Genomic DNA, 243,793 nt, shown 5'->3' with positions numbered 1-243,793 from the left:
CAGCCTAATAAGGGTGGATTCACACTCATCAGATTTCTGTCACTGCTCAATTCAAATTTCTGCAGTAAATCTGCTGCGTTAACGTCCACCTGAATGGCATTACAGTGTCATTTTGACCTCCCCCCCCCCCCCCTTCCAAGGGACCGCTCTGCTCCTGCAGGTGATCGCGTCCTGCTGCAGAGCTTCCTACACTCTGATATGTGATCTGTGAGGATCCCCGGGCCGAGCTGGAGATGATCCCCCCTGCACCGGGCTCCTTGTGCAAGGAGAACATTCCTCTGCTCCTGATAGAGCGCCTTTCTTCCCAGCAGAGGATGTCTGAAGACTCCGGCTGCTCCAGGCGAAGCCTGAAGGAATCAGGGTCAGGATGCAAAAAATGTTCTCAGCGGATGGAATAGACTGGTGCAAAAGATCAGCTGCGCTTCCTAAAGTTTATCAACATAAATCTTTATCGTGTAGCAAATACAAAAAACACGGACAAGAGAAAAACATTTAAAAATTCCCCCATTTCACCAGAACCCGTTTCCTGGGACAAAATCCGGCCCTGGGGTACAACCCGTATGAGCAGCATGATAACCAATAAAAGCATGGGAATATAATGGATAGCTGACATAGGTGTGAATGGACACTACCCCGGGCTAAAGCAGGGGTGGGCAATTCATTTTTCCAAGGGGCCACATGACAGACTGACTGTTGTGGAAGAATGAACCAATAGGCTGAATTTAACTCCGCCCAATATTAATATTATTTTATGTTGATATTAATTTTATTCTTTTAATGTTCAGCAGATCAACGTCATATAATTTACAGCTTTTTTTTATAAAGTTTATAAATCCTTTGTTACCGTTATTCAGCCCTTGAATCATGATCAACAGCTCTCCCAAAAACAGTATGACAGCCCCAGTTTTCCCAACACTGTACACAGTATGATGACCCCCACAGCTCTCTATACACAGTATGATGACCCCCACAGCTCTCTATACACAGTATAATGTCCTCACAGCTCCCTTATACACAATTTCATGCCCCCACAGCTCCCTATACACAGTATGATTACCTTCATAGCTCTCTATACACAGTGTGATGGCCTCCACAGCTCCTTATACACAGTATGATGTCCACATAGCTCCCTTATGCACAGTATGATAACCCCTCAGCTCCCTATACACAGTATGATGGTCCCCACAGTTCCACTCTACACAGTATGATGTCCCCACAGCTCCATATACACAGTATGATGTCCCGACAGCTTCTTATACACAGTATGATGTCCCCACAGCTCCCCTATACACCGTTTCATGCCCCACAGCTCCCTATACACAGTATGATGTCCCCACAGCTCCCTATACACAGTATGATGTCCCCACAGCTCCCCTATACACCGTTTCATGCCCCACAGCTCCTTATACACAGTATGATGCCCCCACAGCTCCCTATACACAGTATGATGTCCACATAGCTCCCTTATTCACAGTATGATAACCCCTTAGCTCCCTATACACTGTATGATGGTCCCCACAGTTCTACTCTACACAATATGATATCCCAACAGCCTGCTATACACAGTATGATGTCCCCACAGCTCCCCTATACACCGTTTCATACCCCACAGCTCCCTATACACAGTATGATGTCCCCATTGCTCCACTCTACACAGTATAATGCCCTCACAGCTCCCTATACACAGTATGATTGCCTCCATAGCCCTCTATACACAGTGTGATGACCTCCACAGCTCTTTATACACAGTATGATTGCCTCCATAGCCCTCTATACACAGTGTGATGACCTCCACAGCTCCTTATACACAGTATGATGGCTCCCCTAGCTCCCTGTACACAGTATGATAGCCCCCATAGCTCTTTATACACAGTATGATGACTCACACAGTTTCCTATACACAGTATAATGCCCTCACAGCTCCCTATACACAGTATGATTGCCTCCATAGCTCTCTATACACAGTGTGATGACCTCCACAGCTCCTTATACACAGTATGATTGCCTCCATAGCTCTCTATACACAGTGTGATGACCTCCACAGCTCCTTATACACAGTATGATTGCCTCCATAGCTCTCTATACACAGTGTGATGACCTCCACAGCTCCTTATACACAGTATGATGGCTCCCCTAGCTCCCTGTACACAGTATGATAGCCCCCATAGCTCTTTATACACAGTATGATGACTCACACAGTTTCCTATACACAGTATGATGGCCCCCACAGCTCCCTACAAACAGCATAATCCCGAACAGCTCCCGATATACAGAATGATGATATCCACAATCCGGCCAACACAGTATCATCTCCCACATCCCACCCCACACACAACAAAACGGCCCCACATATTAAATGACAAATAAAAACAAATACTACTGACCTTGGCCCCCCGCTTTCCCCGTGTTCTGCTCTGGACATTGCTCTGTGCTGACTGAGGCTCCACATCAGATGGAATCTAGTGACGTTATTGCGACAACTGCCCCGGCTGAATGGTGGAAGAAGGAGCCGGTGTCTCCCTCCTCCACCATTCTGTTCACTGGTATCTGTATTCTGAGGGCAGCTACTGTTTCCAGCCCTTTTGCTGTTACGGTCCGTTGGCCAGATATGAACATCCAAAGGGACGGATGTGGCCTGTGGGCCGTAATTTGCCCAGGTCTACCCTAGAGTGATGTCGATTAGTATTGAATAATCGAGGTACACTGAACGCGTAAAAATAATAACGTATCAAATAACGCGGTATCAAAAGAGTATAAAAGAGGTCGCAGCGACCACAGCTTTATTCACTGTCTAGCGGAGTGGTGGTCGCTCATGTTCACCGCTGCTCGCAATCTCAGGATCGAAGTGGGTCTCAGCACCCAAGACCCCAGTGATCATACATTTATCATCTTTCATGCAGATACGCGATAATTGATATCGCTTTTAAGTTCCCAGTGAAGGATACGAAGACTGTTATAAACACTGTTTCTCGTCCAGTCTTGGGTTTGGGTCTTCTTGATTTCTTGCTTACTCTTAATCAGTTTTGTTTACGGTCAGCTTTCTTGTTGTTCCTTTACATGTCCTAAATTGGAGCCTTGAAGGCTCGTCTTCTCGTAGTCCATCCAGGATAAGATGATCTTAGTTTGGACAATGATCTTATGTTTTTGTTTCTTTCCAAAGAAGTTCTCCATAAGTCTTGAATGTGCCGTACTTTTATTCTATCGTCTACTTCCATAAAGATCAAACGATGCCAGATCCTGGACACTTCTGTATTTTGAGATGCGTCATTATTTCCTTTCTAGATCTGACTTCTTTGCTCCACACCATAAATGGTGCCAGGACCTGGACTGAGATCACCACTCTTTCCAGTCTTAAATGAACGACTCGCAAATCTGCAAGGTTCAAGGAGCTGAAAGGCATTGACCATGCCAACATGCAGAGAAGAAAGGACTTCTACTCCTCATTCCTGATACTCAGCTCCTCTTATCAGTCTTCTCAGGAGCCATATAGTCGTCCTCTTCTTCTAAGACATCTGCCTGTACATTCTGGATCCCCTAATCTCCAGGGTTCAGTCCGCATGGTCTGTTAAATTCTTGGCCGCATTCATGGATCCATTTGTTCGCCACTGCAGAGAGATATAACACAAAAAGTGTAAAAAATTCTCGAAATTTTGGAGATTTGAGAAACATTTAGGGAATTCTAAGCTTTTCTGAAGACATCACAACAGAAGATGTAATTATTAGGGCTCTGAGCCAAAATTAAAGCTCAGATCGAAAAGTATTGTGAGCTTTGTCTCAGAGATTCCAACCGAGTCTCCCACCGCCGGTGCCGAGACACTTTGGCTTTGGTTCGGGTAAAGTCGGTGGTTCCAAGCTCAGGATCTCTCAGCGAAGGTCTCTTCTGAAATGTATCTGTCCACCAATTCCCCAAATTGCTTGGCGAACATTGTGACCTGAAATCTGAGATAGTTGGTCATACGCAGAAGGTGTCTTCATCAAATCTTTTGTGCTTTAGGGTTTTCTAGACTTTTGACAGCAATGCAATCTTGGCACCATCATAGGTCCAGAGTCACCATAGGTCAGTAGCTCTACTGGAAGACTTCCAAAGTGACTTCCAAAGGGACATGATATGGAAACTGATAAAAGGACTAGCCATCCACATCGAGACCCTATACTCACTCCAGCACCTTCTCGACGAAGGTTATTTTCTGCAATGATTTGGGACCTTGAAAAGATCTTCCCTTCTTAAACATCATAGGTATAAGGTGGTTCTGGTGGTGGTGGTGGTGGGGGGGGGGGGGGGCACTTAAGGAACAATTACTAATCTCTTTGAGCCATGACAGTCTTGGATTACGTGTTACTCACCCCATTTGCTCCCGAGCAGTACCGGACAGCCGGCATGCAGGGTGTCCTCGTTACCGTCACCGCTCCTCTGGAGATTCCACCAGAAGATGGCTGCATTCTGTAGAAGAGGAGAGAATGGTGAGTCATATATGGTCCACGGGTGTGAAGTATCTGCCGTTTCTGTATGTATAATATAATCTGACCTTTACTGCACAGCTATGATATAATTTGCCCTTTATCACACATTTATGATATAATCATAATATTTATCATAATATGACCTGTCCTTTATTGCACAATTATGATATAATCTGCCCTTTATCGCATATTTATGATATAATCTGCCCTTTATCACAGTTATAATATGATCTGTCCTTTATCGCACATTTATGGTATAATCTGCCCTTTAGTGCACATTTTTAATATAATCTGCCCTTTAACACACATTTGATATAATCTGCCCTTTATCACACATTAATGATATAATCTGCCCTTTATCGCACATTCATGATTTAATCTGCCCTTTATCGCACATTTATAATATAATCCTCCCTTTACTGCACATTTATGATATAATCTGCCCTTTATCGCACATTTATGATATAATCTGCCCTTTATCGCACATTCATGATTTAATCTGCCCTTTATCGCACATTTATAATATAATCCTCCCTTTACTGCACATTTATGATATAATCTGCCCTTTATCGCACATTTATGATATAATCTGCCCTTTATCGCACATTCATGATTTAATCTGCCCTTTATCGCACATTTATAATATAATCCTCCCTTTACTGCACATTTATGATATAATCTGCCCTTTATCACACATTTATGATATAATCTGCCCTTTATCACAATTATAATATCATCTGTCCTTTATCGCACATTTATGGTATAATTTGCCCTTTAGTGCACATTTTTAATATAATCTGCCCTTTAACACGCATTTATGATATAATCTGCCCTTTATCGCACATTTATGATATAATCTTCCCTTTATCACAATTATAATATCATCTGTCCTTTATCGCACATTAATGATATAATCTGCCCTTTATCGCATATTAATGATATAATCTGCCCTTTATCGCACATTAATGATATAATCTGCCCTTTATCGCACATTAATGATATAATCTGCCCTTTATCGCACATTAATGATATAATCTGCCCTTTATCGCACATTAATGATATAATCTGCCCTTTATCGCACATTTATGATATAATCTGCCCTTTATCGCACATTAATGATATAATCTGCCCTTTATCGCACATTAATGATATAATCTGCCCTTTATCACACATCTATGATATAATCTGCCCTTTATCTCACATTTATGATATAATCTGCCCTTTATCGCACATTTATGATATATTCTGCCCTTTATCACATGTATAATGTACAGTACATTGCCTTCTACCAGAGATGCTGATTGTGAGCGCACCTTTACCACTGGCGTACTGAAGTTGGCATATATAAATGCAGTTGATCCTCCCAAGTCTACAGAACTCAGCTGAAATAATTAAAAAAAACAACAAATAATCATTAATTCCTTATCAACAATCGACAGGATCCCAGACGACATGAACCCTGAGATCCCCCTCCCCCATAATATCCTTATTACACCCTAGAACACCCGCTCGCCTGTCTCCTCCCACACATTTACATAATAGGGCGGGGCCATTCTCTGAGGCACCGCCCCCGCTTAGCCGATGCCGCTACAGATGTAGGTATGATACACGGCTCCCTCTGTTGGCGAGGCAGGAGGTGACATCCAGGGCACCAACAGTAGGAATTTACATGGACTAGAGGCAGCGATTTCAGTAACCGGATGGGACTTACATAAATCATAAACGTGGCGATTCTGTTCCCCGTGTTGGTGCGGTACACGGGGCTCTTCTGGGACTGAAATTAAAAATATGAGAAAGAAAATAAATGAGACATTAAAACCCCCATAAAATGTAAGGAATCTTTACTAGTTTCAATGTAGTTTTATGTAAAAATCTGCTTTCGTTTTGAGTATACAGCTCTGATGCAGATGTATGAATCTCCATGGTAACAGACGACAAACAAGCCCTGTGTAGTCTGGCCCCACCTAACCGACACAGTGGAGTGTGACTGCTGGATCAGACTACATTGGATTTGTCTGTAGTCTGTTACCATGGAGACACACAGATCACAATCTACATCAATATTCTCCCATAGACCAGTAACTAGGATGTAGATGTTGATAGGGTGGTTTCCATGGCAACCTTGCGCCAAAAAGTGAAATATAGAGAGCAACACTCCTGCCCTCTTCGGCATACCGTGGCGTGGTCAAAGTGTGGCTCATAGTGCCCCCCGATGCCGTAATTGACCACCTGCAGATACTCAGCGTACGGAGCTTTGGCGCGTAATCCGGTGGCTGCTGCGATGCGGACGTCCAGATTACCGAGGATCGGGTGAACCGTGTCCTTCAGCCAGGCACTGCGGAGACACAACAGGCGGATGGAAAGAGAGTTATGGGGGGTCCCGTGTCTGGCATAGTTATGGGCGTCCCGTGTCTGGCATAGTTATGGGGGTCCCGTGTCTGGCATAGGTATGGGGGTCCCGTGTCTGGCATAGTTATGGGCGTCCCGTGTCTGGCATAGTTATGGGGGTCCCGTGTCTGGCATAGGTATGGGGGTCCCGTGTCTGGCATAGGTATGGGGGTCCCGTGTCTGTCATAGGTATGGGCGTCCCGTGTCTGGCATAGGTTATGGGCGTCCCGTGTCTGGCATGGTTATGGGGGTCCCGTGTCTGGCATAGTTATGGGGGTCCCGTGTCTGGCATAGTTGTGGGGGTCCCGCGTCTGGCATAGTTTTGTGGGGGTCCCGTGTCTGGCATAGTTCTTTGGGGGCTCTAAGGCATTATTATGGGCACTAATTTTGATGTTATGTGAGCTCTATTACGGCGGCACTGTTACTGGCATTGTTATGTGATTTTTTATGAATGACATCATTATGGGGGCACTGTTTTTGGCATTATTATAAGACCTCCACGACTAGTATTGTAATGGGGTAATTGTGGTGCTACATGATAAATCCATACCCGATACCAATAATTGGGGCTGTAACCTCTACAGTTCCTCCTGGCAGTGTCAGGCACAGACCCCAGAGGAGTTGATTACCTTTTGCTGATCCTGTATTCCGCCTGCTCCTGCGCCGCCCCGGAGGCCACAACTGAGCGCTGCAGCTGGAGGAGACGATGAGCACATATCACAATGTGACTATGTATGAGGCAACATTCTAATAAAAATATCAAAAGTAAAAACCTGCGGAAATTACCCTACAATAGAGGTGATAAATGAGCATTTCCCACCATTCACCCAGCTCTCCCAGACCCCTGATAGACAAACACTGCCTAACTACACAGGACATGTATCACTGACTATCTGTAGGAAAACTGGAAATCCTGGAATTCCGCTCGTACAGGCCATCACCCAACTTTCCTGGAAACAGATAAGAAAGAGTTAAACACACATTTATTTCCCAATTATTTTCCATCTTTGTGTTTTGGAGGCTTTTATAGGGCGGCTGCAGATCTCTCTATTTTCATCGCTTTCCGGGGTCACTGCCAGATCGTAGGAGCCGAAGGAAAAAGATGCGTCATTAAACTTCACGGACCCTCAGCAGCCGAATTCTAAGAATGTGTAATGAAGAACGGCCTCATATGTAACACTCCAGAGGAGGCGGCAGTAATGTCTCCCACAAGAATGGGTCTCCACAGACAGGGCCGGCTCCATGTTTTTGTGGGCCCCGGGCGAAAGAGTCTCAGTGGCCCCTTTAACACATACCATGATTCATGATGCACAGATACCGCAGAGAAATATATATATATAGTACAATGCAAAGATGTCACTTCTTACATTACATGAGCGATATCTACTGTAAATTCCACAATAGCTCAGAAACCGGTGAATCGCTCCACACAGAATACTGACCCCCATATAAGGCCCCATACAGTATACTGGTCCCCATATAAGGCCCCATACGGAATACTGGCCCCCATATAAGGCCCCATACGGAATACTGGCCCCCATATAAGGCTCCACAGAGAATACTGGCCCCCATATAACACTCCATACAGGATACTGGCTCCCATATAACACTCCATACAGGATACTGGCCCCCATATAAGGCCCCATACGGAATACTGGCCCCCATAAAAGGCCCCATACGGAATACTGGCCCCAATATAAGGCCCCATACGGAATACTGGCCCCAATATAAGGCTCCATACGGAATACTGGCCCCCATATAAGGCCCCATACGGAATACTGGCCCCCATATAAGGCCCCATACGGAATACTGGCCCCCACATAAGGCTCCATACGGAATACTGGCCCCCATATAAGGCCCCATACGGAAAACTGGCCCCCATATAAGGCCCCATACGGAATACTGGCCCCCATATAAGGCCCCATACGGAATACTTGGCCCCCATATAAGGCTCCATACGGAATACTGGCCCCCATATAAGGCCCCATATGGAATACTGGCCCCCATATAAGGCCCCATACGGAATACTGGCCCCCATATAAGGCCCCATACGGAATACTGGCCCCCATATAACGCTACATACAGGATACTGGTCCCCATATAACGCTCCACACAGGATACTGGTCCCCATATAACGCTCCATACAGGATACTGGTCCCCATATAAGGCTCCATACGGAATACTGGCCCCCATATAAGGCTCCATACAGGATACTGGTCCCCATATAACGCTCCATACAGGATACTGGTCCCCATATAACGCTCCATACAGGATACTGGTCCCCATATAAGGCTCCATACGGAATACTGGTCCCCATATAATGCTACATACAGGATACTGGTCCCCATATAACACTCCATACAGGATACTGGTCCCCATATAACGCTCCATACAGGATACTGGTCCCCATATAAGGCCCCATACGGAATACTGGCCCCCATATAACGCGCCATACAGGATACTGGTCCCCATATAAGGCTCCATACGGAATACTGGCCCCCATATAACGCTACATACAGGATACTGGTCCCCATATAACGCTCCATACAGGATACTGGTCCCCATATAAGACTCCATACAGAATACTGGTCCCCATATAACGCTCTATACAGGATACTGGTCCCCATATAAGGCCCCATACGGAATACTGGCCCCCATATAACGCTCCATACAGGATACTGGTCCCCATATAAGGCTCCATACGGAATACTGGTCCCCATATAACGCTCTATACAGGATACTGGTCCCCATATAAGGCCCCATACGGAACACTGGCCCCCATATAACGCTCCATACAGGATACTGGTCCCCATATAAGGCCCCATACGGAATACTGGCCCCCATATAACGCTCCATACAGGATACTGGCCCCCATATAACGCTCCATACAGGATACTGGTCCCCATATAAGGCCCCATACGGAATACTGGCCCCCATATAACGCTCCATACAGGATACTGGCCCCCATATAACGCTCCATACAGGATACTGGTCCCCATATAAGGCTCCATACGGAATACTGGCCCCCATATAACGCTACATACAGGATACTGGTCCCCATATAACGCTCCATACAGGATACTGGTCCCCATATAAGACTCCATACAGGATACTGGTCCCCATATAACGCTCCATACAGGATACTGGTCCCCATATAACGCTCTATACAGGATACTGGCCCCCATATAACGCTACATACAGGATACTGGTCCCCATATAACGCTCCATACAGGATACTGGTCCCCATATAACGCTCCATACAGGATACTGGTCCCCATATAAGACTCCATACAGAATACTGGTCCCCATATAACGCTCCATACAGGATACTGGTCCCCATATAAGGCCCCATACGGAATACTGGCCCCCATATAACGCTCCATACAGGATACTGGTCCCCATATAAGGCTCCATACGGAATACTGGCCCCCATATAACGCTACATACAGGATACTGGTCCCCATGTAACGCTCCATACAGGATACTGGTCCCCATATAACGCTCCATACAGGATACTGGTCCCCATATAAGACTCCATACAGGATACTGGTCCCCATATAACGCTCCATACAGGATACTGGTCCCCATATAACGCTCTATACAGGATACTGGTCCCCATATAAGGCTCCATACGGAATACTGGCCCCCATATAAGGCCCCATACGGAATACTGGCCCCCATATAAGGCTCCATACGGTATACTGGCCCCCATATAAGGCCCCATACGGAATACTGGCCCCCATATAAGGCTCCATACGGAATACTGGTCCCCATATAACGCTCCATACAGGATACTGGTCCCCATATAAGGCTCCATACGGAATACTGGCCCCCATATAAGGCTCCATACGGAATACTGGCCCCCATATAAGGCTCCATACGGAATACTGGCCCCCATATAAGGCCCCATACGGAATACTGGCCGACATATAACGCTCCATACGGAATACTGGCCCCCATATAAGGCCCCATACGGAATACTGGCCCCCATATAAGGCCCCATACGGAATACTTGGCCCCCATATAAGGCTCCATACGGAATACTTGGCCCCCATATAAGGCCCCATACGGAATACTTGGCCCCCATATAAGGCTCCATACGGAATACTTGGCCCCCATATAAGGCCCCATACGGAATACTGGCCCCCATATAAGGCTCCATACGGAATACTGGCCCCCATATAAGGCTCCATACGGAATACTGGCCCCCATATAAGGCTCCATGCGGAATACTGACCCCCATATAAGGCTCCATACGGAATACTGGCCCCCATATAACGCTCCATACGGAATACTGGCCCCCATATAAGGCTCCATACGGAAAACTGGCCCCCATATAAGGCCCCATACGGAATACTGGCCCCCATATAAGGCCCCATACGGAATACTTGGCCCCCATATAAGGCTCCATACGGAATACTTGGCCCCCATATAAGGGCCCATACGGAATACTGGCCCCCATATAAGGCCCCATACGGAATACTGGCCGCCATGTAACGCTCCATAAGGAATACTGGCCCCCATATAAGGCCCCATACGGAATACTGGCCCCCATATAAGGCCCCATACGGAATAGTGGCCCCCATATAAGGCCCCATACGGAATACTTGGCCCCCATATAAGGCCCCATACGGAATACTGACCCCCATATAAGGCTCCAAACGGAATACTGGCCCCCATATAAGGCTCCATACGGAATACTGGCCCCCATATAAGGCTCCATACGGAATACTGGCCCCCATATAAGGCTCCATGCGGAATACTGACCCCCATATAAGTCTCCATACGGAATACTTGGCCCCCATATAAGGCCCCATACGGAATACTGGCCCCCATATAAGGCCCCATACGGAATACTGGCCCCCATATAACGCTCCATACAGGATACTGGCCCCCATATAAGGCCCCATACGGAATACTGGCCCCCATATAAGGCTCCATACGGAATACTGACCCCCCATATAAGGCTCCATACGGAATACTTGGCCCCCATATAAGGCCCCATACGGAATACTGGCCCCCATATAAGGCCCCATACAGTATACTGGTCCCCATATAAGGCCCCATACGGAATACTGGCCCCCATATAAGGCCCCATACGGAATACTGACCCCCATATAAGGCCCCATACAGTATACTGGTCCCCATATAAGGCCCCATACGAAATACTGGCCCCCATATAAGGCCCCATACGGAATACTGGCCCCCATATAAGGCTCCACACAGAATACTGGCCCCCATATAACACTCCATACAGGATACTGGCCCCCATATAAGGCCCCATACGGAATACTGGCCCCCATATAAGGCCCCATACGGAATACTGGCCCCCATATAAGGCCCCATACGGAATACTTGGCCCCCATATAAGGCTCCATACGGAATACTGGCCCCCATATAAGGCCCCATACGGAATACTGGCCCCCATATAAGGCTCCATACAGAATACTGGCCCCCATATAAGGCCCCATATGGAATACTGGCCCCCATATAAGGCCCCATACGGAATACTGGCCCCCATATAAGGCCCCATACGGAATACTTGGCCACCATATAAGGCTCCATACGGAATACTGGCCCCCATATAAGGCCCCATACGGAATACTGGCCCCCATATAAGGCCCCATACGGAATACTGGCCCCCATATAAGGCTCCATACGGAATACTGGCCCCCATATAAGGCCCCATACGGAATACTGGCCCCCATATAAGGCCCCATACGGAATACTGGCCCCCATATAAGGCCCCATATGGAATACTTGGCCCCCATATAAGGCTCCATACGGAATACTGGCCCCCATATAAGGCCCCATACGGAATACTGGCCCCCATATAAGGCCCATACGGAATACTGGCCCCCATATAAGGCCCCATACGGAATACTGGCCCCCATATAACGCTACATACAGGATACTGGTCCCCATATAATGCTCCACACAGGATACTGGTCCCCATATAACGCTCCATACAGGATACTGGTCCCCATATAAGGCTCCATACGGAATACTGGCCCCCATATAACGCTCCATACAGGATACTCGTCCCCATATAACGCTCCATACAGGATACTGGTCCCCATATAACGCTCCATACAGGATACTGGTCCCCATATAAGGCTCCATACGGAATACTGGTCCCCATATAATGCTACATACAGGATACTGGTCCCCATATAACGCTCCATACAGGATACTGGTCCCCATATAACGCTCCATACAGGATACTGGTCCCCATATAAGGCCCCATACGGAATACTGGCCCCCATATAACGCTCCATACAGGATACTGGTCCCCATATAAGGCTCCATACGGAATACTGGCCCCCATATAACGCTACATACAGGATACTGGTCCCCATATAACGCTCCATACAGGATACTGGTCCCCATATAACGCTCCAAACAGGATACTGGTCCCCATATAAGGCTCCATACAGAATACTGGTCCCCATATAACGCTCCATACAGGATACTGGTCCCCATATAAGGCTCCATACGGAATACTGGCCCCCATATAAGGCCCCATACGGAATACTGGCCCCCATATAAGGCCCCATACGGAATACTGGCCCCCATATAAGGCTCCACACAGAATACTGGCCCCCATATAACACTCCATACAGGATACTGGCCCCCATATAAGGCCCCATACGGAATACTGGCCCCCATATAAGGCCCCATACGGAATACTGGCCCCCATATAAGGCCCCATACGGAATACTTGGCCCCCATATAAGGCTCCATACGGAATACTGGCCCCCATATAAGGCCCCATACGGAATACTGGCCCCCATATAAGGCTCCATACAGAATACTGGCCCCCATATAAGGCCCCATACGGAATACTGGCCCCCATATAAGGCCCCATACGGAATACTGGCCCCCATATAAAGCCCCATACGGAATACTTGGCCCCCATATAAGGCTCCATACGGAATACTGGCCCCCATATAAGGCCCCATACGGAATACTGGCCCCCATATAAGGCCCCATACGGAATACTGGCCCCCATATAAGGCTCCATACGGAATACTGGCCCCCATATAAGGCCCCATACGGAATACTGGACCCCATATAAGGCCCCATACGGAATACTGGCCCCCATATAAGGCCCCATACGGAATACTTGGCCCCCATATAAGGCTCCATACGGAATACTGGTCCCCATATAAGGCCCCATACGGAATACTGGCCCCCATATAAGGCCCCATACGGAATACTGGCCCCCAAATAAGGCCCCATACGGAATACTGGCCCCCATATAACGCTACATACAGGATACTGGTCCCCATATAACGCTCCACACAGGATACTGGTCCCCATATAACACTCCATACAGGATACTTGTCCCCATATAAGGCTCCATACGGAATACTGGCCCCCATATAAGGCTCCATACAGGATACTGGTCCCCATATAACGCTCCATACAGGATACTGGTCCCCATATAACGCTCCATACAGGATACTGGTCCCCATATAAGGCTCCATACGGAATACTGGTCCCCATATAATGCTACATACAGGATACTGGTCCCCATATAACGCTCCATACAGGATACTGGTCCCCATATAACGCTCCATACAGGATACTGGTCCCCATATAAGGCCCCATACGGAATACTGGCCCCCATATAAGGCTCCATACGGAATACTGGCCCCCATATAAGGCCCCATACGGAATACTGGCCCCCATATAAGGCTCCATACGGAATACTGGCCCCCATACAAGGCCCCATACGGAATACTGGCCCCCATATAAGGCTCCATACGGAATACTGGTCCCCATATAACGCTCCATACAGGATACTGGTCCCCATATAAGGCTCCATACGGAATACTGGCCCCCATATAAGGCTCCATACGGAATACTGGCCCCCATATAAGGCTCCATACGGAATACTGGCCCCCATATAAGGCCCCATACGGAATACTGGCCGACATATAACGCTCCATACGGAATACTGGCCCCCATATAAGGCCCCATACGGAATACTGGCCCCCATATAAGGCCCCATACGGAATACTTGGCCCCCATATAAGGCTCCATACGGAATACTTGGCCCCCATATAAGGCCCCATACGGAATACTTGGCCCCCATAAAAGGCTCCATACGGAATACTTGGCCCCCATATAAGGTCCCATACGGAATACTGGCCCCCATATAAGGCTCCATACGGAATACTGGCCCCCATATAAGGCTCCATACGGAATACTGGCCCCCATATAAGGCTCCATGCGGAATACTGACCCCCATATAAGGCTCCATACGGAATACTGGCCCCCATATAACGCTCCATACGGAATACTGGCCCCCATATAAGGCTCCTACTTGGCCCCCATATAAGGCCCCATACGGAATACTGACCCCCATATAAGGCTCCAAACGGAATACTGGCCCCCATATAAGGCTCCATACGGAATACTGGCCCCCATATAAGGCTCCATACGGAATACTGGCCCCCATATAAGGCTCCATGCGGAATACTGACCCCCATATAAGGCTCCATACGGAATACTTGGCCCCCATATAAGGCCCCATACGGAATACTGGCCCCCATATAAGGCCCCATACGGAATACTGGCCCCCATATAACGCTCCATACAGGATACTGGCCCCCATATAAGGCCCCATACGGAATACTGGCCCCCATATAAGGCTCCATACGGAATACTGACCCCCATATAAGGCTCCATACGGAATACTTGGCCCCCATATAAGGCCCCATACGGAATACTGGCCCCCATATAAGGCCCCATACAGTATACTGGTCCCCATATAAGGCCCCATACGGAATACTGGCCCCCATATAAGGCCCCATACGGAATACTGACCCCCATATAAGGCCCCATACAGTATACTGGTCCCCATATAAGGCCCCATACGGAATACTGGCCCCCATATAAGGCCCCATACGGAATACTGGCCCCCATATAAGGCTCCACACAGAATACTGGCCCCCATATAACACTCCATACAGGATACTGGCCCCCATATAAGGCCCCATACGGAATACTGGCCCCCATATAAGGCCCCATACGGAATACTGGCCCCCATATAAGGCTCCATACGGAATACTTGGCCCCCATATAAGGCTCCATACGGAATACTGGCCCCCATATAAGGCCCCATACGGAATACTGGCCCCCATATAAGGCTCCATACAGAATACTGGTCCCCATATAAGGCCCCATACGGAATACTGGCCCCCATATAAGGCCCCATACGGAATACTGGCCCCCATATAAGGCCCCATACGGAAGACTTGGCCCCCATATAAGGCTCTATACGGAATACTGGCCCCCATATAAGGCCCCATACGGAATACTGGCCCCCATATAAGGCCCCATACGGAATACAGGCCCCCATATAAGGCTCCATACGGAATACTGGCCCCCATATAAGGCCCCATACGGAATACTGGCCCCCATATAAGGCCCCATACGGAATACTGGCCCCCATATAAGGCCCCATACGGAATACTTGGCCCCCATATAAGGCTCCATACGGAATACTGGCCCCCATATAAGGCCCCATACGGAATACTGGCACCCATATAAGGCCCCATACGGAATACTGGCCCCCATATAAGGCCCCATACGGAATACTGGCCCCCATATAACGCTACATACAGGATACTGGTCCCCATATAACGCTCCACACAGGATACTGGTCCCCATATAACGCTCCATACAGGATACTGGTCCCCATATAAGGCTCCATACGGAATACTGGCCCCCATATAAGGCTCCATACAGGATACTGGTCCCCATATAACGCTCCATACAGGATACTGGTCCCCATATAACGCTCCATACAGGATACTGGTCCCCATATAAGGCTCCATACGGAATACTGGTCCCCATATAATGCTACATACAGGATACTGGTCCCCATATAACGCTCCATACAGGATACTGGTCCCCATATAACGCTCCATACAGGATACTGGTCCCCATATAAGGCCCCATACGGAATACTGGCCCCCATATAACGCTCCATACAGGATACTGGTCCCCATATAACGCTACATACAGGATACTGGTCCCCATATAACGCTCCATACAGGATACTGGTCCCCATATAACGCTCCATACAGGATACTGGTCCCCATATAAGGCTCCATACAGAATACTGGTCCCCATATAACGCTCCATACAGGATACTGGTCCCCATATAAGGCTCCATACGGAATACTGGCCCCCATATAAGGCTCCATACGGAATACTGGCCCCCATATAAGGCTCCATACGGAATACTGGCCCCCATATAAGGCCCCATACGGAATACTGGCCCCCATATAAGGCTCCATACGGAATACTGGTCCCCATATAATGCTCCATACAGGATACTGGTTCCCATATAAGGCTCCATACGGAATACTGGCCCCCATATAAGGCTCCATACGGAATACTGGCCCCCATATAAGGCCCCATACGGAATACTGGCCCCCATATAAGGCCCCATACGGAATAGTGGCCCCCATATAAGGCCCCATACGGAATACTTGGCCCCCATATAAGGCCCCATACGGAATACTGACCCCCATATAAGGCTCCAAACGGAATACTGGCCCCCATATAAGGCTCCATACGGAATACTGGCCCCCATATAACGCTCCATACAGGATACTGGTTCCCATATAAGGCCCCATACGGAATACTGGCCGCCATGTAACGCTCCATAAGGAATACTGGCCCCCATATAAGGCCCCATACGGAATACTTGTCCCCATATAAGGCCCCATACGGAATAGTGGCCCCCATATAAGGCCCCATACGGAATACTTGGCCCCCATATAAGGCCCCATACGGAATACTGACCCCCATATAAGGCTCCAAACGGAATACTGGCCCCCATATAAGGCTCCATACGGAATACTGGCCCCCATATAAGGCTCCATACGGAATACTGGCCCCCATATAAGGCTCCATGCGGAATACTGACCCCCATATAAGGCTCCATACGGAATACTTGGCCCCCATATAAGGCCCCATACGGAATACTGGCCCCCATATAAGGCCCCATACGGAATACTGGCCCCCATATAACGCTCCATACAGGATACTGGCCCCCATATAAGGCCCCATACGGAATACTGGCCCCCATATAAGGCTCCATACGGAATACTGACCCCCATATAAGGCTCCATACGGAATACTTGGCCCCCATATAAGGCCCCATACGGAATACTGGCCCCCATATAAGGCCCCATACGGAATACTGGCCCCCATATAACGCTCCATACGGAATACTGGCTCCCATATAAGGCCCCATACGGAATACTGGCCCCCATATAAGGCTCCATACGGAATACTGGCCCCCATATAAGGCCCCATACGGAATACTGGCCCCCATATAAGGCCCCATACGGAATACTTGGCCCCCATATAAGGCTCCATACGGAATACTGGCCCCCATATAAGGCCCCATACGGAATACTGGTCCCCATATAAGGCCCCATACGGAATACTGGCCCCCATATAAGGCCCCATTCGGAATACTTGGCCCCCATATAAGGCCCCATACGGAATACTGGCCCCCATATAAGGCCCCGTACGGAATACTGGCCCCCATATAACGCTCCATACGGAATACTGGCCCCCATATAACGCTCCATATAGGATACTGGTCCCCATATAAGGCTCCATACGGAATACTGGCCCCCATATAAGGCTCCATACGGAATACTGGCCCCCATATAAGGCCCCATACGGAATACTGGCCCCCATATAAGGCCCCATACGGAATACTGGCCCCCATATAAGGCCCCATACGGAATACTTGGCCCCCATATAAGGTTCCATACGGAATACTGGCCCCCATATAAGGCCCCATACGGAATACTGGCCCCCATATAAGGCCCCATACGGAATACTGGCCGCCATATAACGCTCCATACGGAATACTGGCCCCCATATAAGGCTCCATACGGATTACTGGCTCCCATATAAGGCCCCATACGGAATACTGGCCCCCATATAAGGCCCCATACGGAATACTGGCCGCCATATAAGGCCCCATACTTAATACTGGCCCCCATATAAGGCCCCATACGGAATACTGGCCCCCATATAAGGCCTCATACGGAATACTTGGCCCCCATATAAGGCTCCATACGGAATACTTGGCCCCCATATAAGGCCCCATATGGAATACTTGGCCCCCATATAAGGCTCCATACGGAATACTTGGCCCCCTTATAAGGCTCCATACGGAATACTGGCCCCCATATAAGGCTCCATACGGAATACTGGCCCCCATATAACGCTTCATACGGAATACTGGCCGCCATATAAGGCCCCATACGGAACACTGGCCCCCATATAAGGCTCCATACGGAATACTGGCCGCCATATAAGGCCCCATACTTAATACTGGCCCCCATATAAGGCCCCATACGGAATACTGGCCCCCATATAAGGCCCCATACGGAATACTGGCCGCCATATAACGCTCCATACGGAATACTGGCCCCCATATAAGGCCCCATACGGAATACTGGCCCCCATATAAGGCCACATACGGAATACTTGGCCCCCATATAAGGCTCCATACGGAATACTTGGCCCCCATATAAGGCCCCATACGGAATACAGGCCCCCATATAAGGCCCCATACGGAATACTGGCCGCCATGTAAGGCCCCATACGGAATACTGGCCCCCATATAAGGCCCCATACGGAATACTTGGCCCCCATATAAGGCCCCATACGGAATACTGGCCCCCATATAAGGCTCCATACGGAATACTGGCCCCCATAAAAGGCTCCATACGGAATACTGGCCCCCATATAAGGCTCCATACGAAATACTGGCCCCCATATAAGGCTCCATGCGGAATACTGACCCCCATATAAGGCTCCATACGGAATACTTGGCCCCCATATAAGGCCCCATACGGAATACTGGCCCCCATATAAGGCCCCATACGGAATACTGGCCCCCATATAACGCTCCATGCAGGATACTGGCCCCCATATAAGGCCCCATACGGAATACTGGCCCCCATATAAGGCTCCATACGGAATACTTACCCCCATATAAGGCTCCATACGGAATACTTGGCCCCCATATAAGGCCCCATACGGAATACTGGCCCCCATATAAGGCCCCATATGGAATACTGGCCCCCATAGAACGATCCATACGGAATACTGGCCCCCATATAAGGCCCCATACGGAATACTGGCCCCCATATAAGGCTCCATACGGAATACTGGCCCCCATATAAGGCCCCATACTGAATACTGGCCCCCATATAAGGCCCCATACGGAATACTTGGCCCCCATATAAGGCTCCATACGGAATACTGGCCCCCATATAAGGCCCCATACGGAATACTGGTCCCCATATAACACTCCATACGGAATACTGGCCCCCATATAAGGCCCCATACGGAATACTGGCCCCCATATAAGGCCCCATACGGAATACTGGCCCCCATATAACGTTCCACACAGGATACTGGTCCCCTTATAAAGCTCCATACAGGATACTGGCCCCCATATAACGCTCCATACAGTATACTGGTCTCCTTATAAAGATCCATGCAGGATACTGGCCCCCATATAACGCTCCATACAGTATACTGGTCCCCTTATAAAGCTCCATACATGATACTGGCCCCCATATAACGCTCCATACAGGATACTGGCCCCCATATAACGCTCCATACAGGATTCTGGCCCCCATATAATGCTGCATGCAGGCTGTTACCCCCCACATAATTCCCCATACAGGCTGACCCCCCCCTTATAATGCTCCATGCAGGCTGTTACCACCCACATAATGCCCCATACAGGCTGCCCCCCCCTTTATAATGCTCCATGCAGGCTGTTCCCCCCACATAATGCACTATGCAGGCTGCCCCCCCCTTATAATGCCCCATGCAGGTTTTCACCCCTCCTCTTTATAATGCCCCATGCAGGATGTACCCCCCCTCTTTATAAGGCCCCATGTAGGATGTCACCCCCCCTCTTTATAATGCCCCATGCAGGATGTCACCCCCTCTCTTTATAATGCCCCATGCAGGATGTCACCCCCTTCTCTTTATAATGCCCAATGGAGGATGTCACCCCCTCTCTCTTTATAATGCCCCATGCAGGATGTCACCCCCTCTCTTTATAATGCCCCATGCAGGATGTCACCCCCTCTATTTATAATGCCCCATGCAGGACGTACCCCACCTCTTTATAAGGCCTCATGCAGGATGTCACACCCTCTCTCTATAATGCCCCATGCAGGATGTGACCCCCTCTCTCTATAATGCCCCATGCATGCAGGATGTCATCTCCCCTCTCTTTATAATGCCCCATGCAGGATGTCACCCCCCTCTCTTTGTAATGCCCCATGCAGGATGTCACCCCCCCTCTCTTTATAATGCCCCATGCAGGATGTACCCCCCCTCTTTATAAGGCCCCATGCATGCTGTCACCCCCTCTCTCTATAATGCCCCATGCAGGATGTCACCCCCTCTCTCTATAATGCCCCATGCAGGATGTCACCCCCCTCTCTTTATAATGCCCCATGCAGGATGTCACCCCCCCTCTTTATAATGCCCCATGCAGGATGTCACCCCCTCTCTTTATAATGCCCCATGCAGGATGTCACCCCCTCTCTTTATAATGCCCCATGCAGGATGTCACCCCCTCTCTTTATAATGACCCATGTAGGATGTCACCCCCTCTCTTTATAATGCCCCATGCAGGATGTCACCCCCCTCTTTATAATGCCCCATGCAGGATGTCACCCCCTCTCTTTATAATGCCCCATGCAGGATGTCACCCCCTCTCTTTATAATGCCCCATGCAGGATGTCACCCCCTCTCTCTATAATGCCCCATGCAAGATGTCACCCCCCCTCTCTTTATAATGCCCCATGCAGGATGTCACCCGCCCTCTCTTTATAATGCCCCATGCAGGATGTCACACCCCCCTCTCTTTATAATGCCCCATGCAGGATGTCACCCCCCTCTTTATAAGTCCCCATGCAGGCTGTCACCCCCTCTCTCTATAATGCCCCATGCAGGATGTCACCCCCTCTCTCTATAATGCCCCATGCAGGATGTCACCTCCCCTCTCTTTATAATGCCCCATGCAGGATGTCACCCCCCCTCTCTTTATAATGCCCCATGCAAGATGTCACCCCCCATATTATGGCCCACGCAGGATGTCACCCCCTCTCTTTATAATGCCCCATGCAGGATGTCACCCCCCCCTCTCTTTATAATGCCCCATGCAGGATGTCACCCTCCCTCTTTATAATGCCCCATGCAGGATGTCACCCCCTCTATTTATAATGCCCCATGCAGGATGTACACCACCTCTTTATAAGGCCTTATGCAGGATGTCACCCCCTCTCTCTATAATGCCCCATGCAGGATGTCACCCCCTCTCTCTATAATGCCCCATGCAGGATGTCACCCCCTCTCTCTATAATGCCCCATGCAGGATGTCACCCCCCCTCTCTTTATAATTCCCCATGCAGGATGTCACCCCCCTCTCTTTATAATGCCCCATGCAGGATGTCACCCCCCCTCTCTTTATAATGCCCCATGCAGGATGTACCCCCCCTCTTTATAAGGCCCCATGCAGGCTGTCACTCCCTCTCTCTATAATGCCCCATGCAGGCTGTCACCCCCTCTCTCTATAATGCCCCATGCAGAATGTCACCCCCCCCTCTCTTTATAATGCCCCATGCAGGATGTCACCCCCCTCTTTATAATGCCCCATGCAGGATGTCACCCCCTCTCTTTATAATGCCCCAGGCAGGATGTCACCCCCCCTCTTTATAATGCCCCATGCAGGATGTCACCCCCTCTCTTTATAATGCCCCATGCAGGATGTCACCCCCTCTCTTTATAATGCCCCATGCAGGATGTCACCCCCCCTCTTTATAATGCCCCATGCAGGATGTCACCCCCTCTCTTTATAATGCCCCATGCAGGATGTCACCCCCCCTCTTTATAATGCCCCATGCAGGATGTCACCCCCTCTCTTTATAATGCCCCATGCAGGATGTCACCCCCTCTCTTTATAATGCCCCATGCAGGATGTCACCCCCCTCTCTTTATAATGCCCCATGCAGGATGTCACTCCCCCTCTCTTTATAATGCCCCATGCAGGATGTCACACCCCCCTCTCTTTATAATGCCCCATGCAGGATGTCACCCCCCCTCTTTATAAGGACCCATGCAGGCTGTCACCCCCTCTCTCTATAATGCCCCATGAAGGATGTCACCCCCTCTCTCTATAATGCCCCATGCAGGATGTCACACCCCCTCTCTTTATAATGCCCCATGCAGGATGTCACCCCCCCCTCTCTTTATAATGCCCCATGCAGGATGTCACCCCCCCTCTCTTTATAATGCCCCATGCAGGATGTCACCTCCCCTCTCTTTATAATGCCCCATGCAGGATGTCACCTCCCCTCTCTTTATAATGCCCCATGCAGGATGTCACCCCCCATATTATGCCTCCATACATTAAAAAAAAAAAAATCAAATACTCACCTCCCTCCTCCTCACCTCCTGCCGCTGCTCGGGTCTGGACTCCAGCGTTGCCGGCGTCGTCCCGCTCTGCGCTGCCTGTGATGGCTCAGGGGAGCGCGAGGTGGAAAGACGTCACCGCACTCTCTGACCTGAGACGTCACAGGGGGGCACGGGGAGAGGTAAGTATCCGGCTGCCGGGGCCCTGAGCAAGCGGCGGAAAAGGGCGGGCACTGACACCGCTCTCCTCCGCCCATAGCCCAGCGGGGTGCGTGACTGCCAGTGGGCCCCCCTGCTTGCTCAGGGCCCCGGCACTTGCCCGGGTGCGCCGGGTGCTGACGCCGGCCCTGTCACAGATCCGCAAAGATGCAGAGTGTATGCAATGTACCACAAATAAGGGAGTGCAGCTCTGGAGGATAATACAGGATCAGTTATGTATGTACACAGTGACTGCACCAGCAGAATAGTGAGTGCAGCTCTGGAGTATAATACAGAATGTAACTCAGTATCAGTTATGTAATGTATGTACACAGTGACTGCACCAGCAGAATAGTGAGTGCAGCTCTGGAGTATAATACAGGAGGTAACTCAGGATCAGTACAGGATCAGTATTGTAATGTATGTACACAGTGACTGCACCAGCAGAATAGTGAGTGCAGCTCTGGGGTATAATACAGGATGTAACTCAGGATCAGTAATGTAACGTATGTATACAGTGACTACACCAGCAGAATAGTGAGTGCAGCTCTGGAGTATAATACAGGATGTAACTCAGGATCAGTACAGGATCAGTATTGTAATGTATGTACACAGTGACTGCACCAGCAGAATAGTGAGTTCAGCTCTGGAGTATAATACAGGAGGTAACTCAGGATCAGTAATGTAATGTATGTATACAGTGACTGCACCAGCAGAATAGTGAGTGCAGCTCTGGGGTATAATACAGGATGTAACTCAGGATCATTAATGTAATGTATGTATACAGTGACTGCACCAGCAGAATAGTGAGTGCAGCTCTGGAGTATAATACAGGAGGTAACTCAGGATCAGTAATGTAATGTATGTATACAGTGACTGCACCAGCAGAATAGTGAGTGCAGCTCTGGGGTATAATACAGGATGTAACTCAGGATCATTAATGTAATGTATGTATACAGTGACTGCACTAGCAGAATAGTGAGTGCAGCTCTGGAGTATAATACAGGAGGTAATTCAGGATCAGTAATGTAATGTATGTATACAGTGACTGCACCAGCAGAATAGTGAGTGCAGCTCTGGGGTATAATACAGGATGTAACTCAGGATCATTAATGTAATGTATGTATACAGTGACTGCACCAGCAGAGTAGTGAGTGCAGCTCTGGAGTATAATACAGGAGGTAACTCACGATCAGTACAGGATCAGTAATGTAATGTATGTACACAGTGACTCCACCAGCAGAATAGTGAGTGCAGCTCTGGAGTATAATACAGGATGTAACTCAGGATCAGTAATGTAATGTATGTACACAGTGACTGCACCAGCAGAATAGTGAGCGCAGCTCTGCAGTATAATACAGGATGTAACTCAGGATCAGTAATGTAATGTATGTACACAGTGACTCCACCAGCAGAATAGTGAGTGCAGATCTGGAGTATAATACAGAATGTAACTCAGGATCAGTAATGTAATGTATGTACACAGTGACTGCACCAGCAGAATAGTGAGCGCAGCTCTGCAGTATAATACAGGATGTAACTCAGGATCAGTAATGTAATGTATGTACAGTACCCAGTGACTGCACCAGCAGAATAGTGAGTGCTGCTCTGGAGTATAATACAGGATGTAACTCAGGATCAGTAATGTAATGTATGTACCCAGTGACTGCACCAGCAGAATAGTGAGTGCAGCTCTGGAGTATAATACAGGATGTAACTCAGGATCAGTAATGTAATGTATGTACCCAGTGACTGCACCAGCAGAATAGTGAGTGCAGCTCTGGAGTATAATACAGGAGGTAACTCAGGATCAGTAATGTAATGTATGTACACAGTGTCTGCACCAGCAGAATAGTGAGCGCAGCTCTGCAGTATAATACAGGATGTAACTCAGGATCAGTAATGTAATGTATGTACAGTACCCAGTGACTGCACCAGCAGAATAGTGAGTGCTGCTCTGGAGTATAATACAGGATGTAACTCAGGATCAGTAATGTAATGTATGTACCCAGTGACTGCACCAGCAGAATAGTGAGTGCAGCTCTGGAGTATAATACAGGATGTAACTCAGGATCAGTAATGTAATGTATGTACCCAGTGACTGCACCAGCAGAATAGTGAGTGCAGCTCTGGAGTATAATACAGGAGGTAACTCAGGATCAGTAATGTAATGTATGTACACAGTGTCTGCACCAGCAGAATAGTGAGCGCAGCTCTGCAGTATAATACAGGATGTAACTCAGGATCAGTAATGTAATGTATGTACAGTACCCAGTGACTGCACCAGCAGAATAGTGAGTGCTGCTCTGGAGTATAATACAGGATGTAACTCAGGATCAGTAATGTAATGTATGTACCCAGTGACTGCACCAGCAGAATAGTGAGTGCTGCTCTGGAGTATAATACAGGATGTAGCTCAGGATCAGTAATGTAATGTATGTACACAGTGACTGCACCAGCAGAATAGTGAGTGCAGCTCTGGAGTATAATACAGGATGTAACTCAGGATCAGTAATGTAATGTATGTACACAGTGACTGCACCAGCAGAATAGTGGGTGCAGCTCTGGAGTACAATACAGGAGGTAAGTCAGGATTAGTACAGGATGATTACAGCTCAGGAGGTCACTGTTGTGTTTACATGTAATTCGGGGGCAGGATGTATGGTGTTTCTGGACATTGTAGGACAGGCCGGAGATGTTTAGAGATTGTACTCACCCATGGAGCAGCAAGTTCCTTGATCTTCTCCGCCTCATAGTCGGTGATGAAGTCGTGGTAGAGAGCGATGTAGGGAGCGCGGCTCAGCAGCTCTTTCTTCAGGGGCTGCAGTGTGAGGATCGGGCGGCTGTTAGTGTCGTATGTGCACACGAGCGCAGGATCCTCATGATGAAAAGGCTGCGAGGGAAGCACAGCGGGCGATGAGTGATGGGTGATGAGTGACGGGCGATGAGTGACGGGTGATGAGTAACGGGCGACAGGTGATGGGGCAACCTCCGATGTCACGTTGTTCCTGACGTTTATCTGATTATCAGTGATAGTTTTTCTGCCACTCTTTAATCTATTACATTTTGTTCATATATTTTTTAGGGTTTTTCTAACCCTCTTGAAGAGCAAACAACAGACAGAAGGCCGCCATAACGGTATAGAACAAAATGAATAGCATATAGTGAAAAAAGGACATCACACTTATGTATATGGCGGTATTACAGTCTCTATAGCTCCTGTCCAGGATGATGACATCACACTTATGTATATGGCGGTATTACAGTCTATAGCTCCTGTACAGGATGATGACATCACACTTATGTATATGGCGGTATTACAGTCTATAGATCCTCTACAGGATGATGACATCACACTTATGTATATGGCGGTATTACAGTCTCTATAGCTCCTGTACATGATGATGACATTACATTCATGTATATGGCGGTATTACAGTCTATAGCTCCTGTACAGGATGATGACATCACACTTATGTATATGGCGGTATTACAGTCTATAGCTCCTGTACAGGATGATGACATCACACTTATGTATATGGCGGTATTACAGTCTATCGCTCCTGTACAGGATAATGACATCACACTTATGTATATGGCGGTATTACAGTCTATAGATCCTGTGCAGGATGATGACATCACACTTATGTATATGATTGTATTACAGTCTCTATAGCTCCTGTCCAGGATGATGACATCACACTTATGTATATGGCGGTATTACAGTCTCTATAGCTCCTGTACATGATGATGACATTACATTCATGTATATGGCGGTATTACAGTCTATAGCTCCTGTACAGGATGATGACATCACACTTATGTATATGGCGGTATTACAGTCTATCGCTCCTGTACAGGATAATGACATCACACTTATGTATATGGCGGTATTACAGTCTATAGATCCTGTGCAGGATGATGACATCACACTTATGTATATGATTGTATTACAGTCTCTATAGCTCCTGTCCAGGATGATGACATCACACTTATGTATATGGCGGTATTACAGTCTCTATAGCTCCTGTACATGATGATGACATTACATTCATGTATATGGCGGTATTACAGTCTATAGCTCCTGTACAGGATGATGACATCACACTTATGTATATGGCGGTATTACAGTCTATAGCTCCTGTACAGGATGATGACATCACACTTATGTATATGGCGGTATTACAGTCTATCGCTCCTGTACAGGATAATGACATCACACTTATGTATATGGCGGTATTACAGTCTATAGATCCTGTGCAGGATGATGACATCACACTTATGTATATGGCGGTATTACAGTCTCTATAGCTCCTGTCCAGGATGATGACATCACACTTATGTATATGGCGGTATTACAGTCTATAGCTCCTGTACAGGATGATAACATCACATTTATGTATATGGCGGTATTACAGTCTATAGCTCCTGTACAGGATGATGACATCACACTTATGTATATGGCGGTATTACAGTCTCTAGAGGTCCTGCACAGGATGATGACATCACACGTATGTATATGGCGGTATTACAGTCTATAGCTCCTGTACAGGATGATGACATCACACTTATGTATATGGCGGTATTACAGTCTCTATAGCTCCTGTACAGGATGATGACATTACACTTATGTATATGGCGGTATTACAGTCTATAGCTCCTGTACAGGATGATGACATTACACTTATGTATATGGCGGTATTACAGTCTATAGATCCTCTACAGGATGATGACATCACACTTATGTATATGGCGGTATTACAGTCTATCGCTCCTGTACAGGATAATGACATCACACTTATGTATATGGCGGTATTACAGTCTATAGATCCTGTGCAGGATGATGACATCACACTTATGTATATAGCGGTATTACAGTCTATAGATCCTGTGCAGGATGATGACATCACACTTATATATATGGCGGTATTACAGTCTATAGATCCTCTACAGGATGATGACATCACATTTATGTATATGGCAGTATTACAGTCTCTATAGCTCCTGTACAGGATGATGACATCACACTTATGTATATGGCGGTATTACAGTCTATAGCTCCTGTACAGGATGATGACATCACATTTATGTATATGGCGGTATTACAGTCTCTATAGCTCCTGTACAGGATGATGACATCACACTTATGTATATGGCGGTATTACAGTCTATAGCTCCTGTACAGGATGATGACATCACATTTATGTATATGGCGGTATTACAGTCTATCGCTCCTGTACAGGATGATGACATCACACTTATGTATATGGCGGTATTACAGTCTATAGCTCCTGTACAGGATGATGACATCACACTTATGTATATGGCGGTATTACAGTCTATAGCTCCTGTCAAGGATGATGACATCACATTTATGTATATGGCGGTATTACAGTCTATAGATCCTGTGCAGGATGATGACATCACACTTATGTATATGGCGGTATTACAGTCTATAGCTCCTGTACAGGATGATGACATCACACTTATGTATATGGCGGTATTATAGTCTATAGATCCTGTGCAGGATGATGACATCACACTTATGTATATGGCGGTATTACAATCTCTATAGCTCCTGTACAGGATGATGACATCACACTTATGTATATGGCGGTATTACAGTCTATAGATCCTCTACAGGATGATAACATCACACTTATGTATATGGCGGTATTACAGTCTATAGCTCCTGTACAGGATGATGACATCACACTTATGTATATGGCGGTATTACAGTCTATAGCTCCTGTACAGGATGATGACATCACACTTATGTATATGGCGGTATTACAGTCTATAGCTCCTGTACAGGATGATGACATCACACTTATGTATATGGCGGTATTACAGTCTATAGCTCCTGTACAGGATGATGACATCACACTTATGTATATGGCGGTATTACAGTCTATAGCTCCTGTACAGGATGATGACATCACACTTATGTATATGGCGGTATTACAGTCTATAGATCCTCTACAGGATGATGACATCACACTTATGTATATGGCGGTATTACAGTCTATAGCTCCTGTACAGGATGATGACATCACACTTATGTATATGGCGGTATTACAGTCTATAGCTCCTGTACAGGATGATGACATCACACTTATGTATATGGCGGTATTACAGTCTATAGATCCTCTACAGGATGATGACATCACACTTATGTATATGGCGGTATTACAGTCTATAGCTCCTGTACAGGATGATGACATCACACTTTTGTATATGGCTGTATTACAGTCTATCGCTCCTGTACAGGATGATGACATCACACTTATGTATATGGCGGTATTACAGTCTATAACTCCTGTACAGGATGATGACATCACACTCATGTATATGGCGGTATTACAGTCTACAGCTCCTGTACAGGATGATGACATCACACTTATGTATATGGCGGTATTACAGTCTATAGCTCCTGTACTGGATGATGACATCACACTTTTGTATATGGCTGTATTACAGTCTATCGCTCCTGTACAGGATGATGACATCACACTCATGTATATGGCGGTATTACAGTCTATAGCTCCTGTACAGGATGATGACATCACACTTATGTATATGGTGGTATTACAGTCTATAACTCCTGTACAGGATGATGACATCACACTCATGTATATGGCGGTATTACAGTCTATCGCTCCTGTACAGGATAATGACATCACACTTATGTATATGGCGGTATTACAGTCTATCGCTCTTGTGCAGGATGATGACATCACACTTATGTATATGGCGGTATTACAGTCTATAGATCCTGTGCAGGATGATGACATCACACTTATGTATATGGCGGTATTACAGTCTCTATAGCTCCTGCACAGGATGATGACATCACACTCATGTATATGGCGGTATTACAGTCTATAGCTCCTGCACAGGATGATGACATCACACTTATGTATATGGCGGTATTACAGTCTATAGCTCCTGCACAGGATGATGACATCACACTCATGTATATGGCGGTATTACAGTCTCTATAGCTCCTGTACAGGATGATGACATCACACTTATGTATATGGCGGTATTACAGTCTCTAGAGGTCCTGCACAGGATGATGACATCACACTTATGTATATGGCGGTATTACAGTCTATAGCTCCTGTACAGGATGATGACATCACACTTATGTATATGGCGGTATTACAGTCTATCGCTCTTGTGCAGGATGATGACATCACACTTATGTATATGGCGGTATTACAGTCTATTGCTCTTGTGCAGGATGATGACATCACACTCATGTATATGGCGGTATTACAGTCTATAGATCCTGTGCAGGATGATGACATCACACTTATGTATATGGCGGTATTACAGTCTATCGCTCTTGTCCAGGATGATGACATCACACTTACGTATATGGCGGTATTACAGTCTCTATAGCTCCTGTGCAGGATGATGACATCACACTTATGTATATGGCGGTATTACAGTCTCTATAGCTCCTGCACAGGATGATGACATCACACTTATGTATATGGCGGTATTACAGTCTATAGCTCCTGTACAGGATGATGACATCACACTTATGTATATGGCGGTATTACAGTCTCTATAGCTCCTGTACAGGATGATGACATTACACTTATGTATATGGCGGTATTACAGTCTATAGCTCCTGTACAGGATGATGACATTACACTTATGTATATGGCGGTATTACAGTCTATAGATCCTGTGCAGGATGATGACATCACATTTATGTATATGGCGGTATTACAGTCTCTATAGCTCCTGTACAGGATGATGACATCACACTTATTTATATGGCGTTATTACTGTCTATAGCTCCTGTGCAGGATGATGACATCACACTTATGTATATGGCGGTATTACAGTCTATAGCTCCTGTACAGGATGATGACATCACACTTATGTATATGGCGGTATTACAGTCTATCGCTCCTGTGCAGGATGATGACATCACACTTATGTATATGGCGGTATTACAGTCTCTATAGCTCCTGCACAGGATGATGACATCACACTCATGTATATGGCGGTATTACAGTCTCTATAGCTCCTGTACATGATGATGACATCACACTCATGTATATGGCGGTATTACAGTCTCTATAGCTCCTGTACAGGATGATGACATTACACTTATGTATATGGCGGTATTACAGTCTATAGCTCCTGTGCAGGATGATGACATCATACTTATGTATATGGCGGTATTACAGTCTATAGCTCCTGTGCAGGATGATGACATCACACTTATGTATATGGCGGTATTACAGACTACATGTGGCATCGCTGACAGGTCCCCGTTCCTGGGGAATCTGACGCCATGACACCAGCCTCATCCTTATGCCTTTATCTACAGGTCTGTACCTGAGTCCCCAGTGTCTGGCAGAGCCCCTCATACAGGTCTCGTGTCCTCAGATGGGTGACGTTCGGCCTCAGGAGATTTGGCTCCTCCACGATTTCTCTGGCCGGAGTCTCATCTAAGATCTTCTCGTACTTGGCGACATTCAGAGCCATCCTCATGTTATAGGGATCTGAAAGAGAAGTAGAAAGACTGACGACGTCATGAATAGGTTGCAGTACCCCATATCACCAGGTGTGGTGTTGTTTCTGTAATTAATCAGCCCTGGATGTAGAATATAGATAGCCTGTGTGAACTGAACCTACAATTTTTCCCCAGCATGTTATATGTTGGGGGTGTAATCACCATTGTGAAGAGAGTGGTTTTGTGTGAATGGCATAGAGATCGGGTGGGAAGTCATTCACCCTACCTCCCCTCAGGATGTGGCTGAGCAAGGTTAAATGCTCAGTCACTATTTTTTTTTCTCGGGTGTGAGCTGGAGAGGGAAGTCTCCAGGCTGTGTGTGGAAGCTAGAAAGCTCCACAAAGGGACTTTGCCTGAACGGCTTGTGATACCGAGAGTGGGCAGAACCCACTTACTTATGGACTGTGCTATACTTTATGTTTTTGTTTTGCCGTTACGCCGGGAAGGCCGTGTTTATTTTGCTGAATCTGCCGCTACAATAAACCTGCAGAGGTAACCGTGTCCTGAGTCTACTCCTGGAAGCAGCCGAGTGAGTCGGCATACCACAATAGTTATAATTCCTATTGTATCTGTATGGAGTCCTGATGACTTCATTGAATAGCATCCATCCTACTTGCTGACAGTTTCCATGCAGATACGGGGTTTTCTGGTTCTGTATTTGATATTTGCTGCCTACAGATGACGGTGATGTGGATCAATACAGGGCAGACAGTGCAGAGATGTGGATGCGTCACATACCGTACAGCAGACACTCCCTGGAGAGATATAACGCCCGCGACACGTTCCCCGCCTGCAAGAAGAGCAGATTGCCAATCACCGGACACTGACACATCGCGGCCGAGGGTCCGACCCTCCGTTATCCCCTGTATGAAGATGTGCACACCTGCCATGTAGGAAATCCACAGGCAAGGATTAACATTCTGTTACCGCTTCTTACCATCGCCGCTCTTCACCAAACCTGGAACTGGGGTCTCGGTCCCATCCCCGGTAATGGAGAATCCAATACCTGCTCATAATACTGCCATCTAATGCCGAATAATAATCCAACACAATACTGCCATCCAATGCTGAATAATAATCCCACATAATACTGCCATCCAATGCCGATTAATAATCCCACTCAATACTGCCATATAATGCTGAATAATAATCCCACATAATACTGCCATCCAATGCCATCCCACTCAATACTGCCATATAATGCTGAATAATAATCCCACACAATACTGCCATCCAATGCCGAATAATAATCCCACAAAATACTGCCATCCAATGCCGGATAATAATCCCACACAATACTGCCATCCAATGCAGAATAATAATCTTACATAATACTGCCATCCAATGCTGAATTATAATCCCACACAATACTGCCATCCAATGCTGAATAATAATGTTACATAATACTGCCATCCAATGCTGAATAATAATCCCCCACACTACTGCCATCCAATGCTGAATAATAATCTTACATAATACTGCCATCCAATGCTGAATAATAATCCCACACAATACTGCCATCCAATGCTGAATAATAATCTTACATAATACTGCCATCCAATGCTGAATTATAATCCCACACAATGCTGCCATCCAATGCTGAATAATAATCTTACATAATACTGCCATCCAATGCTGAATAATAATCCTACACAATACTGCCATCCAATGCCGGATAATAATCCCACACAATACTGCCATCCAATGCTGAATAATAATCTTACATAATACTGCCATCCAATGCTGAATAATAATCCCCCACACTACTGCCATCCAATGCTGAATAATAATCTTACATAATACTGCCATCCAATGCTGAATAATAATCCCCCACACTACTGCCATCCAATGCTGAATAATAATCCCCCACACTACTGCCATCCAATGCTGAATAATAATCTTACATAATACTGCCATCCAAAGCTGAATAATAATTTTACATAATACTGCCATCCAATGCTGAATAATAATCCTACACAATACTGCCATCCAATGCTGGATAATAATCCCACACAATACAGCCATCCAATGCTGAATAATAATCCCACACAATACTGCCATCCAATGCCGAATGATCCCACAAAATACAGCCATCCAATGCCGAATAATAATCTCACACAATACTGCCATCCAATGCTGAATAATAATCCTACACAATACTGCCATCCAATGCTGAATAATAATCCCACACAATACTGCCATCCAATGCTGGATAATAATCCCACACAATACTGCCATCCAATGCTGAATAATAATCCTACACAATACTGCCATCCAATGCCGGATAATAATCCCACACAATACTGTCATCCAATGCTGGATAATAATCCCACACAATACTGCCATCCAATGCTGAATAATAATCCTACACAATACTGCCATGCAATGCTGGATAATAATCCCACACAATACTGCCATCCAATGCTGAATAATAATCCCACACAATACTGCCATCCAATGCTGAATAATAACCCCACACAATACTGCCATCCAATGCTAAATAATAATCCCACATAATACTGCCATCCAATGCTGAATAATAATCCCACACAATACTGACATCCAATGCTAAATAATAATCCCATATAATACTGACATCCAATGCCGAATAATAATCCCACACAATACTGCCATCCAATGCTAAATAATAATCCCACATAATACTGCCATCCAATGCCGAATAATAATCCCACACAATTCTGCCATCCAATGCGAATAATAATTCCACACAATACTGCCATCCAATGCTGAATAATAATCCCACACAATACTGACATCCAATGCTAAATAATAATCCCATATAATACTGACATCCAATGCTGAATAATAATCCCACACAATAATGTCATCCAATGCCGGATAATAATCCCACACAATACTGCCATCCAATGCTGAATAATAATCCCACACAATACTGCCATCCAATGCTGGATAATAATCCCACACAATACTGCCATCCAATGCTGAATAATAATCCTACACAATACTGCCATCCAAAGCTGAATAATAATCCTACACAATACTGCCATCCAATGCTGAATAATAATCCTACACAATACTGCCATCCAATGCTGAATAATAATCCTACACAATACTGCCATCCAATGCTGAATAATAATCCCACACAATACTGCCATCCAATGCCGGATAATAATCCCACACAATACTGCCATCCAATGCTGAATAATAATCCCACACAATACTGCCATCCAATGCTGGATAATAATCCCACACAATACTGCCATCCAATGCTGAATAATAATCCTACACAATACTGCCATCCAATGCTGAATAATAATCCTACACAATACTGCCATCCAATGCTGAATAATAATCCTACACAATACTGCCATCCAATGCTGAATAATCATTTTACATAACACTGCCATCCAATGCTGAATAATAATCCCACACAATACTGCCATCCAATGCTGAATAATAATCCCACATAATACTGCCATCCAATGCTGAATAATAATCCTACACAATACTGCCATCCAATGCTGGATAATAATCCCACACAATACTGCCATCCAATGCCGGATAATAATCCCACACAATACTGCCATCCAATGCCGAATAATAATCCGACACAATACTGCCATGCAATGCGGAATAATAATCCCACACAATACTGACATCCAATGCCGAATAATAATCCCACACAATACTGACATCCAATGCTGAATAATAATCCCACACAATACTGCCATCCAATGCTGAATAATAATCCCACACAATACTGCCATCCAATGCTAAATAATAATCCCACATAACACTGCCATCCAATGCCAGATAATAATCCTACACAATACTGCCATCCAATGCTGAATAATAATCCCACACAATACTGCCATCCAATGCCAGATAATAATCCCACACAATACTGCGATCCAATGCTGAATAATAATCCCACACAATACTGCCGTCCAATGCCAGATAATAATCCCACACAATACTGCCATCCAATGCTGAATAATAATCCCACACAATACTGCCATCCAATGCAAAATAATAATCCCACACAATACTGCCATCTAATGCTGAATAATAATCCTACACAATACTGTCATCCAATGCTGAATAATAATCCCACACAATACTGTCATCCAATGCTAAATAATAATCCCACACAATACTGCCATCCAATGCCAGATAATAATCCCACACAATACTGCCATCCAATGCTGAATAATAATCCTACACAATACTGCCATCCAATGCTGAATAATAATCCTACACAATACTGCCATCCAATGCTGAATAATAATCCCACACAATACTGCCATCTAATGCCGAATAAGAATCCCACACAATACTGCCATCCAATGCCGAATAATAATCCCACATAATACTGCCATCCAATGCTGAATAATAATCCCACACAATACTGCCATCCAATCCTGAATAATAATCTCACATAATACTGCCATCCAATACCGAATAATAATCCCACACAATACTGCCATCCAATGCTGAATAATAATCCCACACAATACTGACATCCAATGCCGAATAATAATCCCACACAATACTGCCATCCAATGCTGAATAATAATCCCACACAATACTGCCATCCAATGCTGAATAATAATCCCACACAATACTGCCACCCAATGCTAAATAATAATCCCACATAATACTGCCATCCAATGCCAGATAATAATCCTACACAATACTGCCATCCAATGCTGAATAATAATCCCACACAATACTGCCATCCAATGCCAGATAATAATCCCACACAATACTGCCATCCAATGCTGAATAATAATCCCACACAATACTGCCATCCAATGCTGAATAATAATCCCACATAATACTGCCATCCAATGCTGAATAATAATCCCACATAATACTGCCATCCAATGCTGAATAATAATCCCACACAATACTGCCATCCAATGCTGAATAATAATCCCACACAATACTGCCATCCAATGCTGAATAATAATCTCACATAATACTGCCATCCAATACCGAATAATAATCCCACACAATACTGCCATCCAATGCTGAATAATAATCCCACGCAATACTGCCATCCAATGCTGGATAATAATCCCACACAATACTGCCATCCAATGCTGAATAATAATCCCACACAATACTGCCGTCCAATGCTGAATAATAATCCCACGAAATACTTCCATCCAATGCTGAATAATAATCCCACACAATACTGCCATCCAATGCTGAATAATAATCCCACACAATACTGCCATCCAATACCGAATAATAATCCCACACAATACTGCCATCCAATACCGAATAATAATCCCACACAATACTGCCATCCAATGCTGAATAATAATCCCACACAATACTGCCACCCAATGCTGAATAATAATCCTACACAATACTGCCGTCCAATGCCAGATAATAATCCCACACAATACTGCCATCCAATGCTGAATAATAATCCCACACAATACTGCCATCCAATGCTGAATAATAATCCTACACAATACTGCCATCCAATGCTGGATAATAATCCTACACAATACTGCCATCCAATGCTGAATAATAATCACACACAATACTGCCATCCAATGCCGAATAATAATCCTACACAATACTGCCATCCAATGCTGGATAATAATCCCACACAATACTGCCATCCAATACCGAATAATAATCCCACACAATACTGCCATCCAATGCTGAATAATAATCCCACAAAATACTGCCATCCAATGCTGAATAATAATCCCACACAATACTGCCATCCAATGCTGAATAATAATCCCACATAATACTGCCATCCAATGCCAGATAATAATCCCACACAATACTGCCATCCAATGCTGATTAATAATCCTACAAAATACTGCCATCCAATGCTGAATAATAATCCCACATAATACTGCCATCCAATGCTGAATAATAATGCTACACAATATTGCCATCCAATGCTGAATAATAATCCCACACAATACTGCCATCCAATGCCGGATAATAATCCTACACAATACTGCCATCCAATGCCGAATAATAATCCTACACAATACTGCCATCCAATGCTGAATAATAATCCCACACAATACTGACATCCAATGCCGAATAATAATCCCACACAATACTGCCATCCAATGCTGAATAATAATCCCACACAATACTGACATCCAATGTCGAATAATAATCCCACACAATACTGACATCCAATGCCGAATAATAATCCCACATAATACTGCCATCCAATGCTGAATAATAATCCCACACAATACTGCCATCCAATGCTGAATAATAATCCCACACAATACTGCCATCCAATGCTGAATAATGTAGCGCCGGCGTCCCTGCCCTCTGCTAGGCAGGGACGCTGTTCCCCTCACCTCTCTGCTCCGTGCCCGGCGTCCTCCTCCCGCTCTGCTGGCAGCGCGCGCTCCTTCCCGGCAACTGTGCTTAGGGCGCGCGCTCTCCCTCCCTCTTAAAGGGGCCGCACGCGCCGTCCTAAGGAGTCCCCGGCCAATGGCCGGAGGACTTCACCATATATAAGGCACCTCCTCCAAAATGGAGGTGCCCGAGCAATGTTGTTGCACTGTTCACTACTCTGCTTCAGCCCTCAGGTCCCGTTGCCAGTTACCTGCCAGATACCTGCCAGATTCCTGCCAGCTTGCTGTCTTATTCCTGCCTGATATTCTGCTACCTGCCTGTTAGCCTGAGGTCCGACGGTCTGCCTTACAACTCCTGTCAGTCTGTCTAAGGACCAGCTTGCCCGCTCACCTGGGAGCGCACATCTGCTACCTGCCTGCTAGCCTACCTGGAGGCTCCGCCGTCACGTGCCGTGACCACCTGCCTGTCCAGTGACTCCTGCCCGCTCACCTGGGAGCGCACATCTGCTACCTGCCTGCTAGCCTACCTGGAGGCTCCGCCGTCACGTGCTGTGACCACCCGCCTGTCCAGAGACTTCTGCCCGCTCACCTGGGAGCGCACATCTGCTACCTGCCTGCTAGCCTACCTGGAGGCTCCGCCGTCACGTGCTGTGACCACCTGCCTGTCCAGTGACTCCTGCCCGCTCACCTGGGAGCGCTCATCTGCTGCCTGTCTGCTAGCCTACCTGGAGGCTCTGCCGTCACGTGCTGTGACCACCCGCCTGTCCAAAGACTTCTGCCCGCTCACCTGGGAGCGCTCATCTGCCGCCTGTCTGTTGGTCTTCCTGGAGGCTCCGCCGTCACATGCTGTGACCACCCGTTTATCCAGAGACTCTCGCCTGCTCACCTGGGAGCTCACGTCTACCATCAGCCGCCACAGGTCGTACCAACCCTTTACCCAGAGACTGCCCCGGTCACTTGCCGTGACCATCTGCCCGTTCATCCAGAGACTGCCCCGGTCACTTGCCGTGACCATCTGCCCGTTCATCCAGAGACTGCCCCGGTCACTTGCCGTGACCATCTGCCCGTTCATCCAGAGACTGCCCCGGTCACTTGCCGTGACCATCTGCCCGTTCATCCAGAGACTGCCCCGGTCACTTGCCGTGACCTCCTGCCCGTTCTTCCAGAGACTGTCCCGGTCACCTGCTGTGACTGCCTGCCTGGTCGCCACCCGCTCCCTTACAAGGACCGCCCCCTTGTATAGTAGCTCAGAGGTTCCGCCTCCCAGACCTGTTACAGTTTGCTCGGGCCATGGAACCCGGTGGCACCCAAGCTCCCTCGCTCTCGGACCTGTGTCATGAACTGTCCCGTCAGAGGTCCCAACAGGAGTCCATCCTGGGTCACCTGCGGAATGTCAATTCTCGCCTGGACACTCTGACTGCTCCGCCAGCAACCTCCGCCAGTGCCATGACTCGCAATCCGGCAGCTCCGCTGCCCACTAATACCATGGTATCCTACCCCGGACCCCGGCTTTCTGCACCTCCTCGCTTCGGAGGCGACTCCGCCCAGGCTCGGGGCTTCATAAATCAGTGCACCCTGCACTTTGAACTATTGTCCCACCAGTTTAACTCCGACCGGGCCAAAATTGCCTTCATCATGTCCCATCTCACCGGGGAGGCCCTGGCCTGGCTAAATCCTCTATGGGAGAGAGGAGACCCCCTGGTGTCCGACTTGCCTGCCTTTCTCACGGCTTTCCGGAAAGTCTTCGACGAACCCGGACGGTTCGTCGAAGACCTCATCCGCATCATCACTGCTACGCCTCCGTCAGGGAAGTCTCACCGTGGGCCAATATGCCATACGGTTCCGTACCCTTGCCTCGGAGCTGGCCTGGGATAACGACGCTCTGGTATCCGTCTTCTGGGAGGGTCTGTCCGGCCGTATTAAAGATGAACTTGCCGGTCGGGACATTCCTACCACTCTCGATGACCTAATAACTCTTGCCACCCGGATTGACCTACGGTTCCAGGAGCGTGCCAAAGAGGTCACCCGTGAGAGGAGGTTTCCACGTCTAGCTCCTACTTTTCAGAAACCCGTCACTCCCTCCGTCTCTCCCCAGGTACACTCTCCTGAGCCTATGCAGGTCGACCAGACCAAGATGGTCAAAACCCGTCAGGACTTACGCCGTGCCGAGGGGAGCTGCTTCTACTGTGGCAGTAAGGAGCACCGGATCCGTGCCTGCCCGGAGAGGTCGGGAAACGCCTGTGTCTAGGTTCGCTCAGAGAGGTCGACCTAGACAAGAATAAATCCTCTCCATCTCTGCTGCTGTCAGTCTCAATCGTCTGCGGGGAGAACCGTTATTTCGAACTAGCCCAACTTGACTCTGGAGCAGCCGGGAATCTTATTTCACAGTCCCTGGTAGAGAAATACCGCATTCCCACCAAACCTCTGGCTGTACCCTTGTCTGTTGCTGCCGTGGATGGGGGTCTCTTACCACGCCCCATCCAACTCATCACCGAATCCATTACTCTGCAGGTGGGAATGCTGCATTCTGAGAGTATCTCCTTTCATGTTCTGCCCGGACTCTCTCACGCCCTCTTGCTAGGTCTACCTTGGCTCCAGAGACATGCACCCGTGCTTGACTGGCAGACCGGAGAGGTCCTTCGCTGGGGACAGGACTGCCATAAGACCTGTCTGGTTCCCGTCCATCCCGTCCGTCCTTCTCCTACCCCAGCTAATCTACCTGGACTTCCGATTCCTTATTGGTCTTATACTGATGTCTTTAATAAAAAGGAGGCAGAGACACTACCCCCTCATAGACCATACGACTGCCCTATCGACCTGTTACCCGGTACTACTCCTCCCCGTGGGCGTATTTATCCATTATCCGCTGCTGAGACCCGGTCGATGTCCGAATATATTGAGGAGAATCTGGCCAGGGGATTCATCCGGAAATCTACCTCCCCGGCGGGAGCAGGCTTCTTTTTCGTCAAAAAGAAGGACGGCTCTCTCCGTCCCTGTATAGACTATAGAGGCCTTAACCAGATCACGGTGAAGAATAAGTACCCCCTTCCGCTCATTCCGGAGTTATTTGATCGTCTGAGGGGGGCTAGAATCTTCACCAAACTGGACCTCCGTGGGGCGTACAACCTGGTTCGTATCCGTCAGGGGGATGAATGGAAGACGGCATTCAACACCCGGGACGGCCACTATGAATATCTGGTAATGCCCTTTGGTCTCTGTAACGCTCCTGCCGTCTTTCAAGAGTTGGTCAATGACATCTTCCGGGACCTTCTCTACTCCTGCGTAGTGGTGTACCTGGACGACATCTTGGTCTTCTCTCCGGATCGCCAGACTCACCGGAGGGACGTTCGTCAGGTCCTGCTCAGGCTCAGGCAGAATCACCTCTTCGCTAAATACGAGAAGTGCCTCTTTGAGCAGACCTCGCTTCCGTTTTTGGGCTACATTATTTCTCAGACCGGCCTACGAATGGATCCAGAGAAACTGTCTGCCATCGAGAAATGGCCTCGACCGGAGGGGTTGAAGGCCATTCAGCGGTTCCTGGGCTTCGCCAACTACTACCGCCTCTTCATACCACACTTCTCTTCCCGGACTGCCCCAATTTCCGCGCTCACCCGTAAGGGTACTAATCCCAAAGAGTGGCCGCCCGAAGCAGAGGAGGCCTTTCTTTCCTTAAAACAGGCCTTCTCTTCCGCCCCGGTGCTGCATCGCCCGGACGGCAACAAGCAGTTCTTCCTGGAAGTTGACGCCTCCTCCTCTGGAGCCGGAGCGGTACTTACTCAAAAATCATCTTCCGGGAGGATGGTAACTTGCGGCTTCTTCTCTAAACTCTTCTCCTCCTCAGAGCGCAATTATTCCATAGGAGACCGAGAGTTATTGGCCATCAAACTGGCGTTGGAGGAGTGGCGTTACCTGCTCGAGGGGGCTTTTCACCCGGTAATAATTTACACTGATCACAAGAACTTGGCTTACCTCCAGCATGCCCAGAGACTTAACCCGCGCCAAGCCCGGTGGTCCTTGTTTTTTGCTCGCTTTGATTTTGTTCTTCATTTTCGCCCGGCTGACAAAAACGTCAAGGCGGACGCCTTGTCTCGATCCTTTCTGGTGTCTGATCTCGAGGAAGATCCGAAACACATCATCGATCCCGCCAGAGTAATGCAGGTGGCTCCCGTGAGTCTAAATCGTCTCCCTCCCGTAAAGACGTTCGTATCAGTACCTGATCGGGAGAAGATCCTTCACTGGGGTCACTCATCTAAACTGGCTGGCCATGCCGGTCAGAAAAAGACCCTCCAGCTTATTACCCGGCACTACTGGTGGCCTACCCTGCACAAGGACGTAATAGACTTTGTTTCTGCCTGTGTGTCCTGCGCCCGCAACAAGGTTCCGAGACATCTGCCAGCCGGTCGCCTCCTTCCGCTTTCTGTACCTGCTGCCCCCTGGCAGCATATAGCAATGGACTTTATAACTGACCTCCCAGTCTCTGCCGGTTGTACGGTCATTTGGGTGGTCGCTGACCGCTTCTCCAAGATGGCTCATTTCGTTCCCCTGCCAGGCCTCCCGTCTGCACCCGAGCTGGCTAAAGACTTTATTCGTCACATCTTTCGTCTTCATGGCCTGCCCCTCCACATCGTGTCGGATCGTGGGGTACAGTTCACCTCACGCTTCTGGAGAGCCACTTGTAAACTGCTAGACGTCACCCTGGACTTCTCTTCCGCTTACCACCCACAGTCCAATGGTCAAGTGGAGCGGATCAATCAGAACCTGACCAGTTACCTCCGGCACTTCGTTAATGCCCATCATTCAGACTGGGTGGATCTCCTACCATGGGCCGAGTTCTCTTATAACAATCACGAGAGCGAATCCTCCTCCAAATCCCCGTTTTTTGTAGTCTTCGGTCAGCATCCTCGGATTCCTTTTCCTGTCTCCACCTCTGTGGACAACCCGGCTGCGGAATCTCTCGTTAGCAAATTTTCCTCCATTTGGGAGAGTACCCGATCCGCACTCCTTCAGTCGTCCGAACGGATGAAAAGACACGCTGACAAAAAACGCCTGGATCCTCCACAATTTCGTCCTGGAGATAAAGTCTGGCTCTCATCTAAATATGTCCGACTCAAGATACCTTCTTACAAGTTAGGGCCTCGGTTCATCGGTCCTCTGGAGGTCATTAGTCAGATCAACCCGGTGGCCTATAAATTGAAACTCCCGGCCAACTTACGGATCCCTAACTCCTTCCATGAATCTCTCCTCAAACCTGTGGTACTTAACTCTTTTTCCAAGTCTACAGGTACGCCTCCTGCTCCGGTTTCTGCTGAGGACGAGTTTGAGGTAGAGAACATTCTTGCCACCAAAAGGGTAAGAGGAAAGACCTTTTTTCTAGTAGATTGGAGGGGGTTTGGTCCTGAGGAGAGAACGTGGGAGCCCCGGGAGAGCATCCATGCCCCGCTCATCCTTGCTAAATTTCTGTCTGGCCTAAAAAAGGGGGGGCCTAAAGGGGGGGGTACTGTAGCGCCGGCGTCCCTGCCCTCTGCTAGGCAGGGACGCTGTTCCCCTCACCCCTCTGCCCCGTGCCCGGCGTCCTCCTCCCGCTCTGCTGGCAGCGCGCGCTCCTTCCCGGCCACGGTGCTTAGGGCGCGCGCGCGCGCTCTCCCTCCCTCTTAAAGGGGCCGCGCGCGCCGTCCTAAGGAGTCCCCGGCCAATGGCCGGAGGACTTCACCATATATAAGGCACCTCCTCCAAAATGGAGGTGCCCGAGCAATGTTGTTGCACTGTTCACTACTCTGCTTCAGCCCTCAGGTCCCGTTGCCAGTTACCTGCCAGATACCTGCCAGATTCCTGCCAGCTTGCTGTCTTATTCCTGCCTGATATTCTGCTACCTGCCTGTTAGCCTGAGGTCCGACGGTCTGCCTTACTACTCCTGTCAGTCTGTCTAAGGACCAGCTTGCCCGCTCACCTGGGAGCGCACATCAGCCACCTGCCTGCTTGCCTGAGGTCCGACGGTCTGCCTTCCAACTCCTGTCAGTCTGTCTATGGACCAGCTTGCCCGCTCACCTGGGAGCGCACATCTGCTACCTGCCTGCTAGCCTACCTGGAGGCTCCGCCGTCACGTGCTGTGACCACCTGCCTGTCCAGTGACTCCTGCCCGCTCACCTGGGAGCGCTCATCTGCTGCCTGTCTGCTAGCCTACCTGGAGGCTCTGCCGTCACGTGCTGTGACCACCCGCCTGTCCAGTGACTCCTGCCCGCTCACCTGGGAGCGCTCATCTGCCGCCTGTCTGTTGGTCTTCCTGGAGGCTCCGCCGTCACATGCTGTGACCACCCGTTTATCCAGAGACTCTCGCTTGCTCACCTGGGAGCTCACGTCTACCATCAGCCGTCACAGGTCGTACCAACCCTTTACCCAGAGACTGCCCCGGTCACTTGCCGTGACCATCTGCCCGTTCATCCAGAGACTGCCCCGGTCACTTGCCGTGACCATCTGCCCGTTCATCCAGAGACTGCCCCGGTCACTTGCCGTGACCATCTGCCCGTTCATCCAGAGACTGCCCCGGTCACTTGCCGTGACCTCCTGCCCGTTCTTCCAGAGACTGTCCCGGTCACCTGCTGTGACTGCCTGCCTGGTCGCCACCCGCTCCCTTACAAGGACCGCCCCCTTGTATAGTAGCTCAGAGGTTCCGCCTCCCAGACCCGTTACAAATAATAATCTCACATAATACTGCCATCCAATACCGAATAATAATCCCACACAATACTGCCATCCAATGCTGAATAATAATCCCACGCAATACTGCCATCCAATGCTGGATAATAATCCCACACAATACTGCCATCCAATGCTGAATAATAATCCCACACAATACTGCCGTCCAATGCTGGATAATAATCCCACACAATACTGCCATCCAATGCTGAATAATAATCCCACACAATACTGCCATCCAATGCTGAATAATAATCAGACGCAATACTTCCATCCAATGCTGAATAATAATCTCACATAATACTGCCATCCAATACCGAAAAATAATCCTACACAATACTGCCATCCAATGCTGAATAATAATCCCACATAATATTGCCATCCAATGCTGAATAATAATCCCACATAATACTGCCATCCAATGCTGAATAATAATCCCACACAATACTGCCATCCAATGCTGAATAATAATCTCACATAATACTGCCATCCAATATCGAATAATAATCCCACACAATACTGCCATCCAATGCTGAATAATAATCCCACATAATATTGCCATCCAATGCTGAATAATAATCCCACATAATACTGCCATCCAATGCTGAATAATAATCCCACACAATACTGCCATCCAATGCTGAATAATAATCTCACATAATACTGCCATCCAATACCGAATAATAATCCCACACAATACTGCCATCCAATGCTGAATAATAATCCCACACAATACTGCCATCCAATACCGAATAATAATCCCACACAATACTGCCATCCAATCCCGAATAATAATCCCACACAATACTGCCATCCAATGCTGAATAATAATCCCACACAATACTGCCACCCAATGCTGAATAATAATCCTACACAATACTGCCGTCCAATGCCAGATAATAATCCCACACAATACTGCCATCCAATGCTGAATAATAATCCCACACAATACTGCCATCCAATGCTGAATAATAATCCTACACAATACTGCCATCCAATGCTGGATAATAATCCTACACAATACTGCCATCCAATGCTGAATAATAATCCCACACAATACTGCCATCCAATGCCGAATAATAATCCTACACAATACTGCCATCCAATGCTGGATAATAATCCCACACAATACTGCCATCCAATGCTGAGTAATAATCCCACACAATACTGCCATCCAATGCTGAATAATAATCCCACACAATACTGCCATCCAATGCTGAATAATAATCTCACATAATACTGCCATCCAATTCCGAATAATAATCCCACACAATACTGCCATCCAATGCTGGATAATAATCCCACACAATACTGCCATCCAATGCTGAATAATAATCCTACACAATACTGCCATCCATTGCTGAATAATAATCCTACACAATACTGCCATCCAATGCCAGATAATAATCCTACACAATACTGCCATCCAATGCTGAATAATAGTCCCACACAATACTGCCATCCAATGCTGAATAATCATTTTACATAACACTGCCATCCAATGCTGAATAATAATCCCACACAATACTGCCATCCAATGCTGAATAATAATCCCACATAATACTGCCATCCAATGCTGAATAATAATCCTACACAATACTGCCATCCAATGCTGGATAATAATCCCACACAATACTGCCATCCAATGCCGGATAATAATCCCACACAATACTGCCTTCCAATGCCGAATAATAATCCCACACAATACTGCCATGCAATGCGGAATAATAATCCCACACAATACTGACATCCAATGCTGAATAATAATCCCACACAATACTGACATCCAATGCTGAATAATAATCCCACACAATACTGCCATCCAATGCTGAATAATAATCCCACACAATACTGCCATCCAATGCTAAATAATAATCGCACATAATACTGCCATCCAATGCCAGATAATAATCCTACACAATACTGCCATCCAATGCTGAATAATAATCCCACACAATACTGCCATCCAATGCTGAATAATAATCCCACACAATACTGCCATCCAATGCTGAATAATAATCCCACACAATACTGCCATCCAATGCCAGATAATAATCCCACACAATACTGCCATCCAATGCTGAATAATAATCCCACACAATACTGCCGTACAATGCCAGATAATAATCCCACACAATACTGCCATCCAATGCTGAATAATAATCCCACACAATACTGCCATCCAATGCTGAATAATAATCCTACACAATACTGTCATCCAATGCTGAATAATAATCCCACACAATACTGCCATCCAATGCCGAATAATAATCCTACACAATACTGCCATCCAATGCTGAATAATAATCCCACACAATACTGTCATCCAATGCTAAATAATAATCCCACACAATACTGCCATCCAATGCCAGATAATAATCCCACACAATACTGCCATCCAATGCTGAATAATAATCCTACACAACACTGCCATCCAATGCTGAATAATAATCCTACACAATACTGCCATCAAATGCTGGATAATAATCCCACACAATACTGCCATCCAATGCCGGATAATAATCCCACATAATACTGCCATCCAATGCCGAATAATAATCCCACACAATACTGCCATGCAATGCGGAATAATAATCCCACACAATACTGACATCCAATGCCGAATAATAATCCCACACAATACTGACATCCAATGCTGAATAATAATCCCACACAATACTGCCATCCAATGCTGAATAATAATCCCACACAATACTGCCATCCAATGCTAAATAATAATCCCACATAATACTGCCATCCAATGCTGAATAATAATCCCACACAATACTGCCATCCAATGCCAGATAATAATCCCACACAATACTGCCATCCAATGCTGAATAATAATCCCACACAATACTGCCGTCCAATGCCAGATAATAATCCCACACAATACTGCCATCCAATGCTGAATAATAATCCCACACAATACTGCCATCCAATGCTGAATAATAATCCTACACAATACTGTCATCCAATGCTGAATAATAATCCCACACAATACTGCCATCCAATGCCGAATAATAATCCTACACAATACTGCCATCCAATGCTGAATAATAATCCCACACAATACTGTCATCCAATGCTAAATAATAATCCCACACAATACTGCCATCCAATGCCAGATAATAATCCCACACAATACTGCCATCCAATGCTGAATAATAATCCTACACAATACTGCCATCCAATGCTGAATAATAATCCTACACAATACTGCTATCCAATGCCGAATAATAATCCTACACAATACTGCCATCCAATGCTGAATAATAATCCCACACAATACTGACATCCAATGCCGAATAATAATCACACACAATACTGCCATCCAATGCCGAATAATAATCCCACACAATACTGCCATCCAATGCTGAATAATAATCCCACACAATACTGACATCCATTGCCGAATAATAATCCCACATAATACTGCCATCCAATGCTGAATAATAATCCCACACAATACTGCCATCCAATGCTGAATAATAATTTCACATAATACTGCCATCCAATACCGAATAATAATCCCACACAATACTGCCATCCAATGCTGAATAATAATCCCACACAATACTGACATCCAATGCCGAATAATAATCCCACACAATACTGCCATCCAATGCTGAATAATAATCCCACACAATACTGCCATCCAATGCTGAATAATAATCCCACACAATACTGTCACCCAATGCTAAATAATAATCCCACATAATACTGCCATCCAATGCCAGATAATAATCCTACACAATACTGCCATCCAATGCTGAATAATAATCCCACACAATACTGCCATCCAATGCCAGATAATAATCCCACACAATACTGCCATCCAATGCTGAATAATAATCCCACACAATACTGCAGTCCAATGCCAGATAATAATCCCACACAATACTGCCATCCAATGCTGAATAATAATCCCACACAATACTGCCATCCAATGCTGAATAATAATCCTACACAATACTGTCATCCAATGCTGAATAATAATCCCACACAATACTGCCATCCAATGCTGAATAATAATCCTACACAATACTGCCATCCAATGCTGAATAATAATCCCACACAATACTGTCATCCAATGCTAAATAATAATCCCACACAATACTGCCATCCAATGCCAGATAATAATGCCACACAATACTGCCATCCAATGCTGAATAATAATCCTACACAATACTGCCATCCAATGCTGAATAATAATCCCACACAATACTGTCATCCAATGCTGAATAATAATCCCACACAATACTGCCATCCAATGCTGAATAATAATCTCACATAATACTGCCATCCAATACCGAATAATAATCCCACACAATACTGCCATCCAATGCTGAATAATAATCCCACGCAATACTGCCATCCAATACTGGATAATAATCCCACACAATACTGCCATCCAATGCTGAATAATAATCCCACACAATACTGCCGTCCAATGCTGAATAATAATCCCACGCAATACTTCCATCCAATGCTGAATAATAATCTCACATAATACTGCCATCCAATACCGAATAATAATCCTACACAATACTGCCATCCAATGCTGAATAATAATCCCACATAATACTGCCATCCAATGCTGAATAATAATCCCACACAATACTGCCATCCAATGCTGAATAATAATCCCACACAATACTGCCATCCAATGCTGAATAATAATCTCACATAATACTGCCATCCAATACCGAATAATAATCCCACACAATACTGCCATCCAATGCTGAATAATAATCCCACACAATACTGCCATCCAATACCGAATAATAATCCCACACAATACTGCCATGCAATACCGAATAATAATCCCACACAATACTGCCATCCAATGCTGAATAATAATCCCACACAATACTGCCACCCAATGCTGAATAATAATCCTACACAATACTGCCGTCCAATGCCAGATAATAATCCCACACAATACTGCCATCCAATGCTGAATAATAATCCCACACAATACTGCCATCCAATGCTGAATAATAATCCTACACAATACTGCCATCCAATGCTGGATAATAATCCTACACAAAACTGCCATCCAATGCTGAATAATAATCCCACACAATACTGCCATCCAATGCTGAATAATAATCCCACACAATACTGCCATCCAATGCCGAATAATAATCCTACACAATACTGCCATCCAATGCTGGATAATAATCCCACACAATACTGCCATCCAATGCTGAATAATAATCCCACACAATACTGCCATCCAATGCTGAATAATAATCCCACACAATACTGCCATCCAATGCTGAATAATAATCCCACATAATACTGCCATCCAATGCCAGATAATAATCCCACACAATACTGCCATCCAATGCTGATTAATAATCCTACAAAATACTGCCATCCAATGCTGAATAATAATGCTACACAATATTGCCATCCAATGCTGAATAATAATCCCACACAATACTGCCATCCAATGCCGGATAATAATCCTACACAATACTGCCACCCAATGCCGAATAATAATCCTACACAATACTGCCATCCAATGCTGAATAATAATCCCACACAATACTGCCATCCAATGCTGAATAATAATCCCACACAATACTGACATCCAATGCCGAATAATAATCCCACATAATACTGCCATCCAATGCTGAATAATAATCCCACACAATACTGCCATCCAATGCTGAATAATAATCCCACACAATACTGCCATCCAATGCTGAATAATAATCCCACACAATACTGCCATCCAATGCTGAATAATAATCTCACATAATACTGCCATCCAATACCGAATAATAATCCCACACAATACTGCCATCCAATGCTGAATAATAATCCCACGCAATACTGCCATCCAATGCTGGATAATAATCCCACACAATACTGCCATCCAATGCTGAATAATAATCCCACACAATACTGCCGTCCAATGCTGAATAATAATCCCACGCAATACTTCCATCCAATGCTGAATAATAATCTCACATAATACTGCCATCCAATACCGAATAATAATCCTACACAATACTGCCATCCAATGCTGAATAATAATCCCACATAATACTGCCATCCAATGCTGAATAATAATCCCACATAATACTGCCATCCAATGCTGAATAATAATCCCACACAATACTGCCATCCAATGCTGAATAATAATCTCACATAATACTGCCATCCAATACCGAATAATAATCCCACACAATACTGCCATCCAATGCTGAATAATAATCCCACACAATACTGCCATCCAATACCGAATAATAATCCCACACAATACTGCCATCCAATACCGAATAATAATCCCACACAATACTGCCATCCAATGCTGAATAATAATCCCACACAATACTGCCACCCAATGCTGAATAATAATCCTACACAATACTGCCGTCCAATGCCAGATAATAATCCCACACAATACTGCCATCCAATGCTGAATAATAATCCCACACAATACTGCCATCCAATGCTGAATAATAATCCTACACAATACTGCGATCCAATGCTGGATAATAATCCTACACAATACTGCCATCCAATGCTGAATAATAATCCCACACAATACTGCCATCCAATGCCGAATAATAATCCTACACAATACTGCCATCCAATGCTGGATAATAATCCCACACAATACTGCCATCCAATGCTGAATAATAATCCCACACAATACTGCCATCCAATGCTGAATAATAATCCCACACAATACTGCCATCCAATGCTGAATAATAATCCCACACAATACTGCCATCCAATGCTGAATAATAATCTCACATAATACTGCCATCCAATACCGAATAATAATCCCACACAATACTGCCATCCAATGCTGGATAATAATCCCACACAATACTGCCATCCAATGCTGAATAATAATCCTACACAATACTGCCATCCATTGAGAATAATAATCCTACACAATACTGCCATCCAATGCTGAATAATAATCCTACACAATACTGCCATCCAATGCTGAATAATAATCCCACACAATACTGCCATCCAATGCTGAATAATAATCCCACACAATACTGCCATCCAATGCTGAATAATAATCCCACACAATACTGCCATCCAATGCCGAATAATAATCCCACACAATACTGCCATCCAATGCTGAATAATAATCCCACACAATACTGCCATCCAATACCGAATAATAATCCCACACAATACTGCCATCCAATACCGAATAATAATCCCACACAATACTGCCATCCAATGCTGAATAATAATCCCACACAATACTGCCACCCAATGCTGAATAATAATCCTACACAATACTGCCGTCCAATGCCAGATAATAATCCCACACAATACTGCCATCCAATGCTGAATAATAATCCCACACAATACTGCCATCCAATGCTGAATAATAATCCTACACAATACTGCCATCCAATGCTGGATAATAATCCTACACAATACTGCCATCCAATGCTGAATAATAATCCCACACAATACTGCCATCCAATGCCGAATAATAATCCTACACAATACTGCCATCCAATGCTGGATAATAATCCCACACAATACTGCCATCCAATGCTGAATAATAATCCCACACAATACTGCCATCCAATGCTGAATAATAATCCCACACAATACTGCCATCCAATGCTGAATAATAATCCCACATAATACTGCCATCCAATGCTGAATAATAATCTCACATAATAATGCCATACAATACCGAATAATAATCCCACACAATACTGCCATCCAATGCTGGATAATAATCCCACACAATACTGCCATCCAATGCTGAATAATAATCCTACACAATACTGCCATCCATTGCTGAATAATAATCCTACACAATACTGCCATCCAATGCTGAATAATACTACTACACAATACTGCCATCCAATGCTGAATAATAGTCCCACACAATACTGCCATCCAATGCTGAATAATCATTTTACATAACACTGCCATCCAATGCTGAATAATAATCCCACACAATACTGCCATCCAATGCTGAATAATAATCCCACATAATACTGCCATCCAATGCTGAATAATAATCCTACACAATACTGCCATCCAATGCTGGATAATAATCCCACACAATACTGCCATCCAATGCCGGATAATAATCCCACACAATACTGCCATCCAATGCCGAATAATAATCCCACACAATACTGCCATGCAATGCGGAATAATAATCCCACACAATACTGACATCCAATGCCGAATAATAATCCCACACAATACTGCCATCCAATGCTGAATTATAATCCCACACAATACTGCCATCCAATGCTGAATAATAATCCCACACAATACTGCCATCCAATGCTAAATAATAATCCCACATAATACTGCCATCCAATGCCAGATAATAATCCTACACAATACTGCCATCCAATGCTGAATAATAATCCCACACAATACTGCCATCCAATGCTGAATAATAATCCCACACAATACTGCCATCCAATGCTGAATAATAATCCCACACAATACTGCCATTCAATGCCAGATAATAATCCCACACAATACTGCCATCCAATGCTGAATAATAATCCCACACAATACTGCCGTCCAATGCCAGATAATAATCCCACACAATACTGCCATCCAATGCTGAATAATAATCCCACACAATACTGCCATCCAATGCTGAATAATAATCCTACACAATACTGTCATCCAATGCTGAATAATAATCCCACACAATACTGCCATCCAATGCCGAATAATAATCCTACACAATACTGCCATCCAATGCTGAATAATAATCCCACACAATACTGTCATCCAATGCTAAATAATAATCCCACACAATACTGCCATCCAATGCTGAATAATAATCCTACACAATACTGCCATCCAATGCTGAATAATAATCCTACACAATACTGCCATCCAATGCTGAATAATAATCCCACACAATACTGCCATCCAATGCCGAATAATAATCCTACACAATACTGCCATCCAATGCTGAATAATAATCCCACACAATACTGACATCCAATGCCGAATAATAATCCCACACAATACTGCCATCCAATGCCGAATAATAATCCCACACAATACTGCCATCCAATGCTGAATAATAATCCCACACAATACTGACATCCATTGCCGAATAATAATCCCACATAATACTGCCATCCAATGCTGAATAATAATCCCACACAATACTGCCATCCAATGCTGAATAATAATTTCACATAATACTGCCATCCAATACCGAATAATAATCCCACACAATACTGCCATCCAATGCTGAATAATAATCCCACAGAATACTGACATCCAATGCCGAATAATAATCCCACACAATACTGCCATCCAATGCTGAATAATAATCCCACACAATACTGCCATCCAATGCTGAATAATAATCCCACACAATACTGCCATCCAATGCCGAATAATAATCCTACACAATACTGTCATCCAATGCTGAATAATAATCCCACACAATACTGACATCCAATGCCGAATAATAATCCCACACAATACTGCCATCCAATGCCGAATAATAATCCCACACAATACTGCCATCCAATGCTGAATAATAATCCCACACAATACTGACATCCAATGCCGAATAATAATCCCACACAATACTGCCATCCAATGCTGAATAATAATCCCACACAATACTTTCACCCAATGCTAAATAATAATCCCACATAATACTGCCATCCAAAGCCAGATAATAATCCTACACAATACTGCCATCCAATGCTGAATAATAATCCCACACAATACTGCCATCCAATGCCAGATAATAATCCCACACAATACTGCCATCAAATGCAGAATAATAATCCCACACAATACTGCAGTCCAATGCCAGATAATAATCCCACACAATACTGCCATCCAATGCTGAATAATAATCCCACACAATACTGCCATCCAATGCTGAATAATAATGCCACATAATACTGCCATCCAATGCCAGATAATAATCCCACACCATACTGCCATCCAATGCTGATTAATAATCCTACAAAATACTGCCATCCAATGCTGAATAACAATCCTACACAATATTGCCATCCAATGGTGAATAATAATCCCACACAATACTGCCATCCAATGCCGGATAATAATCCTACACAATACTGCCATCCAATGCCGAATAATAATCCTACACTATACTGCCATCCAATGCTGAATAATAATCCCACACAATACTGACATCCAATGCCGAATAATAATCCCACACAATACTGCCATCCAATGCTGAATAATAATCCCACACAATACTGACATCCAATGCCGAATAATAATCCCACATAATACTGCCATCCAATGCTGAATAATAATCCCACACAATACTGCCATCCAATGCTGAATAATAATCCCACATAAAACTGCCATCCAATGCTGAATAATAATCCCACACAATACTGCCATCCAATGCTGAATAATAATCCAACACAATACTGCCATCCAATGCTGAATAATAATCTCACATAATACTGCCATCCAATACCGAATAATAATCCCACACAATACTGCCATCCAATGCTGAATAATAATCCCACGCAATACTGCCATCCAATGCCGAATAATAATCCCACACAATACTGACATCCAATGCCAAATAATAATCCCACACAATACTGACATCCAATGCCGAATAATAATCCCACACAATACTGCCATCCAATGCTGAATAATAATCCCACACAATACTGACATCCAATGCCGAATAATAATCCCACATAATACTGCCATCCAATGCCGAATAATAATCCCACACAATACTGCCATCCAATGCTGAATAATAATCCCACGCAATACTGCCATCCAATGCCGAATAATAATCCCACACAATACTGCCATCCAATGCTGAATAATAATCCTACACAATACTGACATCCAATGCCGAATAATAATCCCACATAATACTGCCATCCAATGCTGAATAATAATCCCACACAATACTGCCATCCAATGCTGAATAATAATCCCACACAATACTGCCATCCAATGCTGAATAATAATCTCACACAATACTGCCATCCAATACCGAATAATAATCCCACACAATGCTGCCATCCAATGCTGGATAATAATCCCACACAATACTGCCATCCAATGCTGAATAATAATCCCACACAATACTGCCATCCAATGCTGAATAATAATCCCACACAATACTGCCGTCCAATGCTGAATAATAATCCCACACAATACTGCCATCCAATGCTGAATAATAATCCCACACAATACTTCCATCCAATGTTGAATAATAATCCCACACAATACTTCCATCCAATGCTGAATAATAATCTCACATAATACTGCCATCCAATACCGAATAATAATCCTACACAATACTGCCATCCAATGCTGAATAATAATCCCACATAATACTGCCATCCAATGCTGAATAATAATCCCACATAATACTGCCATCCAATGCTGAATAATAATCCCACACAATACTGCCATCCAATGCTGAATAATAATCTCACATAATACTGCCATCCAATACCGAATAATAATCCCACACAATACTGCCATCCAATACCGAATAATAATCCCACACAATACTGCCATCCAATGCTGAATAATAATCCCACACAATACTGCCACCCAATGCTGAATAATAATCCAACACAATACTGCCGTCCAATGCCAGATAATAATCCCACACAATACTGCCATCCAATGCTGAATAATAATCCCACACAATACTGCCATCCAATGCTGAATAATAATCCTACACAATACTGCCATCCAATGCTGAATAATAATCCCACACAATACTGCCATCCAATGCTGAATAATAATCCTACACAATACTGCCATCCAATGCTGAATAATAATCCCACATAATACTGCCATCCAATGCTGGATAATAATCCTACACAATACTGTCATCCAATGCTGAATAATAATCCCACACAATACTGCCATCCAATGCCGAATAATAATCCTACACAATACTGCCATCCAATGCTGGATAATAATCCCACACAATACTGCCATCCAATGCTGAATAATAATCCCACACAATACTGCCATCTAATGCTGAATAATAATCCCACACAATACTGCCATCCAATGCTGAATAGTAATCCCACACAATACTGCCATCCAATGCTGAATAATAATCCCACACAATACTGCCATCGAATGCTGAATAGTAATCCCACACAATACTGCCATCCAATGCTGAATAATAATCCCACACAATACTGCCATCCAATGCTGAATAATAATCCCACACAATACTGCCATCCAATACCGAATAATAATCCCACACAATACTGTCATCCAATGCTAAATAATAATCCCACACAATACTGCCATCCAATGCTGAATAATAATCCCACACAATACTGTCATCCAATGCTAAATAATAATCCCACACAATACTGCCATCCAATGCTGAATAATAATCCCACACAATACTGTCATCCAATGCTAAATAATAATCCCACACAATACTGCCATCCAATGCCAGATAATAATCAAACACAATACTGCCATCCAATGCTGAATAATAATCCTACACAATACTGCCATCCAATGCTGAATAATTATCCTACACAATACTGCCATCCAATGCTGAATAATAATCCCACACAATACTGTCATCCAATGCTAAATAATAATCCCACACAATACTGCCATCCAATGCCAGATAATAATCAAGCACAATACTGCCATCCAATGCTAAATAATAATCCTACACAATACTGCCATCCAATGCCGAATAATAATCCTACACAATACTGCCATCCAATGCTAAATAATAATCCCACACAATACTGCCATCCAATGCCAGATAATAATCCTACACAATACTGCCATCCAATGCTGAATAATAATCCCACACAATACTGTCATCCAATGCTAAATAATTAACCCACACAATACTGCCATCCAATGCCAGATAATAATCACACACAATACTGCCATCCAATGCTGAATAATAATCCTACACAATACTGCCATCCAATGCTGAATAATATTCCCACACAATACTGCCATCCAATGCAGAATAATAATCCCACACAATACTGCCATCCAATGCTGAATAATAATCCCACACAATACTGCCATCCAATGCTGAATAATAATCCCACACAATACTGCCACCCAATGCTGAATAATAATCCTACACAATACTGTCACCCAATGCTAAATAAGAAACCCACATAATACTGCCATCCAATGCCAGATAATAATCCAACACAATACTGCCATCCAATGCTGAATAATAATCCCACACAATACTGCCATCCAATGCCAGATAATAATCCCACACAATACTGCCATCCAATGCTGAATAATAATCCCACACAATACTGACGTCCAATGCCAGATAATAATCCCACACAATACTGCCATCCAATGCTGAATAATAATCCCACACAATACTGCCATCCAATGCTGAATAATAATCCCACATAATACTGCCATCCAATGCCAGATAATAATCCCACACCATACTGCCATCCAATGCTGATTAATAATCCTACAAAATACTGCCATCCAATGCTGAATAATAATCCTACACAATATTGCCATCCAATGCTGAATAATAATCCCACACAATACTGCCATCCAATGCTGAATAATAATCCCACACAATACTGCCATCCAATGCTGAATAGTAATCCCACACAATACTGCCATCCAATGCTGAATAATAATCCCACACAATACTGCCATCCAATGCTGAATAATAATCCCACACAATACTGCCATCCAATACCGAATAATAATCCCACACAATACTGTCATCCAATGCTAAATAATAATCCCACACAATACTGCCATCCAATGCTGAATAATAATCCCACACAATACTGTCATCCAATGCTAAATAATAATCCCACACAATACTGCCATCCAATGCTGAATAATAATCCCACACAATACTGTCATCCAATGCTAAATAATAATCCCACACAATACTGCCATCCAATGCCAGATAATAATCAAACACAATACTGCCATCCAATGCTGAATAATAATCCTACACAATACTGCCATCCAATGCTGAATAATTATCCTACACAATACTGCCATCCAATGCTGAATAATAATCCCACACAATACTGTCATCCAATGCTAAATAATAATCCCACACAATACTGCCATCCAATGCCAGATAATAATCAAACACAATACTGCCATCCAATGCTAAATAATAATCCTACACAATACTGCCATCCAATGCCGAATAATAATCCTACACAATACTGCCATCCAATGCTAAATAATAATCCCACACAATACTGCCATCCAATGCCAGATAATAATCCTACACAATACTGCCATCCAATGCTGAATAATAATCCCACACAATACTGTCATCCAATGCTAAATAATTAACCCACACAATACTGCCATCCAATGCCGGATAATAATCACACACAATACTGCCATCCAATGCTGAATAATAATCCTACACAATACTGCCATCCAATGCTGAATAATATTCCCACACAATACTGCCATCCAATGCAGAATAATAATCCCACACAATACTGCCATCCAATGCTGAATAATAATCCCACACAATACTGCCATCCAATGCTGAATAATAATCCCACACAATACTGCCACCCAATGCTGAATAATAATCCTACACAATACTGTCACCCAATGCTAAATAAGAAACCCACATAATACTGCCATCCAATGCCAGATAATAATCCTACAGAATACTGCCATCCAATGCTGAATAATAATCCCACACAATACTGCCATCCAATGCCAGATAATAATCCCACACAATACTGCCATCCAATGCTGAATAATAATCCCACACAATACTGACGTCCAATGCCAGATAATAATCCCACACAATACTGCCATCCAATGCTGAATAATAATCCCACACAATACTGCCATCCAATGCTGAATAATAATCCCACATAATACTGCCATCCAATGCCAGATAATAATCCCACACCATACTGCCATCCAATGCTGATTAATAATCCTACAAAATACTGCCATCCAATGCTGAATAATAATCCTACACAATATTGCCATCCAATGCTGAATAATAATCCCACACAATACTGCCATCCAATGCCGGATAATAATCCTACACAATACTGCCATCCAATGCCGAATAATAATCCTACACTATACTGCCATCCAATGCTGAATAATAATCCCACACAATACTGACATCCAATGCCGAATAATAATCCCACACAATACTGCCATCCAATGCTGAATAATAATCCCACACAATACTGACATCCAATGCCGAATAATAATCCCACATAATACTGCCATCCAATGCTGAATAATAATCCCACACAATACTGCCATCCAATGCTGAATAATAATCCCACATAATACTGCCATCCAATGCTGAATAATAATCCCACACAATACTGCCATCCAATGCTGAATAATAATCCCACACAATACTGCCATCCAATGCTGAATAATAATCCCACACAATACTGCCATCCAATGCTGAATAATAATCCCACACAATACTGACATCCAATGCCGAATAATAATCCCACACAATACTGCCATCCAATGCTGAATAATAATCCCACACAATAGTGACATCCAATGCCGAATAATAATCCCACATAATACTGCCATCCAATGCTGAATAATAATCCCACACAATACTGCCATCCAATGCTGAATAATAATCCCACATAATACTGCCATCCAATGCTGAATAATAATCCCACACAATACTGCCATCCAATGCTGAATAATAATCCCACACAATACTGTCATCCAATGCTAAATAATAATCCCACACAATACTGCCATCCAATGCCAGATAATAATCCCACACAATACTGCCACCCAATGCCAGATAATAATCCCACACAATACTGCCATCCAATGCCAGATAATAATCCCACACAATACTGCCATCCAATGCTGAATAATAATCCTACACAATACTGCCATCCAATGCTGAATAATAATCCTACACAATACTGCCATCCAATGCTGAATAATAATCTCACATAATACTATCATCCAATGCTAAATAATAATCCTACACAATACTGCCATCCAATGCCGAATAATAATCCTACACAATACTGCCATCCAATGCTAAATATTAATCCCACACAATACTGCCATCCGATGCCAGATAATAATCCTACACAATACTGCCATCCAATGCTGAATAATAATCCCACACAATACTGTCATCCATTGCTAAATAATTAACCCACACAATACTGCCATCCAATGCCAGATAATAATCCCACACAATACTGCCATCCAATGCTGAATAATAATCCTACACAATACTGCCATCCAATGCTGAATAATAATCCCACACAATACTGCCATCCAATGCCAAATAATAATCCTACACAATACTGCCATCCAATGCTGAATAATAATCCCACACAATACTGACATCCAATGCCGAATAATAATCCCACACAATACTGCCATCCAATGCTGAATAATAATCCCACACAATACTGACATCCAATGCCGAATAATAATCCCACATAATACTGCCATCCAATACTGAATAATAATCCCACACAATACTGCCATCCAATGCTGAATAATAATTTCACATAATACTGCCATCCAATACCGAATAATAATCCCACACAATACTGCCATCCAATGCTGAATAATAATCCCACACAATACTGCCATCCAATGCTGAATAATAATCCCACACAATACTGCCACCCAATGCTGAATAATAATCCTACACAATACTGACATCCAATGCCGAATAATAATCCCACACAATACTGCCATCCAATGCTGAATAATAATCCCACAGAATACTGCCATCCAATGCTGAATAATAATCCCACACAATACTGCCACCCAATGCTGAATAATAATCCTACACAATACTGTAACCCAATGCTAAATAATAATCCCACATAATACTGCCATCCAATGCCAGATAATAATCCTACACAATACTGCCATCCAATGCTGAATAATAATCCCACACAATACTGCCATCCAATGCCAGATAATAATCCCACACAATACTGCCATCCAATGCTGAATAATAATCCCACACAATACTGACGTCCAATGCCAGATAATATTCCCACACAATACTGCCATCCAATGCTGAATAATAATCCCACACAATACTGCCATCCAATGCTGAATAATAATCCCACATAATACTGCCATCCAATGCCAGATAATAATCCCAAACCATACTGCCATCCAATGCTGATTAATAATCCCACAAAATACTGCCATCCAATGCTGAATAATAATCCTACACAATATTGCCATCCAATGCTGAATAATAATCCCACACAATACTGCCATCCAATGCCGGATAATAATACTACACAATACTGCCATCCAATGCCGAATAATAATCCTACACTATACTGCCATCCAATGCTGAATAATAATCCCACACAATACTGACATCCAATGCCGAATAATAATCCCACACAATACTGCCATCCAATGCTGAATAATAATCCCACACAATACTGACATCCAATGCCGAATAATAATCCCACATAATACTGCCATCCAATGCTGAATAATAATCCCACACAATACTGCCATCCAATGCTGAATAATAATCCCACATAATACTGCCATCCAATGCTGAATAATAATCCCACACAATACTGCCATCCAATGCTGAATAATAATCCCACACAATACTGCCATCCAATGCTGAATAATAATCTCACATAATACTGCCATCCAATACCGAATAATAATCCCACACAATACTGCCATCCAATGCTGAATAATAATCCCACGCAATACTGCCATCCAATGCCGAATAATAATCCCACATAATACTGCCATCCAATGCTGAATAATAATCCCACACAATACTGCCATCCAATGCTGAATAATAATCCCACGCAATACTGCCATCCAATGCTGAATAATAATCCCACACAATACTGCCATCCAATGCTGAATAATAATCCCACACAATACTGCCATCCAATGCCGAATAATAATCCCACACAATACTGACATCCAATGCCGAATAATAATCCCACACAATACTGACATCCAATGCCGAATAATAATCCCACATAATACTGCCATTCAATGCCGAATAATAATCCCACACAATACTGCCATCCAATGCTGAATAATAATCCCACACAATACTGACATCCAATGCCGAATAATAATCCCACATAATACTGCCATCCAATGCCGAATAATAATCCCACACAATACTGCCATCCAATGCTGAATAATAATCCCACGCAATACTGCCATCCAATGCCGAATAATAATCCCACACAATACTGCCATCCAATGCTGAATAATAATCCCACACAATACTGACATCCAATGCCGAATAATAATCCCACATAATACTGCCATCCAATGCTGAATAATAATCCCACACAATACTGCCATCCAATGCTGAATAATAATCCCACACAATACTGCCATCCAATGCTGAATAATAATCTCACACAATACTGCCATCCAATACCGAATAATAATCCCACACAATACTGCCATCCAATGCTGGATAATAATCCCACACAATACTGCCATCCAATGCTGAATAATAATCCCACACAATACTGCCATCCAATGCTGAATAATAATGCCACACAATACTGCCGTCCAATGCTGAATAATAATCCCACACAATACTGCCATCCAATGCTGAATAATAATCCCACGCAATACTTCCATCCAATGCTGAATAATAATCCTACACAATACTGCCATCCAATGCTGAATAATAATCCTACACAATACTGCCATCCAATGCTGAATAATAATCTCACATAATACTATCATCCAATGCTAAATAATAATCCTACACAATACTGCCATCCAATGCCGAATAATAATCCTACACAATACTGCCATCCAATGCTAAATATTAATCCCACACAATACTGCCATCCGATGCCAGATAATAATCCTACACAATACTGCCATCCAATGCTGAATAATAATCCCACACAATACTGTCATCCATTGCTAAATAATTAACCCACACAATACTGCCATCCAATGCCAGATAATAATCCCACACAATACTGCCATCCAATGCTGAATAATAATCCTACACAATACTGCCATCCAATGCTGAATAATAATCCCACACAATACTGCCATCCAATGCCAAATAATAATCCTACACAATACTGCCATCCAATGCTGAATAATAATCCCACACAATACTGACATCCAATGCCGAATAATAATCCCACACAATACTGCCATCCAATGCTGAATAATAATCCCACACAATACTGACATCCAATGCCGAATAATAATCCCACATAATACTGCCATCCAATACTGAATAATAATCCCACACAATACTGCCATCCAATGCTGAATAATAATTTCACATAATACTGCCATCCAATACCGAATAATAATCCCACACAATACTGCCATCCAATGCTGAATAATAATCCCACACAATACTGCCATCCAATGCTGAATAATAATCCCACACAATACTGCCACCCAATGCTGAATAATAATCCTACACAATACTGACATCCAATGCCGAATAATAATCCCACACAATACTGCCATCCAATGCTGAATAATAATCCCACAGAATACTGCCATCCAATGCTGAATAATAATCCCACACAATACTGCCACCCAATGCTGAATAATAATCCTACACAATACTGTAACCCAATGCTAAATAATAATCCCACATAATACTGCCATCCAATGCCAGATAATAATCCTACACAATACTGCCATCCAATGCTGAATAATAATCCCACACAATACTGCCATCCAATGCCAGATAATAATCCCACACAATACTGCCATCCAATGCTGAATAATAATCCCACACAATACTGACGTCCAATGCCAGATAATATTCCCACACAATACTGCCATCCAATGCTGAATAATAATCCCACACAATACTGCCATCCAATGCTGAATAATAATCCCACATAATACTGCCATCCAATGCCAGATAATAATCCCAAACCATACTGCCATCCAATGCTGATTAATAATCCCACAAAATACTGCCATCCAATGCTGAATAATAATCCTACACAATATTGCCATCCAATGCTGAATAATAATCCCACACAATACTGCCATCCAATGCCGGATAATAATACTACACAATACTGCCATCCAATGCCGAATAATAATCCTACACTATACTGCCATCCAATGCTGAATAATAATCCCACACAATACTGACATCCAATGCCGAATAATAATCCCACACAATACTGCCATCCAATGCTGAATAATAATCCCACACAATACTGACATCCAATGCCGAATAATAATCCCACATAATACTGCCATCCAATGCTGAATAATAATCCCACACAATACTGCCATCCAATGCTGAATAATAATCCCACATAATACTGCCATCCAATGCTGAATAATAATCCCACACAATACTGCCATCCAATGCTGAATAATAATCCCACACAATACTGCCATCCAATGCTGAATAATAATCTCACATAATACTGCCATCCAATACCGAATAATAATCCCACACAATACTGCCATCCAATGCTGAATAATAATCCCACGCAATACTGCCATCCAATGCCGAATAATAATCCCACATAATACTGCCATCCAATGCTGAATAATAATCCCACACAATACTGCCATCCAATGCTGAATAATAATCCCACGCAATACTGCCATCCAATGCTGAATAATAATCCCACACAATACTGCCATCCAATGCTGAATAATAATCCCACACAATACTGCCATCCAATGCCGAATAATAATCCCACACAATACTGACATCCAATGCCGAATAATAATCCCACACAATACTGACATCCAATGCCGAATAATAATCCCACATAATACTGCCATTCAATGCCGAATAATAATCCCACACAATACTGCCATCCAATGCTGAATAATAATCCCACACAATACTGACATCCAATGCCGAATAATAATCCCACATAATACTGCCATCCAATGCCGAATAATAATCCCACACAATACTGCCATCCAATGCTGAATAATAATCCCACGCAATACTGCCATCCAATGCCGAATAATAATCCCACACAATACTGCCATCCAATGCTGAATAATAATCCCACACAATACTGACATCCAATGCCGAATAATAATCCCACATAATACTGCCATCCAATGCTGAATAATAATCCCACACAATACTGCCATCCAATGCTGAATAATAATCCCACACAATACTGCCATCCAATGCTGAATAATAATCTCACACAATACTGCCATCCAATACCGAATAATAATCCCACACAATACTGCCATCCAATGCTGGATAATAATCCCACACAATACTGCCATCCAATGCTGAATAATAATCCCACACAATACTGCCATCCAATGCTGAATAATAATGCCACACAATACTGCCGTCCAATGCTGAATAATAATCCCACACAATACTGCCATCCAATGCTGAATAATAATCCCACGCAATACTTCCATCCAATGCTGAATAATAATCTCACATAATACTGCCATCCAATACCGAATAATAATCCTACACAATACTGCCATCCAATGCTGAATAATAATCCCACATAATACTGCCATCCAATGCTGAATAATAATCCCACACAATACTGCCATCCAATGCTGAATAATAATCCCACACAATACTGCCATCCAATGCTGAATAATAATCCCACACAATACTGCCATCCAATGCTGAATAATAATCCCACACAATACTGCCATCCAATACCGAATAATAATCCCACACAATACTGCCATCCAATGCTGAATAATAATCCCACACAATACTGACATCCAATGCCGAATAATAATCCCACACAATACTGCCATCCAATGCTGAATAATAATCCCACACAATACTGCCATCCAATGCTGAATAATAATCCCACACAATACTGCCACCCAATGCTGAATAATAATCCTACACAATACTGTCACCCAATGCTAAATAATAATCCCACATAATACTGCCATCCAATGCCAGATAATAATCCTACACAATACTGCCATCCAATGCTGAATAATGATCCCACACAATACTGCCATCCAATGCCAGATAATAATCCCACACAATACTGCCATCCAATGCTGAATAATAATCCCACACAATACTGACGTCCAATGCCAGATAATATTCCCACACAATACTGCCATCCAATGCTGAATAATAATCCCACACAATACTGCCATCCAATGCTGAATAATAATCCCACATAATACTGCCATCCAATGCCAGATAATAATCCCAAATCATACTGCCATCCAATGCTGATTAATAATCCCACAAAATACTGCCATCCAATGCTGAATAATAATCCTACACAATATTGCCATCCAATGCTGAATAATAATCCCACACAATACTGCCATCCAATGCCGGATAATAATCCTACACAATACTGCCATCCAATGCCGAATAAAAATCCTACACTATACTGCCATCCAATGCTGAATAATAATCCCACACAATACTGACATCCAATGCCGAATAATAATCCCACACAATACTGCCATCCAATGCTGAATAATAATCCCACACAATACTGACATCCAATGCCGAATAATAATCCCACATAATACTGCCATCCAATGCTGAATAATAATCCAACACAATACTGCCATCCAATGCTGAATAATAATCCCACATAATACTGCCATCCAATGCTGAATAATAATCCCACACAATACTGCCATCCAATGCTGAATAATAATCCCACACAATACTGCCATCCAATGCTGAATAATAATCTCACATAATACTGCCATCCAATACCGAATAATAATCCCACACAATACTGCCATCCAATGCTGAATAATAATCCCACGCAATACTGCCATCCAATGCCGAATAATAATCCCACATAATACTGCCATCCAATGCTGAATAATAATCCCACACAATACTGCCATCCAATGCTGAATAATAATCCCACACAATACTGCCATCCAATGCTGAATAATAATCCCACACAATACTGCCATCCAATGCTGAATAATAATCCCACACAATACTGCCATCCAATGCCGAATAATAATCCCACACAATACTGACATCCAATGCCGAATAATAATCCCACACAATACTGACATCCAATGCCGAATAATAATCCCACATAATACTGCCATTCAATGCCGAATAATAATCCCACACAATACTGCCATCCAATGCTGAATAATAATCCCACACAATACTGACATCCAATGCCGAATAATAATCCCACATAATACTGCCATCCAATGCCGAATAATAATCCCACACAATACTGCCATCCAATGCTGAATAATAATCCCACGCAATACTGCCATCCAATGCCGAATAATAATCCCACACAATACTGCCATCCAATGCTGAATAATAATCCCACACAATACTGACATCCAATGCCGAATAATAATCCCACATAATACTGACATCCAATGCTGAATAATAATCCCACACAATACTGCCATCCAATGCTGAATAATAATCCCACACAATACTGCCATCCAATGCTGAATAATAATCTCACACAATACTGCCATCCAATACCGAAAAATAATCCCACACAATACTGCCATCCAATGCTGAATAATAATCCCACACAATACTGCCATCCAATGCTGAATAATAATCCCACACAATACTGCCGTCCAATGCTGAATAATAATCCCACACAATACTGCCATCCAATGCTGAATAATAATCCCACGCAATACTTCCATCCAATGCTGAATAATAATCTCACATAATACTGCCATCCAATACCGAATAATAATCCTACACAATACTGCCATCCAATGCTGAATAATAATCCCACATAATACTGCCATCCAATGCTGAATAATAATCCCACACAATACTGCCATCCAATGCTGAATAATAATCCCACACAATACTGCCATCCAATGCTGAATAATAATCCCACACAATACTGCCATCCAATGCTGAATAATAATCCCACACAATACTGCCATCCAATGCTGAAAAATAATCCCACACAATACTGCCGTCCAATGCTGAATAATAATCCCACACAATACTGCCATCCAATGCTGAATAATAATCTCACATAATACTGCCATCCAATGCTGGATAATAATCTCACATAATACTGCCATCCAATACCGAATAATAATCCTACACAATACTGCCATCCAATGCTGAATAATAATCCCACACAATACTGCCATCCAATGCTGAATAATAATCCCACACAATACTGCCATCCAATGCTGAATAATAATCTCACATAATACTGCCATCCAATGCTGAATAATAATCCCACACAATACTGCCATCCAATGCTGAATAATAATCCCACACAATACTGCCATCCAATGCTGAATAATAATCCCACACAATACTGCCATCCAATGCTAAATAATAATCCCACATAATACTGCCATCCAATGCCAGATAATAATCCTACACAATACTGCCATCCAATGCTGGATAATAATCCCACACAATACTGCCATCCAATGCTGAATAATAATGTCACATAATACTGCCATCCAATGCTGGATAATAATCCCACACAATACTGCCATCCAATGCTGAATAATAATCCTACACAATACTGCCATCCAATGCTGAATAATAATCCCACACAATACTGCCATCCAATACCGAATAATAATCCTACACAATACTGCCATCCAATGCTGAATAATAATCCCCAACACTACTGCCATCCAATGCTGAATAATAATCCCACATAATACTGCCATCCAATGCTGAATAATAATCTCACATAATACTGCCATCCAATACCGAATAATAATCCCACACAATACTGCCATCCAATGCTGAATAATAATCTCACATAATACTGCCATCCAATACCGAATAATAATCCCACACAATACTGCCATCCAATGCTGAATAATAATCCCACACAATACTGCCGTCCAATGCTGAATAATAATCCCACACAATACTGCCATCCAATGCTGAATAATAATCCCACGCAATACTTCCATCCAATGCTGAATAATAATCTCACATAATACTGCCATCCAATATCGAATAATAATCCTACACAATACTGCCATCCAATGCTGAATAATAATCCCACATAATACTGCCATCCAATGCTGAATAATAATCCCACACAATACTGCCATCCAATGCTGAATAATAATCCCACACAATACTGCCATCCAATGCTGAATAATAATCCCACACAATACTGCCATCCAATGCTGAATAATAATCCCACACAATACTGCCATCCAATGCTGAAAAATAATCCCACACAATACTGCCGTCCAATGCTGAATAATAATCCCACACAATACTGCCATCCAATGCTGAATAATAATCTCACATAATACTGCCATCCAATGCTGGATAATAATCTCACATAATACTGCCATCCAATACCGAATAATAATCCTACACAATACTGCCATCCAATGCTGAATAATAATCCCACACAATACTGCCATCCAATGCTGAATAATAATCCCACACAATACTGCCATCCAATGCTGAATAATAATCTCACATAATACTGCCATCCAATGCTGAATAATAATCCCACACAATACTGCCATCCAATGCTGAATAATAATCCCACACAATACTGCCATCCAATGCTGAATAATAATCCCACACAATACTGCCATCCAATGCTAAATAATAATCCCACATAATACTGCCATCCAATGCCAGATAATAATCCTACACAATACTGCCATCCAATGCTGGATAATAATCCCACACAATACTGCCATCCAATGCTGAATAATAATGTCACATAATACTGCCATCCAATGCTGGATAATAATCCCACACAATACTGCCATCCAATGCTGAATAATAATCCTACACAATACTGCCATCCAATGCTGAATAATAATCCCACACAATACTGCCATCCAATACCGAATAATAATCCTACACAATACTGCCATCCAATGCTGAATAATAATCCCCAACACTACTGCCATCCAATGCTGAATAATAATCCCACATAATACTGCCATCCAATGCTGAATAATAATCTCACATAATACTGCCATCCAATACCGAATAATAATCCCACACAATACTGCCATCCAATGCTGAATAATAATCTCACATAATACTGCCATCCAATACCGAATAATAATCCCACACAATACTGCCATCCAATGCTGAATAATAATCTCACATAATACTGCCATCCAATACCGAATAATAATCCCACACAATACTGCCATCCAATGCTGAATAATAATCCCACATAATACTGCCATTCCAAATAATAATTGCACACAGTACTACCATCTAATGGCATCAAATGACAATCCGAGAAACAATACTGCCATCCAATGCCGGATAATACCTCCATACAATACTGTCATAATTTAATTCTCAAGTACTAGTTAGTGTAAAAATATCATCACTATATAACGCCCACATAATAATACCAACATATAGTACCGACACAAAACTGCTATCCCACCAGATAATGCAGCCACGAGCATAATGTCATCATTTGATGCGAAAGGAGCCCAAATAAATCAAAAAGAAAATTCTTCCATGTTCTGCACACATCTTACTGATAATCAACGCTGAAATAATACCGCCATATAAAGCTACTGGGTGATAAAAAAAAAAAAAAAAAAAATTAAAAAAAATATTACATTACCCCTTAATTGCCATTTAAAAATAAAAAAATCAAATAAAAAAATGAATCCTATTTAGTAATAAAGCAACCGCAAAAGTCCGATCTATCAAAATATAAAATTAATTCACCTAAAAAAACCACCACTAATTTGCTAAAATTATATTTGGACGGATCCATCATCCCTGGTGGTCTAGTGTGGTGGAGAAATACAATAGCGCCCCCTGTTAGCAATCAGCGAGCTGCTGAATATAGTGATACATCACATGTGACTGATATCAGCCGCTCCTCTTATAATGCCCCTGCTTCATTATAAAGTCTGAATAATTAGGTCCCTGGCCCTTTAAATACAAGTCATTGTTAGAAAGCAAAGACTTGACGTGACTCAGTGAAGGAATATTTTGGTTGTTGGGGAACAGAAAGGGTTAATGACTTCTTCCTGATTTTTTCCTCGATAGGGGTCTGCTCCCCCCATCACTGCTTTATGACGGAGAAATCCTAAAATCCTCTGCTTCTCACCAATATAATAAATTCCAAACAAAGTCCCATAAGGTTTCACATGAGGTGGGAGGAAATGGAATATACAGCAAGTTCTGAGATTTGGAGAAGTGAACGTTTACTTTCCACAATGTGTCTCCATGAATGCAGAAAGGGGCCAGCGGAGCAAATGCTCAATCACGGAGCCCACCACCCAGGAGCATAACACTACAGGACCATAGGAAGCAAAGTAACAGTATAGGAGATACGGAGCATCTGCAATCTATATAAACAATTATATACATTACATTAACAATCCTGAGTTACCTCCTGTATTATACCCCAGAGCTGCACTCACTATTCTGCTGGTGCAGTCACTGTGTACATACATTACATTACTGATCCTGAGTTACATCCTGTATTATACTCCAGAGCTGCACTCACTATTCTGCTGGTGCAGTCACTGTGTACATACATTACATTACTGATCCTGAGTTACATTCTGTATTATACTCCAGAGCTGCACTCACTATTCTGCTGGTGCAGTCACTGTGTACATACATTACATTACTGATCCTGAGTTATATCCTGTATTATACTCCAGAGCTGCACTCACTATTCTGCTGGTGCAGTCACTGTGTACATACATTACATTACTGATCCTGAGTTACATCCTGTATTATACTCCAGAGCTGCACTCACTATTCTGCTGGTGCAGTCACTGTGTACATACATTACATTACTGATCCTGAGTTACATTCTGTATTATACTCCAGAGCTGCACTCACTATTCTGCTGGTGCAGTCACTGTGTACATACATTACATTACTGATCCTGAGTTACATCCTGTATTATACTCCAGAGCTGCACTCACTATTCTGCTGGTGCAGTCACTGTGTACATACATTACATTACTGATCCTGAGTTACATTCTGTATTATACTCCAGAGCTGCACTCACTATTCTGCTGGTGCAGTCACTGTGTACATACATTACATTACTGATCCTGAGTTATATCCTGTATTATACTCCAGAGCTGCACTCACTATTCTGCTGGTGCAGTCACTGTGTACATACATTACATTACTGATCCTGAGTTACATCCTGTATTATACTCCAGAGCTGCACTCACTATTCTGCTGGTGCAGTCACTGTGTACATACATTACATTACTGATCCTGAGTTACATTCTGTATTATACTCCAGAGCTGCACTCACTATTCTGCTGGTGCAGTCACTGTGTACATACATTACATTACTGATCCTGAGTTATATCCTGTATTATACTCCAGAGCTGCACTCACTATTCTGCTGGTGCAGTCACTGTGTACATACATTACATTACTGATCCTGAGTTATATCCTGTATTATACTCCAGAGCTGCACTCACTATTCTGCTGGTGCAGTCACTGTGTACATACATTACATTACTGATCCTGAGTTACATTCTGTATTATACTCCAGAGCTGCACTCACTATTCTGCTGGTGCAGTCACTGTGTACATACATTACATTACTGATCCTGAGTTATATCCTGTATTATACTCCAGAGCTGCACTCACTATTCTGCTGGTGCAGTCACTGTGTACATACATTACATTACTGATCCTGAGTTACATCCTGTATTATACTCCAGAGCTGCACTCACTATTCTGCTGGTGCAGTCACTGTGTACATACATTACATTACTGATCCTGAGTTACATCCTGTATTATACTCCAGAGCTGCACTCACTATTCTGCTGGTGCAGTCACTGTGTACATACATTACATTACTGATCCTGAGTTATATCCTGTATTATACTCCAGAGCTGCACTCACTATTCTGCTGGTGCAGTCACTGTGTACATACATTACATTACTGATCCTGAGTTATATCCTGTATTATACTCCAGAGCTGCACTCACTATTCTGCTGGTGGAGTCACTGTGTACATACATTACATTACTTATCCTGAGTTACATCCTGTATTATACTCCAGAGCTGCACTCACTATTCTGCTGGTGCAGTCACTGTGTACATACATTACATTACTGATCCTGAGTTACATCCTGTATTATACACCAGAGCTGCACTCACTATTCTGCTGGTGGAGTCACTGTGTACATACATTACATTACTGATCCTGAGTTACATCCTGTATTATACTCCAGAGCTGCACTCACTATTCTGCTGGTGGAGTCACTGTGTACATACATTACATTACTGATCCTGAGTTACATCCTGTATTATACTCCAGAGCTGCACTCACTATTCTGCTGGTGCAGTCACTGTGTACATACATTACATTACTGATCCTGAGTTACATCCTGTATTATACACCAGAGCTGCACTCACTATTCTGCTGGTGGAGTCACTGTGTACATACATTACATTACTGATCCTGAGTTACATCCTGCATTATACTCCAGAGCTGCACTCACTATTCTGCTGGTGGAGTCACTGTGTACATACATTACATTACTGATCCTGAGTTACATCCTGTATTATACTCCAGAGCTGCGCTCACTATTTTGCTGGTGCAGTCACTGTGTACATATATTACATTACTGATCCTGAGTTACATCCTGTATTATACCCCAGAGCTGCACTCACTATTCTGCTGGTGGAGTCACTGTGTACATACATTACATTACTGATCCTGAGTTACATCCTGTATTATACTCCAGAGCGGCACTCACTATTCTGCTGGTGCAGTCACTGTGTACATACATTGCATTACTGATACTGAGTTATATCCTGTATTATACTCCAGAGCTGCACTCACTATTCTGCTGGTGCAGTCACTGTGTACATACATTACATTACTGATCCTGAGTTACATCCTGTATTATACTCCAGAGCTGCACTCACTATTCCGCTGGTGCAGTCACTGTGTACATACATTACATTACTGATCCTGAGTTACATCCTGTATTATACTCCAGAGCTGCACTCACTATTCTGCTGGTGCAGTCACTGTGTACATACATTACTGATCCTGTACTGATCCTGAGTTACATCCTGTATTATACTCCAGAGCTGCACTCACTATTCTGCTGGTGCAGTCACTGTGTACATACATTACTGATCCTGTACTGATCCTGAGTTACATCCTGTATTATACTCCAGAGCTGCACTCACTATTCTGCTGGTGCAGTCACTGTGTACATACATTACATTACTGATCCTGAGTTACATCCTGTATTATACTCCAGAGCTGCACTCACTATTCTGCTGGTGCAGTCACTGTGTACATACATTACATTACTGATCCTGAGTTACATCCTGTATTATACTCCAGAGCTGCACTCACTATTCTGCTGGTGCAGTCACTGTGTACATACATTACATTACTGATCCTGAGTTACATCCTGTATTATACTCCAGAGCTGCACTCCCTATTCTGCTGGTGCAGCCACTGTGTACATACATTACATTACTGATCCTGAGTTACATTCTGTATTATACCCCAGAGCTGCACTCACTATTCTGCTGGTGGAGTCACTGTGTACATACATTACATTACTGATCCTGAGTTACATCCTGTATTATACTCCAGAGCTGCACTCACTATTCTGCTGGTGCAGTCACTGTGTACATACATTACATTACTGATCCTGAGTTACATCCTGTATTATACTCCAGAGCTGCACTCACTATTCTGCTGGTGCAGTCACTGTGTACATACATTACATTACTGATCCTGAGTTACCTCCTGTATTATACTCCAGAGCTGTATTCACTATTCTTCTGGTGGAGTCACTGTGTACATACATTACATTACTGATCCTGAGTTACATCCTGTATTATACTCCAGAGCTGCACTCACTATTCTGCTGGTGCAGTCACTGTGTACATACATTACTGATCCTGAGTTACCTCCTGTATTATACTCCAGAGCTGAACTCACTATTCTTCTGGTGGAGTCACTGTGTACATACATTATATTACTGATCCTGAGTTACATCCTGTATTATACTCCAGAGCTGCACTCACTATTCTGCTGGTGCAGTCACTGTGTACATACATTACATTACTGATCCTGAGTTACATCCTGTATTATACTCCAGAGCTGCACTCACTATTCTGCTGGTGCAGTCACTGTGTACATACATTACATTACTGATCCTGAGTTACATCCTGTATTATACTCCAGAGCTGCACTCACTATTCTGCTGGTGCAGTCACTGTGTACATACATTACATTACTGATCCTGAGTTACATCCTGTATTATAATCCAGAGCTGCACTCACTATTCTGCTGGTGCAGTCACTGTGTACATACATTACATTACTGATCCTGAGTTACATCCTGTATTATAGTCCAGAGCTGCACTCACTATTCTGCTGGTGCAGTCACTGTGTACATACATTACATTACTGATCCTGAGTTACATCCTGTATTATACTCCAGAGCTGCACTCACTATTCTGCTGGTGCAGTCACTGTGTACATACATTACATTACTGATCCTGAGTTACATCCTGTATTATACTCCAGAGCTGCTCTCACTATTCTGCTGGTGCAGTCACTGTGTACATACATTACATTACTGATCCTGAGTTACATCCTGTATTATAATCCAGAGCTGCACTCACTGTTCTGCTGGTGCAGTCACTGTGTACATACATTACGTTACTGATCCTGAGTTACATCCTGTATTATAGTCCAGAGCTGCTCTCACTATTCTGCTGGTGCAGTCACTGTGTACATACATTACATTACTGATCCTGAGTTACATCCTGTATTATACTCCAGAGCTGCTCTCACTATTCTGCTGGTGCAGTCACTGTGTACATACATTACATTACTGATCCTGAGTTACATCCTGTATTATACTCCAGAGCTGCACTCACTATTCTGCTGGTGCAGTCACTGTGTACATACATTACATTACTGATCCTGAGTTACATCCTGTATTATAGTCCAGAGCTGCACTCACTATTCTGCTGGTGCAGTCACTGTGTACATACATTACATTACTGATCCTGAGTTACATCCTGTATTATACTCCAGAGCTGCTCTCACTATTCTGCTGGTGCAGTCACTGTGTACATACATTACATTACTGATCCTGAGTTACATCCTGTATTATACTCCAGAGCTGCACTCACTATTCTGCTGGTGCAGTCACTGTGTACATACATTACATTACTGATCCTGAATTACATCCTGTATTATACTCCAGAGCTGCACTCACTATTCCGCTGGTGCAGTCACTGTGGATCATATCATTACCTTTCTCACTGGCTTATTATATTTCTCCACTTTCCTACCACTGACCACCATGGACGTTTTATGGGAGTTATGATGTCAGCTCTGCAGGTTAGAACTAGGCTGTGATCCGATCTGTTGTGGATCTGATGCCAGTTTCACAATATAAAATATTTTGAAGCTGAAACTTCTGTAACTAATTACACAGATTCTCGGCGTCCCTTCTCCGACCACAGGATGGAAATGAAAATCAGGCAAATCTGTAGCTAATGTGAAATGGATATCCTGCGCAGAAGCGGAGCGCTCCGTCAGCAAATTCTAATATTTCAGATTTTAGGTCTGTGCTTGTGAGGAATAAGGATTGTGAGTTTTCCCTTGTACAATTGTCTGTACCTGATTATTATAAAACAATCGCACGGATGACAACAGAGAGTAACAGAGTGAAATAAGCTGCAGCTGCTGATGTCATTTACCTTGTAGTAGGAAAAAGCTAAATAATCCAATGCATCTCCCAGGGAGCCCTGGTCCTCAGTGAACCAGCTGCCATAGGAATCCCGAAATTTGCTGACAGCTTCCTCCAGCCATGGGATAGAGTGGTAAAAATCTTCCATATCATAGGCGATCTGTGGGGCAGAAGGGGCAAAAGGGGTATATAATGTAGTATACAGTGATATTTTGTTACATGTGGTATCAGGGAGGATGGGCATTGCATTAGAGGGTAGCTTCAGCAGAGTCATCTCATTATCATTAGAGGATAATCAGCAAATTCATCTCATTATCATTAAAGAGAAGGGTCAGCAGAGTCATCTCATTATCATTAGAGGATAGAGTCAGCAGAGTCATCTCATTATCATTAGAGGATAGAGTCAGGAGAGTCATCTCATTATTTTTAGAGGACAGGGTCATCAGAGTCATCTCATTATTATTAGAGGATAGAGTCAGCAGAGTCATCTCATTATCATTAAAGAGAAGGGTCAGCAGAGTCATCTCATTATCATTAGAGGATAGTTAGCAGAGTCATCTCATTATCATTAAAGAGAAGGGTCAGCAGTGTCATCTCATTATCATTAGAGGATAGAGTTAGCAGAGTCATCTCATTATCATTAGAGGATAGAGTCAGCAGAGCCATCTCATTATCATTAGAGGATAGAGTCAGCAGAGTCATTTCATTATCATTAGAGGATAGAGTCAAGAGTCATCTCATTATCATTAGGGGATTGAGTCAGCAGAGTCATCTCAATATCTTTAGAGGATAGAGTCAACAGAGTCATCTCATTATCATTAGAGGATAGAGTCAGCAGAGTCATCTCATTATCATTAGAGGATAGAGCCAGCAGAGTCATCTCATTAGCATTAGGGGATAGAGTCAGCAGAGTCATCTCGTTATCATTAAAGGATAGAGTCAGCAGAGTCATCTCATTATCATCAGAGGATAGAGTCAGCAGAGTCATCTCATTATCATTAGAGGATAGAGTCAGTAGAGTCATATCATTATCATTAGAGGATAGAGTCAGCAGAGTCATCTCATTATCATTAGAGGATAGAGTCACCAGAGCATTCTCATTATCATTAGAGGATAGAGTCAGCAGTGTCATCTCACTATCATTAGAGGATAGAGTCAGCAGAGTCATCTCATTATCATTAGAGGATAGAGTCAACAGAGTCATCTCATTATCATTAGAGGATAGGGCCAGCAGAGTCATCTCATTATCATTAGAGGATAGAGTCAGGAGAGTCATCTCATCATCCAAGGATAGAGACAGCAGAGTCACCTCATTATCATTAGAGGATAGAGTCAGGAGAGTCATCTCATCATCAGAGGATAGAGTCAGCAGAGTCATCTCATTATCATTAGAGGATAGAGTCAGCAGAGTCATCACATTATTATTAGAGGATACAGTCAGCAGAGTCATCTCCTTATCATTAGAGGATAGAGTCAGCAGAGTCATATCATTATCATTAGAGGATAGAGCCAGCAGAGTCATCACATTATCATTAGAGGATAGAGTCAGGAGAGTCATTTCATTATCATTAGAGGATACAGTCAGCAGAGTCATCTCATTATCATTAGAGGATAGAGTCAGCAGAGTCATCTCATTATCATTAGAGGATAGAGTCAGCAGAGTCATCTCATTATCATTAGAGGATAGAGTCAGCAGAGTCATTTCATTATCATTAGAGGATACATTCGGCAGAGTCATCTCATTATCATTAGAGGATAGAGTCAGGAGAGTCATCTCATCATCAGAGGATAGAGTCAGCAGAGTCATCTCATTATCATTAGAGGATAGAGCCAGCAGAGTCATCTCATTATCATTAGAGGATAGAGTCAGCAGAGTCATCTCATTATCATTAGAGGATAGAGTCAGCAGAGTCATCTCATTATCATTAGAGGATAGAATCAGCAGAGTCGTCTCATTATCATTAGACGGCAGGGCCAGCAGAGTCATCTCATTATCATTAGAGGATAGAGTCAGCAGAGTCGTCTCATTATCATTAGAGGATAGAGTCAGCAGAGTCGTCTCATTATCGTTAGAGGGTGGGTTCAGCAGAGTCATCTCATTATCATTAGAGGATAGAGTCAGGAGAGTCATCTCATCATCAGAGGATAGAGACAGCAGAGTCATCTCATTATCATTAGAGGATAGAGTCAGCAGAGTCGTCTCATTATCATTAGAGGATAGAGTCAGCAGAGTCGTCTCATTATCGCTAGAGGATAGAGCCAGCAGAGTCATCTCATTATCATTAGAGGATAGAGTCAGCAGAGTCGTCTCATTATCATTAGAGGATAGAGTCAGCAGAGTCGTCTCATTATCGTTAGAGGTTGGGTTCAGCAGAGTCATCTCATTATTATTAGAGGATAGAGTCAGCAGAGTTATCTCATTATCATTAGAGGATAGAATCAGCAGAGTCGTCTCATTATCATTAGACGGCAGGGCCAGCAGAGTCATCTCATTATCATTAGAGGATAGAGTCAGCAGAGTCGTCTCATTATCATTAGAGGATAGAGTCAGCAGAGTCGTCTCATTATTGTTAGAGGGTGGGTTCAGCAGAGTCATCTCATTATCATTAGAGGATAGAGTCAGGAGAGTCATCTCATCATCAGAGGATAGAGACAGCAGAGTCATCTCATTATCATTAGAGGATAGAGTCAGCAGAGTCGTTTCATTATCATTAGAGGATAGAGTCAGCAGAGTCGTCTCATTATCGTTAGAGGATAGAGCCAGCAGAGTCATCTCATTATCATTACAGGATAGAGTCAGCAGAGTCGTCTCATTATCATTAGAGGATAGAGTCAGCACAGTTGTCTCATTATCGTTAGAGGGTGGGTTCAGCAGAGTCATCTCATTATCATTAGAGGATAGAGTCAGGAGAGTCATCTCATCATCAGAGGATAGAGACAGCAGAGTCATCTCATTATCATTAGAGGATAGAGTCAGCAGAGTCATCTCATTATAATTAGAGGATAGAGTCAGCAGAGTCATCTCATTATCATTAGAGGATAGAGTCAGCAGAGTCGTCTCATTATCATTAGAGGATAGAGTCAGCAGAGTCATCTCATTATCATTAGAGGATAGAGTCAGCAGAGTCGTCTCATTATCATTAGAGGATAGAGTCAGCAGAGTCATCTCATTATCATTAGAGGATAGAGTCAGCAAAGTCATCTCATTATCATTAGAGGATAGAGTCAGCAGAGTCATCTCATTATCATTAGAGGATAGAGTCAGCAGAGTCGTCTCATTATCATTAGAGGATAGAGTCAGCAGAGTCATCTCATTATCATTAGAGGATAGAGTCAGCAGAGTCGTCTCATTATCATTAGAGGATAGAGTCAGCAGAGTCATCTCATTATCATTAGAGGATAGAGTCAGCAAAGTCATCTCATTATCATTAGAGGATAGAGTCAGCAGAGTCGTCTCATTATCATTAGAGGATAGAGTCAGCAGAGTCATCTCATTATCATTAGAGGATAGAGTCAGCAGAGTCGTCTCATTATCATTAGAGGATAGAGTCAGCAGAGTCATCTCATTATCATTAGAGGGTGGGTTCAGCAGAGTCTTACAATACTTATACTTAAGTGTTCATTTGTTTTACATCAGTTCAGAACATTTCTCTTATTTTTCAGATGCAGAAGTGGCACCTCGGTGCGCCGACACATATGTTCTGGATTATTCTAGGATTTTCTATGGATTGATTCCAGACTTTAAGACGTTTGGTCACATTTTAATCGCGTTTACTTATGATTCAGTTACGTAAATTAAAAATTATCCAGATGAGTGAGGATCTGTGCATTTTTGGCCCATGATGCATTGTGGAATTACCCTGAGAGTAACTGCGAGGGAAGGACGGTGACGGCCTCAGGTGGCAGATTACTGGCTCTGAGCTGAGATACATGGAGGACCAGTACATTCACCTTGCACGTTGCTTCAGTCATAAACCCCTCTGATACTCTAGATCACCAGGATAGCATTAACCCCCCCAATACCGTAACCAACAGTAAAAAAGTAACTTCTCCACTACCCTAAACAACCAGTGTAGCATTAGGTCACCCTCTACCCTAAACAACCAGTGTAGCATTAGGTCACCCTCTACCCTAGACCACCAGGGTAGCATTAACCCATCATCTGTACTAGACTAAGAGGAAGCATTAACCCAACCACTGCTTTAGCCCACCAGGATATCATTAACCCACACCACCAGGAAAGCATTAAACCTTCCATTACCCTAGACCACAAAAGTCTCATTAACCCATTCCCTACCATAGACCACAATGGTAGTATTAACTTATCCACTAGCCAGGAACCACTATGGTAGCATAAACTCAACCATTATCCTAGATGACCAGGAAACCACTACCCCTTCCACTACCATAGACCACCAGGGAAGAATTAACCCCTAGACTACCATAGACCACCAGGTAAGCATTAACCCCTCCACTACCATAGACCACCAGGTAAGCATTAATCCCCTCCACTACCATAGACCACCAGGTAAGCATTAACCCCTCCACTTCTCTAGACCACTGGTAAAGCATTGACCCATCCAGTACCCTAGACCACCAAGGAAACATTATCCCGTCCACTACCCTAGACCAAAACGGAACCATTAACCCATGCATTACCATAGACCAGCAAGGAACCATTAACCCAATCACTACCCTAGACCACCAAGGAAGCATTATCCCATCCAGTACCCTAGACCACCAAGGAAGCATTAACACTTCCACTACCCAAGACCAGCAAAGAACCATTAACGTCAACGCTACCCTAGACCACCTGGGAAACATGCATTAAGCCCACCATCAGGGAAGCAGGTATTCAATACCCTAGAATAGGAAGAAAGCAGGCTTTCTCTCTCCTATTACCCGAGACCAACACAGAAGTAAGCAACAAGCCCTCCACTGCCCGAGACCACCAGGGAAGCAAGCAAAATGCTCCTTCATTACACAAGGCTTGTGACCTTCCCAAAACTGCAGCCTTATCTCATAGCGCGGGTTGTGGCATCCTGCAGGCGCTATATCGTGGTATTATTTGGGCACTATATGTGGACACTATGTGGTACTGTTAGTTTACACTGTGTAGTGGAGGTATTTCTGCATAGTGCAATAATTGGGCAGTGCACCTGCCTCCCCAGCCTCAACCCCCCCGGCCTCTACCTCCTCAGCCTCAACCCCCCAGCCTCTACCTCCCCAGCCTCTACCCCCCAGCCTCTACCTCCCCAGCCTCTACCTCCCTAACCTCGACCTCCTCAGCCTCGACCCCCCCAGCCTCTACCTCCTCAGCCTCGACCCCCCAGCCTCTACCTCCCCAGCCTCTACCTCCCTAACATCGACCTCCCCAGCCTCGACCTCCTCAGCCTCAACCTCCTCAGCCTCAACCCCCCGGCCTCTACCTCCCTAACCTCGACCTCCCCAGCCTCGACCTCCTCAGCCTCAACCTCCTCAGCCTCAACCTCCTCAGCCTCAACCCCCCAGCCTTGACTTCCCCATCCTCGATCCCCCATAAAATGGCCTTAAAATCAACCTACCTTGCCAATGTGGAAACAGTCATCTGCTGACATACTGTAGACCTGGTCCGGCTTGTACAGGAGACTGAGGTGTGAACTGGGTCCACTCTGGAATACTCCCTGTGTCAAGCCCTTCACATTCAAGGAGTAGACATCTTGTAACCTCATGAGAGCTTTGGCTGCTCCTTCAACGTCCTTCACCTCTGGAAGCTTCTTCTCCACCTTCTCGTAACCGTCCTTCAGCACTGGGAAGACATGTAAGGAGGCAATGAAGTTTTGTGACACTTGGTGGCTTTATAACAGCAATTCCTGATTTTGCCAACAGGGATGGAAGCAAAGAAAAGTTGGCACCGGCCATATCTGTGGGTTGATCTTCCTTGACATACTGACTGTTTCCACTAGAAAATATTGGAATATGGTGGGATCATGACCCATGGTGGAACCCCCTACTATGATGCATACATATTTAGGCACACGGGTATTAAATGTACAAGATTTATTCGGTTTTCTGTACCATAAAATGCAGCTTTAAATTAAAGTGCAAATCAAACTTTTACCAGTCCCCACAATACCGCCATACAGTGCCAAAGTAATACCATCATAGTATCTGATTATTACTGCTATATAGGGCACTAATGATAGTGCCAAATATATTCCACACAATATTGCCCAAATAACACTGCCGTATAATATATAGAGTATTTTAAGAACAGCTCCACTATTACACTGCCATACACATTTTACAGAATACTGCCGTTAAGTGTCTAAAATAATAATAATAATAATAATAATAAACAACAAACCATATAGTATCACAAAAATACCACCATATAGTGCACCCCTTAATGCCCTGGACCATAAGCAAAATAAGGCAACCGCTCATGCTTATACACCAAGTCCACACAATACGGTCATTCAGTGGCCAAACAACACTGCCATATAGTGTCAAATAATACCACCATAAAACGTCGAAACAATAAATCCATATAGTATCATAACAATACCACCATATAGTGCACCCAATAATGCCCTGGACCATAAGCAAAAAAAAAAAAACAGCAGGTGGAAGCTGCTCATAATTACAGTATTCACCAAGTCCACACAATACGGTCATTCAGTGGCCATACATAACATCACATACAGTGCCAGAATAATAATACCACCATATGATATCCAGATAATACTATCATGCCTTGGTCCCCATAACACAGCCATACATCTTCCATGCACAAATTACACCACCATACAATGACTAAAAAATACCTCTATAATACTACCACGTAGACCTCCATAACATTCATATATTTAGTGAGAGACAGAAACACAGATGCAAACAACACAGTGAAGATAAATCTAATCCCAATGGACCCATGTTATTGCATATAGGACTAATAAAGAGAACGGGACTCTATATAATAGATCTCTCTGCCTGTAGTGACTCTATATAATAGATCCCTCTGCGTGTAATGACTCTATATAATAGATCCCTCTGCGTGTAATGACTCTATATAATAGATCCCTCTGTGTGTAAGGACTCTATATAATAGATCCCTCTGCGTGTAATGACTATATAATAGATCCCTCTGTGTGTAATGACTCTATAATAGATCCCTCTGTGTGTAATGACTCTATATAATAGATCCCTCTGTGTGTAATGACTCTATATAATAGATCCCTCTGTGTGTAATGACTCTATATAATAGATCCCTCTGCGTGTAATGACTCTATATAATAGATCCCTCTGCGTGTAATGACTCTATATAATAGATCTCTCTGTGTGTAATGACTCTATATAATAGATCGCTCTGCGTGTAATGACTCTATATAATAGATCCCTCTGCGTGTAATGACTCTATATAATAGATCGCTCTGTGTGTAATGACTCTATATAATAGATCCCTCTGTGTGTAATGACACTTTATAATAGATCCCTCTGCGTGTAATGACTCTATATAATAGATCGCTCTGTGTGTAATGACTCTTTATAATAGATCGCTCTGTGTGTAATGACTCTATATAATAGATCCCTCTGTGTGTAATGACTCTATATAATAGATCCCTCTGTGTGTAATGACTCTATAAAATAGATCCCTCTGTGTGTAATGACTCTATATAATAGATCCCTCTGTGTATCCCTCTGTGTGTAATGACTCTATATAATAGATCCCTCTGTGTGTAATGACTCTATAAAATAGATCCCTCTGTGTGTAATGACTCTATATAATAGATCCCTCTGTGTATCCCTCTGTGTGTAATGACTCTATATAATAGATCCCTCTGTGTGTAATGACTCTATATAATAGACCCCTCTGTGTGTAATGACTTCATATAATAGATCCCTCTGTGTGTAATGACTCTATATAATAGATCCCTCTGTGTGCAATGACTCTATATAATAGATCCCTCTGTGTGTAATGACTCTATATAATAGATCCCTCTGTGTGTAATGACTCTATATAATAGATCGCTCTGTGTGTAATGACTCTATATAATAGATCACTCTGCGTGTAATGACTCTATATAATACAGTACTGACCAAAAGTTTGGACACACCTTCTCATTTAAAGATTTTTCTGTATTTTCATGACTTTGAAAATTGTACATTCACACTGAAGGCATCAAAACTATGAATTACCACATGTGGAATTATATACTTAACAAAAAAGTGTGAAACAATTGAAAATATGTCTTATATTCTAGGTTCTTCAAAGTAGCCACCTTTTGCTTTGATGACTGCTTTGCACACTCTTGGCATTCTCTTGATGAGCTTCAAGAGGTAGTCACCGGAAATGGTTTTCATTTCACAGGTGTGCAATATCAGGTTTAATAAGTGGGATTTCTTGCCTTTTGAATGGGGTTGGGACCATCAGTTGTGTTTTGCAGAAGTCAGGTGGATACACAGCTGATAGTCCTACTGAATAGACTGTTAGAATTTGTATTATGGCAAGAAAAAAGCAGCTAAGTAAGGAAAAACGAGTGGCCATCATTACTTTAAGAAATGAAGGTCAGTCAGTCCGAAAAATTGGGCAAACTATGAAAGTGTCCCCAAGTGCAGTTGCAAAAACCATCAAGCGCTACAAAGAAACTGGCTTACATGAGGACCGCCCCAGGAAAGGAAGACCAAGAGTCACCTCTGCTTCTGAGGATAAGTTTATCCGAGTCACCAGCCTCAGAAATCGCAGGTTAACAGCAGCTCAGATTAGAGACCAGGTCAATGCCACACAGAGTTCTAGCAGCAGACACATCTCTACAACAACTGTTAAGAGGAGACTTTGTGCAGCAGGCCTTCATGGTAAAATAGCTGCTAGGAAACCACTGCTAAGGACAGGCAACAAGCAGAAGAGACTTGTTTGGGCTAAAGAACACAAGGAATGGACATTAGACCAGTGGAAATCTGTGCTTTGGTCTGATGAGTCCAAATTTGAGATCTTTGGTTCCAACCACCGTGTCTTTGTGCGACGCAGAAAAGGTGAACGGATGGACTCTACATGCCTGGTTCCCACCGTGAAGCATGGAGGAGGAGGTGTGATGGTGTGGGGGGCTTTGCTGGTGACACTGTTGGGGATTTATTCAAAATTGAAGGTATACTGAACCAGCATGGCTACCACAGCATCTTGCAGCGGCATGCTATTCCATCCGGTTTGCGTTTAGTTGGACCATCATTTATTTTTCAACAGGACAATGACCCCAAACACACCTCCAGGCTGTGTAAGGGCTATTTGACCAAGAAGGAGAGTGATGGGGTGCTACGCCAGATGACCTGGCCTCCACAGTCACCAGACCTGAACCCAATCGAGATGGTTTGGGGTGAGCTGGACCGCAGAGTGAAGGAAAAAGGGCCAACAAGTGCTAATCATCTCTGGGAACTCCTTCAAGATTGTTGGAAGACCATTTCCGGTGACTACCTCTTGAAGCTCATCAAGAGAATGCCAAGAGTGTGAAAAGCAGTCATCAAAGCAAAAGGTGGCTACTGTGAAGAACCTAGAATATAAGACATATTTTCAGTTGTTTCACACTTTTTTGTTAAGTATATAATTCCACATGTGGTAATTCATAGTTTGATGCCTTCAGTGTGAATGTACAATTTTCATAGTCGTGAAAATACAGAAAAATCTTTAAATGAGAAAGTGTGTCCAAACTTTTGGTCTGTACTGTAGAATCCCTCTGCGTGTAATAACTCTATATAATAGATCCCTCTGCGTGTAATGACTCTATATAATAGATCCCTCTGCGTGTAATGACTCTATATAATAGATCCCTCTGCGTGTAATGATTCTATATAATAGATCCCTCTGCGTGGAATGACTCTATACAATAGATCCCTTTGCGTGTAATGATACTATATAATAGATCCCTCTGCGTGTAATGATTCTATATAATAGATCCCTCTGCGTGTAATGACTCTATATAATAGATCCCTCTGCGTGTAATGACTATATAATAGATCCCTCTGGTGTAATGATTCTATATAATAGATCCCTCTGTGTGTAATGACTCTATATAATAGATCCCTCTGCGTGTAATGACTCTATAATAGATCCCTCTGCGTGTAATGATTCTATATAATAGATCCCTCTGCGTGTAATGACTCTATATAATAGATCCCTCTGTGTGTAATGACTCTATAATAGATCCCTCTGTGTATAATGACTCTATATAATAGATCCCTCTGTGTGTAATGACTCTATATAATAGATCCCTCTGTGTGTAATGACTCTATATAATAGATCCCTCTGTGTGTAATGATTCTATATAATAGATCCCTCTGTGTGTAATGACTCTATATAATAGATCCCTCTGTGTGTAATGACTCTATATAATAGATCGCTCTGCGTGTAATGACTCTATATAATAGATCCCTCTGCGTGTAATGACTCTATATAATAGATCCCTCTGCGTGTAATGACTCTATATAATAGATAACTCTGCGTGTAATGACTCTATATAATAGATCCCTCTGCGTGTAATGACTCTATATAATAGATCACTCTGCGTGTAATGACTCTATATAATAGATCACTCTGCGTGTAATGACTCTATATAATAGATCCCTCTGCGTGTAATGACTCTATATAATAGATCACTCTGCGTGTAATGACTCTATATAATAGATCACTCTGCATGTAATGACTCTATATAATAGATCCCTCTGCGTGTAATGACTCTATATAATAGATCACTCTGCGTGTAATGACTCTATATAATAGATCCCTCTGCGTGTATTGACTCTATAATAGATCCCTCTGCGTGTAATTATTCTATATAATAGATCCCTCTGCGTGTAATGACTCTATATAATAGATCCCTCTGCGTGTAATGACTCTATATAATAGATAACTCTGCGTGTAATGACTCTATATAATAGATCCCTCTGCGTGTAATGATTCTATATAATAGATCCCTCTGTGTGTAATGACTCTATATAATAGATCCCTCTGTGTGTAATGACTCTATAATAGAACCCTCTGCGTGTAATGACTCTATATAATAGATCCCTCTGTGTGTAATGACTCTATATAATAGATCCCTCTGTGTAATGACTCTATATAATAGATCCCTCTGTGTGTAATGACTCTATATAATAGATCCCTCTGTGTGTAATGACTCTATATAATAGATCCCTCTGCGTGTAATGACTCTACATAATAGATCCCTCTGTGTGTAATGACTCTATATAATAGATCCCTCTGCGTGTAATGACTCTATATAATAGATCCCTCTGCGTGTAATGACTCTACATAATAGATCCCACTGCGTGTAATGACTCTATATAATAGATCCCTCTGCGTGTAATGACTCTATATAATAGATCCCTCTGCGTGTAATGACTCTATATAATAGATCCCTCTGTGTGTAATGACTCTATATAATAGATCCCTCTGCGTATAATGATTCTATATAATAGATCCCTCTGCGTGTAATGACTCTATACAATAGATCCCTCTGCGTGTAATGACTCTATATAATAGATCCCTCTACGTGTAATGATTCTATATAATAGATCCCTCTGCGTGTAATGACTCTATATAATAGATCCCTCTGCGTGTAATGACTATATAATAGATCCCTCTGCGTGTAATGATTCTATATAATAGATCCCTCTGTGTGTAATGACTCTATATAATAGATCCCTCTGCGTGTAATGACTCTATAATAGATCCCTCTGCGTGTAATGATTCTATATAATAGATCCCTCTGCGTGTAATGACTCTATATAATAGATCCCTCTGTGTGTAATGACTCTATAATAGATCCCTCTGTGTATAATGACTCTATATAATAGATCCCTCTGTGTGTAATGACTCTATATAATAGATCCCTCTGTGTGTAATGACTCTATATAATAGATCACTCTGTGTGTAATGACTCTATATAATAGATCCCTCTGTGTGTAATGACTCTATATAATAGATCCCTCTGTGTGTAATGACTCTATATAATAGATCGCTCTGCGTGTAATGACTCTATATAATAGATCCCTCTGCGTGTAATGATTCTGTATAATAGATCCCTCTGCGTGTAATGACTCTATATAATAGATCCCTCTGCGTGTAATGACTATATAATAGATCCCTCTGCGTGTAATGACTCTATATAATAGATCCCTCTGTGTAATGACTCTATATAATAGATCCCTCTGTGTGTAATGACTCTATATAATAGAGCCCTCTGCGTGTAATGACTCTATATAATAGATCCCTCTGCGTGTAAGGACTCTATATAATAGATCCCTCTGCGTGTAATGACTATATAATAGATCCCTCTGTGTGTAATGACTCTATAATAGATCCCTCTGTGTGTAATGACTCTATATAATAGATCCCTCTGTGTGTAATGACTCTATATAATAGATCACTCTGTGTGTAATGACTCTATATAATAGATCCCTCTGCGTGTAATGACTCTATATAATAGATCCCTCTGCGTGTAATGACTCTATATAATAGATCCCTCTATGTGTAATGACTCTATATAATAGATCGCTCTGCGTGTAATGACTCTATATAATAGATCCCTCTGTGTGTAATGACTCTATATAATAGATCGCTCTGTGTGTAATGACTCTATATAATAGATCTCTCTGTGTGTAATGACTCTTTATAATAGATCCCTCTGCGTGTAATGACTCTATATAATAGATCGCTCTGTGTGTAATGACTCTTTATAATAGATCGCTCTGTGTGTAATGACTATATAATAGATCCCTCTGTGTGTAATGACTCTATATAATAGATCCCTCTGTGTGTAATGACTCTATATAATAGATCCCTCTGTGTGTAATGACTCTATATAATAGATCCCTCTGTGTGTAATGACTCTATATAATAGACCCCTCTGTGTGTAATGACTTCATATAATAGATCCCTCTGTGTGTAATGACTCTATATAATAGATCCCTCTGTGTGTAATGACTCTATATAATAGATCCCTCTGTGTGTAATGACTCTATATAATAGATCCCTCTGTGTGTAATGACTCTATATAATAGATCGCTCTATGTGTAATGACTCTATATAATAGATCACTCTGCGTGTAATAACTCTATATAATACAGTACTGACCAAAAGTTTCGACACACCTTCTCATTTAAAGATTTTTCTGTATTTTCATGACTTTGAAAATTGTACATTTACACTGAAGGCATCAAAACTATGAATTAACACATGTGGAATTATATACTTAACAAAAAAGTGTGAAACAATTGAAAATATGTCTTATATTCTAGGTTCTTCAAAGTAGCCACCTTTTGCTTTGATGACTGCTTTGCACACTCTTGGCATTCTCTTGATGAGCTTCAAGAGGTAGTCACCGGAAATGGTTTTCACTTCACAGGTGTGCAATGTCAGGTTTAATAAGTGGGATTTCTTGCCTTTTGAATGGGGTTGGGACCATCAGTTGTGTTTTGCAGAAGTCAGGTGGATACACAGCTGATAGTCCTACTGAATAGACTGTTAGAATTTGTATTATGGCAAGAAAAAAGCAGCTAAGTAAGGAAAAACGAGTGGCCATCATTACTTTAAGAAATGAAGGTCAGTCAGTCCGAAAAATTGGGCAAACTATGAAAGTGTCCCCAAGTGCAGTTGCAAAAACCATCAAGCGCTACAAAGAAACTGGCTTACATGAGGACCGCCCCAGGAAAGGAAGACCAAGAGTCACCTCTGCTTCTGAGGATAAGTTTATCCGAGTCACCAGCCTCAGAAATCGCAGGTTAACAGCAGCTCAGATTAGAGACCAGGTCAATGCCACACAGAGTTCTAGCAGCAGACACATCTCTACAACAACTGTTAAGAGGAGACTTTGTGCAGCAGGCCTTCATGGTAAAATAGCTGCTAGGAAACCACTGATAAGGACAGGCAACAAGCAGAAGAGACTTGTTTGGGCTAAAGAACACAAGAAATGGACATTAGACCAGTGGAAATCTGTGCTTTGGTCTGATGAGTCCAAATTTGAGATCTTTGGTTCCAACCACCGTGTCTTTGTGCGACGCAGAAAAGGTGAACGGATGGACTCTACATGCCTGGTTCCCACCGTGAAGCATGGAGGAGGAGGTGTGATGGTGTGGGGGGCTTTGCTGGTGACACTGTTGGGGATTTATTCAAAATTGAAGGTATACTGAACCAGCATGGCTACCACAGCATCTTGCAGCGGCATGCTATTCCATCCGGTTTGCGTTTAGTTGGACCATCATTTATTTTTCAACAGGACAATGACCCCAAACACACCTCCAGGCTGTGTAAGGGCTATTTGACCAAGAAGGAGAGTGATGGGGTGCTACGCCAGATGACCTGGCCTCCACAGTCACCAGACCTGAACCCAATCGAGATGGTTTGGGGTGAGCTGGACCGCAGAGTGAAGGAAAAAGGGCCAACAAGTGCTAATCATCTCTGGGAACTCCTTCAAGATTGTTGGAAGACCATTTCCGGTGACTACCTCTTGAAGCTCATCAAGAGAATGCCAAGAGTGTGAAAAGCAGTCATCAAAGCAAAAGGTGGCTACTGTGAAGAACCTAGAATATAAGACATATTTTCAGTTGTTTCACACTTTTTTGTTAAGTATATAATTCCACATGTGGTAATTCATAGTTTGATGCCTTCAGTGTGAATGTACAATTCTCATAGTCATGAAAATACAGAAAAATCTTTAAATGAGAAAGTGTGTCCAAACTTTTGGTCTGTACTGTAGAATCCCTCTGCGTGTAATAACTCTATATAATAGATCCCTCTGCGTGTAATGACTCTATATAATAGATCCCTCTGCGTGTAATGACTCTATATAATAGATCCCTCTGCGTGTAATGACTCTATATAATAGATCCCTCTGCGTGTAATGATTCTATATAATAGATCCCTCTGCGTGGAATGACTCTATACAATAGATCCCTTTGCGTGTAATGATACTATATAATAGATCCCTCTGCGTGTAATGATTCTATATAATAGATCCCTCTGCGTGTAATGACTCTATATAATAGATCCCTCTGCGTGTAATGACTATATAATAGATCCCTCTGGTGTAATGATTCTATATAATAGATCCCTCTGTGTGTAATGACTCTATATAATAGATCCCTCTGCGTGTAATGACTCTATAATAGATCCCTCTGCGTGTAATGATTCTATATAATAGATCCCTCTGCGTGTAATGACTCTATATAATAGATCCCTCTGTGTGTAATGACTCTATAATAGATCCCTCTGTGTATAATGACTCTATATAATAGATCCCTCTGTGTGTAATGACTCTAAATAATAGATCCCTCTGTGTGTAATGACTCTATATAATAGATCCCTCTGTGTGTAATGATTCTATATAATAGATCCCTCTGTGTGTAATGACTCTATATAATAGATCCCTCTGTGTGTAATGACTCTATATAATAGATCGCTCTGCGTGTAATGACTCTATATAATAGATCCCTCTGCGTGTAATGACTCTATATAATAGATCCCTCTGCGTGTAATGACTCTATATAATAGATAACTCTGCGTGTAATGACTCTATATAATAGATCCCTCTGCGTGTAATGACTCTATATAATAGATCACTCTGCGTGTAATGACTCTATATAATAGATCACTCTGCGTGTAATGACTCTATATAATAGATCCCTCTGCGTGTAATGACTCTATATAATAGATCACTCTGCGTGTAATGACTGTATATAATAGATCACTCTGCATGTAATGACTCTATATAATAGATCCCTCTGCGTGTAATGACTCTATATAATAGATCACTCTGCGTGTAATGACTCTATATAATAGATCCCTCTGCGTGTATTGACTCTATAATAGATCCCTCTGCATGTAATTATTCTATATAATAGATCCCTCTGCGTGTAATGACTCTATATAATAGATCCCTCTGCGTGTAATGACTCTATATAATAGATAACTCTGCGTGTAATGACTCTATATAATAGATCCCTCTGCGTGTAATGATTCTATATAATAGATCCCTCTGTGTGTAATGACTCTATATAATAGATCCCTCTGTGTGTAATGACTCTATAATAGAACCCTCTGCGTGTAATGACTCTATATAATAGATCCCTCTGTGTGTAATGACTCTATATAATAGATCCCTCTGTGTAATGACTCTATATAATAGATTCCTCTGTGTGTAATGACTCTATATAATAGATCCCTCTGTGTGTAATGACTCTATATAATAGATCCCTCTGCGTGTAATGACTCTACATAATAGATCCCTCTGTGTGTAATGACTCTATATAATAGATCCCTCTGCGTGTAATGACTCTATATAATAGATCCCTCTGCGTGTAATGACTCTACATAATAGATCCCACTGCGTGTAATGACTCTATATAATAGATCCCTCTGCGTGTAATGACTCTATATAATAGATCCCTCTGCGTGTAATGACTCTATATAATAGATCCCTCTGTGTGTAATGACTCTATATAATAGATCCCTCTGCGTGTAATGATTCTATATAATAGATCCCTCTGCGTGTAATGACTCTATACAATAGATCCCTCTGCGTGTAATGACTCTATATAATAGATCCCTCTACGTGTAATGATTCTATATAATAGATCCCTCTGCGTGTAATGACTCTATATAATAGATCCCTCTGCGTGTAATGACTATATAATAGATCCCTCTGCGTGTAATGATTCTATATAATAGATCCCTCTGTGTGTAATGACTCTATATAATAGATCCCTCTGCGTGTAATGACTCTATAATAGATCCCTCTGTGTGTAATGATTCTATATAATAGATCCCTCTGCGTGTAATGACTCTATATAATAGATCCCTCTGTGTGTAATGACTCTATAATAGATCCCTCTGTGTATAATGACTCTATATAATAGATCCCTCTGTGTGTAATGACTCTATATAATAGATCCCTCTGTGTGTAATGACTCTATATAATAGATCACTCTGTGTGTAATGACTCTATATAATAGATCCCTCTGTGTGTAATGACTCTATATAATAGATCCCTCTGTGTGTAATGACTCTATATAATAGATCGCTCTGCGTGTAATGACTCTATATAATAGATCCCTCTGCGTGTAATGATTCTATATAATAGATCCCTCTGCGTGTAATGACTCTATATAATAGATCCCTCTGCGTGTAATGACTATATAATAGATCCCTCTGCGTGTAATGACTCTATATAATAGATCCCTCTGTGTAATGACTCTATATAATAGATCCCTCTGTGTGTAATGACTCTATATAATAGAGCCCTCTGCGTGTAATGACTCTATATAATAGATCCCTCTGCGTGTAATGACTCTATATAATAGATCCCTCTGCGTGTAAGGACTCTATATAATAGATCCCTCTGCGTGTAATGACTATATAATAGATCCCTCTGTGTGTAATGACTCTATAATAGATCCCTCTGTGTGTAATGACTCTATATAATAGATCCCTCTGTGTGTAATGACTCTATATAATAGATCACTCTGTGTGTAATGACTCTATATAATAGATCCCTCTGCGTGTAATGACTCTATATAATAGATCCCTCTGCGTGTAATGACTCTATATAATAGATCCCTCTATGTGTAATGACTCTATATAATAGATCGCTCTGCGTGTAATGACTCTATATAATAGATCCCTCTGTGTGTAATGACTCTATATAATAGATCGCTCTGTGTGTAATGACTCTATATAATAGATCTCTCTGTGTGTAATGACTCTTTATAATAGATCCCTCTGCGTGTAATGACTCTATATAATAGATCGCTCTGTGTGTAATGACTCTTTATAATAGATCGCTCTGTGTGTAATGACTATATAATAGATCCCTCTGTGTGTAATGACTCTATATAATAGATCCCTCTGTGTGTAATGACTCTATATAATAGATCCCTCTGTGTGTAATGACTCTATATAATAGATCCCTCTGTGTGTAATGACTCTATATAATAGACCCCTCTGTGTGTAATGACTTCATATAATAGATCCCTCTGTGTGTAATGACTCTATATAATAGATCCCTCTGTGTGTAATGACTCTATATAATAGATCCCTCTGTGTGTAATGACTCTATATAATAGATCCCTCTGTGTGTAATGACTCTATATAATAGATCGCTCTGTGTGTAATGACTCTATATAATAGATCACTCTGCGTGTAATAACTCTATATAATACAGTACTGACCAAAAGTTTCGACACACCTTCTCATTTAAAGATTTTTCTGTATTTTCATGACTTTGAAAATTGTACATTTACACTGAAGGCATCAAAACTATGAATTAACACATGTGGAATTATATACTTAACAAAAAAGTGTGAAACAATTGAAAATATGTCTTATATTCTAGGTTCTTCAAAGTAGCCACCTTTTGCTTTGATGACTGCTTTGCACACTCTTGGCATTCTCTTGATGAGCTTCAAGAGGTAGTCACCGGAAATGGTTTTCACTTCACAGGTGTGCAATGTCAGGTTTAATAAGTGGGATTTCTTGCCTTTTGAATGGGGTTGGGACCATCAGTTGTGTTTTGCAGAAGTCAGGTGGATACACAGCTGATAGTCCTACTGAATAGACTGTTAGAATTTGTATTATGGCAAGAAAAAAGCAGCTAAGTAAGGAAAAACGAGTGGCCATCATTACTTTAAGAAATGAAGGTCAGTCAGTCCGAAAAATTGGGCAAACTATGAAAGTGTCCCCAAGTGCAGTTGCAAAAACCATCAAGCGCTACAAAGAAACTGGCTTACATGAGGACCGCCCCAGGAAAGGAAGACCAAGAGTCACCTCTGCTTCTGAGGATAAGTTTATCCGAGTCACCAGCCTCAGAAATCGCAGGTTAACAGCAGCTCAGATTAGAGACCAGGTCAATGCCACACAGAGTTCTAGCAGCAGACACATCTCTACAACAACTGTTAAGAGGAGACTTTGTGCAGCAGGCCTTCATGGTAAAATAGCTGCTAGGAAACAACTGCTAAGGACAGGCAACAAGCAGAAGAGACTTGTTTGGGCTAAAGGACACAAGGAATGGACATTAGACCAATGGAAATTTGTGCTTTGGTCTGATGAGACCAAATTTGAGATCTTTGGTTCAAATCACCGTGTCTTTGTGCGACGCAGAAAAGGTGAACGGATGGACTCTACATGGCTGGTTCCCACCGTGAAGCATGGAGGAGGAGGTGTGATGGTGTGGGGGGGCTTTGCTGGTGACACTGTTGGGGATTTATTCAAAATTGAAGGTATACTGAACCAGCATGGCTACCACAGCATCTTTCAGCGGCATGCTATTCCATCCGGTTTGCGTTTAGTTGGACCATCATTTATTTTTCAACAGTACAATGACCCTAAACACACCTCCAGGCTGCGTAAGGGCTATTTGACCAAGAAGGAGAGTGATGGGGGGCTACACCAGATGACCTGGCCTCCACAGTCACCAGACCTGAACCCAATCGAGATGGTTTGGGGTGAGCTGGACCGCAGAGTGAAGGCAAAAGGGCCAACAAGTGCTAAGCATCTCTGGGAACTCCTTCAAGATTGTTGGAAGACCATTTCCAGTGACTACCTCTTGAAGCTCATCAAGAGAATGCCAAGAGTGTGCAAAGCAGTCATCAAAGCAAAAGGTGGCTACTGTGAAGAACCTAGAATATAAGACATATTTTCAGTTGTTTCACACTTTTTTGTTAAGTATATAATTCCACATGTGGTAATTCATAGTTTTGATGCCTTCAGTGTGAATGTACAATTTTCATAGTCGTGAAAATACAGAAAAATCTTTAAATGAGAAGGTGTGTCCAAACTTTTGGTCTGTACGGTAGATCCCTCTGCGTGTAATAACTCTATATAATAGATCCCTCTGTGTGTAATGACTCTATATAATAGATCCCTCTGTGTGTAATGACTCTATATAATAGATCCCTCTGTGTGTAATGACTCTATATAATAGATCCCTCTGTGTAATGACTCTATATAATAGATCCCTCTGCATGTAATGACTCTATATAATAGATCCCTGTGTGTAATGACTCTATATAATAGATCCCTCTGCGTGTAATGACTCTATATAATAGATCCCTCTGTGTGTAATGACTCTATATAATAGATCCCTCTGCGTGTAATGACTCTATATAATAGATCCCTCTGCGTGTAATGACTCTATATAATAGATCCCTCTGTGTGTAATGACTCTATATAATAGATCACTCTGTGTGTAATGGCTCTATATAATAGATCCCTCTGTGTGTAATGACTCTATATAATAGATCCCTCTGTGTGTAATGACTCTATATAATAGATCCCTCTGCGTGTAATGACTCTATATAATAGATCCCTCTGCGTGTAATGACTCTATATAATAAGACCCTCTGTGTGTAATGACTCTATATAATAGATCCCTCTGTGTGTATTGACTCTATATAATAAGTCCCTCTGTGTGTAATGACTTTATATAATAGATCCCTCTGCGTGTAATGACTCAATATAATAGATCCCTCTGCGTGTAATGACTCTATATAATAGATCCCTCTGCGTGTAATGACTCTATATAATAGATCCCTCTGCGTGTAATGACTCTATATAATAGATCCCTCTGCGTGTAATGACTCTATATAATAGATCCCTCTGCGTGTAATGACTCTATATAATAGATAACTCTGCGTGTAATGACTCTATATAATAGATCCCTCTGCGTGTAATGACTCTATATAATAGATCACTCTGCGTGTAATGACTCTATATAATAGATCACTCTGCGTGTAATGACTCTATATAATAGATCCCTCTGCGTGTAATGACTTTTTATAATAGATCACTCTGCGTGTAATGACTCTATATAATAGATCACTCTGCGTGTAATGACTCTATATAATAGATCCCTCTGCGTGTAATGACTCTATATAATAGATCCCTCTGTGTGTAATGACTCTATATAATAGATAACTCTGCGTGTAATGACTCTATATAATAGATCCCTCTGCGTGTAATGATTCTATATAATAGATCCCTCTGCGTGTAATTACTCTATATAATAGATCCCTCTGTGTGTAATGACTCTATAATAGATCCCTCTGCGTGTAATGACTCTATATAATAGATCCCTCTGTGTGTAATGACTGTATATAATAGATCCCTCTGTGTAATGACTGTATAAAATAGATCCCTCTGTGTAATGACTCTATATAATAGATCCTTCTGCGTGTAATGACTCTACATAATAGATCCCTCTGTGTGTAATGACTCTATATAATAGATCCCTCTGCGTGTAATGACTCTATACAATAGATCCCTCTGCGTGTAATGACTCTACATAATAGATCCCACTGCGTGTAATGACTCTATATAATAGATCCCTCTGCGTGTAATGACTCTATATAATAGATCCCTCTGCGTGTAATGACTCTATATAATAGATCCCTCTGCGTGTAATGACTCTATGTAATAGATCCCTCTGCGTGTAATGATTCTATATAATAGATCCCTCTGCCTGTAATGACTCTATATAATAGATCCCTCTGCGTGTAATGATTCTATATAATAGATCCCTCTGCGTGTAATGACTCTATATAATAGATCCCTCTGCGTGTAATGACTATATAATAGATCCCTCTGCGTGTAATGATTCTATATAATAGATCCATCTGCGTGTAATGACTCTATATAATAGATCCCTCTGCGTGTAATGACTCTATAATAGATCCCTCTGCGTGTAATGATTCTATATAATAGATCCCTCTGCGTGTAATGACTCTATATAATAGATCCCTCTGTGTGTAATGACTCTATAATAGATCCCTCTGTGTGTAATGACTCTATATAATAGATCCCTCTGTGTGTAATGACTCTATATAATAGATCCCTCTGTGTGTAATGACTCTATATAATAGAACCCTCTGCGTGTAATGACTCTATATAATAGATCCCTCTGCGTGTAATTACTCTATATAATAGATCCCTCTGCGTGTAATAACTCTATATAATAGATCCCTCTGCGTGTAATGACTCTATATAATAGATCCCTCTGCGTGTAATAACTCTATATAATAGATCCCTCTGTATGTAATGACTATATAATAGATCCCTCTGTGTAATGACTCTATATAATAGATCCCTCTGCGTGTAATGACTCTATATAATAGATCCCTCTGTGTGTAATGACTCTATATAATAGATCCCTCTGCGTGTAATGACTCTATATAATAGATCTCCCTGCGTGTAATGACTCTATATAATAGATCCCTCTGCGTGTAATGACTCTATATAATAGATCCCTCTGCGTGTAATGACTCTATATAATAGATCCCTCTGTGTGTAATGACTCTATATAATAGATCACTCTGTGTGTAATGGCTCTATATAATAGATCCCTCTGTGTGTAATGGCTCTATATAATAGATCCCTCTGTGTGTAATGACTCTATATAATAGATCCCTCTGCGTGTAATGACTCTATATAATAGATCCCTCTGCGTGTAATGACTCTATATAATAGATCCCTCTGCGTGTAATGACTCTATATAATAGATCCCTCTGCGTGTAATGACTCTATATAATAGATCCCTCTGCGTGTAATGACTCTATATAATAGATAACTCTGCATGTAGTGACTCTATATAATAGATCCCTCTGCGTGTAATGACTCTATATAATAGATCACTCTGCGTGTAATGAATCTATATAATAGATCACTCTGCGTGTAATGACTTTATATAATAGATCACTCTGCGTGTAATGACTCTATATAATAGATCACTCTGCGTGTAATGACTCTATATAATAGATCCCTCTGCGTGTAATGACTCTATAATAGATCCCTCTGCGTGTAATTATTCTATATAATAGATCCCTCTGCGTGTAATGACTCTATATAATAGATCCCTCTGTGTGTAGTGACTCTATATAATAGATAACTCTGCGTGTAATGACTCTATATAATAGATCCCTCTGCGTGTAATGATTCTATATAATAGATCCCTCTGTGTGTAATGACTCTATAATAGATCCCTCTGCGTGTAATGACTGTATATAATAGATCCCTCTGTGTGTAATGACTCTATATAATAGATCCCTCTGTGTAATGACTCTATATAATAGATCCCTTTGTGTGTAATGACTCTATATAATAGATCCCTCTGTGTGTAATGACTCTATATAATTGATCCCTCTGCGTGTAGTGACTCTACATAATAGATCCCTCTGTGTGTAATGACTCTATATAATAGATCCCTCTGCGTGTAATGACTCTACATAATAGATCCCTCTGTGTGTAATGACTCTATATAATAGATCCCTCTGCGTGTAATGACTCTATATAGTAGATCCCTCTGCGTGTAATGACTCTATATAATAGATCCCTCTGCGTGTAATGACTCTATATAATAGATAACTCTGCGTGTAATGACTCTATATAATAGATCCCTCTGCGTGTAATGACTCTATATAATAGATCACTCTGCGTGTAATGACTCTATATAATAGATCCCTCTGCGTGTAATGACTCTATAATAGATCCCTCTGCGTGAAATGACTCTATATAATAGATCCCTCTGTGTGTAATGACTCTATATAATAGATAACTCTGCGTGTAATGACTCTATATAATAGATCCCTCTGCGTGTAATGATTCTATATAATAGATCCCTCTGCGTGTAATTACTCTATATAATAGATCCCTCTGTGTGTAATGACTCTATAATAGATCCCTCTGCGTGTAATGACTCTATATAATAGATCCCTCTGTGTGTAATGACTGTATATAATAGATCCCTCTGTGTAATGACTGTATATAATAGATCCCTCTGTGTAATGACTCTATATAATAGATCCCTCTGCGTGTAATGACTCTACATAATAGATCCCTCTGTGTGTAATGACTCTATATAATAGATCCCTCTGCGTGTAATGACTCTATACAATAGATTCCTCTGCGTTTAATGACTCTACATAATAGATCCCACTGCGTGTAATGACTCTATATAATAGATCCCTCTGCGTGTAATGACTCTACATAATAGATCCCTCTGCGTGTAATGACTCTATATAATAGATCCCTCTGCGTGTAATGACTTTATATAATAGATCCCTCTGCGTGTAATAACTCTATATAATAGATCCCTCTGCGTGTAATGACTCTATATAATAGATCCCTCTGCGTGTAATAACTCTATATAATAGATCCCTCTGTATGTAATGACTCTATATAATAGATCCCTCTGTGTAATGACTCTATATAATAGATCCCTCTGCGTGTAATGACTCTATATAATAGATCCCTCTGTGTGTAATGACTCTATATAATAGATCCCTCTGCGTGTAATTACTCTATATAATAGATCCCTCTGCGTGTAATGACTCTATATAATAGATCCCTCTGCGTGTAATGACTCTATATAATAGATCCCTCTGCGTGTAATGACTCTATATAATAGATCCCTCTGTGTGTAATGACTCTATATAATAGATCACTCTGTGTGTAATGGCTCTATATAATAGATCCCTCTGTGTGTAATGGCTCTATATAATAGATCCCTCTGTGTGTAATGACTCTATATAATAGATCCCTCTGCGTGTAATGACTCTATATAATAAGTCCCTCTGCGTGTAATGACTCTATATAATAGATCCCTCTGCGTGTAATGACTCTATATAATAGATCCCTCTGCGTGTAATGACTCTATATAATAGATCCCTCTGCGTGTAATGACTCTATATAATAGATCCCTCTGCGTGTAATGACTCTATATAATAGATCCCTCTGCATGTAATGACTCTATATAATAGATCCCTCTGCGTGTAATGACTCTATATAATAGATCCCTCTGCGTGTAATGACTCTATATAATAGATCACTCTGCGTGTAATGAATCTATATAATAGATCACTCTGCGTGTAATGACTTTATATAATAGATCACTCTGCGTGTAATGACTCTATATAATAGATCACTCTGCGTGTAATGACTCTATATAATAGATCACTCTGCGTGTAATGACTCTATATAATAGATCCCTCTGCGTGTAATGACTCTATAATAGATCCCTCTGCGTGTAATTATTCTATATAATAGATCCCTCTGCGTGTAATGACTCTATATAATAGATCCCTCAGTGTGTAGTGACTCTATATAATAGATAACTCTGCGTGTAATGACTCTATATAATAGATCCCTCTGCGTGTAATGATTCTATATAATAGATCCCTCTGTGTGTAATGACTCTATAATAGATCCCTCTGCGTGTAATGACTGTATATAATAGATCCCTCTGTGTGTAATGACTCTATATAATAGATCCCTCTGTGTAATGACTCTATATAATAGATCCCTTTGTGTGTAATGACTCTATATAATAGATCCCTCTGTGTGTAATGACTTTATATAATTGATCCCTCTGCGTGTAGTGACTCTACATAATAGATCCCTCTGTGTGTAATGACTCTATATAATAGATCCCTCTGCGTGTAATGACTCTACATAATAGATCCCTCTGTGTGTAATGACTCTATATAATAGATCCCTCTGCGTGTAATGACTCTATATAGTAGATCCCTCTGCGTGTAATGACTCTATATAATAGATCCCTCTGCGTGTAATGACTCTATATAATAGATAACTCTGCGTGTAATGACTCTATATAATAGATCCCTCTGTGTGTAATGACTCTATATAATAGATCACTCTGCGTGTAATGACTCTATGTAATAGATCACTCTGCGTGTAATGACTCTATATAATAAATCCCTCTGCGTGTAATGACTCTATATAATAGATCACTCTGCGTATAATGACTCTATATAATAGATCACTCTGCGTGTAATGACTCTATATAATAGATCCCTCTGCGTGTAATGACTCTATATAATAGATCACTCTGCGTGTAATGACTCTATATAATAGATCCCTCTGCGTGTAGTGACTCTATAATAGATCCCTCTGCGTGAAATGACTCTATATAATAGATCCCTCTGTGTGTAATGACTCTATATAATAGATAACTCTGCGTGTAATGACTCTATATAATAGATCCCTCTGCGTGTAATGATTCTATATAATAGATCCCTCTGCGTGTAATTACTCTATATAATAGATCCCTCTGTGTGTAATGACTCTATAATAGATCCCTCTGCGTGTAATGACTCTATATAATAGATCCCTCTGTGTGTAATGACTGTATATAATAGATCCCTCTGTGTAATGAGTGTATATAATAGATCCCTCTGTGTAATGACTCTATATAATAGATCCCTCTGCGTGTAATGACTCTACATAATAGATCCCTCTGTGTGTAATGACTCTATATAATAGATCCCTCTGCGTGTAATGACTCTATACAATAGATTCCTCTGCGTTTAATGACTCTACATAATAGATCCCACTGCGTGTAATGACTCTATATAATAGATCCCTCTGCGTGTAATGACTCTATATAATAGATCCCTCTGCGTGTAATGACTCTATATAATAGATCCATCTGCGTGTAATGACTTTATATAATAGATCCCTCTGCGTGTAATAACTCTATATAATAGATCCCTCTGCGTGTAATGACTCTATATAATAGATCCCTCTGCGTGTAATAACTCTATATAATAGATCCCTCTGTATGTAATGACTCTATATAATAGATCCCTCTGTGTAATGACTCTATATAATAGATCCCTCTGCGTGTAATGACTCTATATAATAGATCCCTCTGTGTGTAATGACTCTATATAATAGATCCCTCTGTGTGTAATTACTCTATATAATAGATCACTCTGCGTGTAATGACTCTATATAATAAGTCCCTCTGCGTGTAATGACTCTATATAATAGATCCCTCTGCGTGTAATGACTCTATATAATAGATCCCTCTGCGTGTAATGACTCTATATAATAGATCCCTCTGCGTGTAATGACTCTATATAATAGATCCCTCTGCGTGTAATGACTCTATATAATAGATTCCTCTGCATGTAATGACTCTATATAATAGATCCCTCTGCGTGTAATGACTCTATATAATAGATAACTCTGCATGTAATGACTCTATATAATAGATCCCTCTGCGTGTAATGACTCTATATAATAGATCACTCTGCGTGTAATGACTCTATATAATAGATCACTCTGCGTGTAATGACTCTATATAATAGATCACTCTGCGTGTAATGACTCTATATAATAGATCACTCTGCGTGTAATGACTCTATATAATAGATCACTCTGCGTGTAATGACTCTATATAATAGATCCCTCTGCGTGTAATGACTCCATATAATAGATCACTCTGCGTGTAATGACTCTATATAATAGATCCCTCTGCGTGTAATGACTCTATAATAGATCCCTCTGCGTGTAATTAATCTATATAATAGATCCCTCTGCGTGTAATGACTCTATATAATAGATCCCTCTGTGTGTAATGACTCTATATAATAGATAACTCTGCGTGTAATGACTCTATATAATAGATCCCTCTGCGTGTAATGATTCTATATAATAGATCCCTCTGTGTGTAATGACTCTATATAATAGATCCCTCTGTGTGTAATGACTCTATAATAGATCCCTCTGCGTGTAATGACTGTATATAATAGATCCCTCTGTGTGTAATGACTCTATATAATAGATAACTCTGCGTGTAATGACTCTATATAATAGATCCCTCTGCGTGTAATGATTCTATATAATAGATCCCTCTGCGTGTAATTACTCTATATAATAGATCCCTCTGTGTGTAATGACTCTATAATAGATCCCTCTGCGTGTAATAACTCTATATAATAGATCCCTCTGTGTGTAATGACTGTATATAATAGATCCCTCTGTGTAATGACTGTATATAATAGATCCCTCTGTGTAATGACTCTATATAATAGATCCCTCTGCGTGTAATGACTCTACATAATAGATCCCTCTGTGTGTAATGACTCTATATAATAGATCCCTCTGCGTGTAATGACTCTATACAATAGATCCCTCTGCGTTTAATGACTCTACATAATAGATCCCACTGCGTGTAATGACTCTATATAATAGATCCCTCTGCGTGTAATGACTCTATATAATAGATCCCTCTGCGTGTAATGACTCTATATAATAGATCCCTCTGCGTGTAGTGACTCTATATAATAGATCCCTCTGCGTGTAATGATTCTATATAATAGATCCCTCTGCGTGTAATGACTCTATATAATAGATCCCTCTGCGTGTAATGATTCTATATAATAGATCCCTCTGCGTGTAATGACTCTATATAATAGATCCCTCTGCGTGTAATGACTATATAATAGATCCCTCTGCGTGTAATGATTCTATATAATAGATCCATCTGCTTGTAATGACTCTATATAATAGATCCCTCTGCGTGTAATGACTCTATAATAGATCCCTCTGCGTGTAATGATTCTATATAATAGATCCCTCTGCGTGTAATGACTCTATATAATAGATCCCTCTGTGTGTAATGACTCTATAATAGATCCCTCTGTGTGTAATGACTCTATATAATAGATCCCTCTGTGTGTAATGACTCTATATAATAGATCCCTCTGTGTGTAATGACTCTATATAATAGATCCCTCTGCGTGTAATGACTCTATATAATAGATCCCTCTGCGTGTAATAACTCTATATAATAGATCCCTCTGCGTGTAATAACTCTATATAATAGATCCCTCTGTATGTAATGACCCTATATAATAGATCCCTCTGTGTAATGACTCTATATAATAGATCCCTCTGCGTGTAATGACTCTATATAATAGATCCCTCTGCGTGTAATGACTCTATATAATAGATCACTCTGCGTGTAATGACTCTATATAATAGATCACTCTGCGTGTAATGACTCTATATAATAGATCACTCTGCGTGTAATGACTCTATATAATAGATCACTCTGCGTGTAATGACTCTATATAATAGATCACTATGCGTGTAATGACTCTATATAATAGATCACTCTGCGTGTAATGACTCTATATAATAGATCACTCTGCGTGTAATGACTCTATATAATAGATCCCTCTGCGTGTAATGACGCCATATAATAGATCACTCTGCGTGTAATGACTCTATATAATAGATCCCTCTGCGTGTAATGACTCTATAATAGATCCCTCTGCGTGTAATTATTCTATATAATAGATCCCTCTGCGTGTAATGACTCTATATAATAGATCCTTTTTTGTGTAATGACTCTATATAATAGATAACTCTGCGTGTAATGACTCTATATAATAGATCCCTCTGCGTGTAATGATTCTATATAATAGATCCCTCTGTGTGTAATGACTCTATATAATAGATCCCTCTGTGTGTAATGACTCTATAATAGATCCCTCTGCGTGTAATGACTGTATATAATAGATCCCTCTGTGTGTAATGACTCTATATAATAGATAACTCTGCGTGTAATGACTCTATATAATAGATCCCTCTGCGTGTAATGATTCTATATAATAGATCCCTCTGCGTGTAATTACTCTATATAATAGATCCCTCTGTGTGTAATGACTCTATAATAGATCCCTCTGCGTGTAATGACTCTATATAATAGATCCCTCTGTGTGTAATGACTGTATATAATAGATCCCTCTGTGTCATGACTGTATATAATAGATCCCTCTGTGTAATGACTGTATATAATAGATCCCTCTGCGTGTAATGACTCTACATAATAGATCCCTCTGTGTGTAATGACTCTACATAATAGATCCCTCTGCGTGTAATGACTCTATACAATAGATCCCTCTGCGTTTAATGACTCTACATAATAGATCCCACTGCGTGTAATGACTCTATATAATAGATCCCTCTGCGTGTAATGACTCTATATAATAGATCCCTCTGCGTGTAATGACTCTATATAATAGATCCCTCTGCGTGTAATGACTCTATATAATAGATCCCTCTGTGTGTAATGATTCTATATAATAGATCCCTCTGCGTGTAATGACTCTATATAATAGATCCCTCTGCGTGTAATGATTCTATATAATAGATCCCTCTGCGTGTAATGACTCTATATAATAGATCCCTCTGCGTGTAATGACTATATAATAGATCCCTCTGCGTGTAATGATTCTATATAATAGATCCATCTGCTTGTAATGACTCTATATAATAGATCCCTCTGCGTGTAATGACTCTATAATAGATCCCTCTGCGTGTAATGATTCTATATAATAGATCCCTCTGCGTGTAATGACTCTATATAATAGATCCCTCTGTGTGTAATGACTCTATAATAGATCCCTGTGTGTGTAATGACTCTATATAATAGATCCCTCTGTGTGTAATGACTCTATATAATAGATCCCTCTGTGTGTAATGACTCTATATAATAGATCCCTCTGCGTGTAATGACTCTATATAATAGATCCCTCTGCGTGTAATAACTCTATATAATAGATCCCTCTGTATGTAATGACCCTATATAATAGATCCCTCTGTGTAATGACTCTATATAATAGATCCCTCTGCGTGTAATGACTCTATATAATAGATCCCTCTGTGTGTAATGACTCTATATAATAGATCCCTCTGCATGTAATGACTCTATATAATAGATCCCTCTGTGTAATGACTCTTTATAATAGATCCCTCTGCGTGTAATGACTCTATATAATAGATCCCTCTGTGTGTAATGACTCTATATAATAGATCCCTCTGCGTGTAATGACTCTATATAATAGATCCCTCTGCGTGTAATGACTCTATATAATAGATCCCTCTGTGTGTAATGACTCTATATAATAGATCACTCTGTGTGTAATGGCTCTATATATTAGATCCCTCTGTGTGTAATGGCTCTATATAATAGATCCCTCTGTGTGTAATGACTCTATATAATAGATCCCTCTGCGTGTAATGACTCTATATGATAAGTCCCTCTGCGTGTAATGACTCTATATAATAGATCCCTCTGCGTGTAATGACTCTATATAATAGATCCCTCTGCGTGTAATGACTCTATATAATTGATCCCTCTGCGTGTAATGACTCTATATAATAGATCCCTCTGCGTGTAATGACTCTATATAATAGATCCCTCTGCGTGTAATGACTCTATATAATAGATCCCTCTGCGTGTAATGACTCTATATAATAGATAACTCTGCGTGTAATGACTCTATATAATAGATCCCTCTGCGTGTAATGACTCTATATAATAGATCACTCTGCGTGTAATGACTCTATATAATAGATCACTCTGCGTGTAATGACTCTATATAATAGATCACTCTGCGTGTAATGACTCTATATAATAGATCACTCTGCGTGTAATGACTCTATATAATAGATCACTCTGCGTGTAATGACTCTATATAATAGATCCCTCTGCGTGTAATGACTCTATATAATAGATCACTCTGCGTGTAATGACTCTATATAATAGATCCCTCTGCGTGTAATGACTCTATAATAGATCCCTCTGCGTGTAATTATTCTATATAATAGATCCCTCTGCGTGTAATGACTCTATATAATAGATCCCTCTGTGTGTAATGACTCTATATAATAGATAACTCTACGTGTAATGACTCTATATAATAGATCCCTCTGCGTGTAATGATTCTATATAATAGATCCCTCTGTGTGTAATGACTCTATATAATAGATCCCTCTGTGTGTAATGACTCTATAATAGATCCCTCTGCGTGTAATGACTGTATATAATAGATCCCTCTGTGTGTAATGACTCTATATAATAGATCCCTCTGTGTAATGACTCTATATAATAGATCTCTCTGTGTGTAATGACTCTATATAATAGATCCCTCTGTGTGTAATGACTCTATATAATAGATCCCTCTGCGTGTAATGACTCTATATAATAGATCCCTCTGCGTGTAATGACTCTATATAATAGATCCCTCTGTGTGTAATGACTCTATATAATAGATCCCTCTGCATGTAATGACTCTATATAATAGATCCCTCTGTGTAATGACTCTTTATAATAGATCCCTCTGCGTGTAATGACTCTATATAATAGATCCCTCTGTGTGTAATGACTCTATATAATAGATCCCTCTGCTTGTAATGACTCTATATAATAGATCCCTCTGCGTGTAATGACTCTATATAATAGATCCCTCTGTGTGTAATGACTCTATATAATAGATCACTCTGTGTGTAATGGCTCTATATATTAGATCCCTCTGTGTGTAATGGCTCTATATAATAGATCCCTCTGTGTGTAATGGCTCTATATAATAGATCCCTCTGTGTGTAATGACTCTATATAATAGATCCCTCTGCGTGTAATGACTCTATATGATAAGTCCCTCTGCGTGTAATGACTCTATATAATAGATCCCTCTGCGTGTAATGACTCTATATAATAGATCCCTCTGCGTGTAATGACTCTATATAATTGATCCCTCTGCGTGTAATGACTCTATATAATAGATCCCTCTGCGTGTAATGACTCTATATAATAGATCCCTCTGCGTGTAATGACTCTATATAATAGATCCCTCTGCGTGTAATGACTCTATATAATAGATAACTCTGCGTGTAATGACTCTATATAATAGATCCCTCTGCGTGTAATGACTCTATATAATAGATCCCTCTGCGTGTAATGACTCTATATAATAGATAACTCTGCATGTAATGACTCTATATAATAGATCCCTCTGCGTGTAATGACTCTATATAATAGATCACTCTGCGTGTAATGACTCTATATAATAGATCACTCTGCGTGTAATGACTCTATATAATAGATCACTCTGCGTGTAATGACTCTATATAATAGATCACTCTGCGTGTAATGACTCTATATAATAGATCACTCTGCGTGTAATGACTCTATATAATAGATCCCTCTGCGTGTAATGACTCCATATAATAGATCACTCTGCGTGTAATGACTCTATATAATAGATCCCTCTGCGTGTAATGACTCTATAATAGATCCCTCTGCGTGTAATTAATCTATATAATAGATCCCTCTGCGTGTAATGACTCTATATAATAGATCCCTCTGTGTGTAATGACTCTATATAATAGATAACTCTGCGTGTAATGACTCTATATAATAGATCCCTCTGCGTGTAATGATTCTATATAATAGATCCCTCTGTGTGTAATGACTCTATATAATAGATCCCTCTGTGTGTAATGACTCTATAATAGATCCCTCTGCGTGTAATGACTGTATATAATAGATCCCTCTGTGTGTAATGACTCTATATAATAGATAACTCTGCGTGTAATGACTCTATATAATAGATCCCTCTGCGTGTAATGATTCTATATAATAGATCCCTCTGCGTGTAATTACTCTATATAATAGATCCCTCTGTGTGTAATGACTCTATAATAGATCCCTCTTCGTGTAATAACTCTATATAATAGATCCCTCTGTGTGTAATGACTGTATATAATAGATCCCTCTGTGTAATGACTGTATATAATAGATCCCTCTGTGTAATGACTCTATATAATAGATCCCTCTGCGTGTAATGACTCTACATAATAGATCCCTCTGTGTGTAATGACTCTATATAATAGATCCCTCTGCGTGTAATGACTCTATACAATAGATCCCTCTGCGTTTAATGACTCTACATAATAGATCCCACTGCGTGTAATGACTCTATATAATAGATCCCTCTGCGTGTAATGACTCTATATAATAGATCCCTCTGCGTGTAATGACTCTATATAATAGATCCCTCTGCGTGTAATGACTCTATATAATAGATCCCTCTGCGTGTAATGATTCTATATAATAGATCCCTCTGCGTGTAATGACTCTATATAATAGATCCCTCTGCGTGTAATGATTCTATATAATAGATCCCTCTGCGTGTAATGACTCTATATAATAGATCCCTCTGCGTGTAATGACTATATAATAGATCCCTCTGCGTGTAATGATTCTATATAATAGATCCATCTGCTTGTAATGACTCTATATAATAGATCCCTCTGCGTGTAATGACTCTATAATAGATCCCTCTGCGTGTAATGATTCTATATAATAGATCCCTCTGCGTGTAATGACTCTATATAATAGATCCCTCTGTGTGTAATGACTCTATAATAGATCCCTCTGTGTGTAATGACTCTATATAATAGATCCCTCTGTGTGTAATGACTCTATATAATAGATCCCTCTGTGTGTAATGACTCTATATAATAGATCCCTCTGCGTGTAATGACTCTATATAATAGATCCCTCTGCGTGTAATAACTCTATATAATAGATCCCTCTGCGTGTAATAACTCTATATAATAGATCCCTCTGTATGTAATGACCCTATATAATAGATCCCTCTGTGTAATGACTCTATATAATAGATCCCTCTGCGTGTAATGACTCTATATAATAGATCCCTCTGCGTGTAATGACTCTATATAATAGATCACTCTGCGTGTAATGACTCTATATAATAGATCACTCTGCGTGTAATGACTCTATATAATAGATCACTCTGCGTGTAATGACTCTATATAATAGATCACTCTGCGTGTAATGACTCTATATAATAGATCACTATGCGTGTAATGACTCTATATAATAGATCACTCTGCGTGTAATGACTCTATATAATAGATCACTCTGCGTGTAATGACTCTATATAATAGATCCCTCTGCGTGTAATGACGCCATATAATAGATCACTCTGCGTGTAATGACTCTATATAATAGATCCCTCTGCGTGTAATGACTCTATAATAGATCCCTCTGCGTGTAATTATTCTATATAATAGATCCCTCTGCGTGTAATGACTCTATATAATAGATCCTTTTTTGTGTAATGACTCTATATAATAGATAACTCTGCGTGTAATGACTCTATATAATAGATCCCTCTGCGTGTAATGATTCTATATAATAGATCCCTCTGTGTGTAATGACTCTATATAATAGATCCCTCTGTGTGTAATGACTCTATAATAGATCCCTCTGCGTGTAATGACTGTATATAATAGATCCCTCTGTGTGTAATGACTCTATATAATAGATCCCTCTGTGTGTAATGACTCTATAATAGATCCCTCTGCGTGTAATGACTGTATATAATAGATCCCTCTGCGTGTAATGACTCTATATAATAGATCCCTCTGTGTGTAATGACTCTATATAATAGATCCCTCTGTGTGTAATGACTCTATAATAGATCCCTCTGCGTGTAATGACTGTATATAATAGATCCCTCTGTGTGTAATGACTCTATATAATAGATCCCTCTGTGTGTAATGACTCTATAATAGATCCCTCTGCGTGTAATGACTGTATATAATAGATCCCTCTGCGTGTAATGACTCTATACAATAGATCCCTCTGCGTTTAATGACTCTACATAATAGATCCCACTGCGTGTAATGACTCTATATAATAGATCCCTCTGCGTGTAATGACTCTATATAATAGATCCCTCTGCGTGTAATGACTCTATATAATAGATCCCTCTGCGTGTAATGATTCTATATAATAGATCCCTCTGTGTGTAATGATTCTATATAATAGATCCCTCTGCGTGTAATGACTCTATATAATAGATCCCTCTGCGTGTAATGATTCTATATAATAGATCCCTCTGCGTGTAATGACTCTATATAATAGATCCCTCTGCGTGTAATGACTATATAATAGATCCCTCTGCGTGTAATGATTCTATATAATAGATCCATCTGCTTGTAATGACTCTATATAATAGATCCCTCTGCGTGTAATGACTCTATAATAGATCCCTCTGCGTGTAATGATTCTATATAATAGATCCCTCTGCGTGTAATGACTCTATATAATAGATCCCTCTGTGTGTAATGACTCTATAATAGATCCCTGTGTGTGTAATGACTCTATATAATAGATCCCTCTGTGTGTAATGACTCTATATAATAGATCCCTCTGTGTGTAATGACTCTATATAATAGATCCCTCTGCGTGTAATGACTCTATATAATAGATCCCTCTGCGTGTAATAACTCTATATAATAGATCCCTCTGTATGTAATGACCGTATATAATAGATCCCTCTGTGTAATGACTCTATATAATAGATCCCTCTGCGTGTAATGACTCTATATAATAGATCCCTCTGTGTGTAATGACTCTATATAATAGATCCCTCTGCATGTAATGACTCTATATAATAGATCCCTCTGTGTAATGACTCTTTATAATAGATCCCTCTGCGTGTAATGACTCTATATAATAGATCCCTCTGTGTGTAATGACTCTATATAATAGATCCCTCTGCGTGTAATGACTCTATATAATAGATCCCTCTGCGTGTAATGACTCTATATAATAGATCCCTCTGTGTGTAATGACTCTATATAATAGATCACTCTGTGTGTAATGGCTCTATATATTAGATCCCTCTGTGTGTAATGGCTCTATATAATAGATCCCTCTGTGTGTAATGACTCTATATAATAGATCCCTCTGCGTGTAATGACTCTATATGATAAGTCCCTCTGCGTGTAATGACTCTATATAATAGATCCCTCTGCGTGTAATGACTCTATATAATAGATCCCTCTGCGTGTAATGACTCTATATAATTGATCCCTCTGCGTGTAATGACTCTATATAATAGATCCCTCTGCGTGTAATGACTCTATATAAAAGATCCCTCTGCGTGTAATGACTCTATATAATAGATCCCTCTGCGTGTAATGACTCTATATAATAGATAACTCTGCGTGTAATGACTCTATATAATAGATCCCTCTGCGTGTAATGACTCTATATAATAGATCACTCTGCGTGTAATGACTCTATATAATAGATCACTCTGCGTGTAATGACTCTATATAATAGATCACTCTGCGTGTAATGACTCTATATAATAGATCACTCTGCGTGTAATGACTCTATATAATAGATCACTCTGCGTGTAATGACTCTATATAATAGATCCCTCTGCGTGTAATGACTCTATATAATAGATCACTCTGCGTGTAATGACTCTATATAATAGATCCCTCTGCGTGTAATGACTCTATAATAGATCCCTCTGCGTGTAATTATTCTATATAATAGATCCCTCTGCGTGTAATGACTCTATATAATAGATCCCTCTGTGTGTAATGACTCTATATAATAGATAACTCTACGTGTAATGACTCTATATAATAGATCCCTCTGCGTGTAATGATTCTATATAATAGATCCCTCTGTGTGTAATGACTCTATATAATAGATCCCTCTGTGTGTAATGACTCTATAATAGATCCCTCTGCGTGTAATGACTGTATATAATAGATCCCTCTGTGTGTAATGACTCTATATAATAGATCCCTCTGTGTAATGACTCTATATAATAGATCTCTCTGTGTGTAATGACTCTATATAATAGATCCCTCTGTGTGTAATGACTCTATATAATAGATCCCTCTGCGTGTAATGACTCTACATAATAGATCCCTCTGTGTGTAATGACTCTATATAATAGATCCCTCTGCGTGTAATGACTCTACATAATAGATCCCTCTGTGTGTAATGACTCTATATAATAGATCCCTCTGCGTGTAATGACTCTATATAATAGATCCCTCTGCGTGTAATGACTCTACATAATAGATCCCACTGCGTGTAATGACTCTATATAATAGATCCCTCTGCGTGTAATGACTCTATATAATAGATCCCTCTGCGTGTAATGACTCTATATAATAGATCCCTCTGCGTGTAATAACTCTATATAATAGATCCCTCTGCGTGTAATGACTCTATATAATAGATCCCTCTGCGTGTAATGACTCTATATAATAGATCCCTCTGCGTGTAATGATTCTATATAATAAATCCCTCTGCGTGTAATGACTCTATATAATAGATCCCTCTGCGTGTAATGACTATATAATAGATCCCTCTGCGTGTAATGATTCTATATAATAGATCCCTCTGCGTGTAATGACTATATAATAGATCCCTCTGCGTGTAATGATTCTATATAATAGATCCCTCTGCGTGTAATGACTCTATATAATAGATCCCTCTGCGTGTAATGACTCTATAATAGATCCCTCTGCGTGTAATGATTCTATATAATAGATCCCTCTGCGTGTAATGACTCTATATAATAGATCCCTCTGTGTGTAATGACTCTATAATAGATCTCTCTGTGTGTAATGACTCTATATAATAGATCCCTCTGTGTGTAATGACTCTATATAGTAGATCCCTCTGTGTGTAATGACTCTATATAATAGATCCCTCTGTGTGTAATGACTCTATATAATAGATCCCTCTGTGTGTAATGACTCTATATAATAGATCCCTCTGTGTGTAATGACTCTATATAATAGATCCCTCTGTGTGTAATGACTCTATATAATAGATCGCTCTGCGTGTAATGACTCTATATAATAGATCCCTCTGCGTGTAATGACTCTATATAATAGATCCCTCTGCGTGTAATGACTATATAATAGATCCCTCTGCGTGTAATGACTCTATATAATAGATCCCTCTGCGTGTAATGACTCTATATAATAGATCCCTCTGTGTAATGACTCTATATAATAGATCCCTCTGTGTAATGACTCTATATAATAGATCCCTCTGCGTGTAATGACTATATAATAGATCCCTCTGCGTGTAATGACTCTATATAATAGATCCCTCTGTGTGTAATGACTCTATATAATAGATCCCTCTGTGTAATGACTCTATATAATAGATCCCTCTGTGTAATGACTCTATATAATAGATCCCTCTGCGTGTAATGACTCTATATAATAGATCCCTCTGTGTGTAATGACTCTATATAATATATCCATCTGCGTGTAATGACTCTATATAATAGATCCCTCTGCGTGTAATGACTCTATATAATAGATCCCTCTGCGTGTAATGACTCTATATAATAGATCCCTCTGCGTGTAATGACTCTATATAATAGATCCCTCTGCGTGTAATGATTCTATATAATAGATCCCTCTGCGCGTAATGACTCTATATAATAGATCCCTCTGCGTGTAATGATTCTATATAATAGTTCCCTCTGCGTGTAATGATTCTATATAATAGATCCCTCTGCGTGTAATGACTCTATAATAGATCCCTCTCCGTGTAATGACTCTATATAATAGATCCCTCTGCGTGTAATGACTCTATATAATAGATCCCTCTGCGTGTAATGACTCTATATAATAGATCCCTCTGCGTGTAATGACTCTATATGATAGATCCCTATATGTGTAATGACTCTATATAATATATCTCTCTGTGTGTAATGACTCTATATAATAGATCCCTCTGTGTAATGACTCTATATAATAGATCCCTCTGCGTGTAATGACTCTATATAATAGATCCCTCTGTGTGTAATGACTCTATATAATAGATCCCTCTGTGTGTAATGACTCTATATAATAGATCCCTCTGTGTGTAATGACTCTAAATAATAGATCTCTCTGTTTGTAATGACTCTATATAATAGATCCCTCTGTGTGTAATGACTCTATATAATAGATCGTTCTGTGTGTAATGACTATATAATAGATCCCTCTGTGTGTAATGATTCTATATAATAGATCCCTCTGTGTGTAATGACTCTATATAATAGATCCCTCTGCGTGTAATGACTCTATATAATAGATCCCTCTGCGTGTAATGACTCTATATAATAGATCCCTCTGCGTGTAATGACTCTATATAATAGATCCCTCTGCGTGTAATGATTCTATATAATAGATCCCTCTGCGTGTAATGACTCTATATAATAGATCCCTCTGCGTGTACTGACTCTATATAATAGATCCCTCTGCGTGTAATGACTCTATATAATAGATCCCTCTGCGTGTAATGATTCTATATAATAGATCCCTCTGCGTGTAATGACTCTATATAATAGATCCCTCTGCGTGTAATGATTCTATATAATAGATCCCTCTGCGTGTAATGATTCTATATAATAGATCCCTCTGCGTGTAATGACTCTATAATAGATCCCTCTGCGTGTAATGACTCTATATAAAAATCCCTCTGCGTGTAATGACTCTATATAATAGATCCCTCTGCGTGTAATGACTCTATATAATAGATCCCTCTGCGTGTAATGACTCTATATAATAGATCCCTCTGTGTGTAATGACTCTATATAATAGATCTCTCTGTGTGTAATGACTCTATATAATAGATCCCTCTGTGTAATGACTCTATATAATAGATCCCTCTGCGTGTAATGACTCTATATAATAGATCCCTCTGTGTGTAATGACTCTATATAATAGATCCCTCTGTGTGTAATGACTCTATATAATAGATCCCTCTGTGTGTAATGACTCTAAATAATAGATCTCTCTGTTTGTAATGACTCTATATAATAGATCCCTCTGTGTGTAATGACTCTATATAATAGATCGTTCTGTGTGTAATGACTCTATATAATAGATCCCTCTGTGTGTAATGACTCTATATAATAGATCCCTCTGTGTGTAATGACTCTATATAATAGATCTCTCTGCGTGTAATGACTCTATATAATAGATCCGTCTGTGTGTAATGACGCTATATAATAGATCCCTCTGTGTGTAATGACTCTATATAATAGATCCCTCTGCGTGTAATGACTCTATATAATAGATCCCTCTGCGTGTAATGACTCTATATAATAGATCCCTCTGTGTGTAATGACTCTATATAATAGATCCCTCTGTGTAATGACTCTATATAATAGATCCCTCTGTGTGTAATGACTCTATATAATAGATCCCTCTGTGTGTAATGACTCTATATAATAGATCCCTCTGTGTGTAATGACTCTATATAATAGATCCCTCTGTGTGTAATGACTCTATATAATAGATCCCTCTGTGTGTAATGACTATATATAATAGATCCCTCTGTCTGTAATGACTCTATATAATAGATCCCTCTGTGTGTAATGATTCTATATAATAGATCCCTCTGTGTGTAATGACTAAATAATAGATCCCTCTGTGTGTAATGACTCTATATAATAGATCCCTCTGTGTGTAATGACTCTATATAATGGATCCCTCTGTGTGTAATGACTCTATATAATAGATCCCTCTGTGTGTAATGACTCTATATAATAGATCGCTCTGTGTGTAATGATTCTATATAATATAGGAGGTTCACGTTTTGTATTGAAGAACTGAAATAAATTAACTTTTTGATGATATTCTAATTTAGTGAGATGCACCTGTATTTCCCTCACAATACCACCACTCATTGACCAAATAAGACTGCCATATCTTACTCAAATAATACCTTCATACCGTATCTACATTAAAATAAGAACTATTTTCTATCATTCCCGCATGATACTATTGTGTAATTTCCATAAAAAATATTAACGATTAATGCTGAAATCTAACCTTTTCTTGGGTGTAAATAATACTGCCATATAGTGCTGACATTCTGAACGCTAATATTGAACCAATGAACAGATTGATGGTAAAGTCCCAGGTGGTCCGGAGCAGTGAAAGTTTATATGTTTCACTCTCTGAATACCCCCCCTCCCCGATCTGATATTGGTGACCTATAAAAGTCGCGAACAACCCGTTAAAGGGGATGTCTGCGTCATGTCGTTATGACCCCGCGCATCTCGGCAGGAATGTGCAGTTGTAACGTCACCACTGATGCAGGCGCGTGCAGCCGTGGACAAACCCTTTAATTGGATCCTTCATTTTTATACTATTTTATTCTGTCCTAGTCCTGTTCACACAGCTGCAATTTGCTACAGTGTCTCAGCCTTCGTCACCTCTGATGTTCTCGTCGATCTCCGCACTATGGACCACGTTCATCCATTCGGACTGCAGCCTCTTCAGCAGGGTGAATGCAAAAATCGGGTCCGACACTGGGGTCCCCGCCGTATGATGGAGGGTCTTCACTTTATCGTAGAACCTGCACGACAACGTATGGATTGTATATAGGACATTGTGATGTCATCAGAGTGATCGGCTCATGGTTGCCAGCTGTCCTGGATTTCCAATCACTCCTGGGCTGAGAGGGGTGTAGTTTATGCAAACCCTGGGTGGGCTGGTAACATTCCCAGGAGTGATGGATTCAGGAAGACTTAAACATGCCCAAAAATGCTGGGCATGCACGCTTGCCTATAACGTGGATTTTTCCCCCTGGTGTAAATGCCGCTGTTCTCCTGAATCCGGAGATGTTTTTCTTTTGTTCCTACGCCTTTCCGTTCATGAGATATGACCCCTTCTTCCCTGTATATAAATCTAGCCTTGTTAGCCAAGTGGGTGTGATCATCAATGTTTCTTCTTGAGAACCACACCCAGTTGGCTAAAAGGGGTAGATTTATTAACAGAAATGAGAAGGCGATATCTCAGGAACAGAAAGGCGCAGAAAGAAAATAAAAACATCGCCGGATTCAGAAGAAGAGCGGCATTTACACCGGGCAACAAAACTACATGTTTATGGCAAGTGACGGGTTCTCTTTAAGGTTGATGTGGACTTAGACAACAGTTTAACCCCTCAGTCATTTATAATTTCTGTACTTTGCTTTTTCCCTCCTCTTCTTCATAGTGAATTTCTTTTTTCTATATTTAGATTTGTGTTTTTTTGCAGGACGAGTTGTACTTTTAAGTGACACCATTCATTTAATTCCTTTTTTACCAAATAATGTCCTGAAAAAGGGGAAAAAAATCTAAATGGGATGAAATAATAATATTAGTAATAATAATAATTAATAATAATAAAAACACAATCCCTCCATGGTTTTTTGGGTTTTGTTTTTAAAACGTGAGATAAAAATGAGCTGGTAACATCATTCTCCGGGTCAGTACGATTACGGCGATAGCAAACACAAATAGCTTTTCTTTATATTTCATTGTATTTGAAAAATTCAGAACTTTAAAAAAAAAGTTTTGTCATTTTCTGTGACTCATAACTGTTTATTTTTTTTTTTTGGGGGGGGGTAACAACAACAAAAAACTACTTTAATTCTAGTATTTTTTTGTTACTTTTTATTTCTTTTTGCCATTTACCATACAAGTTAAACAATTTTACACTTTTTGAAAAATCTGACATTTACTCAAAAATTCTTATTATTTTTTTTACATTTTGGAACTGAGAAAATGGGGGGTGATTTGAACTTTTTGTTTGTTTAACAGTGTTTTTGTCACATTTTTAATTTTTTTTTTAACTTCTTAGTTCCCTAGGGTAATTTATGTTTTTTTTTTTTTTTTTTTTTTTTACTGCAGCACCTACCATGGAAACTTCATCTGCACCCCTGGGGGATAGGGGATAAGGGTGGTCAAATATACGCCCCATCCCCCTTCCCCTGCAGATCTGTCAGTGGCATCTGAGTGGTTAAACTCTGCAGGTGCCAGCTCCTGCTCTCTGCCGCTCCATTCACATAAGGGTCCTCCGTTCTTGTGATCGGTGGGGTCCCAGCAGTTGGACCCCCACAGAGAACATATGTAGCACCCTGGGGATTCGGCTGCTACAGGGGTATTGCACCTCAGCCAGAGGTGTGATATTCCACTCCCGGGTAAGGATGGAGTGTGGAACTGAGCTCAGTAAGCTGCATGCACTACACACATCCCATTTCCGAGGAACAGACCAACGGTACTCCCACTTAGAAATGTGCAGGTACGACAGAGTCTGTTCCTGGCTGGAGTGGGAGGGGGGTGGTACATCCCAGTAGTGTAGGGGCAGATAGGGGGAGCAGCCTGGGTAAAGTTAGGAGCTCATTGGGTGCTGGTCACCTGAGCTCACACATAGAGGGAGTATTTAAGGTGGGCACCATCTAAGATCAGGGTCAGTTAGTCAGTCAGTCAGCCACAGTCAGGCAGTCTGTGAGTCTTTGCAGTGGAGGAAAGCAGAAGAGCAGAGCAGCCCCAGGCCCAGAGTGAGAGAAGAGAGAACGAAGGACCCAGAGGGGGAGAAAGAAGGAACTCTGAGAGCCCAAATACAATCACAGGGTGAAGAGTTGGCAACAGGGTACCGGATCCCAAACTGGTGGGGGCTACAGCATACCTCAGCCAGAGACCGGAGGCCGTGGGCAGCATCTGCCACGGCCACCCACCAAATCCACCCGGAAGGCAGACCACGCGTAGGGTCAGGGAACCCAGAGTCAAGGGTTACCAACAGAAGGCCCGAGGGAGCCGGACATAGGTGGATCCCTGGTGGGGAAGGCCAGAGACGAGGACAGGACAGAACGGGAGCTCAGAACCACGCTTCAGAACTATTTGGGGGTTGGCCGAGTCCAGGACCTGGTGGACGCAGCACGGCTCGGGTGGTCACTCAAGGCCGGAGTGACCGGAACATCTGCAGTAAGTAAAGAACCCTGAACTGCACAACCCGACTCTGACTCTCATTACCATCATCCCTGCACTTCCACAACCACCATCCTCTGCACCTGACCCCCTGAGGCTATACCCCTCCCGTTGGGGGTTATACTACCTAAGCTGCACAAACACCATCAGCCTCAGCGGACCCTGCTGCAGCGGCGGCCGTAGTGACCGCAATTCAACGGGTGGCGTAGTCGACATAAAGAACTTTAGTAACATCAGTAAGGACTGCCACACACTGAGCTTGACACCCTGGGCACGGACCGGGTCACAGCCACTCGGAGACTACAACCCCCATCTGATCCGGCTCCGGGTATTCCCCTAAAGAATATGGCCCAGGGGGTGCGTCAACTTTGGCGTAGTCGGCAGGATTACGTGCCCGCAACAACCGGGTACTGCGTGCCTGAAGAAAAGTACATCGTTACCTTAAAAAGAAGTCTCCTGCCGGTTCCGGAGGGTCCCCGCCATCGGGCCCCATCACAGGTCGTTTCCCGCCGGTTGTCCGCCATTTGCAGCTTTTTCCCGCCATCCATGGAGTTTCCCGCCACTGGGAGACGATTCCCGCCATTTCCAAAGGTTTCCCGCCTTGGAAGAGCGGACGCCATTATGGGCGTGCCAGAGGGTGGTAAGAGGCCGCCTCCCATCGTGGGCCAGGACCGAAAATGGCGCCAAAAGTGGACACCGCCCCCACCAACAGAGACTGTGATGCTAGAGGTGTCTGTCAGCGTGAAAGAACTGCCCCTGGAGCTGACAATCACCAAGTGGCCCCGGGACCGCCCTCGAAGTGGGAGGACTGAGAAGAAGAGAGCAAAGATGGGTGTCGCCTGGAGCAGTCTGGAGAGAGCGCACCCGGAGACAAGACGTCTGGAAGAGAGTCCAGAGAGAGCCTACCCGGAGATGGAGGGAGAGCCAGGCAGCACCGACCCAGCGGTCAGGAGCCTGATGCGGCCCGCCACTCCAGGCAGCACCGACCCAGTGGTCAGGAGCCTGTTGCAGGTCGCCACTCCAGAAGGCCTGCTGGAGATCCTAACACAGCTCCCCCGAGATCGGGAGTGTGCACAGACCGCGCTGGAGGGCCTCGCACGGAGGATGGCCCGGGTACAGCGAGAGACGTTGGCGGAGTGGAGCCGAGAGATGGCCCAGCAGACCGAGACTCGTCAGCGGAGCACGCCACCCGAGACGAGGAGACAGACCGCCTCTGAGGATGGCGCAGGAGGACTGAAGGCCGGAGACGGCGCCGAGAAGGGAGCCGAACGGACGGAGGCAGGTAAAGGGGACGTCTCTACCCCGAGCCGGGAAACCGCGTGCCTGCCCCAGCTCCCCGTCGCAGAGCCCGAAGTACCCCCTGCCGTGCCCGTCGCTGCAACGTCACCGCCGCAGACTAGGCCTCAAATGGAAGCCGCGACCCCTGTGACGTCACACGCCTCGTCCCCGAGAGTGGCCAAGCAGGAAGTACCATCGGCCTGGTCGCAAGGCCTAGTACCCCCGGGCGACGCAATACCAACAGCGCCCCCTACCTCCGCGGAGCCCCCGGCCTGGTCGCAGGGCCAAGTAACACAGGGCGCCGCCGTTCTTACGGTGCCCTTTACTTTCAAGGTGCCCCAGGCCTGGTCGCAAGGCCTGGTTAACCCGGGCGCCGCTACCACCACGGCGCCCATAACACCTAAAGTACCGCACCTGGGTGAGGACCTGTTCGCCCAGCATACGTGCCCGGATGGGCAGCCCTTCGTATGGCCCCAGGAATACATCCAGCTGGAGCTGCAAAAAGCAAGGGCCATGTGCGAACCCCTGATCCCGGCTCCAAAGCCCATAAAGAGGATCTCGCCCCCGCTAGAAGAGACCCAGTTTGAGTGGGATCCCACCGGAGAAGACCTCATGGGGTTCACTCAGGAGACTCGGGCAGCCGCAGCGGAGCTTGCAGAGTGCTGCCGCCAGCAGCTCGAGGTCTTTGAGAGGGAGCGGAGAGAGAGGCGGGTCCGGGAACAACAAGCCCAAATAAAGAGCGCGGAGCAGAAGAGCCAGGCCAGGAGGAGTCCCCGTGCAGCTCATGGTCCCCCTTCCACCGGGACTGTGATCAAGTTTAATATGCAGCACGGGTGGGGCTTCATCCGAGATCACCGCACCCCAGGCGACGTCTTCGTGACAAGAAGAGACGTTGAGTCCCACCTACCGGAGGGACACAGAGGTCGTGACCTGTATATAGGGGACGAGGTCACCTTCACCCGGCACAAGTGTGCCAAAGGACCCTACGCCCTCCATGTGCATCGCCTGACGGAGGAGGAGCTGCGGTGTGAGGAGGAGCAAGAGGACCCGGACGGGTCTGAAGCTAAAGTTAATCACAAAGAAAGAGCAGGAGGACGTCGTCGTTGAGTACAGCAGAGTAGAAGCTGTATATAGTTGCCCGTCGGGGCACAGTGAACCGTTGCTGCTAATATAGTCCCCGTTGGGACCAGAGAACTGAACTGTTAATCCCGTGTGTCCCTTAACCCCACTGACCGAGGACTGAGAGCGGTCATCCCTTTCCTAATACCTGGCCGAGGACTGAGAGCGGCCATATCCCTTGTATATAGTTGCGCTTCCTAAAGCGCCCCCTACCGGTTTTATAGAAGAACTGATTTTTCTTCAAGAGACTGTCGCACTTTACCCGGTCACAAGTTGCACCGTGACCGGAGGAACCAGAAGATAAGAAAGTTTTATATGAAAAGTTTATGCTGATATATATGGTGTTTTATATGTTTTATATGTTTATGTTTATGCAAAAATTGTATGTTTTGGTGTTTGTTATATCTTACAGCCCGAGGACGTGCTGTGATTTACCAGGGGGGAATGTAGCACCCTGGGGATTCGGCTGCTACAGGGGTATTGCACCTCAGCCAGAGGTGTGATATTCCACTCCCGGGTAAGGATGGAGTGTGGAACTGAGCTCAGTAAGCTGCATGCACTACACACATCCCATTTCCGAGGAACAGACCAACGGTACTCCCACTTAGAAATGTGCAGGTATGACAGAGTCTGTTCCTGGCTGGAGTGGGAGGGGGGTGGTACATCCCAGTAGTGTAGGGGCAGATAGGGGGAGCAGCCTGGGTAAAGTTAGGAGCTCATTGGGTGCTGGTCACCTGAGCTCACACATAGAGGGAGTATTTAAGGTGGGCACCATCTAAGATCAGGGTCAGTTAGTCAGTCAGTCAGCCACAGTCAGGCAGTCTGTGAGTCTTTGCAGTGGAGGAAAGCAGAAGAGCAGAGCAGCCCCAGGCCCAGAGTGAGAGAGGAGAGAACGAAGGACCCAGAGGGGGAGAAAGAAGGAACTCTGAGAGCCCAAATACAATCACAGGGTGAAGAGTTGGCAACAGGGTACCGGATCCCAAACTGGTGGGGGCTACAGCATACCTCAGCCAGAGACCGGAGGCCGTGGGCAGCATCTGCCACGGCCACCCACCAAATCCACCCGGAAGGCAGACCACGCGTAGGGTCAGGGAACCCAGAGTCAAGGGTTACCAACAGAAGGCCCGAGGGAGCCGGACATAGGTGGATCCCTGGTGGGGAAGGCCAGAGACGAGGACAGGACAGAACGGGAGCTCAGAACCACGCTCCAGAACTATTTGGGGGTTGGCCGAGTCCAGGACCTGGTGGACGCAGCACGGCTCGGGTGGTCACTCAAGGCCGGAGTGACCGGAACATCTGCAGTAAGTAAAGAACCCTGAACTGCACAACCCGACTCTGACTCTCATTACCATCATCCCTGCACTTCCACAACCACCATCCTCTGCACCTGACCCCCTGAGGCTATACCCCTCCCGTTGGGGGTTATACTACCTAAGCTGCACAAACACCATCAGCCTCAGCGGACCCTGCTGCAGCGGCGGCCGTAGTGACCGCAATTCAACGGGTGGCGTAGTCGACATAAAGAACTTTAGTAACATCAGTAAGGACTGCCACACACTGAGCTTGACACCCTGGGCACGGACCGGGTCACAGCCACTCGGAGACTACAACCCCCATCTGATCCGGCTCCGGGTATTCCCCTAAAGAATATGGCCCAGGGGGTGCGTCACATACATTCAACTATTTTTGATCTTTGGATGCAACCGCAGGTAGATTTCAGGCTACCTGAGTCTCCCCATAGACATTGGAGCTGAACTGAAATCACAGCTGTTTCCTGTAGTGTAAAGCATGGAGGACATAGTAGACTCAGTCTCTACTGTGACAGCAGGAAGTTGTCAGATTACTTCAGACAATGCAACTAAGCTAAAGCTACTGAATATAGTTGTATCCTAACAAATCAAGGATGCAGTGTAAAGCATGGTGGGCATAGTAGACTCAGTCTCTACTGTGACAGCAGGAACTAAGCTAAAGCTACTGAATATAGTTGTATCCTAACAAATCAAGGATGCAGTGTAAAGCATGGTGGGCATAGGTAGGAGCACGATACGACAGCAGGTGGATTTCTGACTGCCATAGCCTCCCATAGACAATGCAGCAGAGTTGAAGTCACCGATCACGGCTGTGTAGGGCGGCTTTTTTTTACAGACTTTTACGCTTTCACACTTGGCAGACATTTTGCTTTCCTCACGTCGGAGCCGTCTGCCGTAAACCGATCCTGCGAAATAACAGAAGACGCCGACTTGTGAATGTCAGCGTGAAATATTCACGTCTTCTCTCCGAAATCACAGTGGCATGTCAATCTCCTAAGAGTACGGGACCCGGAATTGGGAAGAATTAACCCTTTAACTGCCATCATGTCAATGGGATTGGCCGAGTTTGGCCTTAAAAGGGGGGTGCTCCTCCCACACGGACATTGTGGGCAGGTGTGAACGCTGCCAAGCGGCCTTCAATTCTCTGCTGTCCATGACTGAGACAGACTGGTTGCTATGGATATCATATATGGTTGCCAAGGACGTCCCTGACTCCATGCCCCTAGCAACCAGTCTGTCTCTAGTCACTCATTTATCCATCTTGTTCTCGCCCATCTCCCTCCCGAAATAATCAGGGGACAAATCTGGCCAATAATACACAGAAATGGCCCTGCGAGCAGGAGTCTGGTGACAACCTGTATGGCCGCCATGTTGGTTGTCACCCAGCTTTCCCAGAAACAGAAGGCCGAGGCATTAAATTAATATGAGGAGTTCAGTGCAGGAGAAAGACGGCCCCCTGTAAATGTGAGACAGACCCCCGACCACTGACTATGAGGCAGATACACAGCTCCGCAGACGGTATCACACAGGATAGGATTAGATACACAGCTCCGCAGACGGTATCACACAGGATAGGATTAGATACACGGCTCAGCAGACAGTATCACACAGGATAGGATTAGATACACAGCTCAGCATACAGTATCACACAGGATAGGATTAGATACACAGCTCCGCAGACGGTATCACACAGGATAGGATTAGATACACGGCTCAGCAGACAGTATCACACAGGATAGGATTAGATACACGGCTCAGCAGACAGTATCACACAGGATAGGATTAGATACACGGCTCAGCAGACAGCATCACACAGGATAGGATTAGCTACACGGCTCAGCAGACAGTATCACACAGGATAGGATTAGATACACGGCTCAGCAGACAGTATCACACAGGATAGGATTAGATACACGGCTCAGCAGACAGTATCACACAAGATAGGATTAGATACAATAGCTCAGCAGACACTATTGACGCGCCCTCAGCGCAGTGGGGTACTCGGTGTCCGGGCCTATGGATGCTGGGGAAGGGATATGTCACAGTGGCTGGCACGGTCCGCGGCCCAGGGCAGTCAACAAAAAGGGGAAAGTTTATATGGGATTTATAGTTTGACGCCACCTGTGGTTTCTGGTAATTTGTACCAGCGCTGCGGAGCAGTCCTCTGAGGCAGTTGATAGGGCAGCTAGGATGGAACAGCTCCCCACAGATGGAGCGGGCCTCAGGGCAGTGTAGAGTTTGATGGTGGGTGGTAATGCTGGTGTGGCACCCTACTGTTCATGGGTACCACAGGACCCAGGGTGCATGGACGGACTTCTCCACAAGAGGCCCTCATTACATACAAACACCTCCACCCTTCCACCTCATACCACCAGAGGGAGCCCGTTAGGGATATATATATGAAGGGTGGAGCCAGGCAGTTCAGTCAGTCAGACAGAGTCAGAGAGTCTGAGAGAAAGTGTGCTGCCACAGAGAGCAGCACGTCTGCTGCTGAATTGAGGGACCCGAGTGTGGCCGGAGGTAAAGAGGAGAGGAGTTGAGGGGGCAGAGGAGCATCATAGGCTCACCCCAAGACACAAACCGGACACCGGGTCCGCGCCTACAGGGTCCTTTATACCCAGTAGGGATCACCGGCATACCAGGAGGACTACAAGTCCATGGCAGACCTGAAGCTAGACCCATTACAGGACCAGGAACCACGAAGGCCCCGGAGACCAGGGATTGTTGCTGCCAGCAGAAGGTCCCACTACCAAGCGACAGGTGAAGGAACAGCACGACACATAAGCTAGGCCCAGTTGCAGGCTGGCCAGGAGCATAAAGAGAGGCAGACACGGACCAGGAGACCCCATACCCGCTCACTGGGGAGAAGTCCTGAAGTGCACCCATCCTACTGAGTACCCTGGACCGTACCTGACATCCGCACCAGTTAAGGTATTGAAGCGAATCCCCTGTCTCTGTCAGTTACTCCTGCTGCGCCATCCCGCCTGCACTACAAGCCCCAGCATCACCACCCACCATCAAACTCCACACTGCCCCGGGTGCCCGCTCCGCCTGTGGGGAGCAGAAACATCCCAGCTGCCCCTGGAGGTCTGCAGCATTGCTGGTAATCCTTACCAGGTACCACAGGTGGCGTCACGAACTATTTACTTTATTTTTATTTCTATCCAAGTTCCAATCCCCTTTTTCAAGAGTGACCCCAGGGTACGGGCCCGGGAGCCGACCACCGCGACATCCCCAAACCAGGCAAAGGCCCGGGTACTGAGTCGTCCCCATCCCCTGGGCGCGTCACTGGTACTTGTGGTGCAGAAGAGAGAGATGGCGTGGCAGAAATAACTGACAGAGGCAGTGCAGTGCAGTCATCCGAGTTTTACTCACAGTTCTTGTTCAAGGTTCTCAGGTACACTGTATGGGTGTCCGCCTCCGCGTCGCACTGCGTCTACCAGACCAGGGGTTCAGCTCTTCCTCAGATATGTCAGGAGCACTTGACGGAACCCAGCGTTCTTTATGTTCCTTACTAGACCGACTTCTCACGCTGGGTCTTCTCCCTCCTGCCCTGCGCTTCCCCACACACAGTCCAGATCGGGTGCTCTGAAGTCCCTCTGGGCAACCTGGAGTTCCCGGACCAGCTTGACCCTCACAGCGGCTAGGGTGAGACTGTGGCAACTGCACCATGGAAGTGCAGAAGCCTCCGTTTTTTCCAGCCGAGACATGGAGTAACACGGCTGGTCCAGGGACCGGTCCCTTCTTGCGGTCTGATCCCTCTGACACCTGACAGATTCGGGGTGTACGGGTGCCGTCCTGCACTCACCGTACCCCCTGGGATCCCTTCTGTAGAACAGAGCCTTTCTCCTCTGCTCCCCTCCTGGGCCTCTGTTACTAGGCCTCACTTGTGGAGCAGAGCTCCTGAAGAGACTCTGCTCCCCTCCTCTCCTTACTGACTCCACACTGACTAGCCTCTGCCACCCTAAAATGGCTTCCCTTTATATACCTCCTACTATGGTGCTCCCCTATGCTACTTCCTCCACCCACACCCACTACTGGTTCCCCCTCTCTTTGGTTCCCCCCACTCCAGCCAGGGACAGGGCTCAGCAGGAGACACAGTGCATCTTGTCCTTCCAGCCGGCCTGGAGCAGTTTAGTGTTGGATGCTGGTGTTGGGGTTCCGGGCAGCACGCCCTCCTTACCTGAGAGAAGGAGACACCACACCTCTGGGTAAGGTGCAGTACCTCTGTGGCGACTGAACCCTCAGGGGCGCCACAGTATCACACAGGATAGGATTAGATACAGTAGCTCAGCAGACAGTATCATACAGAAGAGGATTAGATACACAGCTCAGCAGACAGTATCACACAGGATAGGATTAGATACACAGCTCAGCAGACAGTATCACACAGGATAGGATTAGATACACAGCTCAGCAGACAGTATCACACAGGATAGGATTAGATACACAGCTCAGCAGACAGTATCACACAGGATAGGATTAGATACAGTAGCTCAGCAGACAGTATCACACAGGATAGGATTAGATACACTGCTCAGCAGACAGTATCACACAGGAGAGGATTAGATACACAGCTCAGCAGACAGTATCACACAGGATAGGATTAGATACATGGCTCAGCAGACAGTATCACACAGGATAGGATTAGATACACGGCTCAGCAGACAGTATCACACAGGATAGGATTAGATACACGGCTCAGCAGACAGTATCACACAGGATAGGATTAGATACACGGCTCAGCAGACAGTATCACACAGGATAGGATTAGATACACAGCTCAGCAGACAGTATCACACAGGATAGGATTAGATACACGGCTCAGCAGACAGTATCACACAGGATAGGATTAGATACACAGCTCAGCAGACAGTATCACACAGGATAGGATTAGATACACGGCTCAGCAGACAGTATCACACAGGATAGGATTAGATACACAGCTCAGCAGACAGTATCACACAGGATAGGATTAGATACATGGCTCAGCAGACAGTATCACACAGGATAGGATTAGATACAGTAGCTCAGCAGACAGTATCACACAGGATAGGACATTTGGGGTTCGGGCTGATAGGTACATTCTGTGATTTCTCAGCGCTCCCCTCCAGATGTGGATGTATGTGGCTCCTGATGATGGATTTGGTGTTGTGCAAACAGCGGAGATTGTGAAGAATCTCATGTTAACCCTTTGTTGCCCATGATGAAGCTTTCCAGCTGTGGTGTCTCCTTTCCTACATACATTTGACTCCCGGGTTGATGGAGTGATGATTAATTACTTCTAATGCGTCTATTACTCATAACAATTTCTTGAGATTGTAGATCATGAGACAATATAGGGAGTGCTGTACAGTGAGTGCCATGTAGTGAGAGCCATATAGTGAGAGCCATGTAGTGAGTGCCATATAGTGAGTGCCATGTAGTGAGTGCCATATAGTGAGTGCCATGTAGTGAGTGCCTTGTAGTGAGAGCCATATAGTGAGTGCCATGTAGTGAGTGCCATATAGTGAGTGCCATGTAGTGAAAGCCATATAGTGAGTGCCATATAGTGAGTGCCATATAGTGAGAGCCATATAGTGAGTGCCATGTGGTGAGAGCCATATAGTGAGTGCCATGTAGTTAGTGCCATATAGTGAGAGCCATATAGTGAGTGCCATATAGTGAATGCCATATAGTGAGTGCCATGTAGTGAGTGCCATATAGTGAGAGCCATATAGTGAGAGCCATATAGTGAGTGCCATATAGTGAGTGCCATGTAGTGAGTGCCATATAGTGAGTGCCATGTAGTGAGTGCCATGTAGTGAGAGCCATATAGTGAGTGCCATGTAGTGAGTGCCATATAGTGAGTGCCATGTAGTGAGAGCCATATTGTGAGTGCCATATAGTGAGTGCCATATAGTGAGAGCCATATAGTGAGTGCCATGTGGTAAGAGCCATATAGTGAGTGCCATGTAGTGAGTGCCATATAGTGAGAGCCATATAGTGAGAGCCATATAGTGAGTGCCGTATAGTGAGTGTCATATAGTGAGAGCCATATAGTGAGTGCCATATAGTGAGAGCCATATAGTGAGTGCCAGGTAGTGAGAGCCATATAGTGAGTGCCATGTAGTGAGTGCCATGTAGTGAGAGCCATATAGTGAGTGCCATATAGTGAGTGCCATATAGTGAGAGCCATATAGTGAGTGCCATGTGGTGAGAGCCATATAGTGAGTGCCATGTAGTGAGTGCCATATAGTTAGAGCCATATAGTGAGTGCCATGTAGTGAGAGCCATATAGTGAGTGCCATATAGTGAGTGCCGTACAGTGAGTGCCATGTAGTGAGTGCCATGTAGTGAGAGCCATATAATGAATGTCATATATTGAGAACCATATAGTGAGTGCCATGTAGTGAGAGCCATATAGTGAGTGTCATATAGTGAGAGCCATATAGTGAGAGCCATATAGTGAGTGCCATATAGTGAGAGCCATATAGTGAGTGCCATGTAGTGAGAGCCATATAGTGAGTGACATGTAGTGAGTGCCATGTAGTGAGAGCCATATAGTGAGTGCCATATAGTGAATGCCATATAGTGAGTGCCATATAGTGAGTGCCATGTGGTAAGAGCCATATAGTGAGTGCCATGTAGTGAGTGCCATATAGTGAGAGCCATATAGTGAGAGCCATATAGTGAGTGCCGTATAGTGAGTGTCATATAGTGAGAGCCATATAGTGAGTGCCATATAGTGAGAGCCATATAGTGAGTGCCAGGTAGTGAGAGCCATATAGTGAGTGCCATGTAGTGAGTGCCATACTGTGAGAGCCATATAGTGAGTGCCATATAGTGAGAGCCATATAGTGAGTGCCATGTAGTGAGAGCCATATAGTGAGTGCCATATAGTGAGTGCCATATAGTGAGAGCCATATAGTGAGTGCCATGTGGTGAGAGCCATATAGTGAGTGCCATGTAGTGAGTGCCATATAGTTAGAGCCATATAGTGAGTGCCATGTAGTGAGAGCCATATAGTGAGTGCCATATAGTGAGTGCCGTACAGTGAGTGCCATGTAGTGAGTGCCATGTAGTGAGAGCCATATAATGAATGTCATATATTGAGAACCATATAGTGAGTGCCATGTAGTGAGAGCCATATAGTGAGTGTCATATAGTGAGAGCCATATAGTGAGAGCCATATAGTGAGTGCCATATAGTGAGAGCCATATAGTGAGTGCCATGTAGTGAGAGCCATATAGTGAGTGCCATGTAGTGAGTGCCATATAGTGAGAGCCATATAGTGAGAGCCATGTAGTGAGAGCCATATAGTGAGTGCCATATAGTGAGAGCCATATAGTGAGTGCCATGTAGTGAGAGCCATATAGTGAGTGCCATGTAGTGAGAGCCATATAGTGAGTGACATGTAGTGAGTGCCATGTAGTGAGAGCCATATAGTGAGTGCCATGTAGTGAGAGCCATATAGTGAGTGCCATATAGTGAATGCCATATAGTGAGTGCCATATAGTGAGAGCCATATAGTGAGTGCCATATAGTGAGTGCCATATAGTGAGTGCCATGTAGTGAGAGCCATATAGTGAGTGCCATGTAGTGAATGCCATGTAGTGAGAGCCATATAGTGAGTGCCATGTAGTGAGAGCCATATAGTGAGTGGCGTATAGTGAGAGCCATATAGTGAGAGCCATATAGTGAGAGCCATATAGTGAGTGCCATATAGTGAGTGCCATATAGTGAGTGCCCTATAGTGAGTGCCATATAGTGAGAGCCATATAGTGAGTGCCCTATAGTGAGTGCCCTATAGTGAGTGCCATGTAGTGAGTGCCATATAGTGAGAGCTTTATAGTGAGAGCTTTATAGTAAGTGCCATATAGTGAGTGCCATATAGTGATTTCCATATAGTGAGAGCTTTATAGTGAGAGCTTTATAGTAAGTGCCATATATTGAGTGCCATATAGTGATTTCCATATAGTGAGTGCCATATAGTGATTGTCATATAGTGATTTCCATATAGTGAGTGCCATATAGTGATTGTCATATAGTGAGTGCCATATAGTGATTGTCATATAGTGAGAGCCTTATAGTGAGTGCCTTATTCCGGGCAGCACTCCCTCCTTACCTGAGAGAAGGAGACACCACACTTCTGGGTGAGGTGCAGTACCTCTGTGGCGACTGAACCCTCAGGGGCGCCACAGTATCACACAGGATAGGATTAGATACACAGCTCAGCAGACAGTATCACACAGGAGAAGATTAGATACACGGCTCAGCAGATAGTATCACACAGGATAGGATTAGATACAGTAGCTCAGCAGACAGTATCATACAGAAGAGGATTAGATACACAGCTCAGCAGACAGTATCACACAGGATAGGATTAGATACACAGCTCAGCAGACAGTATCACACAGGATAGGATTAGATACAGTAGCTCAGCAGTCAGTATCACACAGGAGAGGATTAGATACACAGCTCAGCAGACAGTATCACACAGGATAGGATTAGATACATGGCACAGCAGACAGTGTCACACAGGATAGGATTAGATACACAGCTCAGCAGACAGTATCACACAGGATAGGATTAGATACATGGCTCAGCAGACAGTATCACACAGGATAGGATTAGATACACGGCTCAGCAGACAGTATCACACAGGAGAGGATTAGATACATGGCTCAGCAGACAGTATCACACAGGATAGGATTAGATACACAGCTCAGCAGACAGTATCACACAGGATAGGATTAGATACAGTAGCTCAGCAGACAGTATCACACAGGATAGGACATTTGGGGTGCGGGCAGATAGGTACATTCTGTGATTTCTCAGCGCTCCCCTCCAGATGTGGATGTATGTGGCTCCTGATGATGGATTTGGTGTTGTGCAAACAGCGGAGATTGTGAAGAATCTCATGTTAACCCTTTGTTGCCCATGATGAAGCTTTCCAGCTGTGGTGTCTCCTTTCCTACATACATTTGACTCCCGGGTTGATGGAGTGATGATTAATTACTTCTAATGCGTCTATTACTCATAACAATTTCTTGAGATTGTAGATCATGAGACAATATAGGGAGTGCTGTACAGTGAGTGCCATGTAGTGAGTGCCATATAGTGAGTGCCATATAGTGAGTGCCATATAGTGAGAGCCATATAGTGAGTGCCGTGTAGTGAGAGCCATATAGTGAGAGCCATATCATGAGTGCCGTATAGTGAGTGTCATATAGTGAGAGCCATATAGTGAGTGCCATATAGTGAGAGCCATATAGTGAGTGCCATATAGTGAGTGCCATGTAGTGAGTGCCGTATAGTGAGTGTCATATAGTGAGAGCCATATAGTGAGTGCCATATAGTGAGAGCCATATAGTGAGTGCCATATAGTGAGTGCCATGTAGTGAGTGCCATATAGTGAGAGCCATATAGTGAGTGCCATGTAGTGAGTGCCATATAGTGAGTGCCGTGTAGTGAGTGCCATATAGTGAGTGCCATGTAGTGAGTGCCGTATAGTGAGTGTCATATAGTGAGAGCCATATAGTGAGTGCCATATAGTGAGAGCCATATAGTGAGTGCCATATAGTGAGTGCCATGTAGTGAGTGCCATATAGTGAGAGCCATATAGTGAGTGCCATGTAGTGAGTGCCATATAGTGAGAGCCATATAGTGAGAGCCATATAGTGAGTGCCATGTACAGTCATGGCCAAAAGTATTGAGAATGAGACAAATAGTAATTTTTCCAAAGTTTACTGCTTCATTTTTTGTAATGGCAATTTGCATATACTCCTGAATGTCAAAGAGTGATCAGCTTAACAGCAATTACTGTACTTGCAAAGTCAATATTTGCCCAGAAAATGAACTTTAACCCCCAAAACACATTTCAACATCATTGCAGTCCTGCCTTAAAAGGAGCAGCTATCATCGTTTTAGTGATTGATCCATTAACACAGGTGTGGGTGTTGATGAGGACAGGGCTGGCGATCAATCAGTCATGATTAAGTAAGAATGACATCACTGGACACATTAAAAGGAGGCTGGTTCTTGGTATCATTGTTTCTCTTCAGTTAACCATGGTTATCTCTAAAGAAACACGTGCAGCCATCATTGCACTGCACAAAATGGCCTAACAGGGAAGAGTATCGCAGCTACAAAGATTGCACCTCAGTCAACAATCTATCGCATCATCAAGAACTTCAAGGAGAGAGCTTCCATTGTTGTCAAAAAGGCTCCAGGGCGCCCAAGAAAGACCAGCAAGCGCCAGGACCGTATCTTAAAACTGTTTCAGCTGCGGGATGGGACTACCAGCAGTGCCGAGCTTGCTCAGGAATGGCAGCAGGCTGGTGTGAGTGCTTCTGCACGCACTGTGAGGCGGAGACTCTTTGAGCAAGGGCTGGTTTCAAGGAGGGCAGCAAAGAAGCCACTTCTCTCCAGAAAAAACATCAGGGACCGACTGATATTCTGCAAAAGGTACAGGGAGTGGACTGCTGAGGACTGGGGCAAAGTCATTTTCTCTGATAAATCCCCTTTTCGATTGTTTGGGACATCTGGAAAACAGCTTATTCGGAGAAGAAGAGGTGAGCGCTACCACCAGTCTTGACTCATGCCAACTGTAAAGCATCCTGAAACCATTCATGTGTGGGGTTGCTTCTCAGCCAAGGGAATCGGCTCACTCACAGTCAGGGCCGGCGTCAGCACCCGGCGCACCCGGGCAAATGCCGGGGCCCTGAGCAGGCTGAGGGGCCCACTGGCGGTCGCGCACCCCGCTGGGCTATGGGCGGAGGAGAGCGGTGTCAGCGCCCGCCCTTCTCCGCCGCTTGCTCAGGGCCCCGGCAGCTGGATACTTACCTCTCCTCGTGCCTCCGCAGATCCACTGTCTTCCTGCTCTGCGCTCCCTGTGACGTCTCAGGTCAGAGGGCGGTGACGCCTTTACACCGCGCCCTCCCATGAGCCGTCACAGGGAGCGCTGAGCGGGAAGACGCCGACAACGCTGGAGTTCGGACCCGAGAGAGGGGCAGCGGGCAGCAGGCAGCGGGCAGCAGGTGAGGAGAAGGGAGGTGAGTATTTGATTTTTTTTTTTTTTAATGTATGGAGGCATGGGGCAGTATAAAGAGAAGGGCGGGGGGCATCCTGCATGGGGCATTATAAAGAGGAGGGGTGACAGCATGCATGGGGCATTATAAGGTGGGGAACAGCCTGCATGGGGCATTATAAGGTGGGGAACAGCCTGCATGGGGCATTATAAAGAGGGGGGGGGGCATCCTGCATGGGGCATTATAAAGAGGAGGGGTGACAGCCTGCATGGGGCATTATAAGGTGGGGAACAGCCTGCATGGGGCATTATAAAGGGGGGCAGCCTGCATGGAGCATTAAAACGGGGGGGGCCTGTATGAGGCATTATGTGGGGGGTAACAGCCTGCATGGAGCATTAAAGGGGGGGGGGGCTGTATGGGGCATTATGTGGGGGGGAACAGCCTGCATGGAGCATTATAAGGGGGGGCAGCCTGTTTGGGGCATTATGTGGGGGGTAACAGCCTGCATGGAGCATTAAAAGGGGGGGGGGCCTGTATGGGGCATTATGTGTGGGGTAACAGCCTGCATGGAGCATTATAAGGGGGGACAGCCTGTATGGGGCATTATGTGGGGGGTAACAGCCTGCATGCAGCATTATATGGGGGCCAGTATCCTGTATGGAGCGTTATAAGGGGACCGGTATCCTGTATGGAGCATTATATGGGGACCAGTATCCTGTATGAAGTTTTATAAGGGGACCAGTATCCTGTATGGAGCGTTATATGGGGGCCAGTATCCTGTATGGAGCTTTATAAGGGGACCAGTATCCTGTATGGAGCGTTATATGGGGGCCAGTATTCTGTATAGAGCCTTATATGGGGGCCAGTATTCCGTATGGAGCCTTATATGGGGGCCAGTATTCCGTATGGAGCCTTATATGGGGGCCAGTATTCCGTATGGAGCCTTATATGGGGGCCAGTATTCCGTATGGAGCCTTATATGGGGGCCAGTATTCCGTATGGAGCCTTATATGGGGGCCAGTATTCCGTATGGAGCCTTATATGGGGGCCAGTATTCCGTATGGAGCCTTATATGAGGGCCAGTATTCCGCATGGAGCCTTATATGGGGGCCAGTATTCCGCATGGAGCCTTATATGGGGGTCAGTATTCCGCATGGAGTCTTATATGGGGGCCAGTATTCCGCATGGGGCCTTATATGGGGGCCAGTATTCCGTATGGGGCCTTATATGGGGGCCAGTATTCCGTATGGGGCTTTATATGGGGGCCAGTATTCCGTATGGGGCCTTATATGGGGGCCAGTATTCCGTATGGGGCCTTATATGGGGGCCACTATTCCGTATGGGGCCTTATATGGGGGCCACTATTCCGTATGGGGCCTTATATGGGGGCCAGTATTCCGTATGGGGCCTTATATGGGGGCCACTATTCTGTGTGGAGCGATTCACCGGTTTCTGAGCTATTGTGGAATTTACAATAGATATCACTGATGTAATGTAAGAAGTGAAATCTTTGCATTGTACTATATATACAGTCATATGAAAAAGTTTGGGCACCCCTATTAATCTTAAGCTTAATGTTTTATAAAAATTGGTGTTTTTGCAACAGCTATTTCAGTTTGATATATGTAATAACTGTTGGACACAGTAATGTTTCTGCCTTGAAATGAGGTTTATTGTACTAACAGAAAATGTGCAATCTACATTCAAACAAAATTTGAAAGGTGCATAAGTATGGGCACCCTTATCATTTTCTTGTTTTAAATACTCCTACCTACTTTTTACTGACTTACTAAAGCACTTTTTTTGGTTTTGTAACCTCATGGAGCTTTGAACTTTATAGCCAGGTGTATGCAATCATGAGAAAAGCTACTTAAAGTGGCCACTTGCAAGTTGTTCTCCTGTTTGAATCTCCTCTGAAGAGTGGCATCATGTGCTCCTCAAAACAACTGTCAAATGATCTGAAAACAAAGATTATTCAACATAGTTGTTCAGGGGAAGCATACAAAAAGCTGTCTCAGAGATTTAACCTGTCAGTTTCCACTGTGAGGAACATAGTAAGGAAATGGAAGAACACAGGGACAGTTCTTGTTAGGGCCAGAAGTGGCAGGCCAAGAAAAACATCAGAAAGGCAGAGAAGAAGAATGGTGAGATCAGTCAAGGACAATCCTCAGACCACCTCCAGAGAGCTGCAGCATCAACTTGCTGCAGATGGTGTCACTGTGCATCGGTCAACTATACAAGGCACTTTGCACAAGGAGAAGCTGTATGGGAGAGTGATGCGAAAGAAGCCGTTTCTGCAAGCACGCCACAAACAGAGTTGGCTGAGGTATGCAAAAGCACATTTGGAGAAGCCAATTTCTTTTTGGAAGAAGGTCCTGTGGACTGATGAAATCAAGATTGAGTTATTTGGTCATACAAAAAGGCGTTATGCATGGTGGCAAAAAAACACAGCATTCCAAGAAAAACACTTGCTACCCACAGTAAAATTTGGTGGAGGTTCCATCATGCTTTGGGGCTGTGTGGTCAATGCTGGCACTGGGAATCTTGTTAAAGTTGAGGGACGCATGGATTCCACTCAGTATCAGCAGATTCTTGACAATAGTGTTCAAGAATCAGTGATAAATATGAAGTTACAAAGTGGATGGATCTTTCAGCAAGACAATGATCCAAAACACCGCTCCAAATCTACTCAGGCATTCATGCAGAGGAACAACTACAATGTTCTGGAATGGCCATCCCAGTCCCCAGACCTGAATATCATTGAACATCTGTGGGATCATTTGAAGAGGGCTGTCCATGCTCGGCGACCATCAAACTTAACTGAACTGGAATTGTTTTGTAAAGAGGAATGGTCAAAAATACCTTCATCCAGGATCCAGGAACTCATTAAAAGCTACAGGAAGCGACTAGAGGCTGTTATTTTTGCAAAAGGAGGATCTACTAACTATTAATGTCACTTTTCTGGTGAGGTGCCCATACTTATGCACCTGTCAAATTTTGTTTGAATGCAGATTGCACATTTTCTGTTAGTACAATGAACCTCATTTCAAGGCAGAAACATTACTGTATCCAACAGTTATTACATAGATCAAACTGAAATAGCTGTTGCAAAAACACCAATTTTTATAGAACATTAAGCTTAAGATTAATAGGGGTGCCCAAACTTTTTCATATGACTGTATATATATATATATATATATATATCTGCATCATGAATCGTGGTATGTGTTAAAGGGGCCACTGAGACTCTTTCGCCCGGGGCCCAGAAAAACCTGGAGCCGGCCCTGCTCACAGTCTTGCCTAAAAACACAGCCATGAATAAAGAATGGTACCAGAATGTCCTCCAAGAGCAACTTCTCCCAACCGTCCAAGAGGAGTTTGGCGCCCAACAATGCCTTTTCCAGCATGATGGAGCACCTTGCCATAAAGCAAAGGTGATAACTAAATGGCTCATGGAACAAAACATAGAGATTTTGGATCCATGGCCTGGAAACTCCCCAGATCTTAATCCCATTGAGAACTTGTGGTCAATCATCAAGAGACGGGTGGACAAACAAAAACCAACAAATTCTGGCAAAATGCAAGCATTGATTATGCAAGAATGGACTGCTATCAGTCAGGATTTGGTCCAAAAGTTGATTGAGAGCATGCCAGGGAGAATTACAGAGGTCTTGAAGAAGAAGGGGCAACACTGCAAATATTGACTTGCTGCTTTAACTCATTCTAACTGTCAATATAACCTATTGGTCCTCATAATATGATTGCAATTATATTTCTGTATGTGATATAAACATCAGACAAACACTAATAAAAACCAGAGGCCAGCAGATCATGGGAAAATAGAATTTTGGTGTCATTCTCAAAACTTTTGGCCATGACTGTAGTGAGAGCCATATAGTGAGTGCCATATAGTGAGTGCCATATAGTGAGAGCCATATAGTGAGTGCCATGTAGTGAGAGCCATATAGTGAGTGCCATGTAGTGAGTGCCATGTAGTGAGAGCCATATAGTGAGTGTCATATAGTGAGAGCCATATAGTGAGTGCCATGTAGTGAGAGCCATATAGTGAGTGCCATGTAGTGAGTGCCATATAGTGAGAGCAATATAGTGAGTGCCATGTAGTGAGTGCCATGTAGTGAGAGCTATATAGTGAGTGCCATGTAGTGACAGCCATATAGTGAGTGCCATGTAGTGAGTGTCATATAGTGAGAGCCATATAGTGAGTGCCATGTAGTGAGAGCCATATAGTGAGTGCCATATAGTGAGTGCCATATAGTGAGAGCCATATAGTGAGTGCCATGTAGTGAGAGCCATATAGTGAGTGCCATGTAGTGAGTGCCATATAGTGAGAGCCATATAGTGAGTGCCGTGTAGTGAGAGCCATATAGTGAGTGGCGTATAGTGAGAGCCATATAGTGAGTGCCATATAGTGAGTGCCATATAGTGAGTGCCCTATAGTGAGTGCCATATAGTGAGTGCCATATAGTGAGTGCCCTATAGTGAGTGCCATATAGTGAGTGCCATATAGTGAGAGCCATATAGTGAGTGCCCTATAGTGAGTGCCATGTAGTGAGTGCCATGTAGTGATTTCCATATAGTGAGAGCTTTATAGTGAGAGCCTAATAGTAATTGCCATATAGTGAGTGTCATATACTGATTTCCATATAGTGAGTGCCATATAGTGATTTCCATATAGTGATTGCCATATAGTGATTTCCATATAGTGAATGCCGTACAATGAGTGCCATATAGTGAGAGCCTTATAGTGAGTGCCATATAGTGATTTCCATATAGCGAGTGCCATTATAGTGAGTGCCATATAGTGATTTCCATATAGCGAGTGCCATTATAGTGAGTGCCATATAGTGATTTCTGTATAGTGATTTCCATACAGTGAGTGCCATATAGTGATTGCCATATAGTGAGTGCCATTATAGTGAGTGCCATATAGTGATTTCCATATAGTGATTTCCATATAGTGAGTGCCATTATAGTGATTTCCATATAGTGAGTGCCATTATAGTGATTTCCATATAGTGATTGCCATATAGTGATTTCTGTATAGTGATTTCCATACAGTGAGTGCCATTATAGTGAGTGCCATATAGTGATTTCCATATAGTGAGTGCCATATAGTGATTTCTGTATAGTGATTTCCATACAGTGAGTGCCATATAGTGATTGCCATATGGTGATTTCCATTTAGTGATTGCCATATAGTGATTGCCATATAGTGATTTCCATATAGTGAATGTCGTACAGTGAGTGCCATATAGTGAGAGCCTTATAGTGAGTGCCATACAGTGAGTGCCATACAGTGAGTGCCATGTACTGAGTGCCATATAGTGATTTCCATACAGTGAGTGCCATATAGTGATTGCCATATAGTGATTTCCATATAGTGAGTGCCATACAGTGATTGCCATATAGTGATTTCCATATAGTGAGTGCCATTATAGTGAGTGCCATATAGTGATTTCCGTATAGTGAATGTCGTACAGTGAGTGCCATATAGTGAGAGCCTTATAGTGAGTGCCATACAGTGAGTGCCATACAGTGATTGCCATATAGTGAGTGCCATTATAGTGATTGCCATATAGTGATTTCCATATAGTGGGATGGCAGAAGAGTCACCTGGGACAGCAGGACAGCACAGATGCCTCCAATACTACTGCTACCCCCTGTCACTGCTATGATCATGTGACCCCCTGACAGTACTACTACCCCTTCTCACTCCTGCTGTCACTGCTGCTTCTTTCCCCCTTTTCTCCACTGTCACCAACACTCCAATCACCCAAAAAACATTGCAAATAACAAAAAGTAACAAAACTTTCCTGCTTGTATCATATTCTCCTCCACATTCCCTACAGGGGACATCAGAGTAGCATCCTGCAGTGACGGGGATTTCCCTTTAGACATTTGGGGTGCAGGAATCCCCCCGTCCATGGCAATTAATCGTTAACAAAATAATCCCTGAAATCTGAAAAATAATTAAAAAAAAGTTTAAATTCTGGTGATTATTTAAAGAAACAGAAGATTATTTATGTTCTATCGATTCTGACTTAGGACCAGGTTCCCAGGTGCTTGTTTTTGGTGGGTTTTTGGGGGGCTATTTTGAATTGTCTTGGTGAGGTCTGACAACCTTAAATCTAACAACCATATTTTTGGGCAGTTCCAGTAGTCAGGAGGGGCACGTAGGGAGAATTCTGGTATTCAGGACTGATGGGGACACATCCAGATGTATGAAAACCTCCCAAATAATTTCGACCATATGGGCAGGGGCGTAACTACATTAGATGCAGGGGTAGCAATCGCTTTCATAAAACCGCAGCGAAAGAAAGTAACGCAAATATAAGCTAAATATCGACATGTGTGAACGCAGCCCTAGGGGTTTGGGTGAGGACGTTGTACCACTACTACATCTGTATCTACTCCTCTTGCCCAGTTCTGCACAGAACGGTTGGACAAGGGTCTGGCTACACAATAAGTTGGGACAAGTTTTTTTTTTTTAAAAGTTTCTGATACTTTCCAAACATTCGCTGTAACTTATTCCCATATGAGCCGCATCTCATGGGTCCAACCCCAGAACAGAGGACATCACTGCTCTCATACCTGCGGAGGTCATTCAGCCGGAAGGTCTCTTCTTCCAGGTAGTCCCCCAGGAGCTGGACCAGGACCTTCTCTGTATCCAGAGCCTGCTGGACGCCCACCATGGAGCTGTACATGTCCCCAGAGGTCACCTCTAGAGGTCCCAGGGAGAAGAACAGGACAATCCACAACCCTGGACACATCCCGGAGGGGCAAACACAGAGCTGAGTGCAGAGTGGTGAGATGGGGCAGGGGGCACTCACTTCCAGGCGGGGACTGAGCTCCAGACGATCCTGGGATCTGGGGATTGGCAGTTTCTGCAGCTTTCAGCAGTAATAATTCTGTGAGAGGAGGAGGTGGGAGAGGACTGGAGACCCCTGACAGCAGGAGAAGAAGTCACCCCCATTCATTCCCATCCTCCCCCGATCTGCAGGATTCTCACAAAGTTTCTTTCGCAAAGTTTCCATTTTCTTCTTAGTTTTCTTATTTTTTTTATTCCTTTAATTTTTTGAATCCATAAAATTATTGTTTTCTTAAAGAGACAGACATCAATAATGTAAAGAAGAGCAAAAGAACTTTCCTGATTTGCGCCACATAGTAATCTATCTATTATCTATCTATCTATTATCTATCATCTATCTATCTATTATCTATCATCTATCTATCTATCATCTATCTATCCATCTATTATCTATCTATTATCTATCTATAATCTATCTATCTATTATCTATCATCTATCTTTTATCTATCTATTATCTATCTATTATCTATCTATCTATCTATCTATTATCTATCTATCTATTATCTATCATCTATCTATCTATTATCTATCTATTATCTATCTATCTATCTATTATCTATCTATCTATTATCTATCTATCCATCTATTATCTATCATCTATTATCTATCTATCTATTATCTATTATCTATCATCTATCTATCTATTATCTATCATCTATCTATCTATCCATCTATCTATTATCTATCATCTATCTATCTATTATCTATCTATCTATCTATCTATCCATCTATCTATTATCTATCATCTATCTATCTATTATCTATCATCTATCTATCTATCCATCTATTATCTATCTATTATCTATCTATAACCTATCTATCTATTATCTATGTATTATCTATCTATTATCTATCATCTATCTTTTATCTATCTATTATCTATCTATAATTTATCTATTATCTATCTATCTATTATCTATCTATTATCTATCATCAATCTATTATCTATCTATAATTTATCTATTATCTATCTATCTATTATCTATCTATTATCTATCATCAATCTATTATCTATCTATAATTTATCTATCTATCATCTATGTATTATCTATCATCTATCTATTTTCTATCTATTATCTATCTATCTATTATCTATCTATTATCTATCATCAATCTATTATCTATCTATAATTTATCTATCTATCATCTATGTATTATCTATCATCTATCTATTTTCTATCTATTATCTATCTATCTATCATCTATCTATTTTCTATCTATTATCTATCTATCATCTATCTACAATCTATTATCTATCTATCATCTATCTATTATTTATCTATTATCTATCTATTATCTATCTATCTATTATCTATGTATTATCTATCTATTATCTATCTATTATTTATCTATTATCTATCTATTATCTATCTATCTATTATCTATCATCTATCTATTATCTATCTATCTATTATCTATCTATCATCTATCTTTCTATTATCTAGCTATTATCTATCTATCATCTATCTATTATCTATCTATTATCTATCTATCATCTATCTATCTATTATCTATCTATTATCTATCTATCTATTATCTATCTATTATTTATCATCTATCTATCATCTATCTATGATCTATCTATCTATTATCTATCTATCTATCTATTATCTATCTATCTATCTATTATCTATTATCTATCTATCATCTATCTATTATCTATCTATCTATCTATCTATTATCTATCTATCTATCTATTATCTATCTATCTATTATCTATCTATTATCTATCTCTCTATCATCTATCTTTCTCTTTATCTCCTCAGGTGGGTTGTTCCTTCCTTCCATCTTTGCCCCTGGAAATCCAGGTATTCTCATCACTGCTAGAATTAAGCTGCTGTCACCTCATTAATCACTTCTTATATTCCCTGTAGCGCCCCAGCAGGCAATATGAAGCATTACAAGTTAATTAAATCATTGCCATTATGGGGGTCTTTTACATTTTTGTGGCACTACTGACCTAGGACAGGACCCATTATAGAAGTCAAACGACTTTTGGAAGTTTTTTTTGACGTCTCTTCTGATTTCCCTCCTTTGGCCTGGGACGTGTCACTTTGGTGCTACATTTGTGGTGGGATGTCAGTAAATATTGATATATGTGACCTGGACCCCAGTGTGTGGATCACTGCTCCCTTTTGAGGGGGCTGATGAGGTTTCCTGGCATCCAAAAAAGAAAGGTAAATAAACCCTTCTGCCCTGGGAAGGTGACCCTGTGACCCTGAGGTGGAAATGACCCTTCAATAGGTGGTCACAAAAGACCCCCAGAGGACTCACATTCCAAGAGCTGGAAAATCTGTAACAATCAGTAAGGGCAAGAGAGCCACCTGGTGGCCAAAATGCAATACTACTCTCTATCCTCCTATAATAAAATAATTCAGCAGTATACATCATTATGGACGCAGCGATACCAAGTATGTGTTGTTTTCTTGTCTTTTTTATAATAAACCATTTTTGGGGAGATTTTTTTTTCATTTTTTTTTTACACTTCAATTTTTTTTTTTTTTTTACAATATTTGTTAGTCCCACAATGAGACTTTTACCCATGATCCTATAGTAGCTTAGATGATACACTGCACTATGAATATAGTGCAGTGTACTATTCCTGCCTGTTAGCATTGTACTGACAGTCAGTCTATTAGATCTATCAGATAGTAATAGGTCTGAAAGACTTCAGTACATGGCAGGCACACATAATCCACAAAATAATGCCGACCACTGTGCCCATTACATATAGTAATGCCTCGTTTGTGCCCTCTAGATGGTAAAATTGCCCCCTAGAAAATATTAATGCCCTGTGCAAATGCCCTAGAAAATAGTGGCCACATTTTGCCTCTAGAAAGTAATAATGCCCCCTGTGCACCTTTGACAGTCACTGTACTCTTGTTAAGGGAGGGCAATAACCCTTCACGGTTGACCAAGTGAGTGTCAAATTATTATGTTGATTGCGCAATCCACAGAAAACCAAACGGAGGCAATGCTCTGTATGGGAGGATTCAAAGAATCTCTGATCCCGTTTATTTTGCTTAGCATTTTATATTGTTTTGAGTATATCAAATAGCCAATCAAGTCTACAGCCATACTACAATACTATAGGCTAACTGATGTTAGTACAATTATTACAGAAAACACATATATGGTCATATTATCATTGTTAGTTTGAAGCACTATGGAAATTTTACAAGGTCAAACCTGGCCTAAACAAGTTAGATAACAGAGTGTCTGACAAAATGTTCTCTTGAGAAAAATTTAGTGTGAGATAAGTTCCATGGGAAGAGAAAGAAAGAATGTAAGTTATGCAATGAGTGATAATAACATGATTTTAAAGCAAGCAGACAAAATGGAGTTGCTCTAGCATGAGTATCAATATGTCCTTTACACTCTGAGTGCCCCTATAACAATAATACTTCTTAAGTGCCCACTTAACATCTAATAATATCCCTGGAGTCCCCAAATCCACAGCTCCGCTATACACAGTATGGTGGGCCCACCATAAATAAATTATGTAAAAACCAAATGAAGGCAGCAAAGATTGAGGCAGAGAGAATCATTGCCAGAGAAAGTAAAAATAACCCCAAAATATTCTTTAACTACATAAATAGTAAAAAACTAAAAAATGATAGTGTTGGCCCCCTTAAAAATAGTCTGGGTGAAATGGTGGATGAGGATGAGGAAAAAGCCAATATGCTGAATGATTTTTTTTCAACCGTATTTACACAAGAAAATCGCATGACAGAAAACATGATCAGTGATAACAAAAATTCTCCATTAAATGTCACTTGCTTCACCCAGCAGGAAGTACGGCGGCGTCTAAAAATCACTAAAGTTGACAAATCCCCGGGCCCGGATGGGATACACCGCGAGTACTGCAGGAATTATGTAGCACCCTGAGGACTCGGCTGCTACAGGGGTATTACACCTCAAGCCAGAGGTGTGGTATTCCACTCCCGGGTAAGGATGGAGTGTGGAACTGAGCTCAGAAGGCTGCATGCACTACATACATCCCATTTCCGGGGGACAGAACTACGGTACTCCCACCAGTATATGTGCAGGTACGACAGCGTCTGTCCCTGGCTGGAGTGGGAGGGGGGTGGAACATCCCAGTAGTGTAGGGGCAGATAGGGGGAGTAGTCTGGGTAAAGATAGGAGCTCATTGGGTGCTGGTCACCTGAGCTCACACATAGAGGGAGTATATAAGGTGGGCACCATCTTAGGACAGGGTCAGTCAGTCAGTCAGTCAGTGAGTCAGCAGTAACTCCAGGAGAGGAGAAGGAAGAGGGACCCAGAGGCGCAGGGCGAGAGGGGACCCCAAGATCCCAGAATAAGGACAAAAGGGTGAAGGGTCGGCAAAAGGGTACCGGATCCCAAGCTGGCGGAGGCCAAAGCAAACCTTAGCCAGGAACCGGAGGTCGTGGGCAAGATTTGCCACGACCCTCACCAAATCCACCAGAATGGCACACCGAGCATAGGGTCAGGGAAGCCAGAGAAGGTTCAACCACCAAGAGACCCGAGGGAGCCGGACATAGGTGGATCCCTGGTGAGAACGGCCAGAGAGAGAGAGAAGAAGGGAGCTCAGGACCATACTCAGGAATTGCCCGGGAGTTGACCGAGTCCCGCACCTGGTGGACGCAGCACGGCTTGGGTGGTCACTGCTGTACAGAGTGACCCGAGCAACACCAGTGAGTAAAAACCCTGAAACTGCATTTCATGCCTCTGAGTCTCCTTGCTGCACCTTCACAACCACCATCCTCCACGTCTGACCCCCTGAGGCTATACCCCTCCCGTTGGGGGTTATACTACCACAGCTGCACACACACCACCAGCCTCAGCGGACCATCCTGCAGCGGCGGCCTTTTGACCGCAAATCAACGGGTGGCGTAGTCGACACTAAGAACATCTGCAAGGACTGCCGCACACTGAGTTTGACACCCTGGGCACGGACCGGGTCACAGCCACTCGGAGACTACAACCCCCATCTGATCCGGCTCCGGGTATCCCTAACAACATGGCCCAGGGGGCGCGTCAACTTTGGCGTAGTCGGCAGGATCACGTGCCCGCAACAACCGGGTACTGCGTGCCTGAAGAAAAATTCGCATTTACCTCAAAACGAAGTCTCCCGCCAATTCCAGAGGGTCCCCGCTATCGGACGCCATCTCGGATCAGTTCCCGCCATTTGCCCGTCATCTGCAGTCTTTTCCCGCCATCTGCAGTGTTTCCCGCCACTGGGAAGCGGTTCCCGCCATCTGAGAAGATTTCCCGCCTTGGCAGAGCGGACGCCATTATGGGCGTGCCAGAGGATGGCAAGAGGCCACCTCCCATCGTGGGCCAGGATCGGAAATGGCGCCAAAAGTGGAAACCGCCCCCACCAGCAGAGACTGTGATGATTGATATGTCCATCAGCGTGAGGGAACTGCCCCTGGAACTGGCAATCACAAAGTTGCCCCAGGACGACCCCCAATGTGGGCGGATACAGAACAAAAGGAAGAAGATGGGAGCAGCCTGGGGGAGTCCAGAGAGAACACACCCGGAGATGGAGGGAGAGTCAGGCAGCACCGACCCTGTGGTCAGGAGCCTGTTGCAGGCCGCCACTCCAGAAGGCCTGCTGGAGATCCTGGCGCAGCTCCCCGGAGATCGGGAGCGTGCACAGACCGCGCTGGAGGGCCTCGCACGAAGGATGGCCCGGGTGCAGCAGGAAACACTGGCGGAGTGGACCCGAGAGATGGCCCTGCAGGCTGGAGCCTGCCAGCGAAGCATGCCACCCGCAGCGAGGAGCAAGTCCACCTCTGAGGACGGCGAAGGAGGGACGACGGCCGGAGACGACGCCGCGGAGGGAGCCGAAGAGATGAAGGCAGGTAATGGGGACGACAATATCCCGTGCCCAGAAGCCGTAAACCTGCCCCAGCTCCCCGTCGCAGAGCCCGAAGCCCCACTCACCGTTCCCGTAGCCGCTGCGTCATCGCTCCAAGCTAGGCCTCAAGCGGCCGGAGCCGCGGCCACGCCCCCTGTGACGTCACGCGCCTCGATCCAGAGCACGGCCAAGCAGGAGACGCCACCGGCCTGGTCGCAAGGCCGAGTGCCCCCGGGCGCCGCAGTGCCAACAGCGCCCTCTACCTCCACTGAGCCACCGGCCTGGTCACTGGGCCAGGTAACCCCGGGCGCCGCCGTCTTCACGGTGCCCTTTACATTCAGGGTGCCCCAGGCCTGGTCGCAAGGCCTGGTGAACCCGGGCGCCGCCACCACAACAGCGCCCTCAACGTCCACAGCGCCACACCTGGGTGAAGACCTATTTGCCCTGCACGTGCATAGACTTACTGAGAAGGAGCTACGGGGTGAGGAGGATCAAGAGGACCCGGACGGGTCTAAAGATTACCCTCAGCCAAGAGCACACCGCCACTGATGAACTGTAAATAGAATATGTAAATAGTTACCCGTGTGGGTACAAAAACTGTTGCTACCAAAGTGTAGTCCCCGTCGGGACCAGCAAGTGAATACCCGTGTGTCCCTATCCCTTAACAGGCTGAGGACTGTGAACAGCCATCCCTTTTCCCCACTGGCCGAGGACTGAGAGCAGCCATATTCCCCTTTGTACATAGTTGCGCTTCTTAAAGCGCCCCCTACCGGTTTTATAGGAAACTGTGTTTTTTCTACAAGAGACTGTTGCACTCTACCCGGTCAGAAGTTGCACCGTGGCCGGAGAAACAAGAATGTTTAATATGAAAAGTTTTATATGAAAAGTTTTATGATATATATAGTGTTTTATATGTTTATGATGTTTTGAAAAAAATTGTATGTTTTTGGATGTTTGTATTCTTTTACAGCCCGAGGACGTGCTGTGATTTACCAGGGGGGAATGTAGCACCCTGAGGACTCGGCTGCTACAGGGGTATTACACCTCAAGCCAGAGGTGTGGTATTCCACTCCCGGGTAAGGATGGAGTGTGGAACTGAGCTCAGAAGGCTGCATGCACTACATACATCCCATTTCCGGGGGACAGAACTACGGTACTCCCACCAGTATATGTGCAGGTACGACAGCGTCTGTCCCTGGCTGGAGTGGGAGGGGGGTGGAACATCCCAGTAGTGTAGGGGCAGATAGGGGGAGTAGTCTGGGTAAAGATAGGAGCTGTAACATACCTGGCGGCGTCCTTGCATAGTGGTCCATTTCCCACTGTGCAGGAGCGCGCACTTGATCTCCTGTCCGGAATGTCTCTCTGGCTTCCCTCCATGCTGTCTGTTTGTGTCTGTCTCTGCTGCTTAAGGGCGGCGCCCGATCACTTCCTGCTTTTTGTACCTGCTGTGGGTCACACCCCTTGTGCGTCCTCAGCCTATTGCTGTCTGACACTTGGTATATAGCTCAGCAGCTCCCTTCTATCCCTGCCTGAGCATAAGTGTTTTCCTTCAGTGTGTGCTTGCACTCTGAAGGTGCCAGGTCCCGTCTTTGTTTCCTTGTCTGCCTTTCCTGGAGGCTGTATTTCCAGGCCTGTCTGAACTTAGTCCTGTATGTCTCCTGCTTTGCGGTATTAGTTCCCGTGTCTGAACTAAGTCCTGTATGTCTCCTGCTTTTTGTATCAGTTCCCGTGTCTGAACTGAGTCCTGTATGTCTCCTGCTTTTTGTATCAGTTCCCGTGTCTGAACTGAGTCCTGTATGTCTCCTGCTTTTTGTATCAGTTTCCGTGTCTGAACTGAGTCCTGTATTTCTCCTGCTTTGCGGTATTAGTTCCCGTGTCTGAACTAAGTCCTGTATGTCTCCTGTTTTTTCTATCAGTTCCCGTGTCTGAACTGAGTCCTGTATGTCTCCTGCTTTTTGTATCAGTTCCCGTGTCTGAACTGAGTCCTGTATGTCTCCTGCTTTGCGGTATCAGCTCCCGTGTCTGAACTGTGTCCTGTATGTCTCCTGCTTTGCGGTATTAGTTCCCGTGTCTGAACTAAGTCCTGTATGTCTCCTGCTTTGCGGTATTAGTTCCCATGTCTGAACTGAGTCCTTTCTGTGTTCTCTTGTCTGTCCTGTCTGTACACGCTCCTTGCCTGTTCGTTCTGCCTCTCTGGGGGCCGTATTCCCAGACCCGCTCCTGTATCCCGCTGCAGTGTCGGTCTCCTCCGTACACTCAGTTCCAGTCTGAACACTCTCCTGTCCTTTACCTGTTTTGCCTCTATGTCCGTTCCCTTCCTTTTTCTGCAGAGTCTGAACTCGTACCTAACTCCTGCTTGTTTTCTCTGCAAGTACTGTGTGAGTATCTGGCTCTGTCTTTCCCTTCCTGTCTGTTCCGTGTGAACAGAGCCCTGTCCTCCCTGCTCAGCCTTGTCTGCACTCTAGCAGTGCTTGCCTGTAACCCTCTGCCTGTATTGTTCCTGAGTCCCGGTGTGTACTGGGTCCTATCCCGCCTGTGTTCCTACCTGCTAGTGCCTCCCTGTCTGCACTCTAGCTGTGCTTGCCTTTACCCCCCTGCCTGCATACCCGCCTGCCTGCATACCAGTCGTGCCTGCCTATACCCACCAGTCTGTGTGCCAGCCTACCAGCCTGTTCCTGTATTCCCCTGTGTGGGTCAACAGCCGTGTCCGGGGTCTGTCCTGGAGTAGCACCTGGTCCCTCTGCTCGGTTCCTCCTTGGTGCACTGGCGTCGTATGCCGTCGTGCGACCCTGGTCGGATCGGGTGAATACTTAGTCACGCCCCTCCAGGCATTCACTCTCCGGCACGGTCCAGTGGAATCACTACCAATCACACGCACACGCCGCTTAGCCCGGGCGTGTGCATAACAGCATGCTCAGGCCATGGTTCCCGTTGAGCCCCACGGCCTTCGCCCTCTGAGAAGTTTTCCAGCGAATATATGCATTAAAATAAATAAATAAATTTTTTTTTCTCTTAGCTGAGTTCCAGGCGAAATTACGCACCGTCCAGATGGATCTATCAGCTCTCGTTCCTGCGGATCCGCCACGTTACTATGGGGATCCAAGACAGTGTCGTGCATTTGTGGAGCAATGCATGCTACACTTTAAGGCCTACCCTCTTTATTTTCCTTCCGATTGGGCTAAAGTGGCCTTTATGATGTCTTACCTGGCGGGTGATGCCTTGGAATGGATCAACCCCCTATATGAAACACAGGATCCGATCCTCCGGGACCTAATGGCCTTCCTGGTGGCCTTTCTAATGGTCTTCGATGATCCTAACCCGGAGGCTCCTGCTGAAGCTTCACCTCCCAATATCCCGGAGCAGCCCCGATGGGTAATGTGTGTGGGTAGCGCAATAGTCCTCCAGCCCAATGAGACTACTGCCCACCCAGAATCCTCACAGGGTGACTACGCTTTCCGGAATACTTCTCTCAACCTCAAGAGGCAGTCCAGACGTGCTAGACATAGAGGCAAGCCGTCACGCCAGGGTCTGTCCTCCCTGAGACCTCCTGACCCCAACCTTGAAGTCCCTACTGAAGCTTCATCTCCCTGTATCCCGGAGAAACCCCAATGGGTAATGTGCGTGGGTAGTGCACCAGTTCTCCTGCCCGAAGAGACTTCTGCCCATCCAGACTCCACACAGGAGAACTTCCTGCACCCAGCATCAGATGCTTCTCTCTCTTTAACCGGTGTGCATGTCCAAGGATGCTCCAAAGCTGTGGTTACCTCTGAGTCTGTGCACCTCTACTACCTGGCGGAGGATCCCCTGTTGCCTCCTGAATCCTCCGGGATACCACTCGATGACAAATGGAGAGAGACTTCTCTACACCCGGTACTCAATACTTTGTCCGCTTCGTCCTGTGAGCCTGACAATGGGTACCCCAAAGTGGTAGTTACCTCCGAGTCTCTACACCCCTCCGACCAGGCGGAGGATCTCCAGTTGTCTCCTGAACCCTTCGGGGTGCTACCTGGTAACGAAAGGACAGAGACTCTCCTATACTCTGTACCTGATACCTCGCTCGCTTCGTCCAGTGAGTCCAACCTAGTGTACTCCGAAGCAGAAGTTACTCCCGAGTCTCTACACCCCTCCGACCAGGCGGAGGACCTCCAGTTGTGTTCAGAACCCTTCGGGGTGCCACCTGGTGGTGAATGGACAGAGACTTTCCTATACTCGGTACCCGATACCTCGCCTGCTTCCTCCAGTGAGTCCAACCTAGTGTACTCCGAAGCAGAGGTTACTCCCGAGTCTCTACACCCCTCCGACCAGGCGGAGGACCTCCAGTTGTGTTCAGAACCCTTCGGGGTGCCACCTGGTGGTGAATGGACAGAGACTTTCCTATATTCGGTACCCGATACCTCGCCTGCTTCCTCCAGTGAGTCCGACCTAGTGTACTCTGAAGCAGTTGTTTTCTCTGAGCCTCTGCACTCTTCTGACCCGGCGGAGGACCTCCAGTTGTTTCCTGAATCCTCCGGGGTACCACCAGATAACAAAGAGACAGTGACTTTTCCTCATTATGTACCTGATAACCCGTCTATTTTTTCCTGTGAGCTTGACAAGATGTACCTCGAAGCAGAGATTACCCTCAAGTCTCTGTCCCCCTCCAACCCAGTGTACGACTGGTCCTCGAATTCCCTGCGGAAGATTCTGGCAGGTCTGAAGAAGAGGGGGCGTAAGGGGGGAGGTACTGTAACATACCTGGCGGCGTCCTTGCATAGTGGTCCATTTCCCACTGTGCAGGAGCGCGCACTTGATCTCCTGTCCGGAATGTCTCTCTGGCTTCCCTCCATGCTGTCTGTTTGTGTCTGTCTCTGCTGCTTAAGGGCGGCGCCCGATCACTTCCTGCTTTTTGTACCTGCTGTGGGTCACACCCCTTGTGCGTCCTCAGCCTATTGCTGTCTGACACTTGGTATATAGCTCAGCAGCTCCCTTCTATCCCTGCCTGAGCATAAGTGTTTTCCTTCAGTGTGTGCTTGCACTCTGAAGGTGCCAGGTCCCGTCTTTGTTTCCTTGTCTGCCTTTCCTGGAGGCTGTATTTCCAGGCCTGTCTGAACTTAGTCCTGTATGTCTCCTGCTTTGCGGTATTAGTTCCCGTGTCTGAACTAAGTCCTGTATGTCTCCTGCTTTTTGTATCAGTTCCCGTGTCTGAACTGAGTCCTGTATGTCTCCTGCTTTTTGTATCAGTTCCCGTGTCTGAACTGAGTCCTGTATGTCTCCTGCTTTTTGTATCAGTTTCCGTGTCTGAACTGAGTCCTGTATTTCTCCTGCTTTGCGGTATTAGTTCCCGTGTCTGAACTAAGTCCTGTATGTCTCCTGTTTTTTCTATCAGTTCCCGTGTCTGAACTGAGTCCTGTATGTCTCCTGCTTTTTGTATCAGTTCCCGTGTCTGAACTGAGTCCTGTATGTCTCCTGCTTTGCGGTATCAGCTCCCGTGTCTGAACTGTGTCCTGTATGTCTCCTGCTTTGCGGTATTAGTTCCCGTGTCTGAACTAAGTCCTGTATGTCTCCTGCTTTGCGGTATTAGTTCCCGTGTCTGAACTGAGTCCTTTCTGTGTTCTCTTGTCTGTCCTGTCTGTACACGCTCCTTGCCTGTTCGTTCTGCCTCTCTGGGGGCCGTATTCCCAGACCCGCTCCTGTATCCCGCTGCAGTGTCGGTCTCCTCCGTACACTCAGTTCCAGTCTGAACACTCTCCTGTCCTTTACCTGTTTTGCCTCTATGTCCGTTCCCTTCCTTTTTCTGCAGAGTCTGAACTCGTACCTAACTCCTGCTTGTTTTCTCTGCAAGTACTGTGTGAGTATCTGGCTCTGTCTTTCCCTTCCTGTCTGTTCCGTGTGAACAGAGCCCTGTCCTCCCTGCTCAGCCTTGTCTGCACTCTAGCAGTGCTTGCCTGTAACCCTCTGCCTGTATTGTTCCTGAGTCCCGGTGTGTACTGGGTCCTATCCCGCCTGTGTTCCTACCTGCTAGTGCCTCCCTGTCTGCACTCTAGCTGTGCTTGCCTTTACCCCCCTGCCTGCATACCCGCCTGCCTGCATACCAGTCGTGCCTGCCTATACCCACCAGTCTGTGTGCCAGCCTACCAGCCTGTTCCTGTATTCCCCTGTGTGGGTCAACAGCCGTGTCCGGGGTCTGTCCTGGAGTAGCACCTGGTCCCTCTGCTCGGTTCCTCCTTGGTGCACTGGCGTCGTATGCCGTCGTGCGACCCTGGTCGGATCGGGTGAATACTTAGTCACGCCCCTCCAGGCATTCACTCTCCGGCACGGTCCAGTGGAATCACTACCAATCACACGCACACGCCGCTTAGCCCGGGTGTGTGCATAACAGGAGCTCATTGGGTGCTGGTCACCTGAGCTCACACATAGAGGGAGTATATAAGGTGGGCACCATCTTAGGACAGGGTCAGTCAGTCAGTCAGTCAGTGAGTCAGCAGTAACTCCAGGAGAGGAGAAGGAAGAGGGACCCAGAGGCGCAGGGCGAGAGGGGACCCCAAGATCCCAGAATAAGGACAAAAGGGTGAAGGGTCGGCAAAAGGGTACCGGATCCCAAGCTTGCGGAGGCGAAAGCAAACCTTAGCCAGGAACCGGAGGTCGTGGGCAAGATTTGCCACGACCCTCACCAAATCCACCAGAATGGCACACCGAGCATAGGGTCAGGGAAGCCAGAGAAGGTTCAACCACCAAGAGACCCGAGGGAGCCGGACATAGGTGGATCCCTGGTGAGAACGGCCAGAGAGAGAGAGAAGAAGGGAGCTCAGGACCATACTCAGGAATTGCCCGGGAGTTGACCGAGTCCCGCACCTGGTGGACGCAGCACGGCTTGGGTGGTCACTGCTGTACAGAGTGACCCGAGCAACACCAGTGAGTAAAAACCCTGAAACTGCATTTCATGCCTCTGAGTCTCCTTGCTGCACCTTCACAACCACCATCCTCCACGTCTGACCCCCTGAGGCTATACCCCTCCCGTTGGGGGTTATACTACCACAGCTGCACACACACCACCAGCCTCAGCGGACCATCCTGCAGCGGCGGCCTTTTGACCGCAAATCAACGGGTGGCGTAGTCGACACTAAGAACATCTGCAAGGACTGCCGCACACTGAGTTTGACACCCTGGGCACGGACCGGGTCACAGCCACTCGGAGACTACAACCCCCATGTGATCCGGCTCCGGGTATCCCTAACAACATGGCCCAGGGGGCGCGTCAATTAAGTAACGTCATAGATAGACCATTATTTTTAATCTTTAAAGATTCCATAATAACAGGGTCTGTACCACAGGACTGGCGTATAGCAAATGTGGTGCCAATATTCAAAAAGGGGACAAAAACTGAACTTGGAAATTATAGTCCAGTAAGCTTAACCTCTACTGTGGGTAAATCCTGGAGGGTTTCCCAAGAGATGCTATACTAGAGTATCTGAAGAAGAATAACCTCATGACCCAATATCAACATGGGTTTACGAGGGACCGTTCCTGTCAAACTAATCTGATCAGCTTTTATGAGGAGGCAAGTTCTGGACTGGACCAAGGAAATGTAGTGGATGTTGTGTATATGGACTTTTCAAAAGCTTTTGATACGGTTCCACACAAAAGGTTGTTACATAAAATGAGAACAATGGGGATAGGGGAAAATATATGTATGTGGGTTAAGAATTGGCTCAGTGATAGGAAACAAAGGGTGGTTATTAATGGAAAACACTCAGACTGGGTCTCAGTTAACAGTGGGGTACCACAGGGGTCAGTATTGGGCCCCCTTCTTTTTAACATATTTATTAATGACCTTGTAGGGGGCATACAGAGTAGTATTTCAGTATTTGCAGATGACACTAAACTCTGCAGGGTAATCAATACAGAGGAGGACAATTTTATATTACAGGAGGATCTATGTAAACTAGAAGCTTGGGCTGATAAATGGCAAATGAGCTTTAATGGGGATAAATGTAAAGTAATGCACTTGGGCAGAGGAAATAAAATGTATAATTATATGCTTAATTATAAAAGACTGGGCAAAACTGTCACTGAAAAAGACCTGGGTGTATTGGTGGACGACAAGCTCACGTTTAGTGGCCAGTGTCAGGCAGCTGCTGCAAAGGCAAATAAAATAATGGGATGCATTAAAAGAGGCACAGATGCTCATGAGGAGAAGATAATTTTACCTCTATACAAGTCACTAGTGCGACCACACTTAGAATACTGTGTACAGTTCTGGTCTCCGGTGTATAAGAAAGACATAGCTGAACTAGAGCGGGTGCAGAGAAGAGCGACCAAGGTTATTAGAGGACTGGGGGGTCTGCAATACCAAAACAGGTTATTACACTTGGGGTTATTTACTGTTGAAAAATGAAGGCTGAGGGGTAATCTTATTACTATGTACAAGTATATGAGGGGACAGTACAAAGACCTGTCTACTGATCTTTTTACTCTGAGGCCGGAGACGGGGACAAGGGGGTATCTTCTACGTCTGGAGGAAAGAAGGTTTAATCATAATCACAGACGGGGATTCTTTACTGTAAGAGCAGTGAGACTATGGAGCTCTCTGCCGCATGATGTTGTAATGAGTGATTCACTGTTAAAATTTAAGAAGGGCCTAGATGCCTTTCTTGAAAAGTATAATATTACAGGTTACATATACTAGATTCCTTGATAGGGCGTTGATCCAGGGAACTAGTCTGATTGTCGTATGGAGTCGGGAAGGAATTTTTTTCCCCAATGTGGAACTTAGTGTTTGCCACATGTTTTTTTTTGCCTTCCTCTGGATCAACAAGTTAGGCTATGGGGTGAACTAGATGGACTTAGTCTTCCTTCAACCTTAAAACTATGTTACTATGTTACTATGTATGTTACAGCTCCCCTCCATGTAGTATGATGTTCCCATTGCTTCCCCAAAACACAGTATAATAATCCCTACAGATGCCATCAGATGTATAATGATTAGTGTTGAGCGATACCTTCCGATATCGGGAAATATCGGATCGGATTGGATCGGACCGATACCGAAAAGTATCGGATATCGCCGATTCCGATACCGGAAACCAATGCAAGTCAATGGGACAGAAATATCGGAATGAAAATAAGCCCTTTCTTTCCTTGTAGGTTAATTCTACATGAAGGAAAACAACTAAGAATAATGTAGAATGTATTGGGGGAGGTGGGGGAGACAATAAAGGCATAGAGGTTTAGCCCAATCAAATGGAATAGCAGGAATTATTTTTTTTTTTTAAGACGTTCTGAGTTACGGAAATATTGACTATGTTAAGTATTTTTATATTTTGTCAGATATTTATGTTTCACTACTTCCATGCTCTTCACCTTCTTTTTTACTTCTCCCACACTTTCTCCTTCATCATCCTCAGCATCTTTTTCATCCACTTCTTCTTCACCTTCTTCATCTTCTTCTTCTTCACCTTCTTCGTATTATTCTTTTTTTTTACATTCTTCATATTCTACTTCTTCATCTTCTTCATATTCTTCATCATATTCTTATTTGTGACAGGCATTCCTGTAGTTGTTATCTATAAAAGGTTGGACATTACACCTTTCGTTCTGCCCGTCACAAAAGATTTACAACAGGATTTGTCCGCGTTCAGTTTGGCCTGCAGCAGCAGGTATTTTCCAGGGGCACCACGAGGAGGAACGGACTCACCCCCATACACTGCTTAGTCATCTTCTGCTTATAATTTAGATATTATCTTTTGCTCTGATTTTTAGTCTTATGCTCAATGTTCTTCCGCTTTTTGTTCTGCAGCTTCTTGTATTTCTGCTTCTTGGTTTTCTGTCTCTTGTTCTTCTGTATCTTGGTGCTTGTCTTCTCTTCTTTGTCCTCTTGGTCAACTTCTTCAGGGTCATCTTCTTGGTCTTCTTCGGGGTGGTCTTCAGGGTCGTCGTCTTCGGGGGTCCTCGTCTTCGGGGTCCTCGTCTTCTTCGGGTTGGTCTTCTGGGTCCTCGTCTTCGGGGTCCTCGTCTTCTTCGGGGTGGTCTTCAGGGTCCTCGTCTTCTTCGGGGTGGTCTTCAGGGTCCTCGTCTTCAGGGTCGTCGTCTTCGGGGTCCTCGTCTTCTTAGGGTTGGTCTTCAGGGTCCTCGTCTTCAGGGTCCTCGTCAGGGAGATCTAGAGTGATTACCAAGAACCATTTCAAAAAGCTTGAACTTGGAAATGTAGCAGAAGGTACAAGAAAGCTGAGGAACTACCGAGGACCAGCTGACGGTACTGGAACCCGGATGGGTAGCAGAAGGTACAAGAGCCAATGGAACTGCCGAAGACCAGCTGACGGTACTGGAACTCGGTTACTAAGCAGGAGGTACCTGTGCCAGAAAGCACTACCAAGGACCAGCAGACGTTGGTGGAACTTGGATACCGAGAAGGAGGCACCTAATCCAAAGGCACTGCCGAGAACCAGCTGACGGTACTGGAACCCGGATGGGTAGCAGAAGGTACCCATGTAAAAAAAAGTTCAAGGCCGCGAGCCGGCCGCAGTTACCAAAACCCACAGTCCTACAGGGGGTGCTTGTCCTATTGGCACTATGAAACCAGCCTTCATTGCCAGATTCCGCAGCCCACATAGGAGTCACCTAAACTGCAGGCACCATAGAGTCGGCTAACCCGACCGCAACACGACAGGACAACGCATTGGAGGCAAAGTGACGTTGACACTACCCGGAAACAGCTGGCGTGCTGGAACCAGGCTGGGCAGGAGGGAGTACCCATGCCAAAGTCACTGCCGAGAACCAGCTGACGGTACTGGAACCCGGATGGGTAGTAGAAGGTACAAGAGCAAATGGAACTACCGAGGACCAGCTGACGGTACTGGAACCCGGATGGGTAGCAGAAGGTACAAGAGCCAATGGAACTGCCGAAGACCAGCTGACGGTACTGGAACTCGGTTACTAAGCAGGAGGTACCTGTGCCAGAAAGCACTACCAAGGACCAGCAGACGTTGGTGGAACTTGGATACCGAGAAGGAGGCACCTAATCCAAAGGCACTGCCGAGAACCAGCTGACGGTACTGGAACCCGGATGGGTAGCAGAAGGTACCCATGTAAAAAAAAGTTCAAGGCCGCGAGCCGGCCGCAGTTACCAAAACCCACAGTCCTACAGGGGGTGCTTGTCCTATTGGCACTATGGAACCAGCCTTCATTGCCAGATCCCGCAGCCCACATAGGAGTCACCTAAACTGCAGGCACCATAGAGTCGGCTAACCCGACCGCAACACGACAGGACAACGCATTGGAGGCAAAGTGACGTTGACACTACCCGGAAACAGCTGGCGTGCTGGAACCAGGCTGGGCAGGAGGGAGTACCCATGCCAAAGTCACTGCCGAGAACCAGCTGACGGTACTGGAACCCGGATGGGTAGTAGAAGGTACAAGAGCAAATGGAACTACCGAGGACCAGCTGACGGTACTGGAACCCGGATGGGTAGCAGAAGGTACAAGAGCCAATGGAACTGCCGAAGACCAGCTGACGGTACTGGAACTCGGTTACTAAGCAGGAGGTACCTGTGCCAGAAAGCACTACCAAGGACCAGCAGACGTTGGTGGAACTTGGATACCGAGAAGGAGGCACCTAATCCAAAGGCACTGCCGAGAACCAGCTGACGGTACTGGAACCCGGATGGGTAGCAGAAGGTACCCATGTAAAAAAAAGTTCAAGGCCGCGAGCCGGCCGCAGTTACCAAAACCCACAGTCCTACAGGGGGTGCTTGTCCTATTGGCACTATGGAACCAGCCTTCATTGCCAGATCCCGCAGCCCACATAGGAGTCACCTAAACTGCAGGCACCATAGAGTCGGCTAACCCGACCGCAACACGACAGGACAACGCATTGGAGGCAAAGTGACGTTGACACTACCCGGAAACAGCTGGCGTGCTGGAACCAGGCTGGGCAGGAGGGAGTACCCATGCCAAAGTCACTGCCGAGAACCAGCTGACGGTACTGGAACCCGGATGGGTAGTAGAAGGTACAAGAGCAAATGGAACTACCGAGGACCAGCTGACGGTACTGGAACCCGGATGGGTAGCAGAAGGTACAAGAGCCAATGGAACTGCCGAAGACCAGCTGACGGTACGGGAACTCAGTTACTAAGCAGGAGGTACCTGTGCCAGAAAGCACTACCAAGGACCAGCAGACGTTGGTGGAACTTGGATACCGAGAAGGAGGCACCTAATCCAAAGGCACTGCCGAGAACCAGCTGGCGGTGCTGGAACCCAGGGTAGATGCTAAAAACAGAGTGGAGCCAGAGGTGTAATTGGAGCAAGTTTTAAATCCATAGTACAGTGGATGTGGACAAAGCAGGAGAATTTGCCGGACACACAGCTGGGGATCAGCTGACGTTACTGAACCCCAATAACACTGGAGCAAGCGTTGACTGTGCAGACGGCACTTCTGAGCAGCAACTAGCGGTATTGGAGCCCAGGGTAAATACTAAAAACAGAGGAGCCAGAGGTGTATTTGGAGGAGGTTTTAAATCAGTAGTACAGTGGATGTGGACAAAGCTGGAGAATTTGCCGGACACACAGCTGGGGATCAGCTGACTTTACTGAACCCCAATAACACTGGAGCAAGCGTTGACTGTGCAGACGGCACTTCTGAGCAGCAACTAGCGGTATTGGAGCCCAGGATAAATACTAAAAACGGAGGAGCCAGAGGTGTATTTGGAGGAGGTTTTAAATCAGTAGTACAGTGGATGTGGACAAAGCAGGAGAATTTGCCGGACACACAGCTGGGGATCAGCTGACGTTACTGAACCCCAATAACATGGCAGCAAGTGTTGACTGTGCAGACGGCACTTCCGAGCGCCAACTGGCGGTGTTGGAGCTCAGGGATAATACTGAAAACAGAGGAGCCAGAGGTGTAATTGGAGCAACTTTAAAATCTGTAGTAGTGAGAATGTGGACAGAGCAGGAGAAATTGCCGTCCGCACAGCAGGGGAACAGCTGACGTTACTGAACCCCAATAACATGGCAGCAAGTGTTGACTGTGCAGACGGCACTTCCGAGCGCCAACTGGCGATGTTGGAGCTCAGGGATAATACTGAAAACAGAGGAGCCAGAGGTGTATTTGGAGGAGGTTTTAAATCAGTAGTATAGTGGATGTGGACAGAGCAGGAGAAATTGCCGTCCGCACAGCAGGGGAACAGCTGACGTTACTGAACCCCAATAACACGGCAGCAAGTGTTGACTGTGCAGACGGCACTTCCGAGCGCCAACTGGCGGTGTTGGAGCTCAGGGATAATACTGAAAACAGAGGAGCCAGAGGTGTAATTGGAGCAACTTTAAAATCTGTAGTAGTGAGAATGTGGACAGAGCAGGAGAAATTGCCGTCCGCACAGCAGGGGAACAGCTGACGTTACTGAACCCCAATAACATGGCAGCAAGTGTTGACTGTGCAGACGGCACTTCCGAGCGCCAACTGGCGGTGTTGGAGCTCAGGGATAATACTGAAAACAGAGGAGCCAGAGGTGTATTTGGAGGAGGGTTTAAATCAGTAGTAGAGTGGATGTGGACAGAGCAGGATAAATTGCCGTCCGCACAGCAGGGGAACAGCTGACGTTACTGAACCCCAATAACATGGCAGCAAGTGTTGACTGTGCAGACGGCACTTCCGAGCGCCAACTGGCGATGTTGGAGCTCAGGGATAATACTGAAAACAGAGGAGCCAGAGGTGTATTTGGAGGAGGTTTTAAATCAGTAGTACAGTGGATGTGGACAGAGCAGGAGAAATTGCCGTGCACACAGCAGGGGAACAGCTGACATTACTGAACCCCAATAACACGACAGCAAGTGTTGACTGTGCAGACGGCACTTCCGAGCGCCAACTGGCGGTGTTGGAGCTCAGGGATAATACTGAAAACAGAGGAGCCAGAGGTGTAATTGGAGCAACTTTAAAATCTGTAGTAGTGAGAATGTGGACAGAGCAGGAGAAATTGCCGTCCGCACAGCAGGGGAACAGCTGACGTTACTGAACCCCAATAACACGGCAGCAAGTGTTGACTGTGCAGACGGCACTTCCGTGCGCCAACTGGCGGTGTTGGAGCTCAGGGATAATACTGAAAACAGAGGAGCCAGAGGTGTATTTGGAGGAGGTTTTAAATCAGTAGTACAGTGGATGTGGACAGAGCAGGAGAAATTGCCGTCCGCACAGCAGGGGAACAGCTGACGTTACTGAACCCCAATAACACGGCAGCAAGTGTTGACTGTGCAGACGGCACTTCCGAGCGCCAACTGGCGGTGTTGGAGCTCAGGGATTACAGTTCAGGTGGTAGAAACATGAACAGAACAGGAGACCTGGATACTGTTGCCAACCAATTATTTATTCTGGAAGAGGACTGGCAAATTCATGAGAGATCCAGGCCTTGTTCATTTTGAGAAAAGTAAGCCGGTCAACGTTATCGGAGGATAGTCGCATGCGACGGTCTGTTAGTACACCACCTGCGGCACTAAAGACACGTTCCGATAATACACTAGCAGCAAGGCAAGCTAGCACCTCCAATGCATACTGACTAAGCTCTGGCCATGTATCCAGCTTACAGACCCAAAACTTGAAGGGAGAAGAGCCGTCTGGGAGTACACTAAGAGGGCAAGACATGTAGTCTGTCACCATCTGACGGAAACGTTGCCTCCTGCTGACTGGAGCCGTCTGTGATGGTGTAGACATTTGTGGCGGCGGGGACACAAAACTTTGCCACATTTCGGCCATACTGGTCTTGCCTTGTGCTGAGGCGCTGCTTCTGCTCCCTCTTTGTGCAGAGCTTCCTCCACTGCCTCGACGCACTGAGCTGCTTTGTAAAGCACTAGCAGCACTGCTCTCGGTTGGAATGGAGAACATGATGGAATGCACCAGTGCGTCTTGGTACTCCCGCATTTTACGCTCCCGGTTCAATGGTGTTATGAGGCTTTGTAAGTTGTCCCGGTAGCGAGGATCTAGGAGGGTGGACACCCAATAATCAGCCGTGTTGAGAATGTGGGCGATGCGGCGGTCGTTTCTCAGGCACTGCAGCATGAAATCAACCATGTGCTGCAGACTGCCAACTGGCCAAGAAACGCTGTCCCCTGCTTGAGGCGTGATCTCTGCCTGCTCTGCATCACCCCACCCTCGCTCTAGATACTGACTACTAGAGCATTGTGTACCTCCCTCCTCTGGACAGATGTCTTCCTCATCCATTGACTCCTCATCCTCCTCACAAAGTGTCCCCTGCCTAGGCCTTTGTGAGGAACCACGTTGCGCAGACTGTAGAGAAGCAGATGGCATTTGTGACTCCTCATCCTCCACCTCTTCCAAAACCTCGTCCCTTAGTGCTTGCAGTGTTTTTTCAAGCAGGCAGATAAGGGGGATAGTCATGCTGACTAGTGCATCATCTGCATGGAATAATCGAAGGCACGCAAAACGTGGCAAATGTCCTTCATAGAGGCCCACTCAGTGGTGGTGAAGTGTGAACGGCGCGCACTGCGACTTGTTTGCGCCTGCTGCAGCTGGTACTCCATTACTGCTGCCTGCTGCACACACAACCTCTCCAACATATGTAACGTTGAATTCCACCTGGTGGGTAGGTCACATATGATGCGATGTTCCGGAAGACGTAATCGGCGCTGCAGAGCTGCAATGCGTGATCTTGCATTGCTGGAACGCCGCAAGTGAGCGCACTCTATGCGGACCTTGTGAAGCAGTGCATCAAGATCCGGATAGTCCCTCAAAAAACTCTGCACGACCAAGTTGAGCACATGTGCCAGACATGGGATGTGAGTGAGGTTGCCAAGGCCCAGAGCTGCCACCAGATTTCGGCCATTGTCACACACTACCATGCCTGGCTGGAGATTCGCTGGCACAAACCACACGTCGCTCTGCTGCTTGATGGCATTCCAGAGCTCCTGCGCTGTGTGACTTCGATTCCCCAAAGAAATTAATTTTAATACGGCCTGTTGACGTTTGGCCATGGCTGTGCTCATATTGGTCACCATAACAGGTAACCGTTCACGGGTCGATGTGGAGGTAGACCGTGACGGCTCCTGCAGCGCTGATTCAGAGGAACTGGAGTATGAGGAGGAGTCAATGTGTACAGACTGGATTCCTGCAATCCTTGGAGTTGGCAGAACACGTACAGCGCCACTCTCAAGATCTGTACCCGGCTCCACAACATTTACCCAATGGGCAGTGAGGGAAAGGTATCGTCCCTGTCCATGCTTACAGGTCCACGCATCGGTGGTCAGGTGGACCTTGCTACTGACGGCGTTTTGTAGCGCATGTTTAATTTTTCCCTCCACATGATGTTGCAGGGCAGGGACGGCTTGCCTGCTGAAATAAAATCGTCTGGGCACGTTGTATTGTGGGACTGCCAATGCCATAAGGTTACGGAATGTGTCAGTCTCCACCAGCCTGAATGATAGCATTTCAAGGGCCAGTAGTTTAGCAATGCCAGCATTCAGAGCCTGTGCTCGGGGGTGGTTTGCCGAGTATGGGCGCCTTTTATCCCATGCCTGTGCTAACGATGACTGTAGACTGGCCTGGGAGTGTGAGGATGACTGGGAAAGTGGTGCTGTGGGTGGAATTACACTGTGTCTCTGTACAACAGTGCCAGAGATTCTTCCATGGCGATCCTGTGAGGAAGCCGAACCAGCTGTGTGTGAGCTGGAGGAAGAGGCTACAACACGAGCTGAAGAGGTGGTAGGTGGCGCTGTAGGTTGGCCTAGGTCTTCAGTGTGTTTTTGTAACTCCACCACGTGCTTGGTCCGCACATGTTTCCACATATTTGTGGTATTGAGGTTGCTGACACTTTTCCCTCTTTTCACCTTCTGATTACACAGCTTGCATTTGACAAAGCAAATGTCATCTGCAACTGTGTCAAAAAAGGACCAGGCACTGCAAGTCTTGGGAGCGCCCACTTTGGATTTTGGAAGAGCCATGCTCCTAATGGGTGCCGAAGTGGAGGCTACAGGCAACCAAGTCTGCCCCCTCCCTCTCCCTCCTTTTTGGGCCGTTCGGGGAATCTCTTCCTCAGAGCTGCTCCCACCACCTTCCTGTCCCTCACGCCATGATGGGTCAAGGACCTCATCATCTACACCACCCTCTTCAAACAACTGCTTCTCCTGGGTAGTCTCGACAGCACAGTACGCACCAGAAAGTGGCACCTGAGTCTCATCATCAGATGCGTACTGAGGTGTGCTGCTGACCATAGGCACTGGCCCACCCGCCTCTTCAGATTCAGAGAGACAAAACGGTTGCGCATCACTGCATACTACCTCTTCTTCAAATTCTCGAATTCTGCTTGGCTGGCCCCCTCTTTCCAAGCCAAGAGATTCAGAGAACAGAAGTAGAGATGGCTCCTGTCCAGGGCTCTCTGACTGCCTGGGCAATTTGGCAGGTGGTGAAGAGACAGATGGGTGCTCTTCAGTGCTCAGGACCTGAGAGGATCTGGAACTAATTGAAGTCGATGCGTTAGCTGCCATCCATCCGACAACGGCTTCAATTTGGTCCTCGCGCAGCAGTGGGGTACGGCTAGCTCCTACAAAGCTGCGCATAAAGGACTGTTCCCTGGTAAAACTGGGGGATGCTGAGTCACTGGTGCCCGCAGCAGGCACAGAATCCCCACGTCCTCTCCCTGCAGGCACAGAATCCTCACGTCCTCTCCCTGCAGAAACTCCACGCCCATGCCCACGCCCACGACCACATGCCTTACTCCCTGCCTTCTTCATCTTGGTAGACTGATAAAGATAAGAAAGTACTAAGGGCTTAGTGTGCTTATTCCCGAACAGCTGCTAACAGGTATAAGAAACACTAATTTTATAAAGTGTGGACTAGACTTTAATATGAGCTAATGTGGCCTACACAACTGTAAAGTGGAGTGTTTGGTGAACTTTATTTAGGTTTTTTTTGTCACAAAAAGACACTGGATGTGCCTAAAGATGTAATAACGATAGTATCACAAACTTTTTGTAGCTATTACAATGTAGGAAGGTAACCTACAATGCAATAGATGAGGCTGCAAAAAATAGGCTAATACTAATCTGGCTGGGGCTGCAGGGCCCAATGCTGCAGAAAGGCTCCTCTAACTACTCCTATATAGTGTGTTTGGAACCAATTTAGCTGAATACGGATGGAACCACCACACTAATAGGAGATATCAGGAAAAATTATGAATTGGCAAAAAAGGACAATGTATGAGGCAGTGACACACACTGAGTGCACTACAACCAGACGTGGTTGAAGCACACACTACAGGGTGAGCTGCACTCACACACAGAGACCTTACAGACAGCGGTGAACAGCACAGAGAGCTGTGCGCTAGTACTGCAAGGCACAGCGATTTATAAAGTAGCTTGGGTAAAGCAGAATAGACCAAATAGGTAGCTAAAATTGTCCCTCAGAACAACAGCGTCCTATCCCTAACTGAATTCACAGCAGAGTGAGCTCAAAATGGCGGCGGCGGCTTTTATAGTGCATCATGACATCATTTCAGCAGCCAATCACAGCCATGCCATTAGTTAAGATGCCTACATGCCTAACAGGATGTGCCCACACTTCTTAGGATCCTCATTGGCTGAATAAAATGAAAATGGCTCATTGCATTATGGGAACTTCCGATTCCGGTATACGATATTGCAAAAGTATCGGAATTAAGTATCGGAATTCCGATACCGCGAATATCGGCCGATACCCGATATTTCAGTATCGGAATGCTCAACACTATTCGTAGCAGATCTCCTATCTTTTATAGCCATCATCCACAGTAACAAAATATTTTCTTCTGTTACGTAATACAGTAGGGGACATCTCAGTTTAAAATAGTTTGGAGAACATCTCGTATGTTATACAGGCCTCATCCACAGTAAAAAAATACTTTCTTCTGTTCCTAACGGTATACAGCAAGCCATATCTTACCTTGTCATTTAGTGCCTCTGAAATTCAGCCGTGTTCAGAGCTGTTGCAGAGGAAAAAATCTAATTTTGTTTTGCTAATAGCGTGCTCCTACAACACTATCTGAGCAACATAAGTGGTGTCGTGGTGTAAGGGGGAATAGGCTTGGTGTTCAAGGTATACGTGGGGTAGGTGGTAATGTTAGTGAAAGCACTAGTGAACAAACACCATCATGTACTATCCGAAGACAACTGACAACTTCTGTTACTGGATGGGCTACTCCACTCCCTTTCTTTGGCAGCCGCACAACGATGCGCCTTGTTGGTAAGGGCCAGAAAGAGCAGGTGCTCCAGTGGATGGCAAGCGCTGCTTCAAGTGGCCTCTCCTCTTCTTCCTCCACCTCAACATCACACAGAGTACAGTCCACAGAGTTGGCACCCCAATTACCCTTGCTTCCTCCCACATTACAACTGTCCAACTGCCCAAATGACTGTAGCGAACCACCGATGGACGAGTCTGTAGAACTGTTCACCTATTCTATACCATGGGCATCAGAAGTGTACTCCAAACATTCACAGGTCAAGAGGAGGAAAGCATCTGCACCGATGCCCAAAGTTTTTTTAGGTGGGATTAGGGGCAGAACGAAGCAGGGTCCAAGCAGGTTTCTGACCCTCGTCACCAGACGTTAACCACCAGGAAGGGAGTTAATCCTGTTGAGACTCAGATACCTGAGGCTCATGCGGACTGTACTGTGCTGTCAGAACAAAAAGAGGAGAAGGGTCACTCTAAGGGTGAGGAATGGGATAACACATTGGATGATGATGAGGTTGAAGATCCTACTTGGTGTGAATCCAGAGTCACGCAGCCGAGTAGCTCATCTGAGGTGGAGGAGGAAGACGAGGAGATTACGTTTCGTAGACATGGAGTGATGCAAGCACAAGAAGCACTGCATTATTAGCCACAACTGTGACTGTGGCCGGCAGCGCTTGCGTGTCTGCAGATCTCAGGGACGGCAAGGGTTGCCTAGCCTGGGCCTTTATCAGGCAGCATCTCCTACCACTCCGCACCTAAACGTTGGTTCTTACTAGAGATGAGCGAATATTTCAATATTCGGTTCGGATTACGTTCGCCGAATTTGCAATATTCGCCAAATATTCTCTGAATATTACCGAACGCCATAGGTTTCAATGGGGGCAAAACCAAACACCTTTAAATGGGCCCAAAAGCTGCCAAAACACATCAAATTAGGAGTAGACAGCAGGAAAGTGCCATCAATTCACCCAGAGTACAAGTACTATAATTATTATTATTATTACAGCGACATTTATTCCGTGGTGCTTTACATGTAAAAAGTGGTCACGACTGGTACAAGAGGATAGAGGACTTTGCCTGCAAGGGCGCACAAACAATCTACAAGGGATGGGTGAGGGTGAGGATACCAGCGGTATGCTGGTGCAAGGGTTACTGCAGATTGTACGCTTGTCACAAGAAATGGGTCTTCAGCTTCCTTTTCAAGGTTTCCACAGTAGGCGACAGTCTGATGTATTGGGGAATAGTGTTATACAGTAGGGGAGGTGCACGGGATAAATCTGCTGAGAGCCTAAATCACCATAAGCTTCCAGGAGCTCACAACCGAGCAGATTAACTCCTACACTGATTAATATGAAGGCGAAAGGCTTCTAATGACTGCAGGAGTGGGAGGAATCAGACGCTGCAGTCTTCTGGCTCCTCTCTGTCACGGTAAACCCGTGATACCTTTCGCAAGGTAGATAGCTGCAGCGGTCGGTCTCCTAGACAACGAGCTAACTCCTTAATGATGATAGAGGCCACCATCTCCTTAGCTTGCTGCTGGTACTTTTCTGTGGGAATGAGCTAGTCTCCAACCAGCCTGGAATATTTCCAGTGAATTATGGCACAATGCCAAGGTATTAACAGTGTACCCAGTACCAGAAGTGAAGCTGTGGCGCCCCTGAGGGTTCAGGCGCCACAGAGGTACTGCACCTCACCCAAAGGTGTGGTGTCTCCCTTCTCTCAGTTAAGGGGGGAGTGCTGCACGGAACCCCAAACAGCTGCATCCAACACTACACTGCTCCAGGCCGGCTGGAGGGGCAACATGCAGAGCGCAGCTGCTGAGCCCTGACCCTGACTGGAGTGGGGGGAACCCAAAGGTAGGGGGTATATAGGAGTATATATAGGGGAAGCCATCTTAGGGTGGCAGTGGAGTTAGGGAGCAGTTCAGAAGAACAGCTCGGGACAGTTCAGAAGAACAGTCTGGGAGCAGAGTCTTATTAGGAGATCTGCTCCACAAGTAGGGCCAAGTCAGGAGGCCCAGGAGGGGAGCAGGGAGTAGGCTCCGTCCTAAGAGAGGATCCTAGGGGGTATGGCGCGTGCAGGACGGCACCCGTACGCCCCGCATCTGTCAGAAGACAGAGGGATCGTAGCTGCATTCTGGTCCCCTGAGGGTCAAGCAAGTCTGTGAAACTCTGACGGACAGGAGGGACTTCAGAGTACCCGAACAGGATTCAGAGTGGGCAGCGCAGGGCAGGAGGGAGAAGGACCTAGTGTGAAGACGGTCAAAATAGGAACACGAGAAAGTGGGGTTCTGCCAGGTATTCCCAAGCTGCCTGAAGAAAGATTGAACCCCTGCCCGGTGAACGCAGCGCGATGCGGGAGGCCTTCACCTGTACAGTGCACCTGTGGGTCTTTCTTAAGAACTGTGAGTAAAATCTCGGAAGACTGCACTTTACTGCCTCCATCCATTCTTTCGTTCCCCCTGCACTACAACGCCCAGCGCAACCCACTCTCTCACTTCACTGCCCTGAGGCTTGCTCTACCTGTGGGGAGCCGTTCCATCACAAGCTGCCCTAACATCTGCCTCAGAGGACTGTTGTAGCACTGGTGATCCTCACCAGACACCACAGGTGGCGTCACTAACTTTCTAAAAATATCCCCTTTTGCACTGATCGCCCTGGGTCACGGACCGGGCCAGCCACCGTGATATTCCCCGCCAACCGGCATCCAGGGGCCCGGTTGCCGAGTGCCCCACGGCCCTGGGGGTGCGTCAAAGCCATCCACAATTTCCTTCTCAGGATTTTTATTTGGTAGACTGATTGGCTGCCCCAATGTTAAGCTGAAGACACTGAGTGGCAGTAGATGCAAGTTTCTCCAGCATGTTAGAAATAAGAGAGAAGAACAGAGAGAGCAGCACAATGGCTCAGTGGTTAGCACTGCAGCCTTGCAGCGCTGGAGTCCTGAATTCAAATCCCACCAAGGACAACATCTAGAACTAGTTTTTATGTTCTACCTGTGTTTGCGGGGGTTTCCCCCAGGTTCTTCGGTTTCCTCCTCAATAAAAAAGCAGCCATACAGGAGTGTTCACAGTTGAAAAGAATAGGGACTGACACCACCTTTTCTGTGGCCAACAGATTCTAGATGGTGGAGTTCAACCTCTTAGCTTTGTCACGTGTAGGAGGAAACTACGGGACCTAGGGCTGCCTGCTGTGTTGATAGAGGGAAGAGTACGGTGAACCGGACAAATTGCTGCACCGTGAGGGAGACACAGGCGGAGATGTTTTTATGATGGATTGATAAAGGTGTGGTGTACTCGTTTTCTGGGATCAGTCAAAAACAGCAGGCATGTCCACTTCCGTTACAGCTGACGGGCTCTCACTCAGCCTGACTGGAGCGGGTAAAGAACCGGAGGTTCTGCGACGGGAGACCTGCGTGACAATACTTGGCACGGTAACAGAGGAGAAGTAAGAAGCAGTAGATGAAGTTGATGGGGCACCTGATGGTTGCTGAGGTCCGCAGGTCTGCATTTTAACACAGTGAGATTCCCAGCATAATGCATGTTGTGTGCGCATATGAAGGTTCATGCATGTAGTAGTCAAATTATTGCACTTTTTCCCTCTACTGAGTTTTTTGTCGCAAATTGTGCAGATAACGTGAGTTGCTCATCATTTGTAGTCTCAAAAAAGGCCCAGGCTAGGCAACCATTGCCATCCCTGCGAGCATCAGACCCGTGATCGCTGCTGGTCACAGCCACAGTTGTGGCTAAGGATGCAGTGCTCGTCGCGGTTGCATCACTCCCTGTGTGCGCCATAGGACACAACGTAACCTCCTGGTCTTCCCCCTCCACCTCCTCACATAAGCTACTCAGCTGCATGCCTCTGGGTTCAAACCAAGTGGGATCTACAACCTCATCATCATCTAATGTGTTATCCCATTCCTCGCCCTGAGAGTCAATCTCCTCCTCTTCTTGCCCTGACAACGCAGTACCGTCGAGGGTCAGGAAGATTCTCGGACCCAGACTTTTTTTGTCCTTGTATGGAGAACAATATCAGCCCCAAAGAATTTTAAGCAGAGATGTAGTCTGCTTTATATATCAATGTTGAGTTTATCAGGTGTGTGTAACTCTGTGTGGAGAACAATATCTGCCCCAAAGAATTTTAAGCTGAGATTTAGTGTGCTTTATATACCGATTTTGAGTTTATCATGTCTGTGTACCCCTGTGCGGAGAATATCTGTCCTAAATAATTTTAAGCTGAGATATAGCCTGCTTTATATAACCCGATAGAAAGAAAACCAGTTTCTATTTTATCATGTGTTCTCCTGTAAGAACAATATCTGCGCCAAACAATTAATTTAAATTGAGTATAAGTATTATAATGAGGACCAACACCTCTTCCACTACAGCCAACCCAGCAGATGCAAAAAAACACAATCAGGAGTGTTCACATTTAAAAAAATTAGGGCCTAACACCACCATTTCCGTGGCCAACAGATTGGAGATTGTGGAGTTCAACCTCTTAGTTTTGTCATGTGTAGAATGAAACAATATTTTACGTGACCACAACTGGGAGACCGATGGCTGGCTGCAGTGCTGAGAGACGGCGGAGTATGGTGAACTGGACAAACTGCTGGACCTTTAGTGAGGTGCAGGCAGCAATGTTATGGTGGATTGAGAAAGATGTGGTGAGCTCGGTGAAACAAACACAGCAGGCATGTCCGCTTTCGTTACAGCTGACAGGCTCTCACTCAGCCTGACTGGAGCGGGTAGAGAACCAGAGGTTCTGCGGTGGGAGACCTGCGTGACAATACTTGGCACGGTAACAGAGAAGGAGAAGAAGCAGTGGATGCGGTTGATGGGGCACCTGATGGTTGTTGAGGTCCGCAGGTCTGCACTTTAGCGCAGTGAGATTCCCAGCGTAATGCATGTTGTGTGCGCATGTGAAGGTTCATGCATGTAGTAGTCAAATTATTGCACTTTTTCCCTCTACTGAGTTTTTTTTGCAAAGTTTTCAGTAGATGGAGACCTAACCAGGAGTGTTCCTAGGCCTTAAATTAGGGCCTAACACCACCAAAGTTTCATCAATTTCACTAGAGTAGAAGTAGTTTAATGGAGACAAAAACCTCTTCCGCTACAGCCAACCCAATAGATGGACAGAGACCCAATCAGGATTCTCCACATTTCCAAAAATTAGTGGCAGACACCTGCAAAGTGGCATCAATTTCACTACAGTAGAAACTGTAGAATTAGGACTGACACCTCTTCCAGTACATCCAACCCAGGAGATGGAGACCTAACCAGGAGTGTTCACATTTAAGAAAATGAGTGCCTAAAACCTGCAGCAGCAGCAGCAAGAGCAGGCACAGCAGCCATATCACAGAATGCAGCACACTAAAAACTGCAACATCGCCTAGTCTGTACAGTCTGCGATTAGGGTGCAAAAGTCCTTGGAGATTCATTACTTGTTCATCTTGATGAAAGTTAGGCGGTCTATACTTTCAGGGGACAACCGGCTGCACTTATCCGTCAAGACACCACCAGCAGTGCTGAAGACACGTTCTGAGAGAACGCTTGCTGCCCGGCATGATAAAACCTGCAAGGCGTGACAGGTGAGGTCAAGCCATTCAACCATTTTTGAAGACCAAAATGTAAAAGGGTCCACATCCTACCTGATGGTATTCATATAATGTATTCTCCATACAGAATAATGGGTCCCACATAGTCCTCCATACAGAATAATGAGCCCACATAGTCCTCCATACAGAATAATGGCCACCCACATAGTCCTCCATACAGTATAATGGCCCCACATAGTCCTCCATACAGAATAATGTGCCCCACATAGTCCTCCATACAGTATAATGGGCCCACATAGTCCTCCATACAGTATAATGGCCCCCACATAGTCCTCCATACAGAATAATGTGCCCCACATAGTCCTACATACAGTATAATGTGCCCACATAGTCCTCCATACAGTATAATGGGCCCACATAGTCCTCCATACAGTATAATGGCCCCACATAGTCCTCCATACAGAATAATGGCCACCCACATAGTCCTCCATACAGTATAATGGCCCCACATAGTCCTCCATACAGAATAATGTGCCCCACATAGTCCTCCATACAGTATAATGGGCCCACATAGTCCTCCATACAGTATAATGGCCCCCACATAGTCCTCCATACAGAATAATGTGCCCCACATAGTCCTCCATACAGTATAATGTGCCCCACATAGTCCTCCATACAGTATAATGGGCCCCACATAGTCCTCCATACCGTATAATGGGCCCACATAGTCCTCCATACATTATAATGGGCCCACATATTCCTCCATACACTATAATGGCCTCACATAGCCCCCCATACAGTATAATGACCCCACATAGTCCTCCATACAGAATAATGGCCCCTCATAGTCCTCCATACAAAATAATGGCCCCACATAGTCCTCCATACAGAATAATGGCACCACATAGTCCTCCATACAGTATAATGGGGCCCACATAGTCTTCCATACAGAATAATGGCCTCACATAATACTCCATACAGAATAATGGCCCCACATAGTCCTCCATACAGTATAATGGCCCCCACATAGTCCTCCATACAGTATAATGGCCGCACATAGTCCTCCATACAAAATAATGGGCCCCACATAGTCATCCATACAGAATAATAGCCCCACATAGTCCTCCATACAGAACAATGGGCTCAACATAGTCCTCCATACAGAATAATGGGCCCCGCATAGTCCTCCATACAGAATAATGGGCGCCGCATAGTGCTCCGTATTGTATATGTGGCCCTGCATAGTGCTCCTTACTGTATATATGACCCTGCATAGTGCTTCATACTGTATACAGGGTCCCGCATAATGCTCCGTACTTTATATATGGCCCTGCATAGTGCTCCGTATTGTATATATGGCCCCGCATAGTGCTCCATACTATATATATGGCCATGCATAGTGGTCCTTACTGTATATATGGCCCTGCATAGTGCTCCGTATTGTATATATGGCCCTGCATAGTGCTCCGTATTGTATATATGGCCCCACATAGTGCTCCGTACTGTATATATGGCCCTGCATAGTGCTCCGTACTGTATATCTGGCCCTGCATAGTGCTCCGTACTGTATATATGGCCCTGCATAGTGCTCCGTACTGTATATATGGCCCTGCATAGTGCTCCGTTCTGTATATATGGCCCTGCATAGTGCTCCGTTCTGTATATATGGCCCTGCATAGTGCTCCTCACAGTATAATGGCCCCAGATTAAAAAAAATAAATACTCACCTCTGCCATTCCAGCGCTGATCCCTACTTATGTGTGGGCCCAGGAGCCATCCCCCTTTCACTAGCTCCGCGGCTCCCTTCAGGCGGCACAGCTTCCCGACAGGCCGCGTGCTCTGATGGGAGGGTGCATGTAGAGGAGAGTGGCCTCGGCAGTAGGACAGTCAGGCGCCACAATTTGGGCCGTATGGCCGAGGCGATGGTTGACGGCCGGGCGGCCCAAAACCGATGCTGGAGGACCAGTCTGGGGGCAATTGTCCCTCTGCCACACGGCCCAGCCCGCCCCTGCGTATCGCTGTGCGGCTGCCAATGAAAGGGAGTGGAGTAGCCCATCCACTAACAGAACTTGTTAGTTGTGTTCGGATAGGACATTACAGTGTTGGTTCACTACTGCTTTCACTAACATTACCACCTACCTCACGTATACCTTGAAGACCGAGCCTATTCCCCCTTACACCACGACCTCTCTTTTTCCCACTCATGTTGCTCAGATAGTGTTGTAGGAGCACGCTATTAGCAAAACAAAATTAGATTTTTTCCTCTGCAACAGGTCTGCACACACCTTAATTTCAGTGGCACTAAATGACAAGGTAAGATATGGCTTGCGGTATAACGTTACTAACAGTAGAAAGTATTTTTTAGTGTGGATTAGGCCTATATAACATACGAGATATTCTCCAAACTATTTCAAATTTAGATCTAGCCTGCTGTATCACGTTAGGAACAGCAAAAAATAGATTTTTTTACTCTGCATAATCTTTGTATACAGCTGAATTTCACCGCCACTAAAGGACTAGGTGGCTTATAGCAGAGTGAAACACGTTTGCGACTGAAAAAATTTATGGACTCTGCCTAGAAAGAGAAAAAAAAATATTTTTTATTCTGAAAACAGCTGAATTTCAACACCACTAAATAGTAGATGGCTTTTAGCAGAGTGTATTACGTTTGCGGCACAAAAAAAATCTTTGGTAAACTCTGGCTAGCAAGAGAAAAAAATCTACTTTTTTTTACTGTGCATACAACTGAATTTCACCCACCAAAAAATGACAAAGTGGGCTTCCACAGATTGCACTTTCACATTAGCAAATGAAAAAAAAATGTTTTTGTGCTCTTCACTAAGAAGCTCTGCAGAGTCCGCATACAGCTCAATTTCAACCTCACAAAATCACAAGATGGGCGGCCGGGGCTTGCTTGCTTGCTTTATCACTTTAGCAAGTGAAAAAATAGATTGAAGGCATACTCGTGCATGGAGCACAATATAACCGGTGCACAACACAGTTCTATGGCAAGGGCCCTGCTCTTCCTGTCAGAATCTCAGTAATTGCAGAAGAAAAGAAAAACGTACTGCAACATCGATTTCACAGGTAAACAGCAGAGGACTTATCTACACTATCTGACTTCCACACAAGCGCCCATCTATCTAGCTAAAATCTCTCAGTACACAAGCGCAGACTGAGCAGCAGCATCTGGCTGCAGTCGGTGACATGCATAAAATGGCGCTGAGGGAACATGGCCGCTCTTTATATAGAGAGGACATGTGATTTCAGAAACCAATGGCAGAAGCCCTTGTGTCTGGACAGTGTGGATGCTTCCTGGACTCTGATTGGCTGGCAGCGCTTTCCGCACTTAAAGTTACAGGTAAAAACAGTTAAAAAAAGGATTACAAGTACATGCAGCATCAAACCCGCAGCCGTTCCTGACTGTGTGCACATACCCTTAAAGGGCATCTATCTCCCCCTGGCACTTATCTGACCTACTAATATGGGCATACAGGTGATAGAAATGTAAATCTATACCTACCTTTATGCCTTATATTAGAGGTAGAGGCCCGGAGTCTGCAAGAAATCCCGGCCTCCTGTATAATTATAATGTTTCCCCCCTCCCCTGCACGTCACAGTGCCCTGTGTCTCCTGCACTCTGTGACTTCCGCTCCAGTGACCTCCGACGTGCGCAACACAAAGGTGCTCTCCCCACTTCCTCCCTGCATCGTCATCGTTAGGAACCATATGCATATAGAAAATAAATAATAATAAATAATAATAATATGCATATACATATGGTTCCTAGTGATGACAATGCAGGGAGGAAGTGGGGAGAGCACCTTAGTGTTGCGTACGCCGGAGGTCACTGGACCGGAAGTCACAGCATAGCCGGGAGCAAAAAGTGTGCCTTGCGTGAAAGGTGATGTGCGCAAGCACGAGATTTGGACGGCGAAACTGCACATCACAGGGGACTGTGACATGCAGGGGAGGGGAGAAACAAGGCAAGGATTTCTTGTGATCCCCAGGCCCACAGGCCAACAGAAACCTGAAGGAATAAAAAGAAATTTCACAGCAATAAGACTTCTAATATGAGGTATACAGGTAGGTATAGATTTATATTTCTATCATCTGTATGCTCATTTAAAGGGGTTGTCCAGGTTTTTCACAAAAGTCTGCAGATTGCTGACCAGATTGCTGCTTCCGGCTGACTTCAGTACAGCGCTTGCAAACTCTATAGGAATCACCTAGTAGGTGCTGCACTCCTTGGCTAGGAAACTGACCACCGCTTATAGAATGAAGAAGTATCTGGTAACCTAGGCAACAAGCAACAAACTATGAAATAATCTGTTTTTTAGAACAGAGAGGATTTTTAATAAGAGGTCAATTGTTTTTACACGCAATAAGTATTGTAAGCATTTAAGAAGATGAGACGACCCCTTTAAGTATATAACTGCAGCGAGTAAACCAAACACATAAATATATACCAGGAGGGAGTATACTTCATATATTTATGTGAATGTTTTAATAATTTTATGTAAATATATAAGCAGCGAAGAAACCGTATTCACAAGTATATACCAGCATCCAGGAATGAATAAACCATACACACAAATATATATCAGCAGTGAAGAAACCATATAGAAAAGTATATACCATCATCCAGCAAATTAATAAACCATGAGAACTACAAGACACTACTTGTATGTGCGGACTGTTTAGCGGAAAGACAATCATGAGGAGGAGGACAGCTTGAGCCTTCCTCCTTTTTCTGGTCACTTGCTTTCCCCACATGAGCAGGTGATGCCGTTCCATGTGCTGACAGAGTGTTGTAATTCCTAGTCCATGTGTGACAGGATCTACGCGGCTTATTGTCCAGCAGCACAGTCTGCACAATGCAATAGATTGGGCCTCCAGCAACGTGGAAAATAATTCTCACATCCCAGATGACCACACATAGGAATCATCACCAGAGCTTTCAGGAACTGTGGAGCCATCTACACCAGGGGCGGAACTACCGCCCGTGCAGCCGGTTCATTGAACGGGGGCCCCGAGGGAGAGGGGGCCCCTCCAGCCTCCAGCAGGGCCGCCATCAGGGCATGACTGCCCTGACTCCAGTATGGGGCCCGGCCGGTAGGGGCCCCCTCGGGGGCCCCCCTCTTGTGCGTCTCTCTCCTCATGGGGCCCCCGGCCCCATGCTATGCGCCGGATCCGGGACATTTCAGCGCTGAGCTGCGCTGTTGCAGCAGCGCCTTCATGATTCCCCTGACTTCCGGTCATGTGACGGTGCCGTCACATGGCCGGAAGTCAGGAGAACCTGCTGTCAGCGATTTGGACGAGCGCCAGGATTCTGCAGGGATCGCATGGGGGTAAGTATAACAAGTTTTATTTTTTTTAAAATACAATTAACTAGGAGTGGAGAGATGGGAGAAGCACATGTGTGTGTGTGTGTGTGTGTGGGGGGGAGATGGGAGATGCACATGTGTGTGTGTGGGGGGGGGATGGGAGATGCACATGTGTGTGGGGGGGGAGATGGGAGATGCACATGTGTGTGGGGGGGGGAGATGGGAGATGCACATGTGTGTGTGGGGGGAGATAGGAGATGCACATGTGTGTGTGTGGGGGGGGGATGGGAGATGCACATGTGTGTGGGGGGGGAGATGGGAGATGCACATGTGTGTGGGGGGGGGAGATGGGAGATGCACATGTGTGTGTGGGGGGAGATGGGAGATGCACATGTGTGTGGGGGGGCGATGGGAGATGCACATGTGTGTGGGGGGGGAGATGGGAGATGCACATGTGTGTGGGGGGGAGATGGGAGATGCACATGTGTGTGGGGGGGGATGGGAGATGCACATGTGCGTGGGGGGGGAGATGGGAGATGCACATGTGTGTGGGGGGGGGAGATGGGAGATGCACATGTGTGTGGGGGGGAGATGGGAGATGCACATGTGTGGGGGGGGAGATGGGAGATGCACATGTGTGTGGGGGGGGATGGGAGATGCACATGTGTGTGGGGGGGGATGGGAGATGCACATGTGTGTGGGGGGGGAGATGGGAGATGCACATGTGTGTGGGGGGGAGATGGGAGATGCACATGTGTGTGGGGGGGAGATGGGAGATGCACATGTGTGTGGGGGGGAGATGGGAGATGCACATGTGTGTGGGGGGGAGATGGGAGATGCACATGTGTGTGGGGGGGAGATGGGAGATGCACATGTGTGTGGGGGGGAGATGGGAGATGCACATGTGTGTGGGGGGGAGATGGGAGATGCACATGTGTCGGGGGGGAGATGGGAGATGCACATGTGTGTGGGGGGGAGATGGGAGATGCACATGTGTGTGGGGGGGGATGGGAGATGCACATGTGTGTGGGGGGGGAGATGGGAGATGCACATGTGTGTGTGGGGGAGATGGGAGATGCACATGTGTGGGGGGGGGGAGATGGGAGATGCACATGTGTGGGGGGGGAGATGGGAGATGCACATGTGGTGGGGGGGGGATGGGAGATGCACATGTGTGGGGGGGGATGAGAGAGGTGCACATGTGGTGGAGGGGGGATGAGAGAGGTGCACATGTGGTGGAGGGGGATGAGAGAGGTGCACATGTGGTGGAGGGGGATGAGAGAGGTGCACATGTGGTGGAGGGGGATGAGGGAGGTGCACATGTGGTGGAGGGGGATGAGGGAGGGGCACGTGGGGGAGGGGGATGAGAGAGGGGCACATGTGGGGGAGGGGGACGAGAGGGGCACATGTGGGGGAGGGGGATGAGAGAGGGGCACATGTGGGGGAGGGGGATGAGAGAGGGGCACATGTGGGGGAGGGGGTGAGAGATGTGCACATGGGGGGGATGTGAGCTGCACATGGGGGGGTTTGAGAGCTGCACATGGGGGAATTGGGAGTAGGGGGATAATGAGCTGCACATAACGAATGTGGGGTGGGGGAGAGTAAATGATAAATGATGATGGGGTGGGGAGAGCACGGACATGATATAATGAATTGGGGCAGGGGGTGCATGTAAATATTGAATGCGGGGAGCAGGAAGTATAGAGTAGGGGGCGTTGCGGATGCAGGAGTGTGACTGGTAACAAATTGGCGGAAAGAGTAGAGGTTCTAATTAAATTATATATTAAGTGCCTATTTACAGTTAATGGGGGCACAGTGGTGGATTACAATTTATATTTGGAATGGTAGGTTGCATAATAACTAACCATATATTGATGGTGGATGCACGTCTGTATTCAGCTGCGTAATGTAGAAGTTGGGGAATGTGCTCTAGATAACTGTGTTATTTTATGCAGAGACGAGTCCTGGCTGGAAGACGTGATGGCGGTCTGTGCTGGATGAAGGAGAAAAGCGAAGATGAAGGACTTCACCTAGAGACGTCACCGGTGAGTCAGTCTATTACATGTACACTGTGTATAATGTCACTGGTGATCCCTGTATTACCTGTACACTGACACTATATACAGAGCTCCTGTGTATAATGTCACTGATGATCACTGTATTACCTGTACACTATATACAGAGCTCCTGTGTATAATGTCACTGGTGATCACTGTATTACCTGTACACTGACACTATATACAGAGCTCCTGTGTATAATTTCACTGGTGATCACTAGATTACCTGGACACTTACGTTATACATACCATGTATAGAGCTCCCGTGTATAATGACACTTATGGTAATATTAGTAATGTGGTGGTAATATTAGTAATTTAGTGGTAATATGTGGTCTAGTCATGGTGTGGCAGTTTTTCTCCCTTCTGTGTGGTATTATTCAGTCACTATGTTGTGGTAATATGTGGTCTGGTCATGGTGTGGCGGTATTCCCTGTATGTGGTATTATTGGTCATTTAAAAAAAAAATGTATATGACACATTCCCTTAAAGAAAACTAAATAAAAATATATCTAAAAAGAGTATTGGATATTTTAAGAAAATTTTAATAGGTTAGAGTAGGGCCCGCCCAGAAGAGTCTACCTTATCGTGGTGGCGGCTTTAAAAATCTTTTGGCCAAAACAAAAGCTGATGGCTATGTATGTGGCGCCGTCACATGGCCGAACGTCAGGAGAACCTGGTGGCAGCGACGTGGACGAGCGCCAGGATTCTGCAGGGATCGCATGGGGGTAAGTATAACAAGTTTTATTTTTTTTAAATACAATTAATTAACTAGGAGTGGGGGGAATCAGAGATGCACGGGGGGGATGAGAGATGCACATGGTGGGGGTGAGAGATGCACATGGGGGGGTGAGAGATGCACATGGGGGGTGAGAGATGCACATGGGGGGGTGAGAGATGCACATGGGGGGGTGAGAGATGCACATGGGGGGGTGAGAGATGCACATGGGGGGGTGAGAGATGCACATGGGGGGGATGAGAGATGCACATGGGGGGTGAGAGATGCACATGGGGGGTGAGAGATGCACATGGGGGGGATGAGAGATGCACATGGGGGGTGAGAGATGCACATGGGGGGGTGAGAGATGCACATGGGGGGTGAGAGATGCACATGGGGGGGTGAGAGATGCACATGGTGGGGGTGAGAGATGCACATGGGGGGGTGAGAGATGCACATGGGGGGTGAGAGATGCACATGGGGGGTGAGAGATGCACATGGGGGGGATGAGAGATGCACATGGGGGGGATGAGAGATGCACATGGGGGTGATGAGAGATGCACATGGGGGGGATGAGAGATGCACATGGGGGGATGAGAGATGCACATGGGGGGATGGGAGATGCACATGGGGGGGATGAGAGATGCACGGGGGGTGAGAGCTGCACATGGGGGGGTTGAGAGCTGCACATGGGGGGGTGAGAGATGCACATGGGGGGTTATGTTTACATAACTTTGTTGCCTTATGAAGGGCAGGGGGGGCCCCCCAAAATTTCTTGCACAGGGGCCCACTACAGTCTGTGTCCGCCCCTGATCTACACCAACATCAGTCACAACATCACCGGCTCCGGAGCTTACCACAAAAGAAGCATAGCTTTCCCCAAACCTGTGAGCAGGACATTTAATGCCCTTAATGCTCTTTAATGCCAACTCCACCAGCCTCCCCATAACATCACCTCCTTGGCACCCCGAGTTGGTTCCCATTCATCAGCAGCATTATCCATGTCCAGAGCTCCTTACCATCCCCCCCCTGATTCACACCTCGAGATTTTCCCAGATGAGCGCTACTACTACTGCCTGTGCCCCTATCACCACGGCTCACAGAGACAGCAACGCAGATTGGCTTCAGAATCGTGTCCCCCATCTCCTCCGGTCCCATGTCATCAATGTACAAAGCCTGTCTGTCCATCTCTTCCAATACGTCAACTGGAAGATGTTTTTCTTGAGAATTATCTTCCTTAGCCCCCGGGATGCTGTGGGTTAGGGGACTAAGAGGCAGAACAGAAACAGGAGTCATGGATGAAATTGAAAGTCTGCTATGTACAATTTTAAGTGTTATAGCGGCAGAGGAGATGGACTAAGCAGAACACTGACTCCAGCTGATGGTGTCGCTGTCAAAGGCTACATCATCCTCCTGCAGCTGAGATGAGGGATGTGACATAAACTCCATTACACCCTCTGCTTCCTCCCCACTGATATGCTTACCAAAGGCAAAGGAGACCAAGTGTGACCTGAATTTGGTACTTTTCCTGCCAGGATGGTTGCTGCCAGCTGTGCTGGTGGTGGTGCTGCTGCTAGAGGCTCCCACATTTTTTTTTGCCATGATCTGGATTTTTTTTCCTCTCTTGGTACCACATCCATTGCCAGTGCCAATTTTGTTGATTAACGTACATTTTGGAGACAAATATAACTTTTACATCGTTTACAAAAAAAAAATGTGACCACACTTATCAAAGGCTGGAATCCACCAGAAATAGTAGGTAAGGTACATGTGTCGGCCATAAAGGCTAATACAACAGCCTGACAGTAATATCAGTATGCGTGTAGTGTCTTCAGTCTGATAATTAAAGCAGCTGTGGCAAAACAGACCTGCAAAGTTACAGGGGTATTCAGAAGTTGTCTGTTGAGCAGGTCAGAGCAGTGCAAGCGCCTTAGTTTCCTTACTTCCAGATTTCTTGCAGGGCGGGCTCTCCTCCTCCTCCTCCCCCGTGAGTGACAGCTCTGGTGATACAACTGTGGTATTAGTAGAACTATAAGGCTATGTGCCCACGATGCAGAAATGAAGCAGAAAATTTCTGCAGCATTTTTGCATCTCCCTGGCAGAAAAAACGCATGCAGATTGTGCATGCGTTTTTCCTGCAGAATACATGCGGATCCACATGCGGATTCGCATGCGTTTCCGCATGCAGATTGACAAGCGCTTTCCAGGCGATAGCATCACTTGGAAAGTGCTTGACAACTAGGTCACACTTTATAAATCCATGCAAACGGCAAACGGCATGGATTTATACAGTGTGAACCGTAAAAATTAAAATAGTGCTTGACTGTACAGCTGCCATTTCTGGCCCTAAACTGCTAAGCATGTCCGTGACTGACCCGTCCTAACTCTCCACCATGCTGCTCATGCCGCAGCCACTGCACAGCCATGCTAGCACCTCCTGGCTGCCCAATGTGTTTCATAGAGCTTGACTGTACTACTGATGCTGGGAAACGTACTCTTATGTCTCTACCCTCAAGAAACAGTTCTGAAAATAGCGCTAATTTTTAAAATGGCTTTTTTCATTCTTAAAAGAATGCCATTGTTTTGTCTCCAGAACTAAGGGGATAATTTTTGGATGGCTTGATAAAAAACCTTTGTAATTACTAAATAATTTTGGGACTAGCATACCAATTGCAGATCACAAAAAAGGGAATATTCTTTTCACTTCTGGTTGAGAGGCCATTTTTTTTCTTCACAATTAAAGCAGTACAGTACACCTGTTTTGTTTCCCTGATAAACAGATAATATTTGGACAGCTCTTAAAAAAAACAACTTTTTCATTTAGCAAAGTACAAAGCCACCCAAACAAAGATAATTATTACAGTCAGCCGTGTGAAAATGCCACAGCTACTTCCGTGTGCACCACCTGTCTATAAACTGCAGCCATGCATGCATTGGCCATCCCCTCCAAGAAAAAAGGGATAATTTTTAGACTGCTTATACATTTAGGTATCTTAAAAAGTCTGATACTGCAGTGTGTTGTGAAATATGCTGCTGTGTCATATATGTGTTTTCAGGGCATCTATGGGATTTGAAGAGCCTTTGATTTGGATCATTTGCATCTGTGATTATGATTAAACCTTCTTTCCTCCAGACGTAGAAGATGCCCCCTTGTCTCCGTCTTAGGCCTCAGAGTAAAAAGATCAGTAGAAAGGTCTTTGTACTGTCCCCTCATATACTTGTACATAGTAATAAGATCACCCCTAAGCCTTTGTTTTTCCAAACTAAATAAACCCAAGTGTAATAACCTATCTTGGTATTGCAGACCCCCCAGTCCTCTAATAACCTGTCTTGGTATTGCAGACCCCCCAGTCCTCTAATAACCTGTCTTGGTATTGCAGACCCCCCAGTCCTCTAATAACCTTGGTTGCTCTTCTCTGCACCCGCTCTAGTTCAGCTATGTCTTTCTTATACACCGGAAACCAGAACTGTACACAGTATTCTAAGTGAGGTCGCACTAGTGACTTGTATTTGTTTCCTATCACTGAGCTAATTCTTAACCCACTTACATATATTTTCCCCTATCCCCATTGTTCTCATTTTATGTATCAACCTTTTGTGTGGAACCGTATCAAAAGCTTTTGAAAAGTCCATGCAATTCACAATAATTCACATGCAAAACCGATTAGTTATTATTAGGACCCTCAGCATTTGAACAGTCACTACACAATGTATGGAGTTGTGCTGTTCCAGCTCTGTACGCTGAATGAATTCTGCTACCAGGGACCTGCTAACATCTGATCTCTAGGGGTATCTGTTGTCTGACCCCAACTGGTCTGAAGTTGATTTCCTGATTTAATATGTCATCAATATTCTCGTTCCTGGACCATCTATTTAAGGCCTTAACATACACAGGCAGAATAATCAAGACAGTGCAGGATTATTCTCCGTAGATGTCTATCGCCAGAATATGTGTATCTGGTAGACATGAGTGGATCAGGCAATATTACAATAAGCCTGTTTGTGCGGATTTTCTCAGGAAATCCAATTCAAGAAGTTATTTTCAGAGAATTTAATAACCTTGAGAACATAATAAACTTAATATGTAAAAAATGTAAAATACTTAGCCTCCCCTCACCGCTCACCGCTCCGGCCCCTCCCTCCTCACGTCACCCATCTGGTCCTCATTGCATCTTCAGATTGCCACCGCTCATGCCAAAGGTCACGAGGTTATGGCATGCGCCATGACTTTGTGTGCATGCACCGAAGACTCCAGGGAATTCAACGTGAGATGCAACAAGAACCGGACAGGTTGTGGCGAGGCGCGGAGGGGCCGGAGAGGTGAGCAGTAAGGGGAGAATTATTTTTACATTTTGATGGCCTTTCATGTTTCTGCAAAATAACCGGCCGTCCATTTTGCTGAATCCACATGGAAGCAAATTACAAAAAATCTGCATTTTGGTGAATATTGATTTTTTGTAAATTTAAAGCAGAATTTCACTCAAATTTATTTGCTCATCTCTAGTATATGGGTACAATTTGGAAATGTGGAAAACTTATAGCTAGTTACTATCAGCATAAAAACAAAATAAGAGTTTTTTTATAATTTTTATTTTAAGTTCCTATAAATTTGGAAAATCTCAAGTTTTCGCCATCCAGGATGTTCAGTGCATGGCTACGTGTCTTCATTTTGTAGGTTTCATTAGGTTTATTTAGACTTCTATTGATAGATATTTCACAATGAAGTCTCGTAAAATATTACTTCCACTCTTTTCACTTTTTCATAGATTAAGTTACTGCGTGTTCCAACTTTGACAACTTTAGCAGTTGCGATGCTTTTCCACTTGGTGCCCAGGATGTCCGTGGCACGGTTACTTGCCTCCTGCACCTTTGGATTATAGGATTGAGTAATGAGTCTCCTCAAACCCTTAAACACGTCACATAAATCCATTGGGTAGAGTTCTTCATAGGGTAAAGCGTCTCTTATCATAGTGAGGTGTTTCAGAACAGCCTCTACGTCGTCTACCAAATACAACATTTCAGTACAGTGGATCATCATCTTCACCAGAAGGGCAGGTTCTTTTTGCCCGAGTTGTTCGTATATTTTGCAGGATTTTTCACCATCAGCACTTAACAGCTCTTCTACGTTGTTACGTCCGATGTAAGGTAGACAATGCAACAGGGCTGCAATACTGGATGCCCTAACCTGCTGGTCTGTGCTGTGTAACGATATCAGTAAGTCAGGTAGGCATCTCCTGACGTGTCCGCTGAAGCCTCTCTTGTTCCGGTTGCAGTTCTGGGCGAGATCTGCAAATAATGAAGTGGAGTATGTCCGGATCACAAGGTTCTGTTCGTTTAGGTAGTCAGCACAAAGACTAACAATCCTCCCAAATGTCCTGCCAAGTTTTGATTTTTTCAGCAGGGTAACAAATTTTGACAGGGCTTGTAAACTTTTGATGACCACTTTTAGCTTGCGATGACCCGATAATTTTCTGTAAAGGCAGTCATAGATGACGTCTTTCAGTTGATGCACCTGTCTTGGTGCTCCTTTACAGGCATTTCCTAAAGCTTCTACAGCAAGACAGACCTCAAGCTCGTCCGAGCTGTCCATCTTTGAAGCCATTGATAAGATTAAATCTTTTGCCATATTCCCTTCCAGGAGCTCAGGATGGAGTAGGAGCTCCGAGAAGAACATGACACTGATGAGTTTGCTTGTTCTGACAGCAGATCTCATTGCTATAAGCAGGTAATGGATGACCTTTCTTCTTTCCTCATCAGTTAAGACAGATGTAATATAACGACACATCGCAGTCTGGGTTGTGTCTGTGTCATGGAGGATATCAGACTCTTCCAGATGGTTTGTGAACCCATAGCTAGGGTGCAGAAGATGGTAACAAAAACCAAAGCTTTCAGATGGTCCAACTTGGTATTGTGTAGGGGAAATCAAGTGATCCACGGTCAGTATATTCTGCGCTGCACTTTTCTCTTTCCAAACTCCCATGGTTTTGGTGGAAATGAGATCCAATGTTTTCCGCGCTCTGCTCTGTGGTTGTTCCTCATCGATTTCCAAGCGCTCCATGACTTCTTCGGAGCGGTAAACAGCAATGTTAGCCAGGAGCGTCATAGCTGCACCAGTTATTCCCTGATGTTTCTCACTCTCTGCTTTCAGCATGTGTTGATAGGTCTTATCAATCAGCTCGTTATTCAGAAAGTTGTCAGCGTCTGCTCTGGCAGATGTTACGGTTGACAAGAACAGGAGGGCATTCACCAAATCCTGTCCATCCAGATGGTGCAGATGTTCTATAAGCACGCTGGTCATGGTCTTCATTTCTCCAGGCTCAAATGATGTGACAATGCCTGGAATACTGTCCTCCAGGAGCGGGACAGCGAGCAGGTCCAACGAGGCCAACAGGTCTTTATAGTGATGGCTGGATGCCATGCTGGAATGCTTCATCATATAATCAGAAGAGGTAATCTGCCAAGAATGGAATATGATATTAGAGGCGACAATGATGAGAGCTGGATTCAGTACCCGGTAATTGGGAACAATGCTAACTGTACTGCTTTTCCCAGATGCTGATATGTGTCACACTGATGGTGCACATGGATTTATGATCGCTGTGACTTAGGCAGCATGAATCAGGTGACAGGTTCCCTTTAAAGCACCAGTAAATGGGTTGTCTGATTTTAAGGTAGGAGTCTGCAGTCACTCTATGTGAGGGAAAACTTATGAATCCTCACATTACACACACTGTGCGCTGTTTGGATGCTCCGGTGCCAAAAGCAGGTGGTTATGTGCTTGCAAGTATGCGACTTGTATATCTCCGGTCACATTCCGACTAGACTGTATCTTACCTCGCTCAGCACACTTGCATTAAGCGAGGCCGTGGCCATCTAGTCGGCATGTGCCCACATGTATGCAAATCACATAATTGTGGTCTCGCGCCCGCCGCCGGAGAATCATAGAGTGACTGCAGACTTGTAGATTAAGACTGGACAAGCCCTTTATCTCCAGAGAGCCGTACATGTGAAGAGGGTTCACATTATATATAAAGTACCAAAAAAGCTGGATGTACCTGTGATATTAATCCCCACCCCTCGTAAATAGCTGAGGGCACATTTTACACATTTTCACCCCTTCCTCATGTAAATGACTGGTTGCACATTCCCCCCCCCTTGTTAATAGCTGGATGCACTTTTTGCACATTATCCTCCTCCCACCTTATAATGTGCATCTATTTATCTCCCCTCCCCATGTAACCAGATGGGGGCACATTTTGTATTATTGTTCCCTTCCATTGAACATGTGGTAAATGTTCTTTATTAACTATTTGTGTGCTATGACTAATGGTTTAAGGACATAAAAATTAAAATTTCGGAAAATTATGACAAATAAATAAAATGGAAAAATAAGAAAGTCATGTCTCTTTAAAAAAGTGGAGGAAAAAATGAAAATGGAAAAACAAAAATTGGCCTCCATCAATTTTTTTCTTTTTTTGCATATGAAAAAAAATTGATGACACCTGGAGGGTAAAAATGACCATTCTGACCGAAAACGGATGAAAAACAGACGAGGAAAAAATGGTTGTCAGCTTCCCATAGATCAGAATACATGAAAAATAATGATGGGAAAAAACATCTAGTTTTATACATAACAGCACACAATAGACTTACCTCCAAATGGAGAAGACTCCTCAGTCAATGATCTTCAGAAAAATCCAGAAATAATCTGCTAATCCGCAAGTGATTCGCAAGTAAATCGCTAGTCCACAAGTAATTCGCAAGTAATTCGCTAATCCACAAGTAGAAGATCTAGGTAAGTGCTATCAAGAGACAGACAAATACCAAGTCTGACCTCTATGAGACGGGACGGAGTGTTTAAAGGTTCTGCTCTATTGTGACATCACTCACCTGTGTGACATCACTGCCAGCTTCCATATAAGGTAAGTGATGATGTCACAATGCAGCGTAATAACCAATCATTTTCTCTCACTACCTGCCCCTTATAACGCAGCTGATAATGATGGTGGCACAAAGAGGGATGGATGAAATAAAATCCTGGCCGTTCTCCAGTTAATAGATGACAGCCGGTGGTTACAGAGGTTTGGCTGAGCTTCTCCTATTTCCAGTTCTCTTCATGTGGACATTATATCACATTTCATCTTTTTCTGACAGTTTCCTTTTTCTTCTCATTCTGTCTAGAAAGATACATTGAGATATATAATCTAGTGCTCAGGAGAACGTCTTCAAACATTTGGTGGCGTCATTGGATTGTCTCACATTCCCACTGATAGGGGGCAGTGTTCTGGGAATTGTGTCATCATCTGATTCCAGGCCGACCATCACCGGGACCACATGTCCTCATACCGGCTATTAGATGGATGGATAGACTTTGTCAGAGGAACATTTCTATGATGAGAAGTGATGACATATTGCTGATGGCCGGGGTAGGACTCAGACCTCTGCGACCAGGGCCAGCTCAGCTCCAGCTTTATTCCGGCTCTTGGATTCTTGTTCGGCTCCTTTTGGCTTTTGAGTTTTGCTTCTTGCCTTCTTCGCTTATTTCTCCTTTTTCCTTCTTGTTTTCCAAGAGCTCATACTTTTTTATTCTTTGGTTGATAGAATTGTCCATGATTATCTATAAAGAGCCAGTGGTATAAGATGAGAATAATATGTATGAGATGAACTTCAGGAAAGGACAGACGACCACAAAGAGGGAAAAAAATAAAAATTAGAGTAAAAGACATGATTGAAACACTGAAAAGTAAAAGTAATTGCTCATGGGGAGCTAATGTGTCCAGAGTCACCGTCCATCTACAATCACGCTGCTTTCTATCGACCCCTCTAATGTTACAGTAAATGTTATCACTTCGTGTAACCATGAAGGATTTGGGATTTACACCCATGGTGCATCCTAAAATGTTATGGGATTGTCTTACCTGCTCTAATATCTCCTACGTGTTCCCGTGTGAGGACTTTTCGTTGTCCAGATGTCAGGCCCATATGTTTGGACAATCACATGTAGCAGTAAATCACATTAGAAGTATTACAAATGATTTAGTGATTGATTTGAAATTGGCACAAACTATCCAGAGATGTAATAGAGGTGTTGCATCAGAAACTGCAGCCCGGATAACGGCCATTATTGACACCACTTCAGGTTAAAGGATTCAGTAATGCAGGGGGGGACATATCGCCGGTGCAGCTGCATCAGGGTCCAGGGGTGGAGGGTGGCCCGCCGACACTAATGACTATTCCAGATGGATGTACATTAGAGGACGAACATTCTGCTGAAATGTATTGCGACGCAGAGACCCGCTGGCCAGTCAGAGGCCGGCAGCTGACATTGGCGCCTGTGACTATGGGCACGTGGCAGTGACGTGGTTCGCCATGGCTAGGACGACGAAGTCAGCTGCCGACTCCTACTCTTACTCTCGCTAGCCCACCCTGAGAGATGGGGTACTCGGAACCGGGCCTCCGTGTAGGGTGGATGCAGTCGTGGCCTAGGCCCGGTCCGTGCCCAGGGTCATCACATCAAAATAAGGGCTAGGAGGGACGGTGGTAATCGAGTGGATTTAATGACTACGCCACCTGCGGTGTCTGGTGATTTGCCACCAGCGCTGCAGCAGTCCTCTGAGGCGGGATGTCGTGGCAGCAGCAGATGGTACTACTCCCCACAGGCGGAGCAGGGCCTCAGGGCAGAGAAGAGGTAGTCAGAGGAGTAGTAGTAGGTGGTGTGGTGTGGTGTGGTGTGGTGCCACGCTGAAATAAGGGACCAGAGGCAATGGATGCAGTCTTCCAGGCTTTTGCTCACGTTGTTAGGTGTCAGCTGCAAGGCTTCTCCTTGCTCCTCACGGCACGCTGCGGCCACCAGGAAAGGGGGTTCGACACACTCCGGGTAGTTCCGGTGCATTAATCAGGACCCCCGCACCAGAGTGTTCCTAGAGTCTCCCACTCTATGTCCTGTCCTGTTCATATGTGTTGCGTGTTGTAAGGCTGGGTCTCCCTCTGGCTATACAAAGAACAAGGGTACGGGTGGTGACTCCACTCCGTCCGTTACCCGGTGGGATCCACTAAGCCTCCAGAGCTTTTCTGACTAGGACATGAAGTGACAAAGTCAGATATCGGGGGCTGGTTCCCCTCTTGCAGCAGGAGTCCCTCTGACTAGGCCAGAATGAGGGTAGCAGGTGGCGCACGCCGCTCTGTCCGCATCCCCTGGGATCCTTTTGCCTGTGGAGCTTTACTCCTCCGCTCCCCTCCAGGCCTTCTTAGGTAGGGACCTTGACCGGGCAGAGACAGCCGTTAACTCTAACCCACTCCTCATCTCAAGGCCAGAGTATGAGGACCGTGTATCTTCAACAGGCTGCAGGTTCTAGCAGAAAGTCACAATCAAAAGACCTATTGGCGCCAAATTTAAACCCCGCTCTGCTGATTGTTCTCGGTTGCCGGCCGCGACTAATCAGCATTATTGGCGCCAAATTTAAACCCTGTTCTGCTCATTGGTTGCGGTGGCCGGCCGCGACCAATCAGCCATTTTAGCTCCAAATTTAAACCCCGCTCTGCTGATTGGTCGCGACCGCCGTCCGCGACCAATTAGCGATTTTAGCGCCAAATTTAAACACCAGTTTGCTGATTGGTCGCGGTCGCCGGCCGCGACCAATCAGCATTTTATTGGCGCCAAATTTAAACCCCGCTCTGCTCATTGGTCACTGTGGCCGGCAACCGCGACCAATCAGCCATTTTGGTTCCAAATTTAAACCCCGCTCTGCTGATTGGTCGAGAGCGCCGGCCGCGACCAGTCAGCGATTTTAGCGCCAAATTTAAACCCCTCTCTGCTGATTGGTCGTGGTTGCTGGCCGTGACCAATCAGCAGTATAGGCGCCAAACTTAAACCCCGCTCTGCTGATTGGTCGCGGTCGCCAGCCGTGACCATTCAGTATTATTGGCGCCAAATTTAAACCCCGCTCTGCTGATTGGTCACGGACGGCAACCGAGAACAATCAGCAGTATTGGCGCCAAATTTAAACCCCTCTCTGCTGATTGGTCGCGGTTGCCGGCCGTGACTAATCAGCATTATTGGCGCCAAATTTAAACCCCACTCTGCTGATTGGTTGCGGTTGCCGTCCGCAACCAATCAGCAGTATTGGCGCCAAATTTAAACACTAGCCTGCTGATTGGTCGCGGTCGCCGGCCGCAACCAATCAGCATTATTGGCGCCATATTTAAACCCCGCTCTGCTGATTTGTCGCGACCGCCGGCCGCGACCAATAAGCGATTTTTGCGCAAAATTTAAACCCCGCTCTGCTGATTGGTCGAGGTTGCCGGCCGCAACCAATCAGCAGTATTGGCGCCAAATTTAAACCATGCTCTGCTGATTGGTCGCGACTGCCGGCCGCGACCAATCAGCGATTTTGGCGCCAAATTTAAACATTGCTCTGCTGATTAGTCGCGGTCGCCAGCCGCGACTAATCAGCATTATTGGCGCCAAATTTAAACCCCGCTCTGCTGATTAGTCGCGGTCGTGACCAATCACCATTATTGGCGCCAAATTTAAATATCGCTCTGCTGATTGGTCGCTACCGCCGGCCGCAACCAATCAGCATTATTGGCGCCAAATTTAAACACCGCTCTGTTGATTGGTCGCGTTCGCTGGCCGCGACCAATCAGCATTATTTTCGTCAAGTTTAACCCTTTCGCAACCTTGGGTTTTGACGTTTTTTCTTTTTCGTTTTTTGCTCCCCTTGTTCCCAGAGCCATAGTGTCTTTATTTTTTGAACAATATGGCCGTGTGTGGGCTTATTTTTTGCGGGACAAGTTGTACTTTTCAACGCCATTACTAGTTTTTTGTAAAATTGCAAAAAAAGTGCAATACCACAGTTGTTTTTTATTTATTTTTTTTACCACATTCACTGAATGCTAAAACTGAGCTGCCATTCTTATTCTCCAGGTCATTACGAGTTTGTAGACACCAAACATGTATAGGTTATTTTATATTTAAGTGGCGAAAAAAAATTCCAAAATTTGGTAAAAAAAACTAAAAAAAAATAGCGCCATTTTCCGAGACCTGTAGCGTCTCCATTTTTCGGGATCTGGGGCTGGGTGAGGGCTTATTTTTTGCGCGCCGGGCTGACGTTTTTATTGATAACATTTTGGGGTAGATCCGATGTTTTGATCGCCCTTTATTGCATTTTATTGCAATTTTGCGGCGACCAAAAAACGTAATTCTGGCGTTTAGAATTTTTTTCTCGTTTCACCGTTTACCGATCGGATTAATTCTTTTTTTATTTTGATAGAAGGGGCGATTCTGAACGCGGCGATACCAAATATGTGTATGTGGGTTTTTTTTTTTATATTTTATTTTGAATGGGGCGAAAGGGGGGTGATTTAAACTTTTATATTTTTTTTATTTTTTTTATATTTTTAAAAACATTTTTTTTTCACTTACTGCATGCTTCAATAGTCTCCATAGGAGACTAGAAGCAGCAGTTGTCTGATCGTCTCTGCTACATACAGGGGACGAGCAGATCCCCTGCATATAGCAGAAATGGTCCTGTGCTATGAGCGCCGACCACTAGGTGGCGCTCATAGCGACGAGATCATGACAACCACAGGCGTCTGCTGCAGACCCTGGGTTGTCATGCACGCCCATCGGCGACCCGCGATCACGTGACGGGGTCGACGGTGGGCGGGGCTTATGACGCGCAACCCGGAAGTGCACGTTAAATGTCGCTGTCGGAGATTGACAGCGGCATTTATCATGTTAACAGCCGTGGGTGGATCGCGATTCCACCCGCGGCTGTTGCGGGCACATGTCAGCTGTAAGAATCAGCTGACATGTGCTCGGTTCAGTGAGGGCTTAGCGCAGCAGCCCTCACTGAACGGGGGGTACCCAAATGTGCGTACTAATACGTCATGGGCTCTAAAGGGGTTAAACTCCGCTAAGCTGATTAGTCGCGACCACTGGCAGTGACCAATCAGTGATATAGGCGCCAAATTTTAACACCGCTTTGCTTATTGGTCACGGTTGCCGGCCGCGACCGATCAGTGATTTTGGTGCCAAATTTAAACACACTCTCCAGTCCTCACTAACACGGCTTGCTGATTGGTCGCGGCCGCCGCCTGCGACCAATCACCGATATTGCCGACAAATTTAAACACCACTTTGCTGATTGGTCGCGGTTGCCGGCCGCAACCAATCAGCGATTTTGGCGCCAAATTTAAATACCGCTCTGCTGATTGCGCCCGGTCGGCTGCATACATATTCTAGAATACCCGATGCGTTAGAATCGGGCCACCATCTAGTATAAAGATATTCCAGGGATATAAATATAGTGATTGAAAGCCAGTTTAACTGAAGTTTCATGAGCACAGAAGGGGGAGATTGGCAATACCAATATTTTAATTGCCAAAATCTGGTAATTGAACTCCAACCCTGTAAATGCCTATTTCTATCCCAAAACCTCCAAAGAACAACCTTTTGAGTTTTCTTTTTGAAGTTCAAAGCTTCCATAAAGTGTTCATATTTTCCTGCAGTTCTGTCTAATGCTGGTGTGACAAATTATAAAAGAAAATGTGATATAATGAGCCCAATTCATTGTTTGCTCTTATTTTTTAAGTCACTTTTTTCCTTGACAAGTAGTTTTTCCTGATATTTTTGTGCCAAATTCATCAAAATGGCGCACTCTATTCATGAAATTTGCGCAAAGCTACAAATTGTCTTTTTTTTTTTTTAGAAAAATGTCACAAAAAACTTTTAAACAGGCGGACATAAAATCACTCCAGGGGAGGGGACTAGAGAAGAGTTGCGTCAAATTTTTCAACTTTTAAAAAAATTGCATTTAATGATTCTGTCTAAATCATCTAGAAAAGCCACACTGATGTAAAAATCAGAAAACTAACTAATCCACAAAAGACAACTCGAAATAAGGAGCAAATTATTTGATGAAATTGTCGCAAATCACATAGTCACTAACGGAGAGATATTCACACCCAAAAAAACTGGTGGAAATGTAATGATGAATTGGGCTCGATGTGTTGCTTAAATTAATAAAAAAACAAACAAAAATAATTTCAACCAAATGCAATTTCCTTCTTTTTTATTTTTATTTTTTTTTAAATTTTCAGAATCATTTCTGGTTACAATTTATGGTCCTATAGTCCTCTTATGTGCCTTTTGGTCTACAATTACATCTGGGCGTGGACTACTTCTGACCTTTGTGACTTACATAGTAGTAAAAAGGCTTGGGCTAAAGGTAGAGTTTTTTTTTGCAGGGCAACTGGTTAAATTTGGGCAGCACGGTGGCTCAGTGGTTAGCACTACAACTTTGCAGCACTGGGGACCTGGGTTCAAATCCCACCAAGGACAACATCTGCAAGGATTTTGTATGTTCTCCCTGTGTTTGTGTGGGTTTCCTCCCACACTCCAAGGACATACTGATAGGGAATGTAGATTGTGAGCCCCAATGGGGACAGTGCTGATGTATGTAAAGTGCTGTGGAGTTAATAGCGCTATATAAGTGAGTAAAATAAATAAATTTAGCCAATCTTGCACTACATCATAAATTTACATCGCCCTCTAATCATAATGAGATGACAGTGACTCTGCTGACCCCTCCCTATAACAATAATGAAAGAATTCTGCTCATCATGTCCCTCTCTATACAGCAAATATCACAAGTAAGCTCCTTTTTGTAGGGCAATTGGTTGAATTTAGCCAATCTTGCACTATGTCATATATTTATATCACCCTCTTATCATAATGAGATGACAATGACTCTGCTGACCCGTTCCCCTAATTATAATGAAAGGACTCTGCTTATTACATCACAGTCTATTCAGCAAAACTCACAAGTAAGCTACTATTTGTAGGGCAATTGGTTACATTTAACCAATGTTACACTATGTCATAATTAAATTTACATCATCTTGTTATCATAATGAGATGAGAATGACTCTACATACCCCTCCCTCTAGTGATAATGAAAGGACTCTGCATAACATGTCCCTGTCTATACAGCAAAGCTCAAAAGTAAGCTACTGAGAACAGGAAGAATTACCCCAGGTATGTAAGAAACTCAAATTGGAATAAATTGTGGTGGTCAAATCTCTGGACTTGGCCAAAATTTAGACATAGGGCACCTCCAAAATTCTAGTTATACAGTGGTTCACTCCTAAAGTAATGCATTACATGATGTACCATTCAGGAGAGCTGGGTAAAATCCCATGTGGAACATGTATTGGTAGCTGTCCTGGTAGTCACACAACCATCCCAAAAACCAAAGAAATGGAGGTTCAGAATTTTTGAAAACTTTATCGAAGACGACAACTCAATAGTGGATAGTTTTTGACAACACACCGAGAAAGCAGCCTCTTCCTAGCCCTAAATAACTTATATGCTTCAAACATGCCTTGATCACACCCATCCTCAAAAAAAGTCCCTTGACCCATCCTCTCTGACTAGCTATTGCCCCATATCACTTCTCCCCTATGCCTCAAAACTACTAGAACAACATGTCCACCTTGAGCTGTCCTCCCACCTCTCCTCCTGCTTCCTCTTTGACAGCTTACAATCTGGCTTCTGACCGCATCACTCTACTGAAACTGCCCTGACTAAAGTTACCAACGACCTACTAACTGCCAAATCCAAGCGACACTATTCTGTCCTCCTCCTTCTGGACCTGTCATCTGCCTTTGACACATTGGACCATTCCCTCTTACTACAAACTCTCTCATCTCTTGGCATCAGGGACTTGGTCCTATCCGGGAACTCCTCATACTTAACAGACAGGACCTTTAGTGTTTCTCACACACCACCTCCTCACCTCTCCCCCTATCTGTCGGTGTCCCCCAGGGTTCAGTCCTAGAACCTCTGCTTTTTTCAATCTACACCCTCGGCCTGGAACAGCTCATAGAGTCTCACGGCTTTCAGTGTCATCTTTATGCTGACAACACACAGATTTACCTCTCTGGACCTGATATCAGCTCCTTACTAACTAGAATCCCACAATATCTGTTCGCTATCTCATCTTTCTTCTCTGCTAGATTTCTAAAATTGAACATGGATAAAACTAGATTCATCATCTTTCCGCCATCTCACTCAACCCACCCACCCCAGCTGACCTATCCATCAAAATCAATGGCTGTCCACTTTCAGCAGTCCAACAACCTCGCTGCCTCGGGGTAACCCTGGACTCTGATCTCTCCTTCAAACCACACATCCAAGCCCTTTCCATTTCCTGTCGACTCCAACTCCCAGATCCGCACATTCCTTAACCACGAATCTGCAAAAACACTAGTGCACGCCCTCATCATCTCCCGCCTTGACTACTGCAACCTCCTGCTCTGTGGCCTCCCCTCTAACACTCTCACACCCCTCCAATCTATCCTAAACTCTGCTGCCCGACTAATCCACCTGTCCCCCTGCTATTCCCCCGCCTCTCCTCTCTGTCAATCTCTTCACTGGCTCCCCATTACCCAGAGACTCCAGTTCAAAACCCTAACCATGGCATACAAAGCCATCCACAACCTGTCTCCTCCATACATCTGTGACCTAGTCTCCCGATATCTACCTACACGCAACCTACGATCCTCACAAGATCTCCATCTCTACTCCCCTCTTATCTCCTCTTCCCACAATTGTATGCAAGATTTCTCCCATGCTTCCCCCCTACTCTGGAACTCTCTACTCCAACATATCAGACTCTCGCCTACCTTGGAAACCTTCAAAAGGAACCTGAAGACCCACCTCTTCCGACAAGCCTACAACCTGCAGTAACCACCGCTCCACCATACCGCTGCACGACCAGCTCTACCCTCACCTACTGCATCCTCACCCTTGTAGACTGTGAGCACTCACGGGCAGGGTTCTCTCTCCTTCTGTGCCAGTTTGCCATTGCGTTTTTGTTCAAGATTTCTGTAATTGTTTTTTGCTATGTATACCCCTTTTTCAGATGTAAAGCGCCATGGAATAAATGGCACTATAATAATAATAATAATAATAATAATAATATAAGAGAACAATAGAAGAATTTTGCAGTGCTTCAAACCGGGGAAAAAAAAATCTCTAACTGAAATATTTTCTTAAAGCCTTTTTCACATGTTTTCTCAGTTCTTCATCCCGGATTCCATAGATGACAGGGCTGAGGAACCTCGGGGCGCAAGTGAGGATAAAAAATGTTGTTATTGGCAAATATTCAATCTTTTTGGGCAAATATGTTTGCGTGAGATTGGTTAATAAAGAAGACATATACAAAAGTAACTGGAATGCGTGTAGCATGATGGTGTTCCCGGCTTTGGAAGCCAAAGTTGATTGAGAACTTACTTTGCGGGCAACCAACATGATCTTGACATAGGTAAATATCAGGACGATTCCCACTGAGCCAAAGCATAGGATGAAGTTGAGGGTCCTTATGACATTTTGAATGGGATTTACCATTAGGGTTTCATGCTTGCAGATGATATAGCGATATAGATTTGTAACCGAGGTGAACATAATGGCTAGCTCAGTACCATGGAGGACTACGAGTAACAGCCATATTAAGGAAAAAGCCATATTAGCTCTTTTCGTAGTGCATAGCTCAGTGTGGCGAAGCGGGTAACAAATGGCTATGTAACGTTCCAGAGCCATGACGACTAGGTTGTATGGTGTTACACTGAATACACTCGTTGTGAAGCCATACAAGATAATACAGAGAGGTACAGGGACGTACAGCAGATACAACCCCGCCATCAGTAAGTAGAAGGCGAGGAAGACATAGAATGCATCGTTCACCAGCATGTAGATAAACAGGAGGTATCGGGCATTCTCCTGGAGCTGAGGGTTCGTGAAGAAGACAATAAGCATCATGACAATCAAGTAGATGAAGAAGCAGAGGCCAACGACGGTCAATAAGACGAATGACCATCGTATGATCTCGGATGTCTTGCTGAGGGTGACGGGCACTTGGGTGGTGTTGACTTGAATGGTGGATGATGGGTTCATAGCTGGAGCAGGGATGTTATTTCTCCTCATGCTGGTGCAAGAGGAAGAAAAGAAGTAGAGATTAGAAAGTAATTTATTGATCCATTTTATTAGTGCACCATTTTATCCCTATGAGCTAAGACCACCTCTTAAGGGTTTACTGAAGACCTACCATAAGACATGATTCTAATCTGGGGTTTCTTCTTTAAAATAAACAATCACAATATAAACTGGATCAAACAATACAATTTTACGCAACACAACTTGGCAGTTATAATACAATGGAATCTGCCGAAAATTCATTCCAGACATATTTATTTAGCTCTAATTGTTATGGTCTTTACTAAGGGGGCGAAGTTCAAAGGATCCTCGGGGCGTGTCTTTAGGCTGCTTTGTGTGCCACACCACCTTCATAAAGACCCTAAAAATTTGCACCAAATAAAAAAAGGCCTATATCTCTGGAACCGTATGGAAGATTTTAAAACAATGGAAAACTAAAGGGAGAAATTGGAATAAAATAAAATCAGAAACTGGACCCTTTTGACCTGGTGACCTGTCACTTTCTCAAAAAAAATTTGTGAAATACTTTCTAAAAATCCCCGAGCTCCCCTTATTCTGCTGCTTTTTTCCCATTTTGCGCTGCGTCACTCCATTTCAGAGATATTAAAATGTATTGCTTTTGGAGATCAGAAGGTGGAAACTCTGTTTTGAAGTTCAACTGGGCATTTCTTCAAAGTCTTTTCCTCGGGCGTGTGCATTCACTGCTCTTTCCCTGTTGTTGCCAATCACAGCTCGGCAGCTGATCTAGTGGTCTAGCAGGCTCAGATACTGCTGAGCTGTGCTGCAGTCTGAAGAAACACAACCCCCAAAACCAGTGTCTCAACTGACAGAAGAGTTGTTGTGAAGACACAGCATTTTCTGTGGGCATAATATTACTCAGCAAACAGTAAAACAGTGTGGCAATACTTTATTGAACCACCAAACGGAAAATAAACACATAGAACAGTCCCAGCAAATACCCAAGATGGTGCAAAATTACTCAGTCTCACCCTTCCACTGGCTCGCAGGGAATAGAACAGCTGTGACTTTGGGACTTCCCGGGCCAACTACCTCAACCAGTGGCCCCCCGCTTTTGATGGACCCCCACAAAGAGGAGGTAGCGTCAAGCTAAGGAAGTTGACAGTCCATTGAGGTACAAGAGCAGGAGACCTGGGGGTCCCACCCTGGCCTCTCCGAACAACTCCATGGGTTCCAGATGACCTCATTGTCTGAACCTGGCTTTTTCCGAGTGTCTCCATGGGTTCCAGGTGAACAGATGGTCTCAACCTGGCAACCCCAAAACACATATCCATGGGGCCAGGTGAACTCATTGTCCCAACCTGGTTTACTCAAATGTATCCATGGGTTCTCTGATGGTCAATGGAGCAGATCTGCATCCTTCCAGTCAGGGCCGTGTACCCTTAGGCTGTAATCCTATAGAATCCAAATCTGTGTCTCTCTGGATGGAGCCATGCTACCAAACTGCTGTCCTGAATAGTCTCTCTGATTCTCTCATTCTAGCATGATAGAAATGCCTGTTAATATGCACATCTGTGGCTAAGGTCATTATTCACAGGTCAGGGGGAAAGGTGCAGAGCTCAAGTCTCATTGCTTGAACGTTTAATCAATTTGCATAACTTATACTCCTCTGCTCTCGGAGTAAACAAGCCACAGGGTCCACACAATGGATAATCAGCATATTTAGCAAACATTCATTGTTCACAGACCAAGGAGAAGTCAACATTCAGGGTTATACAAATACTAGTCTGTCCTTCTTGACCCACCAAAGAAACACACACAATCTAAAGTCAATACAAACACAATAGTGTATTTCTCTTGGCCTAACAAATCTAGATGTCTGGCTAATTAAGATTAGAAGCTGTGTTGTCACAGTTGTATTGTAAACACACATACCAGAGTTGCTAGAGAAGGGCTGTGACAGGTGAAGAAATAAATCTTCTCAGCTGACTGTGAACAGAGGACTCAGGCTGGAGAAAAAATCCTTTGTACTCATCAGTTGCGGACAAGATTTATTTTTTCTCCTGTCACAGCCTTTCTCCGGCAATTCCTATATGTGGGTTTAAGATACAGCTCCTCTGTCAGTTGAGATACCAATCTTGGGAGCAGTGTTTCTTCAGACTGTAGCATATCTTAACACATGACTGGCATGGGCTGCCAATTAAAATACTAAATGGGGACCATTTTATCACATTCTTGAAGAAGTCCTTTAATAAGTTTATGACCAGGTCATTTCTCCCTGTAACTGACCAGACAGATTTTAGTTTTTTTTTCATACATGTTGTTTAAAGAGCTTTAAACTTTTTTCTTACTTGGATATTTAAATAATATTTGCACCTTCATGATTTGTGGTGACTAATTTTTATATTATTTTCATATCTTCTTTTTGCTGGTATCGGGCGGAGAAGAAAGTAAATATGTGACTAAGTCACGAACACTGCCCACTTGCTGTGCACATGACTTGGATGTAACTGTAAAGGGGGACTCCACTTTCCACACTCACTCATCCACCGACCTATTGCAATAGACTGACTATGATCTAAGTCGCCCCTGAGCCAGTTTACACATCCACACCACACATCGTTTTATGAGGCCAGTGGGACACATGCATGAAGTGACTCACTACATACATGCCACCCAGCTCTTCTTAACCTCTGGCATACATAGGGTAACATAACAAAGCTATACTCTCCCTCTTCAGGGTTGTGGGTACGTTTACAGCAGCAAGGAGCTAATGTATTAAATTTAAATTTTAATGTACAAAAAATGTATTGTGCATAAAAAGGTTACAAAAAGACTCACATTAAAAGCAAAACAATATAAAATAAAATGGAAAAATATAGAAACATTTTCTGGATTGGATCTGTGAGATGTTCCGGCAGAGAAAATTGGAAAGAGCTACCATGCATGTGGTTCTCCTTGGGTCTAACCATGAGATTCTGTAGATGAAATATTATAAAGGTTTTACAAGACTGGTAAAGTACAGTGCCTACAAGTAGTATTCAACCCCCTGCAGATTTAGCTGGTTTGATAAGATGCAAATAAGTTAGAGCCTTCAAACTGCAAACGAGAGTAGGTTTTATGAACAGAAGCATAAATCTTACAAACCAAAAAGTTATGTTGCTCAGTTGAATTTTATTAAATTTTAAACATAAAAGTGTGGGTCAATTATTATACAACCCCTATGTTTAATATTTTGTGGAATAACCCTTGTTTGCAATTACAGCTAATAATCGTCTTTTATAAGACCTGATCAGGCCGGCACAGGTCTGTGGAGTTATCTTGGCCCACTCCTCCATGCAGATCTTCTCCAAGTTATCTAGGTTCTTTGGGTGTCTCATGTGGACTTTATTCTTGAGCTCCTTCCACAAGTTTTCAATTGGGTTAAGGTCAGGAGACTGACTAGGCCACTCCAACACCTTGACTTTTTCCCTATTGAACCAGGCCTTGGTTTTCTTGGCTGTGTGCTTTGGGTCGTTGTCTTGTTGGAAGATGAAATTACGACCCATCTTAAGATCCTTGATGGAGGAGCGGAGGTTCTTGGCCAAAATCTCCAGGTAGGCTGTGCTATCCATCTTCCCATGGATGCGGACCAGATGGCCAGGCCCCTTGGCAGAGAAACAGCCCCACAGCATGATGCTGCCACCACCATGCTTGACTGTAGGGATGGTATTCTTGGGGTCGTATGCAGTGCCATCCAGTCTCCAAACGTCACGTGTGTGGTTGGCACCAAAGATCTCGATCTTGGTCTCATCAGACCATAGAACCTTGAACCAGTCTGTCTCAGAGTCCTCCAAGTGATCATGAGCAAACTGTAGACGAGCCTTGACATGACGCTTTGAAAGTAAAGGTACCTTACGGGCTCGTCTGGAACGGAGACCATTGCGGTGGAGTACGTTACTTATGGTATTGACTGAAATCAATGTCCCCACTGCCATGAGATCTTCCCGGAGCTCCTTCCTTGTTGTCCTTGGGTTAGCCTTGACTCTTCGGACAAGCCTGGCCTTGGCACGGGAGGACACTTTCAAAGTCTGGCCTGGCCGTGGAAGGCTAACAGTAGTTCCATAAGCCTTCCACTTATGGATGATGCTCCCAACAGTGGAGACAGGTAGGCCCAACTCCTTGGAAAGGGTTTTGTACCCCTTGCCAGCCTTGTGACCCTCCACGATCTTGTCTCTGATGGCCTTGGAATGCTCCTTTGTCTTTCCCATGTTGACCATGTCTGAGTGCTGTTCACAAGTTTGGGGAGGGTCTTAAATAGTCAGAAAAGGCTGGCAAAAGAGATCTTTAATCCACACATGTGAAGCTCATTATTCTTGGTGCCTGAACTACTTCTTAATACTTTAGGGGGACCAAACAGAATTCTTGTGGTTTGAGGGGTTGAATAATAAATGACACTCTGAATTAACTTTTTACGTTTAAAAAAAAAAAAAAAAAAAATTGCTGCAGTGCATTTCCCACTTCCAGGCTGATCTACAGTACAAATGTCACAATGCCAAGTTAATTCCGCATGTGTCAACCACCTAAATCTGCAGGGGGTTGAATACTACTTGTAGGCACTGTATATGGAGGATGGTTTATTATATGCAAGGACAGCCACAGTTTTGGACATAATTCTACTTCATACAGGAACCTTCTAGGAAAATAATATGTCCGTCATCCTCCTGAACATACTTTAAGCATCTTAGACACATGATCTATGACTATGATCCACAATATCACAGGGTAATATTGCGATTCTATGGGTGGCCAGCTCCGAACGACACAGAAGCCATTTTGGTTCCCTGAGCCCATATATATCCTCGAAAAGTTTCACAATAACATTTTTTCTATTGGAGACATTCTGTCTGCATTATCTTCCCCTGCATGTATTAGCAGGATGACTCCTAGCTAATTACTATTACCTGCTCACAGAAAGTGGGTACAGCTGATGCCCCAAAACAGCCACCAATCCATACTCAATCTATCATGGTCTTTTTTTTCACATATTTTTTTACTACAACAAAACACCACTAAAGAAAAAGTTTAAAATGTCTTCTTCTTTCCATCAAATTAATTTTTTTTCTAGGAAACATATATTTTTTTTTACCAAAGTGGCGCTTAGTAACAGCGATTCAGACTGGCAGGCGCTTTTTTGTTTACTCCTGTTTTCAATCATTCATTCATTTTACATTGTTGTCATTTCAACATTTAAATACTTTTACTAATCTGATTTCCCCTGTAACTGGGTTTGGTATTTTATCCCCAGTTACAGGGGAAATTCAGCCTCCTGATTTCATAGCAATTTCCTAGGACCCAGCAGCTTCTGCTTTGTCCCAACACGTAGTGATCACTTGATCACTAGGACTAGAAGAGGAAGCATAGTCAGTGCTTCCTGATCTGTATACACAGGATTTGTTCAGTGCTGTGTATACAACAATCAAAAAGGCAGAGAAGGTAATAAACCATTTTTGTCTTCTCAATGGGGAGTCTGGCTGTGTCTGGCTCCTCACTCTTGTGGCCACATGATCTCCTGCGGCTGCTATATGCCGTGTTGTTTTAGAACATCACTGCAGAGTAAAATATTGACATCCTGGGCCATCCGGAAGTAGTTAACGTTAATGAATATGCCTTTCTCTGTCTCAAAAAAATCCTCTTAACTTCAAAATACGGAACCCCACACCAAGGTCTAGGTTACTTCACACAGGCCCTCTATTAAGATTTAGATGTCAATTATCTAAGGTTGATACTTTCACACTAATTAAAATCTGTCCACTGTTCTTCTGGACTTCCTGACCTAAGGGTAACCAGATCGTTGCTACAACTAGTAGTGGACGTTGGTGGCCACTGGGTCCATAAGTTTAGTTTATTTTCTGCAGCCCAAGCAAGACTTAAAAGTGTTGTCTAGTGGAAATAAGTTGTTGCCTATTCAGAGGATGGGGGGAAAACTTATAGATTGATGGGTGTCCGACCTTTGGAACCCTCACCGATTGCAATGGGGCGGTCTTATAGGGAAGGAATGGTGTGGAGATCGAGCATGTGGACTGTCACACTTTTCTAATGTGGATAAAAATTTCAAGTTCTGCCGATTGGCGCAAGTCCCAGCTGTTGGCCTCCCACGATCTACAGCTTATTACTCATCTTCACCCCTTTATATCTGCCCAGGATGACAATGTGCCAATACTGTTTCGGCACTAGCTTGCTTAGAACACAAACTAATGACTCTCTTCCACAGGCCTGTGACACTTCTTCATGGCCTTGATCAATGAATTAGGCATTTTTCTCCACTCTTAGACACTCACTCAGATGTATCAGGCTACCTTCCATATGTACCAGTTGAACTTCAAGCCCTCAGCCTACCACCTCTACTTCTTAGCCACCATTTCTTCTCTCACTTTCAGCTCACCGCTCCCTCCCAGGTAAATTCTCTCATAGTCCAGCAGCAGTTCCTCTTGGCACAGCAAAAAGCAAAAAAAAATCCTTACAAATAATTACGCTTTGTCTTTTCCCTTTTTCCTTCTCTAAAGGGTAGCAGTATAAATATTGTGCTTGCTCTAAGGTTGCTTTGGTAGCATCAACAGATTTCTGCGAATAACCTTCCTGCCAGGCGACCTCCGCTAAGAACATATTTAAACCAGTGTACATAAGATGATTTTTAGGATGAAAACAATTTCTGCTGAATTAAGACAAGATGTATATAAAGATCCAAACTGCTTTGCTTAGAGAAGATATTTATGGTGATGCAAACTTTCCTCTTCAGTGAAGATATATCTCGTGCCATATCTAAACCGCCATGATCAGACAAGATACAAAAGCTTCACTACCTCCAAGTCTGGAGATCCAAACTTTTTTCACTAAGACAAGATATTCAGTGCCTTTAAAAAAGTATTCATAAACTTTTCCACATTTTTTCATGCTACATCCAGAAATATATATGTATTTTATTGGGATTTTATGTGATACTAACTCAAAGTCGTAAGTATTTGTGACGTGTAAAGGAAATGATACATGGTTTTCTAAATATTTTTAAAATATAAATCTGAAAATTGTGAGGTGCACTTGCATTCAGCCCCCTGTAGTCTGATACTCCTAAATAAATTCCTGAGTGACTAATTCGCTCCACAAGTCACATAATTAGTAAACTGAGTCCACCTGGGTGTGATTTCTTCTCATTATAACAACTTCTGTTCTGTGAAGGCCTCAGAGATTTATGTCAGAACATTGTGGATCAAACAGCTTTATGAAAACCAAGGAGCCCACCAGACAGGTCAGGGATAAAGTTGTGGAGAAGAGTAAAGCAGGGTTAGGTTATAAATAAATAGCCCAAGCTCTGAACATCTCATGGAGCACTGTTCATTCCATCATCTAAAAATGGAAGGCGTATGGCACAATTGCAAACCTACCAAAACATGGCCGTCCACCTAACATGACATCCCAAACAAGAAGAGCACTAATTACAGACGCAACCAATAGGTCCATGGTCACTCTGGAGGAGCTGCAGACATCCACAGCTCAGGTGGGAGAATCTGTCCAGGATAACTATTAGTCGTATACTTCATAAATCTGGCCTTTATGGCAATGTGGCAAGAAGAATCCATTTTTGAAAGTAAGTAATAAGAAGTCCTGTTTAAAGTTTGCAAAAAGTCATGTAGGAGACACAGCGAGCATGTAGAGGAAGAGGCTCTGGTCAGATGAGACCAATCAAGAACTTTTTGGGCTAAATGAAAACGTTATGTGTGGCAGAAAACTAACACTGCACATCACCCTGAAAACACCATCCACACCGTCACACATGGTGGTGGTAACATCTTGCTGTGGGCAGATTTTTATTCAGCAGGGACAGGGAAGCTGGTCAGAGGTGATGGGAAGATGGATTGAGCGAAATACAGGGCAATCCTGGAGAAAAACCTATTAGAGGCTGCAGGAGACTTGAGACTGGGCCGCAGGTTCACCTTTCAGAAGGACAATGACCCTAAACATCCTGCCAGAGCTACAATGGAGGGTTTAGATCAGAGCATATTCCTGTGTGTGAACGGCGCAGTCACAGTCCAGACCTAAATCCCAGAGAATCTGTGACAAGACGTGAAAATTACTGATCACAGACGTCTCCATCCAATCTCACTGAGCGAGAGCGAGTGTGCAAAGAAGAAGGGGCAAAAATGTCACCTCTAGATGTGCAAAGCTGGAGAGACAGACCCCAAAAGACTGCAGAGAAAGCTGGAGAGAAAAGTGGTCCTACAAAGTATTGACTCAGGGGCTGAATACAAATGAACGTTACAATTTTAAATAATTAGAAAATCAAGAATCATTTCACAAATACTTTGTGTTGGTGTCACATAAAATCCCAATAAAATACATTTAAGTTTGTGAGTGTGACGTGAGAAATGTGGAAAAGTTCACAGGGCATGAATACTTTTTCAAGACACTGCATATTTTATGAGTATTACTATGAATATATTGGTGCCGTACTGATGGCGGTCAACCTGCCACAATAAATATGGTCACTGACTTCATATTACTCTATGTATTCCATTAGTAGCAGATGAGGAAAGACTTTCATGGTCAACCCGCCATGGGCGGATACAGACCAGTTAGTTCACTATAATGAAATGTGATCAGAGGTCAGAATGCTAGTGGGTTGAGGGGTTGAAGTTGCCCTCCAGTCATAGAGCAGAGGGGAAATCCAGAGAGGAAACAGATATTATTAAATACCTGTCATAGTTGGGGGCCCTAATCGAGATGTTGCATTGAGGCCCCTGTGCTTCAAATTATGAAGACCTCATATGTTTGGTCACCTCCTCACTATAAGGGAGAAGTCAGACTGCCATATTACTCGTGTGAGGATCGCATCGCAAACCCGGAAAGCCGTTGGCTCACCTGACCTGAGCATGACAGCATGTATTTCTATGTAGCTGTCAGGCTTAGGTCAGGCGAGCCGACTGCCAGTCCGAGGATCATACGGCAGTCTGACTGCACCCTAAATAAAGGAAACAAGGCTTCAACAGTTGGCTTATGAGGGTCCCGTAGTCAGACTCCCACCCAAAAAAAAACCCTATGTCCAGATATTCTATAATAAATCAGTAGGAAATCCCTTTAAAAATGCTCACAATGCCTATAGGAAAATGTTTTAGCTTTATTTTTAAAACTATCTACCCCTCCTTTTTCCTCTGAAGTGTGAATGACACAGACAGACATGAGTGAATCGATTCGTAGGACCTTTGTCTGTGGCCACCAGATAGGAGCCCTGCGATCCACAACCTGCCGGTCCGCCCATCGCCTTTTTCTGACTAGTAGATCCGATGCAACGTCATCATTGCGAAGGGATGAAAGCATGATGTTGCGCCGGATTGACTAGTCAGAAGAGAAGCTGGGATGCCGGCAGGAAGGAGGAGGTTTGGAGGGCTACCGTCTAGCATGCACAGACCCCTGACATGAACACTGGACCAGGCTCCTGCAAATTGCCATCATTATCATATTTAATTATTTTACTTTTGCATTGTTTTTACCTACATATTTTACTCCATCAACCTATTGACCCTAATGAATGGACACTTGCTGATTTTATTTTTATTCAAAAACTGTTCTCCCATCAAAACTGGGAATAAATGGACGGTGATGATGAGATCTGGATAAATTGATAAAAGTGTCTTTTCAAGAAAATATAACTCCCCCCCCCCCCCAGAAAATTACCAAATTTTTCAATTCCTTAATATTTCCATTTCTATCTGGCTCATTCTATATTTTTGTCCACTTCTTTTGTTATATGTGTGAACATGGAAACGTCACATACTCACACCAGTTCTGGTCCAGTGAAGGGTCCGTTCTCCGGTTGAGCGGCAGAGACTTCATAAAGACCAGATCTAGGTATATAACGGTTTCAGAGTCTCTGGAGTGTAATCATTCTTAACCCTTTGACAGATGAGTTTCCAGAATTTCATAGATGCTAATGATTCCGAAGGGCTAACACTTATTCTTAGAATGACTCCCCCTGTACCGGATTCTCCCTGGTGTCATCAGACTCATTCTGTTATACCTGAGTGCTCGCAGATAATCACGTCCCTCTTGGGTATATTGCCGGCTGCCTTCCCGGATAACATCCATGTAATATTACATAATCCTATGGAACTCCTCTTCATTTAAAATTAAACAATTTTTGAACTAAAATGATGGGGCAGCGCAAAAATTACAATTTTTCTAGAATGGAGAAAAAGTACATTTTTGAGATGTTTCGAGCCAAGAAAGTGTCCTACCAAAAGAAACGAAAGTTTAAGCCAAGAAGTCATGATTTTAATGGTTGTGAAAAGTTTACAATAGCCAAAAACTGGATCAGGAATAGTCGTTGGTCCCTGTGATCACTTGGCCATGTACTTACTAAACTGAAAGCCATTCTCTTAGTCATTGCCCATATGGTTACCATCTCTGTGCTTAGGTTTCAGTATAACATGGTGGAAACTATGGGCCCAATTCATCATTTGTATTTTTTTTAATCTCTTTTCTTTTCTCTTGTATTGGTTGACTTTTTTTGTTCCAAAATTTTCAAAATGGTGCATGTGGTTTATGAATTTTATGCAAAATCAAACTTTTTGGGCTCGATTCAGCTTAGAATTTTTACCATTTGTTTGGTGTAAATATCTCTCAGAGACTTTTTGATTTGCAACAAATTCACCAAAGGATTTGCGCCTTTTATCAAAGTTGTATTTAGTAGTTTAGTGGCTTTTCCTGATTTTTTGGGCTGATTCATCAACTGTGACCTTTTAAAATGTCTCTAAATGTTTGTTCAAATGTACACTATTCCCCCTACCCCCCAAGGAGCTTTTTGAAATTCTTGAGCTAAAAAAGATTAAAGTAAAAAATAAAGGCCATTTTTTACTTTGCCCAAAGTTCATGAACTTCATGTACTGCTTTGAAGAATTATAAAAAAACAACAACCCACAATACTCTAAAAAAGAACATAAACAAATGATGAATCTGGGCCTTAATTTTTGCCTTTAATTCTATTTTTTTGCGGACTTTTAGTGCAATAAATTGTATAGTCTGTAATACTGTTGCAAAACTTTCAGGCATACAAAAAAATAATTCCAGGGGAAACTAATATATATTTGTGCAAATATTTTGCTACTTTTTTTAAAAATTCACCAAAAACATCTGGAAATCCCAAACCCCACCCACAATGACAAACATAAAAAACATGTATAAAATAGACTTTAAAAAAGGTGCAAACTAAAAGTAGGATAAGGAACAAATGAAAAACAGGTGAAAAACAGCAAAAGCTAGACAAAAAAAAGTCGTAAATGCAATAATGGAGTTATTCCAATTCTCAACTGAGCACACCCAACACTGGGAACAGCTGATCGACAGAGGTACTGGGTGTTGCACCCCCACCAAACTGATATTGTTAACCCATCCTTAGCATCAAAATAAAAGTACTAAAAGTACCGGATAGCCCCTTTAAATTTTGTGACCACTCTGTTGACAACCCAAGAATATTAGTAACCTGGAGGCCTTTACCCCTGGAGAAGGGACTAAGATTCCTCAGGAATGCTGCCAGAAACTCTTGTCTGGCTATGCATCACTTCAGCAGCAGGTCATAACAACCAGAGGGCAGCAGGTCATAACAGCCAGAAGTAGTAAAAATGTTTGTCATGATAGCTCAATGATTTTGATCATTGCAGTCGACAATAAACGTGGCATTTTGTGGTGAATTTGGGGAAATCACTCATATGGTTAGTTGTGCTCAGCTCTTAAAAAAATGTTCTTGTTTGCTTAGTTTATTGCAACCAGCTGAAAGTTTGTACATTTTGATAATAATCTGCAGCAGAGGGGAATCATTTTTATCGCAATCATAGATATATTCTCTCAAGAAGAGCAGTTCCTTTTGCCGCACTACTGAGACTTTGTGCTTCCTCGGGGTAACTCTCCACCCATCGCCAGTGCAATCCAAAGTAGGGCAATTCCGTGGCAATTCTGAGTTATTGCTAAAGTATAAACATTTCATGAATCAGCAGCATCAATCAGAGACACTTAGGGATGTTTCGGGCAGTCAGGTAGGTAAGCACATTTTCAGGGGGTAATATCTAGAACAGCAAGCAATTTTGGAAATTGATTGCCTTTGACTAAAATTAAAATATGTAAAAAAAAAAATGTTAAAAAATTTGTTTCAAAAATATATAAAAAAACTAACAAAAAAGCACAGTTGACCTCAGCATCTAAGTGGTTAAATGGGATAAATAATGGGATATTTTAGCATTTCAGATGCACAACCAAATATATTTATGTTTTAGATTTTTTTTTTAATTTATAGAAAAATATATTTTTTAAATATTTTATTTAACCATTTTTCAACATTTTTCTTTTAGTCCCTTTTACGGAATGTGAACTTACGATCTCTTGCTCTCTTGTGCAATACTATTGTGTGAGATGTGTTTCGGCTCACTGGTGTGGTATAAATGTCTATAGCTGTGACCACATTGTAAATAAGTTTAATCATCTGCAGTAATGTTGTTATTTGGCCACCAGGGGCCAATGTTTGCTAACCACTCCTGAAAGACTACCCTAGATATGTAAGCTGTGTAAAACACACAGGAGTTTAGAAAATAAATCAATGTTGATATGAACTGATCGGTCCCTTATTAAAAGTGATTTCCGGTGATGTCAATAAACTGATGTTTTTATGTGACAGTTCCCTGCTCTGGACAGGGGTGGATATATAAGCTGGGGAGGATGTAGATCACAGGAAGGGGAAGTGCGGCCATCTTGGATACAGTCTGCAGTTATTAAGAACGGAGAGAGAACATGCCAGAGAAGGATCCATAAACATCCCCTCAATGGAAGTATCCCATAGCGGCAGAGTGGAGCTGATCGATTCTGTGACCAGATCCTGTTCAGATGGGAGAAGATTTCTGCCAGGAACACTGCTGAGAGACGGAAAAGGCCAGGATCTAGCGTGAGAGGTGTTGGTCGCAGTAAGAAAGCCATGTAGCAAGCTAAGAAAGCTAAGGCCGACTGCGTCACCACAGTGGATAATGGTACACACGCCTCACAACATTCTGGCACCAAAATTCTCGAGTCAGATAGGGCCTCTAGTTGGATAGGCATATTGACTGTTTCAGACCACGATTATTACCAAGATCATTGCTACATTTCCTAGTTGTTCAATAATTAAGAATTCTAATTCACGCCTACAAATGACACCCTATTCCCACATTCCCCTAATAGCTCAGTGTGTAACTAGGTTGATTCCCAAGCAAAAGGTCATTGGTTTGAACCGAGGAGCAGCCATGAAGAAGATTTCCCAAGAAAAGAGAAACAGCGTCATCCAGATCATCGATAGCATGAGTGCTATGACAGTTGGAAGAATACGAAATTAAGTCCTTCCATCCATTCAGAAGCTAAGAGGTGGACGTCCAGGCAAAATAACGGAATCAACTAGTCGGCTCATCACAAGGTCTATCAGTTCTGGTGCAACAAACACGACAGTGGATGTGGCTCGTATGCTTCGTAATAGTGATATCACAGATGTCCATGCAAGCACTGAGCGACACACGTTACACAAGTCTGTAATGGTGGCCCGAAAAAAGGTGAAGAAGCCTCAATTTCAATATCATCATAACAACTGTTGGCTCGAGTTTGGAAAAAAGTACAAAAAGTGAACAGTAGGAGATTGGAAAGTGGTGATTTGGAATGATGAGACAAAAGTCAATAGACTAGGCTCTGATGGTGTCACGCCAGGTGTGGCTTACTGCAACACAGAGGGAAAAGGGAAAGGGAGCCCAGATGCTAGGGAAAGGGGGGGAAGTGGAGACTTCCTAGTCCGGTCTAGTGTCACCCTGTCTCAACTGTCGTCCCTATATTGCCTCCTCAGCAATTGCCGCATGCGTGCCTCGCCCTATTCTCCCTGGCGTATGGCTACGGCTAGGGATGGAAGGAGATGAACACTATTCAACCTCCGCTAAACTCTATAGACAGCAAGGGTGGACAAAACAGGGGAAATGGCTTAGCTTTAGATGAACTCCAAATAAGCACATGGCCTCAAGCTCCAGAGAGGACGAAGTACTGCTCCTGCTAAGCTTCACAAGTAGAAATGGATATAGCCGGCGACTCCCTCTCAGACACACCAGGTATATATACACCCAAGATGCTCGGTCCTAAAGACAGCATCTTATCTAAGAAACTGTCTGCAATTACAAATGTAGAGATCTCGTGCAACCCACTGCAGGGCGACTGTCTGTCACCTCTGACACACCCGTGACAGATGGTTGCAAATGAGTCTGGAAGAAGCAAGGGAAAAAGAGGATAATGGATCTAGAAATTGAAGGAACTGTCAAATTGGATGGAGAAAGCCTGATGATATAGGGTTGTTTAACAGCCAAAGGTGTTGTATACTTGACCAGGATCGATGGTGGTCTCAATGCTGAGCTATATGTGAGTATTCTACAAGACGAGTTAATTCGTATACTCGAGTGCTCTGGGTATCAAAAGGACAATCGAACACTTGTGAGTAGAGTTGAAGAAAAATACTGGTCGACTCACCAAAGTGAGTCGACCAGTATGCGCCAACTTTGGGGACATGGAGAAGAGACCAGGGATGAGATTTCGGTCGAGACTTGCTTCAATCTGATCAGGAGCATGCCCAGAAGGATTCAGGCAGTGTTGAAAGCCAAAGTTGGATTACCAAAATAAGAGAAAAACAGTAACAATGCAGTGACATGATATGATGGTGAGATATGGAGCCTGAAAGTCAAAAGTTCAAAACATTGTTGCATTTCTGCTTGTCAGTGTATCTTCCTGCCTCTTGTGAGACTTTCAAAACCATCAAGTTTGTGGCATCATGCGAGACTGTGTAACCTCTAAGTTCATTGCCTTCCCATGAGTGAAGTTGTGGAGCTGTCATCTGTGAGTGCTTGCACTCCTCCTGCCTTCCATGAGCAAATAACCACTCTTGAATCAAGGACCACTACATCTCTGAGTGGGAAACACTCTACAATTAAGGACCCACCACTACATCCTTGAGAAGAAAACACTCTGCAATTGAGGACCACTACATCCCAGAGAGGGAAACCACTCTACAATCAAGGACTACTACATCCATAAGTGGTAAACCACTCTGCAATCAAGAACTCTAAATCTATGACAGGAAAACACTCTGCAATTAAGACCACTAGATCTCTAATGGGAAAACACTCTGCAATCAAGGACCACTGCATCCCTGAGTAGGAAACACTCTACAATGAAGGACCCACCACTACATCCTTGAGATGAAAGCACTCTGCATTCAAGGATCACTAAATCCCAGAGTGGAAAACCATTCTACAATCAAGGACCATTATTTCCCTGAGCAGGAAAACATTCTCCAATCAAGGACCACTGTATTATATTATATTTAAAAAGACAAAATGTGGCATTTCATGCCTACTGTTGAAATGACAAGAAATCCGTGTGGAGAAACCCGAAAGGGACACCTCCCTCTATGACATCCCTATGTCCTAGTTGGGGATGTGGACAGAGCCCTTTGCTCAATATTGTACAAAATAAGTGGCACAAGATGCCAAAAATTTTTTTTGTGGTACTCTTTTGGGAGATGTCTGTGCTACACATGTCTATGTATTGCTATCTGGTGGCTGTGATGTAAATTTAAGTCTGTAGAAGGTTTTGCTATCATGTCAAAATGATGTAATGAATTTTTTTGTGACAATTAGAAGATCTTAACTAAATTTGATCAAATTAAAGGGATGACAAATCTGTATGAGACAACCATTTAAGGGAGTTAGTAATTGTGACATCTCTATTTTATTTTTGGACTGTGTCTATGTCAATGCAATTAAAGCCAGTATGAGTCCAAACTAATACTTTTCAAGACAAAACTTTTTGAACTTTATGAGCAGAGGAGGAGATCGTCCATGTATCTGAGTGTACAAGTTTTTTTGTCTTTATTATCTAACAAAAGTATCTTGATAAAGACTTCTTTATATATTGTTTCAAGAGTTCATCTCGGATTCCATAGATTAAGGGGTTGAGGAACCTGGGCAAACACGTGAACACAAAGAAATGTATTGTTGGAAAGAACTCCGGCCATTTGGAAGTATAGGCTTGGGTGAGTGTGGTCAACAATGGACTGGTGCACAATAGTATCTGAAAGGCATGGATGATAACCGTCCTCCCGGCTTTAGAGGCAGAAGAAGACTGAGGACACACTTTGTTGGCCACCTGCATGACCTTGACATATGTGAATATGATGATTACTCCAATTGCGATGAAGCACAGAATGAGGCTTATGGACTGTATGATATCTTGAATTGTGTTGACCACCAAATTTTCGACCCGGCATACAACATAAAGATTGAATATATTTGTCATTGATGAGGCCATGACACAGAATTCAGCCACATATGGGATCATCGCAAGGGAACATATCATGGTGAACACGGCATTAGCTCTTTGGGGTGTACAGAGCTCCGCGTGTCGCAGTGGATGACAAATAGCGATATACTGTTCCACCGCCATGGCCGCCAGGTTACACGGGGTGACTTTGAATGCTCCTGCAGAGAAGGTGTATAAAATGTAACAAAGAGGCACAGGAACGCGTAATAAATTTATAGACGCCAACATTAAATAGAACGCTAGAAAAAGATACAATGTGTCATTGAAGAGCAAGAAAACAAAGAGGACATATCGAGCGTTCTCCCGTAGAGTCGGAGTCTTGAGGAAGATGTTAAAGACCAAAGTAATGAAGCAAAGGAAAAAAATGAAACCGATGATGATTGAGGGAATGATGGTCCAATGTATGAACAGGAAGATTGTGCTGCTGATGGTCATCGTGTGGGTTGTGTTGTCTTGGAGCACGGATGAGTTCACCATATTGGAGGTGTGATGGCCTCGTCGTTTGGGAATGTCATGTTTGTAGAGGAAGAGAGAAAAACATTTTTGTTACTCATCCATGCAATCCCTTTCTTGTTGTGTTAATTACGGAACACACAAGACAGTGGTATAGACTACTGCCAAATTGTTAGCTCTTCCTACACAAGCTATAAGCCTCCTGCAGAAACTGATCTAAGCAATTTATACACAAACAGTAGAAGTAACTGAAAGTTGTCAACGAAAGATAAACAAGAAAAACTTAGTACAAAACTTTAGATGGATGTAAACTGAAAATAAAGGAAACAAAAAAGTAACAAAACATCCACTTTTTTTTTGTTTTTGGGGGACACAAAAGACCATGAAAGGTCCAAAAGCAGTCCTGGTGGGAGGTAAATAAAAAGTATAATAAATCTGGTAAGCATCGAATATATAGAGGTGTATAAGTTGCTGCCTGATGACAGTGTATTGGAAGCAAGGCCCAATGTTGCCAATTGAGTTGAGCTGTGAGTTTGAAAGGAGGGATCTTGCTTCAGGTCAATGGCCATACTGATCCATAAAGCGTAAGTAGCCTAGAATGATGTCCATAACAAGGAAAAGAGAGTTGGACCTTTGGAAGGAGACTGTTTGTGACAAATAGATGGAAGAGTTGTAGCTAGATTTGACCTAATCGATTTGAGGCAAATCAAATTTGTCTCAAATTTTACAGAATATTTGGATTTGCCAGAATTCAACTTTTTTGATTCGCTACCTGCTAATCCAGCATTATGACGACTATTTATCTGGATTCTAAACAGTCAGTAAGGAGTGAAAAATCCTATGCTAAATTATAAATGTTGCTCTCTCCCCTGTTACTCCCTCCCATCCAGTTTTCTCCTGCACCATCTCAGGTGTCTTTGGTGCTGACTAACATCATGATGTCATGGGGTGACATGTCACGACATCATGGAATTCCTTGACTAGGAGGAGAAGTCTGGACCACAGGTAGAGACAGGAGGCCTGAAGAGTAGAAGGGACTGGAGGGAGCGACATTTAAGGGCAAAGGAGAGGTGTGCATTATTTTTTGTCCTATATTTACTGTACTTTGGGGGTTGGAGAGGCCTCGGAGGATAATAAAGTAGATTGGATTGCTGATGAATTTTGGGGCCGAATTTTAATTTTGTCCGATTTGTTCATGTCTAGCTGTAGCTAAATCTAGAAACATATAAATATTTTCTAAGATGAAGGACTACTATGGATAGTAAGGAGGGGAGGATCACCAGATAGGAGAGGCTACCACCATCAACTATACCTTTCAGTAAGAAGTCGCAGAAAGAACTCACAGAGGCATAAATAGGATGGTTGTATGACCAGATAGAGTTACCAAGGCATTGAGAGAAGAGGATGATTGGGACAGGCAGGCGACCACAAAAGGAAAAAATCACAAGACCCAGAGACCTTGGATTGCTGGAAGAAAATGGAAAGTGGTGAAATTTGAGGACTGTGTTGCCGACTCTGGCAGTGGTGGATCCCAACGTCTTGTTTCAAATAAGCGACTATGGTGGTTTTGTCGGATTGGAACTAGCTTGGAATAGTATTTGCACCAAGAACTTTGTCAGTGTCAAGTCAACTGAAGAGGAAAGTATGGAGATTCCAGGGGAGGTTTATTTTTTTCTGACTGAAATAGTTGTAATTATCCAAAAAAATAGAAGATGAAAAGATAATTCTTTCCCATAAGTTAATATTTTGTCGGGGTTGAACAGAAGATGGCTGAAGTCAAAAGAGAACTGACACAAGAGGGAGGTTAGACACCAGAAGAAGGAAGAGGATAACTATGTCAGAGCCTGACTACACGGATATAGAGAGGAGAACCTTACCAGGGCCATCAGACAGCCATAGGAACATAAAGTCAATAGCACATTGAATCTAATCCCAAGTCGTGGACATGACTCTCCCTGTCCTTGATTGAAGTTCAGTAGTGGATCTTGGGACCTGCAATGCAGAAGAGAGAACACAAACATGCAAAAATATAACTGCAAACAATAATATCAACTGAATTCATGTGGTCGATGGTCTGTAGTCCACAATAGTAGAAAATGACATTATGACGAGTTGTCACCTCTGAGGCCTGAAGACCCGTTCTAGAGTGAAGACACCAGCACGCAACAGCCGAAAGAAGTGGCAATGAGGACCATACAGTAGACAGTGGGCACCAGAGGCTGAGGGGTTGCCGGGATTGCTGAGCAGAAAAGTATATTTTTTAACCTTTTGCTAGCCCTCTACAGTTGAGCAAAATGGTGGCATGAACATGCAGATCGAATTTATAAAAAATCCAGATTCTGGAGAATTAAAATTTTTGTAAAATTCGAGTAAGTTTTCCCATCTCTGAACCGAAGCATTTGGAACTTTTTTTAATTGTTTTTCTATTCTGGGCTTTGTGTCTTTCATTGTTTGCTCAATACTCACATTAATAAAGTTTATATGAATCCAGTCTTGGTAGTGAAGGAGCCTCAGCCTCTGTCTTATATCTGTATGGTCCCTGAAGTGACTTTGTTTGGCTTCTGCTCGGATGATTTATAGTCACACTATGAAATGAACTGGAAACTGAACAGCAATCCTGGGGGTTCTCGAGAATTCCCCTTTGGATTCCACTTTGTTTCTAATTCCAAGATGGATTCTTATAAAAAAACTATTTTTGCATTTGATTTCTCTTGTGATAATGCGAATCTTTATTTCTAGATTACTTCATTATATGCTTATCTAAAAAGAGGCTCGGAGGTACTAGTGGACACAGTAAACGAAAAGGGTAACTACATTTTCATTCTTTTATTTTTTTTTAAAATAATTTTGTCCAGCGTGGAAAGTTAGGAAACTTTGTAAATCACTTTATTTTATGGATTTGTCTTCATGCCTGTAAAGAGAATACCTGTAAGTGGCTCACAAACTCTGCTTTTCTCCAGTTTATTTGTTGCCTTCACACCCTTTCACTGCCATCATCTGTACTCCAAATGAGTACCTTCTGATATCAATGCTATTGAAGAAGGGAAATAGACTGGGAAAAGTCCAGTATATGGAGACCACTTAAATGCAATTTTTTTTTTTTTTACGAGGATTAAGACAAATCCCATACTAAAATGATTTATAAAGTTTCAGAACTTTCCATTCTGGGCGAGGGTATTAAAAAAATGAAAGTGCATTTACATTTTAAAATAAATCTGTTACATTGTAAAATGCTGTTTACCTGCAGATATTAGGGTTAATCTGCAGGTAAATAGCGTTCTGATGCTGTTTTTCCGTTGTACTTAAAGTGCTGCTACCGGGAGAAAATTACCTGCTTTCCTCCCTGGAGCTGCCGGCTTTCTGTCATGGGGACGGTTCAGGGAGTGGCTCACTATACTTTGAACAAGCCCTGGCACTTTGATTGACAGCTGTCTGCTTACAGATGTTATGCAGAGTCGGCTGTCAATCAAAGTGTAGTATACTGATCGGTGCTGTAAGCAGTGACTATAGCCGTTCCGTGCACGCCCAATGACTGAAAGCCGGCGGCTCTCGAGAGGAAATAAGTTCATTTTTTCCAGGTAGCAGCACTTTCAGTAAGGCAGTAGAGCTGGATTGTAATGCATTTTACCCACAGATTAACCCTATATCTGCACGTAAATAGCATTTTCCACAGTGTCAGGTTCAATTTAAGTTAGCAAACAAAGGAAATTTAACCTTTTTGCAGCCTGTACAACTAACATTCAGGTCAGGCTATGTAGCTTGAAAAGAGTTAAACGGTTGCTTTATACAACAGTGGGCTGACACTCTAGACACCTTGAAGGCGTTTGTACACGTTAAAGTCTGTTGGCAAACTCCTCATTGCTACCTCCATCCATGGTCTGTTCTTTGGATATTCCAGAACTTCTCAACTCTCTCGGAATATTTGGGAAACTGGCATAAAACGAGGAGACTGCAAGACTTGCCAATTTTCCCGTGCTCCCCGTAAACTTCTTGGAAACATCACTTTTGTAAGGTTTCCTGTAGCTGTCCCTGGGATGCTTCATCATTAAACAGGGCCAGGGGTCCAATCATACATTCTCGTGGTGAAGAATGGTGGTGTGAAGGGGTGGAAATGGGTCTGGAGGGAGTGGACTCGGAAGAGTGCTTAGTTATTCCTGCGGCTATGCCTTACTATAGACTATATGGTTGGATGTACTTTATTCTGTATCATAGGACACTAGAACCAAAAACTGGAGATACTCTAGAAAAAAAATCCAGGTCTACTCGAAGAGGTTAAGAGTAGGTACCCACAATCTGCTTATTCTCGTTCCTACTCTCGGTTTTGGTTCTTAGACACGTGATTAGGACTGAACTTGCATCCATAATACAGTGCACATAAATGCCCCTAGTATCCTAAAATTTGAAATATTTGCAGACTTTTCACCTTTTGAAAACACAAGTTCTCCTATCTTTTTGGGCACAGAATCACTTCACTTAAATCATCCATTTGTAGCAGCACCATCACCGACTGCTGTATAGTCATGTATACAGTATATACAGTATTTGGATGCTATGGGCATAAGGAAAAAAAAAACAATCTTTCTCTGGATCCATCTCCACCGTCTCTTGCTGTAGAGTGATTAGTGCAATATTTTTTCTATTAATCATTGTTTCTATTTTTTTTATTTTGTTTAAAATCCATCCATATTTTTGACTTGTTTGACATGATTTGCATTCCTTTTAGAGACGAAAACCTTTAATTGTCTATATAATGCCATCTATAAAATACCAATGTTTTTTCCTCCAGGGATATAAAGCTTATGCCGGTTTTGGTTGCAGTCAAATGTTTCAGTTGCTCCTACTGCAGTAATGGCTCCATCCAGTCAGCTGGGCTCCTTCTGTCCTCCGTATAGACTCCCCCAGGTGTCGAGTCCACCTGGAAAAGTCAATCCATGACCCACATCCCAGGTAACCCCTTTAGACTCTTGCAGCCTTGGTCCAGGCTTTGCAGTATTTGATGTCCTGGGGGGCACAGATTGCTGCCCATGCCGGTCCCATCCTAGAACCTAGAGCCTCCTGAGAACAACCTCTCTTCAACCCCACGGTCGTGAGCAAAAAAGAGAGGGTCTCCTTGACAAATTTTTCCATCATCATCAAACCACTCTCAGGATAGAGCCATTGCAAATGAGACAACTTCTCTTCTGTGTTCAGTCCAAATCCTCGGATGACACACAGGAACTCATCGGGCCGTTAGGGACACATTATGTGCTAAAGATGAATTGGCCAATCCTTATCTGGAGGAAGTTTACTTTTATCAACATCAACAGTATGCTCATCAGAGAATGGAGGCATTTCAACAGGTGCATGCCCTCATCCATGAGCCTTAGGTCTCTTTACTTTTCAGAAGACCAAGTTGTCCATTCTGCAATTGGTCTACCCTTAGGTGTCTGACACCTTGCTATTATCTAAGGCCCTCCCCTGGTTTAAGTAATCTTCATCTGCTCCAAAAGGCTCCATTTTAGGTTTCTGCCTTGCATTTCAGTTTTGCAAATTTTAATTTTGGTTAGAAGAGCTAATTCGATGTGGTCTACAGAGCTACACCAGCACATATCCTATAGAGCCCCTCAGGAGTACTTCCTACACTTTCTGTTCATGGGTTGGGTATTTTCTGCTCCCACGCTGGTGCAAGGAGACCTCTTCTCCAGCTGCGAAAGGCCTGTAGTTTTCTTTGAGAGCCATCTCTTGTGTCCACTCATCTTACGGCCAACGTAACACCTCAGTGGCTGTTCATCACTCTATTTAGCACAGGTTTTTGGCGAACTATTCAGCATTCAAGAGGACCCCTTTCCTGCCTAAGTTTTGCAGGAAATAGACTACTCTGCAAGTGCCTGAATAATTTCTTTTGCCTAAACGAGATCTTTCAGAAGCTACAGGGAGAAGCTGGCCAGTTGTTCCCAAGATTTTTGGCCTTTTTGTGTCTCTACTTAGCTACATGTGCAATATCTGGCACAAGACATGACTGCTCATCATGCTGTTGCCAGTTCTCTGTCTTCTAGCGCGCTCTCCCTGGCAGGCAGCTCACCGTTCACCTCTAAGGCCTCCATTCCATGTGGGTCCTTCCCCACTCACTGCTTCCTTTCTCTTCAAAGCCTTGTTCTTTCTATGTGGATGATGCCAAGGTTGGGGAAGTAGTATTTGTAGACTTCTAGATATAGTTCACTTCTCTACCTCCAGTCAAATTCTTGCCCTTCATTCCTTCGCTGGCCAATTCTTTTCCTACACATCCATGCTTTCTTGCTTCAATCAGTCATGGTTCTCTTTCCACACTAGATACAGTATATTTTCAGAGTTACTGCTCCATTTTATGTGTTCATGCACGGCTCTGTAAGTTTCATCCTGATGTTGAAAAACGGTGACAGATTTTGCTGAATGTGAGTATCTTGAATTAAACTTTTGTGGTTAGTGATTATGTCATTAGAGTAAGGAGAATTTCATTCCTCTGTGGACAACCGTGATCCAAATCTCCACATCCCCACAAAGAGATTGGTCCATCAAATTCTTCCTTCCTATTCCAGTTTATTGCCCTCCCCTGGCTCTCAGGTTTTTCCTTCGGGCCTGCAATTCCCTCAGTGCCCTTCTCCGTGCTGGGAAAATAGTGAAAATTCCTTACCTAGATGATCGTCTAGGAAAGGCCCCATCCAGGAAGGACAATGAGTTGGATGCTCGGAAGCTCATCGGTTGGATTCTCAACTGTCAGAAGCTTTGTCTCACTTTTTCTCTCTCTTGTCATACAGACTTCCTGGGATTAACCCCCCACATGGTGGGTGATGCACTTTTCTCACGCATGTTCTCTTCCCTATTATTATTATTCCTTTCCAGGGTCTGTTCCTGCTGTGTTTGGGCATTGTTCTCTCTTCCAGGTTCAGGTCAGGTTGGTTCCTATGACTGAAAATATGATTTTTTTTTTTTTTATTAAAGCGTTATTTTTTTTAACCCATTGTGTTATATTTTAGCATTTTAGATATGGCAATATCAAATATGTTAATTTTTTTTTTCATTTACATTAAAAAAAAATTAGATTTGAACAAAAAGATTTGCAGGACTCCAGTCCGGCAGCCACTTCAGTAGTCCATGACTGCCGATCTGGAGGTCTGTCTACTTCCTCCTATCTACTATCAACCCCGATGCCTCTTCTGATTAGTAAGCCCAGCCAGACGTCGTCATCATGGCTGCTTAATGCTCGCTTGTCATACCGGAACCCACTAAACAGAAGAGGCGCTAGAGATAACGGTGAGTAAAAGAAGGCTGTTAGCTCTGGGTCCAACAAATCTTTTTTTCAACTCTAGAACAAATTTATGTTTTTTTTTAAATGTGTTTTACATTTACATTAATAATTTTTCTACATTTTTAAGTACCCTTAGGCTATGTGCCCACGATGCAGAAATGCTCCGGATTTTTCCTGAGCGTTTTTGCATCTCCCCTGGCAGAAAAAACGCATGCGGATTGTACATGCGGATTGTACATGCGGATTGTACATGCGGATTGTACATGCGGATTGTACGTGCGGTTTGTACATGCGGATTGTACATGCGGATTGTACATGCGTTTTTCCTGCCAGGGACATGCGGATGTGAAGCGTTCTTCACTTGCATTTCCGCATGCGGGTTGACAAGCGATTTTAGCATCACTTGGAAAGTGCTTGTGACAACTAGGTCACACTATATAAATCCATGCAAAAGGATTCCATTTATATAGTGTGACTGTAAAAGAATGTTTAAAAATAAAAAAATAAATCTATACTTACCTTCCGATTCCCTCCGTTCTCCCTTGCCGGCAGATCGCGGTACACTGAAGGACCTGCCGATGTCAGCATCGCGTGACCCGTCACATGACTATGACGTCAGCGCAGGTCCTTCAGTCTATCGCGAGCTGCCGGCAAGTGAAGACAAGGAGAGCGGGGGCCGTCAGAAGGTAAATATAACATTTATTTTTTATTTTATTCTTTTTTTCACAGGTTCTATGGTACCCGGGTCCAGAGGAGAGTCTCCTCATCCGCACGGAATCCGCATGTACGGATGCAGTGATGCGGATTCCATGCGTTCCAATGCAAGTCAATGGCGGCGAAAACGCAACACTTCCGCAAAATAATTGGTAGTGCTGCATTTTTTTCCGCAATGATAATCTGGAGCGGAAATTTCCACAGCATGTGCACAGCACATGCGGATTACCATTGGGGAACATGGCAGGCCTTCTACCAAGCGTTTTTTAAGTGTTTCTGCAGCATTTTTGCCGCTGCAGAAACGCTTAAAAAATGCATCGTGGGCACACAGCCTTAGGAAGCATGAACATGAGATCGCTTGCTATTAACAGTGGGGAAAATAATAAATATTTGATACACTGACGATTTTGCACGTTTTCCTTCCTACAAAGAATGGAGAGGTCTGTAATTTTTATTGTAGGTCACTTCACCTGTGAGAGACAGAATATAAAAATAAAACCAGAAAATCACATTGTATAATGGAGATGACTCGCTCAGGGGGATATGGGGGATTCGGTAGCCGGGCCTTTACCTTCTTGGGATGTCACGGCGGTTGGCTCCCAGGCCCGTACCCTGGGGTCACTCTTAAAAGAGGTTGTTGCTTGAAGGGACGATAAACGGTTTTGTCTCGTGACGCCACCTGTGGTTCCTGGTAATGGGTACCAGCGCTACTGCAGACCTCCGGGGGTGATGGGATGGCAGCTGAGATGTCTCTGCTCCCCACAGGTGGAGCGGGCCCCCGGGGCAGGGTTGATGGAAGGGATGCAGGTGAGAGGTGGCCCGGCCGGGTCAGGGGAGAATAACAGGCCCCCACACAGGGGATTCGCTTCAGTACCTTTACTGGTGGCCACTGGTTCCTCTCTTCCAAAGGCAGGGTTTTTAACAGGTCAATGACGATGTTATTCATTTTCTCGCACATACCGTTGGTTTGAGGATGATATGATGTAGTCCGGATCTTCTTGCATACAGGTGACAGAATTCTTTAAACAGCTCAGCCTCAAAGGCAGGGCCTTGATCTGTTATCACCTTGTCCCGGGTATCCATGGGGCCTGCAGAAGTAGGTTTGGAATGTTCTTGATGCAGTTTCTGCTGTCAGATCCTTGACAGGGGCTACCACCAGGAACCAGGAATAGTGATCCACCATGGTTAGGGCATAGGAATAGCCTGATCTGCTGGGCGACGTGATCCAGAGCGACAATCTCCAGGAGTTGGGTTGTTTTGATGGACTGCAAGGGTGCTTTCTGACTTCCGTAGTCTTTCCTTCTGAGGCTACAGGGCCCACAATTCCGGCACCACCTTTCTATGGAACTGGTAATTCGACAATCTGGCCACCCAACGCTGTTCCATGGCTCCCAACCTGGCTGTCTCCAGGTGTGTCAAGGGGTTATTGTCGGTAAAGGCTGTAAATTTAGTTGAGGCTAGGTAATGTTTGAATCTTTCGGTGATAGCCCAGACCAGGGCCAAGAACTCCAGCTTGAAGGAACTGTAATTATCCGGGTTCCTCTCAGTAGGGCGAAGCTTCCTACTGGCATAGGCGATCACCTTTTCTCTGCCATTTTGCTTCTGGGACCACACAGCTCACAGTCCCTCATTGCTGGCGTCTGTGTATAATAGGAAAGGTTGGCTGTAGTCGGGGTAAGCCAGGATTTCCTCACTGGTTAGGGCTTCCTTCATTAATGCAAAGGACTCAGTCTGTTCTTTGCCCCACTGGAATGGGGGACTTTTACCTCTTTTGGACTGTCCTACTAGGAGATCTTGTAAAGGTGCTGCCTTTTTGGTGTAGTCCTTAATGAACCTCCTGTAGTACCCGACCAGTCCCAGAATTTGAGATGTCTCTGCTCCCCACAGGTGGAGTGGGCCCCGGGGCAGGGTTGATGGAAGGGATGCAGGTGAGAGGTGGCCCGGCCGGGTCAGGGGAGAATAACAGGCCCGCACACAGGGGATTCGCTTCAGTACCTTTACTGGTGTAGACGGCAGGTATGGTCCAGGGTACTTAGTAGGAAGGGTGCATTTCTGGACTCTCCCCAGTGAGCGGGTAGTAGACCTCCTGATCCGTTTCTTCCTCTCTCTCTCTCTGAAGCTCCTGACCAGCCTGGAACTAGGCCTAGCTTCCGTACTGTTTCACTCTCTCACCTGCCTGCTTGGTAGTAAGAACTTTTCTCTGGCTACCACTATCCCTGGATGCTGGGGCCTTCGTGGTTCCTAGTTCTGTAGATGATTGTAGCTTCAGGTTGACCAGAGGTCTGGAATCCTCCTGGTATACCAGATATTCCTACTGGGCGTGAAGGACCCTGTAGGCGCGGACCCGGTGTCCGGCTTGTGTTCTGGGGTTAGCTTAAGATGCTCCTCTGTCACCTTAACTCCTCTCTCCTCTCCTTGACTCTGGCCACGCTCTAGGCCCTAAGCCTTCAGCACGTTCTTTAGGCCTTGGCTTTCCTTCAGAACAGCAGCTCAACAAGTGCTGCCTCTTCACAGATCTCAAGTGCCAGCACACTCTGCCTACCTAACTCCACCCTCCTGTATATATATCCCTAACAGGGCTCCCTCTGGTGGTATGAGGTGGAAGGGTGGAGGTGTCTGTGTGTACTTAGGGCCTCTTGCGGAGAAGTCCGTCCATGCACCCTTTTGGGTCCTGTGGTACCTGTGGGTAGCAGGGTGCCACATATAAAAAATTAAATTGCATTTTATTGCATGAAATAAGTATTTGATCACCTATCAACCAATAAGAATACTGGCTCTCACAAACCAGTTATTTTTCTTTAAGAAGCCCTCCTACTCTGCACTCATTACCTGTATTAATTGCACCTGCTTGAACTTGTTACCTGTATAAAAGACACTTGTCCACACACTCAATCACACCCCAACCTCTCCACCATGGCCAAGACCCAAAAGCTGTCTAAGGACACCAGGGACAAAATTGTAGACCTGCACAAGGCAGGGATGGGCTACAGGACAATAGGCAAGCAGCTTGGTGAGAAGGCAACAACTGTTGGCACAATTATTAGAAAATGGAAGAAACACAAGATGACTGTCAATCTTCCTCGGTCTGGGGCTCCATGCAAGGTCTCGTCTTGTGGGGTAAGGATGATCCTGGGAAAGGTCAGGAATCAGCCCAGCCAGGAGGACATTGACCAGACCTGGTCAATGACCTGAAGAAAGCTGGGACCACAGTCTCAAACATTACGGTTAGTAACACACTACGCCGTCATGGATTAAAATCCTGCACGGCACCCAAGGTCCCCTTGCTCATGCCAGCACATGTCTAGGCCCATGTGAAGTTCGCCAATGACCATCTGGATGATCCATAGGAGGCATGGGGAAAGGTCGTGTGGTCAGATGAGATCAAATAGAACTTTTAGGTATCAACTCAACGTCTTTAGAGGAAGAAGAAGGATGAGTACAACCTCAATAACACCGTCCCAACGGGTAAGCATGGTGGGGGAAACATCATACTTTGAGGGTGCTTTTCTGCAAAGGGGACAGGACGACTGCACCATATTTAAGGAAGTATGGATGGGGTCATGTACTGTGGGATTTTGGCCAACAACCTCCTTCCCCCAGTAAGAAAATTGAAGATAGGTCGGGGCTGGATTTTCCAGCATGACAATAACCCAAAACACAGAGCCAGGGCAACTAAGAAATGGCTCCATAAGAAGCATTTGAAGGTCCTGGATTGGCCTAGCCAGTCTCCAGACCTGAACCCAATAGGAACTCTTTGGAGGGAGCTGAAACTCAATGTTGCCCAGTGACAGCCCCAAAACCTGAAAGATCTGGAGAAGATCTGTATGGAGGAGGGGGCCAAAATCCCTGCTGCAGTGTGTTCAAACCTGGTCAAGAACTACAGGAAACTAGTGATGAGCGAGCATGCTCGCCACTGCTCGGTGCTTGCCCGAGCATCTCACTGCTCGAGATGCTCGGCGCTTGCCGAGTATTTCCGGGGTTGCTCGGCGGGAGCTCGGGTCACCTCCCTGCATGTTTGGCGCTCTTTACAGAGCCAATGAACATGCAGGGATTGCCTGCCACTCACTGTAATGCCGTAGCCATGTTGGTTGTGGCATTACAGTGATTGGCTGGCCGCATAGCGTCATCGGGTCTATATCAGACCTGGCGCCGCCATGCTTGTCACAGTCACTCCGGAATCAGACAGTGTAGAGAGAGGTGCTGCTGCGTCAGGGAGAGATTTGCTTGTGTATTAGGTAGTGTAGGGAGAAAAAACGTACATTACACATATCCATCTTAACAAACAGTCCTTCTGAGGACTAATCTATCTGCCGAGATATCAGGCAGGCAGTGTATATAGGCAGGCAGTGTATATAGCAGACTGCAGTGCATATAGCACAAGAGGCTCCATTCCAATTCTGCCTTCTGCTGCTGTTAGATATTTCTATACAAAGGTCCAGGTCTCAGGGGCCAGGAACAATTTTTTTTGGATCTTAATCCTCATTATTTGCTTAAAAAGCAATCCAGAGAACACCGTTTTTCTGAGCCATTTGCTTGTTGGCACTGCAGAATACAGCCAGGTGCTTTCCATATTACAGCGCTAGAAATCCAGCTATTTAAAACCGTGTTTTCTCCGTCAAACGGATCACATACAGTACAGACCAAAAGTTTGGACACACCTTCTCATTTAAAGATTTTTCTGTATTTTCATGACTTTGAAAATTGTACATTCACACTGAAGGCATCAAAACTATGAATTAACACATGTGGAATTAGATACTTAACAAAAAAGTGTGAAACAACTGAAAATATGTCTTATATTCTAGGTTCTTCAAAGTAGCCACCTTTTGCTTTGATGACTGCTTTGCACACTCTTGGCATTCTCTTGATGAGCTTCAAGAGGTAGTCACCAGAAATGGTTTTCACTTCACAGGTGTGCCCTGTCAGGTTTAATAAGTGGGATTTCTTGCCTTATAAATGGGGTTGGGACCATCAGTTGTGTTGTGCAGAAGTCTGGTGGATACACAGCTGATAGTCCTACTAAATAGACTGTTAGAATTTGTATTATGGCAAGAAAAAAGCAGCTAAGTAAAGAAAAACGAGTGGCCATCATTACTTTAAGAAATGAAGGTCAGTCAGTCCGAAAAATTGGGAAAACTTTGAATGTGTCCCCAAGTGCAGTTGCAAAAACCAAGCGTTACAAAGAAACTGGCTCACATGAGGACTGCCCCAGGAAAGGAAGACCAAGAGTCACCTCTCCTTCTGAGGATAAGTTTATCTGAGTCACCAGCCTCAGAAATCGCAGGTTAACAGCAGCTCAGATTAGAGACCAGGTCAATGTCACACAGAGTTCTAGCAGCAGACACATCTCTACAACAACTGTTAAGAGGAGACTTTGTGCAGCAGGCCTTCATGGTAAAATAGCTGCTAGGAAACCACTGCTAAGGACAGGCAACAAGCTGAAGAGACTTGTTTGGGCTAAAGAACACAAGGAATGGACATTAGACCATTGGAAATCTGTGCTTTGGTATGATGAGTCCAAATTTGAGATCTTTGGTTCCAACCACCGTGTCTTTGTGCGACGCAGAAAAAGTGAATGGATGGACTCTACATGCCTGGTTCCCACCGTGAAGCATGGAGGAGGAGGTGTGATGGTGTGGGGGGGCTTAGCTGGTGACACTGTTGGGGATTTATTCAAAATTGAAGGCATACTGAACCAGCATGGCTACCACAGCTTCTTGCAGCAGCATGCTATTCCATCCGGTTTGCGTTTAGTTGGAACATCATTTATTTTTCAACAGGGCAATGACCCCAAACACACCTCCAGGCTGTGTAAGGGCTATTTGACCAAGAAGGAGAGTGATGGGGTGCTACGCCAGATGACCTGGCCTCCACAGTCACCAGACTTGAACCCAATCGAGATGGTTTGGGGTGAGCTGGACCGCAGAGTGAAGGCAAAAGGGCCAACAAGTGCTAAGCATCTCTGGGAACTCCTTCAAGATTGTTGGAAGACCATTTCCGGTGACTACCTCTTGAAGCTCATCAAGAGAATGCCAAGAGTGTGCAAAGCAGTCATCAAAGCAAAAGGTGGCTACTTTGAAGAACCTAGAATATAAGACATATTTTCAGTTGTTTCACACTTTTTTGTTAAGTATATAATCCCACATGTGTTAATTCATAGTTTTGATGCCTTTAGTGTGAATGTACAATTTTCAAAGTCATGAAAATATAGAAAAATCTTTAAATTAGAAGGTGTGTCCAAACTCTTAGTCTGTACTGTATACGTTGTCAGAAAATACTGCCATTTATGGCCTCCATTAAAAATTTCCTTTAGAGTGTCAGTGAAGCAATTCACACCAGTTTGCTGTTCAAACTACTTACCTACAGGCCAGGTATTTAAAACTATTTTCTCCATCACACGGATCACATATAAGTTCACTCCATAAGTTCAGTCATTTGTAGTGAGCGTGGAAGATACTGTCCTCCATTTAAAATGGGCAAGGCACGTGGCAAGGGACGGGGAGCTGGACGTGATGGTAATGGTGCATGCAGAGGCTGAGGACAAGGCCGTGGGCAAGCTGAAATTGTGCCACAACAAACACCCACATCTTCTCACCTGACTTTCCTGTCCCAATTTCTAGGGGACCGCAGCACACCACTATTGAACCCAGAGCAATGTCAAAAGGTTGTTGGTTGGATAGCGGATAATGCTTCCAGTCACTTAGCCACCACCACCACCCTGTCTTCCACATGGTCAAGTCTCAGTAGCCATGAGTCTGGACCGCATATTCCTCACCCTGATCCTCCTTCCTCCCACCATGCCGAGTACCCAGAGACAACTGATCCCACACTTGGACACTCTTAATAGCTGTTCACTTTTCCATTTATTGATTCGGGCCTCTCACCCGGTCCACTTGAAGCGGGGCAAGAGGAGATCACGTGTAGCGATGCCCAAATATTTGAGCAGCCACGATCACACGAAGGCGACGGTGGGAAAGTGTCACAAGAGGTGGACGATGATGAGACACAATTGCCAGAAAGTCAGGAGGAGGACCAGGGTGCGGAAGTGGAAGACGAGGTGGTGGATGATATAGTAACTGACCCAACCTGGCAGGAGGACATGCAGAGCGAGGACAGCAGCACACAGGGGGAGGGAGGCAGAGCACCCCAACAGGCAGGAAGAAGCAGTGTGGTGGCCGCAGACAGAAGGCAGGCAACCATTCCCCGTAACACCAACACGAAGGAAGTTGCCAGTACAACTGTTAGGTCTTCCCGAGTCTGGTTGTTTTTTAAAGACTCTGCCAATAACCCCAAAAAGGCCATTTGCACCACCTGCCAGGCCAGCATCAGCAGGGGTGGCAAAACGACCAGCCTGACCACCACCAGCATGATCAGGCACATGGCAGCAAAGCACCCCACTTTGTTGGCCGAACTCCAGGGTCCACGAACAGTGTCTGCATGTGGCACCATTGCTTCTTCCGCTGTTGTGCATGCAAGCCAATCCCCTGTCCATGGTGCATGTAAAGATGCCTCCTGCCCTGCACCTGTCGTTGCACACTCTCAAGTATCAGCATCAGGAAGCACGTCAATGTCCTTGTCCCAGCGCAGCGTTCAGTTGTCCATACCCCAGTCCTTGGAACGCAAGCACGTTTCACGACTGCTTGCGCTCGAAATGTTGCTTTTAGGCTCATGGAGACGGAAGCATTCCGCAACCTGATGGCGGCGGCCATCCCTCGGTACTCGGTCCCCAGCCGTCACTATTTCTCCCGGTGTGCCGTCCCCGCATTACACAAGCACGTGTCCCAAAACATTAGCCGTGCCCTAAACAACGCAGTTACTGGGAAAGTGCACCTAACCACGGACACGTGGACAAGTGCTTGTGGGCAGGGACGGTACATCTCACTGACGGCACACTGCGTTAACATAGTGGAAGCTGGGACCCAGTCGGAACTTGGGACGGAACACGTCCTCCCGACGCCAAGGATTGCGGGCCCTAGGTCAATCAGGATTGCCCCCACGGTCTACAGCTCCTGCACCTCATCCTCCTCAGCCTCCTTCTCCTCTTCAGCTTCCATCTCCGAAATGACCACATCAGTCCCAAGCTGGAAGCACTGCAGCACTGCCTCGGCCAAGCGGCAACAGGCTGTGCTGAAGCTAATATGCTTAGGTGACAAACCGCACAATGCTGAAGAGTTGTGGACAGCTCTGAAAGAGCAGGCAGATCTGTGGCTCACACCGCTGAACCTACAGCCAGGCATGGTCGTGTGTGACAATGGCCGAAACCTGGTGGCGGCTCTGATGCGAGGCGAGCTCACACACGGACCATGCCTGGCCCATGTGCTTAACCTTGTGGTTCAGCAGTTTCTCAAATACTATCTGGAGCTGCCGGATCTGCTTGTTAAAGTACGCCGCCTGTGTGCCCATTTTAGAAAGTCAGCTACAGCTTCTGCCGCCGTTGCCGTGTTTCAGCAGTGTTTGCAGCTTCCGGCTCACAGACTGGTGTGTGATGTCCCCACTCATTGGAACTCTACACTGCAGATGTTGGGAAGGATTTGTGAGCAGAATAGGGCAGTTGTTGAGTACCAGCATCAACAAGGCCGTCGGTATTCAGTTCAGACTCCACACATAAGACCTCAGGAGTGGACATGGATGTCAGACATATGTACCATCCTCCAAAACTATGAGGACTCCACCAAGATGGTGAGCGGCGATAACGCCATAATTAGCGTCACCATCCCGCTTCTCTGTCTTCTGAAACACTCTCTGCTCAGAATCAAAGAGAATGCATTGCAGGCGGAGCATGATGAGATGGAGCAAGGAACCATACAGGGTGATTACACACAGCCATGCCTCATCTCATCTCAACGTGGATTGGGTGACAATGAGGAACAGGAGGAGGACAGCTGTCATACCGTCTGTTCAGCGTGGATGGCCAGAGGACAGAGAGGAGGAGGAGAGCATGGTCAGTCATCCTCTTGGTGAGGACACGGAAGTCTTGCCTGTTAGTAGTCTGGCACACATGGCTGAGTTTATGTTACGCTGCCTTTCTCATGACCCTTGCGTTTTCAAAATTTTGGGTGACAGTCATTACTGGTTGGTGACACTTCTAGACCCACGATACAAGGAGAACTTTATAGCTCTTATTCCTGAGGCGGACAGGTATACAAAAATGAGGCTGTACCAGAAGGCCCTTGTTGCGGAACTGTTAAAAAAATTCCCATCTGAAAACGCTGGCGGCAGAGGGCACACTTCGTTGGACAACCAAGGAGTACAGGTGAGAGAGACACAACTTCAATCCAGCAGAGGCACGGGAACACTGTCAAAGTCCTGGGAAAGTTTTCTCTGACCCTCCCATCTCACAGGCCCTGAGGCACGGGGTGCTCTAACAAGTAGTCCAAAGTTTTGGAAGATGCTGAGGGAGTACCTTGTCGACCATACCAACGTCCTCCGTGATTCCTCTGTGCCTTATAATTATTGGGTATCCAAGCTGGATACGTGGAATAAACTGGCTCTCTATGCCTTGGAGGTCCTGGTCTGCCCTGTCGCCAGCGTTTTATCAGAGCGGGTTTTTAGTGCCGCTGGTGGAATTATAACTGATAAGCGCATCCGCCTGTCAACTGAAAATGCTGACAGGCTGACTCTTATAAAAATGAACAAGGGCTGGATTGGGCCAGATTTCTCAACACCACCGAATGATAGCAGCGTATAGCAGACTCTCTCCTTTCTAATGGGAATTTGTCATTACTGTGCCCCTGCTCTGTGTGTCTTTAAATTCTTAGTGGGGTTTTTCCTAAAATTGGTCAGCCGTTGGACTCACTGCATACCCTATAACTGTATAGCAGACTCTCTCCTTTCTAATGGGAACATGTCGTACTTGTTACTGTGGCCCTGCTCTATGTGTCTTTAAATTCTTAGTGGGGTTTTTCCTAAAATTGGTCAGCCATCGGACTCACTGCATACCCTATAACTGTATAGCAGACTCTCTCCTTTCTAATTATTATTATTATTATTTATTATTATAGCACCATTTATTCCATGGCACTTTACATGTGAAAAAGGGGTATACATACAAGAACAATTACAATAATCTTGAACACAATGTGACAGTGACTGGTACAGGAGGAGCGAGGACCCTGCCTGCGAGGGCTCACAATCTACAAGGGATAGGTGAGGATACAGTAGATAAGGGTACAGCTGGTTGTGCAGCGGTGGTTACTGCAGGTTGTAGGCTTGTCGGAAGAGGTGGGTCTTCATGTTCTTTTTGAAGGTTTCCATGGTCGATGAGAGTCTGATGTGTTGGGGTAGAGAGTTCCAGAGTAGAGGGGAAGCACGGGAGAAATCTTGTATGCGATTGAGGGAGGAGGAGATAAGAGGGGAGTAGAGAAGGAGATCTTGTGAGGATCGGAGGTTGCGTGTGGGTATGTAATGGGAGACTAGGTCAGAGATATATGGAGGAGACAGGTTGTGAATGGCTTTGTATGCCATGGTTAGGGTTTTGAACTGGAGTCTCTGAGCAATGGGGAGCCAGTGAAGAGTTTGACAGAGAGGAGAGGCCGGGGAATAGCGGGGGGACAGGTGGATTAGTCGGGCAGCAGAGTTTAGGTAGAATTGGAGGGGTGCGAGTGTGTTGGAAGGGAGGCCACAGAGCAGGAGGTTGCAGTAGTCGAGGCGGGAGATGATAAGGGCGTGCACTAGTGTTTTTGCAGATTCATGGTTGAGGAATGTGCGGATCCGGGAGATATTTTTGAGTTGGAGTCGGCAGGAAGTGGAAAGGGCTTGGATGTGTGGTTTGAAGGAGAGTTCAGAGTCCAGGGTTACTCCAAGGCAGTGAGCTTGAGGGACTGGGGAGAGTGGACAGCCATTCATGTTGATAGATAGGTCAGTTGGGGGGGGTGAATGAGATGGCGGAAAGATGATGAATTCAGTTTTGTCCATGTTAAGTTTTAGAAATCTAGCAGAGAAGAAGGATGAAATAGCAGACAGACATTGTGGGATTTTGGTTAGTAAGGATGTGATATCAGGTTCAGAGTGGTAGATCTGTGTGTCATCAGCATAGAGGTGATAATGAAAGCCATGAGACTCTATGAGCTGTCCCAGGCCTAAGGTGTAGATGGAGAAGAGCAGGGGTCCTAGAACTGAGCCTTGGGGGACACCGACAGATAGGGGGCGAGATGAGGAGGTGGTGTGTGATGGAAGACACTGAATGTCCTGTCTGTTAGGTATGAGGAGATCCAGGATAGGGCCAAGTCTGTGATGCCGAGAGGTGAGAGAGTTTGTAGTAAGAGGGAATTGTCCACTGTGTCGAAGGCAGATGACAGGCCTAGGAGGAGGAGGACAGAGTAGTGTCGCTTAGATTTGGTGGTTAGTAGGTCGTTGGTGACTTTGGTCAGTGCAGTTTCAGTAGAATGGTGCGGTCGGAAACCATATTGTAGGCTGTCGAAGAGGGAGCAGGAGGAGAGGTGGGAGGACAGCTCAGAATGGACGTGTTGTTCCAGTAGTTTTGAGGCATAGCGGAGAAGAGATATGGGATGATAGCGATGGGTCAAGGGAGGGCTTTTTGAGGATGGGTGTGATTGAGGCATGTTTGTAGCATGTGGAGAAGACACCAGTTGTTAGTGACGGGTTGAAGAGGTGGGCTAGGGGTGGGATGAAGATAGTGGTAAGGTTTGGGATGAGGTGGGATGGGATTGGGTCAAGTTTACAGGTGGTGAGGTGTGATTTGGAGAGTAAAGAGGAAAGTTGATCTTCTGTAATAGTGGAGAAGGTGGTTTTGGAGGAGGGGGGTTGAGTAGTTGTGGGGAGGGGCTGTGGGGGCTTTAGGCAAAAGCTTTGTCTGATGGTGTCAATCTTCTGCTTGAAGAATGAGGCAAAGTCTTCTGCTGAAATAAGAGGAGAGGGAGGAGGCACTGGGGGACGGAGGAGTGAATTGAAGGTGTTGAATAGTTGTTTGGGGTTGTGAGACAGGGAGGATATGAGAGATGCGAAGTATGTTTGTTTTGCTGCAGTGAGTGTGGACTTGAAGGTAGTGAGGGACTGCTTGAATGCGATGAAGTGCTCATTTGAGTGGGAGCTTTTCCATCTACGCTCAGCAACCTTGGAGGCCCGTCGCAGTTCTTTAGTTAAGCTGGTGTGCCAGGGATGTCTGTTGATTGTGCGAGCTTTGGTATGTGTGAGGTGGGCGACCGAATCGAGAGCTGCAACTGTTGTGGTGTGGCAGCAACATCTCCATCATGTAGGGAACTAATGTCTGTAAGAGGGAGAAGCAATTCAGAGAGTGAATGTAGGTCAAGGTGTTTGAGATTTCTGCGAGGGTATGCAAGTTTGTGGAGTGGGGATTTTTGCCCTGGAGAGGAGAGGGTAGAGAATGTAAGTAGGTTGTGGTCAGAGAGAGGGAGAGGTGAGTTAGAGAGGTTAGATAGGGAACAGAGGCGGGTGAAGATGAGGTCCAGCGTGTGGCCGTCTTTGTGGGTGGGTGTGGAAGACCACTGAGTAAGACCGAAGGAGGAAGTGAGGGATAGAAGCTTAGAGACAGCTCAGAGGGGAGTGTCAATGGGGATGTTAAAGTCGCCCATGAGGATAGTGGGGATGTCAACGGAGAGGAAATGAAGTAGCCAAGTGGTGCAGTGGTCAAAGAAAGTGGTAGTTGATCCTGGGGGGCAGTAAATGACAGCCAGTTGGAGGTTGGAGGGGGAGTAGATGCGCACGCAGTGAACTTCAAAAGAGGGGAGAGTAATTGAGGGTGGCAGTGGGATATGGGTGAAGGAGCAGTTATCTGAGAGGAGGAAACCTATTCCTCCACCGTACTTGCCGGTGGGGCGGGGGGTATGGGAAAGGTGGAATCTGCCACACGAAAGTGCAGCAGGAGAGGCCGTGTCGGAGGGGGTGAGCCAGGTTTCAGTGATGCCGAGGAAGGAAAGCTTGTTAGTGATGAAGAGGTCGTGGTTGTAGGAAAGTTTGTTGCAGACGGAGCGAGCGTTCCATAGAGCTCCTGTTAGAGGGACTGGGGAAGCGGGGGCTGGGTGGATGGGTATAAGGTTAGAAGGGTTACGAGTAGTGTTGAGCCACCCCCGCAGTGTTCGAGTTCGGTTCGGTTCGTCGAACACCCGTGTGTTCGCCGAACTGTTCGTCGAACTGTTCGTCGAACACCTTCGAACACCGTTAAAACCAATGGCAGGCAAACAAAAACACATAGAAACACATAGAAAACACCTTCAAAGGTGTCCAAAAGCTGACAAACTGCTCAGAAGACACAACTAACACATGGAAAAGTGACAAGTACATATAGTCATGCGAAAAGAAAAGAGGTGGAGGAGTAAAAGGAGGGGGAGACACAGATATAGGCATGTCATGCCCTTCTAAAATCCAAAAAGTGAGAAGCCGAGACGGCCAGTCCGCTCCTGCCCGTGCCACCTCCGTGTCGCCGGGTTTGTGCCAGAGCCGCGGTGAACCCTGACGGCCAGCCCCCCCTCTCCCAATACTGGTGCCTGTCCGCTGGTGGGTCGAGAGAGCCCCCCTGTGGTGGAGGCAGCTCTAAGCTTTTTAATTTAAATTGTCCCTCTAATTTGAATGAATACACTTTAAATCCATTTACAAGGATCTATTGGAGGGCAAGTCTCATGCCAGCAGCCGCGTAATTCCAGCTCCAGTAGCGTCCACTAAAGCTGCTGCAGTTAAAAAGCTTTTATAAGGATCGAGCTCGGCTGTCCACCGCAAGGCATCCTAGTGCCAGTCCCAGCCCCTATGCCTTGGGGTGCCTCCTGATGCTCTTCACTAAGTATCCCGTGGTCCCGAAGCATTTCCTTTGAAAAAATTAAGTGTCCAAACTACAGGTGGTGTAGCTTGCTTAACAGCCGGGATAATCCGCTGACTAGCAGACACTGCTACTAGGCACAAAGTATTTCCTGGGCTAGATGCAGTTAAAAATTTGTAAGTAGATACTCTCGTTGGATGCTGAGAAAGCATTCCATAGAGTCTCCTGGCACGCCATATATGATTCTCTTAAAAAGCTTGGGGTAGGGGTCTAGGGGACCCTTTTATAGCCAAAATCACGGCCCTGTATCACAATACGTCACCTAGGCTGAAGATAAATGGAACTGTAGCACCGAGGGCTCGGTTGCTACAGACGTATTGCACCTCACCCAGAGGTGTGATATCTCACTCTCAGATAAGGATGGAGTGTGGATCAGGACCCGACACCTGCATGCATTACACCACATTGCCGTGGGGCAGGGCGACCAATATGCCCCTGAGATGGGCACGACAGTCCCTGTCCCTGGCTGGAGTGGGGGGAGGGAACACTGAGGAAGGGGAACCCTGCAGTGCAGGAGCAGGGAGGAAGCAGTTCCTGGGTGCATTGAGAAGGGAGTATAAAAGGTGGGCACCATCTTAGTTCAGTGCAGAGAAGTCTGAGCAGAAGTGGCAGGGAGCAGGGGCTCTGCATGAGCTCTGCTCCGGAGGCGGGCCTAGTAACAGAGGCCCAGGCCTGCAAGAGGGAGAAGGAAGGAAGAGGAGCGGAGAAGGCTCCAGGAACGAGGAATGAAGGGATCCCAGGGGTGCGGACGGGCGAGTCGCCACCGCACGCCCGAATCCACCTGCGTGGAGGGGTCAGGCCAAAGGGGGAGACCGGTCCCCGAACTAGTGGAGGCAGGAAACGACCCTCAGCTAGAAACCGGAGGCTCTGACATTTTATGTGGCGCAGCCCCTTGCTCCACCCGCTAGGAAGGCACCACATAGGGTCAGGGAAACTGGCGCCAAGTTTACCAAGAGGAGGCCCGAGGCAGCCGGACAGAAGTGTTGGTAAGAAAGGCCAGACAAAGGACACACAAAGGGGGTCCTGTGAAGCGCTCCAAAGTTATCTGGGAGTTGTCTGAGCCCCTCACCTGGTGAGCACAGTACGACGTGGGCAGCCGTTACCTGCAGACGTGGTCTGGATAATAAGAACTGTGAGTAAAGGCCCTGAACTGCATCACTGACTCCGTGTCGTTACTGCTGCTGCCCTGCACCATCACCCCCATCCTCCGCATACACTGCCCTGAGGCTATACTCCTCCCGTGGGGAGTTATGCTACGCTCTGCTGCACCCACAACACCAGCCTTAGCGGTCTGCCCTGTAGCGGCGGTTCACTCTGACCGCAATCCACGGGTGGCGTAGTCGGACATTTAAACATCAAAACCACATAAATAGTTCCGCCACTGGTTTGACCGCCCTGAGCCACGGAACCGGATCGCCGCCACGAAGACTACAACCACCAGCATCCACCAAAAAGGGTCCGGCTCCGGGTGTCCCAAGGCCCAGGGGGTGCGTCAGAACATTTTCATCACCTTTCACAATCACCAATGGGACAAGGCAGGGATGTCCTCTGTCCCCTCTCTTATACATCCTAGTGACGGAGCACCTGCTCTCATCAATTCGCCATAACCCCAATATTAGGTGGATTGAGGTGGGAGGCACCGAGTACAAGTGCTCTCTATTTGCTGATGATGTCCTAGTATATATCACTCAATCACATATATCCATCCCTGCTGTTATGGCTGAAATAGATCACTTTGTTACATGGTAAAATTTTAAAATCAATGCAGCGAAGTCTGAGGCCCTCGATGTCTCCCTCCCTAAATCCATATAGGATTCCATCCAGTCCAACTTTCCCTTTGCCTGGCCCTCACAGGGTATCAAATACTTAGGAATTCCTATTCATAGAGACCTCTCCCATCTATGTTATCTTAATTTTGGGCCCTTTATTGAACAATTCCATACAGACCACGGTTGGCAAGTTAGAACTGTAAGATTCACTACGTGAACCACTGGTGTTTTGTGGAAAAGCACATGTAAGATTCTGCAACAGTCTCTGCTGATACTCCTGCATGCGTGCATCCCTTTCTATGGCAGGAATAATTTCTGCAAATTTACTTTTGTACCGGGGATCTAACAGTGTGGCAACCCAGTAGTCAGGATTATTTCTAATTCTCACAATTCGAGGGTCATGTTGCAGGTAGTGCAGCAAGAAGGCACTCATGTGTGTTGCGCATCCAGGAGCACCAAGTCCCTGTTGTGTTGGTGGCGAGGTAACAATCATGCTTCCTTCCTCTGTCCTCTCCCCCCAACCTCGCACAACAGAAATGTGATCAAGGTCTCCCTCATCTGATGAGTCTTCCATCAGTTCGTCCTCCACTTCTTCCTGGGCTCCTGCACCTTCCTCACTAGTTTGGCTGCAACCATGCGCCCTGGTTAAACCATCTCCGCCACCCTCACATGCCTGCCGCCTTGGTGCTGCCGACCGTCTGGACCTTGCAGATGTTAGCCCTTCCGCATACAACTCCTCCTCCTCTACTTCCTCCACCTCCTCTTGTGCCACCACCTGACTCCGAATTCTGTTTAACATGTGCTCCAGCATGTAAATCACCGGAATAGTCATGCTGATAATGGCATCGTCAGCACTAAACATCTTCGTCGCCATTTCAAAACTGTGCAGAAGGGTGCATAGGTCCCTGATCTGAGACCACTCCTCCAGCGTGATTTGCCCCACCTCTGAATCTCGTTGGCCCAGGCTATACGTCAGAACGTATTGCACCAGGGCTTGTCGGTGCTGCCACAGTCGCTGCAACATGTGCAGAGTTGAATTCCACCGGGTAGGCACATCGCATTTTAGCCGGTGAAGTGGCAGGCCCAACGACTTCTGTAGAGATGTAAGTCGCTGAGCTGCGGGATGCGAACGGCGGAAGTGAGCACACAGCGACCGTGCCCTCTGCAGAAGGCCATCTAGTCTGGGATAGTGGGCTAAAAATTGCTGGACAACCAGGTTCAACACGTGAGCCATACAAGGCACGTGTGTGACATTGCCCCGGCGAAGGGCCGCACCCAGGTTTGCAGCATTGTCGCACACGGCCTTCCCTGGTTTCAGGTCCAGTGGAGACAACCATTCATGAAATTGGTTCTCCAGAGCTGACCACAACTCCTCAGCTGTGTGACTCACATTTCCCAGACATTTCAATGTAAAAACCGCCTGATGACGTTGAGCCCTACTGCCAGCATAGTAAGGAGGTGTGCAGGATCCCTTCTGCGCAGTTAGAAAGCTTGTGGCATGACCAGACAGGCTTTGGGTGCAGGTGGAAGACCGAGAGGAGGTTGAGGAGGCAGAAGCAGTGGAGGAAAAATGACATAAAGAGGATTGACGCACAACTCGTGGGGACGGCAAGACTTGGACAGCAGCCCCTTGTCCTGCTGTCACCATAGTTACCCAGTGCCCAGTCAGCGACATGTAACGCCCCTGTCCATGCCTACTCGTCCAAGTGTCTGTGGTGAAATGCACCCTGTCACACACAGAGTTTCTCAAAGAAGCGGTGATGTTGTGTGCGACATGCTGGTGGAGCGCAGGCACACCTTTCTTTGAGAAGTAGTGCCGACTGGGCATCTGGTACTGGGGCACTGCGACGGACATAAGGTCTCGAAAATCCTCTGTGTCCACCAGGCGGAAAGGCAGCATTTCTGTAGCCAAGAGCTTGCAGATGGTGAAATTCAACCTCTTAGCTTTCTCATGGCTAGGAGGAAATGGTCTTTTACTTGTCCACATCTGAGGGACCGAGGGCTGGCTATTGTGCTTAGACGGGGTTGATAAGGGTGTCCCCGGCAAACTGCCGGTCTGTGAGGAAGATGCAGGCGGACATGTTAGGTTGCCTTGATCCAAAGGTGGTGCTATCGATGTCGGACAGCGCTCAAGACCAGCTGGTGTTACCACCTCCAAAGAAAATGATGACCTGCCAATCACGCTGGCTGTTGCGGGTAAAGAGGTGGCAGGTCTGCGCCCCAAAACAGGTGTGACTGCTGTCCCCCCAGTCACAGAGGATGAAGAGGCCGCGGATGCACAAGATATGGCAGACGGTGGTTGGCCCGGCCGGCTAGACCGCATTGTAGCACACTGAGCTTCCCACTGCAACTTATGCTTCATGTCCATGTGCCGGTTCATGCATGAAGTACTCAAACTATGTATTTTTTGGCCTCTACTTAGCTTTTGCTGACAAATGTTACAGATAACACGAGTTGGGTCATCTTTATCGATCTGAAAAAATGCCCAGGCTATGCAAGGCTTAGCACCCATGCGACCTGAAGAGCCACCACGACTTGTGGTGAGAGGCAGAGTTGTGTTTGAGGATGCAGTTGTTGACGTGCTTCCAGTACTACGTCTCTGTCCAGGAAGGCGCAACCTGACCTCGTCGTCACTAGCATCTTCCTCCACCTCCTCTGCTGACCTCATCTCTTGGCTGACTGTGGGTTGACAGTAAGTGGGATCTCCGACCTCATCATCATCACCCTGTGCGTTATCACACCCGTCGTCCTCAGAGCCAACCTGTTCCTGCCCTGACAAAAAACTAAAGTTGTCGCTCCAATCAGGTATTTGAGTCTTATCATCGTCTTCCTCATTGTCTCCACCAACAGGAGTTACAGTTTGGGAATGAGGGTCTACATTATGGTCAGAACCTTCTGCGTCTGGTCCTGGATCCGACTCATAAAGATTCTGGGCATCAGTGCAGATCATTTCCTCGTCTGGATTCACAGAAGCGCTGGAGTCGACCTCTGATTCCCAGGCTATAGTATGAGTAAACAGCTCTGCAGACTCAACCATCTGTTCTACCTCATACTCAGACGGGCAGCTGGAGATTTGGGAGCTGTGAGGAAGCAAGTGCGATTTGGGTGACACCTTTGAGGACTGGAGTATTTGTGATGTTGAAGTTGATGTGGAGGAGAGCCCACTTAA

The 243,793-nt window shown here is 44.3% G+C and overlaps 3 protein-coding genes across 4 annotated transcripts; all 3 read right to left on the bottom strand.

Moving 5' to 3' along the window:
- Nucleotides 1-2,788: 2,788 nt before the first annotated feature.
- Nucleotides 2,789-143,664, bottom strand: P4HA3 (prolyl 4-hydroxylase subunit alpha 3). 2 transcript variants are annotated; one of them, XM_073661245.1, is made up of 13 exons: nucleotides 143,321-143,664; nucleotides 119,454-119,596; nucleotides 83,333-83,556; nucleotides 77,779-77,928; nucleotides 32,816-32,867; nucleotides 31,900-32,066; nucleotides 26,255-26,431; nucleotides 7,479-7,543; nucleotides 6,637-6,796; nucleotides 6,173-6,235; nucleotides 5,775-5,843; nucleotides 4,345-4,441; nucleotides 2,789-3,605 (listed from the first exon to the last, which is right to left on the bottom strand). In XM_073661245.1, the coding sequence occupies exons 1-13, from the start codon at nucleotides 143,497-143,499 to the stop codon at nucleotides 3,535-3,537; spliced, it is 1,617 nt and encodes a 538-aa protein (XP_073517346.1). In that variant the 5' UTR covers nucleotides 143,500-143,664; the 3' UTR covers nucleotides 2,789-3,534. The 2 variants fall into 2 exon arrangements, with proteins under 2 accessions (XP_073517346.1, XP_073517347.1); XM_073661246.1 differs by lacking the exon at nucleotides 26,255-26,431 and having other exon boundaries at nucleotides 2,790-3,605; nucleotides 143,321-143,663.
- A 55,661-nt stretch (nucleotides 143,665-199,325) lies between these two features.
- LOC141244245 (odorant receptor 131-2-like) lies at nucleotides 199,326-200,273 on the bottom strand. Its single transcript, XM_073668998.1, has one exon. The coding sequence runs from the start codon at nucleotides 200,271-200,273 to the stop codon at nucleotides 199,326-199,328; it is 948 nt and encodes a 315-aa protein (XP_073525099.1).
- A 15,918-nt stretch (nucleotides 200,274-216,191) lies between these two features.
- On the bottom strand, nucleotides 216,192-217,070 carry LOC141244229 (odorant receptor 131-2-like). Its single transcript, XM_073668997.1, has one exon. It carries the CDS (start codon nucleotides 217,068-217,070, stop codon nucleotides 216,192-216,194), a length of 879 nt encoding a protein of 292 aa, XP_073525098.1.
- Nucleotides 217,071-243,793: the final 26,723 nt, after the last annotated feature.

This window comes from Phyllobates terribilis, unplaced genomic scaffold, assembly GCF_046119375.1.
Source record: "Phyllobates terribilis strain yellow unplaced genomic scaffold, ASM4611937v1 Scaffold_2__4_contigs__length_985480577, whole genome shotgun sequence".
NCBI classification, from domain to species: domain Eukaryota; kingdom Metazoa; phylum Chordata; class Amphibia; order Anura; family Dendrobatidae; genus Phyllobates; species Phyllobates terribilis.
The sequence above is the reverse complement of the archived record's forward strand: the minus strand, read 5'-3'. Positions and strand labels throughout refer to the sequence as shown.

Coding starts and splice junctions, on each gene's coding strand:
- P4HA3 (XM_073661245.1), bottom strand. CDS start 143,499: ATGTGTCCAGGGTTGTGGATTGTCCTGTTCTTCTCCCTGGGACCTCTA. Junction 119,597..143,320: donor CGGCTGAATGACCTCCGCAG/GTATGAGAGCAG, acceptor GTTGTCGTGCAG/GTTCTACGATAAAGTGAAGA. Junction 26,432..31,899: donor GCCAGACACTGGGGACTCAG/GTACAGACCTGT, acceptor CTTCCCTCGCAG/CCTTTTCATCATGAGGATCC.
- LOC141244245 (XM_073668998.1), bottom strand. CDS start 200,273: ATGAGGAGAAATAACATCCCTGCTCCAGCTATGAACCCATCATCCACC.
- LOC141244229 (XM_073668997.1), bottom strand. CDS start 217,070: ATGACCATCAGCAGCACAATCTTCCTGTTCATACATTGGACCATCATT.